At 39.7% G+C, this 277,336-nt stretch overlaps 37 protein-coding genes and 1 pseudogene across 58 annotated transcripts in view; 20 read left to right on the forward strand and 18 right to left on the reverse strand.

The window, feature by feature from the left end:
* The first annotated feature begins 6,303 nt into the window (after positions 1–6,303).
* On the forward strand, positions 6,304–10,192 carry LOC104424327 (probable aminotransferase ACS12). 4 transcript variants are annotated; one of them, XR_005547761.1, is made up of 5 exons: positions 6,304–6,755; positions 6,931–7,071; positions 7,317–7,477; positions 7,596–8,754; positions 8,962–10,192. XR_005547761.1 is itself a non-coding variant. In XM_010036702.3 (4 exons), exons 1-4 carry the CDS (start codon positions 6,489–6,491, stop codon positions 8,449–8,451), a joined length of 1,425 nt encoding a protein of 474 aa, XP_010035004.2. In that variant the 5' UTR covers positions 6,304–6,488; the 3' UTR covers positions 8,452–10,192. The 4 variants fall into 4 exon arrangements, 1 of the variants encoding a protein (XP_010035004.2); XR_005547762.1 differs by having other exon boundaries at positions 9,019–10,192; XR_005547763.1 differs by having other exon boundaries at positions 9,153–10,192.
* On the reverse strand, positions 8,601–9,803 carry LOC104424326. The gene is made up of 2 exons (XM_010036701.3): positions 8,953–9,803; positions 8,601–8,733 (listed from the first exon to the last, which is right to left on the reverse strand). Exons 1-2 carry the CDS (start codon positions 9,796–9,798, stop codon positions 8,629–8,631), a joined length of 951 nt encoding a protein of 316 aa, XP_010035003.1. The 5' UTR covers positions 9,799–9,803; the 3' UTR covers positions 8,601–8,628.
* Positions 10,193–12,585: 2,393 nt separating the features above from the next.
* Positions 12,586–31,009, forward strand: LOC104424329 (cleavage and polyadenylation specificity factor subunit 1). Its single transcript, XM_010036703.3, is given in 27 exon segments — positions 12,586–13,113; positions 14,784–14,930; positions 15,960–16,113; positions 16,658–16,793; positions 17,263–17,408; positions 18,114–18,209; positions 18,371–18,423; positions 18,899–19,030; positions 19,529–19,580; positions 19,664–19,783; positions 20,013–20,147; positions 20,522–20,650; positions 20,862–20,939; positions 21,881–22,015; positions 22,759–22,853; positions 23,839–24,029; positions 25,141–25,928; positions 26,687–26,767; positions 26,860–26,917; positions 26,920–26,933; positions 27,002–27,079; positions 27,612–27,842; positions 28,033–28,164; positions 28,385–28,561; positions 28,808–28,993; positions 29,831–30,216; positions 30,556–31,009. Coding segments are annotated over 27 exon segments (4,362 nt in total). The 5' UTR covers positions 12,586–12,796; the 3' UTR covers positions 30,671–31,009.
* A 2,189-nt stretch (positions 31,010–33,198) lies between these two features.
* LOC104424330 (protein YLS7) lies at positions 33,199–36,420 on the forward strand. Its single transcript, XM_010036705.3, has 3 exons — positions 33,199–34,311; positions 34,740–35,014; positions 35,353–36,420. Exons 1-3 carry the CDS (start codon positions 33,753–33,755, stop codon positions 36,145–36,147), a joined length of 1,629 nt encoding a protein of 542 aa, XP_010035007.2. The 5' UTR covers positions 33,199–33,752; the 3' UTR covers positions 36,148–36,420.
* Positions 36,421–37,848: 1,428 nt separating this feature from the next.
* On the forward strand, positions 37,849–44,459 carry LOC104424331 (65-kDa microtubule-associated protein 3). Of its 2 annotated transcripts, none has more exons than XM_018865244.2 (13): positions 37,849–38,092; positions 39,563–39,652; positions 39,768–39,974; positions 40,893–41,144; positions 41,249–41,458; positions 41,552–41,707; positions 41,816–41,975; positions 42,055–42,206; positions 42,304–42,391; positions 42,529–42,602; positions 42,682–42,756; positions 42,925–43,201; positions 43,765–44,459. In XM_018865244.2, exons 2-13 carry the CDS (start codon positions 39,581–39,583, stop codon positions 44,226–44,228), a joined length of 2,187 nt encoding a protein of 728 aa, XP_018720789.2. In that variant the 5' UTR covers positions 37,849–38,092; positions 39,563–39,580; the 3' UTR covers positions 44,229–44,459. The 2 variants fall into 2 exon arrangements, with proteins under 2 accessions (XP_018720789.2, XP_039160130.1); XM_039304196.1 differs by having other exon boundaries at positions 37,849–38,083; positions 39,561–39,652.
* Positions 44,460–45,600: 1,141 nt separating this feature from the next.
* On the forward strand, positions 45,601–49,251 carry LOC104424332 (AT-hook motif nuclear-localized protein 6). The gene is made up of 6 exons (XM_010036707.3): positions 45,601–45,836; positions 45,919–46,506; positions 46,830–46,897; positions 47,562–47,693; positions 48,481–48,642; positions 48,871–49,251. Exons 2-6 carry the CDS (start codon positions 46,155–46,157, stop codon positions 49,114–49,116), a joined length of 960 nt encoding a protein of 319 aa, XP_010035009.2. The 5' UTR covers positions 45,601–45,836; positions 45,919–46,154; the 3' UTR covers positions 49,117–49,251.
* Positions 49,252–49,626: 375 nt separating this feature from the next.
* LOC104424333 (hypersensitive-induced response protein 4) lies at positions 49,627–52,796 on the reverse strand. The gene is made up of 5 exons (XM_010036709.3): positions 52,457–52,796; positions 51,360–51,480; positions 51,168–51,259; positions 50,482–50,578; positions 49,627–50,300 (listed from the first exon to the last, which is right to left on the reverse strand). The coding sequence occupies exons 1-5, from the start codon at positions 52,649–52,651 to the stop codon at positions 49,933–49,935; spliced, it is 873 nt and encodes a 290-aa protein (XP_010035011.1). The 5' UTR covers positions 52,652–52,796; the 3' UTR covers positions 49,627–49,932.
* A 2,119-nt stretch (positions 52,797–54,915) lies between these two features.
* LOC104424335 (chloride conductance regulatory protein ICln) lies at positions 54,916–58,333 on the forward strand. The gene is made up of 7 exons (XM_010036710.3): positions 54,916–55,332; positions 55,431–55,554; positions 56,438–56,552; positions 56,651–56,710; positions 56,826–56,891; positions 56,993–57,081; positions 57,912–58,333. Exons 1-7 carry the CDS (start codon positions 55,166–55,168, stop codon positions 57,984–57,986), a joined length of 696 nt encoding a protein of 231 aa, XP_010035012.1. The 5' UTR covers positions 54,916–55,165; the 3' UTR covers positions 57,987–58,333.
* A 6,621-nt stretch (positions 58,334–64,954) lies between these two features.
* LOC104424336 (protein EXORDIUM-like 3) lies at positions 64,955–66,877 on the reverse strand. Its single transcript, XM_039304952.1, is given in 4 exon segments — positions 64,955–65,547; positions 65,550–65,839; positions 65,841–66,357; positions 66,719–66,877. Coding segments are annotated over 4 exon segments (1,269 nt in total). The 5' UTR covers positions 66,870–66,877; the 3' UTR covers positions 64,955–65,236.
* A 4,564-nt stretch (positions 66,878–71,441) lies between these two features.
* Positions 71,442–78,821, forward strand: LOC104424337. 3 transcript variants are annotated; one of them, XM_010036715.3, is made up of 14 exons: positions 71,446–71,929; positions 73,261–73,394; positions 73,502–73,654; positions 73,736–73,847; positions 73,961–74,264; positions 74,484–74,697; positions 74,853–74,942; positions 76,651–76,906; positions 77,059–77,171; positions 77,319–77,417; positions 77,713–77,760; positions 77,895–78,005; positions 78,122–78,212; positions 78,339–78,821. In XM_010036715.3, the coding sequence occupies exons 1-14, from the start codon at positions 71,452–71,454 to the stop codon at positions 78,440–78,442; spliced, it is 2,307 nt and encodes a 768-aa protein (XP_010035017.2). In that variant the 5' UTR covers positions 71,446–71,451; the 3' UTR covers positions 78,443–78,821. The 3 variants fall into 3 exon arrangements, with proteins under 3 accessions (XP_039161463.1, XP_010035017.2, XP_039161462.1); XM_039305528.1 differs by having other exon boundaries at positions 73,961–74,251; positions 74,468–74,697; XM_039305529.1 differs by lacking the exons at positions 77,059–77,171; positions 78,122–78,212; positions 78,339–78,821 and having other exon boundaries at positions 71,442–71,929; positions 73,961–74,251; positions 74,468–74,697.
* A 5,099-nt stretch (positions 78,822–83,920) lies between these two features.
* LOC104424338 (mitochondrial intermediate peptidase, mitochondrial) lies at positions 83,921–91,259 on the reverse strand. Its single transcript, XM_010036716.3, is given in 18 exon segments — positions 83,921–84,309; positions 84,643–84,808; positions 84,902–85,037; positions 85,394–85,461; positions 85,547–85,672; positions 86,478–86,594; positions 86,693–86,848; positions 87,008–87,130; positions 87,247–87,366; positions 88,550–88,645; positions 88,806–88,891; positions 88,894–89,027; positions 89,144–89,198; positions 89,273–89,411; positions 89,540–89,594; positions 89,737–89,789; positions 89,885–89,966; positions 90,892–91,259. Coding segments are annotated over 18 exon segments (2,169 nt in total). The 5' UTR covers positions 91,089–91,259; the 3' UTR covers positions 83,921–84,049.
* Positions 91,260–95,216: 3,957 nt separating this feature from the next.
* On the reverse strand, positions 95,217–96,725 carry LOC104424339 (MYB-like transcription factor ODO1). The gene is made up of 2 exons (XM_010036717.2): positions 96,398–96,725; positions 95,217–96,011 (listed from the first exon to the last, which is right to left on the reverse strand). Exons 1-2 carry the CDS (start codon positions 96,658–96,660, stop codon positions 95,465–95,467), a joined length of 810 nt encoding a protein of 269 aa, XP_010035019.1. The 5' UTR covers positions 96,661–96,725; the 3' UTR covers positions 95,217–95,464.
* A 9,303-nt stretch (positions 96,726–106,028) lies between these two features.
* LOC104424340 (21 kDa protein) lies at positions 106,029–106,881 on the reverse strand. Its single transcript, XM_010036718.3, has one exon. The coding sequence runs from the start codon at positions 106,875–106,877 to the stop codon at positions 106,209–106,211; it is 669 nt and encodes a 222-aa protein (XP_010035020.2). The 5' UTR covers positions 106,878–106,881; the 3' UTR covers positions 106,029–106,208.
* Positions 106,882–110,461: 3,580 nt separating this feature from the next.
* On the forward strand, positions 110,462–111,472 carry LOC104424341 (21 kDa protein). The gene has a single exon (XM_010036719.3). The coding sequence runs from the start codon at positions 110,552–110,554 to the stop codon at positions 111,152–111,154; it is 603 nt and encodes a 200-aa protein (XP_010035021.1). The 5' UTR covers positions 110,462–110,551; the 3' UTR covers positions 111,155–111,472.
* A 6,979-nt stretch (positions 111,473–118,451) lies between these two features.
* Positions 118,452–120,375, forward strand: LOC104424342 (probable pectinesterase/pectinesterase inhibitor 59). Its single transcript, XM_010036720.3, has 2 exons — positions 118,452–119,510; positions 119,593–120,375. The coding sequence occupies exons 1-2, from the start codon at positions 118,628–118,630 to the stop codon at positions 120,285–120,287; spliced, it is 1,578 nt and encodes a 525-aa protein (XP_010035022.1). The 5' UTR covers positions 118,452–118,627; the 3' UTR covers positions 120,288–120,375.
* Positions 120,376–121,073: 698 nt separating this feature from the next.
* LOC104424343 (monocopper oxidase-like protein SKS1) lies at positions 121,074–126,630 on the reverse strand. Its single transcript, XM_010036722.3, has 9 exons — positions 126,314–126,630; positions 125,144–125,253; positions 124,770–125,040; positions 124,497–124,635; positions 123,488–123,854; positions 122,747–123,112; positions 122,251–122,329; positions 121,590–121,789; positions 121,074–121,412 (listed from the first exon to the last, which is right to left on the reverse strand). Exons 1-9 carry the CDS (start codon positions 126,452–126,454, stop codon positions 121,310–121,312), a joined length of 1,776 nt encoding a protein of 591 aa, XP_010035024.2. The 5' UTR covers positions 126,455–126,630; the 3' UTR covers positions 121,074–121,309.
* Positions 126,631–134,754: 8,124 nt separating this feature from the next.
* Positions 134,755–135,481, reverse strand: LOC120289485. The gene is made up of 2 exons (XM_039304421.1): positions 135,248–135,481; positions 134,755–135,131 (listed from the first exon to the last, which is right to left on the reverse strand). The coding sequence occupies exons 1-2, from the start codon at positions 135,362–135,364 to the stop codon at positions 134,868–134,870; spliced, it is 381 nt and encodes a 126-aa protein (XP_039160355.1). The 5' UTR covers positions 135,365–135,481; the 3' UTR covers positions 134,755–134,867.
* A 1,234-nt stretch (positions 135,482–136,715) lies between these two features.
* On the reverse strand, positions 136,716–144,845 carry LOC104424344 (E3 ubiquitin protein ligase RIN2). The gene is made up of 13 exons (XM_010036723.3): positions 144,685–144,845; positions 143,663–144,104; positions 143,125–143,202; positions 141,242–141,328; positions 141,018–141,139; positions 140,183–140,279; positions 139,952–140,057; positions 139,333–139,490; positions 139,096–139,233; positions 138,915–138,982; positions 138,613–138,840; positions 137,679–138,066; positions 136,716–137,182 (listed from the first exon to the last, which is right to left on the reverse strand). Exons 2-13 carry the CDS (start codon positions 143,900–143,902, stop codon positions 137,126–137,128), a joined length of 1,767 nt encoding a protein of 588 aa, XP_010035025.2. The 5' UTR covers positions 143,903–144,104; positions 144,685–144,845; the 3' UTR covers positions 136,716–137,125.
* A 6,832-nt stretch (positions 144,846–151,677) lies between these two features.
* LOC120289497 lies at positions 151,678–152,371 on the forward strand. Its single transcript, XM_039304467.1, has one exon. The coding sequence runs from the start codon at positions 151,785–151,787 to the stop codon at positions 151,971–151,973; it is 189 nt and encodes a 62-aa protein (XP_039160401.1). The 5' UTR covers positions 151,678–151,784; the 3' UTR covers positions 151,974–152,371.
* Positions 152,372–154,093: 1,722 nt separating this feature from the next.
* On the reverse strand, positions 154,094–156,136 carry LOC104426943 (annotated as a pseudogene).
* A 614-nt stretch (positions 156,137–156,750) lies between these two features.
* LOC104424347 (putative glycerol-3-phosphate transporter 1) lies at positions 156,751–160,233 on the reverse strand. Of its 3 annotated transcripts, none has more exons than XM_010036726.3 (3): positions 159,814–160,233; positions 157,885–158,982; positions 156,751–157,675 (listed from the first exon to the last, which is right to left on the reverse strand). In XM_010036726.3, the coding sequence occupies exons 2-3, from the start codon at positions 158,891–158,893 to the stop codon at positions 157,125–157,127; spliced, it is 1,560 nt and encodes a 519-aa protein (XP_010035028.2). In that variant the 5' UTR covers positions 158,894–158,982; positions 159,814–160,233; the 3' UTR covers positions 156,751–157,124. The 3 variants fall into 3 exon arrangements, with proteins under 3 accessions (XP_010035028.2, XP_039159979.1, XP_039159978.1); XM_039304045.1 differs by lacking the exon at positions 159,814–160,233 and adding an exon at positions 159,585–159,785; XM_039304044.1 differs by lacking the exon at positions 159,814–160,233 and adding an exon at positions 159,161–159,562.
* A 7,882-nt stretch (positions 160,234–168,115) lies between these two features.
* On the reverse strand, positions 168,116–172,814 carry LOC104426944 (luc7-like protein 3). 7 transcript variants are annotated; one of them, XR_005547702.1, is made up of 9 exons: positions 172,633–172,814; positions 172,170–172,298; positions 171,515–171,554; positions 170,536–170,611; positions 170,264–170,464; positions 169,828–170,040; positions 169,329–169,748; positions 169,178–169,238; positions 168,116–169,090 (listed from the first exon to the last, which is right to left on the reverse strand). XR_005547702.1 is itself a non-coding variant. In XM_039304785.1 (8 exons), exons 1-7 carry the CDS (start codon positions 172,673–172,675, stop codon positions 169,371–169,373), a joined length of 1,080 nt encoding a protein of 359 aa, XP_039160719.1. In that variant the 5' UTR covers positions 172,676–172,814; the 3' UTR covers positions 168,193–169,238; positions 169,329–169,370. The 7 variants fall into 7 exon arrangements, 2 of the variants coding, with proteins under 2 accessions (XP_039160719.1, XP_039160718.1); XR_005547701.1 differs by having other exon boundaries at positions 168,124–169,090; positions 169,178–169,748; XR_005547700.1 differs by having other exon boundaries at positions 168,193–168,727; positions 168,943–169,748.
* Positions 172,815–173,629: 815 nt separating this feature from the next.
* LOC104424348 (peroxisomal membrane protein 11-4) lies at positions 173,630–174,682 on the forward strand. Its single transcript, XM_010036728.3, has one exon. The coding sequence runs from the start codon at positions 173,796–173,798 to the stop codon at positions 174,498–174,500; it is 705 nt and encodes a 234-aa protein (XP_010035030.1). The 5' UTR covers positions 173,630–173,795; the 3' UTR covers positions 174,501–174,682.
* A 1,027-nt stretch (positions 174,683–175,709) lies between these two features.
* Positions 175,710–176,189, forward strand: LOC104426945 (RING-H2 finger protein ATL33). Its single transcript, XM_010040114.2, has one exon. The coding sequence runs from the start codon at positions 175,710–175,712 to the stop codon at positions 176,187–176,189; it is 480 nt and encodes a 159-aa protein (XP_010038416.2).
* A 2,174-nt stretch (positions 176,190–178,363) lies between these two features.
* Positions 178,364–182,887, forward strand: LOC104424349 (cell number regulator 6). 3 transcript variants are annotated; one of them, XM_010036730.3, is made up of 5 exons: positions 178,364–178,540; positions 178,812–178,991; positions 180,672–180,786; positions 181,388–181,653; positions 182,240–182,887. In XM_010036730.3, exons 2-5 carry the CDS (start codon positions 178,884–178,886, stop codon positions 182,465–182,467), a joined length of 717 nt encoding a protein of 238 aa, XP_010035032.1. In that variant the 5' UTR covers positions 178,364–178,540; positions 178,812–178,883; the 3' UTR covers positions 182,468–182,887. The 3 variants fall into 3 exon arrangements, with proteins under 3 accessions (XP_010035032.1, XP_010035033.1, XP_010035034.1); XM_010036731.3 differs by having other exon boundaries at positions 178,367–178,432; XM_010036732.3 differs by having other exon boundaries at positions 178,374–178,551.
* A 2,245-nt stretch (positions 182,888–185,132) lies between these two features.
* LOC104426946 (probable aquaporin TIP5-1) lies at positions 185,133–186,411 on the forward strand. Its single transcript, XM_010040115.2, has 3 exons — positions 185,133–185,271; positions 185,650–185,900; positions 186,019–186,411. The coding sequence occupies exons 1-3, from the start codon at positions 185,133–185,135 to the stop codon at positions 186,409–186,411; spliced, it is 783 nt and encodes a 260-aa protein (XP_010038417.1).
* A 5,285-nt stretch (positions 186,412–191,696) lies between these two features.
* On the forward strand, positions 191,697–193,072 carry LOC104426947 (zinc finger protein ZAT1). The gene is made up of 2 exons (XM_010040116.3): positions 191,697–191,790; positions 191,959–193,072. The coding sequence occupies exons 1-2, from the start codon at positions 191,697–191,699 to the stop codon at positions 192,921–192,923; spliced, it is 1,059 nt and encodes a 352-aa protein (XP_010038418.2). The 3' UTR covers positions 192,924–193,072.
* A 2,313-nt stretch (positions 193,073–195,385) lies between these two features.
* On the forward strand, positions 195,386–198,648 carry LOC104424350 (QWRF motif-containing protein 7). The gene is made up of 5 exons (XM_010036733.3): positions 195,386–196,018; positions 196,186–196,422; positions 196,547–196,639; positions 196,776–196,883; positions 198,446–198,648. The coding sequence occupies exons 1-5, from the start codon at positions 195,386–195,388 to the stop codon at positions 198,587–198,589; spliced, it is 1,215 nt and encodes a 404-aa protein (XP_010035035.2). The 3' UTR covers positions 198,590–198,648.
* Positions 198,649–199,294: 646 nt separating this feature from the next.
* Positions 199,295–203,272, reverse strand: LOC104424351 (leucine-rich repeat receptor-like protein kinase TDR). Its single transcript, XM_010036734.3, is given in 3 exon segments — positions 199,295–199,908; positions 200,386–201,618; positions 201,621–203,272. Coding segments are annotated over 3 exon segments (3,069 nt in total). The 5' UTR covers positions 203,050–203,272; the 3' UTR covers positions 199,295–199,501.
* An 11,665-nt stretch (positions 203,273–214,937) lies between these two features.
* LOC104424352 lies at positions 214,938–218,106 on the forward strand. The gene is made up of 4 exons (XM_010036735.3): positions 214,938–215,512; positions 216,132–216,369; positions 217,004–217,097; positions 217,596–218,106. The coding sequence occupies exons 1-4, from the start codon at positions 215,028–215,030 to the stop codon at positions 217,889–217,891; spliced, it is 1,113 nt and encodes a 370-aa protein (XP_010035037.1). The 5' UTR covers positions 214,938–215,027; the 3' UTR covers positions 217,892–218,106.
* A 132-nt stretch (positions 218,107–218,238) lies between these two features.
* Positions 218,239–222,872, reverse strand: LOC104424353 (DNA-directed RNA polymerase III subunit rpc4). The gene is made up of 9 exons (XM_010036736.3): positions 222,709–222,872; positions 222,534–222,595; positions 222,298–222,373; positions 221,315–221,354; positions 220,484–220,728; positions 220,251–220,314; positions 219,780–219,871; positions 219,451–219,684; positions 218,239–218,680 (listed from the first exon to the last, which is right to left on the reverse strand). Exons 1-9 carry the CDS (start codon positions 222,730–222,732, stop codon positions 218,522–218,524), a joined length of 996 nt encoding a protein of 331 aa, XP_010035038.2. The 5' UTR covers positions 222,733–222,872; the 3' UTR covers positions 218,239–218,521.
* Positions 222,873–225,544: 2,672 nt separating this feature from the next.
* Positions 225,545–236,385, reverse strand: LOC104424354 (splicing factor-like protein 1). Its single transcript, XM_039304585.1, has 3 exons — positions 236,036–236,385; positions 229,780–232,369; positions 225,545–228,732 (listed from the first exon to the last, which is right to left on the reverse strand). The coding sequence occupies exons 1-2, from the start codon at positions 236,383–236,385 to the stop codon at positions 229,816–229,818; spliced, it is 2,904 nt and encodes a 967-aa protein (XP_039160519.1). The 3' UTR covers positions 225,545–228,732; positions 229,780–229,815.
* Positions 236,386–246,920: 10,535 nt separating this feature from the next.
* On the reverse strand, positions 246,921–248,519 carry LOC104426949 (PLAT domain-containing protein 3). The gene is made up of 2 exons (XM_010040117.3): positions 247,697–248,519; positions 246,921–247,532 (listed from the first exon to the last, which is right to left on the reverse strand). Exons 1-2 carry the CDS (start codon positions 247,769–247,771, stop codon positions 247,059–247,061), a joined length of 549 nt encoding a protein of 182 aa, XP_010038419.2. The 5' UTR covers positions 247,772–248,519; the 3' UTR covers positions 246,921–247,058.
* Positions 248,520–248,655: 136 nt separating this feature from the next.
* LOC104424355 (autophagy-related protein 3) lies at positions 248,656–254,322 on the reverse strand. Its single transcript, XM_010036739.3, has 10 exons — positions 254,013–254,322; positions 253,842–253,912; positions 253,630–253,746; positions 253,385–253,551; positions 252,522–252,607; positions 251,404–251,455; positions 250,986–251,051; positions 250,191–250,318; positions 249,772–249,874; positions 248,656–248,953 (listed from the first exon to the last, which is right to left on the reverse strand). The coding sequence occupies exons 1-9, from the start codon at positions 254,171–254,173 to the stop codon at positions 249,778–249,780; spliced, it is 945 nt and encodes a 314-aa protein (XP_010035041.1). The 5' UTR covers positions 254,174–254,322; the 3' UTR covers positions 248,656–248,953; positions 249,772–249,777.
* A 3,554-nt stretch (positions 254,323–257,876) lies between these two features.
* On the forward strand, positions 257,877–263,009 carry LOC104424357 (8-amino-7-oxononanoate synthase). 3 transcript variants are annotated; one of them, XM_010036745.3, is made up of 12 exons: positions 257,877–258,184; positions 258,303–258,609; positions 258,972–259,114; positions 259,218–259,325; positions 259,664–259,902; positions 259,992–260,033; positions 260,306–260,393; positions 260,717–260,850; positions 261,404–261,492; positions 261,878–262,028; positions 262,137–262,205; positions 262,698–263,009. In XM_010036745.3, the coding sequence occupies exons 2-12, from the start codon at positions 258,330–258,332 to the stop codon at positions 262,822–262,824; spliced, it is 1,470 nt and encodes a 489-aa protein (XP_010035047.2). In that variant the 5' UTR covers positions 257,877–258,184; positions 258,303–258,329; the 3' UTR covers positions 262,825–263,009. The 3 variants fall into 3 exon arrangements, with proteins under 3 accessions (XP_010035047.2, XP_010035046.2, XP_039161595.1); XM_010036744.3 differs by having other exon boundaries at positions 257,878–258,208; XM_039305661.1 differs by lacking the exons at positions 257,877–258,184; positions 258,303–258,609 and having other exon boundaries at positions 258,973–259,114; positions 259,222–259,325.
* LOC104424356 (expansin-B15) lies at positions 263,003–264,512 on the reverse strand. Of its 2 annotated transcripts, none has more exons than XM_010036742.3 (4): positions 264,270–264,512; positions 264,064–264,176; positions 263,588–263,787; positions 263,003–263,484 (listed from the first exon to the last, which is right to left on the reverse strand). In XM_010036742.3, exons 1-4 carry the CDS (start codon positions 264,451–264,453, stop codon positions 263,151–263,153), a joined length of 831 nt encoding a protein of 276 aa, XP_010035044.2. In that variant the 5' UTR covers positions 264,454–264,512; the 3' UTR covers positions 263,003–263,150. The 2 variants fall into 2 exon arrangements, with proteins under 2 accessions (XP_010035044.2, XP_010035043.2); XM_010036741.3 differs by having other exon boundaries at positions 264,261–264,506.
* An 8,523-nt stretch (positions 264,513–273,035) lies between these two features.
* On the forward strand, positions 273,036–275,948 carry LOC104424358 (hexose carrier protein HEX6). Of its 2 annotated transcripts, none has more exons than XM_010036746.3 (3): positions 273,036–273,747; positions 274,100–274,422; positions 274,736–275,948. In XM_010036746.3, the coding sequence occupies exons 1-3, from the start codon at positions 273,357–273,359 to the stop codon at positions 275,807–275,809; spliced, it is 1,788 nt and encodes a 595-aa protein (XP_010035048.3). In that variant the 5' UTR covers positions 273,036–273,356; the 3' UTR covers positions 275,810–275,948. The 2 variants fall into 2 exon arrangements, with proteins under 2 accessions (XP_010035048.3, XP_039160205.1); XM_039304271.1 differs by lacking the exon at positions 273,036–273,747 and adding an exon at positions 273,775–273,994.
* A 144-nt stretch (positions 275,949–276,092) lies between these two features.
* LOC104424359 (hexose carrier protein HEX6) overlaps positions 276,093–277,336 on the forward strand; it is a 3,115-nt gene continuing 1,871 nt past the window's right edge. Inside the window, exons 1-2 of one of the 2 annotated variants that reach the window (XM_010036749.3) lie at positions 276,093–276,730; positions 277,005–277,327. In XM_010036749.3, coding sequence (XP_010035051.3) covers positions 276,598–276,730; positions 277,005–277,327 — 456 coding nt within the window. In that variant the 5' untranslated portion in view covers positions 276,093–276,597. Of the gene's footprint in view, positions 276,731–276,974; positions 277,328–277,336 lie in introns of both variants that reach the window. The other variant, XM_018865459.2, reaches the window with a different exon arrangement.

Here is a 277,336-nt window from a genome sequence, read left to right on the forward strand (position 1 = left end):
TGATGAAAAAATTTCACCCATTCATCTTCGTAAGTGATACAAACAATCTTTTCTATAAAGTATTTTTTAAAATAATTCATTTACCATGAAATAAAGGAGCCCAAGTAATGGAGAGAATTATGGTTTTCGAATGAGTCCACCTAACAATCATATGGTTTGATTTAGTTTTTAAAATGAATTGCACCGCATTCCAATTAATTTTAAAACATTTTTTTCTATTGAGTTGAATTATTCCACATTGCAATAATATGAAAGCTATTATGCAATTATCAAAAAAGTCAAATCACTTTTTTTCTGCAATATTTATTATGAAGTATCGAGTTAACACATTATCATAATAGATATATTAGTTATATATTATTTTCTTCCTTGAGAGATTTTTGTGCTTGTCTATAATTTGGAGATTTAAAATGGAAAAGACGGAGAAACTTGGTCTCGGTCAATGTCTTGTCCGGGAAAAAATCAATTGGATTGACATGTTGCCCACGAAGTGTGTGCACCGAATAGAAATTGTCTTGATTGAGACTCTGGAATTTGGACTAGTCCAGTTTTGAAATTTAAAAAACAAAGGCAAGGTTTTGTCCTCTTTTCTTTTCTTCCCCTTGCGAAAGGGTCTTATAAATACGGTGAAATTCCAAAAGAAACAAAATTCCAAAACTAGGAAATCACAGAAGCGACGGCCCGCGCCTTTTTCAGTGAAAGGGCAATTCGGTCATTTCGTAAATACGGTGACGCTCCTCTAGATTTGAAAAAATAAAATTTGAAGATGGATGAGGTTGATGGTTTTTTTTTTTTTTTTTTTTTTTTTTGTCAAGGGATGAGGTTGATGGTTGACTAACGATCGAAAGTTTCGATCGCGTCAATAATTAAGCGTCAACGCATTACTTCCTCTCTATTTTTCTTTCCCCCGCCCTCTCTTTTGTTAGGTAAAAGTACGATTTTTGGAAATCACATGCCCCCGGAGAATCCAAATTCCATACAGATGCCATCATTTCCTATCGAGTGGGTCACTAGAAATGGATGGGTGAAGCAACAGCCGCACGGGGGTGGAAAAAGATTATAAAAGTACGGTTATAATTGCCCACTTTTCATAATCTAATTCATTTGGATTTCAAATCACCTTTTATTGATTTGGTCTTACAAAGATTGAGTGAATGCCTATTTAGTTTTTCCAATCGAAATGATTAAAAGGTACGGAAAAGATACTTGAAGATTTAATCCTTGCCAATTCAAGAGAATTTTAAATTCGAACATACATATTATATAGATTTGAGACTATAAATGAATATGCGTGTGATGTCTAAATTTACTTGGTGTTCATGCGTGCATGAACCAATCTTATCTAATATAGATATTGAATTGTACATTTCGGTGCGGTGGGTACAAGACATATGTTGATGTTTGGGATTGTGATAATAAGCTTAGGCATTTGTTCCTTTTACTTGGCTTTATCTTCTTTCTTTGTTCTTTTTACATGAATTGCAAACAATCTCCTGAATGAAATTCCGAATGTCTTAATCTTTCTATTAAGAGAGGTGGATAATTCACAACCTGTTATCCACATGTTGTACCAATTTGCGTTGGGAGTGTGCAACGGAAATCCGATATCTTCACTCGCGGAAATTGGCAAGAGGTAGCTGAAATCTAAGCCCATCAACATATATAATTTGGCCTACATTCACTTAAAAATTTAAATTAATAAGTTATTGGCTAAATAAGATATATTAATTATGAGTATAAAAAAGACCCAGCCTAGCTCGACTTGACCCGGACATGAATTTAGAAATTTTTCCGGTCGGTCTTTTATCGGTTCAAGTGGCATGAAAAAATTCAAGTATTTTGACATTTTGGATTGGCCATAGAACTACCAAACTCAAGTCGAATCCAAATAAATATGCTTCAGAACTACAAAAAGAAGGAAATTCTCGCTTTTCACTCCTAGACTCAACACATTGAAGAGGAAAATTGAAACCCAAAACTCGACTTAACCCAATTACTTGGGTAATTTGCCATTTGGTTTGAATCAAGTTAATATCGGGTCGGGTTGGGGGTTGAGTCGGCTATTAAATGAACCCGAGCAGACTCATCGACACTCTCAGTATTAATTATTCTATACCATACCAATTATCTGACATAGGATTTTGCAAACATAGCTTAGATATGTATCATTGCAATTTGAAAGCAACCATAGACACACCTCGATTTGCACCCACCGAAATGAGGTACACTGCAATGAAGAATCACTCGCCACTACCCCCTGAAACTTCCTACTCTTTGTTTCTTTTCTCCTGCGTAAGTTTTTTTTCCCCTCTCTGTATTTCGCTTTCAACAAGTGAAGACAAGGAAAAAGAAAAAGCGATTCTGAGTAAAAAACAATTTGGGTCCGCGGGGTGTGACCAGGAGTTGCCTGGTGTGCCAGTCCAAAAGAAAAGCCGCTCCTTGTGATTCCCCTTGTCGTTTCGTGTGGAGTACTTTTCGTGGATACCTCAAGCAAAAGAGTTCTTGCTACCATGAGGTAACACGAATATCCGTTCGTGAAATCTTTAAATAGAGAGAATGAAGCAAATGATTTCTGAATTTTAAACGTAATATGTAATGTTATCCTCAAACTTTTAATTTATTTAATACGATTCCCGAAATTCAATATGATTTCATATAATCCAAATATCACGTTGAACATTTATCAATAGTTAGAAACCACATTTAACAAAATAAAAGTGTAGGGGCAAAATTATACATTTGGCCAAAGTTTAAGTATTATATTACACATTGGACAAAAGTTTACGGATTATTTGTACTATTATCTCCTTTAAATATGTTAGAGTACGCTATCAAGAGAAATACTAGAGCAGCTACGAAGATACGTCACAGTCAAACATTGATTGACACTAACCTAGTAGAGTTGGGTTACGGTGCATCTGTAGTGGTGCTAGGGTTGAATGCCTTATTTTCATCATTTTGCTTTTTGTTTTCTCCTCTTTCTTTTATTATTTTTTCTTTAAATTTAATATAATTACATTCATTTTATTTTTTTATTTTGTGGTTTCTCAACCTATCATTCAGCGCGTTATTGTACTACTTATTTCATATTTGGGAATTAGTCCATTCATGTGCATTTTATCATGGCCATCAAGCCATTGATATGTAGCTCTCCATAAGTAACGTCGAATATTTCTCCTTGTACAAGTTTTTCCATTTTGCGTAATGTGCCTTGCACAATTCTTATGTTTTGCAAGAGGAGACAGTGTAAAACTAAATCGATGAGGCCGCGCAAAACATAATATAATGTATACAAGGAGAATTTAATACAAAGTCAACTATATTTTTATGGATTCAATCTTGGGGGTTCCTTCCATTCTCTCCCTTGCTCGTCTTCCTCCATCCTTTTCAACCTTCACCCATGGGGATCCCCTCCTTCTCTTATTGATTTTGTTTATACTTATTTTTGTAATTTTCTTGTTTCTTTTTCTCTCCTTATCTATATTTTGGAGCCCTTTTCTCCCGATCTAATTCTAGATTTTGGGAGCATATAAGTATGCTTTCGTGAATTCCATGCACTTGTGCTCTACTCGTGGACAAGTCTTCTGCCTCCAACTTCAATGATGATTGTAGGAGCCTTAGTGTCTCGATAAAGAATGAAAATTTGTCCCAAATGTTGAATTTGCATTCATTCAACTTAGTTTGGTTGTCTCCATACAACGTAGTATAGAGACAGTCGAATCTAGGTGTCACTACCAAATGGCAAGACTATAGTTATTAAAAGACGAATTTTTGCCATGTGCTCATTACTAATGAAACTACGATATTTAGTAATCAGCTGATGAATATTTTGCTTAACAGATACATTAATATGAAATGAGCATGTTTTTAATCTCATCGATGCTCCGTTGATCATATTGTTTTCTAGATTTATATTATATTATTGACTTTGCTCTGTTTTAATTTGTTTTGTTATGAAATTTATGTATTTATAATGTATCTTTTTAAGCAATTAATACAAATTTATTTTAACAAAAGAATTTGTTCTTTTTATGAAAGAACCGATCAAGACAAGCACTACTTTTACTGTTTATTGATGACTTTCGAAGGTACAATCATTACCCGTGCTCGCTTCATGGTTCCAAGTAGCAGCTCGAGGAATCAAGTCTAACCGTCTCGTGCCTTGGCTTCAACATCGGCCATTCAACTTGAACCCTCTGACCATTTTCATCTCTTCCAACAACGCAACGCAGCATTTGCTTTACATCGAGCAACATCTAGCCCATTTACTTTCCGACAACCTTTTAGACAAGCCTTCAAAGCCCACTAAAATTCTCCTGAACATGTTGACACGTCTAAGTTCAAGATCAAATTTGGGGTTTTCGCTACATTTATCTAATAGAGTTATGTCAACAACTTATATTGCTTGACAAATGGGCCCTTAATAATCTAATTAGCTCTAGCAATTACATCGTAACAGGGTTTTTTTTGTTGAGTACGAATGCCCACGTCTCCATTACAACATTTGTATTTGTGCTACGATATATTTCGTATTGGCTCTGATCTCAGGCAAGGAGCAAGCCCTATACAAGATGTATTTTTGTTTCTTATACTCTTTGGGCAAGTATGTTTTTCATCAACTCTATTTATAACACAAGCTTTCTCTGTCTTCATCCAACTATTATAAGGGTTCATTTACATCCATTCACATGCACGGAATCCATATTTTTGCATACACTATTCTTGCAAACATTGTTGTATCCATTTGTGATTACATATTTTTGCACTATTCCTTTAAATTGAGTATAGATGGAAATCTCATGCCTACCTGAAATTAGTTCCCGTAAGAGTCATATCTAATAGGTACAAGTTTACCCTGCTTGCTTAATTCCTAGTCTCCACGGTAAGGAGCATTGAGACCTTCGTCTGTTCCTCGTCCCTCGTCAATTTTCACCCTCCTTCATGTTATCTTAAACTGAATAAGACTATGTTTTGTAACGTTTTTGTTTAAAAATTGTTCAAAGGAACAAAAAAAAAAAAAAATTATTTATGTTCGGGGAATAATTTTTAAATAGAAGAACTTGTTTGATAACCGCACAAAATTTTTGTTTTTGGAATAGAAAAAGAACAAAAACATGTTTGGTAAACTTGTATAATTTTTTGTTTATTTTAATTTTTTAATATTGTTATTTTATTTTGCTTTTTCTTTTTAATTTTTAATTTTTTTCTTCTTTTGGCGGCCTCGCCTGACCACGCGAGGCTCGCCGGCCCCCGGCGATGCTCCAGCCGAGGTCGTCGGCCATGGCGGAGGTTGGTGACCGGTCAAAGAAAAAAAGAAGAAGAAAGAAAGAAAAGGAAAAAATAGGAGAGAGAAAAATTATTTATTGGAAGTGTTTTAGAGAACAAGAAACAAGTTTTTCTTGTTTATTGTTTTGTTCCAAATTTGTTCCTAAAAAAAAAAATACGAGAACAAAAGTGTAAACAAACGCGTTTCTATTCTTTTTTTGTTTCGGAACAAAAGAACAAAAATTGTGTTTCGGGGAACAAAAACAAAACCCAAATAAACATGCCCTAAGTAGCCAATGCAACCTCCTTAGTATCCTCAGCTTTTTATTTATTTTTGTCGTTTTCCTCTCTCAAAAGAACTCTTCATTATAAGGTAAGATGTGTTCATCATGGCTTCATAAACACATCTTGAGGTTCATAGTTTAGATCATCATCGGCACGGCCACCAGAGTGAGGTGTCTCACTATCGTCCACATTCCCAATATCATCCTCATCACTCTCGGTACTATCAAGAAGAAAAAAATGAAAAAGAAAAAAAGGAAAAAAGGAAAAATAAGAAAAAAATAGAAAAATAAAAGAAATAAAAAAATTATCTCAAATGTCTAATATAAGCATCCTTTTCACCCTAGCCCAGCCCGAGCACCGGCTTCAAACCAAACCTCATCTCTCAGCTCAACTCGAAACTCAAATTCATCCTTTATTTCAGCCTCAGCCTCAACTTCAAACCTAATTTTATTGGCTTATTTGGCCTTACCCTCAACTTTATTTACTAATTCAACATTGACGACCTTGAGAAACGGTAGGCCCGCTGCTTTGCAAGACTTGAGCATTGCTTGTAAATTTGCACAACCCCACTGAAGTATAATTGAGAATTCCACACCACGACGTTTGGACATTATAGCCCCATTTCAGTTTAAAGGTCCCGAGTCAAGTACAATTCACTAATTTGGATTCCCCCTTCCCCCCTTTCTAAGAGGAGTATAGTTTAAGATTGTCCGTGGCTTTTTTTTTTTTTTTCGTTTTTATTAAAGTGGCAATAGAATCGACCGGACATGAAGAAAGAGCCGGCAACTCGGATCTCAGCTTGGCATGCTGACGAAGGAAGGGATAAAAAACGCAAAGCCACCCGATTCGAACCCTCCGATCCACCCTTCTTCTTCTTCTTCTTCTTCTTCTTATACTGAAATCATCCCGAGCGATCAATCACCAAACGCTCTTCGATCATGAGACTGGTAGTCCCATTGCGAGGTATCGTCGGAGGCCGAGGAGGCTTGATCCTCGGCACTTTCGTCCCCTGCGCTCTCTTCTGCTACCTCCATATCAGGCGCCTCCGCTTCCTCGCCACCCGGCGGGTCTCCGAAAGAGCCGAGCCGATTGCGAAGGCGGAAGAATCGCCATACTACGTGGGACTGGGTCGAGTTTCGCAGGATCCTTTCGACGAAGTCGCTAACCCGAACGGGATCATCCAGCTGGGATTGTCCGAGAACAGGGTACTGTCCCCTGCATCATGTAGCTAGATGCGGTCGTGTTGTGATTCATTCGCAATTGATCGGCACGTGACGGTTTGCCGATGCGCTCTGTTTGCATTTTCTTTCGATCCTGATTTTTTCTTGGGGAGTAATCGTGAGAGTGCATGATCAATGTTATTCTACTTGCTTGGTGTAGTTGTGCTTGGATTTGATCGAGGAATGGCTGTCTGAGAATCTGACTGGCGCAATGATTGGACATGGAGGCGACAAGCGTCATTTGGGCATTGGTGGGATCACGGGGTACCAGCCTCATGATGGAGTGACGGAATTGAAAGAGGTATTCGTCTCTCCTAACGGAGGTACAATTGTTTTTTAGCCAATAGACATGGTCTATGACGGCAGGGAAAAGCATCCACCCATCTAATATTGGTAGTTATTACCAAATGACCATTGTCTTCATCAGTAATTGGTTTGGAAAAAGGAACAAGGCTGCCACATAAACTTCTTGCTTTAATTGGATGGATAACACTTGATGAACGTGGTGGTCATGGTTGCGATTCCTTTCTTCTGTGGAGAATGCAGGCGATGGCGGGCTTCATGTCGCAGGTTATGGGAGGAGAAATCTCATTTGATCCATCACGAATTGTACTCACAGCTGGTGCAACTCCTGCTATAGAGATTTTGTGCTATTGCTTGGCTGATCCCGGAGATGCATTTCTTGTTCCCACACCCTATTATCCTGGGTATTTCTAGCTCTCACAGATAGCTTCCCTTTGTGTATGTGTGTGTGTGTTTTTTTATAATGTGTTACTGTTGACACATGTTTTTATTGCGCAAATATATGCTGCATCCAATCTGCAGTTTCGACAGGGATATGACCTGGCGAACTGGAGTTGAGCTGATTCCGGTTCATTGTCACAGCGCTGACAATTTTATTCTAAGCATTGCTGCTCTTCAACAAGCTTTCAATCAAGCCAGAAAAAGGGGGCAGAGAGTTCAGGGAATCCTCATCTCTAACCCATCAAACCCTGTGGGCAATTTACTGCCGCAGAAAACGCTCCATGATATTTTGGACTTTGCCCGAAACAAGAATATCCACATAATCTCTGACGAGATATTTGCAGGTTCCATTCATGGGAATGAGGAATTTTTTAGCTTGGCCAAGATTTTGGATGCAGAAAATTTTGACAAGAGCAGGGCTCATATTTTGTACGGTCTGTCAAAGGATCTATCCCTAGCAGGCTTTAGAGTTGGGGTTATATATTCATATAATGATGATGTTTTGGCTGCTGCCAAAAAATTAACCAGATTTTCTTCTGTCTCTGCACCCACTCAGAGGTTACTGATTTCTTTGCTTTCGGACACGAGCTTTATTGGGAGATATCTAGAAACAAATAGAAAGAGGATAAGGAAGATGTATGATATATTTGTGAGTGGCCTCAAAGAAATAGGAGTCAAGTACGTGGACAGCAGTGGTGGTTTGTATTGTTGGGTGGATATGAGCGGACTTATGCACTCTCACAGTGTGAAGGAGGAGCTTGAGTTGTGGGACAAGCTTCTGAATGTTGCAAAGGTCAACGCAACACCCGGTTCGGCATGCCACTCCATAGAACCAGGCTGGTTTCGTTGTTGTTTTACTACATTATCTGAAGGCAACATTCGTATTGCAATAGAAAGGATACGTAAAGTTGCTGAAATGCATAAATCTTCAAGATGATGAATCATGTATCAGTTGTACATATTGTTTCTCATAAATACGTTGTGATCATTGCAAAGTTCAAAGGGAGTTAAGGAGACATGCACTGCTCTTTAGAGATTGGACGAGATCTAGTTTAGCTTTTGGGATAGCTTTCCAAATAGAAATAGATTTAGTTTAGCTTTCGTCTTTATGACCTCAAACCAGCTTCAATCTTAACTGACGCCTGCAACTCAAACCTTTGAGCATGTTGCTGCCTGATCCAAAGATGCCGCATCCAAAAGCACTCTGTCTTGAAAATTCCTGCAATAGCATGACAGAAAGGTAATTCTCATTAATTTTCTTGGAAAAATCTTGAGAAACATATTCAGTGTCAGTCCTGCTAGTGTCAACAAGGAAGCCTCGTCAGTTTTAATTCCCTTAATGCGCTTCTTAGAGAATTTTTGTGTTGTGCAATAGTTGAACGACATCTACATCCAGTTTTGTGCAATAATGAAAGTACTTAGATGCTTTTCGAGTTACCATTGACAGGTTTTGTTTTCTCATGTTGACAGCTTTCCTCCTGCAACTCATCCTCCGGCTCATCAGCATTAGCTCCCCTAGAGTCCTCGGTCGTCTTACCATGAGGCTGCTATTACTTTCTCTATCCTCAGTTGTACCATTTAGCTCTGTTACACTAGAAAGCTGTCTCTCAGAGGACTCAACTTTTTCTACGAAACCAGAGTTCGGTGGAAGTATTGGAAAGAGGCATTCCAAGAAGGAAGCACCCACAAGGCTTGAAGTTCCAGACGCAGAACTGCTTGTGCTACTCTTAGAGTCTGAAGCTGGTGATGAAGGACAGGATTGAATCTCTGGACCAGCATCGCCCCTCGAGTAGATCATTTGCACCGGAATGGCTGTGGAGATCGTCGTAGACGACAAAAAGAGATTCACCAGGACAGAGGGTGGGGAACTAAATGAATTATCATTCGTTTCAAAGAGAAATGGTTCACCATCCAACTCAGATGTTTCATCATTTGAGTCACCATCACCATCATTGTCGCTAAAATCTCTGTAAGAACCATCAGCTTCTAGGCAATGGGAGGGGGGTAGAGGCAATGGTGGGCCAACGAGGTTTGTGTTTGTGGTCGGTGTCTTGGGTTCTGTCGGTGGCTGTGAGATAGAGGTGAGTGGTTTTCCTGGTTTTTCCTCCCATGTGAAGGGGATTGAAGCAACTAGCTTGGCTGGTGGTGGAACTGGCCTAGACGAGGAAGCGTTGTCCTTCCAGTCCTTTTTGGGCATTCCAGGCCTCTCTTCCCAAAGAAACGGTATTGAAGGTGGTTGCCTGACACGCTTCTTTTTGGGATCTTCCACCTCTTTTTCAGCCATTTTGGGTGGAGAAGAAATGGCAGATGGATCGTGTACAATTGCATCTGCAGTTACGTAGTGGTTATATATGTGCACGGGAGTTCTCTGTCCTGCCTGAACCGTTGCAAGGTACTAGGAGGCTACTGAGTGGAGAGGGGTTGACCGACTTTATGTTCTACCTGCACCATTTCCTACTATAAGAGATTAGGATTACCTGCTCTCTGACCTCTGTGTGTGTATGATTCTCTAAAATTTTAAATGACAAATGGACAAACTGGTGAGGATTTGCAAATTGACGCTGATCCCATGCAAGAAAGTTCTAGGAAGAGTCGCTGTGCTTTCCTAATACGTCCATCACCTTGCTTTGATCGTTTCTTGATTTTTGGTTCAGAATCAGACAATGCTTTCGTCAAAATTGTTTTGCTGCAGCAAAGCTCATCAGCTACCGTAATTTACTATTCATCTTATTCTTCGGCTTGGTACGTGGGCCGGCACGCACAGCACATAAAGGTGCAGGGCGGGCCCGTGGCCGTCGCTAATAATCATCGTGTAAAAAGTTGTTTTTACTGTAATTACTCGAAACTAGACTCGATCTATGCTAGCCATTTCCGTCGAATTGAGGCAATGATGCCCATTAATGATGAAAATTTCCAAGTAAAATGACATAATTGTGCACGTGCTAAATTTTTAGTTTGACAATCAAGAGTGGTGTTTAATGATGGCTTGCAATTTTTAGTGCCAAATGGCAAAAATACTCCGTGAATTTACTTAGGATCAATATTTCATAACTTGAATTTTAGGTTATTTTAGGTTGAGAGACCAGAGGATAAATTTCTCCCTTGAAATATTAGTGAAGACGGTGATGGATATTGGCCTAATGTGAAAAGTTATTAATTAGGTTTGAACGTTATTAAACAAAGGCCGTGATTATTGGAGCTCCCGTTCCACGTAAATAAAACGGAAGAGTTAACCGCAGGGGGATTTTAAATCAAATTTGGTAAACACCCCCCGGCCTGATCATAGCTCTGCTGTACTAGCCTCTCGACAATTACCAGTCCAATATCTTAAAAATGATGGCAGCTGGTTACAAATTTGTAATAGAGGTAAAAATTAGTTGACCTCTTTGAAAATTGCTAATAAAATGGAAACCTTGCCTGCATTCGTTGTTTGGAACATACGTCTATTTCAAAAGGTAAAAGTAAATCTTTGCTAATTTTGTTTAATTGCTCGATATTTTGATACTAGCTTTACTCTTTGAAAAATTACTAAGTAGGTGGAAGATTGCCTGAGCACTGCCCAAGCACCAATCAATTTCCCATGTGGTTACAAACTTTCATATCGGAAGGTAAACATTGAATGACATGTGATTATATGATATTAACTTTCCAAACTTGAAAGAACTTTTCACTTCTAATAAGCAAGTATATGCTTATCTCTCCAATTCTACCTTGAATTGGCCATCCTCGCCATGGCAGGAGTAAGAGGTTCCCTTAATGTGGAATAGAAATTGAGCTTAGTCCATAATTTTTTAGACAAAAAGTATGTCTTCATTTGCCCTGCATGGTTAATGGTGAGTTTAACTATGAATAGTTGATAAGAAAATTGTCTAAAAAGTCATAAATTTATTACATTTATATCAATTCAATTATAAATATTTTAAATATACAAATTGAATTTTAAACCTTTTAAAAATTTGCCAATATAGTATATTGCCAATTTTGATTGGAAATTCCTAACATTGATACTAGCTGTTTTACATAGCATGACTAATGCTATGAATTTTTTTATTAATTTAAAAATAATTTGTTGATTTTTTATTTTTTATTTTCTTTCTTTTTTTCCTCTTTCATCCTTTCTTTGGTTGCCTAGCCTCGATGATTGTCAGCAACCTCCTCGGGCGAGGGATGCTTAAGCTAGGGCTAATGAGAGTTGGTCTCGCTTGAGGCCTAGCCATGGTCAACATAGGGAAGAAGGGAAGGAAAAAAAAAGATAAAAGGAAAAGAAGGAAAATAGAAGACATGAAAAAATAATAAAAAAAAAAAAAAAAAATTCAAAAGAATATTGTAATATTATTAAAAATTGTTAATATCAATGTTGTCCATATCATGTAAGATGGTTAATGTTTATATTGGCGATTTTTGGTCAAAATTGATTGGATGTACTCAATTAGCAAAATATTAAAAAATAATTTTTTATGAAAAAAGAAACACAATGAAGTAATTAAAAAATATATTTGTAAATCTTTTAATAATGTAAAAAATGTTTGGTCAATAATGAACATTGAAAAATATCACCTTATATTTGATTAATCACTTCCTCTTAATAGTTGAAGGCCTCATTTTCTTCTATATTTTTTTTACATAAATTGATCTTTCAAGTATGTCCTGACAATTTTTTTTTTTTTTATCATTTAGCATTTATGTTATCGATGCCTTTTCCCTTTTTTGTTTAATTATTATCATTATTTTTCTTGAAATATCTTATCCAATTATATTAAAGTGATTAATTTTTTTAGAAATTATATCGTTTACCATTGTTTTACCATTATTCATATTATTTGTTCTATTATTAAAATTTCAGCTAATTTATTTATCTCCTTTTTTCTATATTTATATTTTTTACAGCAATTAAGGACTAAAGAAAGGTTAATTTTACCCTTTTAAAAATCACGTGCATTGCACATACTAGTAAAAAAAATAACGGAAAATTAAGGTATTATGCAGTAGTTGAAAGTTCGAGACGAGTGTATAATACTTCAAAATTAAGGGGTAATTTTCCCTTTTATTCCGCGGATACGTATCATCTCGGGGGCGAAGCGGTCCTTCCCTGCCATCCCACTCCCGCCAAAGGGTTTAAGCTGAAACCCTAGCATCTTCTCTGCATTTGCAGAAGATTCATCGCTGCCAAGTTCATCCTCGATTCTGCCATTCGCTCGGGAAAGCTTCCGTTCTCCTCCCATTCTCTCTCCCCCCCCCTCTCTACTCCCTCCTTCCCTCCGAGACGCTCGCATCGATAGGAGATGAGCTACGCGGCCTACAAGATGATGCACTGGCCCACGGGCATCGACAACTGCGGGTCGGGGTTCATCACTCACAGCCCTTCCGACTTCCCTCCCCGGATTCCGCCGTCGCAGACCGACGATCTCGAGCCGGACTACGCGCCGCCGCGGCGAGAGATCGGACCCGTCCCGAATCTCGTTGTCACCGCCGCGAATGTTCTTGAAGTGTACGTAGTGAGAGTGCAAGAGGACGGCGATAAGGATTCCGGCGAGGCCAAGCGAGGTGGAGCAATGGACGGTGTTTCCGGCGCTTCGCTCGAGCTCGTTTGCCATTACAGGTTCCTGTCTTTCTTCTCATTCTCCTTTACAATTTAGACGCGTAGAGGGAGGAATTCCGTAATCCATGTGATGCAGTACAGACATTCTTAGGAGAGAAATGAGCAACTGCACAGGCAAGCTATAGAGAGAGAATTATGAAATTTTTACTCGTCAAATCCTTGGAGTGACGAGTGTAGCTGAATCGCATGCTAATGCATTCCATCTAGTTCCATATGATCAGCAACTCTAGCAAGAATATCGACCAACCGTCAAACTCATTTTTCTGCAAATATGACAACTGACCACGGTGACTAACTCAAGCACAAGACACTTCACTCTCACTCTGCTGTGACAGCTTTGAAAGAGCCAAATGCTATGCTTGAAAACGGTAGATAATTTTCATTTTGGTAAGGGGTTTAATTCAGAGCGAGTAACATTTGTCAACCTCTAGCCCAGTTTCATGTAGAGTTACGCCTAGGCTTGAATTTTAAATTTTTGTGTACGCACAGCCACATTGATGTGTAGCTGGTCATTTTATGGCTTCTTCTCATTGGATAATTTCATCAGTGCAATTTGCAACCAAAAGTTGCTTCTGAGGGAACTACATTAGTCCAGATAAGCATATTGAATGTTTTCTTGTTGGGTGGAACAGCATGGTGTACGAGAAATTTTTCTAGAAGAATAAGGGAGAGAACTGAGAGAAGTCAAATAAAAAGAGCAAGGAGATTAATACTTCTTTTTTTTTTTCCCAATGAAAAGAACAAGGAAACGAGAGAGAATATCAGAAAAGCACACAATAATGGAGGGAACTTACCAAATCTTGTTGCTTAATGAATCTGGAACCGTGAACACAGCTTCTTATACACTTGCTATGCACTTCATTTTCATGTAACAGAATTAGATGGGAGAAACTATCTCAAACTAATTAAGGAGATGCCTACTGGTAAACTACTTATCATTGTGTGATACCTCTTGACATTGTTCATTTGGCATTCATGATAAGATTTTAACAATGGGCTCATAATTACAAAAAATTAAGGATCTGGGTTCTGCTGCTTGTCAATGCCTAGCTGAAACATGTTATATTGGGGATAGGCTCAACTCTTAGATCAGGAACCCCGGAACATCTGGGTATTATGTAGAGAAGCTCTGATTTGGTTAGTAATCAGCGCCAATGGCAAAGGGGAAAAATTTTCTCATCCTGTAGCCGTTTTCTGTTCAAATTCAGAGAGATAAACTGAAGAACATTTGAGGGAGAAGAGGAGATGTAGATTTATAACTGTATTATTATGACTGGGGACTTAAGTTGCTGTTTCTTTGTAGCATGTGGAGATAACTTTACTTTAGAAGATGTCTTGTTACGGGACAATATCAGTCATACCTTAAAGCTTTCTCCTAGCAATGCAGTGTGGCTATTAGGGACTCCCTCTTTTGTGAAAGTGTCTATAAGGATGTGTTCAGTTATCACTGTGGGTCTTTATATGAGCTTCTTGATGGTATGTTGGTGCTTGGATCCTGTGACAATTTTAATGGGCTCATCCACTAAAGTGTAGTTTGTTAGACTCTGCTTCCAGTAAACCATAGTATGTATTTTCCGCTGGATATCTTACAATGAATAGATATGTTTTGAAGTCTTTGTCTGTTGACTTCATCTTCTTTCCCCGTGCGTTGTGTTTAAATTGAACTGCAGGTTGCATGGTAATGTTGAAAGTATGGCAGTACTGTCAACTGGAGGTGGTAATGGTTCCAGGAGCAGAGATTCTATCATTTTAACATTTCAAGATGCAAAAATTTCCATTTTGGAGTTTGATGATTCGATTCATGGACTTCGCACAACGTAAGAGCGGTTTTATGGCATAGAGTGCTTCTAACGCCAATCATACAGCATGATGGGACATGATGATTATTATTGTGCTATATTAGTTGTCTTATGTCATTTTTTAGCTTTTTGAATTGGATGCTATAAAATTTATGGCAAAATTATTGCAGTATTGCATTTGATGCTTCCATGATGCCACACACCTAAAGAATTTGGTCTTGTCTTTGGGATTCATTCAATCTATTTCTCTACCTCTGAATTTTCTTTTAGTCAGATATTTATGTTGTCCTTTGGCCAGTGTTCTTCAGATCGTTTTATTTAAGGAATCTCTTCTCCTGACTGTGGATGATTTGTTGTTTTAGGGTGCTACCAAATTAATTTTAAGTTAGAGAAGAAAACAGAACCATTCATTTCAGCAATGACTATCATAAAAATGTTGGATTTTTTACTTTTTCCTTTTCTCTTTAAAACTGAATGTAACTAAAAATATTTTTCTAACTTTGAATTTTTTTTGATTTATTAAATTTTTTTTTATGTTATAGTCATTTGCCTTGTCTCCCACTTTTCAGAAAAGATGGCAATCTACACCATTTTTCATATAATCTCCATTTTGGGCAATTGAAATTTTTGTTAGAAAATATTCTTTTCATAAAGAACTGACAAATTCAGATAGCTCTAGAGTTCATTGGGCTTCAACAAGCTCTTTGTTAATGTTCATTGTCACAGATTTGTGGCATCTTAACTTTTTCATCATTTTCCAAATGCTGACCTTTGATATGTTTGGCATCCCACAATCTACAAGAAATGCACATCTCCAATTGTTTGTGCCGTTACCCATCTTAGCATCTATTTTATTGATTGTTTAAGGACATATGTTTTAAGTGTTATGAGTGGTCCTGAATTTTAGTTTTGCATTGGTGCCTTTTTGTTCTTTCTCCTATTCCTTAAGCTAAAAAACACAACATTGGGAAGCTGGTATCATATTACCAATTTATTGTTGTTTATGTTGATATGATGAAACATAATCCTTGATGGTGGCTCTTTCAGATCTATGCATTGTTTTGAGGGTCCAGATTGGCTTCATCTCAAAAGAGGGAGAGAATCTTTTGCCAGAGGCCCACTGGTGAAGGTTGATCCTCAAGGCAGGTGCGGAGGGGTTCTTGTTTATGGTCTGCAAATGATAATGCTTAAGGCTTCTCAGGTCTCTCCTATTTCCTTAGATCTTTTGTCATAGACTTTTAGTCCCCTTTCTGTTCAATTTGCTTCCCTTTGTGTCGGGGGTTCTAATGAAATTTTATCATCTAAGACTTTGTCGTTTTCAGTCTTGGTCCTAGCTCGAATCTAAAATTTTGAGTAATACGAGGCACAAACTTATGTAGCTGTTTGGACAAACTGTTGTGCCCTTTTGGCACTATGTACTCTCCTCTCAATTTTGTTGTGTACCCTCAATCCCTGAGGCAATCGTTGAGTATTGTGAAAGGAGCAATATCTTCTATTCCACTTTGTGGTGTCAAGAGATAGGGGAGTGCATTTCTCAAATGACTTTGTTAATAGAAGTAAGCTGTTAATTGGCCAACCAGTGCAAGTGGGTAATTCACAACTTACTTCTAGGAAAGTTGTGTTTTCCAAGAGATAGTGCAAGCTTATTTCTCAAGTCACCTTTTGTTGTGTTTCCTGAATTCTTTGTGCAACACATTGTTTAGTGCCATTGCTCCTATTGACTCATTGTGGACTTTGGGGCTCAGGTTGGTTCTGGCTTGGTGGGAGATGAGGACACATTTGAATCGGCAGGTGCAGTTTCCATTCGAGTAGAATCATCCTACATAATCAGTCTCCGGGAGTTGGAAATGAAGCATGTAAAAGATTTTGTATTTGTACACGGTGAGAAAGTTGATAACTAACTTCTGTTTTTCCAAGATTTGCTTCTTTTACTGTGTTTCCATGTTATTTTTGTGGTAGAATATATGCCAAGATAGGGTTGGCTTGATACTCGGCAATAGCTCCTAGGCTAGTAAGTGTAAGCTCAATGTTATGGAAACTGCAAACTGCTATTTAAATGGTTTACTAGCTGAGGTGAATGTAGGGAGACAATTTGTTGTGTAAGTCTTGTGAGCTGTGACAACTTGTATGATCATATCTACATATTAATATTTGAAAATGCTGCCATTAGCTTAGCAAACTGCTCTATGTCTCCTTTGTGGAAATTTTTTTCTTGATAGTAATGCATGAAATCTCATGTTGTCTTATGTGAAAAAAATTCACTGGGTTGGTAGCTTTACTTTACCACACTTGTTTAGCCACTTGTGCGAACTAATACATACTAGATTTTTTGCCTCCATGTCTTATTAAGGCTATATTGAGCCTGTGATGGTAATACTTCATGAGCGGGAGCTTACATGGGCGGGACGTGTTTCCTGGAAGAACCATACTTGCATGATATCTGCACTCAGCATTAGCACAACCCTGAAGCAGCATCCTCTGATTTGGTCAGCCTCAGTAAGTTGTCCAGTTGTCAAGTAGATCTTTCTACCTATCCTTTTGATACTCTTAACTGGATCTATCCTCTCTTCGGTGAAGTCATAGTTATTGGACGGTGTAACTTGAATATCTTCACCTAGTCGGTGCCAGTACATTTTGGGCTTATCATTTGTTTATGTCTGATCTTGCAATCATGGTTGAAAGCTCTAACCATTTCCAACTTTTTTTTTTCCATGTTAAATTACTTTACATCAGTTTGTTCAATTCGGAAAAGGAAAGTGACAAACAATTCTTTTTGAAAGCTTGGTAATGCATCCTTGAAATGATGACCAAGTGCTTTTGACTTTTTTCCTCTCAGATGATTGGTTTGATTTCTCAATGTTTTAATGTAGAACAATTCTCTCAGAATGGTCTCATGTGGTTATTACTGTGCATGATGAAACATTTTACTTCTTTTCCTGTTTTTGTTTGCCCCTCCATAGATTAAGTTTACATCAGTTGTGGGAGAAAGCTGATAAGCCGTGCATTTGATTTTGCTTTCTTGAATTAGGACAGATTGTATGGACAATTTTTCACATTAAACCTTTGTAATGTTCTTTGATTTCTGAAGACTGCGAAAATATGGAAAACCATTCTACGACCTAGAGCAGCCCTTGATGATATTTATATCTATTTAAGATGCTTTATATTCTTCTTTACTTTTTCGTTTTCTCCTCTTGTCAGAATCTCCCTCATGATGCCTACAAGCTTCTTGCAGTACCTTCTCCAATCGGTGGGGTTCTTGTGATTTCTGCTAATGCTATTCATTATCACAGTCAGGTAGTTTATCTGACTCTCCAGAAGCATGCATTTAAGATGCGTATAAGTGTCTAGCTGTTTCTATTATCTAGTGGGATTTTGCAGTTGTTTTTTATTTTTTTTCACAGTTATTGATCAAATTATTATGTGTTCCCCTGAACAGCTGTTTCCTCTATTTGCAGTCTGCTTCCTGTGTTTTGGCTCTGAATAGTTATGCCAGTTCTGCTGATGGCAGGTAATCTACTTACTCTTGAAATGCTACTTGATTTCTGTGGTTTTATTACATGTTTGATTGGTTTGCTAAAGTGACGTTGGTACGTTTCTACTCTTAATGAATTAATAGTTGTTAATTGCTCAACTTCTCATGCTTTATCTTCTGGCAAAAGACAAACTGTGTTTTCTTCAGCTTTTTAATTCCCATACCGTGCTCCTAGTAGAAGAAGACATTAGTATACAACAAAAGAATTGAAAAAGATAATATAGGAAGTTACTTTGCACTGATTTTTGGTGAAGTTCACTGAATCATGCATCCTTTGTGTGTTTTTAGCAAGATCTTAACTCTTGATTTGGTACTAGGAGTGACGTTCATAGCATCTGATCAAAGCTTCTTTAGTTCAATTATTTCTTCAAATATGTTTACTCATGTCCATCAGGTTATTTCATCATTGTGCTCATGGTTGATTATATATATTATTTTGTTGAGATTTCAGTCAAGAGATGCCAAAGTCGAGTTTCAGTGTTGAGCTTGATGCTGCCAGTGCCACTTGGTTACTGAATGATGTGGTCTTGCTGTCGACCAAAACCGGGGAGTTGTTGCTGCTCACCCTTGTTTATGACGGGCGGTCAGTGATTGCTATTATTTTTCTACTTTTTTCTGTTCCTTCTCTTCTGGCTTAAAAGATTGATCTTTCTTCTCTTTTTATATTTTGTCTGTGTTGGAGCTGTTAGATTTGTTTTGATCTCATGTATCTATAAGAGTTTTACTTCCTTTTTGGGAATACTGTGATGCACATAGTTTTTGTTATCTACATGTGCATATATATTTTTATTTCCTTATGTCTAAATATTTTCAAAAAAGAAAAAGTGCAGACTTCCTAATAGATCCTGTCTTGGTTCTCAGCATAATGTTGTCACTGCAGTAGGTATGTGTGCCGGTTTTGATCCAAAGGTGTTTTCATCTGTTCTTCCCATTTTAAAAGCCACCAACCTTTGTTATTATGTCTGGTTGCTGAATATGATCGCATCTTTGCAGTATTTAGCAGTTGTATTTTCTGTTCTTGCTACTTTAATTATGATGACTGGAATCTTCTCACGTCCATAATAATATTTCCCATCTATAGTGTGGTGCAGCGATTGGATCTTGCAAAGTCAAAGGCTTCTGTGCTTACTTCTGTAAGTTATTTTCATGTTTGGAACTCTCTTATCAGGTTGCTTTTGCATTGGCACATCATTAATGACTATGCTCCTTGTCTTAGGGGATTACAACAATTGGAAATTCCTTATTTTTCCTGGGCAGTCGGTTGGGAGACAGTTTGTTGGTGCAATATACTTGTGGGTTTGGAACCTCAAAGCCTTCATCTGGTTTGAAGGAAGAGGTCTGTGGTGGAATGAAGAGTTTTGCTACTTGCGATGTCTTATTCACTGTTCACTCTTGGGATTCTGAGACACGTCATTTCTTAAGCACTTGTTCTGTACCTTCTGCCTACAAAATTTTGATACCATAAACTGAATGAAGCTGCTCTTAATTTCTGAAACATTTGGTTGGTTTTTCGGCTGTTCTTTCTTCGGGGTGTTGATAAATCCTTTTGTTGATGAGTTTTTTAGGTGGGAGACATTGAAGGTGATGCCCCTCTGGCGAAGAGGTTGCGCAGGTCCTCTTCTGATGCTTTGCAAGACATGGTTGGTGGAGAGGAGCTCTCTATACATGGTTTGACGCCAAGTAATGCAGAATCTGCACAGGTCTCTCTCTCTCTCTCTGTGCATACATTCACAGGCTAAAATGCTTCCTTCCTTGCTTTCCTTTCTCGAAACAATTAAAATGTATATTCCATGAAATTGAATCCTGTTTAAAATGTTTACTGTGCTAGAGGAAGGTGGAATTCTTGTTTGGCCTAACATATTACACTCCCTCGATCTTCATATTTCTTGCTGAAGCATGAGTGCACATGTCTTTTGTAAGAAACGAAAGCTCTTCCTGCCTCAAACTGACATTTTTCTTCAATGCATTGGCATAATCTTTTAGTATGTTATTGTGTAATGATTGATCTTATCATTGTTGAAGCTGTGCCTACTTTGTACTTAAGAATTGGATTGTAACCCTTTCCTATCTGCAGAAAACCTTTTCATTTGCAGTGAGGGACTCTTTGATTAACATCGGCCCTCTGAAAGATTTTGCATATGGTTTGCGGATCAATGCTGATGCTAATGCAACTGGAGTTGCAAAACAAAGCAACTATGAACTGGTTAGTGTAGCAAGTAGCAACTCCTGTTTTTGACTGTGTACAGTATATACATCATAATATGACATGTCTATTGTCATTGCATCCATGAGTGTTTTCACCAATCATTTACTAACACCAGCTGACTAATTTGTTACATATTGTAAGTTACTAGCACATTTCAATTTTTTAAACCAAAAGTTACATTCTTCATACCTTTCCAGTGATTGTGCAGGTGTGTTGTTCTGGTCATGGGAAGAACGGTTCTCTGTGTGTTCTGAGGCAGTCAGTTCGTCCAGAAATAATTACTGAGGTGTGTGGCAGTGTATTTGTCTTAGGATATCTCATTAAATGTTTTAGCTCTGTTATAGGTCTCTTCATCACTGTACCGGAAAAAAGATGGGGGCATAAGAATAGCCTCCCATAAATAATTTTTCCTCTTCTTTCTTCTGTTGATATGTTGTTTGGACAGGGTACTGGTTGAACTTTCAAGAGTCAGGCAATCTATTGGCCAAAAGTAGGGTTGTAGTCCGTTGAGTTTTGATGGTCATGATCTTCTCAGGGATCTATTTGTTCTATTTATATTGCTGGGATAGAGCAAACATTAATTAGCCTTCTTTGTCTGCTTCCTACCCTCTTCGAAGGTTTGAGAGTCTTCTACCGGGTTTGTGGTCATTTGTTTGTTCTCAAGTGCAAGTAGACGGAAAATTGGTTTGAGTGGTTTTGTTGCCAAATAGATTAATGCGATGTCTATTTATTCTATTTTTAAATTCTGACCCCTTTGAATGGTATCTTGAAGCACAATGGTGAGTGGTGATGGGTTAGACTGGCCAATAAACATTTCTGTTGCAATGTATGATGCTGATTGATAAAGGATGATATGGTCAGTGGTATTCCGCAGAACTTTATTTGCCTAGTAGTGTAATTACCCAGTTTATTGGCCTTTATTACCAGAGAATCACTAATTACTGACGTGTGGTTAATCTATGAGACACAAAAATATTACCAGAGAAAAAAATTCAGTGGACTAGATATGTTCCTCTATAATCATTGACACTCTTATTCTGACGGGGGCTCGTTGAAGTTTGTTCTTGTGATCCTGCATAATTCTAGTAGTTGGTGGAATGTTAGTGAGGGATGGACAAACTTGCTCTTAGCGGTTCTTTCTACACTATCATCAAGTTATCCTTATGTTGCCCTTCTTCATTGCACTTCACAGTATTTCCTATCATCATATCGATTATCCTTTTGCAGGTTGAACTACCAGGTTGCAAAGGCATTTGGACCGTCTACCACAAGAACACCCGTGGTTTAGATTCTTCCAAAGTTGGGGTTGATGACGACGAATATCATGCATATTTAATTATTAGTCTGGAAAGTCGTACCATGGTAATTTCTCTTGCTTTATGTTGAATATTTGTGCTTGATAGACTTTTAGAGTGTAGTTAATTTCTTATTTGCATCTGGTAATAGAATTGGCAGATGCGATCATTAGCTTGATGGTTGCTGCTTTTGCCACATTGGGTTCTTAGCTATTGTGTATTACTTCTGAGCTTTTCAGCACAGAAATTTCATGGTTCTTTTTCTGATGAGGCAAATCTATGGTAGAGATAATCATATATTAAATTGGTCTTTCTATATGCATTACAGTCTCTATTCGCAATTTTGCCAGCATTTGCAGTTAGTCATTGTTCTCTGTTATTTTGGGATTGTTAGTACATAAATATGCTTGAAGTCAAAATGGTGAGGGAGAAATGATGCAATGAAGGACTGCCTTCTAAGTTTTCCTGCTCTTCTTTATTGTCAATTTAGAATCCTAAACTCACTAGATTCATCACCTAGTGGACCCTAAATGTGATGCCTGTACTTTTCCCTTGCCATTTTTCACTGAATTTGAAGATGATCTTGTCCTGCCTTTAAACATGCGGCATCAATCTTTCTGCATTAAACCTGCAGCATGAATCTCTCATTCTTATTGTCATGTTCTCAAGAATCCCTAAGGGCTCTCGGTAACAAATCCTAGGGTAAGCTACATGCAGATATGCATATCAATATTGCAGATACATGTACACATATATGTGCATTTTTCTTCCCCCATCATCACCTGCAGCTAGCATCACTGTCTGTATCAGGTGCTTGAAACGGCTGATCTTCTCAATGAAGTCACTGAAAGTGTTGATTATTATGTGCAAGGACGAACTATTGCTGCTGGGAATCTATTTGGAAGGTGTGTTCAAATATTATTGTTAATTTTTTCTACAAGTCAGAAAAGCATTTTACTAGCAATGGGTGTTTATGACAAGTGACATTGTGCCTTCCTAGCTGTCATCATGGCTTGGTGTCTAATTAGTTAGCCATATGTAATCATCAGAAGTAGATATTTATGTTCTTGATGTGTTTTTAATTATTTCAAGATTATCTTTGTTTTAGTATGATTTTTAATTGTCATAGACATTATCAGATTCTGCTTTGGTATTATCTGCTCATTGAGCCATGAGATAATGTGGATGAGCAGGTAATATGTTAATAGTTTGAAGCATGAGGAAATAGCTGTATGGGGTAATTCTATTTTTAATATCTTACATTTTCTTTTTTTATATAACCTGAAACATCTGAAACATTTCAACATGTTCATATATTGACATTTGGAGTCATGTATAGATTTGCAGTTTCACACTGACTTTGTTATAAATATTTTGCAGTCTGCTAATTTCAAATAAGCTTTGAATGCAGTTGCAGTTATTGCTGTCTAACTTAATCCTTGCTAACGTTGTTCTTCTTCTATATGGGTTGATCTACCTTTTAACTTCTTTACATTTACTTTGACATTTATTTAACCCGAAACACTTACGTTATAAAATAGCGAAATGTTGACATGTAGAATCATATATAATATTGCAGCTTTCACCCTTTGACTTTATTGAGTATGATTTGCAGTCTGCATACTTTGTATAAGCTTTGAACGCGTTTGTTGCTGTCTCACTTAATTTGAGTTAACTTCCTTCTTCTGTTTCTCTTTCTTAGATATTCATGTAATGATGTTCTGACAGAAAAATGACAGTAAGAGAATCTGGGCTGTTTCACCTTCTTTAATGTTTTCTTTAATGAATATTTTGAAGTACTTATCACTTATTGTGTAGGTTTTATTTCTGTGTATGGGTCAGTGTTTTCCAATTAGTGTCACCTAATTTTTTCCTGCTTCCTGTATGAAGGCGACGAGTTATTCAGGTTTGTGAACGTGGAGCACGTGTCCTCAATGGTTCTTCTATGACACAAGATTTAAACTTAGTGGCCTCTAACTCTGAATTAGCGTCTGAGAGTTGCATGGTCTTAACTGTATCGATTGCTGATCCATATGTCTTACTAAAGATGACTGATGGAAGCATTCGGCTTCTTGTTGGAGGTAACTACCACTTCTTTTATTCTAAGATGATACTTTGTCATTGATCTTACTTATTTGCTAGAATTATATAGACTACATGAGAGTTTCTCTAATAGCACGCGTTCAAAGGGGAAAAAAGTCTATAGTGCATACATCTTTGTGTTTGGGGATGAAGTTTCGATAGTTATGGTTATTAAGACCTTTTCGTATGAGTTGTATAACTTACTTAGTTTCACTTACTCTTTTTTCCATGATCAATTTTGTGTGGATTCTTGTCTGGTGAATGTGGCCCCAGGAACTTGCCCGGTAATGGTATAAAAATTCTTGAATCTGTCATATTTGACCCATAATTGCATGCTATGGAACTGTAGACAGTAGTAACATGTGATCAGGTTTTTGAATCTGCTGAGAGAGGCTTACTTGGTGGTGCAAGCAATCTGTGCTAAATCTTGTCAAATAATTATAGGTCATTAAGTGTTCCCAAATAATGATTACAGCGTTACTTGTTTAGTCTCTTTAATTCACTTTGTGCAATGGATTCTAATTTCCATGATCCATATTATCAACATCTCGGTGTCCTCATGCATGATAACCAGTTATACTTGTACATTTCTCAGTTTGGAGTTTGTGAGTCACTGACATGCCTTGCTGTGATATTATCTTTAAAAAATTTGGAACAGCTCATGCAGAGTATATGCTTATAGTTGATACGCATCACATATTGATGTTTTCGAGATTTGATTACTCTTGCACTATGAAAGTGGTTTCAAACTTAAAAGCTGACCTATCTCAGAAGAATAGATATGCTTATATGCAATAGGCAACAAATCTGTATCTGGAGTTTTCTTTCATAGATTTAACTTGTTTTTCTTTTCTAGTCCTTTTTTCTTCTGATATCCTCATGGATCCAAATAAATGAAAGAAGTTCAATAAGCACCAGCACTTGAGTGGGACCGGGTATGCCTTTTTGGCACAGGCCACTGTCACAGAGGGATAATCTGTTGACTTGACTTGGATATAAATCTGATTCTGCATAGACGCTTATACGAGTTGTCAGTGGATATCGTGTTTCTATTTCTGCAACCTTGCTTTGGAATTCCTTTTGCATTAATTTGAATACTTCGTTTTGCAGATCCATCTACATGTACTGTTTCTGTTGTGACTCCAGCGACATTTGATGGCTCAAAAAAGTTTGTGTCTGCCTGTACACTCTATCATGATAAAGGTCCAGAACCTTGGCTTAGGAAGACCAATCCTGATGCATGGCTAACTACAGGTATAGATGAGGCCATTGACGGGGCTGATGGTGCAACTCAGGACCAGGGGGATATATATTGTGTGGTTTGCTACGAAAGTGGTGCCCTCGAAATGTTTGATGTTCCCAATTTCAGTTGTGTTTTCTCTGTGGATAAATTTGTGTCTGGAAAGATGCATCTCGTTGATACCTTCATGCAAGAAGAACTTGGTGATTTTCAGAAAGGAAATTTGGTAGGTTCTAATGAATCAGCCGGCCCAGGGAAGAAAGAAAATGCACAGAGTACAAAGGTTCTAGAGTTGGCCATGTATAGATGGTCTGGACAGCATAGCCGCCCTTTCCTTTTCGCAATATTGAATGATGGGACAATTCTTTGTTATCATGCCTATTTGTTTGAAGGTTCAGAAAGTGGTATAAAAAATGAAGCCACGGTTGCTAATAACAATTTTAGCAGCAAAGGCATTAATAGTGGTTCCAGGCTTAGAAATCTTCGATTCTTACGCGTTGCCTTGGACACATATACAAGAGAAGAGATGACCATAGGAAGCTCGTGCAATAGAGTTACATTCTTCAAGAATATTGGAGGATATCAAGGATTGTTTCTTTCTGGTTCAAGACCTTCTTGGTTTATGGTTATCAGAGAGAGGCTTCGGATTCATCCGCAGGTTTGGACACTTTGTTTTTGTTAGTGACAATAGTATTTGGAGCAATCAAACCTTTTAGATGCTTTTTTCCAGAATATCAAAATATACTTACTGTGGAAAAATTCCAGTTAATATTCCTATCATTTGATTAAATACTCTATTCCTCTTGAAGTTTGACAGAAATTTACAGATGTAAGTGCTGGTTTATAGATAAGTCTACAGATTTTAAGTTTTGGGTTGAGATAGGGTGATTGTTTGTTGTGTCCAGGAAAACTGAGTTATGGCAATATTATTTTCCCTTTTGAATATTCTTTCTGCTTGGATCTTTGCAAGTTACTGGAGATGAACTGTCTCCTGATGGAATTGGCTAATTCTTTTCTTAACTCATGCGATTTATCTCGTCTGTAACCGTGTGTATGTGCATGCTAGAGAAATTAGCTTGAATTTGGTCTACTGATTCATGTTAATGAGTTTTATCAAAGATGAATAATTGCTACTTTGACTGGCATAAGCTGGCACTTTAGGTTGTCCAAGTAAATTTTCCTTCCATCATTTTGTCTTCCAATTTTGACAGATTTTTTCATAAGAGTAAATTATTTGATAGGTCTATTACTTTTTCTGTTTTATTTTTTATGGATGGAGTCTGGAGGCTTCTTTTCCTCTGGTGCAACAAACTAATAATATTCTTAAAGTTATTGCTGTTAGGGTGGCTCATCATAGGTTCCATCTTCAAGTTTTTATTTTGTCTGGAGCATCTAACTGTGCTAACTTTCATGCAGTTATGTGATGGATCAATTGTCGCCTTCACTGTTTTCCATAATGTAAACTGTAATCGTGGGCTCATATATGTGACCTCACAGGTTAGTGCATAGCTTTTTGCAGGCTGATTATGTGCAATATCAAGTTCTGAATCTCTTCCTTTTTTTACCTCTAAAATGTTTCGACATTCCAGGGTGTTCTAAAAATTTGCCAACTGCCATCTAATTGACAACTATTGACAGTACAAAACTATTCCCAGTACAAAAGGTATTCCTTACTAAAATGCAAGTCAACCTTCTTGCTTATGATGCTAGTGATCATTTACTTTTTATCAGATTCCACTGAAAGGAACTCCACATCAAGTTACTTACTTTGCCGAGAAGAATCTGTACCCACTTATAGTTTCAACTCTGGTAAGTAATGCTTAAAACATTTTCTCCTTCACATTCTTTTCTCTGGTATTACAGATGTACCAGAAGCTTATGCATCCTTCCGCATAACATGTAATGCAGTATTTTTATGAATTTTATGATGTGTCTGTCAGCTGAGCTGTCTTTTTGCCAGCAATGCACACACGTATACTTCGTAGAGGATGTTTGTTTTTTCTACAGTCGCATACATGGAAGTAGTGTCATGAGTTAAGATGCCTGGTTGATGATGTGGTCGATTCTTTGGAGTTTTCTTCTTGTCGAACTGTGAAAACATGCCTATTGGTGTTTGCTTGGTTTGTTTCCCCCTGCTAAACTCCAGTCTTAGCATGATGTTTTGCTGGTGATCTTAAGTTGCACATCAACCTCCTTTTTCTAAGGTTTTCTACTTCTAATGAGCGGTTGCTGTTGGGCATCCACATTTCGATTCTCATTTGAATTTAAGATGTGACACATAAGATACTCTTCATATGCAGTTTGAGGTCTGATTGCATCTGGTCCTTCTTTGCTTATGCAGGTTCATCGGCCATTGAATCAAGTTGTTTCATCTCTTGTTGATCAAGAAGTTAGCCATCAGATTGAAAATCACAGTCTAAATCCTGATGACATACACCGAACTTATGCAGTTGATGAGTTTGAGGTTCGGATCTTGGAACCAGAAAAGTCTGGAGGACCTTGGCTGACCAAGGCTACAATTCCCATGCAAAATTCTGAGAATGCATTAACCGTGCGTGTTGTAACACTGCTTGTAAGTCTGGAACCTTGTGAACCGAGCTGTTTTTAACTCTTTTAATTTATCTGTCCCTGCCATTTTTTTCCAAAGGAATGCTGGTCCGTGGAAGTGTTATTTAGGTGATGCATGTAAAAGAAAAACTCTTTTGTCCATTTAAGTCATCCTTTATTTTGGGTATATTGCTTATTATATTGTAACATTGCAGAATATGACGACAAAGGAAAATGAGACACTTTTAGCTATTGGAACTGCTTATGTTCAAGGTGAGGATGTTGCTGCAAGAGGGCGCATACTTTTGTTTTCTATGGGGAAAGACACTGACAATCCTCAAACTCTGGTATGTATTTGAGCTGGACAGGACAACCATCAATCAAATCTAATGTGTCCCTGTTCTTCATACGAATCATATGGAGATTGTCATGCCATGTGATCGTTTTGGATGTTTGTTCATTATCATCTTGTCCTTTCTTGTAATGGTGTACGTTAAACAGGATAGTCTTAGATGTTCCATTTTCTGCTTGTTCTATCAATGCTGACTCTGCCAGCATCTGTTCCAGGTTTCAGAGGTTTACTCGAAGGAATTGAAGGGTGCTATATCTGCTGTAGCCTCACTTCAAGGCTATCTACTGATAGCTTCTGGTCCCAAGATAATTTTACACAAATGGAATGGAACTGAATTGACTGGTGTAGCATTTTTTGATGCCCCGCCTCTACACGTTGTTAGCTTGAATGTTGTATGTGTGACTTCCTTACCTTTTCTCCTCCTCTTTTTCACCTAAGCATCTGTCTGGTGTGACTTATTGCTGTTTTTTTATGTAAAAAGGCTTCTAAACATGATTGCTGAGAAGGCCTTGATGCTTTTGATCATAGTTACCCAACTGTAAATGAATATGATTATTCTCTTGCAAAATAAATGCTGTCAGCTGAGAGGAATTTGCTGTAATTTTTCTCCTCACTTGTGCCCCTGCATGTGGCTTCAGGTCAAGAATTTTATTCTACTTGGTGACATCCACAAGAGCATATACTTCCTCAGCTGGAAAGAACAAGGCTCTCAGCTTAACTTGTTGGCCAAAGATTTTGGTTCCTTGGATTGTTTCGCAACGGAGTTTCTAATTGATGGAAGTACATTGAGTCTGATTGTATCCGATGAGCAAAAAAATGTTCAGGTGAGGTCACTCCCTCTGCATGTTGAGTTTGTTTGTTCTTGCTTGACTAAGGTGAGGTGATGATGGTGTTAATTGTGCTTGCCTTTACCTGTTGTTTGACAAGTTGAAATGGATGGGGTTATTAAGATTTACCTGTGCTGTCTAGAATTTTGCTCATTCAGGACTCACATGATGTTTGCTTGCCTTTGGATCAGCTGGTTGGTTGGTTCTCATTCCTTCTGTGAAAATTAACCTTATGTGCCCGATTGATGACCCTGATGTTGTGCTTGAGTACTGAAATATTCCAGTAATTCACACATGAGAACACATAAAGAAAAAAAAACATGAGTAAAATAAACCAAAGGAAGCAGTGTTGCTCGAACTATTATCAATAATGACCCAAAAGAAAGAAGCAGCATATCTAGTCTAGATTTAGATGCAAGGACTAATGTTCAATATGCTAAAGAAGCTTTTCATTAAATATTTTTCAGCAAAATATCTTGTATGTGATGGACTCGGTGAAAACAGGTGAAATTGATTGATGAGCAAGTTAATGAACAGAACCATTTTCCGTGAAGAATCTTGCACATGATGGGTTCTGAAAACAGTTGGAATTAACTATTAAAGAAATTCTCAAGTTTACTTAAGAGTTAGCATTTAAAGAATCTTGCACATGTTGGGTTCTGAGAACAGTTGGAATTAACCATTAAAGAAATTCTCAAGTCAACTCGAGAGTTAGCATTTACGGTAAAAAATAATGGATAACTATTTACTTTTGAGAATTTGTTTTGAAAATAATGCTCCAATTAAAATTCTTGGCTATTGACATGTAAGTTCCTATATCTTTTTAATAAGCAGGTGTTCTATTATGCACCCAAGATGTCTGAGAGTTGGAAGGGACAGAAACTTCTCTCAAGGGCAGAATTTCATGTAGGTGCTCATGTGACAAAATTCATGCGGTTGCAGATGCTTCCTACTTCCTCCAGTCAAAGTGGTCCTACTCCTGTTTCGGACAAGACCAACCGGTTTGCTTTGTTATTTGGTACCCTAGATGGCAGCATTGGCTGCATTGCTCCTCTTGATGAGCTAACCTTCCGTAGACTCCAGTCACTACAGAGAAAGCTTGTTGACGCTGTTCCCCATGTTGCTGGCTTGAATCCAAGATCCTTCCGCCAGTTCCACTCTAATGGGAAAGCACATCGGCCAGGCCCTGACAGTATTGTTGACTGTGAACTGCTTTACCAGTAAGTTCTATATTCCATTTGCATTCTTATCAGTTCTTGAAAGAACACGTTCTTGTATTGATTTGTCTGGTCGGAAGCATATGCATGTGCATAAATGCATACATAAAATGCAGTTAGGTAGGCTCATAAGCATGTTTTTGGCATGTGCTGCACTTTTTGGTGCTCTACTTTCTCACCAACAGTTTGATTGTAGACCTCTGTTTGGGTCATTCATAACATATAGGACTGAACATGTCATGTCTCGTGCATAGAAAGCAAACCAGCTTCTGTACTTTTCTAAGTTGTGAAAAGCTATATATTCCAGGGCTAATATAGTTGTCTTGAATAATACATTCGCAGTTACGAGCTGCTCTCCTTGGATGAACAATTGGAGATAGCGCACCAGATAGGAACAACTCGCTCGCAGATTCTCTCAAATTTGAATGACCTTGTTGAGGGAACAAGTTTCCTATGAGATGTGACGGCAGCCTGGGGGGAATATTACGGGAGTGGTTCAACCAGTGAGCTGTTCGCTCGTGAGCCAAGCTATTTACCGACCTCTGCAGTTCATTATGTAAATATCTCGTCAGCTCATTGGAGAGAGTTCGTATATTGTGGTGCAAGAATCACTGCAATGTGAAGCAACTTGAGGAGTACAATTGAGGGTTAAGGTGAATCTTGAGTCCCCTGGGTTGAGTGTAGTAACTGGATAGTTTTCCTTGTATTTCATATGCGTGAAAAATTGGCCCTCCTAGCGGTCGCTCACTTTTTTGAGAAACAATCCTGCCGGTGTTTTTATGATAAAGTATGCAAACGGCCATGTCCTGATAAAACCTATGATACTAGAAAAAAACAAAATTAAGTATTCATAACAATGGAGTTTTGAATCGAATCAAACTGTAAATAAATAAAATACGTTAATATTGTAAAATATCCGTATCTGCTAATTGTACCGTGTACAACTTCTGAATGAAGAACGGAGAGCAATACAAATATGTTCAGTCGATAAACGACCAATTATATCATTATTCACCCAAAAAATAAAAAATCAATCTCATTGGAGAGATGGAACTCCTCCTGTAGCTAATTATAAATAATCCCGCTCGAGAAAAATAATATATAGCTTAACTTGTAATTAACGAATCAAAACTTTCTATTCTCTTCAAGACGATGGCACACTGATGGGCAGTATCTTCCTTACTTTACAGGGTCAGGGATTGACTACCCTTGCTTTTGCCCCTATTCATATAGTCGATCATATAAAAGTATACAACAGATGTTTGAGAAGGAATGTTTCACCCAATTTCAAGGAGTTTTCATCTAGATTTCTTCCATTTTCATTTCACTCAATGGAAGCACCTAAGAGAAAATTATCGAGAAAAGTCCTAAATTTATTACAAGTACATCAATTTACACTTGAGTATTTTTTTTTTTTAGCTAATTCAGTCATAAACATTTTATCTTTGTAAATTCAATCCATCTAACCAATTTTAGCCAATAAGCACTAATGTGGACGCAAGCCACGCTGATTGTCCTATTGACGCTAATATGACAATTTTTTAAATGATATTTTATTTTATTTATATTTATTTTGTTTATTTTTCTTCTTCTCTTCCCCACAATGGCCGACGAGGCTTAGGGGCTGCCGGTGAGGCTAGCCTCACCATGGCTGCCCTAGATCGAGGTCAAAGTGTAGTGGCAAGGCTCAATCGGGCTTGGCGACCATTGGTAGGGGGAGGTAGGACTATGATGTGCCTCACGAAGGCCTGGGGCTGCGGTGAAGGTGGCCATGGCCTCCCTAGCCGCAGGCGAGATTGTTTTCGCTTTTAGCCGGTGAGGCCATGGCAACATTGCCCTTGCCCATATCTAGGCTAGGTGAAAAAACAAAAATAAAAGTAGGAAGAAAAAAGGAAGAAAAGAAAAAAAGAAAAAAATAAATATAAAATATTATTTAAAAAATTACCACATTAACGTCGGTGATCAAAATTAGTTAAATAGATTGAATTAATACAATTGCAATAAATTTAGAATTTTTTTGATAATTTTTCCAATCATTTAACATGTTAACACTTTCCAATGTCTTTTTTTGACTCTCATGTTGGTCCACAATTGTATGGTAGTCTCTAATGAACATAAGGAACGATCATGAAATTAGTTGACTTTATTGTTCGCATAGATCTCTTAATGGGTTTCATAGATTGTGTACTTTACTTTTATGATTTCAAAGAGTACTTTGTCTTGAAAGTGTCATCATAAAATCGCTGTGGATGTAATGTTGCGATAAGAAAGAGATCTCGCTTGGTGGGATTACTTAAATTAACCAAAGGATTATATATAGACCACAAAAATAACTAAGAATTATCTAATGTCGTTGAAATGACATGCTATTTCTTGTCCGAAATTCTTTATTTATTTAAGAACCGTATAAGGTGTGATTTCTAATCCTGATTTTTCAACTTAAATTTTTTCAGAAGTCATACCGTGACTCTTATTTAACTTGAATACATAAAACTTTGCGATTCACTCAAATTTTGATGTGTACAATTGCATATAAAATTTAGGAAAAATGATACAAACAATCCTGAACTTTGCTTAATGTGCAATTTGATTCCTTAACTTTTAATTTGTTTAATATAGTTCTTGAATTTTAAATCAATGTGCAATATGATATCTAAAATTTTAATTTGTTCAATGTAGTCCCTGAATTTTAAACTAAAGTACAATGTAATTCTTAAATTTTTAATTTGTTTAATATAATTCTTAAACTTCATATGAATATGCAACGTGGTTCCTAAATTATATGAAAATGATAGTCTAGAACTAAGGTTCGAGACCTAAAACACCACATTGCACACAGAATGAAATAAAAGTTTCAGGATCATGTTGACTAAATTAAAATTCTAGGATTTAAAAATTCCAAAATAGGCGCTGCCTTTTCAATTCTACCGAACGCCGGCCTGGGCAGCCTTTCGAGAATTTTATTTCTATCGTTCGCCGTTCAGACAGATCTTGCTGTATTTCTGCTGTCGTGGTTTCGCCTCCGAATTTGCTAATTCTTTTTGCCCAGCGCTTCGCTTATAATAATGGAAGTGCCATTCGCTTCCCCCGGAATCTTCGCTCGCTTCGTTGGGCGATCCCCATTCTAGCCCGTCCCCATCTCGCTCTCCTCGTCACCGTGCGCTCTCGCTTTCTCGCAATCTCCCCACTCGCCGACCCATCACCTTTCCTCGTGATCTCTGCCCCGCACCCCATACCTCATCGATTGCCCCGTCGCGATCGTCAGGCGCTCGGCTTCTAAACCCGATCCCGCGCTCTGAATTTCACGTTCTATGATTCCGAGGATCACCCCTTGGCCTGATTCGTTCCCTTGTTAACTGAATCGGATACCGCCGGAGGGGTCGGCTTGAATCCAAAGATGCCGCGTGGCGATTCGGCTCGGTGGTAAATGCAGCTTATGGAGGAGGAGTTCGGGTTTAGTTTGCGGATCGACTTGCCAAAGGAAGACGCGTTTCCTCTTTTGCGGTCGAGTTAGGAATCGGGTTCGGTTTCGGAAAGCCATGACGATGTCGTCGCCCAAGGGTTCGTCCGCGATCAGCTCGTTCCCGAGGTCGCTCTCGGTAATCACGGTCGCCATCGGAGGGCTCGCCGTGTTCTTGATGGTCGCCTCTTTGCTTCTCGTGTCTCATCCCGTCGGCTCCAAGGTTCGCGGCTACTTTTACGGCGTCGATAGCTTGAGCAAAATAGAATTTGCGGTTTCTCCTTATAACGACAGTAGGGCCGCCCCCTCCGTTGATAACGGCGTAGATGTAGTTAGCGAGGTTCCGTCGTCGAAGCCTTTTTCGGAAGTACACACGAGTTCGAATGATTCTTTAACCTCAGTGGAGAATAAGGTATTGGAACATCAGGTGAACCCAGTTCCAGCCGTCTCGTCCGGATTGCCTTCGGGAGAGGAGGACAATTCCAGTTCTAAGAATGATAAGCTCGTAGAGAACGTCGAAACTGCTAACCCGGTCTCGTCAGATGCGCCTGATGGTTCTGCCTATTCAGCTTCAGGAATTACACCGGCACAGACCATTTCGAGTGAAGGAGCATCTGCAAACACTTCAGTTGAGATTGGTAATCTTTGCATTTATCTTATGTGTAGTCTCGTGAGAAATTGCCTTGTTTATCTGACTGGTGCTCAGAATTAGATCTCGGGAATCTTAATTTCGCTGCATTTTAGGTTGTGAGATCTCCAGCAATCTCAGAGTTCTGGTTTCCTTATACTGGAATTTATGTTTGCATATGCACTCAAGTCAATAGAAAAACATACTGTTTTAGATGGCAGTTTGTCACTCCTAATGGGAGGCTCCGCCCACCCTTTTTCTGGTCCTGGCCTCTTGTCCATTTCTCTTAACTAGCTGCTTGAAGTCGATTAAGCTGTAATCTTTTGTTTTCTTCTTGTTGTGGGTTCTTCCATTTGCATATGTTTGGCATGGTTGTGGTCCTTCAGTTCCTGCTGTAATTCAATTAGAATCTGATTATTGGTTTTATGCTATATTTAGGCTGTGATCTGTACCATGGAAGTTGGTTTTATGATTCCCTGGGACCATTGTACACAAACAACACCTGCCCAGTTTTGACACAGATGCAGAACTGCCAGGGGAATGGAAGGCCTGATAAGGAGTATGAGAATTGGCGGTGGAAACCATCTCAGTGTGACCTCCCACGATTTGATGGCAAGAAGTTTTTGGAGTTGATGAGAGGAAAGACACTAGCTTTCATTGGCGATTCTGTTGCACGTAATCAGATGGAATCGATGTTATGCATCCTCTGGCAGGTATGTTTCTACCACATATCTGATCTTCCTGTTTTGTATCCTTATGGCTTAGGCTAATAATTAATTAAGGATTTGTTTGAATTGGAAATGTTTGCTTCAATTGATCAATAGCTTTTAATGTGACAAGTTGCTATTGCAAAATGAACTTTCTTTATACCAATCTTATAATTTTTTGACTGCTAAAAAGTTGTTAAGTACAAATAGATGCTATTCAGGGGGCAAAGAAACAAAATGCAGCATGGCTTAATGGATAATATGACATGGGAGAACCGCAACTCTTAATGCTGTTCCCTGCTTAGGGGAATGCTTCCTTATTGAAAATTTGGGTTGTCTTCCAGGTTGAAGTCCCCAAAAACCGGGGAAACCGAAAAATGCAACGATGGTTTTTCAGGTCAACGTCTGTCATGATTGTTCGCATGTGGTCCTCATGGCTTGTGCATCAAAGCTCGGAAGCAATTGATTTTGCTCCACAGGGCGTGGTGAAGCTTCACCTTGATGTCCCTGACCAAGATATAATGGAATTTCTTCCCAAATTTGATGTGGTCGTTCTTTCCTCTGGCCACTGGTTTGCCAAGCAATCAGTCTATGTCTTGGACCATAAAATTGTCGGTGGACAATTGTGGTGGCCCAACAAATCTCGACATATGAAGGTCAATAATATTGAAGCATTTGGAATATCTGTCGAAACAATCCTCTCTGCTATTGTCACGCATCCTAATTACACTGGGGTAGCCATTGTCCGTTCCTATTCACCTGATCATTATGAGGGTGGAGCTTGGAATACAGGGGGGTCTTGCACTGGGAAGGTGCGGCCCTTAGCGGCCGGGGAGTTGGTGGAAAATGGTTTTACGAATATAATGCATGAGAAACAAGTGATGGGCTTTTATCGTGCAATTAAGAAGGGGAGCAACAAGTCAAAGTTGAGGTTGATGGACATCACCGAGGCTTTTGGATACCGTCACGACGGGCATCCTGGCCCGTACAGAAGCCCTGACCCAAATAAGATCACAAAACGGGGTCCAGATGGAAAGCCTCCACCACAGGATTGCTTACACTGGTGCATGCCTGGTCCAGTTGATACATGGAATGAACTTGTGCTTGAAGTTATTAGGAGAGAGCTTGATGGCAACTGAAGCTTCTACCACTGAAGTGTGGCATTTTTTTTGTCTTTGTAGTTTGAAGGGTGACTATGCCACGAGAATTTAATTTATATTAGGGCCAGAGTTAACTTGGTTCTTCTTCTTCTTCTCCTCCTTTTCAAAAACATACACAAGGGTAGAACATGTACTCCCCAAAGCATTTTTTGTCAGAGTGAATACTGTAATTTATATGTTAGTCTCTGTTCTCAGTTTAGACAGATATAAGTTAGTAATGAAAATTATCTGGAAAGTATTCTTTCACGATTATGTAGCTTTCCCCTGTAGTTGGTTAGTATGACGGGTTGATCATTTGTACTTAGTGGTTGATGATCTGGAGAAGTCAGTGGCAAGCATCTGAGGATATTCTAGTCAAGGTATCAACTTTTTCTCGTGAATTTTTTTTGTCACTTGGGTGGCTTTCAGAATTCCCTCACGAAGGTAAATTTTGACTTGGGAGGAAATGAAATTGAAAACAAAACATTCCTGATCCTCAAATCGGTGTGACTTCATGGTGGATTTTATTATCCATTGATTTTGTAGTATGCTATTGAGTTTTAGTTGTTCAACATCATATGGAATCTGTACGATCATCTTCTGAACCGCTTTGATTTGCTTTGCTATCCCACTTCTGTTCCTGTAATTGTGTTGGCTCGTTTACTATCTCGACATGAACTGCAATCTGATGGTCCTTTTACATTAGTGAATTCATCAAGCAAAATCTTAATGTCATAACAGCACTCCGCATGGATATGGAGTTTTTGGAGTTTTTGATAGACATCAGGATCATTGCCTAAATTGTTGGTGCCTCCCCTCATGAGTTATATCCTTTTTCTCTCAATGTCTTCTGGAAATCCCCGCTGTCTTTTGATGATGGCATCTTTATGGATGGTTTTTCCTTTGTATTAGCTGTAGGATTGTTTCCTCTCAAATCTTTATTTGTGAGTATTTGATATAATTCTCCACAAAAAAGGGGGGTGGTGGTTAGGTCTAATCGGCAATTACGTGAAAGCGTTGTATGCCATTGTAGATATTAATATTATGATGGACCAGAAGCCAACAGAATGATTATCTTTAGGACATTTCATTATAAGGTGAATGGGTAATATTTTTTTGATTGATTATTCAACAAGAGCTCCTAACCCGTTAGTTAACTTTTTTTTCTCTCCGACTTCTCCTCACAAAGTACTATGATAGACGTAAAAAATTATAAAATCATCTTCAAATGTATCGACCAATTCATGTTAGGAAATGCTCGACGTTGGTAATTTATTCGACATAGTAAATTCAACTAGTAATTTATAACATGATTTGGAGTTTTTCTATACAAAATGGTAGCAAATTTTACACTTACAAATTCATTGATCGGTAATGTTCACAAATTCTAAACTGAATGATCACAATTTATCCATATGTCGGATGAAATGATGAAGTAAGTACAGATCGTCGGCAAACTGAGCCACACAGATCCCAATCCAATTCATGTACTTTGAAAACGTATGCTTTGGATCGCGTCCCGTCTGCGCGCGACAGAAAGGAGAGAGAAACATTCGAAGTCCCAGCCTCCTAGGTGAAGGTGGGTGGGCCCACTCTCCGACGATTACGTCACTATTGCCCGATTTAAAATTCAAACGCCGTTGAGATTTCATTGACCTTTGCGATTCTCATTTACGCCCTTCGTCGTCATTAAAGATGACGCTTCCGTCGCGTCCGCTCTTTAACGGTCGTCCTCCCTCCTCCCTCCTCCTCCAAGTTCAAATAGCAGAAGGTAAAAAGGGGAAAAACCGCATCTCTCTCAGAAACTTTCCCGGAATTCAGTGGATTTTCCCGGAAAGGAACTTCGAAGTTTCTCAGGAAAATTCCACTCCAGAGGGTGCGGCTGCTGCAATTTTAAATCTGGAGACGGAGGAAGTCGGTCGAGCATCGATCATCGATCATCGAGGTTCGTCTCCTCTTCCCCGCATGCCCTCTCCGATTTCCTCGTTTCTTTTCGAAAGCTTTCGAAGAGGCACGAGTTCGGTCTGGAGCACCAAGCGAATTCTCCAACTTGGAGATCGCAGTACGTTAACCTCCAGTTCCAGTTGAGCTGAAATGTATACTGTAGTCTCCGTAATTTGATCTCTGGTTTTTGTCCTCCGTGCTTTGGCTGTTGAGGAGCTGACCTTGCTCTGCTCGCGCTTTTCATTTCCGAAATTCCGGCCGGGACAGAAGTCTGTGTCGAACTGATGGTGATGATGAGCGTTTCGGGGTTCGGCGGTTTTCATGGAATTTCGTCTCCAGTTTATGATGAAGCAAAGTCCTTTTGCTGTCTTATTGCGATCTCTTTACCGTGGAGATCCGAATTTGTTAACGTCCCCTAACAAATGAAGCTTGGTGTTGCTCAGAGTAGTCCAGTTTGTGCTTCCCTGACTTCTGTCTTCAGGCAAACTCCTCTTTTATTTTTAGGAGATGATTTGGCTGTCAGACACCTTTCACTTTTAAGCTTTCAAAGCATCTAGAGATTGCACCAAACTAGGCTTTATGTGTCATATATCGAATTGGTTCCATCAAACTTGCTTATTGAATAATGTTCCAAGTAGTCAAGGCTTTTCTTCGCCATTTTTCTCCAGCTCCTGTCAAAGTTGAACTGAGACGAATAATGTGGAACTTGTCCTTCTTTGCACCAATCATGTCTACTGGTCTTTATATAAGCATGACCTATAAGAAGAGAACATCCAACACAGAGTTGACTGTTTATTTCATCCATTGTGATTGGACATGTCTAAAACCTGATTACTTTAAGTGAGGTAATTGTAATTGTTGAACTGAAGCTATATCCAAGAGGGGGAATATAAAGGGATGGCTGTTGATCATGCCGTTCTTGTAGCTGTTTGAAAGTTTTACCAACAACTAGTGTCTGAGCTTGTAAGGTGGAGGCTATTTCAAGGAGTTAGAGCTTACAGCTTTGGCACTTAGTAAATCATTTTCGCAATGGAAACTTTATCAGTCTATCAGGATTTATTAAGCCGGTAGTTGTAATTACTTAAGGATTGGTCTTTCTGGCTTACGCACTTTGAGCTTTCCCCCTTGTGCTATTCTAGAATGTTGTTCAGCATTTTTATTTTGTGGTTAATCAATAATTTCCATTTACTACCAAGTGTAGGGAAGGCCAGATTCCTCACAGGCCCAAAACCACCTTTAGTTTACAACCGAATATCATCCCAATACAACCTTAGACTGTTGATTGCATTTTTTAAAGCTTTAAAGAGCTACTCTTTTCAGAGAAATGCTTTTATTGCTCTCTCATTCTTTGGAGGTCTGGATGTCATTTATCTTTTCTTGTTTTGACTGTCCATTGCAATATCAGCTCTCTGACGATCATAGGCATAAGATTTATGTTTCTGTAACTTGTCAACATGATCATCGCCAACAGGTATAGCAGCTGTCAAACATGTCTCGCCTTCAAAGCGATCCACTTCTGGAAGTGGAAACAACATGTGGAACACTTCTTTGTGAACTCCAGGTTTATTCATATATATTTTTTCTGTTATAGTTGGAAAAGTTTCGTTTTGCTTTCTGATAGTATATTTGTCAGCATAGATACTTACAGACCATCTTTCCCGATTTGGATTCTCTAGATAATTTGGGATGAAGTTGGGGAGTCAGATGTAGACAGGGACCAAATGCTTCTTGAACTTGAAAAGGAATGTCTACAAGTATATATGAGAAAGGTAGATCAAGCAAACCGCTATAGAGCTCAGTTAAGACAGAAGATAGCTGATTCCGAAGCAGAACTTGCAGCAATCTGCTCTGCCATGGGGGAGCGGCCAGTACACATAAGGCAGGTTAGGACCATCCTGACAAAGCTCTTTTAGGAGTTGCTTATTTTGAAATAATGTTCTTTCCTCCATCCTTCTATAGAACCCAAGAACTAGTGAAGATTGCAAAACATGAAGACACCCTGAAATCCATCTCAGTTCTATAATTTGTCAAATCTCACTTGAAAGTGGCATGTAATCTTAGGGATTTTGCCCTCTTTTAAAAAAGAAAAAAGAAAAAAGTGTGGCACCGATGTGTTGAAGTGATGTCTAATAAAAGCATTGAGAACTAGTTTGCCCGGGCAAGTTCATAATTGAATTGAACGTAAAGCTTTTAGAGCACTAATGAGTTATTATGTACATATTGTCTAGTAGTAATTTGGGAGTAGGTTAGGAACAATTGTCCAACATAAAAATGGCTTCCAAAAGTATAATCAAGTCGAAAATGTTATGGGTTCTTGAGTTGTTGAGTCTTTAAGCATCATTTTTCTGCATGATTGCGTTAGCTTCGATTTCAGTAACCGTGACATGGAGATATCATCTTGCAATGAGACAATCAAGAGCCTATGAGATGAATGATGGGATTTGAAAACAAGTCTTAAGTAGCCCCTCCAAACCAAAAAGAGAAAATAAAATCCTTAGATTTCAATTCTAAAATCAAAATGCTACATAATATTTGAAAGAAATATTTTATGGTTCAGAAGTTACTGTCAGCCAACTGAGAGTTATACAGCATTTTGGGTAAAAGATTATGAAGTTGACAACTAACATATTGCTATTGAAGGCTCCACGCAAGCTCTTTGAAAATGTCGTGGTAAATCATGATAACAAACTCTCTGGGTTGGTAGGATGTCACTACTATTATGTTTTATAAATCTTTCCAGGACTTTCGTCTTGATTTTCAGAATGGGCCAGAAACAGTTACGGTTTGGAATTCTATTGCAGTCTGATCAAAATGCAGGAAGCTTGAAAGAAGAGCTCAAGATAATTCTTCCTCAGTTGGAGGAGATGCGGAAGAGAAAATGTGAGAGAAGGCAACAGTTTCTTGAAGTTCTAGAGCAAATACAGAGTATTATAAATGAATTACATAGGTCGAAAGAACATACTTCTTCTAAAGTAGTTGTGGATGAAAGTGATTTATCTTTGCGGAAGCTTGAAGAACTCCACAGACAGTTGCATGCACTTCAACAAGAGAAGGTCAAATTAGTTTGTTTTATTTACTTTGCTACTTTCATCATCTTGTGTAGGCTGCTATTTTTTCATGAGTTCACATATATTTCTTGCTCCAACTTTTTGTCCAGAGCAATCGCTTGAAGCAGATTCAGGATCTCATGTGTACACTGAACTCACTCTGCATCGTACTTGGACTTGACTTCAAGCACACAGTTTCTGAGGTTCATTTCAGTTTAGGTAATGCTGAAGGATCCAAAGATATAAGCAACAGGACGATTGAGCAGTTGGCTTCTATGATTCAAAATCTGCGAGAGGTTAAACTGCAGAGAATGCAGAGGGTAAGATTTATACCTTTCACCTGTCAAGATTTACTTCAGAAAGTAATAATCTTTGTGGGGACCGGGGTGTTGTAATTGTTTGGTTGTCCACAGCTTCAAGACCTTGCAACTAACTTGCTGGAACTATGGAATTTGATGGACACACCTCTTGAGGAGCAACAAATGTTTCAAAATGTTACTTGCAATGTAGCTGCTTCTGAACATGAAATAAGCGAGCCTGATGCCCTTTCAGTGGCTTCTATAAATCATGTGAGATATACGTAACATTTACATTTATCACAAGCATCATGTCCAGTTTCTTACACTACAGAGGTAGATGAAATTGTTAATGGATTTATGTATGAGCATTTTACATAGGTTGAGGCAGAAGTAGCTCGGTTGGAAGAATTGAAGTTGAGCAAAATGAAAGAGCTTGTTTTAAAGAAGAGGTCAGAGCTTGAGGAGATTTGTAGGAAGACACATCTGATCCCTGAAGAAGACAGTACTATGAAATATATCACTGAAGCTATGGAGTCTGGTAGTTCCAATACCCTTGAGCACATTGGCAAGACCAACTCAGCAATTGCTTGAAGTCTCTTTGTTCACTCTTCTTGCAGGAGCTGCGGACGCTGCTTGTGTACTTGAACAAATTGAAGTTCATATTGCGAAAGTCAAAGAGGAAGCTTTTAGCCGGAAAGAATTGCTTGAAAAGGTTGAGAAATGGTTAGCTGCATGTGATGAGGAGTGCTGGCTTGAAGAGTACAACAGGGTTGAGTGTTCTTAATCATCCCTTGAGTTACAGATGGACGTTTGTCCACACGTTTATCCACTTTATATTGCTTAATTACTATGTTCTCTGTTTTCAGGATGAAAATAGATATAATGCTGGAAGAGGGGCCCATCTTATTCTTAAACGTGCGGAGAAAGCTCGATCACTGGTTAATAAATTACCAGGTACTTACAAGAAATGTCGCTCTTGTTATATATGTAAATCTCAGACCATGAGCTCCTGTCTTAAATTCCTTCCTCATCTCTATCATAATGACCTAATGAATTTTATTTAATGCACTGCTGCTATCTCATTGCAATAGCAATGGTTGAGGCCTTATCTTCGAAAACTGTATCATGGGAGAAGGAAAGAGGGATTGAGTTCACCTATGATGGCGTAAGTATTTAGATAGTTCGCACAATAATTCTCATTGTTTCGATGCTGTATTTCTAAAACTGTTACTCATTCTATACAGATCCGACTACTCTCAATGCTTGATGAGTATACCCTTCTACGGCAAGAGAAAGAACAAGAACGTCGTAGGCTGCGGGTATGAAACTGTTGAAGGACATATTTATTGATCTCAGATATTCATATGAGAATTTTTTATGGGATATTTCATCAACACACCCACACAGACAGACGTGCACACAAAGTTTGAGACTGGAGATGTAGTTAAAGAATCCAAGTGCTCTCTGCTTAATTTTTCTTGTTCCAGGATCAAAAAAAGCTTCACGGACAGCTGGTAGCAGAACAAGAAGCATTATACGGGTCAAAACCTAGCCCCTCAAAAGTTCAAACTACGAAAAAAACTCCTAGAATATCAACTGGTGGGGCGAGTGGCAAAAGACTTTCTCTCGGAGGAGCAGCGCTTCAAACTCCTAAAGCTGATCCACTTCACTCTTTAAAAGCTACGCCTCATTCTCGTCCTATAAAGAAGAGTGAGAGGGTTCAGAAAAATGACAGATTTAATAATCAACCAGATGTTTCAGCTGGTAAGTTCCTTCCATCTGTAACTAGATTTATTTCTTGCCATGTGTTAGTGATTTTTCTTAGTGTCTGGGGACATTAATGCTGGATGCAATGCCTTTAGGTCGGTCACTTATAAATAAAGCCATCCACCTCTTTATATAAGTCTTGCTTTCAATATGACATTGACAATAATACCAATTTGTATGAATCAACTCTAAAATATATTAGTGTTGGAAAATTTCTTACAGACACCTCTCAACCTGCTTGAACTTCTCGTGCTGTTTACTAAGTGATTGATTCAAGGCCTTTTCCCACCTGATAAAATGTTGGAATAAATTGTATTCTTGCGTTTGTTGGATAGTTAATTGAGTTTGATTGGTTGACCAAAGGAAGAGAACGGAAGAGAACAAGCTTAACATTCTCTTAAAAAAATCTTCTCTTGGGCTGATGGTAATATCTCAACTTCTATATGGGGGAGAACAGGTTAATGACCGTTGCTCTTCCCAAATTCATCTACTGGGCCAATGGTCACATGCGTTCCTTATGCACACTGTGTAGCCCAATTTCATTATTTTATGTGATATAGGTAGGAGAGGCTTGGATGGGGCTGGCCCTGCTGCAAAACACTCATTTGGTGCAGCAACTGCTCATCAACCCGAGTCGCCCATGAGACGCAAACCCTTCTCACCCATCACCTTAAAGGCCCACAGGACAAACTCCTTGGACAATGCAAACGTAATACATGGAGAGGTGTTACAGAAAGCATTTCCAAGTAACAACACATTTTCAACTCCCTTGAAGAAGACTCTTCAGACAACTGATGACGAAAATATGACTCCCAGGACAATGCCAATTCATGTTCCGACCACACCCTCCACAGTGTCAGTTCCTATGCACACTGCTATGACCCCAGATCTTCTGAACTTGCCTTCTAGTGTGGGTACCATGACTCCGAAAGAAATTCCTGAGGTGATAGAATACTCTTTTGAAGAACGAAGAGCTGGATTCGTGCTTCCTAAAATGAATATCAAGTCAGTTAGTCATGTCTGACGGCACAAGGGATCATTATCTGAAGATATTTCTGGATACTTCTCCACATTCACTGTCTTTCGAAATCATGATAGAGTAGTCAATTATAATGGCTTATATGTACATAGTTTACGAGCAATTCACCTAGACATACATAGACATACATAGAGACGATCGAATTCCTACTTGATTTGTGTTGCTATTTGCTCTATCTGTTTTGCTCAAAAAAGACTTTTTGAGATCTCTGCAACATTCCTACTCCCTGGAACTCAAGAAAGAAAGGATGCATGAGAAAAATGTGGTAACTCCAGTCCGATGGGCGCAATGTTATACATAAACATGTAGGTAACATCAATTGCATGAGGCGACGGGTCTCCACGGTTTCTGGTATGACAAGAAATCGGTTTTTTTTTTTTGGCCTGAGTTGCATAGATTAACTATTTTAAAAATTGATGTTGAATGGCGATGGAGCCAGAGCACTTGTCACAAGTCAATGGATCTATTGCATTGGTTAACTATAACATTTATATGTGAATATCGACGTTGAACGGATATAAGATTTTCTTATGTAGGCTCTTATATATAATGAGGAAAATTCTAGAGAGATTATATTCACTTATGAAATTGATACAAACAAGGAAGGAAATCCTTATATATATAACAACGTACTCAACCATAATTATAGATTTTTCATGAATTCAACGGTAGAGATTATATTTTCCCATCTATTCAACTTTTCACATTTGTTATAAGAGTATATAGTTATAGTAATGTTCCCTCCAGAGTATTCGAGAATAATTTCGCAGTTACAAACTCAAAGTTCACTCAAGACATATTTTAATATTTCTAAAAACATACAAGAAATGTTTCAATTGGATTCTCGAATCTGCACGGAAGGTAAATTTTTTCTTTTTTTTTTTTTTGGAAGGTAACCTAAGCAGTAGCTAAACATCGTTTTCTCTCGGTCCTCGTCTTCTATTTTTGGTGTCGAAGAGGTCTAACTTTCAGTTCGAACCAACCAAAAGGCAAAACAAAACAAAATAAAAATAATGTTAGTAACGGGAAATTGGCCATGCTCTTGCTCGACCATTACCTTTTATTGTTTTATATGAATAATTATCAGAAAAATATAACAAAATAGCTTCACAGAGCGTCAACTTTCGCAATGCTCCTTTTTACTTTTCTTTTTCCCGTAAATTTAAATTAGAAATCAATGAGCTTTTAGCAAATGGCAATTTTAAATTAATTAATTTCCCCAATTTCAGCAGCCTTTTACTGCTATTAATTAATTTCAATATCTTGATTATTTAATTTCCGTTAGTAGATATCGAAGACGGACGCCAAGCCTTTTCTTAATCAGACTTTATACTTTGAATTACGCAGTTAAATATTCATCAAAAATTATAATCCCTAATATTTTATTATATGACTTTGGGAATTTTGTAGCATTTTCATACTTTATTTATTTCTTCTCAAATTCATGCCGCAAACCCTAATTTCGACAAGATTGCATTTTCCTGCAGCAGGGCTGATTTTAGCTGCTGATTAGTTTCTCTTCTTTTTTCTTTTTTTCTTTTTTGAATTTTCAGTAACGAGTCGTGATCGCTCCGGAGGTCCGAATCTTCAAAGGTAGGATCTGCTTTTTTCAACATTTGGGATGATGTTTCCTTGTTAAGTGATTATGTCAACTAATTTTCTAGTTCTTGGCCAGGAAATCGAATGTTCTAACTCCATCATTTCGTCTTCCATGAATCATGACTGAAGCCGATATATAGCGGGTTTTCTCTTAACAGATCTCAATTTTCTCGAACACTGAACCCTTTTCTTTTGATCACTCAGCACAGCAGTTGATTCAAGAACTTGATTTCATTCTAGCTGAAGCTCATTATCCAGATTATAAGCTCATTCAGGGTTTTGGGGGTTTTTCTTTCTGGGTTTGGGTTTTTTATGTTAATGGAGGAGAGAGAGGAAACAAGTTCTGAATTTGAGGGAGAGGAAGGCGCAGAGTGCTTCAGAATTGAACCGAGAACTGAAAATGCTAACCAAATTGATGGGCCGGCAATGGTGGTTGATTTACCGGCTGTGACTGTGCCGCCAACGAGTGTGGCAGTGCCTGTCATGAAAGTCCTGAAAAAGAGAGGGAGGCCACGGAAGTCTGGTCATGATGGAGTGGCATTGTCGCCAATGCCGATTTCAGCTTCGATTCCCTTGAATGGTGAATTTTCAGCATGGGAAAAAGGCAAAGGGACATCAGTGGACATGATGATGAAGAAGCATAAGGTCAAGTATGAAAGTCCAGGTACAAATTTTGAGCTTCAGTTTACATGTCAACTTTTCAATTTGCAAAGTTAGTTAATCCTGTTATCGAGAAATAAACATTAGAACCTGTAAGCTGTTATTGTAGCCTGGTTTAACAAGAGAAAAGTCTCCCAAATTTGCAAAGCTCATATCTGAAACTTTTGGTTAGTTCTATATAGTTGAAGTTAATTTTCTCTGAGGTACAGTATAAATTAGATCTAATTGAACTAATTGGGGCTGCTTACCCTTGTGTCTCATGTCTGATGATTGGTTGCTGTTTTGTCTGTCTATTTGTAATTCCCAATATATATTCCTATTTTGCAGGAAAGGGGGTTGCATACTTTGTTGATGCCAATTTCACGCCTCATGTGCTTGATGTCAACCCCGGTGAGGTATGTAGCATAATGTAAAGATGAAAGCTAATTCTTATCACATATATGGGCCTGCAGTACATGTATCCAACAATGATTCATGTACTAATGTGTTTATTGACACATAGTGCGGTTGAACTGAGGTTCTGTATTCATTGACATTAACTCAGGCTTATGTGTCAAAGGAAAGGTTTCTGGTAGATTCTCTAGGTCTAATTATTACATGAAGTTAATTCAATGGTGCAGAAGCTGTCATACATTGGATTTTACATGATTGGACAATTGCTAGACTTTCCAGTGTTGTCATAATTTATTTTAAGTGTGCTTTCATATAAAAGTTCATACAAGCTGCTTGGTCTGTAGTCTTTGCTTGCCTAGTTAGGATAATTATTCTGATTGAACGGTTCCCAGGACATATTAACTTGAATAGACCTTGCGATTGGCAATTTCTGTCAGTAACAGATTCCTTTTGTTGAAACATATCATGAGATTCATACACCTAGGAGATTTTTTTTTTTTTTGCAATAATAATGACTTGTATGATTTCCCGTGCTGAATTAACTGACTGGAAAAATGGTGATGTGCAATTGCAGTATATTATGCATGTGTTCCTGATTTGAAAATTGTGGCACAAAATTAATTAATGTGGGTGTTCTGTGTTGCTATCGTTCACCTGAATTTACAGGATGTCATGATGAAGGTTATGTCATTCTCTCGACAAGGATCTCGAGCTATTTGTATTCTCTCTGCAAACGGTACAATTTCAAATGTATCACTTTGTCAGCCTACTTCTTGTGGGGGTACTTCAACATATGAGGTATTGTCACATATTTGTTCTCTAGAACTAGCATGATTAGTTAGAGTGAATTTTTAGTATAGTAATCAGATGCCACTCTATACAGCTCAAGTCTGCCAGGTTTATTCACTTGGTATTAGATGTTGTATATGTCAAGATCAATTAAAACACAAGAAAATTGAGAGAAATAGATGGAAAAAAAGAAAAAAAAAAAGATCAGTGACCTTACCAGAGAAAGACTGATGATGTTGTTGTACTAGAAGAGAGAAGTGGAAGGAGGTACTTATTTTACGTCAGCCTTTGCTCCTGAAACACAATTGAATGGTAGCCATTGAGAATAGTAACCATCCATCTATGCTTTTCAGTTATGTAGATAGTCAATCGACTCTTATACTTTGACCAGGTACCAATTGTTGGCAGTTTTTGAATAGCTTCTCTTGAGATGGTATCACTCTCGACCTTGAAAAAGTTTGTTACTGGATGTGACATTGCTGTAGATGATTGTATTACTGGCATGAGTTGCTGGTTGTAAAATTGGAGGTCGCTGTCATGGACGTATGGTCTACTTTTCATTCTGTCTTTGGAGTAACAAATTCAGCATATACAAGTTTCTTAGTCAAGAGATGATTATTTTCATGAAAAACTAAATGGAGAGATGTGGAAATTGATTTGCCCGAGGAGCTTGTTCTCAGTTAAGAGGCTGAAAGCTGATATATATGATTTCTTCTTGTTTGCCCTTCCTCTTGGATCTCCAGCATGTGCATTTTGACTCTTCCCATTGTTCATCTCTCTCTCTCTCTCTCTCTAGGGTTGCTTCGAAATTCTTTCCCTGTCTGGATCATTTGCGCCTATCATCAATGGGGGAACGATAAGCAAGTCTGGTGGGATGAGTGTCTCTTTGTCAGGCCCAGACGGTCATGTTATTGGGGGAGGGCTAGCTGGTCTATTGGTAGCTGCTGGCCCTGTGCAGGTAAGATCCCGGTTTTTCAGAGTTGAAGCCTTCTTTCCATCTCTGCAATGCACTTTAGGCATTCAGATTGATGCCACCTTCGCTATTCTTTGCTCATTATGCCAAAGACAACAAAGCACAAGCTGACAACAAAGGGAAATGAACTTGAAGTTATTTACTTGAACACCTTCTGGCGTGCACCATGTTCAATCCTTATGCTTCACCTTAACATTCTATTCTGCATTTCAGGTGATAGTCGGAAGTTTCTTATCAGGTCAACAGATGGAAGAGAAGCCAAAGAGGCAAAAACTTGAGCCCGTGTCAAATGGAGTTGTTACTGTTTCCCGCGCCACCTGTGATGAAGAGCCATTGGGTGCATATGGTGGAGTTAAGACAATTGTTACATCGTGGTCCTCCTTCAATGAAGAGAATATTAATCCTATCAATAACTTGATGAGTTTCGCTGTTGACAATAAATTGTCTTTCTCTCAATAAAATGTTTTTCTCTACTGGAGAACCTACTGGCATTAGTTAACCGGATTTGAGAGGCTTCTAATTAATCGCAGTGATGTGTTGTATCTGATTCCTTTCATCCCTATGATAAAACTGCTTAGGATTTTTCTTTTTTGATCAGAAAACCGCTCCAGGTTTGCCAAACCTTAATTTATGCTGACTCTGGTAGGGTGCACCGCCCATCCCTAATTGTGGATTTTTTTTGTTTGGTCGAATCCCTAATTGTGGTTCACGGTGTTAGAAAGTAGTAGGTTTCCTTTCCCCCAAAAATTTGCAGAAGCTTTATTGCTAATTTCACACCGGACATATCAGTCTTTACTGGGAAAATGGATAGAAATATCGGACTCCACCTTTGGCGACGTCACCATGTATTCTCTGGTTCCCAATTCTCCCGTTGTGTTTGGGTTTATGGATCTTCTGGTACATGTAATGCAGCCGATTGTTTACATCACACGTACCTCAATTTATTGGAATATCTCACAAACACTTGAGTTTTTTTTGAAAAGATCAGATGGCCTGCTGATAAATTCTCCGACAAACTATGTATGATCAGTTTAACGTTGTTGGGATGGGCAAAAAGAAGACAATTCATTTACATCCACGCAGTCTTAAAAAAACCGAAACACCAAAGCAACTATTAATGGATAAAATGGCCTCTATACTATTACCATATGACAAACCGTCCTTCCTAAAAAAAGAAAAAAAAAAGAAACGAGCAATTCAATCCTGTGACCTTCAAAGGCAGTACCAACGAGTTTGCTGATTAACGCGTCTCAACCCCGAAGGACAGTGATTCAACTAAGTCTCTATATTGGCACTAGCTGCTTCCATCAGGCCATTGCGTATCTGGTCACCAATGTCCCTAACGTGACCGGGGCCATGGGGGATAAAAACTGTGGTGTTTTTGGAAGAGTTGCCGAGATCTTTAATAGTGTCAAAGTATTGAGTGATCATGATAAGATCCATCACCTCTTTGGCGGAGGCACCTTCCACTTTGTGAGAGAAATTTAAGATGTTTTCTCTCAAGCCATCAGTAATGGCCTGCCTCTGCTTGGCTACACCAACTCCTCCCAGATACTTGGCTTCAGCCTCAGCTTCTGCTTTCTTCACCATTAGCACCTTTTCAGCTTCACCCTTGTATACACTAGCAAGCTGAAGCCTCTGAGCTGCAAAGCCAAGCTTTCTCTTACAAAACAGTATTTTGGCACGTACTAGAATTTCGAGCCAGTAAAAAGAGTAAAGAGGAGTAACAATTTGATGTATTGCTCGCCTAAAGGTACATTTCTACACTAATCATGGTAAGTGTGAAAAATGGTAAAATAGACAAACAGAATAAAAGGTAAATACCTGCATTTATCTCATTCATTGCTCTGCGCACAGAGGCATCGGGTATGATATCAACCATGAGTATGTGCTCTATACTGTAACCATATGCTCCCATCACCTGAAACAAAGCTCGCCCAAAGTTATATATAGAATAATGGTGGTGATGCAGTTTCTATTTTTCGATATCTCAGTGCAGTATATGGCAAATGAGGCAGAGTAGTGTAAAAAGAGATTTCTTGAGAACACAAACATGATCAGTATTGAAGTGCCATACGATGAAGCACGCATAAAATGCCAGAGATTCCTTTGATTAAGACAACCTAACTGGACCAGCAAACCTGGACAAATCCAAACAAGAATAACTGCTTTTTAAGTACATTCCTTATCCATCATCTCAGAAACAAAACATCTAACGCACCTTTACCTTCCACTGCAGGACAAGTAACATAAACTAATTAGACAGCAATCCCAAGACCAGTTGCAGAAAGATCACAAAGCTCACCACTCTTGGGTATTTGCAATATGCAGAGTGTCTCATTTGAAAAGAAACCGAGCTATCCCAAGCATCCCCTAAGGTATTCTTATGAGTGTTTCTCAAACTAATTGCATACTGGGAAGCATATAATGGCAAGACTCCACAAAAAACCTCACGCAATCATTGAGAACCGTCATACATGATTAGTCTGGTATGAAAATCAGCGTACTACCTTCTCGAGTTCCTCCAAGACAGCTTTTGCAACCTCACCCTTTTGTTCAAATAGCTCATCTAAGGTCATCCTTGGAACAATAGCTCGAACCACTGTACGAAATAGCAGGTGCATCAAAGGGAGAATAATAGTCATAACAAAAATTTTGTTGCATCATAAAATTGGGTTAATCCCCTAGTCCATGAATATTACCATCAAAGACATAAGCCTGAATTTGCTCCTGAGGATTTTGCAGTTCATAAAATGCATCATCGGCGTTCATTTTGACCACTCGATATTGGATTGAGCATATGAGTTGCACGAAGACATTATCCTGCAAACTCGCCATCAGCAATGTTCCAAATAAAGCCAAAGAAAATTTTCCAGCATTCTACTAAGTATCTATACATGCATGGTCCTGCAAATGACTAAATTAGCAGAAATTCATCGACCAAGGTTAAGCTAAAAGCCTCAATCCCTACTCTGAATTCAATTGTCAAAGCAAGTGTAATAAGCCAAAGTTCAATACCTATTTCGTTTACCTGTACAGATATAAAATTGTCTATTTTGTGCGTATAGCTACACCACAAGAACCTGGCACAATTAAAATGGGCTGTCGGTGAGCACACGACAATATCTGCAACATAAGCAATCTCTTCTCCACCGAAAGTAAACTAAGGGATGTGAAATGAATATTCATTCCTCCAAGAGTGTCACCATTTCCGAAATCATCAACATATAGCTAACCTACGGCATTCTGCATTTTATATAGCAATGCAACGAATTATAAAGAAAAGATTGTCACTGATGACAACATTCCACAACAAAAGGTATCTCTCTGTTAAAGGACATGCCTTATACACGATGTGGAATCTAAAACACCACCAAATCAGTTTTGCTCACGCAGAATGCAATGGTATTGATCAGCCCTTCGCCTAAAGCTCAGAAATTTACAGCCTCATCACCTATTCAAGAACCCTCTCCGCCTTATTCACCACATTGTACGGATTTAACCATCCGATTATCATTTCCCCTGCCCTAGTCCTAAATCAAATTACTTTAAACGCAACAAAAAGTCAAAAGACGATCAAATCCTCCTCCGCCCATCATGTCCAATCAAAATCACGAGGAAACGCGATTAACCGAGACATATTACACCGGGGGAGAAGAAGGCACGAGCAAACGCGAATGTCATCCAGAGATGCGCGATCGAACGAGAATTATACAATTCATATATATATATATATATATATATATATATATATATATAGCTGTGGATTGAGGATGGGGCGGGGGCGGGGGCGGGTTACCTTAGTTTTGGTCTCGATACGGACTTCGAGGGATTGGATCCGGGTGGAGAGGATGCCGGCGAGGAGCTCGCCGGCGAAGGGGTTGAAGAAGTGGAGGCCGGGCTGCGCCAGCCTCTCGTAGCGGCCCCATCTCTCCACCACGCCGATGCCCGCCTGGTCCACGCAGGCGCACGCTCCGCACCATGTGTTCCCCATCTCTCTCTCTCTCTCTCTCTCTCTCTATATCTGCGTATCTTCTGCGTATGTGAGATTTTCTCCTCTAATTGTTCTCTGTTTTTAAAGGCGCGCGACTGGTGAAGTTGGGAACTTGCGAAACGAGAGAGAGAGAGAGAGAGAGAGAGACTGCGGATGATGACCGCTTAAACCATCGAATTTTCCGTACGTGTCGCTTTATTGTTCGTTTATTCGTTTACCCAGACCGACGCTGGTTTTCCTTTTATATGTCTACGAAGTGTCTTTTTTTTTTTTTTTCTAATCCGGTTTCCTATTATTTATATCTAGAGGACCAAAAAAGAAAATTAGAAGAGAGAGAGAGAGAGGGGGGTTAGGAGATTTTGGCTCCCGGGATATTTCGTTGTATCTTGCCAAATGCCAAATCTCCAGTGATTTATATTAGAAGATGGGGAGAGATTTTGGCTTCCAAGAGATTTTGTTGTATCTCGGCAAATGTCAAATCTTCAGTGATTGATTTTCATTGATATTACTACTCAATTATTTACGATACGGCATATTCTACTAAATAGATATTTGTATTGTCTATATCCAAGTCTTGAAAAAAAAAATAGTAATAAGATTTGTATCTAATGAATCTAAAAGATTCTTTTTTTTTGTTGAACATGAAGAGATCAAAAGGCCACAAAAATAAACACGTTATAGCAATTTAAGATTTATTCATGATCTATGTCGAAGAGTTATCAACTTACATTTGAATTTATAAATTTTATTACTCTGTTAATGCTATCATAATTCTATTAGTGCAATCTATGTGAGATCGTAATATATACAATGATTGAAGGTGTGGGTTTAAACTAGGTTTCACATCTAATGAAATTTTTGTGAACTAGCTAGTAAATTTTGCTTTGAATTTTGAAATGTGACATAAGTATTTAAATTTCTCTTTGGAGATTTGATTCCTAAAGTGGTGATTAAGTAGGAATTTCTGTTCCGTGTAATATCATTTTGAGTTATTGTACGACTTTCTAGGCTCATCTTTTATGGAAAAAAAATTAAGCTATTATAAATATTTAAAAAGGCTATATTAGAATTCCAAATGTATGATTTGGTCATTAGTGTCCTCAATTCGTATCCAAATTTATTATTCAAAATTATCAACAAAATTTATCGATAAAACCAATAAATATCTAGTCAAGATATCAACTGCAGTTCAAATTTTGACAATGATCATGAAAATTTATCAATATGGGAGATCCCTTTTTTATCCTAAGTAATAAAACAACGCATCGCTACTATCAATTAGACTTGCCAAAATTGATCATAAGCCCATATCACTAAAATAGATCACTTTAAGACCGAAATATGGGCTACGATGAGTTCCAAAAGAAAAAAGCCCAAAAAATATGGGGGGTAAGTGGCCATGCTATAAACCCCTTTTGAGCCCGCCAAACTAAAATGGTAAAAAGACTCGTTTCTTTTCCGTTCAAGAGACGGAGCTGAGCGGATAATCCGACCGCCGTTGGCGGAGTCGCCATCGTCAAAGTCCGCTCGAGAGAACGATACCGAGAGTCTGCTCGAAGGTGGCTCCAGGTCTGCTTCTCCTCCTCACGCATCATCGAGCGTCTCTGCTCGATCGAATTCGATCTTCGTCGTCTCTCTTCTCTCTCTCTCTCTCTCCCTCCCTCTTCCGCTCCATCATCTCCCTCATCTTTGATCCCAAACGATCGTCGGTAAAAAGGAAAATTAAAGATGCTCAGAGTTAGCTGGGTCCAATTTACTTGAAGAGACGCAACACAAAAGTTGGTGTTGTTTCAGTTTCTTTGCCGACGATGCGTCCTGATGATGATTCTGTACTTTGTCTTTGTCGCGCCTGAAGTAGCGAAAAGGGTGTAAGGCAACCGATGTGCGCATTCTTTTGGAACCGAACTCTAACTGTCTGTGTTAATGCCCGAGGCGTCCAAACCATAAATGAATTTGTTTGCAGACATTCTGAAAGGCAGGAGAAATAGGCCACGGCTTTCTTCTGCTTCTTATGCCTCTTCTTCTGGGTTTGCGATGTGTCGTCGTGATTTCTGATTTGTGATTATTATGGTCGTGGGGGGATTTGTGAAGTTCTTGCAGATTTTTTTATATTATTTTTTTAATTTTTCAACACTGGCTGTGTCTTTGCTCTGTTAAGCCTAGCGGTGTGGGAGAGGACTGCGCTCAACCGCGAGCTCCTCGTCGACTTCCTCGAACAACTCTCGATCCAAGTGATCGCGGAGTCGCAGGTTTGAAGCTCCAAGCAGAAGCTCCAAGCAGTCGAGTCGGCAGGCGTGAAATAAAGAAACGGGGACTGTAGGACCCACCTTGGGCTGTTTTGTCTTTTTAAGTCTTAGGGGCCTGGATAAGCAAATCGAGTCGTGGAAATAGCGGCCCCCCCAAAACGAAAATATCAATCCCCAAAAACCCTGATAAAACCCTCGACGCGCCGAATCAGAAGCCTCAATCCACCGCGTCAAAGCCTGTCGCCGGAAACGAAAAAAAGAAGTGAGGATGGTTCTAGGGCTCAGACAATTCTCGCAGCGCACCGGCGACGGCGCCGGAGAGCCGATCCTCGATGCCGATAACGGCGAGGAGCTCATGCACGTTCAGCCCGGCGTCGCCATCGTTCTCGGCGGTCGCACTCCTGAAGCTCGCGGCACTCTTTACATCTCAACTCAGTAACTTCTCTCTCTCTCTCTCTCTCTCTTACTGAATGATGAATTATTAGGCAGGAGGGATTCCACAAAACCGATGAGATCTTTTTGTGATTGTGCAGTCAAGTTATATGGTTGAGCGATGTGGACCGGAACAAGGGCTACGCCGTGGATTTCTTGTCCATCTCGCTTCACGCGGTTTCGAGAGACCCTGAAGCTTACCCTTCTCCTTGCATTTATGCACAGGTTCTTCCCCCTCTCATTGTTCCAAGCATTTTGATCATATATGCTAATTTGTGCTAATATTGTGTTCATTATCCATTTGCCGTTGAACGTTAGCTCTTGGTGATTGAACTTTGAGGGTTGTGCGCTTTGATTGTTAACGTTTTGGTGTTCATCCTAAGACTATTTAGTTTTTGTTACTCATTTGTATTGAGTTACTATTTGTTTTGAGGAAGGGACTTGCTATTGGAATCATACATAGGTGTAATACTAAAAAGAGGATGTGGACACCATTGTAGAGCTAGGATAGAATTTTGAGGGAGACGTATACTTGGCATGTGCTCTCTCCCCTCACATAATTGTAGATTTTGAATGGGTGGTTTCCACATCACATCTAAGAGAAAGGGAGTATTTTTAACGTACCCAAGAATTACCAAGGAGGGAGCACCTAAGTTGTCTGATCATGGACATAAGATTCACTACTGGAAGTCTACTTTCCTTTGGGATGTTGGCAACTTCGTGCAATGTGCAGGCTCTGTTAAGTTTTTCTTGTCTCTTGTATGAAGAAATTCTCATCTCTAGCAGATTCTTGCTAAATCCTGGCAAGACTTATATTAATCTTGTCTAAGATAACAGGACAAAGCTGTTGGCCTTATTTGAGTTTGAACTATCACTCCAATACTTTAGAAGATGAGGTTGATTTTTGGAAATCTACCTTTGTCTTCCTGGGATCACTCTCGCGTGTTTTCTTTTGCTTTCTCGTCCGCCTTTGGTTTTGGATTACTAGCCTAATAAATGTGGTTCCTCTGTTGCCCCTCTCTTCTGTAATTTTTTTTTTTTTTTTTTTTTTGGGTTCTGGTCTGGCTCCTGTTGCATGGCTTGCTGAATTATTATTGTTTGTTCATAGATTGAGATTGAAGTGGATGAAGAGGGGGCTGACGGCTCAGATTCAGAACATGATGAAACTTTAGACTTGTCAAAGGTTAAAGAGATGAGGCTTGTTCCTTCAGATCCAAACCAATGTATGTATCAGATGAATATAATTCCATAGATGCATCATGCTCAACTGTAAACTTACTGTGATGGGCTCTAATAGTCCGCATTTTCCTTTTTTTGTTAGTGGACACTTTGTTTGAGGTATTCTGTGAGTGTGCCGAGCTGAATCCCGAGCCCTCAGAAGGTGAGTGTAGTTCCTCATGACCAGAACTTATTTCTGCATGCAACTTTAGTGCTTGTTTCCATATTCAGTAGTTTCCCTTTCAAAAGTTAAGTGATATTCTTTTTTTTCCCAACAGAAGAAGGGGAAGGAGGAGGGCATGATTGGATTTTTAGTGCTGACTTAATGGGGCATGAGGCTGGAGGTAAGGAGGGGATTTTTCTCTTGCACCTGCTATATGGTATACTCAATTTTATCTTGTATATGGTCAGAAATGCACATTTGACATTATGTTTGGATCATCAGAAGGAGAAGATTCTGATTGGCATTCCAATCCAACAACCTCAATTGGCTATTCTAATGGCGAGCATGAGCTTGCTCAAAATGTGCTTGAGGTAAGCATGTTGGGCATTACTTCCTGGACCTTTCAATATACGATCTCAATTTTTTTTTTTTTTTTTGGGTCTGAATACACAAACCCATTGATCTTGTCTTTTTTATAGTCTTTTCTAAGTTACTCTTAATCTTCATTGATTAATTAACATAGGTGTTAGCAACACTAGCATACTGCAAAATATGAGCAAAATGGAAGATGTGTAGATGTAACATTGGCAAGACATAACTATTTCACATCTAATTGAACTTTTAATGTGGGGTGTAAGATTCTTTAATGTTCATTTGATGCTGATTCTGTTGGTTTGAGCTCTGAATTTTTGAATTTGACTTTTAGCTATAGTCCAATTCTTAAAGCCTCTGCCTATCTGTCTTTTTCACATTGCATTTGATAGAAGGAACATTTATTTGATAGACTGCAGGAAAATGCTGCCAGGCATAATCATTTAGTTGAAGACGTGGGCACTTAGCATTTGTTACAGATTTTTCTAATTATTCGTGCTGAATTTATGGTCTTAGGACAGAAGATTGTGATGCATATACATTTTTTTTCCCAACTAGCAGGATTTCATTCCATTGCATGTGACTGTACACCTTAAGCCTTTTAAATGTCCAGAAGTCATGGTGGGAAGATAATACTACTAAAAATTCCTTTGGTGTTAATAATGCGTGTGTAAGAAGAATGACTAAGAAAAGAAAGAATACCTGTTCTTTCGAGGGAGGTTTATGCTGTTTCCGTGCACAGCCTGGTTTGGTCTTATAATTTTTCTCTTCTCAATATATAGAAAGTAACACATGTCCATGCATTGACATTTTCTTGATGGTATTGCAGCTTCAGATTCACGATCAGCGTTTTGAGGATGCTGAGGAGATGGAACATCGAGAGAGCAATAGCGGACATCACTGATATCTGTCACATATTGCGCTACAGAGTTCACCATTGTCCAGTGTATGGTTATTGTGGATGCTGATGTAGATGTAACATAGTTTTTTTTAATCATTCTGATGATGGACATTTTTAACCCTTTGCTTTTGTTTTTGTTTACTTGGCTAGTCCATGTAACTTAGGTGCTGTTATCTTTTGTCTGAAAGCTAGTTGATTGTTTTGAGAATAGCAGACGTCAGCGCCATTTATCACATATTGGGCTCCTGAGTTAACCCTTGTCCAGTATATGGTTTTCATGGAGTGTTTATGTGGACGTAATAGAATATTTATTCTTAATTATGTTGCTGATAGACAGCATCTTAATGTTCTGATTTTTTTCGTTTACTTGGCTTGAAAATTCCATGTAACTTGAAGTCAACTGGACTCCGAACTTTTTTTATTAATCAGCTTTGTGATGATGAAATTTATGACTGAAATTTCTAATATGCAGTTCATTGGATTTAGGCCTTGTTTTTTTCTTGGGATAAAATCCCCACTACTTCCTGAACTTTTGTATATTTTGCAATGTCATTCTTAAACTTTGAATTCATTTGCTTAGGCCTTTGGGAATTTTATAAATGGTACAATATTGTTCTTGAACTTTCAATTGGATTCAACCAAAAAAAAAAAAAAGAACTTTCAATTGGTTCAATTCGGTCCATGAACTTTATTTCTATGTGTGATACCATAGATCTGTTGAGTAGGGGATTTATTGAAGTGGACACTAATTTTGTTGGAGCTAACGTTTGAAATGGGAATCCATACATTTGGATTTCTTTGGTATAAGACACACCAAAGACTGAAAAAAAAAATACCAAGTTCCTTATAACATGGAGTATTCACTCTTGCAGTGGTATAGGTTTCGACAAAAATCCCTGGACTTGCAATTTCATTATCAACTTTATTCTTAGGCCTTTTTGACTTGATTTAGAATAACACTCTTGTATTCAATTTCAAATTTTTTGCTTGTGTTGAAGAAAAGTGGCTCTAACTTGGCAGTCTCTGCGGTTCAGTGTTAGCTGCTAATCAGTTGAAGCTGTGTGCCACTATTGTCGCACCGGTGAACAAAACACTTACATCTCAGTAGGTAATTTCTTATATATATGTTTGGCGACGGTCCATCAAATGCGTGGTATGGAAAAAAAAGCCGCTGAGCTATTGCATGCGCTGATTGAAGGAGAAATGTCGTCGATTTCATTGGTGGAAATCCTATTTCAGATTGTAGTTTGCTTGAGCCCCGTCTAAGTAGTACTCAGTAGGTACATAAGAAGTCTGGATACAACTACTGTAAACAACGTGCGACGCATGATATGCGGCTTATTGTGTGGTTATGGGACGAGGACAGCTAGCAAGGGTAATGACAGTCACAGACATCGTTCGGGCCTTTTTCCGACTTACAAAATCCATAAGCCGAACTGCCATAGGTGGTCCTACAGTCGCTCAAACACTTCTGGTTGGTGCATACCCCCGGAGCAGTGTGATAATCTTTATCGCAGAAGCCCTCCCCCTGCACTATCGCGCGCGACCCCTGTGCCATCATGCTTCCGTTACCTGCACGCACTCAAATCTGTCAACTTTTTCTCTTATCTTTCAGCCGTGTATACATCAAAGCCATTCTCTTCGGACGCCTTCTTGCGTTTTCTTCTTTCGTTTGTTTATAAGTAGCCGTTTTACGTAGCTGTAGTGGCGGTCTAAAACATACGCGGAGATCAAAAACAGATAATTGATATGTATACATACGTGAACGTTAAGATAGGGTAGATTGATGTTTACCAGCAATCAGGAAGAGAACAAGCAGAAGCACAGAACAAATGAAGATTTTGTTCATGCTTGTTTGTTTTCTGCTATTTCCTTGAAAGGCGAAGAAAGTGATGGTGAAGGTGATGGTGAAGGTGGAGGGAACTGGGTGTGATTATCTGAATATATAGTACAAGAGGCAAAATGAACAAAATTTAAAGGAAATCAGAATTCCTAACAAAAACGGAAATGTTAATTATTTCTATTCGCTGTATATGGTAACACTTTCATGTCTACTGTAAATTAGTAATATAAAAGTAAGCAAATTAATATCTTAATTGGCTGCTATATATGAAATTACCATTAACTATCGTCCATTCCCAACTTCTTCGCGCATTAATGGAAGTGAAACACAGCGGTTTCAAGCATTGATGCTCATTCCATTCATTCCATGGTAACAAGCACGCTTAACACTTTAAAGGAAATCAGAATTCAAAACAAAAACGGAAATGTTAATTATTTCTAATTCGTTGTATATGGTAACACTTTCATGTATGCTATAAATTAGTAATATAAAATAAACAAATTAATATCTTAATTGGCTGCTATATATGAAATTACCATTAACTATCGTCCATTCCCAACTCCTTCGCGCGTTAACGGAAATGAGGTAATAAATCACTGTTTCCTCTTAAGATTTGATGCTCATTCCGTTCATTCCATGGTAACAAGCACGCTTAACACTTCAAAGGAAATCATAATTCAAAACAAAAACGGAAATGTTAATTATTTCTAATTCGCTGTATATGGTAACACTTTCATGTATGCTGTAAATTAGTAATATAAAAGTAAGAAAATTAATATCTTAATTGGCTGCTATATAGGAAATTACCATTAACCATCGTCCATTCCCAACTCCTTTGCGCATTAATGGAAATGAGGTAATAAATCACTGTTTCCTCTCAAGATTTGATGCTCATTCCCTTTATTCCATGGTAACAAGCACACTTAACACTTTAAAGGAAATCATAATTCAAAACAAAAACGGAAATGTTAATTAATTCTAATTCGCTGTATATGGTAACACTTTCATGTATGCTGTAAATTAGTAATATAAAAGTAAGCAAATTAATATCTTAATCTTTACCAAAAAAATTAATATCTTAATTGGCTGCTATATATGAAATTACCATTAACTATCATCCATTCCCAACTCCTTCGCGCGTTAATGGAAATGAAGTGATAAATCACTGTTTCCTCTCAAGATTTGATGCTCATTCCCTTCATTCCATGGTAACAAGCACGCTTAACACTTTAAAGGAAATCATAATTCAAAACAAAAACGGAAACGTTAATTATTTCTAATTCGCTGTATATGGTAACACTTTCATGTATGCTGTAAATTAGTAATATAAAAGTAAGCAAATTAATATCTTAATTGGCTACTATATATGAAATTACCATTAACTATCGTCCATTCCCAATTCCTTCGCGCGTTAATGGAAATGAGCTAATAAATCACTCTTTCCTCTCAAGATTTGATGCTCATTCCCTTTATTCCATGGTAACAAGCACGCTTAACACTTTAACTACGTTTGGTCGTCCGGATAATAATCAGGATAAGATAGGATAAAGTAAGATATTAAATCCTTTGGATAATAAAGGCGGACATATCTAATCCTATCAAGTGTTTGGTGCACTTCAGGATAAGATGAAAAAATAAATATGATATTCATTTAAATTATAAAATTTAAAAACAGAAAATTCAATTAATTAAAGGCCATGGAAAAACCCTAGATCTAGGAATTGTGGCCACCTTGGCAGTGGCCACCATTGAAAACGGCAAGTGATATCTTCTCTTTTTGTTAAGTTCTTCCTTTCCTTAAAAAAAAAATCTTATCCAATCCGGGCTTATCCCACCCCCTCCCCCGGATTTTTTATTCGGCGTTTTATCCGGATATATCTAGGTTTGTCCGATCCGGTGGACATTCCCAAACATCGGATAGGATAACAAATTATCCTATCCAAACTCAAATCCGGACTACCAAACGCAGCCTAAAGGAATTCAAAACAAAAACGGAAATGTTAATTATTTCTAATTCGCTATATATGGTACCTCTTTCATGTATGCTGTAAATTAGTAATATAAAAGTAAGCAAATTAATATCTTAATCTTTACCAAAAATAAATAAATTAATATCTTAATTGGTTGCTATATGTGAAATTACCATTAACTATCGTCCATTCCCAACTCCTTCGCGTGTTAATGGAAATGAAGTAATAAATCACTCTTTCCTCTCAAGATTTGATGCTCATTCCCTTTATTCCATGGTAACAAGCACGCTTAACACTTTAAAGGAAATCATAATTCAAAACAAAACGGAAATGTTAATTATTTCTAATTCGCTGTATATAGTAACACTTTCATCTATGCTGTAAATTAGTAATATAAAATTAAGCAAATTAATATCTTAATTGGCTACTATATATGAAATTACCATTAACTATCGTTCCATTTCCAATTCCTTCGCGCGTTAATGGAAATGAGCTAATAAATCACTCTTTCCTTCAAGATTTGATGCTCATTCCTTTCATTCCATGGTAACAAGCACGCTTAACACTTTAAAGGAATTCAAAACAAAAGTGGAAATGTTAATTATTTCTAATTTGCTGTATATGGTAACACTTTCATGTATGCTGTAAATTAGTAATATAAAAGTAAGCAAATTAATATCTATGAAATTACCATTAACTATCGTCCATTCCCAACTCCTTCGCGCATTAATGGAAATGAGGTAATAAATCATTGTTTCCTCTCAAGATTTGATGCTCATTCCCTTCATTCCATGGTAACAAGCACGATTAACATTTTAAAGGAAATCAGAATTCAAAACAAAAACGGAAATGTCAATTTTTTTTAATTCGCTGTATATGGTAACACTTTCATGTATGCTGTAAATTAGTAATATAAAAGTAAGCAAATTAATATCTTAATTGGCTGCTATATATGAAATTACCATTAACTATCGTTCATTCCCAAATCCTTCGCACGTTAATGGAAATGAGGTAATAAATCACTGTTTTCTCTCAAGATTTGATGCCCATTCCCTTCATTCTATGGTAACAAGCACGCTTAACAAAAGAAACACAGCGGTTTCAATTCTCAAGGGTTTTTTTCTCAGTAAATAAGTGGGACCAGAGACGAACCCGCTAAAATTAAAATTTGCTTTGCTCTGTGCCGATTTGCTTTTCTAGGAAAGATTGTCTACTTGTAATTGTCATGTATCGTTTTGAATTATGTAACGCGTTTGTGCAAGAACACTGAAAACTTAATTGCTTTATGCACCTTATAAAGAAAGAAAAAAATCTACTATTTCTGGCAGTTGAAAAGAAAAATCTATTGAGGGAAGTCCTTTGTATGATTGTTATTCGTTGTGGGTGTTAAAAAATATCTAAGAAAATTCTCCATATCTATTGGGATTGTACAAATATCTCTTTTCATTCTACATGTTATATATAATATGCTCTTACTTTATATAGTCATCTTGTCAAGACTATGAAATAACTCATGTACTTCTCATTGTGATATACAAAATAGACAATTTTCTTTTCCGCATATCTTATCCTAGTATTAGAACTAAATATTTGTTTGTTTTGCAGAAAATAAATGATTTGAAAAATATTTTCTTAAAAATAATTGCTTGTGTTGCTTATAAAAATAAATAGATAAAAAATATTGATGAATATATTTTGGCATAAATTGTTGTTGATAATGAAAATATTTTTCATTGACTAATTATTTCGAGTGTTATCGACGACTATTTTTAGGAAATTTTTTTCAAGTAATTCATTTTTCAAACCAAGGCATGTTTAAACTAATGTCTCCCGAGACTTTGTATGTATAAAAATTCCTATGTGCCTTATGTTCCTATAAGATAATTAATGGTTACAGATAGACTGTATTCTATATAGCTTAAAATATTTTGCCTCCTAAAATTAACGGTGACAGATAATTAGATTATAGTCTATATAGATTCAGATATTTCTTAACCTTCTCATTTGTCTCCTGCTTGGCCGTAGATGAAGTCGACCTTTGCCCTGCTTCAAAATTTGAGAGAAAAGTTAGTCGACTTTAAGCATAGGATAGCTAAGTAATGGGTGCTTACGAATCTTCCTGAACTACTTTTAAATTTAATATACTTACTTAAAATGTTAGACAAATGAAATTCATAATAATTACATGTTCCAAACCAAATAAAACGATGAGCAAGATGTAAGTCTATTCTTGTCTTTCTAATGAAGCTGTAGAACAACTTATAGTGCTGGTTGATAGTAAACTTCTTAACTTACCAGAAAAGCAGTATTTCTATTCCTAAATGAAACATATTCATATTGAAAGTTGTGTTGTAGAGCAAAATTAGTTGACTTCGTACATAAAAAATTATGAATTTAGCTTTTGATTTATGGGCTTGACTTAATCTCATCGGGACTCATAGCCCTCGTGACCCATCCATTGGCCACTCCTTGAATGAACTATCTATATATTTATGCAAATGCACTTCACGTACTGTGTTACAAATTGTGACCAGAGCATGGTGAGTCTAGACTAAATAAAATGTGTAGGACTAAATTAGCATAAATGCAATATGTTTAGAATTTTTTCTTTCATTTTAGTATGTGGGCTTACTGATCGTAATGTTGACATTGATTTATAGAAACAATTGCTTCCGCTTTTCTTCGGTTTCTTTGGGTAGGAAAATTCCACAGATCTGTTTGTATTCCTTTGATCCACACCCACCGTTATTCTACCGCTATATCTCACGTTGCACATGGAGGAGCAAACAAATCATCCTCAAATTCTTGTCTGAAAGTCATCGGGAGACATAGCAAACGACTTTTGGACTTTAGGGATCTTGGACCCATGATGAAGTGCACTTTCCCACCGAAAAATGGAGTGGCGTTCGTTAACATCTGGTAGGAAATTTCATGCGATTTTGTATTTGTGCCTATGGTGCAATCATGCAATTGCAAAAGCTAAAACGGGTCCCCACTCGGGCACTCGCAAAACGACGAGGAGGGACATCATAGAACCTCGGTTCTCAAATGCCCATTGAGCTAACTGACCAACTTTAAATTTTAAAACAAGGGGAGGACACGCGAATGGGTCCCCTGCTGTGTCCTGACCAGGTTGATTGTGGAGAAGATCGTAACTCTTTCTCAATAGGAGCTAATATCATGTAAACAAGTGAATAAACAAGTGAACGCCGATTGGCGAACCATTCGGTCATTCATCGATGGCCTGCGAACCTGCAAATGTTGGGGTATAACTATCTGTTCGTATACAACACGCAGCCTCTGATCATCTTCTATTTCGACATATTCAACAATAACTACCATAACAGGATACGCAGCAAAAAGCAAAACAGCACATACAACGGAAGAAAACAGACGAAAGACGACGGAAAGAGGAAGGCGGTATTTTACTAGGAAGCTCACTAATCGAGCGCATTGGGGCCCCTGCAATATCCGACCACGTGGTTCCACACCCACTGGACCAGGAACCTCCTCCTGTTCCCGTTCATGTTATACGTCGCTCCATCCGGGCCCTCCATCATCTGCCCCGTGTAGGACCCACCGCCCCCGGTCCCGTAGATGCCCTCGCACAGGTCCGCGATCTCGACGGGGAAGCTCGGGTCCTGACCCGCGTACCAGGCGTTCACCAGCGGGTTCGTCGCCAGCTCGGCGATCTCGTGGCCGATCACGCTCACCATCCCGTCCACGCCCACGTCGCCGTTCGGCGGCTTCAGGGCTTCCACCCGGGCATGTACTCCGGCACCGCGAACGGGTAGGCGCACACCCCCGGGCAGAGCTTCGCGCTGTTGCCCACCCACGCGTACGGGAGCGTGAACCCCACGATCGACGGGAACGTGAAGTAGTGGAACCCGCACACGTTGTCGCAGAAATCCTGGACGTACACGTCGTCCGCCGTCAGCACCAGGTAGACCCCGCCCTTGGAGTTAGTCGCTAGCGGGCGCGTGCGGGCCGTGACCGCGCTCTTTATCACGGATTGCACGCTGAGCCGCGTCAGCGACTTGCCGGGAGTAGAACCGATCGGACTTCTCCTCCCCGAGCCGGACCGAGAGGGAGGTGTTCGCGCCGGTCTGGTCAGTGTACAGCCGGACGGTCCTCCACCACCCGGACACCGAGGGGCGCTTGGGACGGCGGGCCGAGATGGAGCTGATGAAGTCGCGGATGATCTTCTTCTGGGCCTTGCGCCACGTGCCGTACCAGATGGGGTAGACGGTGATGTTGGCCGTGAGGATGGGGCCCATGTGGTACTTCAGGTGGACGAGCTCCGACGAGCCCTCGTATTTCTTGGAGCCGCCCAGGATGAGATCGGAGCCGCTAGTTCTCTGGTGGGGCCAGGGGCGCCATGCTACGGCCGGGGTTGCCCGGAGGACTAGAAGAAGAGCGCCGCAGGCGAGCAGGCACCTGACGCTGGCGGCGTGGAGCATTTCAGCGTGTACTGGATTGGCGTGCGATGGAGACAGTGAGCGCGGGCGCGGCATAGCAGCGAGAGAAACTGCTCCCCCGGCGATGTGGAGGGGTAGATGGCCTGTTTATATAATGAAATATATGGAGATAAATTTGGCATTGAGTCTATTTTGAAAGAATGCAATGTAAAGTATAGTAAGTAATTTCACATTTTATAAACGGGATTTTACTAGCATAACAATCTTTAAACTATCATGAGAGCAACAATTTATTATAAATCACAAATTTTTGAAAAAATGGATCTCACGATAATTTGTCGTTATTTGCCATTTGATTTTTTATAATTTAAAATATATCATTATTTTAAAATTAGATTAAAAATTGTCACCTAGTCATTTTTCTTGGATGAATATGCAATTAAATATAATTATATAATTTAACACTCAATTTATTAATTTATGGGTCTATCGGAATTTACTTACGAATTTGGAGCGAGGCCTTGTGGGGGCAACCGAGGAGAGACCGACTCTTCCAAAAGTGAACAAATAGAGGGACGGACGTGGGGGCCAATCGAGTCACGGATAATGATGAAATTGTGGACGTGGGAATCCGGTGGATGATCTCTGATCGCATCAATCGTTGGTTTGAGTGGAGCTTGCAGATTTTTCGTTTTCTCTACAGAATAGATTCATTTAAGTGACAAGTATAGCCAGAGGAAGATATCCATCTTTGCTAGCTGGTGATGGCCAGGAAAGCGCAACGTCGAAAGGGAAGTGGCATCTCAATCTCAATGCCAGCATACAGAATGGCGGAGGGACCAAGTATATATATCCAAGATGTGGTCCAAACAAACATACAATCAATAACAACATTGTTGTCCAGGCAATACCTAGTATGAGAAATGCATTATTGGGTCGTCGTACCCCTGACCAAATGGGCCAGTGCTGCCGACTTTTCATTTGCACGACGCAGCTCTCATAGTCTTATGTTCAACTGCTCAGTGCAGTCTAAACGCACATTTATCTGCGTGAAGGAGCTCCGGGTCGTACATCCGGATTTATTTCCAATGTCCTATGGTGCAGCACCACGCATGATGAACCATGATAAGTAATAGGTTGCTTTCTCAATCGTCTTCCTTTGTTATTTAGCAATGCGATAGTAATTCGTTTCCTATTCCAGTAATTTCATTTTTCTGCTCGTTAAATGAAATCTATGTCGTGTTGATGCTGCCGTAAATAGTTTACATAATTCTAATTGGTTTACTTTCTCTAAATCTAAGGATACTCTCCTCGACAAATAAAGAGTTGGCTTTGGTTATTTAGAAAGAGCAAAGTGAGAAAATAGTCCAAGGTTGCGCCTTTTCGCTCCTAGCTAAGTGCATGATCAACCGATAGTTACCATCTAGGATGTTCTCACTGATCCTATTAGACAATACCAAGAATGATTAGATATTTAATGATTAATAAAAAAAAAATTGAAAGAAACCATATGATGAATGTCGGATCACTAATTAAAGCACTAAGCATGGTTCCCGGATTAAATTGGGAACCGGACTAGTGGGAATTTAAATGGTTCCAAGTTCTAGGAAGCCCTAGCCTAGTTTTCGGTTCTAATTTTTTATGAAACAGTAATTTCCCGTTCCAAGTTCCATATTTGTGGTATCATATACAGTACAGACTAATGATATAGTGAAATTGCTATCTCAGCTAGTATGATTGACATCCAGAGGGGCCTGTACGGTTCATTGAAACTCAAGCGTGCTACACGCGTGTGCAGCTCGATAATAGTGAATCTCATTTCACGTACAATTGCAACTTCTCCTAAATTAGGCCTGTGTTGTACTATAAACTCCTATCTTTAGCTAGGCAAAGAAAAAATGACCCACATTTATTGCCCTACAGTGTGAAAAGTCCGATGTGGCCCATGTCGCCACTTGGAAACGGACGCGTATATAACAAGATGGCATAGCAAATGGTATTTGGGATCTAAACAGACCTTGCATGTGTTGTATTTCTTCTTTGGGGGCAAAAACGGAGGTATCCGTTGATTATCCAAGTGTAGCTTTCCTATATTATTTCAGATTCGTTTCGCTGGCTCAACTAAATCATCTCTCCCATTAACGAAAAATTAACCCCTCGTCATCAAATTGAAAATTTCACAATTACCTCAACCATGCCTCTGAGATTAATGTTCTAATTTTTCTTATTGGCCCATAGCGCCCAAACTTACAAAGGGGCAAATTTGTAAGTTTATTAACAATAAAAATGTAGTCCATCAATGTTGAATAAGAAAATTCACGGTTGCCTCGGCCAAATTTGATAGATAAATGTTCAGTTTTTTCTTGTTCACAAAATTTTTGCACTAGCATATATCTAAACTTGTTAGTAATCGTCAATCAATGAGACACGATATGCTAATTTTACGGGATTTTTTTTCCTTTTTCAGGAAAAAAAACATTTAGGCGCAAAAGCCGCCCATTGCGCTATTTAATGATGGAGTGTTTGTTTATTTGGAGTTAATGGAGAGAGAGAGAGAGAGAGAGAGAGAGAGAACTTAGAAAAAGACAGCTCTGGCGTCTTTTGGCTCCAAGTTCGGACACAATTCTCATTTCATACATGCACGCGAACCAAAGAAATGAGCTCCTTTTGTTGTTCTCAGGCAGTCATGAGCATGGGAAAAGTTCAAGATGCTCCGAGTGGATTGCTTTCCGTGCATTTTCGACCTTCGATACAGATGAGAGTGAGATGTTCACCCATGGTGGGCGACCCGAGGAAGGCCGTTGGTGGCCTTTCTAGGTCACTAGGTTGTCGATTCCATCATTATTGATCACATACTATATTCTTTGAAGATATTAATGTTAAATCGATACAGGCCACCCCTTAATCTAAGATACTTTGTGAAATTATGGGGAGATACACTTTATCCCAATAAGTTTCAAACAAATTGAATTTGTAACATATTGATATTCAAGAGAATATTATCTATCTAATCTCAGAATTTGTCATATTTTGACTCCTATTTGTGACATAGAATGTAGATCATTTATATAGGTAAATAGATAATATTCAATGTGGGCAAGCCAAAAGGACTCTAAATCTCGATGAGATTAAGTTGAACTGATAAATCAAAAGCTACATGTATGTTTACTCCATGAGCCAAATCATCTAATTTTGGTCTAAAACACAACTTTTAGTTGAAAATATGGGCATGCTTTATTTAGTCTTATAAAATACTGCTCTTCTAGTAGGTTAAGAAGTTATACTTTCGATTAGCGGTACAAGTTGTTCTACTGCTCAATTATGAAAGAAGAAAAAAAAATTACATGTTGACGGTCAATATTGAATGCAAACTTATATATTGTCAATCGTTTTATTTGGTTTGGAACATATAATCTGTTTGAATTTCAATTGCCTAACGTTCAAAGCAAATATATTAAATTTGGGTAAGTTCCCTTTTAAAGTCATGCGACATAATTTGCATATACACCTTAATTAGTTCCTTTTAAGAGATTTACATACTAACCGTATTCGAAATTTTCTTCTTACGGAAACTTTCCGAGTAGGAACCTCAGTTAGCTGTCTATCTATGAAGTTGCCGTTGTCTATTATTCATTCTCACCTCCTTCATGTTAATGAAATCAAGGTAGTTGAACACGAGTAATTATCTGTAATTACATATAAACAATTTAATTTTAATTGATAATATAATCATCTTGGACCTGTTTTTGCTATGCAAATATACCGTAGGCACGATTACAAAATAGCACGGAATATCCTACTAAATAAAAATAAACGCCACTCCATCGTTCGGTGGAAAAGTGTGTCATCATGGATTTGCTTGTTTCTGCGCAACGTCATTTATATCTTTCATGATTACCAGTGGTAGAATAATGGGAGGTCTGGATCACAACAAAGAAGTACAATAAAATTTTATACAAATCTAATGTGTGATCATTTCCTAAGAAAAGTGGAAGCAATTCATCCTACCAATGGATGTTGGAAAAACTACACAACCAATCCTAAATTTATAATATGATTATCAATTCGATTCTAGAATTTTTATTTTACAAATCTAATCTTAAAAAATTTCGTGAAATTCCAAATAATCATTTCAATCAATTTTTTTTTTTTTTAGAAATAATTGATGTGGCATATGAGTCTTAAGTGACACATCGCTACATTAGCAATTTTCAATGCAAATCAGCTGTTAGAATTATATTGAAATTTCGAGTAAAGAATTATGATTAAATTGATAAATTTTAAAAAGTTAAAATGTAATCGATATCCGTTTCGGACTTATTAAACAATTTTCCATCGATAAACCCACTTAAACTCATGTCTTCTCTTGTCTTTACTTTATTAATAGCAAAAGGTTCTCTTAGTTTAACACGTTTCATGCTCATCAATCTTTTCAATAGAATAGTTTAGATTCTTTTGGCTCACAATATGCTAAAGCAAAAAAGGTCATGACATCCCTATTGACAAAAAAGTTAATATGAGAAAAACCTCGTACTGATATAATAAATTTATTTCAAATTAATTTTTGGTCATAAATAATTTTAAACTAATACGCTTGTGACAATCTCCATTAGTTTTATTAAATTTGATTAATAGTACGAAAAATTACAAATCAATATGACAAACAGAAAATAAAATTTTATTAGAGTTGGCAAGAGCGAGCCTTGCCCAAAGAAAGCAAGGTAACCCCTAGCTAGATCCTAGGAAAGTGACCATTGTGCCTTTTAGTTGGTGGCCAGCTATCATTGAAGCTTGACGACCGGTGGAGTAAGAATTTTAAAAAAAGAAAATATAAATGTATAAAAGTTCATAAAACAATGAGCAATATTAATGCCAACAATTTTCGTTGAAAATTGGTTGGAAGAATTATATTAGCAAATTTTTAAAAGGTTTAAAATTAAATTTGTCAAATTAAAATATTAAAAACTGAATCGATATAAGCATAATAGGTTTGTAATTTTTTTGATAATATTCCCCACTCTTTTGCTTCTTATGCAATTCATTACATATATTGAATATTCAGTGTATATGGATTCGATGGTCTTCTCGTTATCTTGTCAAGTCTTAATATCATTGGAAAACTTTTAAATTGATACTGTTAGGACGGATTTACCCTCCATTAACCACGGAGAACGAGGGCCGGCAAATTTTAAGAGCCAATTACCGTGTAATCACTCGCCGGGCGCGAGATTGGCCGAATGCAGATTTGGGGAAGTCCCACGACTCAGGAAAAGCATCTTCATCGCCAAGCGTTGTTGTTTCCCTGCACTTCGTCTCCTCCACAGAATTCCTCTCTCTCTCTCCACACCACAATCTCACTCTCTCCAGTGAGCTCGCTCCCCGACGGAGTTAGATGGACATTGTGTCCATTCCGCGATCCTCTGTCTCCTCCTCCTCCTGCTCCCATGGCTCTCTTCGTATCTCCGCATCCTCTCTCCATCCGTCTCCTCTCGCGCAGCTCTGATCTCTCGCTTCGGAATCCATGCCGCTTTCGCCTCTCCGCCTCGTCCTCCACGGCGGCGGCGGCGGCGGCGGAGCGGGACAAGAGGAATGGCGTGGCGATCCTCTGGTACAAGCACGACCTCCGCGTCGACGATCACCCTGGCCTCGTGGCGGCGGCGGCTCGGTACCGGAGCGTCGTCCCTCTCTACGTCTTCGATCACCGATTGCTTTCTCGTGAGTTCGCGGCGCCTTTCGCTACTTCTCTTATTGCGATTCCTGCTGCGTTGAACATTCTTTCGTCCGTCTGCTAGGAGGATTGGTTTTGGATTTGCCGGTGTTGTGGAATTGTTCCGCACTGTTTTGATTTCTAGACTGCCTCGCCTGTAGTCGAGGTCTTAACCCTAGCATCGATGCCAAGAGTTGTTTTTCACCGCGTCTTTGATCGTGGCAAACTGAGTCCTGGTTTAGGTTTGTTGCTGCCTTAATATGATTTGAGGTGTAGAAACTGTTGTAGATATCCATGTGTCTAATTGATTTTCACTGAAGTCATATTCTTCCACGCTTCATGTAAGTTTTAGGATGCTTCAACTGTATTTGGACATCGAATTGTTTACTCTAGAATTGGTGGCAGCGTTCTTTTTCTGCTCTGTTCGTCTTCGATTTTTGCCTTCTTTCTGGTTGCTCAATTGGAGGTTTACCGATTTGTCTTTTGATTGAGATACAGAAAGTTTCACTCAGTCTGCTCAAGGAAAAGAGTTCTACTTGGAGTAGGTTGATTCTCACTTATGAAGCCGCCATATTTATTATTCTAGATTTAAAACCATAATGTTGTTTTTTCTTCGTGGCTTAAAGTTCTGGTTGTTTTCCAGTGAGTTCAATTACAGGTTTAGCTATGGTATTGTTATTTCATAATTTGATATAGCAATATTTGCCAAATCAGCCCAAGATAGGGAAATTAGTCAGACGTTGATTGAAGTAGGTTGATTCTTACTTATAGAAGTGGTCAGTTTGTTCAATATCCATGTAACTGCTAGAGTGCCTCGCCTGTAGCAAGAAGTCAAATCTATCACTCAATTCTATTACTCTAGATTTAGCACCAGAATGTTGTTCCTCTCCATACTCTCCATTGAGTTCGATTATAGGCTTAGCTATGGATCTTTTAATTTAATAATTCCATGTGGAAATATTTGCCAAACTGGCCAGAAAATGAGAAATTAGTTAGGAGCATACTGAATGCAAGGCTACTTTACATGCATCTTGTCGTGGTAAGTTTGTTCTCCATTAAGAACCACTTTTGCTGGACTGGTCATGCATTCACACTTTGCAATTGATTGCATGGCATGAGGAGTTGGATTGGTTCTAAGTTTTCATGACAATCTCCTTTTCATGCATGATATTTTCCTCATTTATATCTCATGTTGCTATATTTACCTGAACTATCTAAAAGGACAGAGTTGGTTGCAAGTTGCAACATATGTTGCAAGACTCTAATCTAGATTGATATTGATCGTGTAGCTTTGCTTCTCTCTGAACTAGATTTCTACTTTTGCAACAATAATTTGTAGGTTTCTCGGATGAAATGCTAGAACTCCTACTACATGCTTTGAGTGACTTGAAATATTCTCTGAGGGAGCACAGCTCTGATTTGCTGATCAGATATGGCAGCGCAGAGAAAGTCATTCAAGAACTTGTTAAAGAGGTATCCATTAGATTCGTTCATCCAAATGTCATTTACAGCTCAGGCACGAGGAAGGCCTCTGGCACTCAACTAACATTTATAAATTTCATCACCGAGGATTGGAATAGGTTAATGCTACCTGTTTGCTCACAGAAGAGGAGGTGGAATATGACATGATGAAGACGATAAATGCTGTGAGGGAGACCTTCGCCAAAGTAACTTCTCATCTTGAGAGAAACCGGGACATTGAATTGTGGCGGACTCCTTTTTATGACCTTGAGGTTGTTGCTTTCTTCATTGCTCAAATTCACATTGTCCTCAAAGTCTTCCATGTGATTGTTTTGTGCATCTTGATGTCTTAGAACCTTGAGGATTTGCCTCTATCTCACGAGGACTTAAAAAAGCATGAAATTCCCCTAGTTTCTCCATTCTTGTGCCCAGCAGTGCCCGCCGCTCAGATGAACTTAGATTGGGGTAAGTTATAATGTTGCCTTTTGTAGATTATAAGTGTTATTAATGTATGCCACGCATAATTTCTTGTTAACTTTCAAAAATAGCATTTGATTTATAGGTGATGACCAAATCAGGTCATCTCCCAACATTTGACTATTTGAAGGAATTTATCAACGGAAACACGTATAAACTAAAAAGGAGCTGGACTTCTCTGAAGGAGACATCAGCTGAGAACATACTGCAGAAGGCCATTGTTAGGTCTGAGACTTCCATTACAGGTGATGTCCAGTCAAATCATGCCTCCAGGAAAAGAATGGATAACTCTGTTTTTGTTACACAAAGTGGAAAGATTGTTGGAGGTGGGACACTTGCTGTATTAAATGCATTGGCTGCGTACCTGAGATACTTGGAAGGAACAGCTCGAGGTGACTGGCAGGAGTAGGTCATGCATTCTTTCACCATTTATCTAAATGGTTTGATGCTGTCTAGCTTGTCAATTTCCTTATTCGACTGAGCTGGATGCTAGCATGAGCATCACAGAGGATTTCAAATTTGTACAAAAGCAAATGAGAGTTAGTTTTTTTTTGGTGTATATAGTATTAACTGATTTGGTCATGCAGTGGGAATTAATATTCTTTTAGCTTCACATTTTGGCAGGGTGCATGATAGGATACGTGAGGCTGAAAGCCGAGATGGAGCATCCTTTTATGCTCTTTTTGGTCCTGCACTTAGTCTTGGCATCTTGTCAAGAAGAAGAGTCTATTATGAAGCTATCAAGTATGAGAAAGAAAGGAATGCTGGATTTTTATCTCCTTTTGGATATTCAGCATCCACTGTTGCTGCAGCAGTTGATGCTGTGTGTTCAATGGAGGTACTATCTGAAATCTGCAAGTGGCTGATTTGCATCATGCCATGCATATACAACTACAAATTTTCAACTTGTTCAGCCTATTCTCTCAGTGGTGTTTCTTTCTTTATTGGGCAGTATGAGGAATTACTGACATAATGGATTGGATTTCAATGTAGTGGTACTGGCTTATGGCATTGAAAAGTCAGAAGATCAACAGAGGCATGCATTCTGTTAGGATATGGAGATGGAAGGGGCACTTGATTCAGGTAGCTAGCAAACTATCTTAACTCTACTTTTGCCACTCATAAATCATAGTTCGGAGGTTCCTTCAGTTGCTGCTTTTTATAGAAAACAAACCATAATAACATCTGTTACCAACAAACTTGACAGTTGGCAGCAAAAGACTAGCTGATAACAGAGAACTTGTTGCTGCTAATGATTTTTAGCAGCAATTTTGGAGCGGCTGCTAGCTTGTCACTGCTAATGATATTTAGCAAGAAAAAATGGCTTTTGTAGAGGAAGGTGATTAATTTACTTAATGGAGAAAGTGATCCATTGTGAGTTGTCCATGGCTATACACAGAGGTCCCAGTGCCACATATAATATTTGATGGGAGCACAAAGTCATCTCTAAGTTGAAGTCATGGCATTGGAGTAGGGATCATTTGAGAAAAGGATGATAGGGGGGAGAGAGAGATTTTAGAAGAAGGATAGAGTCGGGAGTTTGACAATTAAAAAGCAGGAAAATTTGTGGGAAGGATGTTTATCGTTCAACTTTCAAACAGGCTGCTGTTATCTCTTTTGGGTAACAAAAAGTTTTAAAAAGATAATGCTGCATAGAAAAGGGAATAAACATTAAGGAACGATTAAAAAAAAAGAAAAAGGTGCGGGGACAATCATCACTTGAAATAAACAAATACTCTAGAGAAAAAGTTTTGTTTTCATATTGAGTTACTAATTTTATGATTCTTTAATTATATCAAGGATGGATGTAGTTTTCTTTTGTCAATTCGTTCAAGCTTTGATTTTGTGACAAATAAAAGAGCCATGTCAGGCTAGAGATTTTAATTTTTTAATTTTTTAATTTTTTTTTTTTTTTGTGGATCATAATAGTTCATCATTTAGATAAATTTTCGGGTGATTGAATATTATTAGTAGTATAAGATAATGTCAGACTACGCATCTGATGTCTATCATGGTTTATTTGTTAGTTATAGATTTATATCATCTTGATAAGATAATTTTTAGTTTTTAGATACATCCGATAATTAACAGGAAAGGTAGGCGATGAATTAACTGTAAAGATCTAACTTGTGGTTTAAGCAAAAACCACTGCTTACTTATAGGGAATGCTATTTATTAACAATAAGATAACCTATATAATAAAAGGAAAAAGAACGATTAAGCATAATTCAACCAAGCGGGGAAGCAAATAACAATTGTTCAGGTAATTTTCAAGTCATATTAATTAATGTACTTTTTTTTAAAAAAAAAATTTCAAAACCCAATTGTAATTTTATTTTGTGGGTCAAAAAACAATTTTGGTTTATAATAAGTTGAACTAAAGACACGTAAGTAAATCATTAGAAACTTCAGACTAAATTAGTCACAAAAGATGGATAGTTGCTAATAGAATGTTTTAGACTTGATTTATGCCCACCCACATTTTAGGTTATCGTAATGTATAATTCTGTTTGCAAGAACAGTGGAGACATGATGTCTAGAATTGCTAGCAGCCAACTTATTTTTGCCACTAATACAGGAGTAGCGAGTTTTAGTAGTTGTTATTTTTATTGCTGCAAATGTTGGTGTTTTAGTAGCAAAAGGTTGTAATTGCCACTACAGTCCACTGCCCAATTTTCTAATGAGCAACGTGAGTTTTTTATGCTAAAGGTACAATCTTTAATGGAAACTTACGAAAGTTGCTGCAAGATCTCGCTTCTAATTTTCCTGCTGTAAATTGCTTCTCTTTCAGTACACCGTCATTGGTGATAAAGGACCTGCGGTCCTTTTGGTGCATGGTTTTGGTGCCTTTCTGGAGCACTTCCGTGACAACTTAGTTGGTATATCTGATGGCGGCAACCGAGTATGGGCCATCACTCTGTTGGGATTTGGTAGATCAGAAAAGCCTAATATTGTTTATACAGAACTAATGTGGGCTGAATTGCTGAGAGATTTTGTCATTGAAGTTGTTGGTGAACCAATTCATCTGGTGGGAAACTCAATTGGCGGTATGTCTCTCATCCCATCTACTCCTCCCAGCATCTTAAACCCTTTCTGATGTTTGCCTTTTTAATCAACTTGATGTCTCTACTAAACTCAAGCTGCTTTCTCCTGTTGGCTGGTATCTTCTCGTTTCTCTTACCCCATTCATGCTTTCTAGGCTATGTTGCTGCAATATTTGCCGGCCTTTGGCCTACTTTAGCGAAGTCTCTGGTTCTCATGAACAGTGCAGGCGATGTAGTTCCAGGATATTCTTCTATTCCATTGCCTAAAGTAAGATCATATTGCGCCTGTTAAATGTGTTCTACACTAGATTGTGTTGAATTTATATATTGTATTATTGTTAAATCTATCATTGGACAATCTGTGGTATGAGGTATGAGGACTGCACTGACGCCTTACATTTTTGAAATTACTTAGGAAAGACGGACTTCAGGAGCTACATGGTTGGGTGCTCGTCTCCTTTTGTTTTACCTGAGATCAAGTATAGGACAGATTGTGAGGAATTGCTACCCCGTGGTAATATTCACAATACTTTTAGCAGTCAATATGTTGCTCTCTCTTTCCTTTTTTCTTTCATAAAGGGAAAATAATTAGTATCATTCCTGACTCCATCTTACCCTCACTTTGCACCAACTTCTTTTCAAGGAAATGTATAATTTATACCTTAGGGTTGAAATATGGAAATAGAGGATGCAAATTGTGTGTCCTAAACATCCAGATGCAGAGTCTACATGAGGGAGAAGTTGATAGTTTTTATAGTTTTTCCTTCATAGAAAATGTCTAGTGCTTAATAGTACTAAATGTGCTGCAGAAAACGGAGCGGGCTGACAAGTGGCTTATCAATGAGATGCTTAGATCAGTATCCTTTCGTGTCTGTGCTTATCATGCTTGCAGTAGTATTTGATTTTTGCAACCAACATGCAAATGTCAGCCATGTTGATTGGCTGTAGAAATGAGATGTGCAACTTCAGTGGATTACCTTGACGCATCAAGTCATATGATCCTGGGGTGCTAGTTGTTCTGGAAGGCATCTTCAGTTTTAACCTTTCCATTCCTCTAAATTTTCTCTTGAAAGGATTTAATGGAAAGGTTTTAGTTGTCCAGGTACGTACTCCTTTTTGAAGAAGAATTGGCTATATTCCTCTATGCTTGAAGTGTTGACTGATACTGATATCTTCTTTAGCAAAAAAAAAGACTGATATTGCTATCTTATGCTAAAGGGGATGAAAGATCCGATCTCCAACTCTAAGTCTAAGCTGGCTATGCTTACTGAACATTGCATGGGAATCTTGACCAGGGAAATCGATGCTGGTGATGAGAATTCTGTTCATTCAACTCAATTTTGGAACTTCCATCTATCTGGTCTCTGATTTACTACTTTTTGCTTCTTTCTTTGTTTTTTTTTTTTTTTTTTTTTTTTTTTTTTTGATGATTCAGGCCATTGCCCCCATGATGAGGTTCCAGAACTAGTGAATTCCATTCTTTGTGAATGGATAGTAGAGGTGGAAGATAAACTCCATCACATCGAAAGCTGTAAGTAGTAAGTTACCTTGCAGGTAAATATTAATATGCCTACAGGTCAATTATTCCTGGTAATTGTTAAATTGGGTATGTTAGGCTTGTCGTTTGGTGGGGGTACCCCAAAATTGTAAGCTTGTTGTTAGGTAAGACGCTGAAGTTGGGTCTTAGAATGGCTCGAGCCCATTTGCGAAAGGTGTAGAATTCAGTATGAAGCGTAACAGGGGTTAGGCATGAACTGATCGGCTTGGCTCCGGCTTGCGCAGGACAATTGTTGGTTTATAATTTAAAAGGTAAAAAGTGATGCAGGGCGCTGGTGAGTTGATGGTGCCAACCTTCAATAAGCATTGAAATGATGAACGTTAGATATGGAATTTGCCCTTTGTTCAAAGAGGGATCATATCTAAGAATATGCCCCCCCCCAAGTCACGCCCCAAGCCTTGAGACACATGAACAACTCACCTTGTCATATAACTGCGACATTCATAGGTAGTGTCGTCGACCCCATTAATTTTATTATGCGCATGCGGAACGTATTAAAATCTCCTAACAAATAAATTACCGGATAGGACAGCAGGAAGAAAAACAATTCAAATGCAAATTAATATATTTTCATATAGTCAATCAGGGTTTACATACAACCAAAATGGGTCAGAGACTATGTGCATCAAAAAGGGTTAGTCTGCACACTAGGGATCGGTGGATCGGTCCACAAAAATAAAATAAAAAAAGAATAGTCCTATGACTACTGGTCAGACTCGTTCGACAATCCCACATCCTCAGGTTCTGTCACCCAAGAGACCAGAGGCGATGCGTTGATCACTCTATCGTCAACCGTCAGGAAGATCCGCCATGCCTTCACCCAAAATGGCGTCCATCACAGTCAGCGAAATGTCTATGCTATCCAGTGAGCCAACTCTAACGCCATTAGCCCCATAACGAAACCAAGCCCTAAACATATGAGGTACTTTGATATTTCCGGTCACCTGAACCCAGACAATGGACCTAACCAGTCGATAGACTCAAGGACTTCCAGGGTTATGAGCACTTTGTGTCGTCTGGTGAATCTCCATCGGCATGCCACTCTTCTCCGATTCTTCGAGGGTATCGCCATCCATGGCCCTGTAATATTTTTCTTATAACGGGGTGAGACATTATCTCAACAAGTTCACCCATTCTAAACTCCTATTAAAAAGTAAATACGTTTCAGAGTGGCCTAGCCACAACATCAAGAAGATTTACCTCGCATTAGCCTTTATCTGTAGGTTAGCACAGTTTATATAATTCAACTACGTGCAATTATGATAACCAAACAATTGTGGCACTATCACATTATCAGAACAATTCAACCATTTGGATCGTCTCAGTGATCAATCGACTCGGCCGATTACATGTCATTCTAGCAAATCAATCACTGTTTCAAATCATGACCTTATAGGTAGGTTTAACAAACAGTGGCAATCACGGCCCCACTCGACACAACCTTTAATTAGGTGGTAGATTTCGGCCCAATGGGCACAACCTCTAATAGGTGGTCAATCACGGCCCTATTGGGCACGACCTTTCATAGGTGATCAATCACGGCCTCATTAGGCACAACCTCTAATAGGTGGTTAATTACGACCAATCTCTCATCAATTTTGACACTTGTGATTTTATAAAGAATCCATATTTATCGCAATCACACTCAATTTTCCATAATCAATCATCAATTTTAAATTCTAAATACACAGCACTGATCGGCACGAAATTCTGAGCAATCGGGGTCAAAAATAATTTTTCCGTTTTTTTTAATAATATTTTAATAATTTCGGATTATAATATAATATTATACTTTCCAAAATTTCGAAGCAATTAAATAATTCAAAACTAAAATCCTATTATGTCCCATCAAGGCTTAACATTAAATAACTTCTTTTAACCTTAATTAAACACACGTAACATAAACCAACCTCTTCATCCAATTTATAATTAAATACACTAATCTATCCACCTAAACTTACTTAATTGAAACTAAATATAGGGCTTCATTAATACTTTAATCAAGGTTTAGTGAGGTAAACTCACTTGATTAACTCGCCGCTTGGACCAAAACGACGAGGGCAACGCTAGGATCAACTTTCCTAAAGGCAGGCCTAGCTTCCGGGGTCGGGAAGACGGCCAAAGCAAGCCTAGAAGAGATTGAGATACCCACAAACGGAGCTGCTGAACTAGGCCGGAAGGAGGTGCGACGGGGAGGTGCGGGCGCGCGAAACGGGCGGAGGAAGGGGCGGCGGCTCCGACTGAGTTCGCGGGCTGCTTCGGCGTCTTCAGCTCGGCTAGAACGTCGGGTTGCAGCTAGAGATGGAGGGAAGCGGCTGGCGAGGGCGAGGCCGTGTCGGGTGGGACGGCGAGGAGAGGCGTGCGCGCGGCGGCATGGCGAACGGCGACGGGCGAGCTGGCTCGGCGGCGACGAACGGTGGAGCTGGTGTGCGCGGGTAGGCTGGTCGACGGCGAGCTTCCCCTTCACCCGTTTCTCCCTCTCTCTCCTTTCTTCAAATTGAAGAAGATGAAGTTGATGGAGATGGGGAGGTGACACCCCTCCTTTTTGGGATTGCATCCTCACCCTCCATGTGTCACTCCATTAGCCCATCTTGCCCCACACCATTGACATCACCATATGAGGTCATCATCCACTCACTCAAATCCTCCACAACTTCTCCAATGGTTGCACTTTTATTTTCTGCCGGGGTCCAATTCTTGTACATCCAATTTCTTCAATTTTTCATTTAATTATTTTCTAATTGAGTCCAATTAAAGTCCATAAAATTATCCCATGATCCTAACAAGGTATGTGACATAACTAGGCTTCCAATTTCTAAATTCAATCTCAATTTTCACAGTTATATTCAATCCGGTGCGATTTTAGCGCGCCTAGTCCACTGAGTAGCTTTTGGGGAAATTTTCTTGCATCCGACCCGAGGGTGATCAGTCCCCAAGTCTGACGCGTTAAAATTCTTTAATTGCTTCACTCAATAGACTAGTTCCCTCGCGAGTGGCCAACTCTGAGAGACAAACGACATGCACAGATGAATTGTCCGACTCAATTGACTGAAAATAAAATTGAGAAAAATCGGGATGTCACACCCTCCCCTCCCCCGGCTAAAAAAAAAATCCACCCTCTTCTCTCTCTCTCTCTCTAGCAATAATAGGCAAAAGAAATTTAATGGGAAAAAAATGGTCATTCTAGAACGGTGCCTTTCCTCTTTGTTTCGTGATGAAGTCGGGGAGTGGGCCTGGACGTCCCTTAGACTTGATCGTTAAACTCATAAAATTATTGACCAATCCTGGGAAATTTATATTAGACCGGGCAAGGGGTCGTGAGTTCTGTTTGGATTCTGTGAGTAAGCAGACAGAAAATTCTGAAAATCGCAAAATTGAACTGATTATCAAACTAGAAAGAAATTAACGGATCCATAACTAGGGCATGGATGGCCTCCCGACAAAAATTTTCAATGAGCCTTGCCTGGCCAACATGTGGCCTAAATGTAGGCCTTGAATTAGGCCCTACACGGGAAATTAATGGGCCCTATGTACACCAGGCCCAGTCCAACACTGGGCTTTGAATTGGGTGTAGGCCCATTGCTAATAAAATGGAATTGGGCCATGTTGGCCCACTAAGAGGCTAAACGGGCCTCTGGGTTAGGCCTATTAAATTATTGAGGCCTTAAGTTAGTCCTCAATGGGCCCACAAGGGGCTTTGATTGGGCCTGATGGGGCCACCACAATATACAAATTGGACTGGGATAGGCAAGGCTTATTTGGTGTTAGTGTTGGGCCATGACCCATCGATTATTGGGCCGTGAATTGGGCTGTCGACTGGCTTGGACCAACTAGATTTGATGAGGCCCATTAGTGATATTGGGCTTTAATTTGGATCACTGACCCGTTAATTTATAACTAGTTGGGCTTGGCTAGGACCATAATTCTATTTGTGGCTGCCCTGGCCCATCATCTGCCCTTACTGAGCTTGGCCCATTGCTGCTAACAGCATGGATTTGGACTGGCCCATGAATCGGTCTTAACAAAAGCTATATTCACCATTTTCTAAAGCATCAAATTTGGGCCTAACTGATGGTGTTTTTATTTTATTTTTATATAGGCATTAAGGCCCAGCCAGTAGCCGGTAGATTATTGAACCTGAGTTAGGCATTTTGGGTGTCGTATCATTTAGTGTGAACCTAAACCACAACCAACCCAATTTTATGCATAAGCATTATTCCGGCAGGGGTCCAAGGTCAGGCCTTAGCTTACGCGACAATACAAGAAGTTTTCCAAATAAAGGCTGTGATTGATCCATGAATGGATACATTGGTAGCTAGCAATTGACATGATCTAATCTCCGCTATCAAATTAATGGAAGATGTACAACTACCATTAGCATTGTACTTGTATATGTAAGAATTCCTTCTTTCATTTATATTATCTCATTCACAAGTAGAATGCAAGTTCATAATTTCTATCTCTAAAATTTCTTTCTACGATTTTAATTCTAATGAGTCGAGTGTGAATAAGGCTAACTTGAGAGAAATCCTAAATTTACACAAGTTAGGGAACACTAGATCAAGACACATAACTCAGACCAATACTTTTTCCTAGAATTTTATATGATACCACGGCCATCAAATTAGTCCCCACAAGTTAGGCCCAGACCACGAAAGCTTACTGCCTAACCACAGACATTAAGAGCCTGTTTGACAAATTTTGTTTCTATTCCTCGGAACAAAAAATTCGGAACAAAAAATTCTATTCTTTTGTTCCAAGAAATAAATAAAAAAACAGAAATACATTTAGTAAAACTTTTGTTTTCGGAAACTTTTGTTTTATGGGAACAGATTTAGAACAAAAACACAAAGTAGAAAAAAGTTGTTTCTTGTTCTTGGAACAATTCTGAAAAACAATCTCTCCTCTTTTTTTCCTCTCTTTCTTTTCTTCTTCTTCTTCCTTTTGGCCAATCACCGGCCACCGGCCAACCTCGTCGAAACGTCATTGGCCCTCGAAGACACCAAGCCATGACGAGGCTCGTCAGCCTGAGCCTGGGTTGGGTGAGGGTGAGCTCGCATAGCCACTGGCGAGGCTCGACCTCGCCCAAGCAGCGCGAGGTCGGCCTTGCCCTAGCCTGGCGAGGCTGAGGCTCGCTTGGCTAAGGCTCGCTTGGCCACCAGGGCCACCAGTGAGGCTCAGCCTCACCTAGATCCGGTGAGGTTGAGCCTCACGGTGGCTTAGCGAGGCTCCGGTGAGCTTGCGAGAGCTCACCTAGTTGGTCATCACGGCCGTACCACGGCTGACCACAAAGAGAAAAAAAAAAAAAAGGAAAAGGAAAAGTATAATAAGAATATTGAAAAATTAAAAGAAACGAAAAAATTATACAAGTTTATCAAACACATTGTTATTCTTGAAATATAAATTTTTTACAATTACCAAACACGTTCTTATACTCATAAATTATTTTCGAGAACAGAAACAGAAAAAACTATGTCTATTCAGAAATTGTTCCCCGGAACATAAACGTTATCAAACGCGTCCTAAATACAACTAAAAAGGAAAAACCCATTAGATCGAAGTTACACAAACTTCTCCTTTCCTTCCATCTACTTTGTGTTATAGTCAACCAAACCCATCTCATCTGCAAGGCTTGCAGTATCCGGAACAATTCCCCCATTCAAGTTCTTCACAATCCCAGTGCCCCCTACGAGATCTTTCAGCATTTCAGATGGGTCTTTGGCTCCCCCATGCTGGAGAAACTTTGTTCGCAAAGCAGTTCCCGTAGTTAATGACAGCGGATCATCTTGACACAGCTTTTGCCATATGGTTGCCGCAAAACATTTGGCATACAAGTAGCTATAATAACCTGCGAAAGTCATCTTTCATTCTAAGGACCAGATTTCCCGAGTTACGAAATCGTGTAACTTGCAAAAACTGATTGCCCCAACAACAACCAAGTTAAATTATTTCTCGAGTATCTCTGCCCACTATCTTTTCACTAATATCTCCCAAAATGAAGGAAAAATCCAGATTTTCAGATTCTGTATTTGAGCTTCTGAGAGGTTTTTAATGGCGCGCACAAAAATCTCATTCCCATACTTCATCTAAGTTTAGTACTTAAATCAAGCTGCTAATGCTAAATAGGAAACCATGTTTATCCCAGCACACATAACAAAACCAAAAAGTGGTAAGTTCATACCTGCACCATAATTTAGAAGGTGACTAAACCGAGTCTGCCAATGTGTACCTTCGACATGCCTCCAACTAGTATATTGACTTTTCAAATCAGCAACAACTGAGCTTGTATCTCTTTGTCCAGCTAATTGATCCCCAAAAAGTGTTTGATCAATCAAAGCATAAAAGATCTGACAATAGGCAAAAATGAATAAATAAATAGAAGTGAGAATCTTCTCTAAAATAATTTGTTGTGTCATTTATCTTTTAATGCACTTGAAGACCTGGCGCTGTAACTCGGTTGCTGCAAACATCTTTTTGGCACCTTGCATTGACTCAACCAACTTTTCTGGTATTGTTTCACCAGTGGAATAGTGCTTAGCAAATGTCTTCAAGACCCGGTAATCACATGTGTAGTACCTGTAAATATTGCCCAGTAAAGTATGCAACAGATACATAAGCAAAGAGGGGAAGGAAAAATGCAGGGACTGTCTTTTACTGGTTTATTATAATGCGAGACTTGCTACAGAGTCTCTAATGGGAAAATTATTGAGGAAAAAGCTTTTGACCGACCACACAGGTTCATTTCCAAGATCAAGAATTGCAACAGAGAGATGACGTTGTAAGTGGTGGCCCAAGGCAAAGTACTTCTATTTTCCAGATATACAAACAAGTCATTCCAAAGCTTGAGGAATTTCACATTTGTGAACTTGCCGAATCTTCCATTACAGGATTTTCTTTTTTCCATTATGGAGAAAATGCAGCTTTCAACTCACTCAAAAAGGTTTGAAGGCGTTTCAGCCAAGTCAAGAGCCACCCTGGTACCAGAAAAGTGTTGGTACTCCTGAATGAAGAGAAAAGAATTAAAAATAAGATGAACAACTAGGCAACTATCACTTATTATAGTTAAGAAAACATCAGAACAGTACCGTTCTCGACAGCAAAGAATGAAGAGCATGGCCAAATTCATGGAACAGAGTCTCTATTTCAAAATGATTAAGCCTTGCAAGTGACGAATTATGTGAACCTGAAAAGTTACAAATCAGGGCCACAACCTGCAATGTCACCATTTTCCTATTTCAACTTCAAATTAACCAAATATGCAAGACAGTGTATGAATCAATCCAACAAAGTAATTGTACACATGACACTTCATAGTTTGTAAGATCATTCATATAACCGAAAGAATCAAATTGTTGCGGAAAAAAAAGGTGTCACCACCAAATAATTTTCAGTGCAAAGGAATTATAAATGGACTCATTAAAAGTACACGGACGATGGGCCATAAAGGACCATGGGCAGACCTACAAAAGATGCACCAACAGGGACCTCTCTGCTACAATAAATAACTTTGCTAAGTGCAGGAACTTTTAGTAGCTTTTATTATTGCCATTCCTATTGTAGTAATGGTGAGCATTACCCCAATGCCATCAGCACAACAAGAATATACTAGTAGCCATTTCCTCAACTTCAATCTCACGATATAATTCAGCTAGCTTTGCAACTATGTTCATGAAGCTGCAGCTGAAGCTGCCTAGGCATATATATAGCAGTCAACAGGGCCACTTAGTTGGCACAGTGACGGAAATCCCCATCCACCTGATTCTCCAACAAAAGGAAATAGAAGTGACATATCACCTACGCAACAAGCAACTTGGCTTTCTTTATTCTAATTCGATTCACCAACTTAATCTAAAGTATGCTCAAAGCTTAAGATATAACTGTTCCCTCCACAAATATTAAATGAGACTGATGAAGAAAGTAAAAGTCAAGTGCAAAAAAGAAAATCATTAAAGAAATCTACAATAAATCAGACTTAATGAATGTGAGAGCTTCGAAATGCATAGAAATATACAGTACAGGAAGTTGGTACTCTGTGCTAGAAATCCAACGGCCCCCTTTTATTGCAAAATGAGCACAACCTGGATATTTGCCTTTCCTTGCATACAAATCAAGGTATAGATAACCCAAATCCCCCTGAGACAAGATGAATTCTTCACTTTGAATAGGAGATTGTGAAAATGTCAGAACAAATTAAAACAGCAATGAACTTAGCTATCTATACATGAATATACCTCTTCAGGGTGATGAAGAGCCATCTTAAGTACATCTGAGTGCCAGGATTCACCTGGTGCCAGAGGAACGCTATGAAATGTAGCACCAAATAGTGACTGCACCAGGATCTTCAATCCCTCAATACACCTTGGTAAAGGGAAATATGAGGCTACAACCTGCTCGACATCATATAGCATAAGATCCTTTCAACTTACAGAACAATAATTATTATATCGAAAGTTAAAAATTGTTGATTTACTTAAAAGTGCGGTTGTTACAAGAAGAGACTGATCTGTATACATGCACCGAAAAATAGACAAAACAGTGTTACTTACTGAGGAGTCCAGATCATACATCGAGGACTTCATCATAGCTGTATAGTAAGCCTCATCCCATGGCTCTAAATCTACGCACTGACCACTTTTCTGCCTTTTAAAATTTTGAATTGCATTAAACTCCTGCACTAAGAATAGCCGCATGTGAATTAAGGAAAAAGACATCAATCTCATAAAATCTATGGCTATGTTGATTGCATCAACACTACCCATTACAAAATGTTATGAGAAATGAACACCTTATCAGCCTTGTCTCTGACCATCTCACTCATCTCAAGCAAGAAGGACATCACGACATCAGGTGAAGAAGCCATGTTTTGCTTTAGTGCAAATTCTGCATAGGATGCATACCCTGTTATCTGCTTTCGCCAGTAAGTAGAAAGCAAAATCACTAAGAGATAAGGATTAACGTAGACCTTCAACAGAAAACAGACTACTCAAGAAAGAGATAATTCAAGATGAAGAAAGTAAAAACAAAATTTCTGAGATTCAATTTGTTTTATGACTATTTTGAGTTGAGATGCTATGCCTAAATCCGTAATACTAGTATCAATAGTCCCTAAGACATTTTGAAATCAGCCATCTTAAGTATTAATATAGGTGTTTGGTTTCTATAAACCCTAACTTATCAAGTCCCCATTCCAGTATCAATTCTACTCAATTTTAACAATTGTTAGTGCTTTCTTGCTGTTTGTTACAACTCTACAGTGCCAGAGGGTGCCTTCGAAACAAGAAATCCTCAATTCACTGACAATATTAATACATCACTGATAGGAACAACATCAAGATCTAAAAGCTTACTTCTATTACATATTTCTTCTTAAGAATCATACAGATAAAAGAAGCCTAATAACAACCTTGATGAGATGCTTATCTGAATATCTCTCTGAAATGTGCCCCTCCCTAAGATGCTAAAAATGCATTTATCCCTTTTTGTCTTGGTATTATATAAAGCATGGTCTCTTTTGCATAACATTCTTAACTCCTTTTCTTAATACCCCATTCCAATGTGTTATTAAAGGACATCTTTGCACATGAGAACTTGTACCAAAACACAAGAAACTCTCCCTTGGATATGCATTTGTGCTAGAAGATATTGGAAAAATGTGCAGATTGCATGACTGGCCAATTGTAGAGTATGAGATAAAAAAATTCACTAGAAAAGGAATTATCCCAGATATGAGCAACTCAATTGGAAAGTTTCCCTACAAAACAAGATTCTAGAAGCATCATCATAAAAAACCAAAACACAAGCATGATAATGAGCCTTAAAGTTAAAAGAAAATCCTCCGGTGCTGAGGTTTTTCCCCGACAGAAATTGTGACGGAATAGAATCTAAGATGAGGACGTAACTTAAGGCTTCATTCATGAGCCTTAACATACAGCAAGAAAAAATCAGGTCGAGCAAACAAGAAGTAAAGAGTTCCAGAAATTTGAGTACACAATAAAAGAACAGGCGGAAATTAAACTGCATTATAAGATGTGTCGCAAATGGAATTACCCCAACAAGGAAGCATAAAACAAAGTACAAGAAGACAATACCTGTGCTAGCTCATGGCGAGCAGCTATAAGCTTATCAAGGACTCCCAAGTTTGCAACTGGGACGGAATTCCCTTCAATGTAAGCCATTTTCCTGACCTGAGAAAGTTGAGCTTTGCTGAGCATAGCTAAGAAAACTCAAGGATGGAGAAAATGGAGTATTGAATAATTCTCATATCATCTAATATGAAGGTAAACTCAAAGATATGCTCAAATCATGAGTTAATTCGGAATTAGAAAAGCAATAGGATAGGCAAACCTCTTCATCTGCTACCCATTGCAAAACAGAAGAAAGACTAGCTGGGTCTGTAATTATTCGAGATCCTTTCTCTTCATGTTGCTCGTTGACTTTGTTGATCCCATCGACATTCCCGATGTGGACCTATATATGGGCTTACAGATCCTATGCAAATGTTTGGGAATGCGTGTAGCTGGAAATACATCCACAGAACCCATGTCAACGGCCATATTTTGGCCAAACCTGCGGGAACAAATTAAAGTGCAAATTGAAAAATTAAAACCTGGTAACCAATTACAAAGAGATGAATTTTGCCTTGGTGACAACTAGAAAAATGTTGTGCTGAGAACCACACTTACTCCTGGCACAATTGAGAAATTTCTGTGTTTAGCTGATTGACTCTCTCCAGTTTCTCTGAAATAGAAAATCACAACTTTCACTTTCTGAAGAAAATGATTTACTGTGTTATAGGCTAGAATAGAATGTACCACTGCTAAGATGAATTCCGCCCTTTTCAAAGTCTAAGCACAGATAGCTAGCAGCCCTTTGAGCTTCTTTTGTAAGCAGGTGACCCTCATCTTCAGCTTTTTTCACCGCATCATACAGACTATGGTTTGTATTAAGGTACTACATGGTGATGAAAACAGAATAGAAACAAGAGTGACCATTAATAGGCAGTTCTCGGCTTGATAAATTTCAATCAACCGGTCACCGTTGATTATACTAACTGAAAGTCAAAAAAATGGTCACCTCACATGTAGATAATCGTTAATTCTCATTGACGCCTTGTTGGCCTCCTCAACAAACTCCCTGATAAGCAGGCCAATCAGAACATGCATGTAGAATTGAACTCAGACAAATGCAACTAGAGGGCAATGAAAATAATGATAGAGTAGTTATTTTGTGAAGAAATGTTGAAACAAAGAAAAGATGATATCACTTATATAAGGACCTGTCAGGATGAGTATTCCTACAAAGCTCTGCGGAATCCACAACTGAGCAAACCTAGCACATGAGACAAAGTTGGAACCTCTAGAACAACTAGATAGATAATATAATCAATTCATGAAGAAAAGTGAAATCCTAAACCATGATCATACCTTGTCTGAAATCTCATCCATGGCTCGAATTATCTCAGCCGCCGAAGGCATCCCACATATATAGGTCACCAATTCTGTCGACCTGACAAAAGTACAAAATATTCATAAACCTAAAATGGCATAGAGTAACACAAACCAACAGGTTCTACTCAAGCAGTATCCAACACCTTTCACTATACCAAAAACATCAATCCTGGGACAAACTTATATTGCCTTGTTTTTGCATTACTTTGCCAATATTGCAGCACAAAGGAGCAGCATCACAGAACATCATCAATTCACCTCCATTTTCTCAGAAAAATGCATGGCTTATATGAAGAGAGAATGCAATTCATTAAGCTTCAAAATGCTTGAATTTCAATAAAACATTATCACCAAGTGCAACGTCAAGTTGTGCACTCAATCATCCGTGTCAGAAAACTAAGACATTAAGAGTCCTTAGGATTCCTCTACAATCTAAAATTCTTAAACAGACAGGTGGAGAAGAGTGATGCATGAACTTTGCAACTTTTTCAAAAGTTTGGCTTCGTAGTCACCTCTACAATAATTCTCATTATATATTTAAAATATAACTACAGCATGGAATGTAAAAAGAGTCCTGGTGCCCAAGTTTCCAGTAAATCACAAACAGTTACGACAACAATATCATGAGCATAATCAACGGTATCAGCAAGCTACAATACAAATCACGCTAAAAAAATTCTTCAACTTTCTCAATTGACGAACTAATAAAATTCTATGAGCTTACAGAGTGTGTTCATTTGAATTCCTTTCAGCCCCTAAAAATCGAATACCATCCAAAATGAGACGGAAATGATCGAAACCAGCTTCCTGATGATTCGATTCCACCAAAGCATGAACACTCGGCTAAACGCAAAGTTCCGCGACCAATCATCCATGTCACACAGTTCAGTCAGACTACGCTCACGAAACTCTCCTCAACTACTGAAACCGCAACGACGCAATCGAAACACATCAATACATTGGCGTTCCAATCAGCGCCTCACCTTTCGATAGCCTCGTCCACAAAGCGTTGAAAGCCTTTGGGATTCTTCAGATGTTGGATCCCATAGAGGCCAGTCGGCGCTCCACTGTGCGAAGTCTCCTGAGAATAAGCTCGAATCCTGACAAGAACCGAGCTGTGACTGCGTAATATCGGCGTGGCAATTAGATCAAAGAGTGTTCGTCGGACTACGGCCGACATGGTTCAGCGATGGCGGGGCGGCGGCGGCGGCGGCGGCGGGAAATAGGAATGCGGGAAATAGGATACCGGACACCGCCGGGTGGCTGCCGACCGGCGATCTGGACACCGACCGAGGCGTACCGAGCGACAGGCGACGAGAGCACAGAAGGGAAGAAGATAGAGTCACGTATGGCCATCGAGCGGGAGCTGCAAGCCCTAACCCCTAAGGACACTTTACAAACATAAACTTTGGGCCGGGCTTGTTCTGTTCCGGCTCGATTTCAAACGGGTGATGTCCGTACCCGAATTTTTTGGGATGGGCTAATTTTGTAGTATAAGCCCGGCCCATAACGGCCCATTTATAACCCTAATGTCACTTACAAACATGAACTCCTGGCATGTCTTTCGGGTTTCCTTGACTCGAAACTTCAATTGGAAGAACTCCCATCGCCCCTTCGCTTGTCGTAGAGCATGGTCGAATGCAATACAAGAAAAAAAATAAAAAAATACCCATGTGATGAAAGATATTGTGACAACAAAATAATTTCTAGATATTTAAGATTTTTTCTGTTTGACTAACTGGAATAATCTTTCCAATTGTAAATGCATTTTGATGAGAATATGTCGAATCGTCTTGGAATTAGGGAATGAGAAAACTTAAAAAATATATAATAAGAGGGACATTCAGAAAAATTCAAGAATTATAAAGGTCTCACTTCTCATAATGTGGACTCTAATTTTCTTTTTTCTTACTCTTTTTTTTTATTCCAAGCTTTCACTATGTAGCCAGCCTAGCACTAATGAAAGTAGCATATTTAGGCGAGTGGGAGTGGCTAATTTAATGAAATGAATTTACTAAGGGTTTCACAAATTTAGGATGATCCCCCATGAAAATTGCCTCCATTTGCCTCGAAAGCTTGGTTCCAAGGGCTGATTGATTGGTTTATATCTTCGGAATCATTTAATATGATTAAAGCACGTAGAGTGGGAAACTGTAGATATAGTTTTGTAAGCAGCTGGAGGACCATTGTTCATTTCATAATGCTACCTTAGCCGGACCACATGTCTTTATTCATAGCGCTCCCTTTTTAGGGGCTTGGTAAGTGTTTGCTTTCAGGGTTTTAAAAAAAATTGCGTGATAATGTCAAAAGAGTCGCAAAACAAGAAATCGGAAAGCAACTTCATACAGCGTGAAACGGGATTCTCGGATCAATTGAATGACCCATGTAAGTTTAATCAGCACTTAAGGGATTTCCCATTAGAGAATACAAGAGCTGGACCACATGCATCATTTAAAAAGTATGAAAGATGAATAATATAATCATTTAGGGGGAATGACAAAGACACAGATGGACTCTTAAAAGAACAGCAAACGCAGATGGGCAAGTAGTGGAGTACTATGTCCCTCATTTGGCTAATTGTGGGTTCAACGTGAATCCCATTAATATCATTAGGTAGAGCGAGCTTATTTCTCATAATATAAAACTCGGAGTGATTGATTTCACATTATATATATTCTCACTTTAGAACAAGAACTTACCCAGTTAGCGTTGATTCCCAATTTATAGAGTCGAGAATTACCTCTGTCGACCGTAGGAATTGTCCAAGATCAACTCGGGATCTGCTGGGTGTTGTTTTTGGATTTCTTGTATTTGTAGGTTGGTTTAGTTTATTGATAGGCGGAAGTTTTGTTGCTTGAATTATGGAGAATGCTTGGTTCTTTGACTGCTTTCTTGCCCATCGCATTGCCATCTTTTATCACTTGAATTAGTCTTCATGTATGCATCAAGCCCAAGAATGGCAGTAAAATTTGCAAATATCCATCAGTGTTGCACTGTTCTAACTTAAGTGAAAGCACATGATTTTCCCCGTGAAGAATTTAGTAGAGACATCATATAGACTATGCATTTGCATCTCCCCCTCCACTAAATTCTAGATGATTTCATCGGTTTGGTTTGGTCATTGATTCTGCACAAGGAATAGGGAATCGGACTAATTATTGTGAAATTGGGAACCACTAAAAATAGGTCAGTTCAGTCCAATTCTTGAATAGAGTCAAGACCAATGCTCACCCCTTTTTATAACTAATTGATTTGACAAAAAACCGAATTTTACTAGGTATTCGATAAGATCCATTTATTTTAAGGTACACGTGGTCGAGCACATCATTAACTATTGAAGACTGACCTTAGCAGACCAAGCATTGGTAAAAATGTAGGAATATTATCATACTCTAGATAGTTTTCTAAAAAATCAGATTAACTGTATGCGAAAAGATCTCCTTTTGGGTCGGTTTTCCTATTTATACTTTCATAACAATGCTTTATCAAAAACAAATGTCAAAACTCTCATTTTATCGAGCCAAATCATACAGCTGGTAAAAGAAAGTATGTCATACAGTAAACCAATATTCATATGTCAGAAACCAACGTATGCAAGTACAATGTATATTCGCCTATGCAGCCGGTTGTCTATAGGTACTATCTAAAGGCATTATGCAAAGACTGATATAATACACCCTAGCATGTTAGTATATGCTGATAGCAATAGCAATAGGTTCAGGCTATTGCTATCAATTATGCATGTGGCTAGCGTTATCAAACATGCGCACCTAAGCTTTTGAATTTTTTAAATATTTAATGCAATCGCGTCTTTATTATTCTATTAGATCCTCGGTATATTTGCAATTTGTCTGGGATATGGTCCTTGGGCACTTTCCGCCGCATAAAGTAATCTTTACATGTTACCAAAAAAATCCACAACCTAAAATGCTCCTACTAAAGCACTTCAGTGTAAAATACATATATAGATATGAACTAGTGTGATACCCAATGAATTAAAAGAGCTCTCATTTGTATATTAAGGAAATGAAAAAGGAAATTATTAGAAACTCCAAATAAAAAAACAAAAAAACTTAAACTAATAGGTGAATGAGACCACACGTTAACATAGAACATATAAACTCCATTGTCAAGTTATGATATTTCAACACTCGACGTACACATGAAAGAGGTTAAATTTGACTCAAATGGTGCTTTTATTTCACTGAAAATTTCATGATAAAAGAAAGTATTTTTACATAAAAGCCATTTTCAAGGAAAATAGTTAATTTTCTTTTATTTAGCGGTTTAGGAAAAGTAATTTCCTTATCGCCACAAAGGAAAGCGGTTTTCTCCCTACGTAACCTTGCTATTTTCAATTTATGAAAACCATTTTCCATAGATGGCCTAGTTTTCTATAATCCAAACATCGAATAGTCAAAAAACAATTTTTGCAAAAATAATTTTCTTCAAACAAACATACCATGATGTTACGTTAGAAAGTATAGCCGAAAAAGTTTAGTTGATAGATAAAAGGAGAGCATATGCATATAAAAAGCATATATAAGTTATATTGTTAAGTGATGAAGGATATTTTGGTACTCTTGTAGTCTTGATGTCGAACCATTAACATCTTTCGAGTCCTTGCTTTGTTAAATAGCAAGAAGCTGGTTTCTTAGTAGTGGTGCGCAGCTCACATCCTCGTATTTGTCGTGACCCGAAAAGTTTGCTTCGTTGTAAAGTACAAGCAAACCCTGCCCAACAAACACTTGGATTTAAGTAGTGATATATCCAGATATACACCGTATTTTGTCATATTGAAGCGAATATTCCGGGACAAGGATTTGCAACTCTTTCGGCTTTGATGGTATTTCGCGCTTAGTGCTTTTAGTTTAATGTCGGGATCCAGCTACGCGCGATTCAACGGGCCCGTTTCGTGTGCTCTTTGGATATTTAATCATCAGTAATCAGACGCACGATGGAGTAGAATAGTGTTGCTATTAGCAATTTGGAACCAAGCCCGATCGAGTTGGAACTTACTTTAATTAAACATTTCGATTGGTTGGGTTTTCCATTTTCTTGCCTTTTCTTGTGGGGAAAGACAAGTCACGTTTCTCCACACGCTGAAGAAAAGATCTTTTCGTTTTTTCCATCTTCTTGACCAAACAATACCATATCGTCATTTCCTGGCAAAGCCCCTGCGGAAGAAATCGAACTTTCGATCAGCCGATAATTTGGATCCGTGATGCGTCGAGGAAACCGAAATTATGTAAACTAATCCCGAATCAACGAGAAAAACAGTGGAGAAACTAGCATCAGAGGTACAAGATGATGAGATTAAAACTCTTTTGAGATATTTTTTTCGCTGATTCATTATTATATTCAGCATCTGAAATTATTGTTACATGGGAGGAGAAATTTTGCATAGATTCTCAGTTCTGCCGCTTCCTAACGCTGCAGTTATTAGTGAAAGCTAAGGTTCGACGTTTTTTTGTACAAGCTTAGGTTGCGGAGATTTGGAATTAAATGTTATTGAATGGTCCGCGCATGGAAGAGCCTAGAGCGCCCTTCTTCCGCCTAGGAGCGGACGTTAGCGCTCCTAGCGAATTCGCTCATGTCTATGTCGCCGAAGCCACTCTGGGCAAAACTTTCGACTCCGGTACTCTCGCGGTTGAACAACCAAGAAGGGTCGCCACCCGCTGAGGGACACACCCCGAATTCGCCGTAATCCTCTTGACGATCTCCCTCGAACATGAAGTTCCATGACGACGGGTTCCCGAGGAACGTCTCCCACCGTACGTGATTCATCCAGGGGTCGTCGAAGCTGCTAATATTCGGGTCGAAGGATGGAGACTTGCCTGTCGAGAAGTTATCGATTATTGGAGAGCTGAAGTTGTCGGAGCTTCCGTCACAAGGATACACTGGCGTCTCGTGGTTGCTAACTTCGAACTTGGCTTGCTCGTTGGCTTTAGAAGGGACCTGTTCGTTAGCTTGTTCTTGGAGGGGCTTGTGAGTGACTGGATCAATGCCCATCCTAATGAGCTTCTTCTTGATATGGGTGTTCCAGTGGTTTTTGATCTCGTTGTCCGTTCTTCCGGGTAGTCTAGCTGCTATTTTGGACCACCTGAGGCAGATGAAAATGGCTAAGAAGTAAATATATTTAGGTAAAAGGGGGAATTTTCTTTGGTATAATGAAAGCTTAATCATATTTATACATCTAAGGAAACTCAGCACTACAATTCACAAGGAAAATATGAACGACAAACGAAGAGGAGCAACATCAGCGGGCACAATCTCTAACATCATCAAACCAAAAAATAGAAAAAAGAAAGAAAAACATAATTTTGTTTGGGTTAAAAAAAGAAGAAGAAGAGGAAGAAGAGGAAATCTCAAACGCATTTATATTGTCGGATGAATAACTGGACTAACCATATGTTATTATCTTTCAAATCATTATGTGTAAATAGTTGGTGGCACTACGGTAAAGTAATAATTGATGATGATACTGACCTATTGCCGAGAGTGGCATGGAGATCGATAACCAGGCTTTCTTCGGCTTCATTGAGGAGGCCGCGCTTGAGATCGGGGCGGAGGTAGTTGGTCCAGCGGAGGCGGCAGCTCTTGCCACAGCGGCGGAGCCCAGCGAGCTTGGGGACGGCCCGCCAGCAGCATTGGCCGTGGGTGAGTATGAAGTTGACCAGCTTCCGGTCCTCCTCCGCCGTCCACGGCCCTTTCTTCACCCCAAGCTTGTCGCAGCACGGCTGCCTGCCCATCGCTCTCCCCTCGCTCCGGCTTACTCGCGACGCTCAAAATTGCATATAAAATCCCACGAACTCACTCCTAATGGAAGTAACCCCCACCTCACCCACCTTTATATACTAAGTTCATTTCATCCCCACTATTAACTTTTTTTTTTTTTTTTTAATATGAGTAGGGGTTTGTTGTCTCACGCTTATTTCGTGCGCGTGCATTTGACCTTCCGGGGACATAGCCCGAATCATGCACCTATTAGTAATTTTGCCAAAGATTGTGACCAAGTAATGAGCCTACCACGCCCGTCATAGTACATTCACCATTCGTCGGGGAAGAAGAGAACGCGAGAATTCATATGTCCTTAGCAACTTGGCATAGCGATCCTCTCTGTTAAGTACATCAACTCGATTTGTATCCCATTTCAAGTTGTGACATATTTTAAAAAATTTACTAAATGGTGATGAAATAGTCTTTGATTAAGCAGTCTCGGATCGTAATTTGCATCTCAATGAGTTATTTATCTAAATATTGTGGCCTTTAATTGATATGTTGAGGTCTATCATTGAGAGGGCTCCTAATCAAATGTAATTTGATATTAGTGTGGTGTTTCGACACTTCTCGACATGAGAGGTGGAGCTTATATTATTATTGATATATATATATATTGGTGCTTAAAATGAGAGGATGTATTTAATAAGTTGAGAGGATCCGCATCCTCTCTATGGAACGTGCGTTATAGATCGGCAGCTTGCCTGTCTACCTAATTGTGCTTGCACGAGACTACGGAAGGGAAAGAAGAGAAATATCGCTTTAATCAATAATAATTACATTTACCTAAAAAGGTGAAAAATTTCTAGCCCGTTTGGAGCGTGCACAAATTTCAACTAGCTCCCCAACATAGACCATCGTCCACAGTGCCGTCTCGACGCAATCGCCAAACTACGTGATGGGGGCTCGTTGTGGCCCTTGTGGGGTTAATGAGGATAGATTCTAATATCGAGCCTAGAACATGTTAATAAGATCTATTTTGTGATTAACACACGATTAGGAGAGAAAAATTGAAAATTTGAACTCTAAAAAGCAATCTCATCTAATTATATGAGAATTTAGTGCGCACTTAAACTATTTTAGTTTCCTCCAAAGAAATACAATTTGAAATATGTGGTTTGCAGAACATTTAAAAGTTTAATTCATTCAATTTACTGTCATTCGCTCTAGAATATCTTTATTAGAATAAAACCCTAATATCGTCCTTTCTTAAAATTAGACATCGATTTTAATTACTAGGAAAACGACTTTAGATGCGTACTTTCCTTAGAATCAGACCCATCTATCAAGTAGGAATCGAGAGGATGAAGAAAATTCATAACAATGAACTAAACAAAATCAGAACAAATCAAAGGCATGTGTTCTTAAAAAATAGACTACTTTAGGGTTTAAATTAGGAAGTACTTAGTCAACAAACATGCTTGGTGTTAAAAAAATAAAAATAAAAAAATAAAATGCTTCAATGCATCTAAGATATTATAGTGAATGAAGAAGTTCTTTTAATTTAATAGGAGAAATTCCAAATAAAAGCTCGAAATGCCTTCATTTTTTCAAATAAGAATCTGAAGTTGACATTATGTCAAACAATGGATCTGAAGTAGCCATGTTAGTTTTTTAAACAAAAGCCTGAAGTAGTCATGACAGTTTCAAATAAGGGCCTAATCTCATCGAGAGAAGTGTTAAAAAAGTCATAAACCTTTTACATTTGTGTCAATTTAATCATAAACCATTTTTTTGTGCTAATTTAATCTTAAACATTTTTATTTTGTGCAAATACAGTAATTTCCAATCAATTTTGGCCTGATTTTGCTAATTGGACGTCGGCGGCTATCGTGGCATGATCGGTGCCAACATGGATAACTTTTAATAATTTTTTTTTCCTTTTGCTCCTTCTTCCTTCAATCGGTTGTCGGTTGGCGGTCAACCGAGGTGACGGCCGGGGCAAGGCTCGCCCTCATTGCCCAAGCTAGTGATGGCCGGCAAGGCTAGCTTGAGGCCACTTAGGCCGCGAGGGTGGCCTTGCACCGAGCTAGCAAGGCTTGCCCTTTACTAGATTTGGCAAGGTCAAGCCTCGCCCATGGCCGGTGAGGCTCGGCCTGAGGCTGCCCTTGCAGCCACTAGTGAAGTGGCCTGGCAAGGCTCGCCGGCTGGAGGAAGGGGGAGGAGAAGAAAAAAAGAAAAAAGGAAAAGAATAAAAAATATTAAAATATTATTAAAAGTTATCAACGTTAGTACCGATTGAGCCACATCAGCAAAATCTAACCAAAATTGGTCGGAAATGATTGAATCGACACAAAGTACAAATATTTAGGATTAAATTGACACAAAAAAAAGGTTTATAACTAAATTGGCACAAATATAAAAAGGTTTAGTACTTTTTCAACACTCCTCCCTAACCTCACTGGTTAATGCTAGTTAAATATTATGGTCAATCGAGGGCATTTTCGTTAAAAGGTGGTTTTAATTTGAAATTATTTTTTATCTTTTGTTTTCTCTTTTCTTTTTTCTTTTCCTCCTTTTGGCAGGCTTACAAGGGTTGCCCTCCACTGCACTAGCGAGAGCCTGGGTCAGGTGACCCTTGCCTAGCCTCTCCTATCGTTGTAGGTGGTCGATCTTGGGCTAACCATCAGCCAAGAAGAAAGGAAATAAAGAATGAGAGGTTTTTTTTTAAAAAAAAAAACGAGTAAAAGACGAAAATGCCTTTGACCGACTAGAAAGTCAAGCTCTTTTTTGAAACCGACTTATTCATTTTAGCTCCTCAATTGAAATGAAATCCATTTCATGTCTTAAATTTAGAAAACAATGGCACTTCAAATCTTTATTTGAAATAAGACCTATTTTAGACTCTAAATTGAGAAAATAAGGACACTTCAAACTCTTATTTGAAATTTTCCTTATTTAATATTAAAAGATATGAAAGAACAAAATTCACGAGTTCTAATTTTATAACATAACTCTAGTCTAAAATTGATTTAGGGTGCGTGTTCATTGCACAAAAATAGAAAAAAAAATGATTGTTTATATTGTTTTAAAAAATTAGTCAACTAAAAATATTTTCATCATCAATAACAATCTATGCCTAATTATTTTTGTAGATGATGACAAAAATTTCCATTAATTTATTTCTCTAAGTAATACAAATAATTATTTTTCAAAAAATATTTTCTAAATCACTCATGTTTCGTGAAACAATGCACCCTTAGCACATCTAAAAAGCTATGGCGAACAAATTTATTCACTTAATAAAAAAATGCTGAAAGTTCTATCGAATTATAGTTAATCTATCACACAATTTAATATGGTTCTTTATTTTAAGAGAAATTTAAATGGAATAAATAAATTCTGTGAAATTTATTCTAAACTTGCAATAAAATCTTTAAAAGTAAACGAAGTTGAAGATTGCACATGGTTTCATTTCCTCCGATGTTCTTATTTAAAGTATGGCTCCCATGATCGTGCCCTGAAAATCGCCTCTTCTATATGCGCTGTACGTGCTCAGCATCTTTTCTATCTCAACCTTAGGCTCCTTGAATTATGATATTCTCCTAGAATGCCATAAATATTGCCGTGAAATGAACCTCATTTTCTTTCCTTACATCACATCTCATAATTATCGATTTTACAAAACGGTTCAAGAAATTCTATATTGAAGGGGCAAAGCAATCGGTTCCTAACGAGGCGCGTGCACACGGCATCTCAGCTTGGCTTTTGGGAAAGCTATCATGATCTTTCAGTGAAAGCTGCTGGCGAACTAATAAGGATTGTTTTCCATATCGTGGAAGGGCTTTGTTTTTATTTGCTCCGGAGTGTTTGGCTCTACGCTTTGGCTGGGAACTTAGAAATGGAGGTATTATCAGGTGCACTGTATACATGTGATGCCAATGCATTTTAATCCTTAGATATGGTGGGTTCCGCGTGGACTCATTAAAATCGAAGGTCGAGATCAACTGAGCTCCTGTGGAGCTGGAGCATCTAAGAACTTCTCCTGGATTTGGATGGGCTGCTGGAGAATGTGCCATCCAGTCGCACAACTCCACCTAAGCGGCCAAATTTCAAGGCCCCTCAATTTCAACTCTTACTTAAGCATGCCATCACCCTTCTCGTCAGCACTCAGCTATGGCGGTGCTTCTTCCTCCAAGGCAATCGACCAGGCCCGACAAGATTTTGTTAAAAATCTTGGTGATGACAGAGCTTTGTTTTTATTCTTTAGTAAATGTTGTTGAGTGCTGGAATGTTTTGTTTCCAAATTCCGTTTCTTTCGTGAGAAATCGATAATTTAAAATTTTTGTTTCTAAAATAATCATCCTTATTGCTTATAAAAACGTTTTCACTATTAGCAACAATTAACTCCTAGACATTTTTTTTTGAGAAAATTACCAAAAAAAAGTCTTAAACATATCACACATGTAACGGTTTAGTCCTCTTGTACTTTTTTGATGATTTGTTAATATAATTTTTCTTATCAATTTTAACAGAAAAATGCCGACATGATAGTCTAGTTAAAATCAAGCTATCTTATATGGTATGACCAGCACCAACATAGATAATTTTCACAAAATTTTCTGAATTTTTTCTCTTTTACTTTTTTATGATGGTGGTGAGCGCCGACAATTAGTAAGGGCACATGGCCGATAAGAGTTATTAAGCCCTTGAAAGAAAAAAAGAAAAAAGAAGAAAGAGAAAAAAGAAAGTACATTAGCATAAACTCACCTTTCTGACAGCGCAAAGCACGAAAGGAAAGCACATTGGGAATCAAGCTTGGGTGATTACATCTATAATCTCCCTCTTGACTCTTAACACGGGTACTCATGGAGGCGAAGGCATAAACTGACCTTTCTACAGCGCAAACACAGTGCGAATCAAAGCTACAATGATCGGATTTTGGAATGGCGACTCAACAAGTGGCTTGCTTCACTAAATCAAAGATAAAGACAAGTCGGGTTTTGATATTGGGGTTGAAGTGTAAAGGGAGGAAAAGCTTTTAGCCTTTTTTGACTTCGTTACCGAGGGGCTTAAATGATTCGACGTTGAGTTGTCCTTTAGGATCACCTTATTGATTACAAATAGGACTAGCTCCCATGCTTCCTTATTCTTTTCATAAGATAAAATAAAATTGAAAAAACAGACACCTATACCTAGACCAGCATGCGGATTTTTTTCTTTTCAAAAAGGTTTAATTAACTATAGAGGCATGTATCGAGTACATAAACGCCAAGTTGCAATGTAATTTAATTTTCGCAATATTTTATGACAATGGAATTAAGTGAAAATGAAACGTGAAAATACTGGACTATTTTAATTACTCTAGTATACTAGAATAATAGTTGTCCCACAAAAAAAAAAAAAAAAGACTAGTATAAAAGTGCCAAGCGGAAAAACAGTTACAAAGGCCACATTGGTCGTAAGTTTCATGCAATATCCTAACGCATATACATAATTTTTCTTACAAGAAAATGTACCTGAATAAATGTAACGGATCTAAGAAATACCATATTCATTTTAGGCAACAAATGAGACACAAGTCAAAGCTCAATTGGATCAACTGTAGTTAGTTTGAAAATGACATAGTACTTGGTCTTGGAGAAAATGTGCCATGACATGCCCACACCTATTTGTTGTTTATTAACATAGGGTGAATTATGACAAGACAAACGATGAAAGAAATTTTTTAAAAGAAAGTGAGTTGTTATTGCACTTAGGATGGTCCCTTTTAGCGAATTTTATGATGGAATGGAGTTCCATCACCGAGCGAAGTGATAATGGAGTTCCCTCGCTAAAGAAGTAATTTGTTGACATTGCTATGCTATGATATTTCTTTTTATCACAAGTTACATTTCCATCATATATGGTTCACAAAGCTGTGTTACATTCCCTATATAGATAAATTTTCCGGAATTCCAAGTTATAGCGAATGTACCAGTTGAAGATCAGTTTAGAACAAGCGTTAAGCGAAATTGGTGAACAAGCCATACGTTCATCTCATTAGGTTTTCCATGTTATACAAAGCTTTTCAGCTGTATCGAAGGGAAAAATCAAGTTGAAACTGGCCCAAGCAAAAGAACTGGCATCTGTCCCAGAAAAAGATTAAACAACGAACGAGTGAGATGTGGGTTTTGGAAGCTGCTTGCCCAAAGCAGACGAGAATCAGAGGACAGAATAGAACGCACGGGAACCGAGCCGTGTGCCGATCACGGCGGGATTTTTAGATTTCGTTGCGAAGGCCACCAGCGCAACCGGGATTTGGCGACCAGCCTTTCGCAACGAAGCGGGCTTTTTGCATCGAAATTTCAAGTCCGTTACGACTAAAATGATGCAGTGCAATGGCCCAGCTCTTTTGCAGTGATGCGACTCGCCGACCATTGGGCCTACTAATTGCTTGTCGCTAATGGACTCGGTCCACTAATGGACGCCATAGCATCGAGTACTTGTAATCTAACTTTCATCGTGCTTTTAAGGCCGCGAATTTCACAAATTAATTCCTAGATAAGTTTCTAATAAAAAAATTTCGGGCAGAAATACAGCGAAGCAAGTCATAATCAAGACCGGGGACACTTAAGTCATAACTTTAAAAGACACTTGAGTGCCGGTTTGAAGTTAAATGAGACACTTAAGTGTCACGGCTGAAGATCGGCCAAATGACTTACGTGGCAACTTTCCAGCGAGCCGTCCCAACGGCGTCGTTTTGCGCGTTGACGTGGCGGAGAAAATGCAAAAACGACGACATTTCGTGTCTACGTGTAAATAATAATATAAAAATTAATTAAATTAAATTTAAAATATTCAAAAAATTTAAAAATAAGAAAATTTTAAAAATTAAGAACAAAAAAATTAAGAAAAATTTTAAAAATTAAGAAAAATTAAAAATTAAAAAAATTTAAAAAAATTTAAAAAAAAGGGGGAGGTCGAACGGGCGGCTCCCGCCGCCGGCTCCCCGCCGTCGCCGGGAAGGGCCGGTGACGACCCTCGCCCCATCTAGGCGAGGGCTCCCGACCCTCCCTCCATCGCCGGCCCTTCCCGGCGACGGCGGGAGGCGGCGGCGGCGAGGAGCCGCCCGTTCGACCTCCCCCTTTTATTTAAATTTTTAAATTTTTTAAATTTTAAATTTTTCTTAATTTTATTTTTTTAATTTTTTAAAATTTTTTAATTTTCTTAATTTTTAAAATTTTTCTTAATTTTTTAAATTTTTTAAATTTTTTAAATTTTTTAAATTTTTTTGAATATTTTAAATCTAATTTAATTAATTTATATATTATTATTTACACGTAGATTACGAAACGGTGTCGTTTTTGCGTTTTCTGCCACGTCAACGCAAACGACGCCGTTTTGGACCAAACTCGCCGGAAAATTGCCACATCAGCCATTTGGCCTGGATTTTCGTGAGTGGCACTTAAGTGTCCCATTTTACTCCGATATTGGCACTTAAGTGTACCATTTTAAAGTTATGGACTTAAGTCAATCCCCTCCGCGCTATTATGGCAGACTAAATGTCCCAACCTCAAAAATTTCGTGTTTGATAATGACACAAAATTTCTATTTCCATAATAATTTTATTTGATAATGACACAAACTTGTTTGATAAAAATACAAAATTTTTATTCTCGAAATAGAATTTTGTTCGATTATGACACAAAATTTCTCCCTCTTGAGGTGCGATGGATGGCGGTGGTGGACGGCAAGTGGGTGGCCGACTAGTAGAGAGGATAAGCGATGAGAAAAGTTTTTTTTACTCATTTATGTTTCAAAAATAGAGAAGTAAAAATTTGAACTGAAAATTTGTTCGAGAAATAGAAAAATGAAATTGTGTCACTAGATAGATTTATGTTTAAACAAGTCTAGATTAGAAAAATTATTCTAAAACAGAAATACGATGGTTGTCATACATATCTTAAGTATTTCGGGGTATCTTCAACAACACACCAGAAGTTAGTGGGCAATTTTTTTACATTTTTCTTAATTTCTAGATTTTTAAATAATTTTTTTGAATTTATTCTTTTTGTCCTTTTTTTTTTCCTCTAGCCGATTATCGGGCCTCGGCGATGGCTAATGAGGTTCAACTTGCACCCAACACTTGCCCTTGTTGGGATGGTGAGATCAATCTCGCAAGTGGTCAGCAAGGCTTCATCCTTGCTTGAGGCCAATGGAAAAAGGAAGAAAAAAAAAAAGGAAAAAAAAATTAAAACTCTTATAAAAAATGTGAAAATTGTGCATTTTAGAGCTAGTCATGCCACGTAGGACGCTAACTAGACTATCACATTAGTTATTGCCAACCAAATTTGGTTGAAAAGACTAAATTGATAAATTGTCAAAAAGTTTTAAATCAAATTATTAATTTGCCAAAAGGGTTAAGATTGAATTGATAAAATTAAAAAGTTTAATGCTATATTGGCAAATTGTTAAAAGGTCTATAATTAAATCGGTCAAATTAAAAAAGTTAAGGATTAAATTCACACTCATATAATTGGTTTATGACTCTTTTTTTTCTGTAATTATCCCATCAATTTCTCATCGACACAAAAACCCGGAGCTTTGGAAAATAGATGTGGACTCATGCATAAACATGCACTATGCAGTGCATGTGTCCTCATATCATTGCTTGTCTGTCTCGAGTTATAATATGCAGAAATCCCGTTTCAATGGACCAAATGCGGTTTTGCTTTCATCATTGAGTTCTGTTCGTGTGTGTGATGATAACGGTTCGAGACCTTAGGTTCTCTGGACCATGATGTTTTGCATCTTTGTTATGAGAAGATTGCAGCGACGTTGTTGGATTTATTCACAGCTAGACACGCATGCGACAGAGTAAATCTACGGAATCGTCACTTTGATAATTGCACCGACTTCGACAAGGGATTGGCTCTATCGCAGCCAACCTCACCCGTTGCTGTCATCATAATTGATTGCTAAGGTTTGCCTAACTAGATAATAACCTATGAAGTCCACAACATAATGAGTTACTACAGCGCATTCTCGAAATTTAAACTTTGCGTTTTCATGGGCATTCAAAAGATTCATTATCAGCATAGACTTGGGAAGCGGCAGTTTCACCCAATCAAAATTGTGGCAATCGTGTCTGTCAATTTTCGGATGCAAAATCAATCGATTTCGTGATGTCAAGTTCTACCTTTACTTCAAAAGGTGTCGAACATGCCAAGCCAAGCAAATTGAGCTTGTAACCAAGCGGGCCATTAAAGCGATGGAACATCAGTTGTGAATTAGACCGGTGGCAGCGGATGGGCCAAGACCCGGATCATCCGCACTGGCTTTGCATGTCGCTTCCCCTGGATTAATAGGTACCCCCAACCAGTGGCCGATTCAATGAAAAGGTGTCGAACACGATTCATCTTGGTATACCGTGAGAGCAAGATGAAATATTTACAATTAATAATCTTCTTTAGGCCATATCGTTTGGGCCAATTAGAAAAATATCACAAATTTCTACTCGGACGATATGTAACGACACACTAGAGAACATGGCGACTGAATTCGACTTACGACCAGAGAGAGGGGCAATTAGATTAGGCTATTGGAGTCTATTAATAAGAGCCAAAGCATTGCTAGTTAACTGAGCCACCCTCACGATGCTGCTTCTAATTGGCCCTTCGACTTTCTTATTGTTACTAATCCCCCGCTCTTGAAATCCATCCATGCAAGTGTCCTCGTCGGTCAAGGCAGCACTCACCCAAGTCCGTATATCGCTCATGTTGGTCTCAAATTCAGGGCCATCGAGAGCCTTCATCGCGACCAACGACTGGCGGATCTCGTCGACCGAGTCGCTCATGGTCTCGACGCAGTCAATCACTGCCCTCGCTTCCCTCTTGCTCAGGCCCCCGGCGTTTGACAACCTGGACACCATGTTAGAAGCGGATAGCGCGCCGTCGAGTGTCACCAGTAGAGCCGCATTGGCCATCTCCTTAGGGCTCGTTTGGATGGTGCTCGCGTAGGGGGAGAGCGTTTGGTAACATACGTCCGGATAGATGGTGAACCCGCACGAGGTCTTGATGAACTCGGTGTAAGATGGCGAGGGGTCGAATCCTGATGAGGCCGCGCATGGTTGCGCAATTGGGAATAGAGTGAAGATGGCGGTGGTCGAAATCGCAAGTGCGAGCCTTGGGATGGTGGGAGGAGAAGGAGAGGACTGGTTTTTGCACGTGGATGATTCCATGGACCGAACAACAGAAAATGCGCGCATGTTTTTGGTCGGGGTCCTAGGTAAGGGCCTTAAAGCCCTTCTTATAGAGGGCTACCATGAAACTGGGGGGTGTTTGGGACAATGTGCGGGACCCGCTGGAGGGCTCTCCGGGCCCTCAAAAATGATTTGAATGGTGATGAAGAAGAGGAGCGGGATGCACTGCCAAAAGCGAGAAGATAAGGTGGGGTCGATCCACATGCACCGCAACATGGAGGAGGACCAGGAATGCGAAAAGGAGAGAACCATTTTCGAACATGGGAGAGCAGATATGTAGCTCTCGTTTTGCCGTCCCTTGCCATTCATACCAACTGTTACAATGCATTCGTGGTACTTGACTTCACCAGACATCCCAAATTCAACATTGCCATTTTAATACTTCGAAACCGGTTTTCAATTGTGAGAATCACCGAATGTACTAAAAACTATAACTAGATTCTTTCCGCTAAACTGTAAGATGTTTAAAAAAATCAATCATTTTGTTTAAATACACGACTAGTCATTTGAGAAACAAAATATAGTAAGCAGTTGTGGCAATAGAATTGTGCATGCAGTCTCTCATTTCTAAGTCTTCAAATCCAATAAATCTATTCGTGTTTATCGTCCATGCCATTGAAAAGACTTCAGATTTTGCAAGTCTCAAAAATGTTCCTCCGAGTCCAAGAAGGAATAATCTCCTGATTTTAATAGTTACGTTACATCAGACACTATCAACTTCAATTTTTTTATTCATCACTTTACGATTTTTTTTTTTTACTTTTAACTTTATTGTTCAAATATAATATTAAGAAAACTACAAATTCCTGCAATAATTATGGCCCTATCCAACATTATTGGTTGGGTCCCCTCTAATTCCCCGGTTGTTCCCCACTCCACTCTTGAAGCCAAAAAAGAGGAAAGAGAGAGAAAGGGATCAAAGAAGAAAGAAAAAGAGAGCTCATAACGGTGCCAAAAGGGCACAGGGAACACTCTTTTTCCCCTCCTTATATGACGCTGCAGAAACAGATAATAACATGAATGACAAATTCTAAATACCAGAGATGATCGTAACAAACAAGAAGGTGCACACGCACCAAGCACAATAACACAAAAATCTCAATTTTTCATTAAAACATCAAGGAATATGCTGCCCCACTAAAAAAAAATAAATAAATAAATAAAGTTCATCCTATTGAATAACCTAGTTGGATTATAATTCAAAATGAAAATCAAATCATCAAGATATCAAAACATAATTTGCAATTATAAAAATCCTAAAATTAGTTGAAGAAAGAAAGAAAAGATAAATTAAATAAATTCTAAATCTATCAAATAACATATTATTAAAAATCCATATAAAACATTTTATTGAAATTTATTGCTGAAGGTAATTTAAATAATTATTTTTTTAATCGATGTGATACTAAAGTGATTCGGCAAAGAATTATAACACTAAAATGTTAAATCGAACACTTCTAAGAGCGTCCCTTCCTCGTGCATCTGCATAATCGTATAATTTTTCATGTAAATCGAGTTGATGAATGAAGAATGATTTCTTCATGAAATAGTAGCGTGATTGTCGGCCGCCGGACTCCATGATGATTGGGAGCGTTTACAAAAGTGGGCCCTACCCGGGGCCCACGCACATGCATCGATCGGTAGAGAAGGTAAAGCAAAAAGCGCCTTCGCTTTCTTCTGCGTTTTATTCATCGTTCGTTAAAAGCCTATGAATTCGGACCTTGTCCACGTTTATTATGCCCACACGTGGCAACACATAGGTACGTGTCGGGCCACATCAGCATTATGATATCCAAGGAAAGATATTTTGACAGGATTTCTCGCACCGCTTCCTTCGTACGTTGTTATCTTTTTAAACGGTGCTTAAATCTAGGTCACGAACAAGTGGGGGACAATTCCCAAAAAAATAAAATAAAAAAATTCCATGCCTACTACACTACTACTTCAATTTTAAACTTTTAAGTTAATCGATTTAGTTTTAAATTTTTTAACGACTTACCGATTCAATTCTAAATTTTTAAGTAGTATTAATTTAGTTATAAATCTTTTAACGATTTTTCAATTTATTCATAAACATTTTAATTATAATAATTTAATTATTCCAGCCAATTTTGAGCTAAAATTGTTGACTAGTCAATGCTAATCATTCTATATGCATGATTGGCGTCGACATAAATAATTTAAAAAAAATTAAATTTTTTATTATTTCTTCTTTTCCTTTTTTTTTAACCTTCACAAGATCAACCCTCACTTGTAGCCGGTGAGGATCTGTCGGTGAGGGTTAGGACAAAAACAAGAAAAAAATTATAAAATATTCAGATTTTTTTTTTTTAAATTGTCCAACTAGCACTAACTTAACTGTCAAGTCATTAATTTTCTATCAAAATTAACCGAAATGATTAAATTAACAAATCGTCAATAAGTTTAAGATTAAATTAGCTAATTATCAAAAGTCTTAGGACTTAGTTGGCACAATTAAAAATGTTAGATTTAAATTAGCACAAGTGCAATAGATTAAGGACTTTTTAGTAATTTTTCCCTAACAAATGGGTATATGTTGGCCCTGCCAAAAGAAGAAGAATTACTGGACAAATGGGTAAATATATAAAAACCAACCTAGATTTAATACAATAATCATGGAGTCATGGACTAACCAAGTTAGAACTATCTCATAGTCATAGGTAGTAAAGTATGAAAAACCGGGTCATGTGAAAGTAGTAGATTCATGGAAATTGGCATATACGGTCACTTGCACATTGTAAGATTTTCAGCCCTCCGTATGCAAAACCATAAAAAATGATCATATCTTGGAATAGCTTGATTGGAATGTTTTTCATGTGTCGGCAATTAGGCAATATGGCTTCTTGATCATGCTCTCTATATAAGGGCGTCGGTTATCGATTTATGCTTTTTTTCTTTTCTCTTTTTTTCTCTTTCAACGTAGTTTCTTATCGTAGTAGTCACTTACTTAAGTCAAAGAAAGGGACCTGAAAATCCCAATAATGCTCGATCCCTTAGCTCTCCTCTAGATAAGAACTCGACGTGTCAATCCTTAGCCCAAAAAGATCGAAAGAAATCTAACCTAGGCAAACGAACATCATAAAAAAGAAAGAGCGAAGTCCAAACATGGTGGAGAGAAGAAGTTTTAGAGTCGGGCAAGTTGGGCTGTCCAAGCCACAAGAGGGCAAGTTGCAGCCGCAATACGCTGCCAACTTGGCCGCTAAAGGTACCATCGAGAAGACTGTTTGAAACCCATGGGACCCGGCCCATGCAAGTTGTATGTACTGCCTCCTTCAATTTCGGCTATCAAGCCGAACGTGAAATGCAACATCGTCATAGGTCCCTTGGAGTCGCCGAAAAATATCAATGCTTAAAAATGTTCTCACATGATATTATCCACCGAAAGATCTTGATGATTATTAAACTCAGACGTTCGAAAGATCATTCAGCTCCAAGTCTCCATCTTTCTTCCAATACCCTTATCTTCATGGGACCATCAACAGGTGCAGATCCTGTTAGCCATCCTTCACCCTTTTTCTCGTTCAGTTAGTAACTTGGATTTGCTTTCTTTCCCCATAAATAGGGACCTTCCTTTCCCACTTTCATCGACGAACTCAACCACTCAACTTCACTCACTCACTCACTCACTCACAAACACACACACGAACAAAAACAGAGAGATGGAACGATCGAGTGCTCTAGCAAATTTAGCAACAAAGCTCCTCGTATGCCTAGCCATATGTTCCTACATCATCTCAATTAGCTCCGCCCAAACATCCACCAACACCCAGTTCATAAGAACATCATGCAGTAAAACCACCTACCCGCGCCTGTGCTACACCTCCCTCTCCAGCCACGCCAACCTCATCCAGACGAGCCCTAAGCTCCTCACCAGCACCGCCCTCAACGTGACCCTTAACAAGGCACGCTCGACCTCAGCCATGATGGTGAGGCTGTCTCGGGCCCACGGGATGAAGCCGAGGGAGGTGGGGGCGATGCAGGACTGCGTCGAGGAGCTGAGCAGCACGGTGGACGAGCTGAGGCGGTCCATCCACGAGATGGGCCAGATCAAGAGGTCCTCCAACTTCGGGCTGATCATGAACGATGTGCAGACGTGGGTGAGTGCTGCCCTCACGGATGAGAACACGTGCTCGGACGGCTTCACTGGGAGCACGATGAACGGCAATACTAAGACGGTCGTGAGGAACGCGATACTGACCATTGCGCATCTCACCAGCAATGCTTTGGCCTTGATCAATCGTTACGCCGAGCTTCAGGGCTAATGCCAATTGCTACATAGCCATGACCGTAATTGTTACTTGTCAATCATACCTAGCCAGCTACGTAGAGAAGGTATATTATCGTTTGGGATATACATTGTATGATTGGGAAACTCTAGGTGTTTTGTCGTTGATCTGTAAGATGTAGATGGAGTTGCCAGATTAAAAGAATTGATGGCGGCAGCCAAGGTAGCAATAGGATGCATAAATGAGGTTAATCTTGTTTCCCCCGTGTGCTCTGCAGTTAATTTGTTCATGCATATATTAGCCTTGTATCTGGTGATTGAATGATTCTAATGGACCTATAGTTTGCTTGGAAAAGGCCTAAAACCACACATACTCTGTGAGGGAGATCTTATGAATGGGCAGATTTTCCTCAACATACCGAGGAAAGCGGTTCCTAAGGGGCTGAGGAATACTAGATTGTCTCAAACGAGGATCCAGGGTTACCTGTTCAGTGTTGCGCCCGGACTCGATAAGGAAATAAGCTTGAAATGTGCTGAAATGGAGGTTTGCTGAAATGAAAACAGGAACGGATGGGCAAGAGGTTGAAGATGAACTGAATATAAAATAGAATAAAATCTCACTGGATATGTACACTGAACGAAGAAGCGGGACGGTTCACGGTGGCAATAATTGGAGGGACGTGCCAAACGTGGCGATGTGTCAATAAAACTCTATTGGTTGAGGACAAAAGTAATTGTCACTTCAGTGAATTTCGAAACGTTACAAGCATTAATGCACGTCCCAAGAAACCGTCAGATATAATTTTTTTTAGAAGGGACGTATAATCGAGATAACGCCAAAAAAGATCTATTCTTATATTCGAAAAATTGTCAATTTAAATGAGTATAACGCTTAATGTTAAATTTGATTTGGCCATCGGTAAGTTATCGAGAAATAGAAACATTTGTTGATGATCATGATATTATATCGATGATAATGAAATACAGCTATCAATGCACAATGATGAAAGGTCTACGAACGTATCGGTTGGATGATGAAACCAATACATAACTAATGTTATAATGAATTTGGCCAAGTGTTGGATGCAGGGAAATCAAGTGAAGATGCTGATTGAAGACAGGGATATTGAAAGACAAGTGAACTCAGTGAAATTTGAGGAGTTGGAACTGGATATCATGAGATCTAAAGTTATGGAGATGCTATTGTTGTAATCATTAGAGTATTTACTGTTAATGAGTGGTTATGTTTTTAGGTTTATAAAAGGCGATATGTAACCGTCGTGAAGGGATTCATAATCATCAACAAAAATTCTTTATGTATTTCCAATTTCGAGTATTTGCATTTCTTTTCCTTTAAATTTTTGTTTTTCATCCTCATTACACAAATTTAATATCTATCCCAATCGCTATTAAAATCATTTAATAAATTAAAATTTACATTTGGTGAAAGATATTTCACTCATACTTGAGTCTATTGATGTCATTGCAAAGTATTTAACATCTGAAGAAAAAAAGTTAATTTACATTACATCCGTTTCCTTTTCAAATTTGTAAACATTCATTTCTATAAACCTGCCAATCGAGTGGAAAGTCGGCATGCTTATTTATAGACTAAATCTGATTATGGCTTGTGAAACTCTTATGGAACTTATCTTTCCATATTTGTATTCAATCCCAGGTTTCATTAGTGTTGCATAGCTAGAAATTGTAAAATTATACTGGATTGAAGAAAGCCGACAAATCTTCTTCGAATGAGGATTAATCAGTTTGGGCAAGAGAAAGAAATCCGGCCTAATCAGTAATTAGGACGCTTCGCATGACAATACGATTATCATGCAAACTCAGTGAATGAATGAAGAATGATCTTCGTACCGTGGTAAGCTCATGAATTATTTGTGTGATGTGGCAGTTGCGCTCACGAAAGTGGGCCCTACCCGGGGCCCACGTCCACATGCACTGAAGGTGAAGGGCCTTCGCTTTCTTCTGCGTTTATCCGCCATTTATTAAGCCCTATCAATCCGTACGTTTTTCACGTGTTCAAATGGGAATATGGGAGTTCCGTGCCCTGAAGGATTTCGTGAATAAGGGCAACACAGATGCCTACCTGCAAATCGAATCAGACAACCTTGTCCTCGTCGAGACCATCAATCGGAATCGTCTGCCACCATGGGAGTGCCGTGCCCTGCTCGCTGAATGTGAAGCCCTAATCCCCTGTTTTCCCAATCTCTCTGTGTAGCATGTTCGACGCGAGGCAAATGCCCTAGCCGATTGGGCCGCGAAAGCCCACGAACAAGGCCTTCTTCCGTCCAACTGGGCTTTATTTTCTCCTCAAGCGATGCTGGATATCATATGTACTGATGCCCTTGTAAAGGGTTGTATGTTCTTTCCACTTTAGAGTTATATATATTACCTCTTTCGACCCAAAAAAAAAAAAGGGAATATTTTGCCCACGATTGGCAATGCATAGAAAGGTTTTGGGCCACATCAGCACTACGATTCGCAAAGCAGAGAATTCAACGAAATATATCCATGGAAATTGGCATAAATAGTCACGCGAGCATAATAAGATTTTCAATCCTCGGTATGCAAGATCATCGAGAATGACTGGGTCTTGGAATAGCTCGGTTGGAATGCTTTTCATGTGTCGGCGATTAGGCAATACGGCCTCATGCTCAAGCTCTACATATAAGGACGTCAGCTTTCGGCTCATGCATCTTCTTTCTTTTTTCCTTTCAACGCAGTTTCTATATATCAGTGGTCAATACTTGAGCCAAAGAAAGGTGCATGAAATTACTAGTGATGCTCGATCCCTCAGCTATCCTCCAGATAAGAGCTCGACGTGTCAATCCTTAGCCCAAAAGGACCAAAAGAAATCTGACCTAGGCAAAAGAATATCATAGAGAGAGAGAGAGAAAGAGAGAGAGAGAAGTCCGAACATGTTGGAGAGAAGATGTTTAGGGTCGTGCGAGTGGACTGTCGAAGCCAAGGGCAAGTTGATGTTGCGCAGTCGCAATCTGCTGCCACGCGACCAGGTCCATGCAAGTTGTAGGTAGTACTACCTCCTTCCATTTCACCTATCAAGTCCAACGTGAAGTGCTCCGTAACATTAATGCAGTCCCACACATTTTAACTTTGTTACTTACTCCTAAATCTTTCCACATTTTACCAATTGAGTCAATCTAGTTAATTTTGACAAAAAATTGTTAATTGTCCTACATGGTGCGACCAACATGAAGTGGATAATTTTTAAAATATTTGTATATTTTTTTAATTAATTTATTTTCCTTCTTCATTTTTTTCTTTTATTCTTCCTCCTTTAGCTGGTCGCCAAGCCTTGGTGACTAACCAAAGGCAAGGGCCGGCGAGATTGACCTCCTTTGGCAAAACTCGCCCTTGCCGACCATTGACAAGGTCGAGCCTCGACCAATGACAGTGAGGTTGACCTCACTGGTCCTCATCTTTGATTAGTCATCAACCAATGCTGAAGCTCGGCGACTAGCTAGAGGAGGAAGAAGGGAAAAAAGAAGAAAGAAAAGAAAAAGAGAAAAGAGAAAAGAATAAATAAATAAAATATCAAAATATCAAAATATTATTAAAAATTATCTACATCGTATTGAATATGGCACATAAGATGACCGGCATTTACATCAACAATTTTTTGCTAAAATTGATTGGATAGATTTAATTGGCAAACCATAAAAAAATGTTTAAGATTCTATTGGCAAAAATGATAAATTTGGGATTGAATTGACAAAAACATAATAGATTTATAACTTTTTGAATAGTTTTCCGATCCTTTCTGGGTGACAAAATTATCAATGCTAATAATGTTCTCAAATGATATTATCAACCGAAAGATCCTTGTGATTATCAAACTCAGACGTTCAAAAGATCACTCAGCTTCAAGTCTCCATCTTCCCTTATCTTCATGGGGCCATCGACCGACCCGTGTATATCCTTCTAAGCTCATTCAGTTTGCAAATTGGGTTTGCTTTCTTTCCCTATGAAGGGGAGACCTTCCTTTCCCACTTTCATCGCCCAACTCAACTACTCAACTTCAGTCAGTCACTCCCTCACTCACAAACACTCACACGGGCAAAAAAGAGAGAGATGGAAAGATCGAGTGCTCGCAAATTTAGCAACAAAACTCCTCGTATGCCTAGCCATATATTCCTACATCATATCAATTAGCTTGGCCCAAACATCGACCAACACCGAATTCACAAGAACATCATGCTGTAAAACCACCTACCCGCGCCGGTGCTACACCTCCCTCTCCAGCCACGCCAGCCTCATCCAAACGAGCCCCAAGCTCCTCATGGGCGCCGCTCTCAACGTGACCCTCGACAAGGCGCGCTCTACCTCAGCCACGATGGTGACGCTGTCACGGGCCCGCGGGGATGAAGCTGAGGGAGCTCAGGGCAATGCAAGACTGCGTGGATATTATGTGAGATTTTGTGAGATCATTACCGATTGTTGTGTCACGTAAAATAACTAGTATCCACATTAGTTTTTTATAGTCTAAATTAGCCGGATAGACTAATTAGCAAAATGTAAATAAGTTTAGGATTAAATACTAGCACAATAAGTTCATGAATTTTTTGGTACTTTTTCTATCTTTAGGCTTTGTTAGAATATTTAACTCGGGCTCTGATATTATGTGCGATTTTGTGGGATCATTACCAATTGTTGCAAATATTTTAACTGTTAAATGAATGCTTTAATATATAAATATTTTAACAAGCATCAATTAGAAAAGGTTAGCTCAATGCGTCAACGACCGGGAATGTTATGTATGTTTTGTGACCGGAAAATGAATGATATAATTATACAATCATTGTAAATATCTTGCATGTTCAGCAATAGCTCGGGATGGCCACATGGACGTAGCTTACACAACGCATGCTGGCACCGACCGATGGTGAGACGATTCGTCAAACTCCTAAAACCGGCTCTAACTCTACCAATTGGTAGGTTTTATCCTCTGAGAATTTTGCTTTCTTCTAATCTGCTTTATGCGATTTGCAAGATATTTCGCATGCCTAAAGTTTACGAATCGAAGGCTGACTTCCGCATCCTAATATAAAAAAAAACCCCGAAAGATAGGTCAGAAAAAATGGGGAAAAAAATGAATGGAACCCAATTAAAACAGGCTTAGCGAATGACCTATGCAGTTGGATCACTGAAGTTCATCTGGGGCTAAATAGAAAGCGGCTGATCGAGCATGGTTAGTCATTCCAACAATTAGGAAAATACACGGAAGGGAGGAAAATTATTCAAAATTTTTTAAACATAATGCACTTTGGTTAATTTACTCGTAAACTTCCAATTGTCTTAATTGGGTCATAAATCTTTTCACGTTTTCTTTATTGAGTCTATCCGGTCAAATTTGATAGGAAAATGCTTACATGATGGTATAGTTAGCACTAATCATCCTATATGATATACCAGTGCTAAAAATTCTTTTAATTTGTTTCTGATTTTTTTTTCTTATTATGTTTTTTTCTTTCCTTTTTGTTGGTGCCCACTCTCAAGCCGGCACTTTGTCAAAAAACCAATATAGGAAGGAAAAGAAAAATACATATTAATATTATTCAAAAATATTCATGTCGGTGTTAATAGTGTTACGTAGAACGATCTGTATCTATGTTAATAATTTTTCGTCGAAATTGGTCCAATGAACTCAATTGGTAAAATGTGGAAACATTTATAACTCAACTAAAGTTTATAGTTGAATTAGCCAAAGTGTAATAAGTTTTAGATTTTTTGAATAATTATCTCAAAAGGGCGGGGTGATATAGAATATAGTATTCCAATTTAAGTGAACCCTTGGGCCTAATTGGCCTTTTGCTTATGCGAAAGAAGGTCAACGGGCTTTTGGGGGTAACTCTACTGCCAAGCTAGAAGCCCTCTGAGCTCATCATCTCCAGGCAAAACTTGAGAGAAACATCGATCGCCGAGTGATTTGGCACAACTTGTTGAGATGCCATTTCGCTTAAACAACTTGTTTACAACCTGCCACGCCCGGACCTGCATCGAGGTAGCAGTAACTCGACCGCTTCTCGATCGGTCCAACAAATGATAAAGAAAAGGAGGATGCAGATGATGTTTCGATGCGAATTAATTCGCATCATGTTGCAGATTAGTTTAATATTTATCACCAAAAGTAACATCGCCCGACTGGTGTCGCAGGCACCAATTGTTCACAGAGAATGAGGATGGACGACGTCCAGATACATGTGTTTTCTATTACGGTGCGATCCCATTGCGTAGCTAATTAATAGGATGAAGAATCTCGAGGTAAAATGGAGATCTAAAAGAGAGTTGACCACCAGCGGTATTAAAACCCACCCGACTGCAGAAGATTAAAATTCAAGATGTCCTATCTCGGGGTGAATGAAAGAGAACTTAGCATCAAGAACATCGTCCGCCAAAGGCTCTCTTCACAAACATCTATGAAGAACCGCCTAACTGTTTTTGGAACTGCATTTAGAGGGAAAACAGGTGTGTGAACAAGGTATTGTACATCGTCTGTCGAAGAGGTTTGCTTGATTTCAGGGGTATATCCAAGAAAAAGTCTAATGAGAACAAAGATGATGTTGCTTGATTACATATGTTGGGCGGCAATTTGCGTGGTTGACTAATGAAAGAGCACATGGGCATCCCGAGTTTGTTGATTAATTTGGTCATCGACTCTGGAGTAACATGAAAGTACCTTAAACCCCTCCAAACAACTCTTGCTTCCAATGTACATATGAAGCAATATACAATATACAGATATCTCATTTCTTTCCCTTAAACTAATCCCTTCTTCTGAGCAAACGATATTAAGTAAAACGGTAACGTGAGTAAGGAACATGTCGTGAATTAATGTGTCCAAAGTCATACACGTATCCCAACCCGTCATTGTTTTCGTTTTCCTAAATCGGACTGCACATGCACACGTGATCTTGAGATCCAATGTAGTTGTGAAACCACGTCTTCCATTAATGCCTTCCAGAGGGAGCAGCCAGGAGCTCATCTTTCCTTCGATGGGAATGAAAATGAGTTTTACCGTACAGATATTCCTTCTTTCTCTTTTGCCTTCTTTTCTTTAGGCATAAGGTAATGAGCGATAATGATGTGTTCCTTGTAACTTAAATATGTGGAATGACTTACTTCTTAAACATTGCATTCTTTATGCATTGAGTTAACAATGTCCATACAGCACATATTTTGCAAATGTTCCTCTCCGTGTATTCCTCGGCCTGCATAAAAAGTCATCTCGTAACCATTACTTTAAACTCTGGGATCGATTCATTATTCACAAAGAAAGCTATTACCTGTACCGCAGCTCAAAAGGGTTGTAAGTCAAACTTGTTCCCTCTCTGATATAAACACACTCTCCTTTGTCGAGCAATCTTCCCCATTTCCCAACTCATCATCGCAGCTTCGTTCTCCTAATTGAAGATATCTTCATATCAATAGTCTTTAGTCATCGACCGCAGCAAGCACATACCAGAGCACTCCGATGGATATGATGATCAGGGTATTCCTGATATGCACACTGTTCTTCCCTTCTTCAGCACACTCCAGGAAGCATATCAATGACATTGACCGGTGGTGTAAAGACACGCCACACCCGGAGCCGTGCAAATATTTTGTTGGTAATAGTCGCCACCACCGCTCGCCTCCGAAGGACCAATCGGAGTTTCGCCAGATAATGGTTGATGTGAGCATGGACCAAGCCTTCAATACACAGTGGCATGTATTGCAATTTGGCGAGAATTGCACGACTAAGAGGCAAAGGCAGGTATGGTCCGTTTGCACGAAACTTTATTACAACACGATTTGGCAGCTCAACCGAACCGTGGAAGGCCTAGGAGGGGCACATAAGAACTGCACCAACTTCGATGCTCAAACCTGGCTCAGCACAGCTCTCACGAACATTAGAGCGTGCCAATTGGGATTTCAAGATCTCAATGTTTCCGACTTCATATCTCCAGCCCTGTCGACCAATTTATCGCAGCTGATCAGCAATACTTTGGCGGTCAACAGGATTTTGCTACAGAATGAAGAACAAGAGAGTTATGAAGGAGGATTTCCTAGTTGGGTGTCTAGACATGATAGGAAACTACTGCAATCTTCCACAATAAAGGCTAATCTTGTGGTGGCCAAAGATGGCTCGGGGAATTTCCAAACTGTCCAGGCAGCTCTAGATGCAGCTGCAAAAAGGAGCTCCACAACTGCAAGATTCATCATATACGTAAAAAGAGGAGTCTACAGGGAAAACATTGAGGTAGCTAATAACAATAACAATATCCTGATGATAGGTGATGGCGTAAAGTACACCATTATCACGGGCAGTCGAAGTGCCGGAGGAGGTTACACTACATATAGTTCTGCAACGGCCGGTAAAGATTCAAATCCCAGAATGCTTTCTTTTTAATCTTTAATGAGATTTGATTGATAACACTTGCTCTATTGTGGCTGCAGGTATCGATGGTGCTAAGTTTATAGCTCGTGACATTACGTTTGCCAACACTGCAGGTCCACAAAAGGGGCAAGCAGTTGCACTGCGATCCGCATCCGACCTCTCGGTGTTCTACCACTGTGCTTTCCAGGGATACCAAGACACTCTATGGGTGCTTTCGCAGCGGCAATTTTACAAGTCCTGCTACATTTTTGGCACCATAGACTTCATCTTTGGAAATGCAGCAGTTGTCTTCCAAAATTGCTATATCTACGCTAGGAAGCCATTGCATGGTCAAGCCAATGTAATAACGGCTCAAGGGCGCGACGACCCCAATCAGAGCACGGGAATTTCAATCCACAATTCACGAGTCCTGGCCACATCCGACCTACTGCAATCAACAGACAGTGTCCAAACATACCTCGGACGGCCATGGATGCAATACGCAAGGACAGTATACTTGAAAACTTATCTCGGCTCTTTAATTAATCCTGCAGGTTGGGTCACATGGCAAGGTAGTAATTCTGTTTGGAACACATTGTACTTTGGCGAGTATGCGAACTCTGGACCTGGAAGTTCGACCAAAAACAGAGTAACATGGCCAGGTCATCATGTAATTACAAGTGCCACCGTTGCTTCGAGTTACACCGTGCAAAAGTTCATAGCTGGCACATCATGGTTACCAGCGACCGGTGTGCCATTCACTTCCGGATTGTGACCATGTATTCGTGTTTATGATACATGATCATTGGTTCTTGTTTGTATATCGTGCTGCCTTTTAAAATTTTTGTGCGAACTATTATCAATTTGTGGGTTCTGTTGCATTAGTTATAAAGCTCCCGGAGTTCTCCTACTTTCAAATTCCTGATATTTTTCAAAAGAAGCAGAAGCAAGAAGAGACTCGTCTCTTCTTTCCTCTGTTTCCTTAGCCTATATTTCGGATCCTTCACGTTGAAATGAAGGCACTATAGGAATAACCGCAAGTTTACTACCGACACTCTTGCATCGTTGCATATCGCATCAGCGCTACTTTTTCGTCAATGAAACTTGCTATGATCCGCTGGTGTATAGGCATTCCAACAGATCCAGAGCATTCGCCCAGAAAAACAGAAAAGAAAAACTGGAAACATGCATGAAATGGAATCTTAATTGCAGTCTACCCTACTATAACACAAAGGAACCATTTATCTGTTTTTCTGTCCCCATATAACTCTACTTGTAAATTTGCCTACAATCGGACTTCCAATATAACAGGGTTCTATTTTGCAGCTATATAGAGTAGAAACAGCATGGAGTACATATATAGTTGCACATCTTGAGAGGCAATTCTGATTTTATTTTATTTTTTTTGGTTGAAGGCAATTCTGATGTTGTTTTCTTCATTTTCCCGTCAAAATCGATTATATAGAGGATAATACTCAACGACCAGAACAGATTTCATGAAGCATATTGAGCACCATGATTGCAGAAAGAACATAGACAATTTTGTATAAAATCAATTGTATTCAGCATGGGTTAGTCATCATCAATATGTAACTTTAAGATACATAAGAATGATAAATTCCGAATCACCTAAATTACCCCTCAGAGAGAGAGAGAGAGAGAGAGAGAGAGAGAACGGCAACCTAAAGATTCGATTAAACTCCTTAACATGTGATTTGTCAACCCAGAACAGTTACAACAAAAAAATTGGCCTCAGATTCTTCTTTCACCACATAATTCTTTATATTGGATGAAAGGTCAGCCGAGATAGAAAATCGCCACATAAAGTGCCAGCATAAATGTGACCAGCAGTCGCAATTTTCCCGGTATGTTGGAGGTTGAAGATGAGTGATTTTGTGGCCTGAAGACAGTGAGAGTAAAAGGTCTCAACAAAAATATACAAAATGAGTACGTGTGCACTTGTGTTTATGTGCGTGCAGGGGTGTGTGTGTGTGTGTGGGGTGTGTGTGTGTGTGTGTGTGTGAGAGAGAGAGAGAGAGAGAGAGAGAGAGAGAGAGAGAGGATTCTAAAACTATACTTTTGCTTGTACTGAAGTGCACCACAATATAGCACATTATCTGGTGCCGCCATCTCTGTATTACCATTTTCTTCAGGGTTAACAATTTTCATGTAAGTTTCTTGACCGAGATACCATCTATCAAGATTTTCAGCTCTAATGTTCCAGACTCCAGGATTGTCAAGAGATATCTGGATTGCTGTCCAAGCACCAGGGAAAACCTTCATTTGATACAAATGAAAATGTCAACTTACTTGAAGATGCATCTCATAGACAATTCAAAGTACGTGAATTACACTATGACAACAATCAACAAACCTAAACTTCCAGTTCTAAAACTTTTGAAAGTCTGCATACTAATTACATTCTTGTACAAGCCTAAAGTAAATATTTCAAAATAGACTTAAAAGTAATTCAAATTCATAACCAACTCAGAACCTGCACAGTAGCTTAGGGACGTAAGCGAAATAAAATTCCTTGAGCATTAGGTAACCACAATGACCCAATTCAAAACAGCGACTAAACCGATGACAAGGACCATTTTCCACTAAGTTGAAGGAACATATCTGGAAGCATCTTTTCACTAGGTTAATTAAAAAAACTACCGCAGCCTTAGAATTGTCCAATCCAGTCTATGAGACATTGTTAATCTATGTTAATGAAATCTAGGGTCTGGACAAACCTGGGTGGTGGATCGGAAAATTGCATCCCAACGATTGTATTGGCCTCTGCTATTCTCCGTCCATTCACCGTAATCCATACTGCAATCATATGATCAATACTCATCATGGATAAACTTAAAATGCTAATAGAAAAGGCATATATATGTCCTTGAGAAATCAACTTGAACTGCACCTATAATAAATTAGAAATATGGCTATATAAATTACGAAAGAACTTCTCTATGTATGAACATACAGTTCCATGACCTGAAGCAATTTAAAAACAGCTATCTTCACTAGTGGTCAAAATGCTACTATGCCTTCACTTATAACTTTTTGAAAAGCATACGAGGAATGGGCATTCACTAAAGTTTATGAAAATGTAAATCAAAGCTTTCATATTATTTCATTAGTACTAGTCATAGTACATTCAGGAAAAAACATTACCAAATTTAATCTGCAGTTAAACATACAAAAAAGAGCTATTGTATGTAAAAGGAATAGAGGAAAGCTTACCCAACCACAAAAAATGAATAACCATCCACATGAAAGCTCTGCATCACGGTGTCATTGTTCTGCAATATTATCTCTATATATCCTTTATAGGTGGCATTTAACAGAGACGTATCTATCTTGGGTGGTCGATCCAGGGGCTGATTTGGAAAATCAACTTTATAATCTCCCTTCACATTATCCCTGTCAGCAAGCCTTATAGGCGTTCCAGGGTTGAGAAATGAGATACCATTCAATGTGGCTTTAAGCTTCCCATCAATTGTTACTGGTGGAATACTCTCCAACACATATACATCAGTCACATTGATTGAACCGTAATGGAATGACCCTTGTGGATTAGGGCGAGCTCCGCTTGCAGTAACATTCTGCCTGCTCAACATAAAACAACAACTTGAAACTCCTGCAAAGATTTTTATGTACCATGCACAAGAAGCCTGTCACATCTTAATGCATAGCCATGACTAGAAGCCTGTCACATATCATTTGTCTTCTCATTCATTGTAGAGTAAGCAGATTCACATAAATTTCAGTAATAAAAAAACTGAAACTGAACTATCATGCTAATTGCCTCAACAACTCCATTAAAGTAAGAAGTTAAAACTGATTCAATGCAACAGTTTCAGCATCGCATAGAATCAAAATTGAATTTATCAAAGATGCACGTTGTATTTTCAACATACATGGTATTGATAACTAATCATCTAGAATAAGTCGATCCTAGATCAAAGACAGATCAAAAAGTACCTGATTGATTTTGCCTGATTCATGGACATGGACTTGTCATAGGTATCATCAGGTGGGCTAGGTAGAGGGCCAGTTGCTGGTCCTTTTGAGTTAGTATAGTGCAAGATGGCCACACCTGTGACTCTCTGCCAGAGTGATTCATTGACAAATCTAGCACTTGCCACAATGTAGTAGTCAGTGCTAGCATTCTGATCCATGGTTACTAAGAAAGAGTAGGATTGCCCAACATGGATATCTAAGCTTGTATAATTTTGCAGCACTGTGTAAAAGCCTTCTGTCTCCACTAAAAGCAAATTATGATTCTGGATCCTAAAGTTCAAGCTAGTCGACGTTCCAACATTGTGCACTCGGATGCGATATGTTTTTCCTGAAAATTAAAAATATCAAGGCTAAGTTTTTTTGGCCAAATCATGTCAAGGATCATTAATGCTTCAATATCTCAGATTATCCAGCAGAAAAGGGATCAAAGACAACCTGTAACCAACTTAACAAACCAGATACACAATAAAAGATTCAAACCATAAAGTAACATATGATCCATCACAATTCCCTATGCTGGTGTTTGTTCAATTCTTTCTTTTGACATTTTCATGAATATGAATAATATCCCTGAGATCTATTTCAGTTCATTTCTAAAAAAGTACATGGAAGGCAAGTCTTGGCATATGCAAGTTCTGACAAAAGGTGAAATCTAAACCTTAAGTGGCACACTATCTAATTGACATTTCATCTTCAGTAAAATCTGCCTCAATGTCTAGCTGTCGGTATGTTTGGGCAGGATACACAATCATTATTGTAGACAAACAACCGACACCAATTATTTCGAGTTCAACTTGCAGAGGACCCTTGTAGGAAAAAGATGCCTGAGTCAAAAGGTATTTTTCCCATAATGAAGAAGGGGACAATGCTTTCGCTCAGAAGCTGGATATGGTTTGGAGCAGAGTGGGGAAAAAAAAACGAATGGCACATTAGACAATGTACCATACAGTAGGTACCAAGAGAAGATTACCTGGATCAACAGTAACAGTTTCGTATGCTATGCCATCAGGTACTAGTGTGCTATTGTATTTAAAGGGCCCCTTTCCATTTATAAGAACCCCATCCGGCATTCCGAGGTCTTTTCCAGCATCCAGGGCTGCCCTTAGTGCCTGAGAAACATCAGCATTTCTAATTCTCAGTGGTCAGCTCTTAGCCAACAAATAAGGAAATGACATATACCATGGACTAAGTGCAAAAGTTCACACCACATGCAAATACAAAAGGAAGAACGAATAAAACTAACCGTATGGTTTCGTGTATACCAATCACCAATCATCAATATGATGTCCCCATCAGGTTGGGCAAAAGGAATAGGAATAATATCCCTGTTGTTGATGATGATTGGACCAAACCCACCTGATGCTCTTTGCAAATTAAGAGATGGGTAGTAAAAGTAGCTGCCAATCTCATCCTTCACTTGAAACTGATAAGTCCAGTTCCATGTTTGAGGGATTGGACAGTTTGTCCCAAGGACACCATCTTGCCATGAATTATGTCGCATTTCAATTCCAGGCCTGTCATGTGATTGAGTCCAAACAGCCTCACACATCCTTCCTAAAGAAACGTTTTGGACCAAATGAAAACATAGGGATTAAAAAAAACTAGGTAAAAACCTACCATGTGATGAGAAGCTCTTCATCCAACTGGTTATGGACGTTTACAACCATATTGTAATTAGTAGTGGCATTGATAAGGGGGCCTGGAAACTTGCCATTAACTGCTATAACCTGCAATCAACCGTGATGAGATCTATAAAGTCGCTCAAATGTAGCAAAGTTCAAAGCTAGAAGTAGAACTCCGTATGTGACTAATTCTTACATGACTCGAGGTAGCAAAATAAAGATAAGATGATGCTGGAAAAATTGTAACCCGACCCAGATCCTGACTAGAAAAGCAAAATGCAAATCAAGTAGATAAGCATTGACCCATCCCAGCACTTCAATGACAGAGAAGAGTGTATATAAACAAAGGGAAAAGATACACGGTGTGCATTAGAGCCCGAAAACACCATCAACATAGATTAATGACAGATGAACACAACCAACACAAAAGTAATCGGTGATTACAACAAAAGCAGCATCTATAGAAACAATTGGTGAGATTGCAAAGGGAAAAGGAAGAACAGACAGAAAAACGTTGGCTGCTTAGTTGGTAGAGACAAATGCAGGTCAAGGTAAAGGACATTATTGAAGAACAATTACTACGCGGGTCATTTTATCCAGTTTCCTCCAATCCCTTCCAGTTTTAAGAAAATCTCCCTCACCCCGCTCTACATTTTTCTCCCTTCAAGATTCGACCATGCATCCTCTCAGGACTGACATTTTTCACTGCATCCATCAGTCGAACTAAAAATGCAGACAGCATTATCGTGCCTTCCTATGCGAAGGGAAAAAAAAAACACTGAAAAGCAAGGAACAGAGAAACAGAACCTCGTCCCTATTTCTCACGAGTTTCGCCTCCCCCTTTTTTTTTTCTCCATATTTCCGCGTTTATTGACATACGCCGTAATCACAGCTCGTCAGAAACCTCCGTGACTTCCAAAAGACCCAAAAAAAAAAAAAAAAAAAAAAAAAAAAAAAAAAAAAAAAAAGGAAGAAGAAGAAGAATCTTTTGCAGACGAATGCATCGAACAAACATCACCATAGGAGATGCGGCACCAAGGCGACATTTCTGCTGGCGCCGCAATGTCATTCCCGCCGCTCGGACCGTTGGAAACGAGATTCCAACCGTCTTTCGAACCGAACGAAGGACGGGTGCAGAGAGCAGAGAGCCGACACGTGGACTGACCTGTTGGGGGACGCCGAGAGGCGACGCGGTCTGGTAGGAGAGCTTCAAATCGTAGAAGGCGTAAGGATCGGCGGCCGAGCACGCGCTCGCTAGCAGAGCAATGTGGAGCAGACGCAACAGGGAGAGCCGAAGCAGGGCCATGGAGATTCGTGCGCTCGCAATGTCCAAATCGATGGAGAAGCTCGACCGGCGCGACCTTACATGATCGAAACGAGAGCGAAATCTGCAGAGACAGAGAGAGAGAGAGAGAGACTGTCTGTAGGAATTTCTCTCACTTTTCTGCGTGCGACTGGAGAAGGAGAGTGGAAAACGGTTTCACGCGGCTGCCCTAAAACGGCTCTTTGCGTGCTGGAAATTTATGGACTCGTCGACCGGTTACCGGCTGCACCCCTTTTTTTATTTTTATTTGTGGGTGAATAATGTTAATCATTGAGCAATTATTTTTGAAGCTCCGTCCGAAAATTAGTTTGACATTTGCCAATGACAAGGGCAGAATATCCAGACAGCTTGGCCTCGCTTTTGAAAAAAAAAAATCTCAATTATTTTGAGCCAATGAATTTGCTTAATTTGATTGACTGAAATTTGTTTTATGAATGGGGAATCATTAGTCACTTAGATATTCAATCATCCCATTGAAAGTCCACCCACCTCCCCACATGATCGTTGGACTCCTTTCTAGCTATCATTCTTGAAAAAATAAAAAGAGGTGAAAACTGGATTTTATTGTCTTGTCAAAGAAAAGACCACTACCTTTCTCAGCTATGATTCCCTTTATTGAATTGCCATAATTTTCTTGGATATGCTTCACTTTATTGAATTGCCATACATAGGGGATAGTCACATAAACAAAAAAGACAAACTCTTAAATCAGTTACTTTTTATTTACAAGTGTTGAAGATTCATTCTTTCAAATATGGTATCTTTAAAAGATTTTGATATTATTAACCAAAATGCACTAAGTTAGTGCACTCCTACCAAATTGCACTAAGTTAATGCATTCCTACCACGTGCTTCCTTTAAATAATGATTGAACTCCTCAATACCTACTTCTATTCTCTTTTTCGAAGAATAGAAGTCAAGCCTAGCAATTATTATAATATTTCGTAATGATAAAAAGAGAAAGAGATAAGTACAGTAAAAGTCTAAAAATTTTCATGGAAATGCGATTAAATTCTAAAAATTTCAAGAAGTATAATCGATTATTAAAACTTGTCAAATTGATTTCCGGTCCTTTTCTAGAATTTCGGCCTTCTTATTCATTATTACCGGCTGTTCCAGGTCAGCTTCCGAAATGGACAAGGGAGAGAGAGAGAGGGAGAGTGAGAGACGGGGGAGAGCCAATAGTCAAGCCCACAACACAAAACAAAAGCGCTCAAAATTCGCCGTCTCGCCCCCTCCCCGCTGGTTTTCCCAACGTTCAGATTTCCCGCAAAAGCGTCACATGCCAGCCGGGTCCCACCGAGTCGGGCAGTCATCCCCAGCGCCCTTTGCGCCCGGGGACGGCACGATCACCAGCCGTCGATGCTCTGCCTCTGGAGCCGCTCCCTCGTATGGACGGCGGGGGATCCGCTAAACTATATGTTTTTTTTTTTTTTTGGTCGAAAGGTAAACTATATGCTTAGTTGGCAACGCTTTACAAATTTTCTTTTCCGTCCGCACATGCTGGGGTGGCCCCGGACTAAATCAAATATGGATAGACTTCGATTCCTCCGAGAAGCCAAAATGGGGTCAACAGGCCCGGAAAGCATCAACAAATCCCACTCTTTAATGCCAGATTCTCTTCGATGCATGAAAGTATGGTACGACTTTGGTTAGATGACATAAAATCTGGCGTGATATCCATCCCTTTTCGGCCCTATAATGTGTCGAGAATATCCGACTTGCTTCGATGCATTGCCTTGTAGAGTTGCTAGCTTGTCTCATTGATGAAAATGCCCTCTTGGAAGTGTGTGAAAGGGGGAAAAGGTATTAGGTGACTAGTAATTACATGCTGAGAAAGGAAACAAATTTGGTGAAATAAGCTTGAAATTAAAGAACCGAGTAACCTCTAAATTTGCTTGAAATAGTTGACAAGTCTCGCTCGACTTGCTTCATCATGTAATTATGATTGCACTTTGAATCAAAACACATTTGTTCTTTAATTGAGTTTCATTTAGACCTTGACATGTACCTGTTTTGCACCCTCCATCTACAAATGTAAGAATTTTTTGATTTTGTATTCCAACATTAAGAATCCGTTCCATCAGTCGAACAATATCTCCGTCATGAGAACTTGAGTTATTTCTTAATGCATATGTAATAATGGTCAGTAGCCTAGTAAATGCACGGTTCAAGGGTTTCCTCCTACTATGGTTTATAATAAAAAGAATAATATCTACACGAATCATAATTCTTTAATTTATTGATGGAATTTGTAAGTTGTCCCCTCTCTTGTGCTTTCAATGTATGAATTTACGGTGTGTGAACACGTTGATCGCGAGGGAGTACCGCCTCCTTTTTGTCCCCAGTTAAGACGTACAAGTTTTTGCTATGTCAATTAAATAATTGTCGTGGAAGCGCATTATCTTATGTTGGATTACAACAAGAAACCAAAGTGTCTCGAACCCTAGCCTGAAAAGACACGGAACAAATTGTCGGATGCTAATGGGATTGAAGGGTGCACGTGGAGTAGGTGACGATGGAATGTAGACGAACAGGAGCAAATGCCAACGCATCATCCATTAACTTAAACCCAAAAATAACCACATCATAATGAAATTATTGAACCGATTAGGCCTTCGAGCATTTTTTTATTATTTTACTAGTTTTATTTTTTTAGAAGAAAAAAAAGTAGCTAAAATTCAATTCAAAACCCAACACTAACACATAGACCTGTTAAAATAGGTCATAAATATATTTCTTAACCCATATTCGATGAATTGAGTTGTTTTATGAGTTATTCATATTCAGTACATGAGTTGTAAATAAATTTTACAGATGTAAGGCCTAAAATGACATAGATGTTAAATGAATTCACAAATTATTTAAATTTCACCCACCTATATAACTCTCGCCCTCACTAGATCTCATACTCACTAATCTGGTACTCACCTTAACTTGAGTATGAGTTTTTCTAAATTTGGTTAAATATAAGTGTTTTAATAATAGATATTCAATTGACTATGGGTTAGGTATTGTCAATAGATTTGTATTGCACGGAATTGGATCATAAGTAAATGGGTCAATTTGGATTGGATCATTTTCGTTCCAACTTGATTTACCCGTTTGTCTATCTTACTAACACATGGGGGAGAAACCTTTTTTGAGACCGATAATGATTTGTGGCAATTTTGCGGGTTGGATCGAGAGAACAATTAAAATTGTTAGAAATATGGTAACTCCAAATTTGCTGACGCGGTTCACGTATTTTATTCCTTTTTTTTTCAGCACAGCAGAAACCAATTCAAAAAATCAGGTCAATTAATCAATTAATCGATTGCGATTCACGGCTTGGTCTTCGGATAGTACATGATTGGATGCATGTGATACTGGTTTAAATGGCTTGTAAACTAAGCATCATCTGTCGTGAGTCATTTTTCTCTACAACCAAGGAGATAAATAATCGATAAAATAAACTAATCTCAAGAGACGTTCGAGTGTCATAATGCATGCGACAATGTTGTTAGGTACAATGCAACGAGCTGTCCAAATGATCCTTGGAAAATGGGCGGTCCGAAATTTAAAGTTTAAAGTTTTTTTTTTTTTTCGTGTGCGTGCTTTAGGGGAAGCAAAGAACCGGGCTTCCTTAATCAAGCAGCAATTGGCTGCATTAATCACGTCGAATTGAATATCTTTTTCATAAAATAAGTAGCAAGTCAACATATGTGTTTTTCCATTAGATGTAACTGCGAATTAATGCACGTCCAACGGTCCAATGGCAATTCTTAGTCATTGCCAGACAATACATGAGTCAGAATGGTTTAATTAATCGAGCCTCTTAACTTTGTGGTCAACATGGGTCCCTTTGAAAATTTATCAAACTTAAGACTTCATTTGTTTCAAAGAAAAATAATACATTTTTGAAAAATATTTTTTAAAAAGCAATTTTCTAAGCACAGATACTAGGATCTAGAATCTAGTCTTGATGGAGCTTGACCTTGACACTGGGACCTAGGCAAGGCCGCTTGAATGCAGAGAAAGAGCACAGGTACTAGTCTCTCATCCACAAAAGCCTAAACCGAGAACTCAGCACCTATGCACGACTTCTTGGCAACTTGGCCCAAGTCCACGGAGGTTGAGCTTGAGGCCCTTGTGCTCGTTCTTGGATCCTCGGCACTTGGGCTTGAGTCCACAATGGTTGAGTGTGGGACCTTGAATGCTCAAACTTGAGTCTTGACACTCCAGTATTTGTCCATTGAGGTTGACTAGGGGACACTAGCATCTGTGCCTAGGTCCTTGACAATCAGAATTGAGTCCATCAAGATTGGGCCCGAGACCCCTGGTTGTTGGGACCTAGGCAAACATTGATGGACATGGCCTTAGGCGCTAGAGACTCGAGCACTGGCATTATCCCGAGCTTTAGCCTCAATCAACCCAAGCTTGGGCATGGGAGATTTGAGCACTAATATTGGGGTCTCGAGCCCGAGGACCTCGATATAGGTACCAAGATCTCAACCTTAGCCTCAATGGACTCAAGCTTGGGCGCCATGGATTGAGGCATGGTGTCAAGGTCTCAAGCCTAACTTCATTGGACTCAAACATGAGCACCAAGGTCCTAGGCCTTGGCCTTGGTGGCTCGGACTTGGGCATAGGGATTTGAGCACAGGCATTAGGTCTTGGGCCAGGCCTCGATAGAACTAGGCTAAGCTTTTGTGAACTCGTGCCCGAGCGCTGGGGACTTGGGCAAAGGCACTGGGTCCATTGAGGCTTGACCTCTATGGGCTTGAACACAAGTATTGGGGTTTAGAGCCTAGCCTTGATGGACAAAAGCATAGACATTGAGAGTCTTGAGCCTCGACCTTGTTGGGCTCCAACTCTAGCTTGGAAGATTTGGGTATGGGCATCAATGGAATTGGGCTCGGCCTTGATGGACCTGGGCACAGGTGCTTGGGACCTAGCCACAATGCCGGGGCATTAGACAAGCAATCGATCCTAAACATTGGGGACCTAGGAATGAGCACTAGTGTTCTCATGCCCTAGTGCAGAATTTCTAGTTCAAGTATCGATTTGTGGTTATATTTTGAAAAATGATTTCCTACTTTTAAAGAGGTAATAGTTTTTCTGAATTTAAGCATGAGTTATCCATTAACCAAGATAATATTTTCCATTGACTCATTTTCCTCAAACAATCCAAATATCGGAAAATAGGGAAATGCTTTCCGTGAATAAACGAAACCTTAATTATGAAATATTTCATTCAAGTATTTCCTTATTTTCATGATTTAATGGCCGGCAAAAGGAGAAATCGGTTGTTCACGAGCGAGAACAATTTTATGGGAAACATTCATCGCTATGCCGAAAAGTTAATCGACATGCAAATGACGGACTAAACCTTCATCGGAACCTAATCACGAATTAGATATCTTCGACTAAACTTTGCAGAACATTCTTTTAGATTTAAAAAGGTCATTTAATCCACTATCTTCCCATTTCGCTTTTCCCCATTTGTTCAAGTTAAACCATCGTTTCACTTACTAGAGCCTCAGCCCTGTACTATCCACTGAAAAAAACTTGCAATTGGCATAGCTTCTCAAGAAGAATCGGAGCATGATCTGGCACCCGTCCCGATCCAGCGGCGGAGCTATTCCACTTTGCCGGTCCAAACAGGGCCAAAGCTAAGAATTTAAAAGTGCGCGAGAACTCGTGAAATAGTTCTTTTACTTTGTCTGACATCAAAGGAGCTCCCAGCAGTCAGCACTCGCATTAAAAAAATCTCGTCCGCTTCAGCACCAATCTCGAGACTTGCTCGAATCTTCTCCTCACATTCTTTTCTACGGGGGAGGCGCGCATCCCATGATCTCTAATCGCTCGTCTTATCTTAAATACTAAATTGATTTGTCGAAAGCAACGCAGGCCCAACTAAGAAGCCCCAGATATGGCGTGGGTCGCTCCTCTTTTGGGCTCAATTCAAGCAGTCCCAAGTTAAGGGACGTTGAAGAAGAAGGCAATAGCAGCTCATGGCAAGTTTTTCAAAAGCTAATGACAAATGAGGGATCTTTTGTAGCCAGGATAACCATAATTGTAAGAAGAATTTCCAAGTAATCGTTTCCCGATTGGATTCAATGTCGATAATGTGACGCTACTTGTGCAGCGCGATTGATCCATGATAAGTCTTGTGTCAGAACCGAAAAAGATCGGCATACGCCTGCGCATGTGTATAAGTATAAGAAGTTGCATTAGCGTCAAAGTCATTGTTCGTAGACTCGTTGAAGTCAACTACACGCAAGCAATATTTGCAATGATAATCCTCGAGCAATTCGTTGATAATAGTCGTTGGACCAAAAAAAGAATTTCTGAGCCCCTGTTTCCCGTTTGGATTCGATGTCGATAATGTGACGCTACTTGTGCAGCGCCATTGATCCATGATAACTCCTCCATCGGAACCAATAATATCATATTCGATCTAGAACTGAAAATGATCGGCATGTGCGTGCGCATGTGTGTAAGAAGCTGCATTAAAGTCAATGTCATCGTTCATAGCCTCAGTGATGTCAACTACATGCAAGCGAAATTTACATTGATAATCCTTGACCAATTCGTTCACCCAGAGACATATGCACGCGTCGATTTAGTATATGCTTACAATTTCTAAGTGGGGGGAACCACGAAAGCGTCTCCATGATCGAGATGGTGAAGAACGAAGCCGGAGAACATCGCCATAACCGCCGCGCCGACCACCGCCATGCCACCGACCAAGTTAACCACCCTCCACAACTTCCCTCCTTCCCCTACTTTCTCTCCCCCCTCCTTTGCTCTCTCCTCACTCTCCAATCCCTTCGCCAGTCCATTGCCTTCCTCGGTGACCGGCAAATCGTTCCACTCATCGACCGCCAAATCCTCCTTCGCATCTTCCCCTCCATCATCGTTGCCATCGTCGTCGCGGAGGCACGATTCGGTGCACGAGCACACAGAGGCATCCTCGGCGGGGCCGGCCTCATCTTCGTCATTGTCCCAGGCGCGGAAAGCGGCCTCAAGGTCGGCGAGCCGCCGGGCGACGTGGCGCAGGTGCTGAGGCCGCTTGGGGTCGGAGGCGAACTCGGCGGACAGCAGGTTGTTGAGGAAGAGGAGCCGCTGCCGGATGCACTCGGACAGGAACTGTCGGGACGGGGTTTCGGAGGCGGCGAGGGAGAACGCGGACTTGAGTTCGGATTCGGTGTCTTCGAGCTTTCTCTGCAACATGAAGTATCGCTTCGTCATGTCTGCGTTGTCTCGCTCGGTCCGTTCGCGAGGCTCTGGACATGCGTACGTAGTATTTTCGAAGATTTTTAGGCGGGAGGCTGAACGTTACGTGGAGGCGGCGGTTAGGAATCCAGGACACGCGACGGTTGACGGAAAGGCGGGCTGGACTGTTGGGCCCACCTTCTAAAAGCCTTTTGGGCCCCCTTTTGGGCCCGCATATGATTCGAACTCGGCCCCATATCGAGACTTTCAGCCCGCCATGAGAAAATTTTGTGATTTTTTAATAGACACAATTTGTCGTTATTACGTAGAGTCCGCCCTAGAAGATTCATTGATTGGATTTGGATCATATGGGCAGAGCGTGAACTGCTGCTCTTTGTCGGAGACCGGGGTCAAAAAGCTGTATGTAACTTCGGGGACATCTTTCTCGAGATGGTTGCTTCTCGTGTCTTGTATTACTCCACTATTTTAGGAAAGACGTGGATCGATTCCAAGTCATGCCCACTTTTTCTGTCTTCTGAAAATCCCGATAGTAAAAAATATCTTAGATCTGCTATATAATAGACTCCGTTGACGTTGACGTGTGTACATACATTTCGCAATGCGAACATCGACAGTAAGAACTTGTCGTGTCGTTGTTGTAATTTGAAATTATCGATCACATCTTCCATCGCCGCTCTTTCTTCATGTGTGCTGCGTCTCTTGATAAAGGCGCTCATCCATTTCTAAGTCAATCATAATAATAAGTATTGATTATAAGTCGCCAATTACTTCTTTTGTAAAAAGACCTTACTTAACCTCCATACCTATCTAATATTTATCCTTGAATCTTTGGCATGAGATGAGGACAACCTTCGACATGCGATGGCTGTCATGTATAATCACAATAACAACCGTCATACTTAGAACAAGGAGAAACAAGGGTTTCCCACCAATGAAAAAAATTGAGGGAAAAACCTATGTTCGTGCATTATCAAACAATTAGTATCCAAAAGCCGTGAGCCACCTCTAGTGTCTCTCTCTCTCTCTCTCGAAACGGCATCTCTACAGAATGGGAAAAAAGGGGACAAAAGACCTACCTAAAAATTATATTTTCAGATTAGTGAAGGTTAATGTAGCTTCTAAACTACAGTGCAACTTTGGTAGTGCGATTAGCGGAGCAAAAACCGTCAACTAATCAATTGTGAGAAGGAGGTCGCATCTTGGGTCGGGAATAATCGGAGAAGAGACCAGGAGAAGTACTGAAACGGTGTCCTAATGTCGTCGGGATGGTGCCTGAAACCGTTCTCTTTCCATGCTTCACTTCCATGGCCATGTGGTTCAGGACTTCTTGAGTGACGATGTCTTCAGTACTTGATGACTTGCGATACTTCTCGTTTACTTTTGTTACTCCTTTCCGATATGTTTCGATGTGGATCATCACTTTAACTTTTTCTGCTACCTGCATGGTTGAATTACACAAGCATCAGCACTGCTCTTACAATGCATTGCACAGGCGTACAAATGAAAAATAAAAGCCAAGAAATGAGACGTTCTTGCTTGTACCGTACACTTTACCTTGCTAAAAGAATGAGTGCTCTCTCTCCCACCGGCCTCGGCTTTAAGAAGACGAGCATTAGATGCATGCATTCGAGGACATAAAAGAAGTATTAAGAGCAAACCAATGGCGGACATGATCAGCTTTGTGGCTTTGTGTACGAGGAAGCTATGAAAAGAGAGAAATCAACTAATGAAGGATATAAGTAGGAAGAGAATGGGTTCGTTTGAAGCTTTCTGTGACTGCAAATCTCAGGCTTCGTAAGGAAGAGAAAGCATACATGTCTCTTTCCCCCTTCTAACCATCACTTAGATTCCTATTTATACATGCGACAAATAACTTTCAAACGAGGGCACTTTCCTTCATGTGAAGCAAGTTTTAATGACCATAAAATAGTCCACTCTACACATCAAATACCCCTTAATTCTTTTATAGGAAAAGACAAGACAGAAAAGTGTCCTTCCTTTTAGTTGCCTAGAGGCTCTTTTATATTATGCCAAAAAGTGGTTGCTGACGATGGGAAGAGTGAAAGATTTTCCACCATGCATGTGCGATTGGGAATAGCTAGGCCTGTTGTGAACCCATATTGTGTTGACTAATTAACCAACGTAATTAGTGGATAGTATTTTAAGGAGTGAAGGCCGTCTTGATGGGTATGTCTAGAAAGAGGTTGCCCCGACACGTTCCTTAGATACCTCTGTAAAACGACTAGGTTAAAATAAGGAGGATGATGCTGAAATTAGTAGGTAATTTTTTGTCATTTTAATATTTTAAGGTTTCGTTGTTTCGCGAAAAATGAATAATTTAGAAAATATTTTATTAGAAACAATCTGTTGTATCGCTTATAAAAATGAAAGAATTAGAAACCTTTTTATTGTTCATAAAATTGTTTAAATATAAATTGTTGTCGATAATACTAATATTTTCCGTTAACGAATTATTTTGAATGATATAATGATTACTTCTAGAAAAGTATTTTTCAGATGATTCATTTTTTGCAAAACAAACGGAATCAAGATAGACTACGACTTTTATCTCCTGTTGATTTATCCTTGTCTTGAGGTAATATCACCTTCAATGTCCCAATTATTCAAAGGCATTGCGAAATGCAAGACTAGGAAAATATATCGATGTCCAGAAGGCGGAACGGTCTAGGCGCACATTGGGGAACATTGCAAAGCACAAGAGAATGTCTAAAACGCTCTCGTGGGTCAACCGCCCAAGAAAAGAGAAGAAGAAAAAACATTGTTTATATAAGAAGGTGGACATGGAACCCATAGAAGTGGGAAGTCGTGTAAATAAGACAAACATGAAGACTCCAAAACCAACCAACAGTGTCTTGGTCCCTGTCCATAACCTTCGGTACCATGTCGTTCGATTTCAAGGTGGTGGCTCCGTGTTTGTCGCTACCGATCGCCCCAACAAGCAACCTCCCACACTTCGAAGTAGGGAGAGAGAGAGAGAGAGAGACCTTGTTTGCAAGGCATATTGAAGGATTGGAGAATTTTCTAACTGACTTCCACTTGTATGAATGTCCTTTGACATCGAGATTAGTACACACCCAATTTATTGAGATTTACAGGGATGCGCATTCCGTGAAACCGGATTGCGCCCTTTGTGATGGAATGTATACGGCATACTTCATCATTGTCAACTAGTACAATGCGTGCTTGTAGCATTCCACTCTCAGACATACACAGGAAAAAGGGTACTTGAACTACTTTACTTTATGAAGCACAAGATCAAGCTGTCTCTATATACAAAGACTGAGGCTTATTAAACATTTGGAAGAGAACAAGCTCCGAAATTTATGCTCGAACTTAGATGGATGAATGCCGCTGAAGTCTCCGAATTTGTGTTTTGACGAGCTGTAGCATTTTGGTTATGATACAATGCATTTAGATCTGGAGAAGATTATTCACAGTTACAGTCACAGAATTTGTTCGCTGCAAATCCTGCACAATCGACATCAGACAATGTCACTATGCAAAAAATAACAAAAGGACAAAATGGCAATCCAAAACAAGAATATAGAATTACTAGTCAATCCAAACAATCATATGCAAGAACATTGATGCTTGTCTTCTTACACAGAATGGCAGAATGTCCCAGTAAGTATTCACGACATAGTTTTGAAATCAACCAGCAATATTACACAAAAGCCAAAAAAAAAAAAAAAAAAATTTGTTATGTGATGAACAAGAATCCCAAAATGAGTCCAGTGGAATTTAGATTCATTACGTCCAAATTAGCAAATCAAAAGAATCAGAGAGGGCCCCAACATTTAACTGTGAAACAACGTAGTTATTCATCTGGCAACAACTCTGTAAGCCTACCAAGAACTGATTATCAATCAGGAAAATGAGAAAAAAAAGAAGTCATAGTTCATTTCAAGCTACAGGTTACCCATACTGAACCTCTTACTCTCAGGCAATACGGGAACTACTATACCTGAAAAATCATCTCTTCTGGAATATGTGGTAAAACCTCTCGAACTGTTTCAGCCATTGTTAGTATATTTGCAATGTCATCATTTGCAGAACGCAAGGTAGTTCTCAAATGTAGACCACCAGTGGCTCCAGGATGTCTTCCAACAGTAGGAGCACCAGAAGCAAGTGAACCAGAGGGACCAGCATGAGAGAGATTAGTAGGCCAAATACCCCAGCCAGCATCGTCAAGAGCAGACTGGCTGTATGTATCTCCAATGGAAGCAAGATGCCTCATCATCATCTGAACCCTCCCCAGTCCAACTGATCTCATGGCAGTGGAGGAGGGGCCAGCACCATCAACACCATGGCTTGGCCAAGAATTCAGCCAACCTGAGTTCAGTCCGGCATTTCTGTGGACAAAATAATCCAATTCATATTTAGAAGGAACAAGGATGCATAAATAAGATTTAGTTAGCAGCCTAAAGGTATTGCTTTTTTTTTGGAGATGTAAGGCTCGCACTTAGACAAGAAGAGTCTTCTCCTCATTCATGTGGTACAGAAACAAAAGAAATGATGTGAAAAAGTCCAAAGTGGCCAATTTTGAACTGTATCAACAATGAATATTCAGATAAAGATGTTTAAAAAAGGTAAATCCAGGGCATCATTTAGTCCACCTCAAGAGCAAACTATATTCAAATTCCCAGAAAATAATGGTTAGTTGCGAAAGATGCAAGAAATACGAGTGCTAAAGTGATCAAACAACAGCTGAAAACAGAGTTAGCCAATTTGTCTCTTAAACAAACAAGCCAATCAAAAAGTCTAGAAAAGAAATTTCCCAAGATTACCACTTAACTGAGCAGTGTTTTCAGCAATGGAAGTTGCAAAAACGGTGTCCTGTTTCTCAAATTGTATTAAACTGTTAAAAAGAAATTTCATAGATCTAACAATGGTTTTACCTCCAAGTTCCTTCATCCATAGGATTCTGAGTCTGACTGGGAAATAGTCCTGGTGGCAGCACATTCTCAGAAGAATTTTGTCCATCAAGACCTACACTTAACTGGCGAGCAAGCTGTTCATCACTCAAAACTTCACTGCTAGGGCTTGCTTCATTCTCAGATATGGAAACAAAAAGCGGCTTTCGACAAGTGGGGCACGAATAAGCGTCATTAAGACCTTGATCCAACCTAGCATCATACGCAACTTTCAATCACAGTTTCATTTCAATTACAAATACAAATAAGAATGCAAATCCTCATACCAAGATCTCAAGCAACCAAGATGAAAGAGGTGCCGGCAGTGGAGCCTTTTGGCCTTGGCCATGGGTTCCTATCAAGTCAGAATTTTATCATGTCAATTAAACACTGGCTGTAATTTGACAATTAGAGAGAGAGAGAGAGAGAGAGAGAGAGAGAGGAGAGGGGAGGAGGCGAGGAGCATACCCTGCAGATGGCACATTCATCATCGTATGCTTGGAGCTCTTCAGATGTTGCATCAGGAAGGGCAGCATGAAGAGTAGCCAATGCAGTTCTCAGTTTAATAAACCCCTTCACACGTTTGATGATCGCACTTAGTAAGGCCTGCAAATCATTCAATGTTGCACAATGAATAAACTGAAGATCAACCCTAATTTCAAGCACATGTTAAATAGGCATTAAATCAGTTGGTCAGATATTTACACGTATATTTAAGAATAGAACCACATCCACTATATGTAGTGGCATGCCACGAAGCAACCAGATAAGCACATAATGCCCCACAGCAGTCAATAAAGTTGCCATGTCAAGGACAAAACCAAGATTTCTAATCAGAAAGCTCTTCCATTCCCATAATGCACCTGCATAATCCAAAAGAAACGACATAGTAATTAAATATTCCAAAAAGCATGCTCAAATCTATGCAGTTAATGATCATGTACGGCAACAGACATCATACCAGATTAAAAGAATTAGACACTAACCAATAAACCAAAGAGTATAGAAACAGGGGGGGGGGAGGGGAATCAACCACGACAGATGGCCAATCCACTGTCCTCAATATATATAGATGAAATTGATACATGCATCGTAACAGCAAAGAAACTATCGCTTTGAGGACGTCAATTCTTAGCATATTGACCAATACAATTATTAATTCACTTCTATATTGTGACAAAATCACCAAAGGGTGAACCTACAATATCTGCAGATGCTCAGCATCCAGAAAAATTGAGAAAAAAAGCACCATTTGAAGTCAAGATGGCCTATAAATGGCCCAAGAAGCCTGCCACAGATGCATGCGCAAGAGATCAAGCAGTACCTGCCGCAGATGTATCTATAAACTTAAACATTCGGCAACCACTGCTGTTTCCTGCCGAATGATTTACCCAGATGTCAAGAAGCTGGAATCCATGAACCACAATGGCCTAAAAGGAGAGTATTGTCAAAGGCAAGCAACTCAGTCCATTGTCGCCATTCAATCATAGTCATAAGAAATTATGTTACATAGAAAACAATGAGAAGCTTGAAGGGAAGTGCTTCTTAAAAATACCTGAAGTGTTTCAAAAATAACACAGAAGAGCTCAAAAAGTAGCAACAAGAACATCGAAGACCCCAATGTTTTGTGAATCATTAGAGAAAGTCTAATCCTGCAAGCACACAGAAGGCAACATCACATCGATATAGATGAACTTCATAAAAATAAGTACTTCATAGCAATTTCTGGTGGAAAAAAACCAGTTTCTAAAGGAAGAAAGCTCAAAACAGTAAAACGCATACAAACCACATCCTACTTAATTCTTGTGACTACTCACAGTGATTGAGAGATCTTACTGAGTTAAAAAAACATATTGAAGTACAAAGTACAAGTCTCTGTAGTACTAACATTAGTGATAGGCAGATATAAGTAGTCTGTTGCATACACGATGCAGAACTATACCTATCGGCAATTTCAAATGGTTGGCTATGAATCCAGTATGTGGAACCAGGCGACATGAGCTTCACTAATCATTTTTAAGCATCTCTATAGGACTTTTATCTATCACACCGGAACTAGGTAAAAAATTATACCAAAAGAGACTCGATTCTGAATCACATTTCTCTTAAAAGATTCTAACTAACTCATGAATTACAATAAAACTAAGAGAAAGACGTGCAGGTCTTGTAAAACACATGTTATATGGGAAACCGATTATTAGTGCTATCTAGCTGCACTCAGCATTAATAATTACCAAAGAATACAAATCTGTCCTACTTCTTATTATCCAACGTGTATACCACTTGACTGTTTGAGAAACTATATCCTGTAAAATGAAGTCAACAGGACACTCAGCACATCTGTATTAAATGGTACTTCCACTAAAATGCATAAGAATAGGAATACATACCAGAACACATCAACAGTCAGAACCACCAATAACACTGAATATACACGAAAATATGCCCACGGTGTTGTAGAAGGAGAAGCATTCAATCTTTCCAGGCGATCTCTAGCCAAAGCTTGAAACATCTGTCCAAAGTTATCAACATGTTCACATTTGATACTTACCAGTTACTATCAAAGCATCAGCCAGAGAAAACCAAAAAAAAAAGAATATTCAACCCCACATACCTTTAGAGAACATAGAACAGTCAACCAGGTTGACCATAGGCAAAAATGAAACAATGTTGGAGGAAGTACTAAAGGTAGAAATGTTCCCTGTTCAGCATCACCCAAATAAAAGTCAAAATATGGTCAAGTAGACATGGAAGCATCAGTATCACACATAAGGCCTGAGATGAAATTGCTTCTAGTTCTAGCTGATTCTCAACTCTCCCAAGTGCAACTGCAAACAGTATAAGAAAAATAACAAGGACCCTCCACAATATAATAGCTGACGATTTTACAAAGCCACAGACTACATAATCATGTGCCACAATCGAGCAATTGTTCGCCCAATAAGTTTAAATTCTGTACTATTTAAACCTAACACACAATTGCTTGCTCACTAGATGGCGTGACACTCCAATACCAAAGCATCTTTAAACTTTAGTCAATGGTAGACCCATTCCACTCAAAGAAGAGAAGCTTTGCTAGATCATCAACAATCATTCAAATCAACAATGACCATACTAAAAAGCCAAACTGCTTTTCAGAAAGTTCATTCAAATCCCAATTTCCATTTAAGTCTACCCAGTCAGAGTATTTCATCAAAAAGTGTAATTCTAGCTCCTACACGTCGATTGCATTTTTTGCTCCCAGTAGAATTGCATTTCAGTAAACCAATAAGATTTCCACAAAACCTTCTGTTATGTTGAATTGCCTCAAATGGAGCCTCATTGAAAGCCTTGACATTTGGGAGAGGACCTTTTAGGTTACTGTAGGATATGTCAATAGAAGTCAAGGCCAACCAATCACCTAAAGAATATAGGATGGAACCAGACAGGCTATTATAGGAGATAGTAAAAACTTGCAAGTTTCATAGTGCTGCAAGCTCTCCTGGTATATTTTCAGACAAAATATTATAACTTAGATCAAGAACCTCAAGAACTTGTGTGTTGCCTAATTTAGGAGGAATGCTTCCTTGAAATTTATTTCAGCTCAAGTTCAAGCTCAACAAGCTGTTACATGAGCCTAGCTGCATTAGCATCAATCCGCTCAAATTGTTCAATGCCAAGTTCAAATTCTCTAGATGGGATAAAAGTCCAACATGAGTTGGTACATTTCCCGTGATTGTGTTGCTGCTTAGATCAAGATTCAACAACATCGGCAGGCTTCTTAATTCCCCGGGAATCACTTCCCCTAACTTATTTGAAGAAAGATTCAGTTCCTGTAATTGAGCCATCTTTCCAAATATTGCAGGTATCTCACCAGAAATTTGGTTGTTTGATATCCGCAAGCTCGTCAAATTACGACACTGCTCCAATTTCCATGAAAGTTCACCATTCAAATGATTGTGGCTTAAGTCTATATGCTTTAGATGTGGATAGAACAAATGGAACCCTATCAAGGAGTAACCAAGATGTTTGGCCATGACCTCTCACCAAAGGTCCAGGAATATAGGCTATGGTGGAAAAGACTCTTTAAGACATAGTTTGCCCTACCAGTGATCCAAAGGAAGCTAACTTAATGAAAGCAAAAGGCAAGAGACAAACAATAGAGATAAAATCAAGCTATCATATGAGCCAAGACACGAATCTAGACTATCAATGCACTTTCATATCAGTTGGTCCATATATATAGTTATGGTGAATAATACCTCGGCTTCCCTCACAAATTAAACTATATACAAGAAGTTCCAAGTAACTATCCTTGTAAAATTAAACCTACATATGCTACACACTTAAGTTTCACCATTAATTTCTTTCTTGCTGTATAATCTGCACAAAATAGCAAAATATTCCAGAATAAGAGGGAAATTCAAGACTTCAGCGATTCCAATTTCAGGTCATTAAGCATCCATGCCAATCGCCACCTCCTTCAATCAAAATTTAAGAGCAAAGATGGCACTCTACCTTGTAAATAAGGTAGTTTCCCAATCGTTCCAACAGTTTTCGAGTTTCAGAGGATGACAGCTCTGAGAAGAATATAGACTGCACATGAGAAAGCAAACAGAGAACATCAAATTTAAATCACAACAAAATGAACCATCTAAACCATTTCTTGTTGAGAGGCAAAAGAAAAATCAGAATGTTTCAATTGTATGTCCAAAAGCTGGGTAAAAGAGAAAATCCTGGTCCAACTCCTTGGAATTACATGTACTACTCAATTATTGTTAAAAACAGACAATGCACTATCAACAACTTATCATGAGCCAAGCATCCTTTACAAAAGGATTCTCTCTGTATTAGTTTAGTTCTTACAACTACACCATCATTTCTGACTTAAGCAGAAGTTTACATGCATCAGAAGACTCATGAATCTTTTGAAATTGAATTTGCAGAATCAGGTGCCCTAAAGTATGATCATTCTGGGTTCCTCTCGTACTAAATAAGATATTCGCGATAGTGTGGGTTCAAATCCGCACAACAACTAGTTGAAATGATAATTTACCTTCAAGGACAAAACAAGTAGAGTGAAGGCACTGAGAATAAAAGTTGCCAGCAGGGCAACAGTGGTGGAAGAACTCAATAAGAGATCAAGCACGTGATTGGCATTATCTGATTTGACGATGCTCTCTCCAATCAGCCCATCCAATTTAAATTTCTCTATTAAATTCTGTGCCCACCATTGAAGGCCCAAAAAGCTCAGGACCGTGCAGACACCGGAGATGGATAAGTATTGGACACCCATTAATGACAGTTACTGCAACTTCCTTCAGACGGAAGTCCCAGACTTTCATCAAAATGGCCAGTACATAACTAGTCACTCTAATTACAGAAATCCATAACCAAACAAATATTCCAGTGGATCCTCCAGCAAGTGCTACAATGAAATAACGAGATTCTCAGACCGCGTGTCCTATGCACAACTCTTCAACACTTGTTACCAGAACCTGCGGGAAGACACGGGGTCAAGTAATTAGCATATCTCGTACAAAAAGCACTAAGAAAAAGCATAGCTGATAAACAGGTAAATGCTCGACAAGACATCCAGATGAAAGATATCTGTATTGCTTCCCTAAAGCACAGATCACGCATGATTAATCCGCCATAACGAATACTGATTCAATCACCTAAGACATGACCCATGAAAGCATGCGTATCGTACTCCATAGAGTTGACTCAAACAAAATGGAAAAACAACCGAAAAAAGCCGCGAGCTGCTTCAGAACCGTCAATTTCTACGGTTCCGACAACATTGTTCACCAATTCGAACAGATCAAAATTCACGACACCGAACCGACAGAAACTCTCGGATTTAAACCCTGGTCAATCGCCAGAAATCAGCAACTCACAAAACCCTAAGCATCAAATCGGACACGACGGCACGGTCAAGAAAGAGACAAGCGGAACAAAGCCTTCTCCATTTCCGCTCATTTCCGAACAGGAATCGCAGAGAATTCAGAAAGGATTAGCCTCGATCCAAGGTTTGACGAGAGACGGAAACAACGAGTGATGGCGAAGATCGAGAACCTGATTCGAATCGGAGGAGGCGAGGGACGATCGGCGCCGGCCGGATTTTGCTCGCCGGAGGAATCCGATTTCCGCAGAGCGACGGAATTGGGAGCAAGGGATCGGGGGTGAAGAAAGGGAGATTTTGCGGGAAAGCGAATGGGTAAAACACCCCAAGATGTCGAAATTTCTCTATTTATATATTTCCACCTAAGATTCGTCTAAATGTACTTGCAAAATACATGTGATGATTTCATCTTACCTAACAAAATAACATAATAACCGACCAAAAAAAAAAACAAAATAACGTAATGTATATTAGTATTTACTCTGATGCTTCGTAGTAATTATGTTTAAAAAGTGTCCGAAAGTAAGAATTTATGGAAAATTGTGATATTCTCTTTTTATTTTATCTTTTTATTATTTATTGTAAGGGCAATTTATAAAATACATTAAGAGAGACAAAATATACTTTTGACTTAACATAATGGATATGTAATGGTCCAACTGTAATGTTTTGTGTTTTGGAAAAGAAATTATTTTATTATGATTTGATATAATTAAAAACTAATTGAAGAAAGAATTATAATAGAGGTTTTAGCTTTAATTCATTACATTCCTGGCTAAATACCTAATTAGTCACTTCATTGCCAAAACAATTCAATGCCAACAAGGTGGATCATTTATGTAATATATATAACAACTATGAATATCTTTATTTAAAAAGTTAAAATGATCCTGTTGTGATATCTTTTTTTCATTTTCACAATTTAATATAACTTTTATGGATTTGAGAAGCCTTAGAAGATTCATTCAGAACATGTAATCATTTTTTCTTGCTTCTTCCACTTCTTCTTTTGGAATTCTCTTCAGCTTCTTGATTACTTAAGAGATCAATGGAATAAGTCATTTGATTGTTTATCACTATTTTCTCTTGAACAAGTATACTGGCCAATTTATTTACATTCCACTTATCATTTACAGTGTTGTAATTCATATGAAATGACTCATATTGTTCATGGGACAATGAATTAAATATGAATTATACTAAAAAGTACTCATTCACGTTCATTCTCAATGTAGAACATGTTCATGTATAGTACACGAACCATCATATTTCATAATTGTCAAAGTGCTTATTAATGTACTGGCAAGTAACTTATCAGCAATTTAATAATGATTTTACACAAATTTCATAAATTCCTTAGCATTGTTGATTTTGGAAAGAATATTTTTTAAATTATTCATAATTGTCTTTCGCATAAACATTAAACTTAGTATGTTCGACCTTTCTTAGACTTTATAAAAAGTCATTTCATTCAATTGATTTCTTAACTTGAAGTGCTAAATCAAGATCTAGGACACCTAAGTGAAACTGAACTTGTTTTGTTCACTTTAATTAGAGAAATTCATTCAATTAGACAAAGGAATAAAAGAAACATGCGAATGAAGTGAAATAGGTACAAATATTGCAACATGCAAGAAAATACTCATATATTAATACTTTGAGAATATCACATAATCGATTCAAACTAAACAATACATATACATCATAGTTCTCTTTGGGGTGATCTTATGGTATACAAACATACATTAAACCACAATGATACTAATAACTTTAATTTGGTAATTATAAATATATCTCATTAAAATTTGTTTGTTATCTTTGGATATACAAAAAAAATTAACAAAAAAAATTAATTACCAATTATTATGTTCCTGAATTATAAGAAATTGATTAACCTTTGGGTTAATCTCTAAGTTCTTATAATAAATAAATTTCAATATACCCATGACATCAACAAAGATATGTAACATATCAATTTCAATCATAGCATTAATTAATAATAGGTAATTGAATAAGACAATTTACAATATCAAAAAATTGAAATTCCATAAGGTTTGACCGCTTTAATGACTAACAAACTATTTTTAATTGAATTTTTAATATTATAAAGCACAAACATTCACCAAAATGCACCCAAGCATAAAACCATAATTAAAGCATAATGATAAAACTATAAAATCATAATTCCAAATGGGGCAGAATCATAAATTAAATATTCAAGGGCAAAATGATAAATAATTGGCCAAGGCAGAATCATAATTATCCAATAAATAGGGGCAAAAACGTAAATAACTATCAAGGAGGGCAAATCGTAAATAAACAGCGAAGAGAAGTGGCAGAAATGTAATTCAATGAATAAGGGGCAAAACTGTAAAATATAAAACAGGCTCGTAGGCGCTCGCCTCGTGCAGGCACATGCAAACACACCTTGTGGCTCCACGAGCCCGTGGCTCTCACGTGTCTCATTGCCAGCGCACGTGTGAGGGCATGTAGAGCATGGAATCCAAGCGCCTGACCCTCTCGTGCACGTGAACCCATGAGAGATGGTAATATTGCCCGAGCCATAGGACCATAATAGCATTTAGCATATTAGCAAAAATGCATGACAATTCGCTATTGTCTATACTTTTTTATAGAGGCAAGATGGGATATGGGGTTCTTTACTCAGTTTAACGAGTGGCGAACACCTGAAATGCCAAAACTTGGCATGAAGAGATAGTGCTAAAAGTTAAGAAAGTGATACTTAAGAACCAAAATTGGAGTAAAATAGATAACCTAAGTGCTAATGGCGAGAAGATTTGGCCAAAATACTAACATTGTGATTTTTCGATAAGGTAAGTGCCAAAGGATATCATTTTGCTGCTGACGTGGGTAAATAATTAATATAAAATTTAATTAAATTAAATTTAAAACTAAATGTATTTAAAAACAAAGAGAGAGAGAGAGAAGAGAGAGAGAGAGAGAGAGAGAGAGAGAGAGAGGGACTTGCAACCACCGCCTCTCGGTCATCGCCGGGAAGGGCTAGCGATAGTGGAGGGAAGGCCAACCGAGGTCGCCGAGCCCTAGCCGGAGGTCGGTGACCCCGACCAACCAAAAGCAAGGGCCTGTGAGCCTTCACCTAGATTTGGGGCAAGAGTCGTGGTCCTCCCCGAATCCGACAAGGCGGCAACGGCAAGGACTAAGCCCTTAGCCGCTTGCAACTATTCATCTTCTTCCTTCCTTCCTTTTTTTATTAATATAATTTTTTATATTAAAATTTAGATACATGTCAAAATCACATCATTTTTGCATTTCTTTGCTAAGTCAACTCTCGGGCGAGCCACATAGGCGAGCAAAATTAATAAAAAAAAAATTGTCACGTAAGATTTCTGATGGGGCTTGCCGGAGGTGGCACTCAAGTGTCCCATTTTTCAAAAAAAGTGGCATTTAAGTGCCACTTTTCTAACTTTTGACACTTTAGGCACTGCATGATAACGTTTCTGTTTCTTATAATTTCTGTTCTTTTGTTTCCGGAACAAAAAAAGAATAGAAACATGTTTGGTAACACCAAGTTGCTTTTCTATTCCAGGGAATAGATTTAGAGTAGAAACGAGAAGTAAAAAAAAAAATTGCTTATTTTTCCTAAGAACAATTTCTAGAAATAAGCTAATTTTCTTTTTATTTTTCTTTATTTCCCTCTCTTGCCATGGCCACCTTCAACCGCCGAGCCACCGCCCACGTCGACCACCGCCGCCGCCGATCATTGCCCGCCCGCCGACCGTCACCGCTGATTGCCACTGCACAGCCCATCGGCCGCCGACGACCGCCGAGCGGCCATGGGAGGGGGCGGCCGCTGGCCGTGCGGCAGTGGTGACGGTTGTTGGCCGGGGTCATGTGCAGCGGCGACGGCGAGCCGCGACGGCGAGCCGCGACGGCGATCCGTGAATAAGAATAAAAAATGAATAAATACAAAAAAGAAATTGTTGCGTTATCAAATACATTTCTATTTTTTTTCTATTCCAAGAGTAGAAATTTTGTGTAGTTACCAAACGGGTTTTTTTACTTAGAAATTGTTTCCCGGAATAGAAATAGAATAGAAAGAACTATTTCTAAAAATAAAAATAAAAACTCTTCCCTAGCTAAGAAACATTGTCATGCACAAGTATCCTTTTGTGCCAAGTTTTGGCACTTGGAATGTACTTTTGCCCAATTTTAACTATCATAAGACTCCATAAAGATTAAAAGAAACTATCACTCTATGGAGTAAGAAATTGAAATTAGTGACTTTTCATGATTTGTATGGAACATAGTGATAATCTATGTACATTATTGTTCCCATTTTTCCGTCATGAGTTTGACCGTGCTTATTTTGTCATTTGTGCAGTCAATTGATGTAAGCATACATGAAACGAGTGACAATAGGTATGCAATGTTTGTATCCTCTCGATTAATGATCTCGAAATATACATAAATAGCCTCAACGAAATTTTTGTTGCTTGGATGTCTGCAGCACGAAGAGCAAACAAAACCTTGTTTGTAGAATGGAGTGAAGAGGCCATGCTACTTGTTTGCGAGGAAGTTCCACTCGGAAATCACATTACAACGTTTCTATTACGGGGAACTATTTCTTTTCAGAAATAGTTTTTTTTTTTCTATTTCTACTCCAGGAACAATTTCTGAGTAAAATAAGGTGTTTGGTAATTATACAAAATTTCTATTCTAGAAATAAAAAAAAGAATAGAAATACGTTTGGTAAAAATTTATAAATTTTTATATTTATTTGTTTTTTCTTCTTACTCACGGACCACCGACCGTCGCTCGCCGCCGCACGACCGCCGCACGACCATCGCACAAACGTCGCATGACCATCGCAGGACCACCGCACGACCGCCGACCATCGCTGCAGATTGCTGCCCACAACCCACCGGTCGCGGGTGGGGGCAATGGTCGGTGAGTGAGCTGTGAGCTGTGAGCAGCGGTCCTACGATGGCGTCGGCAATCATGCGGTGACAGGCAATGATCGTGCAGTGGTTGGTGATGGCAAGCTGCCGGTGGACGGTGACAGTTGTCGGCCGGTGGGTTATAGGCCGCGATCGATGGGCTACGAGCCGTGGCAACCATCGCCGGTGGTTGGCTGCTGACGGTGGCCGCGGATGGCAGATGGTGGCCGGCGGTTAGTAGATGATCAATGGTGGCCACAACAAGGAAGAAGAATAAAAGAAAATAGAAAATAAAAAAAAAACTTATTTCTAGAAGGTATTCCTGGGAATAAGAAACTACGTTTTTTTGTTTTTTGTTTTTTTTCCAAATCTATTCTCTAGCCACTTTTCTATTGCGGTGAATAGAAAAATAAGTTGGCGTTACCAAACAAATTTCTGTTTTTTTTTTCTTTGTTCCAAGGAACAAAATAACAGAAATCAGGAGAAATAGAAATGTTACCATGCAGGCCCTAACATTCCATTGCATCTCTTTTCCAATTACACGATATTTTGAGCAAGTAAAACCTAGTTTGCTTGGAAACTTTGGACCTCTAATACTATTATTTTGGGAATCACATTTCAAATATTGTAAGTGATAAAAGTTATGCTCTGCTGTGACATGGATAAGCGAAATTACTTGCATCTGTCACTTTTAGACCGTCAGCGGTGTTAAAATTGCCCCTGAGGATGGAATACCTGCTGATGTATTAATCACCTTGCAACAGGAAATTCATAGAGATTTCTGATGATGAGGAGTTTGCAAATAGATCGAATGGTGTCGTCAGAGTGGCAGGAATCGACCGACTTTAGCATCTTTTAGAAAGCTTGTAGTGGTTAAGGTGGCTTGCATGTATCAAAAGTCTACATTAGAACACATATCAAGCCATTCTTCAAGGCAGGGAAAGTTTAAGGCTCGAGATTATACAATTATTTTATAATCGACCACAACTAAATGACATCATAATTTTGTTCAATTTTGGTGAGAAAATTTACACACAAGTTCATATTTTATAAAGCGCAAATCATGAGGGAAATTATTGTGGAAATGATCAATAGGATCTACTTTGAGTAAATTTTACTTTCTATCTTCAATCTTTTGTGAATTTTATGAACTCAAAAAAAAAAAAAAAACTAACTCAAAATAATTGAAAATTTTCAAACTATCGATTCAAATGATAATACATGTAGGGCCTGTTTGTTTATTTTTGTTTCTCGTTCCTCGGAACAAAATTTATCTTCTTTTGTTCCGAGGAGCAAAAAAAAAAAAAACAATTGCGTTTAATAAAACTTTTATTTTCGGGAACAAAAAATCCATTTTTTTGTTCTGGAACAAATTTGAAATGAAACAAGAAGTAGAAAAACTTATTTATTGTTTCGAACAATTCCGAGAAACAATTTTCTCTCTCCTCTTTCTTTTCTTCTTCTCCTTCTTCTTTCTTTTGCCGGCCTTGGCCAATGGCGGCGCCGCGCAACCGACTAGACGAGAGTCGAGGCGACCTTGTCCGGAGCTTCATCGGTCCTCGAAGACGCCAAGCCTTGCCGTGGCTAGGCGAGCTTGATGGCCAAGCAAGCCTCGCGAGGCCACAAAAAAAAAAAGGCTAAAAAAAAAATAAAAAAAATGAAGAAATAAAAAAATAACAAAATTATACAAATTTACTAAACGCATTTCTATTCCCGAGTATAAATTTTTATAGTTACCCGCGAGAAATTGTTTTCGGGAACAAAAACAAAAAAATTATTTTGTTAAAAAATTGTTCCGCAAATGTTACCAAACACGCCCGTAATTGCAAATAATGGTAAAAAACCTAGATATAGATATTTTTCATTTAAAACAATCGAACTTCGGCCACAAAAAGAAAGAAGGAAAAATGAAAATATAATAAAAATATTGAAGAAATAAAATAAATAACAAAATTATACAAATTTACCAAACGCATTTCTATTCCTATGGAGTACAAATTTTTTATAGTTAGCAAGACGTTTTTATATTTAGAAATTGTTTCCTGGAGTAGAAAAAAAAAAATTATTTATGTTAAAAAATTGTTACGAAACAAAACGTTACCAAACGCGCCCGTAATTGCAAATAATGTTGTAGAAAAACCTAGATATAGATATTTTTCATTTAAAACAATCGATTTCTTCTTTTTGGCAACAAATAGAAAAATAATGTCCGGCAAAAAATGGAAAAATAAGGTATTCGAAGGTAAAAGGTGAAGAAGGTCCCAGAATGCTGCAGACCCGAAAGCAGAAATGGAGCATGTTCGGGGTCTTCTTCTTCTTCTTCTTCTCGATCGTCGAAGCAGAGGAACCGACGCATGGGGATGATCAGAAGCAGCTTCTCCTTCATAGCGGGGACGGTGTGCGGGATTTACATAGCTCAAAACTACGACGTTCCCAACATCAAGGCCGTCGCCAACGACGCCGTTCGCAGGGCCAAGCAGATCGAAGAGAGATACCGCAAGCCCAGCTCCATGTCCAGAGACGATGGCGGACGCCATGTTTAGCTCCTTCAAAGTATTCTTGTTTGGTAGGTAGCTCGAGGGGAAGAGAAAGGATCAACAGGCTCTTTATGGGTAGTAAAGTTTCTTGAATCTCTCTTTTAAAGGGGAGCTTGTTTGCGGGCTTCTGTATGTCCTCAATGCAAGTTTGTAGCTTTAGATATTGGTTTATCTTTGGCAATTTGTAAAGCAAAGGTGGAGAGTTTGTTTTCTTCTTCAGTCCAATATGTTCCCTGAACATTTGATCAGATGCTAGTGCTGGCGAAGTTCACTGGGTAAATGTTGGACATATAAGAGTTTCACTTTTTGCTTAATTGGTCCTCGTTGTGTTCCCATCATTAAAAGTGCTCATGAAGTGAAACTTTTCAGTCTGAGATAATTCGACTGGGGCGATTGGTCTTTAAGAATGAGCGATTCAGCTAGAAGGTGCTCTAGCTCTTTAAGAGCCATCGAGAGAGCTGATCTCACTTTTACTGGCCTCTGTTTTTGGGCACTTGAGGCAGTAGATCTTTCCCATGTATTGTGGAGTAGAATTTGCAGAACTCGAATGCAATTTATCTGCGCATCGAATTAGGGGCCTTGCTCCTGTTTCATCACATGGTTCTTTTGGCTACTCCTACTGGTTGTGGAACTTCAGAATTACTTTTTGATATGTTGAATATGTAGACTTTCATTGTCAACATTTTTTTCTTGCCATGCTTTGATGAGATCCTTCTGTTACCATCTCTATTCTATTAGCAGGAGACTTGTCATTCTAGATTATCCTTGCGTCTTTCTAATTGTACGAATGTTATGTGTTTGTTCATGATGGACTCGTCTCTTCATCTGATTCTGATCCTGTTTCTGTCTGTGATTCACATGATTGTCTTGGATTGGAGAAGTGATTTATTCACTATTACTACTGTTGAGTTTCGATTGAAAGGTCTATGATATTAGTTTTCTGTTGCTTAAGCAATAGAGGCTTTAGGACCTTCCGAAGTCCATTATGTTTGTCTGTGAAAGATCATCGAGGACAAGGTCATGATACTGTATTGGTCTTGTGTGTTTCAAAATTGCGTAGCTCCAGTGTATACCTTGTGTTTATTTGTTTAATCACCCTGAGATATCTAGTACTATGTACTGTGACTGCTTTGTCTGCACAACATGGATTCGGTCCTGTTCTTTCGAACAAGGCATGTAGCATTGATCAGCACAATCACACTTTGTGTTTTAAGTGGCTTGAGGATGAACCCTGAAGCACAGAACAGCTCTCACACCATAAGAGCCATCACATAGTGGCGTGTCAACAAGTAGCTCTTTGTACACACTGATCCCTCGTTAATTTTTCATTTTCACACAACATTTTCTTTTGACTGCTGCAGTTTGATGATAGGCTTAGTAACTTGGGGCTGAATTTCCTTTGGATCATGAAATGGAAAGATCGATACTTCAAAGTCAGGAGTTGGCAATTCTGTATGAACATTTTGTGTTCCTCAACTATAATAGGGACACCTTCAGGCTATATGTTTCTTCCCCGTCCCTCAATGGGTGGATCGCTACTTGTTAGAGAATTTTTCATTCTTGAGAAAACCCTTTCTGTGTTAATTAGCTGGACATGACAGGGGCGAAAAATATTGGAAGGTAGTTGTCTGGATCGTTGTTGTAGAATCTTTAAGGCCTAATTTTTCTTTTCTCCTATTATAGGAAATGCAGGTAGCTAGCTTTGTTAATAACAGCATTATAGACAGTATGGGGAAGACCCCTTACAATAGACTTTGTATTTGGCCTTGAATGATGAGTTGGTTAGGCAACTATTGCTAGGAATGCCGGTTGACTGGCCATTCAAGTTCGAACCCAAAAGACCAACATTCACGTGTAACATGCTCCCATGTCACCACAGTCAGATTGTCAAATTGAAAATCACCTCTTAGGAGTCTACTATATCATTGCTTAAAACCAAAAAGTTCCTCATACGAGGATCCTGTTTTCAAATGCATTTCTTATGATCTCACTGAAAAGATGGCAAAAGATCTTCCGATTTTTGTATGTTTTTTCCCTTCTATATCCATGTTTGACAATACAAAATTTCGTTCATTTTTCCAACCAAGCAGTTGCAGCCGGTGCCCACAAGATGATGGAGACCTCTTTCTGCTTTGAATTTGGTCCTGAAAAGTTGTACCAGCTAGTCATCTCCTCGGAACTACCGTTGCTGTGGCAAACTCCAATAGTCAAAGGATTTGATCTTTGGTTTTGAGTATTTCCGAATTTCGAATTTCTGCAAGAATGAAAGTTTCTTCAGACAAGTCAAGCCCAGACTGCGCCTAGTAATACAAACACGCAAAAGAACCGCCTGTCCTCTCCTTCCGACCCCTGAGTCCGTTCTTTTCAAAGTTCCGTCTCTCCGCTATATGCTCCTTCCTCTTCTTGTTCGTGGCTACAAAGGATGCCCTTCCCTCAAATTTTTCCATAAACAGAGGTGTTGGACAAATACCCGCAACATGCCAGAAGAATCAAACCTCAAGATTTGTGGGTAATGATATACATATCGAACTCCTTTTGTAATTACACTTCGACTGTTGGATTGGAACTCCTTCGTGCCCTTGACTCCTCAACTTTTGCAGCCACCTCGGCAACGATGAGCCTAGTGAGAAGCAGCCCTGCAATTAAAGCAGCTGCCATGAGCATCAGAAAACTGCGCCCCAGCTCTCCGCAGAAATGTAGCCTGTTAAAAACGGCCCGATGGCAGCCCCAATGGACCCCGTTCCATCTATGATTGCTGTCACTGTGGCAAGTGCTCGCGAGTTCCCTTTCAGAGAACCGTGTGTCCCCAGGTCTGTCGAGACAGCCGTCGTTATTAGAGCATAAGGCCCATTTACGAAAATGCCGGTGATGAACATGAGTGTGATTTTACCAACAAAAAAAAAAAAAAACATGAGTGTGATGTTCACAGGCAAGGAAACATATCCATAACACCTGTACACAAAGAGCGCCGGAATGGCGAAGTAAGGAAGCTCGCTGCTGTTATGGCCCTAGCTTCTAGGCAATCAGATAAATGACCAGCCAGGATCCCCCCGATGACTCCTCCAACATCAAACAGTGTAGACAAGTCTCCTGCTGTTTCGCCGGATAAGCACTTTCCACCTATAGCTGCAAAATGACGATAAGCACGTGAAAAACAGCATAATGCAGTTAGTTCTTCAATGGTGAATGAACAGAGTTACATAAAAATGCGAAACAAAGAGCTTTTAGTGGTATTATGATGCATTTTAGACTAAACGAATTTCCACAAAGCACAATCCATGACAAAGTTACTCTTAAAGTTTCGCAAGTAGATTAAAACAATACAATCGGAATTACCCGTGTGACTGATGTAGTAAGGCAGCCAATACAGGAATGTGTATGCAACCAATTTGGAAAAGAAGAGGCAAAAAGCAAAAGGCGCGACCCTGGAATCTTCCACGCTTCCATGAACCCCACAGCTTGTTCCTTATTCTCCGAGTCAGGGCTTAAAAAGGGTTCTCTTACTTCCTCTCTATTTTTCTTGGGTGAGTTCAGGTCATCGTCATCAGCTCCAACAGATTCAGGACTGACGGGTAGAAATAAGAAGACCACTAAACCCATAAAAGCAACGATGAGACCGGAAACAACAAAGGACTAACCCCATCCACAGCTCAACATAGCAGAAGCAACCAAGGAACCCATGAGACTGCCAGCAGATGTGTGAGCTTTGCATACACCCATGATAAGCCCTCTCTTACTCTTGCCAAACCAGTTACCAACTACAGCAACAACCGAAGGCCATCCGGTTGATTGGAACAAACCAGCAACCATTTGCACAATGAGAAGATAGTAGAAATTATTTATGTGTGCCCAGTAGCCAACACCAAAGAGTGAAGTAAACAAACCAGTTCCCATCATTCCTACCGTTAGGAATATCCTCAAATTCGTTCTATCACCCAACAGGCCAGAGCAGTACATTCCCACAGCATATAAGTTTATTAATCTTATAAGTTTGTCTGTTAATATAGTGATAGTTATTGGAGTTTATCTTTCCTTAGTTGCATTTGACATTTTTAATTTTACATAATATTCTAATCTTAGTTATTGTCATTGCAATCAAGGGTCAGTATAAATCATATTATTCAATATCTTACTTCCATCTAATTAAAAAATAAAAAGTACATCCACATTATTTGTTCCTGCAATTTTATAAATTCATTACTAAGTATTAATTTTCTCTTATTCTTTATTGTGAATTAATACAAAAAATGAAAAATTCTATGCAATGTCCAAAGCCAATTCTTTAGCATTTTATAGTAGAAATAGCAATTTTATCCAAATGGTATATACACATAAAAAGCGTAAGTTAAGTTAACTATATGGAAACGAATTTTCATGGATTAAATTAAATATGAATAAATTATAATAATACAAGTCGAGTTGAGTATCGATGAGGAAGTATTTTGTTCACTAATTTTACACTGCATAATATAAATGGATCAAAAAAAAAATGTTAAATAGATCAATTTGACTATGATCATTTTCGACCAATCCGACCCGATTTTTTTTTTTTCATTTTGTCACAAAGATGCTTTTATTTATCTCTTAAAGCTGGCTTAGCCAGCAGAACCCAAAACAGGGGCATCATTACAAAGGATAGCCCAAAAGGGCTGGGGTAGACAAACAAGCCAATTTTCCGGAAGTTCTTTTCTTCTGTACCCTACCCAACCATCTGACAATCCTAGTAATAATCACTTCAGAGCCCGTGCCTTCTATAGCTACATTTATAAATGTGCCCTCATACTTAAAAGAAATATTTTCCTTCTATTTCTCCAATGTGGCTCGTTTACAAACACTTAACAAAATCGGACTTGATCTTTACTTGAAGTAACTTTTTCACAGCTCCATCCCATGGAACATGATACACCAGAAATGTACAAAAAGCAATACAAACAAGCAGAACAACCGCCACTCCTCCCCGACCCCCGAGTCCGTTCTTTTCAAATTCCTGTCTCTCCGCGCATATGCTCCTTCCTCTTCATCTTCGTGGAGACAAAGGATGCCTTCCCCTCAAAATCAATTCATGAACAGAGGATTCGATACCTACTTGCAATGCGCTGGAAGAACCAAACCCCAGGAGTTGCAGGTAATGATATATGTATCGAACTCCTTTTGCAATTACACTTCGACGGCAGGGACGGAACTCCTTCGCGCTCTCGACTCCTCAATCTTTGCAGCCACCTCGGCGACAATAAGCCTTGTGAGAAGCAGCCCTGCAATTAAAGCAGCTCCCATGAGCATCCAGAAAACTGCGCCCCAGCTCTCTGTGGAGATGTAACCCGTCAACAACGGCCCAAGGGCAGCCCCAATGGAGCCCGTTCCATCTATGATTGCCGTCACCGTGGCAAGTGCTCGCGAATTGCCTTTCAGAGAGGCATGTGTCCCCAGGTCGGCCGAGACGGCTGTTGTTATCAGAGCATAAGGCCCGTTTACGAAAATGCCAGTGATGAACATGAGCGTGATGTTTACAGGCAAGGAAACATATCCATAGCATCTGTACAGAAAGAGCGCCGGAATGGCGCAGTACATGAAGCACGCTGCTGTTATGGCCCTAGCGTTCAGGCGATCGGATATGTGACCAGCCAGGATCCCCCCAATGACTCCTCCGACGTCAAACAGTGTAGACAAGTCTCCTGCAGTTTCGCTGGACAAGTACTCCCCATCTATAGCTGCAAAATGACGATAAGCACGTGAAAAACAGCATAACACAATTCTTCTATGGTAAAATGAACAGAGTTAAATAAAAACGCGAAACAGAGGTTTTAATGGTATTATGATGCACTTTAGACGAAACAAATTTCCATAAAGCACAATCCATGATGAAATTACTCTTAAAAGTTGCCTCGCAAGCAGATTAAAACAATACAATTGGAATTACCCGTGTGACTGAGGTAGTACGGCAGCCAATAGAGGAATGTGTATGCAACCAATTTGGCAAAGAAGAGGCAGAAAGCAAAAGGTGCCACCCCCGGAATCTTCCACGCTTGTATGAACCCCACGGCTTGCTCCTTATGCTCCGAATCAGCGCTTAACAAGGGGTCCGTCACTTCCTCTCCTACTTTCTTGGGAGGGTTCAGGTCATCGTCTTTATCAGCTCCAACAGATTCAGGACTAACAGGTAGAAATAAGAAGACCACTACACCCATAAATGCAATTATGAGGCCGGGAACAACAAAGGACCAACCCCATCCATAGCTCAACATAGCAGAAGCAATCAAAGAACCCACAATATTGCCAACGGATGTGTGAGCGTTCCATATACCCATGATAAGCCCTCTCTTACTCTTGCCAAACCAGTTACCAACTACGGCAACGACCGAAGGCCACCCAGTCGATTGGAACAAACCAGCAACCATTTGCACAATGAGAAAATAATAGAACTTATGTATGTTTGCCCAGTAGGCAACGCCAAACAGTGAAGTAAACAAACCGGTCCCAATCATCCCTACAGTTAGGAGAATCCTCAAATTCGTTCTATCTCCTAACTGGCCGGAGCAGTACATCCCCAGGGCATACATGGAGAGGAAAGCCACATCGAGGTCAGCGAGCAATTCCGTGCCATCTGATCCATTAAATGGGGCCCAACCACTATCGCTACCCAGTAGTCCAGAAAAATTTCTGGCTTCAAGTGGACTAGGCAAATAGCCTCTCCTCCATGATTGAAACTTCAAGCCTACTTCGGATGACGCAGGATCAAGAGTGCTCTTAACAACACTCGTGGTTTTCCGATTAGCATGATAGCATGTATAGGCAAGGAATGTGACTATCAAGACAATGCTTTGGTGTGTTCTGAAGGAAATGGGACTTCTCTTTATGTACTTGACAAACCGAATTCCCGGCGGCTTGCAGTAACTATCTGTTGTTGAAGTCTCCGACAGTGAACCCATGTAGAAGCTAAGGATTGCTCTATTACTGGATGCTGATGCTCAATCAGAACCTGGACCAGTATCCTAACTCGATAGCCTCACACGGGAAGCTGAAAAGCAAGAGAACGTCCCATTATAAACCAATCAAAAATAGTGAAACTGATGCGACAAGATCGACCTAATTAATGCCCGACAAATGCCACAACAACATCAATCGTGCATCATTTACTGGTTAACTGCACACGGTAAGGTCATAAACGCAATAGTTACACGAGCAAAGCTGATTACCAAAATTGAATAATTGAACATGCATCTTGGAAACAAAGCCTCTGACTTGAGCTTCCTGGAAAAAAATGCAGGACAGTTTCAATCTTTATTCGATTGCTGCACATTCTGTTTCCAAATAGTTGCTGCTTTCTTATTCACGTCCGTCTTGGAGGACAAGTCCAAAAAGCAGAACAGCAACAAGTTAGTTATCTCAATGGAGGAGATCTTAGATGACGATCCATTATTTACACACAACTCTCCCGTTTCGTTCTTACGCATGAACACCAGAATTCAGACAAACAAGAACCAAGAAATCCGATAGACAAGATTGACTTTGAAACGCCAGCACACTTGCAAACAGAAATAAAGAGTACCCAGAAACCGAAAATGCAAAAAGAAAAAACGATCATGCTGAATAAAAGCATTCATAAAGCAAAGAGCGTACGAGCAAAGCAACTCCTTTCGACCGATGTTCGACCTCAAGAAAAACCAACCGTGGCTCTAATCCAGCTCTTAGCAACGAACCCTTCCCCACCAAGAAATCCACACCACCACTCAAGAAATAACCGAAAGATTCATCGACAGGATATAACATTACGGTGGAGAAGCTGAAAAAGTCAACAACGGGAACACAGAAGTCAAGAAGAGGCATCGTCCGGAGGAGCAATCAATACCTCTTTGCTCGAACAATGCTTTTCTTTTCTCCTCCTCCTCCTCCTCCTCCTAAACCTCTGTTTCTCCCCTGCGTTTCTTTCCTTCCCTCTTTCCTTCTCGGTAGCGTGACGAAGAAGAAGGAGAGAGCTCTCTTTCCTTCTCAGGGGCGTGAAAAAGAAGAAGAAGAGAGCTAGCAGAAGAAAAGCTCTCAGCTTTATTGGTTGCAATGGAAGCCCGGGGGGGGAGAGTTTGTCAAAATGCGGGTGGTACTGACAACAACAAATTAAAGAGAAAATCGCACCACAACCCAAGTCAGAACTACACATCTACGCATGCCAAATACCAACTCTGCCCTCTCTCCGCAGAGCAGTGACGCCGACTCCATCTTTAACCATTCTTCTCTCTGCTTTCTCCCACCATGGAAACGACAATGAGCAAAACATCGTGCACACAATTACAGGAGAGGATAGCCCTGTCCGTACATTTTAATAAATGTCGAAAATCCAAGACATTATTTATTCGTCAGCTTGCAAGTCACTATTTCACCCACGAAAAAGGTCGATATAATAATTTCTGGCATGTGAATTAATAGCGCGTGTCCCAGCTAAAGGCAAAAGAAAGAGAGAGATGGTGACTTTTATTTTTCATCGCGCGGTCCCCAAAATCGATCGATTAAAATCGCCTCATTAAAGTCGAGAGGCGGTGAAGGCGCATCCTGTCGACTTCTTTTTTGGGTTTTCTTAATCCGTCCCTCCCTCTTTAGTCGCCGCACGTTCCCCTCGTGCGCCCCCCTTTAATCGGTCGTCCGCCCCTTCCCCGATCAGCAGTTGAATGAGACGACGAATCGTGGACGGAAAAAACCAACAAGATGGTACGAGTGAAAAAAAGAAACGTTTGATTCTTTGGTACCGACCAAAAAAATGCTTTGGTGCTCTTTAGCATGTTCATCTTGATCGTATGTTTCGGCATGGAAAAAGTGGAAGAATATGATCCGTTTGTTTGAAGAAAAGTTAATGTTGATTTTCTGAATTCTCGGTATTTAGATGACCAAATACTAATTAATTTACAGAATTTTTTTTTATAAACTGAAAATAATAAATTTAAATTAGAGGGAAACGATTTTTTTCTTCTGACAAAAAAAAAAATCGTTTTCACTGGGCTATATAATTAATGGAAATTAAAATATTTTTCTAATTACAAAGTTTTCATTGAGACAAATACATCATAAGGTCTCTTTTGATAATTGAAAATGATGGAGTTCTTTAGGCGCGTATGATCATAATGCGTCTCCACTTGCTTTTTTGAGTGGGGTCGGTCTAAGGTCGTTACTAATTACTACTCATCAAGTAACAAGGACACCTGTGTGACTCAGCGATTATAGCTTTGTCCATGGAAAATTGTTTTTGACTTTTCCATGTTCAGAACGTGATTACCATATTCAACGCTTGGATCTGGTCTTTTTAATATTTCCAAAAAATTGTTGGGGCATATTAGCGAGAATAATCTTCAATTTTAATCCTTGTATGAAACATCCTCATTGTAATTTAAATTTCATAATTATCAGCCTCGCTTTTTACAATGAATATCGAGTTGTGCATCTCGCTTGCACATGTTGTATTAGATTGTCATTATATTTCTCAAACTACTACGAAAAACCCAACAATTATTCATACTCCCCTTCTATCCTAGAAGCTTGCTCATCCCAACACGGGTCTGAGAAGAGAGGGCACAAGAAGCAATTCATGTACCAACAATCATTTGCTGGACTTCAAGGTCTCGTGTCTAACATTACCGTAGTTCAAATAATATCCTGCTATAGTTAAAATCAAACATTAGTAAATGATGGAAGAATTCTCTTCAAGTTGGCGCAATGGGAGATTTTCACTTGGGATTTAAATGTCATATGTTTGAATCCCATCAATTGCATGCAAACTACTTTGAATCAAGGTTGCTTGCATAAACCAAAGGCCTCCAAATAGTTAGGTCTCCACGTCCATGTCTTTAGATTATAAAAAGTGACAAAAGAAAACTAACTGGGCATGGTTTTTACTCAAGTAAGAGATCAATTCTTCAAATAATTGGTAAATGAAAAAATCGTCGGGAGACACAAGGGAATGCAAAATATCATGTTATAATTGCAATCAAGCATTATTAAATGATAAAAGAAAACCAAGTGGACACATTAATCTTCTTAAATAAGACATCATTACCTCAACTAATTGGTAAATGACAAACCACCGAGAGACAAAGTGAATATGAATTTTGATAAACTATGATGCAAGATGTCTAATTTATCACTCTTACTCTTTTGTAAATACGTGAAAAAAAAAAAAAAAAAAAAAAGTGGCAAATATGTCAAATAATTGTATTACATGCTCGGCTCATCACGTAAGACCACAAGCGATTTACGGTGCAGATGGGGGAAGGTTCCTTTCACCCTCCTATCACGCGTCTTTCCAATGTTCCCATTGGTCAATGATCATAGATTTTGCCAACGTGTTATTTTATCCTTTCATGTTCAAGAAAATAAATAAGTGCTGTCATCTGGGATTTTCTTTTTGTAGGTTTACTTCACGTGAGCATAGCTCAGTGCAAAAATGACATGGGTTAAATGATAAAATTCTGGATTATTCTTGTCCATTTGGGATATTTTATAGAGTTTTTTATTTAATTTGGTAGACTCAGAGCAAAACTCGTGTGAAATGGCCCAACCTATTTCTCGTCACGTGTGGCGAGCCATTACCGGCCCGTCTCTCCTGACGTGCAGTAGTGCGACCACCCCCGATTCCCTATATCAAGATCGCCTCATGGTCTTTTCGGTGAATCACCTCTGTCCCCTCACTATAAATACACATAAAGTCATTTAGCTTTTGAGCTTTGATTGCTGGCCCTCTCTTTTTTTTTTGGTCAATAATTGTCGGCCTTTGTTTTTTTTTATGTCAATAGTTGTTGGCCCTTCGATACTTCTAAATATTAGGAATTCAATATTTCTATTGACCTCAGCATTTTGAGATTTAATGACTTTAGCAGCAGATCATTGAGAAATTCTTGTAATAAGCGAATAACGACATAAATTTCATCTTCTGCCATCTAACATTCAACACAACATCTCACCCTCTCTACTTCATCCCACTTTTGGTATTACTTAAGTGTGACACTAGCCCTTCCTTAAAGACTAGGAGACTCAACACAAAACTTTCTTAACAGCTTTTACAAAAGACAATGGCCTTTTCTCATTCCTTACAAACATGGTGTAACTAACAATGCTTCAAAATCTGTTCTTATTTTAGGTGATGCAAATGCGGCTCAACATAGGTGGATCTCATCCACGATTCATTTGATCTAATGACATATGAATTATTGTAGCTTGCCCAAATCAAATTTTATAGAATGGATATATACGGGTTGATCATTTCAAAAAGGTAAAATTCCTTATGCAAATTAAAAGTTTAAACACGAATACGTCAACAATAGGAAAGTGGAATGCTCACTTGAGCTTGTAATCGAGTGGGCTATTAAAAGCGATGGGATGTTGTCGATGGATTGGATTGATAGATGCGTTAAGATTTTTTAATCCACGCTTATTTTGTATGCCCCTTCCCAGAGATGAAGAGATACCCGATCACCATGATGAATCCAGCAAAATGGGGAATGGGACATCCTTTCACTGTCCTTCTCAATATGCCCTTTCAAGCCGTTGGACAAAGCGTCCCAAAAACAGACTCTCACTTCATTTAATTCAAGACCGAATTCCTTCGGAAATGTAGAGCAATAATTGGGGCCTTATGTTCAACCGTAACCGCAATAATTACTTTTCTTGGAATGAAAATGAATCAATCCCACCCGCTAAGTTTGCGCGATCAGGCTACGATCGGTTTTAGGAAAAGAATTAGAATGATGTGACATCGCACTCTGCATGTCCAGTACTTTTTAAGACCATTTAGCTAAAATCCAAAAATTATCGTCATAAATAATCACAAAGGATACCACAACTTAACCAAAAGAATAATAAAAAGTTGCATGATGGTGGCAACTTCTGAGTCATGCTAAACATAGAAATAAATGATGATATGAAAGTGTGAAGTGGAAACGACAAAGTCCGTGATGCTCCCCCACACGTCTCTGTTTTACTTTTCTTGGAATGAAAATGAATCAATCAATCAAAGCTTTTGTGTGAACCGCAATATCTATTTGGCAAATAAAAAGAGAGTTACTGAATAACAAGCTGTTTAGTATCAACCCTCCTTAAAAATTCAAAAGAAAATCCCACGAGCAATTTCTCGTATCACAATGGTGATTCGAGCGCATTCTCAAAGGGTATCGTGCTTTCTAGATCTTTCATCGTCGAATTGAGAAGACTTTTCCAAATTAGCATCCATCATACGGTTAAGATCTATTACTTTTCAATCAAACAGTAAAAGATTATAAAAGGCAAGAAGACTTCGGTTGTTCCTGTCGTTTAAAAGGGTAATTTCGGATTGTCCCCCCACCCCCAAAAAAAAAAAAAAAAAGGTCACCGAGGCAAAATTGTGAAGGGGGTAGGATGGTCATTGCAGGGGGGGGGTCCAATTCGACAATCATAGGGAGCGAAGTACGCGGGGGGCGTGGCCGTGTGGAGCAATAGCATATGGGAATCTCCGCAAAGTATATTCCTGACGTGTAGCCGCCTACTACTTGCTAAATAATTGCATGACCTTTTATTCACCAAATAATCATTTCAATGCTATTCTTTCACACGAATTCTAAATTTCCATAATATTAAACGCGCGAACGGAGGAGAAAAACTTAGTCTACTGAAGATCGTGATTTTGCATCGGTTTGCGTTATTTTTTTGGGTCCAAATTCATTTGGTAACTAAATAAGTGTTTTTTTTTTCACCGGAACTGTTTAATGAAACCTTTGAAAAAGATAAAAAGCGGTCCCCACGAATCGTGGACCGGCTGTGGGGGGCGTCTTAGGCCTCGGTGACGGGGACGAATCGGTGAGTTTAAGCTTGGCGGATGTGATGACGCGAGCAAGGGCACGTGGAGGCACGAGCTCTTCGAGATCGCCTTGGTCGTCGCGGATAGAAACAGAAGGGAAAAGAATGGCGGAAGATAGGCCCGTTTTTTAGTGTGTCGCTTCGTCAGAGAGGGAAATAGCGTAGGAAATTTCGTGAATTGGCGTTTTTCAGGCGATCTGCGGCGTGAATGAATGGAATGCAGCGAAGAGATCGTTGGACTATTGCAATTATGGTTATGGCAGGGGGGACACCTCTGCATTTTGGGTATGATTCTTATATACAGTTGTCGCTGTCCTAGTGATGAAAAGATGATCGATTATCGGTCCAATCTAATCTCACCCAAAAATTGAGAACCGAACCAAGAGGAATGGTTCGTAATTTCTGAAATCAAGGCTGGACCGATTGTTTCTATGATCAATAATCGGATCACCGGACCAGTCTAATCTAATGAAAATGATAATTTGCCAAATTCCACATTCATCTTGCTTTGATCAATAGCCCTAGTATTCTCAAGCGAGAAAAAAAACGAGGGAGAGAGGGGGGTGGGGGGTTGACGGCACCATGTGAGAGTAGTTGTCCTAATCAACAACCTTAGTGTTCTCGAGCTCGAGGTTGAGATACTAATCAATGTAGAGGAGGGTGCCTCTGATGATGGCCAAATCATTCTTTAGCTTCATGGTGACTTCTCTGCCCACCAAGTCCTTCAAGTAGGAGAAGAACAACCGAAACACAACATACACACATTACATCATCGAAAATCTCTCACTGCAACACTAAATTTAAAAGTGAAAAACTGCCTCAATGCCAAGTGAGCAACAGAGAATCATGAGCAGCGAAAACCCTAGGCAACCACACATTTGAAGCGTAATCGCATTGAGTCGGAGAAGAAAAGGCTTGAGAGAGAAGAATATTGTATGTGACTATAAACTCGTCAAATCATTTTGAGCAAGAGCTAAGGGGGAAGCAACTCACTGACATAGTCAAGAGAGGGAAAGAGCTAGAGGTGAGAGGCAAGAGGGAAAGAGTGAAGAGTGTCGTCGAGCATTAAATGTCGAAGCATAGAGCTCTGAGTAGCGTGAGACTGATAGGGGAATTGGAGAAGGAGAGATTAGATTGGGGTTTGCTTGTTGTCTATTTTGAAATTAAAAAATTAAATATATATAGACAGCCTGGTTTCCATTCAAGAATCGGAATTAGACCGAAAATCACCAGTTTCAATTTCTTGGAATTGAGAACCAAATAAAAAAGAACCATCCATAACCGATTGGTCTAGTTTGATCTAGGCAGTTTCTGGTTCGGTTGATCGTCTTGCTTACCTCTAATAGACCTCAACAAATTAAGAGAAGCTTATGGAGGATAAAGAGCGCTTAGAAGCAATCGATTGCAAAAAAACAGACGAAATTGAATACGAGTTGAAAGTTGCCGCTTTATTAGGAAGAGATTCAATTAATGTCGAAGCACGGCATCCTCATTCACATGAGCCGATCATCGCTCGTTAAGTGTCGTGAAATTGCTCCATTTCGTTTCGAAACGATATCGGACGCACTTGTCGTGCGGCTATTTCCAGTCTATTGGGAAAGGAACATTTATAATCGTCATCTCTTTCTTTGTCATTTGAGAAAAAAAATTAATGCTGCGAGACGCACCTAAAAAGTCTTGTATCGGGAGACAATATCGGGCTGACAATTGGGCGGACGGGGACCTATGCTATGTCCATGAAAAAGCCCCAAAGACTGAAGGAACCCAAGCCCAAGCACCTCTTCACTGTTCCTCGCGAAAATCTATATGTTATTGCAGATAAATTGTTTATTATACAAAAACAAACCACTTGATCAGACAATAATGGAGACCTTTTTTTTTTCTCCTTTTTATAGTCTAGGTTATTAAATAACGTGAATCTCTTAAGTCTAAGCCTTTGACTTGTGCATATGACTCTGACCAAGAGCAATTAACACGCAGTTGGTGAGATTCAAAAGGTGACCTCTAGTTTCTCCGTTAGAATTCACTCCAACAATTGCGCCAGCTCTGGGGTTAAAAATACATACATTTCTATAGCCAGCTGTTCGGCCCACATTCTATTTCAATGGCTACTAATAGAAAACAAAGAAGTTGTGCTCTATTTCCTTCCACAATCACCGATCCAAGTTCTATCTGTCCAAAAAAATATACAAACACCAATCAAATTTCAAGTAGCTTCCCTTTTTTTATTCACCTGAACGAACATACATCCGCGTTGGCCTCGCTTTTTGCCTCAGACAAGCTGAAGACGATATTTAAGAACACAAATTCCTGTCAGTTACAAACTGCTTCAAGATTAATGAAAAACCACGGAATTAGCTGAAGATTAATGTACGTGCTTATTGTTTTATTATGTGCATGCAGCTGCAAAAGTTTTAACGAATCGTACGCAACGGCGCGAATAAATGAAAAAAAAGATTACACATGTGAAAAGGTTGTTGAATGTCCCAAGAAGCATCTCGGTATCATGTAACATTTATGGTGGAACAACGAGTTAATTTTCAGAAAACAGCCCAATTACGACAATGCAGGGCGAGCATTCCAAGAGACGCACATGATGGGTGTGCGATATCGACCATGATGACGAGATGCAATGCGACCTATGTATTTGACAAGCGGAGGCAAAAATTCTACATGACCGATGTAGGACTTTATGAACGTGAGAAACTCACGTGAGCTCAGGCAAATTTCAAGAAACGAATGGGTATAAAAGGGAAAAGTAGTTTGAAGAGTAACCACTTTTGAGCAATCCAAGCATATATCCTTATAAAGTGCCCACCCCACCAAGATCCAAACACGAAAAAGTGAAATTCTGGTCGCTACTCCACCTCCTCAAGTAACAACATATCTGAGCTTTGGAAAGATATTTATCAATACACCTTCCAGGCGACATACAAAAATACAGCTTGGGAAACTCTATATTAGAAAATAGATATGCAGCTTAGTACTTCGTGCTAAAAGCGCACAGCAAGCCATCATTTCAAGAAGCCTACCTAGGTACCGCCTGCTTGGACTACACCCCCGCTTTTCCACATATAGAGTATAGATGACCAACGCGTAAATGAACTTAAATATAACTTCGGCGTTTACAAATCGTTTCAAAAGTCGATATACTTCACATGGAGGGTGCTAAGATCTTGACAAAAAGAACTGGAAAATTTTTACATGTGCCAGCAGAACTTGTTCGGGAAAAGGATAAACCTCATCCTCAAAATATGTCAGCTCTGATTTCGACCCAAGGAGCATTGAAATCTCGGGTGGAATAATGGGAAGACCAGAAAAGCGCGAAAGGAGCAAAATAATTGGCAAATTCCACCAATATTCCCTATCTTAGGGTGAAATTTCTTTTCAAATATTTACACAGCCAGGCCTGCTGATATGATAAACTGGTCCTTTATTTCTCATATTTTCTCAATACACATTTTGACAGGAGTAATCGAATAATGTTCCTGTGCATGGAACCCACCATTATAACACGTGAACCCTACTGACACAGCGAGAAACATGTACCCTGAATCGAGATGGATAACTGATAACGTGACTATCCTGCAGACTACAATTAAAACATGCTATTTTGGCTGTTATGATAATGAGTTACCTCTGGTCTAGCACTACGTAGTTAGCAAATTCTGTGGCCCAGGGACCGGCTTCCATCCATAACAAACATCACTTGCCTAAGAAAGTTGCATAATGGGCGACCGCAAAGAAGCTACAAAATCACTCTGTAAAATTTCAAGGTGAAATTGACCAGATCCCAGAGATTGCAACTATTTGTACAAAGGTTACCTTCCGTACAACGTGGCGTAGCTATACGATGGCTCACATGCGTACATCTGTCTGCCATTTGAACTCCCCCACACAGAATCTTAAGGCGGTTAGAGGCAATGGGAGGATTATGGGTGAAATATACCTGCCTTTATTCGAAATGATCAGAAGGTGATGAAACCTAAGTTCGAAATCATCTTCAAGAAGCTCACATCAACCTCAAATAAATCAAAAGGATATATAAGTTAAGAAAATGGCTGAATCACGTGATGAATAATGTAGAGAAGGAAAAAAGGAAACAGTCAAGCTATACACAAGGGAATACACCAAATGCTGCACTGGTGAGAAAGGAGCTTAAGGTTACCTTAAGATCAAGGGAATAATCAATATCCCTTGCAGCATTTGCATTCATACATTTTCAGAGCCTGTCCTCTTAAATACTTGGGAAAAAGAGGACCCCCAACCAGTCAATTGCTTTAATTATAAGGAAAGGGCAGGGACTCTGAATCAACCTTTCAGAGGTAATCAGAAGAAAGAAAGCTGGTTCAACCAAAAGTCTAAACACAAAATAATGGGAGTTACAACAGAACGCTACCTACCTCAACCCTGTTCTCCTTTAACTACATTGATCAGATGGAGATCGTAATACTCTCAACAAAGCTGTGAGATAGGAAAAAGGAGTTTTACAAACCACAAGAAATTACTGGAGAGTTAAGCAAGGGTGATATACTCTCTGAGATAAAAATCTACCTCAATAAGTTTAGAGCTTCATTCAGCTACATATTCCAGATTTCAGTGATCAGGACTTCTAGATGAACCCCTGTAACCATGCCTGACAGGGGAGCGAGACCCACTTCTGTCTTGGTACCGATCCCTGGCACCATCTCTACCTCTCCTGGATCTCCAATCCATTCCCCTACCTCCATCGTAACTACCTCTACCACTCCTCTCTCGTGACCTGTCACGATCTCGACCGCGTTCCCGGTAGCGATCCCGTTCCCTCTCTCTGTCTCTGCTCCGATCCCTGTCCCGCTCCTCATCACGATATCTATCCCTGTCTCTCGATCCACTTCTTCTACTCTCCTGCTCCTTTTCCCTTTGCTTCCTCCTCTCTTCAGCTTCTTTCTCCCTAGCTAGCCTTTCCTCTTCCCTTTTATTCTCCTTAGCAGTCTGGAAGAGCAACAAACTTTGATTAATCAGCGAAATAAAGCTCTGCTTGCATCAGAAGCCTTCTTAATAGCCATCATACCTTATACTCTGTGATGAAATCCCGAACCATACCATAACCCACATGCTGTTTCCCTGTGACATGAGATTGAATCCTTTCAGCTGCGTCATTTGCCACTAGGAAAGAACCACATATCTCGCAAAGAGCCATCTTTTTCTCCTGTGTAAGCATCAAAAGCTTCTCATTCTGAGGTTGCTGTGTCAAGGATGTCTTTTCAGCATTTAGCAGCTCCACCTGTGAAAGGGTTTCACCAATTCTTTTGATTTAATACTGTGAATCCAGATGATATTTACATCAAATGATATTTTCAATGAAGAGCTATTGCTGAGATGGGGTGTCCACTGTTTGAAATGTCTTTGTTGGAAAATTAACATTATTTCCACACAAAGAAAAGGACCTTTTCTTGGCATACACCAGAAATTTCATGTAATAATGGAAACAAGGTATGTCCAGATACCTTTCTCATGAGTGCTTCAGCTTCGTCAACTTTTCCAGCTTCACCAAGGGATTCTACTTGTTCGAGCAGGTTCTTAATTTTCTCCTCCAGCACAGATAGTTGTTCAGATTTCTCGGCCGACAGTGCCGGAGCAGGGGCAGGTTCGACCTCCTGAGCAAGGCGTTCCCGCCCACGTCTAACTCTTCTATCTAAATCAGAAACCTGCATAAGAATAATTATACATAAGTATTACAGATATGAGAATGCTCAGTTGGAAACAACAGGTGACTTACCAATTTCTCACAGAACTGGCAAAGTTCTGCTTCAAACTTAGCAACATAGGCGTCGTGTCTAGGAGACTTCTCAAAGCTGAGGCTCAAACAAAAGATGATTACAATAAAGCATGACAGTAGATTACAAGTAGTAGCTATTTAAGTGACAATCACTAAAATGGTCAAACTACAATAGCATATGCAATAATTCAGGATGCATCTCCCTCCCTCCCTCCCTCCCTTTACTGTTCCGTTCTCTGATAGTAACAGCATAAACATGAGGACACAAGGTTCTAGGGGAGTTATTTGCTTTCCCAGTAAAGCAAATGCTTTCGGACTTATATCCTCAATATACCCTTGCTTAAATTTCAAGCACGAGCCACTTAAGGGTAAGGATACACGTTTGAACTTGTTATTCTATCCTAAAGTTTGTTTGTGAGGTAAAAAGTGCAACTACCAAAGCAAGGGAGTACATCCTATACATAACCAAAAAGAACTGGGTTACGTTTGACTGAATTTATAACCAGAAAAAGAAGAAAAAAAATGTTTGACTGAATTCAGCATTCCAAGTCCAGGTGTAAGTAATGCCTTTCAAAATGCAAGTAATACTGATTGAATGTAATCATGCCTTACTTTTCCCAAAGCAAGAACTTCAAGAGGGGGCGAAATCCAAACTTAGCATGGCTTATGCCTCTATCATGAAAGAAGTTTTAGACCATGCTTCCATTGCCAAACAATAACTTAAGTGAATGAGTTTACATTTAGAAACTTTCATAACCCTCAGCAATTACGCATCAGCCTATTGGATGTGAATCAGTAACCCCAGCACTAAGGATCTTTGGAGAAAAGAAATCACATGAGAAATAAAAGCATAGCCTCTGAACAATCTCAACTAAGGCAATCAATACCAATTCCTCTTTTCTTGTAGCATTTGCTGCAATGTCATTAATTAAATCTGCGGAAAGTAAATCAGAAGAATTTGTTCTACTCAAACCCGCACCTCTCTTTCAACTTCAGATCATGAATTCTCGAGCATGGTCCTGAAGGAGATAAAAATGGAGGTCATGAGTGGGCAAAACAATGGCACTCAACACACATATCAACCATGATTTGTTACTAAAACAGATTGTAGCAAAAGAAATCGTTAATTTGCAATTTCTCATATCACCACCTGTAGCTGAGAATTAGAAACAAGCACCAAAAGGGTAAACATATCTGAAACTAAGATGTGCGTTGTCTCCAGAAACCACACTACACAATGGCACACCCATTATTTTGGATATGAATTTCCCCACTTCTCATGCAATTTAGGCCTGAGAAGTACGTGCGAAAATTACACCAACATTGAGCACAATGGCTCCAACAATGATCACGTTCCCATAAAATTCTCCCACCAAAACTTGTATACTGCTTATTCTAAACAAACCATCAATGACTCGTGCAGGAACGGAGCTTATATAACAACAAAAGCACAGACTCTTCAAAACTGAAAACGGCAAGAAAGTTAAACCGTCTTCCAGAGTCGGTCAAAGAGAACTTTACAGAAACAAATGAATCACAAAATTTGCATCTAAGACCATTGCCTAGCCATGACAACTGACAAGCAAAGACCCAGAAAGACCGAAAACAGAGAGCAAATTCAGGCAGTAGCACACCGAGGTCGCTCCGAGTGTTGACGAAGAGATCATGCGGGCAGAACCGCACCATGTAGAAAGCGCAAACCTCCTTGTCGTCCCACTTGATCTCCTTGTAACCCCTCCTCTCTTCCTCAGTCAAATTCCGAGCTGAAAATCATCCACCAAACAAAAGATCTTAGGGCTCAATCAACAATTCCAACGGCAGATACAAACGCACAAACCCCTAAATTGACCAGTCCCCATATAGCACGACAGGAAAACCTAAATCGAACATTAAAATTCACAGCCAACGAGCCTCGGAGTCCAATCAACCGACCGACGGCTAATCCAAAACCGACTCTCGATACGCCCCACTCGACACGATGACGGAACCAGGCGATAAAACGAAACATCAGATTCCAGAGCTCGATCGGCAATGGCGACGATGGTGTTTCACCGCCCGGAACGACCGTACCGGAAGCGGAACAGGGAGAGAGAGTACCTGAGCCCATGAGCTCGTCCAGCAAAGCTCGCTGCGCGTCCATCGCTGGGGAATTGCGACGGACCCGAAGGAGACGAGAGGAGAGGAGAGGAGAGGAGAGAACAGAGAGAGCTTTTCGAGCTGCGACGGTGTGGCTGGCTATGGAGTATTGATTCTTCCCTGAGAGAAGGAAGGATGATTTATTTGGAAAGTGAATACACGCGCTGAGGAGAATAATAGAGAAAATACCTAGCGACGAGTGGGGAGGAGCGAGGTCGGGTCCGGATTCTGGTCGAGCTTTCGGCGTGGGCCAAGCCCGACCTCTAATCCGGGCCCAGAGAGTCTTGTCCGGGCTGGACCGTGACATGGGAAATTCGTAGCGAGATTTGTCGAGTTTGCGAGGGGTTAGGCCTTTGGGAAGCTCGGCCCGTGAAACTTTACAACAACCACAATCGCGATCCCCACAAGATTTTAGTCATGCCGGTGGGGAAATGGGAAAATGAGGGAAAATTCCAAGTAAAGACTCGAAGTGTATTTATTTTCTTAAATAAGAATATAAAATGAATTTTTCTTTCAAATAAAGACCTAAAATGACATGGAGTGGTTATGTCTATTTCAAAAAAGGGCTTGACTTTCCAGCTAATTAAAGGCATACTTGGAGAGAGTTAGACAAGGCTAGTCATTGCCTAATTTGGTGAGAGCCATCCTCATGGCCATTGGTGAAGTCGGCCCTCACCAGATTTGGGTAAGGGTCACCTCACTAGCGGCCGATATTAACAAATTAAAAATTCAGGGACCAAAATGAATATTAAACTAAAGTTTATGGACCATATTGTGCATGAGGCAAAAGTCCAGATATTAGTCATTTGAGAAAAAATTCGGCTGTAGGGAAGCCGACATCTGAGAAAAAATTGGAAATGTATTAATATTGTATATATCCAAAAAAAAAGAAATTATTGGCTCTAAGGTGCAAAACAACCAGGTCCAACCAGAACAACACCTCGTTCTCGAAAAGGTTATCCGGAAAAGGACCAAAACCTGTGGCTCTCCCTCTGCTTTTATATTCCCCCTCCCTCCGCGCGACCAGCCAGCATCGTGCAAGCGCACGTACCTTAAACTCCCGCACTCCCACTTCAAGTTCAACATCGCCTCGCCGTCCACATCCATCTCCGGCCGCCCGCACCATGAACGACTCGGTCGACAAGCTGGTCATCTTCCTCGCCAAGCGAGACGGCATCGATAAGCTCGTCAAGACCTTCCAATACGTCTCCAAGCTCGTCCACTGGCATGCCGAGTCCGCGCACCCCGACGTCGCCCAGCGCGCCAAGAACTGGGAGGTCGCCTCGGGCCTGAGCCGCAAGGCTTTCCGCACGGGCCGGTTCCTCACGGGGTTCAACGCCCTCCGCCGGTCCCCTGGCCCAACCCCGGCGTTCCGGCTCCTGGGGGTGTTGGCCAATGCGGGGGAGATGATCTACTTCTTCTTCGACCACATCCTGTGGCTGTCGAGGATTGGGATGCTGGACGCAGCGCTCGCGCGGAGGATGAGCTTCGTGTCGGCGTTCGGGGAGTCGTTCGGGTACATATTTTTCATCATTATGGACTTCATCATGCTGAAGGAAGGGTTGAAGGCGGAGAGGGAGCTCAGGAGGAAGGCGAGAGAGAAGGAAGCGAAGGACGACGACGAGGACGACGACGGAGCGAAGGAGCGGGTCGCGAAGATAAGAGCGGATAGAGTGATGCGGCTGATGGCGGTGGCTGCGAACCTGGCGGACCTGGTGATTGCGGTGGCGGATATTGAGCCGAACCCGTTCTGCAACCACACGGTCACGCTCGGCATCAGTGGACTCGTGTCTGCATGGGCCGGCTGGTATCGGAACTGGCCCTCGTAATTGAAAGGATTGTTGATACTTACTATTGCACAAAGCAACCAAAAAAAAAAAAAAAAAAAAGAGGAGTTAAATGGGAAATGAGAAATGACTTTGTTTTGCATGTGCACCTCGATTTTGGTTTTGTTCATGGCAACATTGCACTTGTGGTGGATGATTTTTTTGTGGCATGTTCCAATTATTTCTGTCGTCGTATACTGGGATTTTATCTCAAAAATATCCACTCACAACAGCTTGATTTTACAAACATTTAATGAGTTTTTTCTCTTGGTAAATCATTGTTTCTATTTTGATAAAAAGAAAAAAAGAAAAAAAGAGGTGAACGGGAAATGTAAATGACTTTGTTTTGCATGTCCATTTTGTTTTTGGTTTTGTTCATGGCAATATTGCACTTGCGGTGGATGATTCTTTGTGGCGTGTTCAAACTATTTCTCATATCATATGTTAGGATTTTGTCTAAAAAAGCATTCGCTTGATTAAGACGACAGCTTGATTTTGCAAGCATTCAACGAGTTTTTTCTTCCGGTAAATCATTGTTTGTATTTCGACCGAAAGAAAAGTGCTCCTTACCATGTCGTCCATGGTTGATTCAAACTATCACCGTGCATTATGCATCTCATTTGTCGAAAGGCTTCTTGAAATACTTGGGCAAAAGCTAGGGTCGAAAAATGTCTTAGATTTGTTTTGCAAAATACTAGCAAAGCACGCGTGAGTGTGGGAAAAAGTTATAAGCGTGTGCAAAAATAGATAAATTTTTAAAAATGCAAATTAGGGCAGGACAGCCAGAATTCAATAATTTTACATGTCTGGTTAACAATATAACGGTGGAAAGTAAAGTATACACGGGGCATTTATCTAAATTGCTATAATATAATGTAACAAAAGATGGGCATTTAATGGATCTTTTCATAAAATTTTGAGGTTGAAATGTCTTTATTGAAGTTCTTTCCTTTTTAGCAAAGATAAAGATAGAGATAATAAAGAGACAATCCGCTAAAAGATAATGTGAGTATCTCTATTGTATGTGAAGATCAACTTTTTCATGTTATCTGGTCAGATGCTAAATCCTCAATCTCAACCAAATTCGAATTAGCAAGTGTAGACCTAGTAGGATTAGAATTTCGATTCGAACGATGGACACATCTCTATGGCCACATCACAACACATTGTTTACACCAACCTTCTACACACCGAAATCGAAGGGATCGAACCATGGCCAATCCTGCCTTTTCTTTCAACGCCGGCGCTTTCTTTTCGGCTCTTTCCGACCTCGCCTCTTCCATAGATTCTCCACCGATCAAGTCCATTCTCGAAGGCCTCCTCTACTATGTCATACCCGTCGTCTTCTTCGTGCTGTTCGTGTACGTACTTTGTTACGTATGTGTTGACGACTTTGGCCCTCCGTTCGACGACCTGGAGGCCGGAACATTGCCGCTTCTCGGGAGGCCCTGCGGCGATCCTCCGTCGAGGCGCGAAGCGCTGATGAGGATCGATGTCTACAGGAGCGACGGAGGCGAAGCCGAGCGCGCCGAATGCGTGGTTTGCCTCGAGGAATTTGAGGACGGAGAAGCATGCCTAAGGCTAACGTGTTGCGAGCAGGCTTACCACAGGGCTTGTGTGAATCGCTGGCTCTTGGACCATAGACGGTGCCCGATTTGTCGTGCAACGGTTCGGATCACGCCGACAATCTAACCCAATTTGCGACTCAAGGTTCGAGCTTTGTGTTTGTGAAGGTCGTATTCTTTTACTTTAGTTACATGTTTAGTTTTGCAGATGATCCCCTGGATTAGATCAGATAAATCTCTCTGCTTCCCAACTGATACTCCGTCAGACCGATTGTGTACGTCACCGTTTTAATGTTCTTTTACAGGCACGATTGAATCCTGGCAAGATTTCTGGCTCGCATCCTTTGCTTTTGAGATCAAATCGTGCACCTTATTGAGATAGGGAACTGTGGAAAATAGGGATTGCAAAGTGCAAGTTTCTTTTTTTTCTTTTTTTCGTTTTCAAGATTAAACAGTAAAGACTTTGAAATTAGGGATAATGATTAATATCTCTCCATATTAACAAGCAAATGCAGATGGAGTTCAATCACAATCCAAAAAAGATTCCGCTGTTGAGATAACCACATGACAATCTTATCAATTTCCATATTACAACTGAATAATTTCATCATCCCTTACGTACTCCATAAATCCTAGATTTAATTTGAATTTTCCCCATTGATGACTTTTCAGAATTCTTTTCCTAGATAATTTGAATCTTTACTTTCACTTCGTTGTTAGATTTTTAAATGACCTTTTTACTAGTCTGGAGAAAAACTAAGCGGTCTACGTGAAGCGGTTGTGGCGCACACCACGTAGCCCCCTGCCCAGGCTCAGGACCAGGCCCATCCTCAGCAGTCGTCCCGTCATTTTGTTCATCTCCACTCAAGTCAAAAGCTGCGAGCGGCTCGAAAGTCAAACCCGTGTTCAACTGCTCCCACTGAGTTGACTCTCGAAATGGAAATCGAAATCGAAATCGAGCTGTTTTTCGTGCAACTTTAACGGGTTTCAGATTTTCTCAAGTGGTCATTGAACGTCCTCTTTAATGTTTTATGACCTGATTGTAGTTGACAGAACACAAGCCAAGTTTCTTATCTTTGATTTGATTTTCTGCTTAGTCTTTGAGAAATTATGGAAAAAGGATGAGGATCCTTCATATTCTTGCGCTGTTTCGGCACAACAAAAATTCTACTTGTCCAATTTTCATTGGATTTGTGATGTAAAAAAAAAAATTGATTAGATGCTAGTAAGACTTGTGAATCGCACACTTCAGTTTTGAGAGAGAAAATTTATTGAGTAAAGAAAAACAAAACACTTGGGCTGGAAAGTGCAAGCTTATTTAGTGAAACCTCACCATTGGGTAGTTAGGATTTTGAAATTAGAGGGATTGTTTAATATCTCCATCAAACTCAAATCTTGTTAAACCTCGAAATTTAATTAAAAATATAAAAAAAAATCTGATATTATTCATGATTGAAACGAGATGAAAGATAACCATATAAATACACTAGTAATCTCCAAGTTGCAACCGAATAATCCCTCACGCAAATCATTAATCCTATATTACTATTTAAATATCTCATGTCCATAAGAATTTAAATTCTTTCCCTACATAATCCAAAAACTTATAATGGATTTGGTTCAATTTTGCAAATAAGTTTTAACTATAATGCAAATGCTAAAAGCTAAAACCCTTTGAAGAAATGCAAGTTGTGTTTGATAAAAATCTTGCACAGGAAGTTTGGTTCAAGTGTTGTTCGGCAAATAAACCTTTTGTAATGGGTTTTGGCTCTTATGTATATATTAAAACGAACTCAAACCCTTTGCTAATTTCGGCAAAGGCTTATAGTGGTCGATAAGCCAAAGTTTGTGCCTTTAGCCGCTGGTTGAGATCACATTACCTCAAGCGACCCTTAGTGAGGGTCACAAAACTCATGCGAGGGCTGTCTTGCAACCCTTGCCAAAAGTCACCCAAGGTCATGCAATACTTTCGCCCTTCGCCAACCAGTTTTTGTCTCATCAGCTTCTCTTGCATAAAGAAAATAAGCAATTACGAGGAGGGGGAAAAACCGAAAAAACTAAAGAATTGGTGAGAGTAGGTTTTTGGGAGGATAGTTTCAGTATTTCGTAAATATCGAATTAAACGCTCCAGCATTTCTCTTGGTCGTTAGCTTTTTCCCCGTTTTCGCACGTGGGCTTACTTGAACTAGGAGCAGGCGTGGCCCAAAGCCGCTGGACATAGCACCGAGGCCCAGGATCAGGCCCAGGCCCACGGACGTCTCGAGCAGCCTCTATTCCAAAGAGTTCCCATTGACTCTCGGAAACAAACCAGAGTTGTTTCGGTAACAACGTAACTGCCAAGGTTTCAAGAGTTTCTCGAAGTCGTCGATGGTCAGTGAATTTCCTCTCTAAAATAGCCGCAGATCGTTCCGACAAGTGAAATCCGTTGCTTTCCGTTTGATTATCCTCGTCCGGTCTTCAAGGAATTGCTGCAGGACGGTGCGAATTTCGTGGGTTTTTTCAAGTTTTTTTACTTCGTTTTCGAATGGTTTTTGCTTTCGAAGCTTGGGTTTAGGTTTCGTGTCCTGAGATTTTTGTAGTCTAAACGAAGATCTGAGTTCTTTGCGGGATGCTGATTCGTAGTTCGTGTGAATACGGTCAAACGCGTATCGTTTGTGGCCACCCTACTGATGTGGGGAGCGTTTCGCTTGTTTCGATTCGTTTAGTTTCGTCGTCGCGTCGTGTGATTTCCTGTCTCTGATATTGCCAGCTGCTGGATCTGGTGGTTTCGCGGTTTGTCTGAAGTGATCCCGGGGCGATAGATTGCATTTTCGCGAAGGCGATGGCGGAGGGGTCAGGGCAATCGCGCTACGTGAAGCTAACGAAGGACCAGGCGCCTTTGGAGGATATAAAGCCTGGAGAGCTTAACCTGCCTATTGAGGTTCCGCAGGTTTGTGCTCTTCTGTCTCGATTGTCTTTGCTACGCCTTTCTTTGTTTCCCCAGAATATTGTGGAAATGGTGTGGATATATAAATGTAACTGAAGGGTGTGGATTAAGTAACCTGGCTGTGGAAAAGAGAGTTGCCGCGAATGAGGTTTGGTTGGTGGTATATCGATTTTACTAAGTTATTCAGTAATTCCTCTTAGTCATCACCCTGTTCAATCTGTTCTAAATTTCAGCTCTTTTTCATTTACATGGAATCCCTTTGGATTTCTTATGTAAGGTTATGGACCAACTAATGAATTTTCCTTTTAGGTGGTCTATGAGCCAGTGCTCAACTGATTAATTATGAAATACCCTTAATCTTTGTGTGTTATCAATATCTCTACGTTCGATTCATCAAAACAGAATTTCCTTTTTCCTTTTTTCTTAGAAATAGATAAGTCTTTTTTATTTATTTGGTAAATTGTATATATAGGTATGAACTTTTGGTATACTAGGGATGGAAAAGAATTGCTGTGAATGTGTTTAAATTGGGGGTGCATGTTTGCAGTTAAACATTTACATAATTTGTTGGACCATCCTGACTTTACGTGATTTCTGGATATTTTAGATGACCAATTGATTAGTTTCACAGCTAAATAACTATGGCTCTATAATTAGTGGCTTTTGTATTGAGCATTGACTTTGAGGTCCATAAACATTCGCAACTCATGTGATAAGACTGGAATACATGATATGTACTTTATACCCAGCATTTAGCAAATTCTACCAGGTTAATTGTTTGATTCGCATTATTTTGGGCTCTTCAACCATTATATAATGGATTTTAAGATCGAATCGTTTGTCTATGTTCCTTCTGAACATCTGGAGGTCTTTATCTCGCTATCCTTATGTTTTCTATGGTTTGTGACTGTTTTCTCTAGTCTGGCTTCTTCTCTGGATTATGCTATATATGCGATAATTTGACTGTATTAATTAGAATTAAGGGTAACATCCATAGAAAACTAGAGTCTGGTGATAGGTTATCGGTTGCTCATCCTGTGAAATTATTCTTGGGTTCTAAATTAAGGACAATGAACCTGATTTATGTTGCCGAGATTTAAACCTCTTCCTGAAGCAATTATCTGTCCATGCTTCATTTTCTGCTTGTCTCAGCGATAAGGTAAAACCAATCATGCCTTCTCTAGAGAACTTTTCTACAAATCTGATTGGATACATTTTGGAAAAAAGCTTGTGACTTTGGCAGTTGTCTGAAGCTGCAGTTGGAGGGACTTGCTGTCAGCAGACTCAAATAAATTTGAAGATCTTTTTGAGGATTAGATTTAAGCGACTTCTGTTTGAGTTCTTGATTTATACCGAGCCATTGAATTTCAATGTTTGAGCTTTCCTGTCTGTCAAGTTGTCTTCTTGTTTCAGGAATTTCTAAAATATTAAAATGTGAGGAAGCAAATCTTGTCATGGGACTAAGTAATTGTCCAGGGATTTCTAAAATATTAAATTTCTTGTCTTGAGTATAGAGCTTCCTTTTTTTGATTATTCTGATTGGTGCGTTGGATATGGAAGGTGCATGCTGGCATTCATGGATGCTTATGCGATGCCGATGTTGGCAATCTTTCCTTAAGCCTTAGATAGGTCAAGGAATAAATGGCCAGGTAGACATATGCTAAACTCGTTGTACTGGTGCAGTTGGAAGGTCGCAAATGTCATGAGTGTGGACAACCTCTTCCTGAAAGCTTTGAGCCTCCTGCAGATGAAAATTGGACAACTGGAATTTTTGGTTGTGCCGAAGACAGTCAAAGTTGTAAGTTTCAGGACTACTAAACTTTTGCATTATGTTTTCTAGTGGGTGGATAATGGAGAATCTTGTTGTCTCTCTTTCCAAACATGCTAGCCATCTGTAGATTTGAGGGTAAGATCTAAAACAATTTGTAAGTAGGAATGGATGGTGTTCACATAGTCTTGGTAACAAAATTGCCTTTGCCCTTTGCTGTATGTGTTTTACGAATATCCAACAATGGCGCAAAATGCATGAGCCCATTATTGAAGCATCTGAATTACTTTTAGGACTGAGCTGGTATCATTAATGGGATTTCCTTTTGGCTTTGTGAACGAATTGAGGAAATGTGGGAAGAGACTGTCAAATTTCAATTAAGTCCACCAGAAATTGGCTTGTGTTTGGACAGTTGAGTTAAATGAGCAGCAGCGTAAGCCTGTGAACTGTGAAGTAAGCATTAATGTTGGATGGTTTAGTCAGATAGGTCTCAACATACTGCTGGTCCGCTCTGGCATTTTACTGTACTTTGCTTATTCATTTGTGCCTTGTCTTAGATTATTCTTCAGATTGTCTCACATCACATTCTGGGCTGCTTAAGGAAAAGCTTATCGTATGAGTTCCAATGCAGGCTGGACTGGACTATTTTGCCCTTGTGTCCTGTTTGGTCGCAATGTTGAGAGCTTGAGAGAGGACACTCCTTGGACTACTCCATGCATCTGTCATGCCATTTTCGTGGAAGGTGGCATTGCACTAGCAGCAGCTACAGCGGCCTTCAATGGCATTGACCCTCATACATCATTTCTCATCGGGGAGGGCTTAATATTTGCCTGGTGGATGTGTGGCATTTACACTGGCCTTGTTCGCCAATCACTGCAGAAGAAATATCATCTGAAGGTACTTCAAGCTTTTTCCGTGTGCTTTTATCTCACTTTATTCAGTGAACAGCTTTATTCAGTGAACAATGTGGACTCAAGAATTGTCTGCCACTGAACATTTAACTGCATACTGGAAAATATTTGCAGCTATTACTGGAGTTGTTTCACTTTGTACTGATCACAAATACCTGTTGGCATATATATTCTGTAGCAAATAATTGCTGTTTACTCTCTGGAGGATAGAATCTTGATTTTCTGTGAATGACGAATACATAATGTAAGAGGTGTGTGATGTCTTATGCTTTGGACATGTCAAAGAAAGTTGCTAATTATTTACTTTTAAAAAGGGCTTGTGGGAGTCTCCAAAAGATATGCTGTTAGATAGTTTACTTGTTAAGCAAGGTTTCTTTCTTGAATGATGCCAAGAACCTTTTCATGACGTAGTTTCTCTTGCAGGCTAGACAAGCTTGACTAGTAAAGTATTTGACCATTTTTCTTAAAACATGTGGATTTTTTTTTTTTAATGCATTTATTTACTTTAACGTGCAAGTTCTAGTCCATTTGTCTGACTCTTTCCATTTCCTCCTCGGTACTAACGACTGCAGAATTCCCCGTGTGATCCATGCTTGGTGCATTGCTGCATGCACTGGTGTGCTCTGTGTCAGGAGCACAGGGAGATGAAAGGTCGGCTCTCAGAAAATGTCGTCATGCCAATGACTATTGTAAATCCTCCCCCTGTTCAGGAGATGAACTCTGCGAGTGAAGCCCAGGACTCTGCACCACCTTCCGCAGACAACGGTGAGCACACAAAGTTGGAAATGCAGGCTTTATAGCAACTTAAATCTCTACATACGGAGAGAATGTGAATAATCACCGGCGGGCGTCTATTTGGTGGCATATTTGTTGGCGATCTTCTTTTGTATTTGTTTAAGATTTTGATGACTTTGATTTAGGATTCTATGTGGCCTTGTGGTGCAAATGGGACCATTTATACATCTATACGCAGATTAAATCATTTTGAAACTTCGTTGCACATCTAGATTCATGTAAGAGGAGTCTCTGCTCAATTAGTCTGAGGCAGAACTTAGAGCGCCCTGCTCTCTCCGTGAGTACCACAACAGTAGGTATACATATATTCTAGCGTATCCGTAAGTACCAGGAAAGAAATAGAATCTTGATAACTTGGGATTGGATTGACAAGTCTTGTATAACATTATATTGATTAAACCTTCTCCTGCTCGTGCTTGAAAGTATGACAACACACAGCACCCTGCTCTCTCCATTCCATTCCATTTATGTGTGGATCGACTGGTGAATTGTCTTCTCTTGTACTTGGAAAGCTCAATATATACATAACATCGCGCGAGTCCATTGAAATTTAATGAGCAAGTGGCTCTAGTACGCGATGGTTTGATGAAATGTGTAGCTACAATGAAGATAATATACTCTGCGTTGCCAGATCTTTTAAATCTCGTCAAAACTTAAAATTAAAGCATCTTCGTCTGCTTTTTCTGTTTTACAATAGGAAGCTATGGAAGCCACATCGTTATATGAAGAGCTTTGCTTTATGCCAAGCATGTTCTCACCTTTAGCAAACACCCTTTTGAAGCATATGCAATCAAATTTAGAGCCGGGAGACAGACTTGGTTTAGTTCTTGTCTATTACTTTCTAGAATTTACATTTCTCCACCCTCCACGAACTAGCAAAAAAGAAAAGGATAAATTAAAGAAAGAGGTTATCCAAAGAAAACGAGGATTTCAAATGCAGCTAATAATTCAACTCTAGATTTCCATTAGATAACCACAATCCAATATAAGATAACGACACATCTATACACATGACTGGCTTAATATAAAAGAAAATAAAGTTGACATATTCAGTCCAATATATTGAAAGTGCTTTCTCTATTCAACTGTAGCACAAGGGGAGGGAAAGAGCAATGTAAAAGCAGCGGGTCTATTAGTTTGTCATTGCCGTCTCCGCACAGAGACTTGATGAGTACAATTCATCAAACCGCATCTTGTGATATCAAAGATATATTCTATGAGAGCGACGGGAGTGATGATGGATTGAGACATGTATCGTACAATGATGATATAGCGGTGGCCATGAAGAGGGACTTCTTAATGTCCTCAAAGAAGAAGCTAACAAAAAGGGAAGTTCTTTTAGTTTTAACCAGGATTGATTTGATTTTTTCAAAATTTATTGTGGTATGAGATGATATCTGACATTTTTATATTGTAATTTCCATGAGGTTTTGTTTGTTCTAATAAAAAAGTGGTGGCTACGGTAGCAATTTTCTTCATTCACTATCCTGCTCCCAGCCAGACGAGTAGGTAGAGATCTAGAGCCGCCCACAGCCCTGCCTTTGAGCCATCATAGAGCTTTTATAATTTGAGTTCATATTTTATTAGTACTTTAGACTTAGGTTTGAGCTTTTATAATTTGAGTTCATATTTTATTGGTAGTTTAGACTTAGGGTTTGAGAGTTGAAAATTGTTAAAAAAATTTAGAGTTGGTTTAATTGTGAAAGTAGGATAAGGTATATAGATTCAAGTTTTCATGGAATAGGAGATATAATTTAATCCATAGAGATGGTTTTACAATAGATAGAGGTGAGGAGGAAAGAGAGCATCTTTATATTATGGATTTTATGTAGATAGGACTTCTCAACCTAGGGCGGACATTTTTCTGCGAGTTGTTCTACACAACTCCACCGCCGCCCAAGTGTTATATATTTTTGTAAGATACTTCTGGACTCCTATAGCAAATCTTCATCCTAGAAGGCTCTAGAAAGTGGATCAGCATTTTACCAGAAATACTACAAGTATGAAAGGTGGACACGGGTTTTCGGATACGTCGATTAGGCCTTACCTGAAGTGAAGCCCGCAATCAGACTAACAAAAAAATTATTATTACCAATAAGATTGGTCATACAGCAGGTCACTTGTTGTAGATGATGGACGTGATTAGCCACATGAAATCGCCACTCGCAATATGACTAGATTATTGCATAGCAATAAAAAGATTTCAGCGATCATCGGCCGTTGCAGCGTGGATGGTAGATCATTTGTCCTCCACCGAGGAGGCCAAGGTTCGAAGCCCATGCGAAAAAAAAAAAAAAAAAAAAAAAAGATTTCAGCGCCCGTCGCACTTGCACCGGTCAAAGTTGGTCGAAAGCAACATGCTTGTGAAAAAGAAGCCGCTTAGATCCGAGGGGCATTACTGGTATTTTAGAGAACACCATCCACATGTCGCGGCCTCATTGCGCCACGTCCATGGCAGTTAACATTTTTTCAAAAATGCATTGCCGCGAGCGGTTGCAACCCAAACTGCACTTGTACAAAGGATCATTCTCCCTTCCTCAATCGACATTAAAAGGCTCGAAACACATCAGACTTACTCATCTGTCGTGGTGGAACCTCTGTTACAATTAGACAAGAGACTGATTCGACGGTTTAGAACTTTCACAAGTCGGGTTGTCAATCGATCGATCCATGAGGGGAATGGCGCCGACTGCTCTCGCGTCACGCTTTGGAGAATCGGTCACTGCGAACGCTTTCAGATCGTATCTCGCCGAGTTCATCTCCACATTCTTTTATGTGCTTGCCGTCGTCGGATCCGCCATGTCTTCCCGTGAGTCTCACACTCCATATCGTCAAATGCAACATATGCTATCTATTTCCACGTGAATGTGTCCAATTTAAACATGATTATGATTATGATTATGATTATGATTATGATGATCATCTTCGCTCTCGGATAACTCAAGATTTGATATGTACACCGAGAGAAGACGTTCTGAAGTTTGCCTGAAGGCATCCATTGTAATAAGTTGGAAAGTAGTGAAGATGACGATGCAAGAATTTAGTTAAAAAGTAGTGTAGAAGTAACCAGACGGATTGGTGAATACTGAATGCTAGTTGACTCTTTCAAGGCTTTGTTTTCTGCACTAATTAGACAGATTGTGCATGGCGATAGTGACCCATAAAGGCTATAAAATTACGTTCACAGGGAAGATGTTGCCGGATGCGGCAACTGAACCATCGAGTCTGGTGCTGGTGGCGATGTGCAACGCGCTGGCGTTGGCGACGGCAGTGTACATATCAGCAAGCATATCGGGAGGGCATGTGAATCCGGCGGTGACCTTCGGGAAGGCGGTGGGAGGCCACATCAGTGTCCCGACGGCCCTCTTTTACTGGATTGCCCAAATGCTGGCCGCTGTCATGGCCTCTGTCCTCTTGAAAGCCGCCACAGCGGGTCAGGTAATAAAGTTTTCCTATTACCATTTTCAAGACATTGAACAAGATGTCGAATTACAGAAATATACGGGGAAGAATTTGTTAGTTGATGTTTAATAGGATCAAGAATTTGCATTTGCAGGCAGTGCCAACGTTCAGAATTGCAGGAGAGATGACAGGATTTGGAGCATCGATGCTCGAAGCGTTCCTGACGTTTGCTCTGGTGTACACCATTTATGCTGCCGGAGACCCAAGGCACGGTCAATTAGAAGCTATCGGGCCCATCATTATCGGGTTCGCCGCGGGGGCCGGAGTCCTGGCGTCCGGGCCGTTCTCGGGTGGCTCCATGAATCCAGCGTGCTCCTTCGGGTCTGCTCTCGTGGGGGGCAGCTTCAAGAACCAGGCAGTGTACTGGGTCGGGCCTTTGATTGGAGCTGCGGTGGCGGGTCTCCTCTACGACAATCTAGCGTTTGCTGCTCCGGCGGCGACGGCAGATCCGAGCGGTAGGGGGATGTCGGCTGGATCTGGGGTCTAAGGACGTGTCGCATTAGCAAAATGTATCATGCTCTAGTTGGTGTGCGTGTTTGTTTAGTGTTTTGCCTTTAGATTTTTAGACCGAAATTAAGACCAATCTCTGTTCATGACTTCCCTGGTTGTTGTTTATACGAGTTGTGATGGATCCTGAGCCTTGCTTGGACGTGTAGATGGTTCTTGGAATTTGGGGGTGGGCCTCAGGAGGGGCTTCATCAGTCTCTTTTCAACGACATGATATTGCTACGTGACCCCCCTTCGCATCCTGCAGCACCTGTCGAACATATGGACCATTGGCAACGTGTGTAACGTTAATGTCGCATCCTAGAATGTCACATGCAACGTGTGTCCTTTCTCATTCTTATTTGTTTTTACTACCTTTTTTCAAACATGCAACATAACAAAATATCTGCAGGCATCCCCACACAAGAAAATCAAATTAGTTTAGTTAATATGCATACGCATTCTTTAATTTAATATTGGTCATCCTAACATCAAAAGGAAGATGCAATACATTTTATAAGTCTTAAAAATATGTCGAGATTACCTAGCACCACTATATACCTACAAATCAAAAGTCCACCCGTACATTATTCAAACATCGTACCACTCAAGGGTTTATAACTTGGGGCATCATCACATCACTGCCATTGTTGTCGAATTAATGGGGACCATTAAAGCCACTTTAATGGTCCAATCTACTCGCCATTAATAATATTGTACCAAGCAACAAGACTATGGGACAAGTTCCGGGAGCCTTAACCCAAACAGTTGAACTGAATTAACCCAAAACTATGGGATAAGTTCTACACTTCTTTTTTAACCTAGTATTTTAAGCTCAATCTCATCATCTAAGTAAATAAGTTAATAAGTATCCCTCTATATAATCATTATATATATACATATATATATTATTTTAAAGTAAACACGCATTTTTAAATATATTTATTTTAAAAAACTCCTTGGAATTTTTATAATGTACACGGAAGTATCTTTTAAATTTTCTGCATGTCACGCCATTATTGACCTGAATTGAAAATTTCCCAAATTAATATACAAATCCATCTAATATACCAATAAGAGGCGGTGAATTAGAAAGACTGAGCCAAAATGATGTCAATGAACGCTACTTTATTTTGCAAAGTGTCCTCCTAGTAAGACTAGAGGTGGCAAAAATGGATCATGCACCCATACCTTACTTGCCCGAATCTAAAATATAGGTTAGAATGAGATTAATAGAAGAAAGCTCATTAAGATAAGGGTACCCCAACTCCATAACAGAGGCTAGAATAAATCCAATAGAGGAAACCCAATTAATTATGAAGTACATAATATGGGTTCGCCTGAATCTAAAATATAAGTTACAGCTTCAATCCGTTTATTCCTTTCTTCATACACATTTCCCCGAATAGATCAGTCCAATTACCCAAATTTACCTCAAAGTGGTTGATCATTCTACAGAAGGTAGCTGGAAACCTCCCCCCCCGGGACATCACAAAGCATGAGCGAGAGTATATCATCAGCAGATGGAAAATCGGTGGGCTGTTCTCCCGTGTGCCTTCACTGTCATGAATTCAATACGGTATATTGTCTCAGCCATCTGTGCTAGACGTAGGACCTCTCCTCCTCTGTCGCTTTATCATAGACTATCTGTCACCTTCTCAAGCTCAGATCCAGGTAACATAATCACTACTGGACGAGGACGGTTTGCATGATTTGAAGCGACGCTTCCCAACCATCTGCATTTTCTGGACCATGAAGCTTGATAAGTAGCTGCCCATAGCCGTGTCAAAATCATCAGGAAAAGCTAACGAATGATACCAATCGCGAATGCCGAACTTCCGAGATTCTTAGCTGCAGATTACCAATCAGATGTAATGAAGAACCGCTCGAACTGAAGAACCAGAAGACACTGTGTAACATCTGTTGAAACCTGTAGAAGGCAGTATCTCAACTCTTGAAGGGAGTACACGTCGTGCTGTTTAATGTCAACTATGAGTATCAAGCAGTTCAAGCCAAAGCAACAGACCCCATGAGTTCCACAAGAGATTCTGAAGTTAGTTGCACATATAATTCATTTAGCTTAGAATCAAATATAGCCTATTTCTTTACATTTATCTCACTTAATTAATATCTTAGAATCAAATTAGTCGCAACAAATTTAAAATAGAAAAACTTAAAAAGATCAAATCAGACTCTAAATGAGAGACGTTATCGATAAATATCTTATTGCTATATAAAGCGTAGTTGATTTATTTCCAACAATTTGATTTAGCCCGGCAGAAAAATTACATAACACGATCCATTATATTAATATGAGGATATTAAATGAAGCAAATAACTCCCATTACTTTAAACGTACAAAAGTATTAATATTCATCTCAAACTTGCAAGAAAGTATTTAAGCAAAAAAAGACAACAATTGCTATTAAGCTACAAGAAAGACCACTTATATTTAAAATATTTTTCTTTTGTACTTTTTGACCAAACATAATTCAAGAACAGCTCTCCTTAAAATATTTTTCTGTCGTACTTTTTGACCAAACATAATTCAAGAAAGCTCTCCTTATAGCACCATAGAAGATCATGTATTTGTATTCAATTTGCCTTCATAAAGTATAATACCCTTCAACAAACTATAAAACAAATTATACAGAACCACATACTTTTCTCTTATATTACCTCCCATCTTAACGGATTAGTAGTTATCCAAAACTAAGCATATATACAAGGCCGCGCTAGTGCAAGCTAAGTAACTAGTTTATGTTGGTTTTGGATGTAATGGATGCCTACACACATGTTAGTTATAAATTTTTTACCTGAAAATTTATTTACCACATATTATTTGTTACGTGACAAGAGTCAAATTAACCACGTTGCTTGCGTTCACTGAATAGACTAAATTTGCTAAAACTGTATTGAATTTTTACAGAAGCTCTCTTAACAAAATCACATCCTCTTAGATATCAGAAACTTCTACAACTCATCCCCGGTTTGACTCTTGAGGTTAGGGTTTGGCGATCGTGGGCCATTGCTCGATGATCTTGCGCTAGTGTACAAGATCATAGTCATTGCCACTCTATGTAGCATCTCGAAGGAAGAAAACGCGACTCTTGTCTCGAAAACCACGAAAGTTTTTCCATTAGAAGTATCATCGGCTCATAAATATGACTTAAATGAGATTAATTATGGCTTTTACTTTTTGGCTACTTCAGGCATTGACCGGAGATAGCATCAAATCAACACCGTGTGCTGAGTCTTTCACCATTAAGTATGATTTTGTGAGCAAAATTGTACCTAAAATCTTAGCCATCACGCACTAAGTGAATAATTTTGAAAATTGCCCACATGCTGCTTAAGTATTGCCTACGTGAAATCCTTAAATTGCACTTTTCACTGTACATTTTGGGATTCAATTGCAAACTTAAATAAAAAGTTTATGACATAATAAAGCAATTGAAAATAGACTCGATTACATTTCTAGGAAAAAGGTTTTAGATTTTGATTGAATCAACTCGATTGCATTCAATACTATGGATTTAGGCCCTGTGATACAATTTTCTATATTAACTCCCTATTTTATGCTAGGTAACATCCTATCATCTTCTTTACATGAAAAAGATGGCTTTAGTAAAAGTTTTAGAAAAAAGCACTACATTTTAGAAGAGCCATTGGCGAGATTTGTCCGCTGTTATGTTACCACTAAATTCTTGTGAAAAATATCTTCAGCCTACTCTCTCATCTATATATATATATATCTATATATATATATATATATATATAGATTTCCATTTTGAATACGAAAATTTGATGGGCATCTTGGCGGAAGAATCGATCATGTGAAATCTGTTTCTTGGCTTTAGCCAAAAAAGCCGGGAGAGGTGTAGGGGTTCCCTTATTGTATTAATAATAAATCTAGAAAAAAAAACAAAAGAAATATAAAATGATCATAAAGCAGGCACATGTGTCACGGCTTGAAAAAAAGGGATGTGCAACCCTCAACTAGTATCCCTAAGTCCTAAAGTTTTCTCGAGTGTTCTAAAATACTTATGGGCAAATGATATGGTAAAATGTATGAACATATAATAAATACGAAGAGTTAGTAGTTGGAGAGATATAATCTCCACTGTATGATTAAGGAAAAATCTATGGATATGGTTTGTCCCGTATTTGTATATATAGGGGTCTCATCCGACTCATTCATAAGTGAAATACAAATCAAGAACTTCTCTCTAAAAGATCATTGTGAGTCTACTATGAGTAAGGCTACTTGAGAGGCTAGTCGTGATATATGCATATTTAAAGAAAATGTAGATTGATTATAGATTTATCTCTTTTTTGGTTCATTGCATTTTCAGTTTAATTTGCTTTAATCAATAGTGGATTGAGCCCCTTTGAAATTCTCCAGAGCAATTTTTCAGTCGTGAAAAAGAGCGTTGTGGTTTTTTTACAAGGCATTTGGCAATTAATTTTTTAGCGACAATGCTTTTGCAATTGAAATTGAAGTAGCTTACAACAATTTTTCAAAAATTCGATCTGTTGAATTATATATTGTCAAAAAAAAAAAATAGTACTTGACACATAATTATAGCTAAGCCAAGCGGATGTTTTTATCTACTTTTATTTGAGTTTTCAATAGTTAAGATTTTGTTGACGACCCTGATTAATGAACAATTTTGCCTTACAGGCATTTCTGGTTGTGGAGAACTGCCATGATTTACATTAACAAGTGATTCTCGTCTTCACTTATATATATTAATCGTAATTATTTTTTTTTGGTAAAGAATATTAATCGTAATTATTGATCATTAGATCTCTTTATTATTTTTAACGGCAGAGTGTCGTCAACATCCCATCACTCTACCTTAAAAAATAGTATAAAAGTATGGAATTGATAGGATTTTTGCGTCATTTTTAAAGGAACGTTCCTCAATACATTGAATTGGTCTTTTTGAAACAGAATGGACGCATCATTTTGATTATGATCACTCAATCACTCTTTCTTCCAAAAAAAGAATACACGCTAATGGAGATAAGATATGAATGGGATGTCTACATCATTTTAAGAGAGACGTATTCAAGTCATTCAATTAGCATTCTTCAAAAGTGACGAAATGGTCAAAATAATACCAGAATTGAGCGATTACCTATTACGCTTAAACATTCTTATTGATAATGTTTTCCTTTCATTCATTTTTGTAAGCGATGCAATTGATCATTTTGAAAAAGATATTCTTCAAATTATTGATTTTTTTCGTGAAATAAATACATCATTAATGATAAAAGGGAATGGCTAATGGTCCATCTTCTAGCATTAAACAGAAAAGGAGAGGAGAGGAGAGGGGGGCAAAAGGGCATGAAACGGTTGACCCTAATTCTAGCTGTACTGCACATGCCGCAGTGTCGAGAGATTTGTGAGTTACAGTAGCCCTCCCAAAAAAGGACAGTGAATAATTACAATCACAAAATTTCACGATATTATTCATTCTGGATTTTCTCTGCATTTCGAAGCGTTCTGTTGAACAAACGCTTATCACCTGCTCCCTTTTAGCCCCCCCTCCCTTCCCGTCCCCCACGCCATCTCTTCCTCCCTTTCCTGCGTCCTCCTATGCATTGAGACGAGAGAGCGTGAACAGCAGCAATGGAGAGGAACAGGGTGTGCAAGATCTGCAACAGGCGCTTCTCCAATGGAAAAGCCATGGGCGGCCACATGAGATCTCACTTCGCCAAGCTCCCGCCCCGCCTCCCTCTCCCCAGCCCACTCCCACTCCCACTCCGTCCTCTTCCCTCTCCCTGTCTCCGCAACGACTGCATCAAGGGAAGCCTCAGACTCCGGCGGCCGTCCACGACAGAGGGAGCGACACCGAGTCATCGCGGCGCAGAAAGCGGAACCGATCCAAACGGTGGCGCCGCGCGGTGGGAGCCGATGCTCTCTTGAATGCCGACGTCGAGCAGGCGATCAGCTCGGTCTCGGAGACCGAGACGCTGTCCGAGGCGGATGGCGCCCTGTGCCTGATGATGCTCTCCAGGGGCAAATGGCCGAAGCGATCGAGCGCGGAAACCGATGGGCATGAGGAGGACGATGGCGACGACTCGGTCTCCGTGACCCAGATGAACGGTCGGGCTGGGTCGAGCCGGCCCAAGTACCGGTGCGAGACATGCAACAAAGGGTTCGGATCGTATCAAGCGCTTGGCGGGCACAGGGCGAGCCACAAGAAGACGAGCGAGGAAAACTTGATCGGCCATAATCACAAGAGACTCGCTTTTGAGTGTCCTTACTGTCACAAGGTGTTCGATTCCGGCCAAGCTTTGGGCGGGCACAAGAAAGTTCACAATGAAGCGATCACCGTCACTGCCAAGAGCAAGAACTGCGACGCCGGCGAGAGCTTAATAGATCTCAACCTACCAGCACCCGAAGAGAACGGTGAAGAAACGACGGCGAGTCTGGTCGAGATCTCTTCAGTCTCCAACGAAGAAACATTCTATCCGATTAAGAAGACCCTTTTCCAGGTCTAAGACTAGGGCGACAGCGAATCAAACTATGAATTCCAAGTATCGGATGCAACAGGCTGTATAGAGGTAATTAATACGGCATTTTGTTTGTACATAATTTTCCCGAACGCCGTAGCTTGTCTGAGCATCGAGATAAAGCTAAACACATGAAGTTCAAGAGAGTACTTTGTCTTTTCTTTAAGATCGTTTTGTAGGATAAATCTAAAACATCGAGTTCATGGGTGCTGCATTTGCTTGCCGTTTCGGCAATTGATGATGTCAAAATGGCTTTTAGGTGCGGTGGGGGCGCTGGTTCTGCAGCGTTGCCCCCCCACACCTCTCCCACAAAAGACAGAGAGAGACGCCATTGATGCAGGTACCCTCGGTGGAATAGAGCGATTCGAGCATTGATTTCTAGGGGTGATTATTCTTTTTCCGGTTCCCAAAAATCGGAATCAATGAGGAGCAGACCGATTGGTCCTAGGGACCGCGTCCGTTTTAATGGAACCGTATTACTAATTTTTTTGAAAAAATAATAAACTAAAAAAAGTATATTTAGTCTGTTTAATCTGGTATTAAAAATTGGATTGCCCGAATACTAGTTCCACTTTTAGGAACCAGGAAACACTCTCGGGAATAAGACCAAACAAGATGGTCCGGTCCGGTCCGGAAGATTCTCGGTTTCGGCGGTCCGATTTGCATATCCCTATTGATTGCATTTTAATAAAATGATTTTCTTGCTGATTCGTGGGTATTAATGGAATCGATTCGAGCGGAAGCCCTTCGAGCTAAGGTAGGCGATGCATGGTACTGTGTGTCCAGCTGTTTTCTAGCTAACCGTTTCCCTGCATTTCCTCGCTCCGCAGTTGACAGAAAGAGTTTGTTTGGATACGGAAAGCAGCAGCGTCGACCTGTTCGTTTTTGTTGGGTCTTTAGTTTTTGTTGCTTCTGTGCAGTTGGGCCACCGGGTAACAGCATCTTTCCTTCTTATCTCTAGCCTTGCGAGAGAGTCCGCTTGTTGACCGCGCTAAGTTTTTACCACATCCTATCGGTTCGTCCTTCGCATAGCGGTGGGATTTCGATCCAACGCTCTTTGCATTTTCTGAGTCCATAAGCTTTTTCCGTTTGCACGTCGTATAAGGTTCATAGATTTTAATGAATGTATCGTGTTTGGGACAAATTAGAGTTGGTCGTTCGCCAGCTAAGGCTGTCAAAATAAGTTTACAAACTTATAATTAAATCCAATTTAATCCAGATTTATTTAAATATGTCATAAATTGGCCACTTTCCACTTAAAGTACGGGTCATATGGTTTTAAAGTTAAAAGTCTAAAACAAATGGATTTTAGTGGGCTGGTTATAGACCCACTTTCAACCCATTTAATAATAAATAGGTCAGGCTTAGCTCACTTTGATCCTTCTTAGTTAGTCTCTTCTCTCTCCCTCTTCCATTTCATGACTTGTGATTTTCTCCGTTCGTTCACTTCGTTTCCGCCATTGTTAGATTTTCTTTGACCTCTGGCTCATAACTTGACACTATTATGACAAATTACACTTATGAGGAAACCCAAACTTTCACCATTGCCTTCATGCCCTTGTCCATAACCTAGCCCCCGAGCTCTCTCAATAACTTAACGATTCAGTACATGGAACAACCCATTCTTCAAAGGCAGCCATTGAAGGAGAAAAGTTGCTAAAAATAGATTTCAGGTCAGGTTGGGTTTGAGTCATGTATAAATTTGCATTGGATATAAAAATGAGTCAATTTGGGTCGGATTTTTTTTTATCCAACCCCGAAGCTCCCTCACTAACTTAATGATTCAGTACATGGAGTGACCGATTCTTCAAAGGCAACAATTTAAGGAGAAAAGTTGCTAAAAGTAGATTCTAGAATGGGTTGGGTTTGAAATAGATTTGGATTGGGTTAGGTATAAATTTGCATTAGAATTAAAAATGAGTCAATTTGGGTCAGATAATTTTCTATCCGACCCAAACCCAACCCGACACACGTGTGATGGGTCTATCACCAACGTGAGACATCGACGTTCGTACTTAAAATTTTCTGTTCTCTTTAAGGATCCTGCTAGAGATTAGTTTGGGGAATGTTTGACGATCTAATGTGGCCTTTGGGCGCGGGGGGAAATTGAAAAAAAGATTTGTGGGCTTCGGAAGCCGGCTTGTGCTGTAGATTTCTAAAGGGCCCAGATGCACATCCATGGTTGACTTTCGATTTTCTTCAAATCGGAGCTTCCTTGAATTTCATGCCCAATTAAAAAAAGTGCAGTCGGTTGCACCGGCCGCGTTCAACGTGGCAGCCTCGCAGGTTCTCTGCGATCGTGAGAGCTTTGTAGAGAGGGAGCACTCAAAACGTGCTCTCAACTTAAATCTCGTTTTTCCACTAACACGAAAAAAGCAGACGTTAAGCCACGTTTGGATCGCTATATGTACCATTAACATTGATGCGGTCGTAATTGGTACCGAGTCAACATGGACCCCAACAACACTGCCCGCCGCCACAGCCGTCGCCTGCCGCCACTGATGGTGCAGCCGCCTCCGCCGCACCTCGTCCGCAGCAGGAGCGGAGCTCCAACCGCCATGTTGCTCCCTGAAGCCCGCACCCCTAGCCAAAGAGTCACCGTTGCCCGCTCCAAATCGACTTCCAAACCGAGGCCCAAATCATCAGGCCACGACGGAGATGGCGAAGAGGACAACAACAACGGCAATGTAAGTTCAGCCAAGCTCAAGAGACGCCAGCAAAGTAATCCCTCTGGGCTGGTAGTACCGAGAACGACACAGTCGGCCCCACCTTCGCCCTCGGCGTGGGCTTTATCTCCAGGACGAAGTTTATCGCGGGCAGGATCATTAGCGATGGAGGTTTCTTCCGGCTTCAATGCGCCAAAGGCATGTACTAAGAAACCGGAGAGCAAAACAAATGGAGGTGGTGGCAATGGCGGTGCAGTTAGTAAGGTTTTGAAGTACTTCAAGCCAAAGAGGAAGGTATCGCCTGTGCAAGAAGAGGAGATTCACAAGTTACGCATCTTGCACAGCTCATTATTGCAATGGAGATTCGCTAATGCTCGTGCTCAAGCAGCTGCGGATAACACGAAGAGGAATGCCGAGGTGCGCTCTTTCTATTGATTTTGAATTTGATAATTCGCCACACCGATAGCTTGTATCACTACAATAATGTGCTGTAAACTTCCATAAACCTTTGGGTTTGTACGATAATTTCTGCATTATTATCTTTATCATCAGCATTGAGATTGCTCGTACGCTGGTGATCGCAGGAGAAATTGCTCCTGGTATGGATTAGGATAGCAAAGATGAGATGGTCAGTGATGGAGAAGATTATCGAAATGCGAAGAGTTAGACATCTTAGAAGGTTGTACGAGATCATGAGCCCTCAGGTTCATATGCTGCAAGAGTATTCAGCGAAGCTGGAGAGGAAACATGTTGAAGGGCTTGGCAGGTTGTCGAGAAAGCTGGTGGCTCTTTCCAACCTTCTTCCTCTCGAAAGTGCCAAGGTGACCGCAATTTGTTGCGCTTCTCATTTCATTTCATTCTTCAGTAAATTCACGATGCATTCTTCAGGATCTCAATGAAATAGGGTTACGATAGTGACTGAGGGAAATCTGTTATGTATTACAGGCCGATGACATGATGTCCATTGCCAGAGCTATGAACATGGCAATGGAAGCAATGGACAACATGAACGCAACAAATCTCGATTTGTTCTTACAGGTTCTTAGTTTGTTTGTTTGTTTGTTTTTTGTTGGGGGGCATTTTGTTCCTATCATGAAAATAAGGTATGCATCCTACAAAGAATATGAAAAATCTAACTTGCAATTGAATGTTGTTTATACGTTGATTTGAGCAGGCTGAGGAAATGTGTTACTTGATGACAGAGCTTATAAGCACCCTCGATAGAGAAAGGCATTGTCTTCTGGAACTTGACAAGCTTGTACCCATCTTCGTTGCCTTATTGGTGAGCCTCAAAACAACATTAATCTGTCACTTTCATTTTTGAATTTAGTTGCTTTCTTTGTTTGGCTTAAGCAATGTAATTTGCGATATTGCTGAAAAGATGAAGAAAAGGGGACGAGTGATCTTATTTTGAAGTATTTTTTGGGGGAAAATAACATAAATGGTCAATGAATTTTAGTCAAAATGTGTAATGTCTTCCATAAACTTTTTATTTGTTCAATGTGGTTCTTGAATTTTTTGTTCACATTCAATTTAGTCCATGAACAATATATGAAAATTAGACATGTGAAAATGGATGATACCAATTTCTTAATCCATCTTTAATAGGCCAAGTCATTATATGGGTTGGTTATGTTTAGTAAAACACATTCAATTTAGTCCCTAAACAATAAATCAAAATTACACCTGTCAAAATGGGTGACACAAAATTCTCAACCCATCTTTAATAGGTTGAGTCATTATATGGGTTAGTTATGTTTTAGTAAATGAGTTATTAACCGACCAAAAAAAAAAAAAAACTAGTTTAGAATGGCAAAGCTAAAAAAAAAAAAAATATTAATATTAAATGGATTCACAGTTTACTCAAACCCAACCCACCTTTATGATTCCCTCTTCACCTTCTATGAGAAAATAATGGATTCTTTGGAATGTCTTAACTCTAGAGAAATCATGTAGGCCCGCAAGATGGGATAGACTTTACCTTAAAATATCAAGATAGTTTCTTTTTTTCACCATTATTTTTTTTAATTAATCCTGTAAGTTTCATCTAGTTGTTGGAGTATATCTTTCCTTAGTTGCATTCGGCACTATCATTTTTAAGTAATATTCTCATTTTAGTTCTTGTCTTTGCAATCCATGGTCAGCATAAATCATTCTTTAATATCTTACACTTAATTTAATTAAAATTTCAATTTGTCCATGTTATCTATTACTTTATTTTTATAAATTCATTATTAGGTACTAACTTTCTCTTATTCTTCATTGTGAATCGATACAAAAATTGAAAATTGTATGTAATATTAAAAGTCAATTCTGTAGTAACTTATAGTTTAAATAGCGATTTTATCTAAATAATATACACACATAAACTTAAAGTGGGTAAGATTGTATATGGGTCGAGAATAGATCAGGTCAAGTATGTATCACTAAATTTGTATTACATATAATAAATAGGTATGAATGGGTCAGACCATTTTGGATTCAATGCAAACCCAATCCAACCAACCCATTTGATTGCCTTAATGAAAATGTCTGATATTGTCTTTGAACTTGAATTAATGAAAGATACTTTTACATAGTTTTGGAACTAGATTGAATATTTACTAAAAGTTCAAGAACTACATTACTCATTGAGCTAAAGTTTAGAGACCACATTGAATAAATTAAGAGTTTATGTATGGCATAACATATTAGGTCAAAGTTTATGGACAATTTGTATAATTATCCCTATTTTGAATGTTGGGTTGATTCTCGATGGGCTCCATCTTCCGCATGTCCACAGATGGACTCAAGACCTATTAATCAACAAAATCCAGCATTTTAAGTTCGCGTCAAATCGTGCAGGCAGGGGAGGGGAGCTTGAGAGCTCACATCATCCAAGCAAAAGAATTGGCCATACTTCATATCAGTCCTACGACTGTTACGAGGCGAAAGCTTGGCAAATGTCCTCCGATGGGTTATGCAGAAATTAAACTATGCAATGTTTAAGCTCCTCAGTTAACTTTGTGTATTATATTTCGATGTGATTCTGAATTTCTTAGACTCAATCAATATTAAATTACCTAACACATATTATTTAGGGATAAATGTACTGAAAGTCCTAAAACTTGTCCTAAAACTTTCAAAAAATGTTATCAATAGAAGAATTTGATTCGATCAATTTGATAAGTTTTATAACTCGATTACATTTTTTGAAAATTTTAGAACTCAATTGCACTTTTATAAGAGGTTTTTATAATTAAATTGCGCTTTGTTGATAGAGTTTTAGGATTTCCAATACACTTATCCTTATTATTTAATAAGAAGTTACATCATCAAACTTCATATTTGGATTGTCTCCGACACTAAACATACACGGTGCCACGTTCTTCAAAAGCTAAACTATCGCTCCACACGCGTTTTTTCATTTCCGGCACGACATAACCAAACACAGACAATCTTCCTCCGATTATGTTTAGAACTTTGCATGGTTCACACACAAATGTCGGAGGCGGAGTGGAAGAACGGCCGGGATACGGTGCTTTCGGCAAGAAAGAACGCATCGAATTGCATTGAAGTCAAAGCACGAGGAAGAAGAAAAGTGCGTTTTTCCTACGACGCGTGGGCACGAATTCGAGTAATCTGATGTAGACCATATGCATGCGTCGCGGGTTTTCGGCCTCAGACATTGTTGTTTTCACGGCGAAGGGGAAGTTTTGCGAAAGGCCTCACACATCACTCGATAAAAAAGGTAACATGACCTAGCCGAACAAGACAAAAACACGCTCGGGAAAATTCTATTTAAGTATAAAAAGAAAACCACTTCTCCTATACCAATCCCAACCCAATGTGAAAATCGAAAAAGGACAAAAAGGGGAAGAAAAACAAAGGAAATCCCATTGACAATACATCAACGCCATATTAACAACCCAATGCCGGCTTCTGTGGACCTCCGCCACCACCATTTTCTTGAATATTAATAGTTAAATGCCCAGGCAACTTTCTGTTAGGCCTTGCCTCCTGCAACATCAACACCACGTCCCTCATGGAAGGTCTGTCCGCTGGGTTCTTGCTGGTGCAAAGCAGCGCGATCCTCAGCATCTGGATCATCTCCTCCCTCACCGATGTGCACGTCGCCCCGGCGTCCCCATCCAAAACGTCGAGGACGCCGTCCTTGGTCTTGATTTTCGACCTAACCCAGTCCACGATGCTGTTGCCTTCGCCAAACTCAGGATCGACCGATCTTTTGCCGCTCAGCAACTCCATCAGCACCACCCCATAGCTGTAGATGTCGCTCTTCTCGTCGACTTGAAGCGTGTATGCGTATTCTGCATGGACGGACGATTGAGGAGAAATTTGTAAGATTGTGAAAATGGTCAAGGCTAACCAGAATAAGTAACTATGGACTGTTGACAGGCCATTTGATACATGCAACTGGACATTAGGACATGCTTTAGTCTCTATTTCCATGAACTAAAGGAAGCAAACAAATTCTTCACCATATCTTTTGATGCTTAAAGTGGCAAGATTTGTTCCTTAAAAGTGCCCTCTTCTTGCTTTTCAGATACACTACAGACATAACTAATATTAGAGGCTTTACACATGTTTTTGATCAATAGAAAATAGCTCACTGACAGGAAAAAGAAGGAACATATACAAAGAGGGTCATCTGTTTGTGGAAAAGCAGGCCAGTTTATTACAGATAATGGACTAAATGCCCAGACATAAACTATTAATTAAGACTTGTATCTGCATCTATAGCCTACAATATGCAACTACAAAGAACATACAGAGAAGAAATGTACCTGGGGCAATGTAGCCATAGGACCCTGCGATCACGGACATGGACTCGTCGCTCTGGATCAACTTTGCCACCCCAAAATCAGCCACTCGGGCCTCCATCTCGGCATCCAACAATATGTTGCTGGGCTTGAGGTCACGGTGCACGATCAGGGGATCGCAGTCGTGGTGCAGATAGCATATCCCCTGAGCCACGCCGAGCGCAATCTTGTACCGAATCACCCAGTCAGCCCCCAAATTCTGATCCTTGTTCTTCCCATGCAACAGATCATCTAAATTGCCATTAGGCATGTACTCATAAAGCAGCATCGCGCACTCTCTGTTGCTGCAGCACCCCAGCAGTCTCACAATGTTCCTGTGCCTCACATTCCCCAACACTTCGACTTCAGCCAAGACCCCTCTCCTCCTCCTCAAGTGCTCCTTCTGCTTCCCCCAGAGCTTCTTCACCGCTAAGATCTCGCCGCCTGGCATTTCAGCCTTGTACACCGTGCCTGCAGACCCCATCCCTATGATCTTTTCGGTCATTGACAGGCACTCCACCACGTCGTCCGCGGTAAAGTTCAGCCTCTGGAAGGCCGTCAGTTTCCATGGGCCGACCTCCCGTTCTTGATTATTAGTGAATCTAGTGCTATAGTGGGCATGGAAGCACCTAGTGCCTGCAATGAGAACGAATAGGCCTATGCCAAAGGCTGCCACAGTGATCCACACAATCGTGCCTGCAGTCTGCCTCGGCTGCTGCCGTCGCCGCACCTCCACGTCGCCCGCGCCAAGCATGTCGCTGGCGCATGGCTTTTCAAGGACGCCCCCACATAGGTCCCGGTTGCCTGAAAACGATGAGGGGTGCAAGTTTCTGAAGATTGTGCTGGAAGATGGTATTGGCCCAGTGAGCTGATTGAATGACACATTGAAGCTTTCCAATGTCCTGCAATTGTCGAAATTCGAAGGGATGCTTCCGTTCAGGAGGTTATGGGAAAGGTCGACGTTAGTGATTGAAGGAAGCGTGGATATCTCCCCAGGAATAATGCCCATCAGCACGTTCCTACTTAAGTTGAGAGAGAGAAGCTTTTCGCAGTGGCCAATGTCCCAAGGAATGCTACCATTTAGTGAATTCCCTCCTAATTCGATCTTGTACACACTTTTGCACCCGGTGAAGTCAGGAATCTTGCCTGTGAGTTTGGACGAACTTGCCAAGAGAACTTGCAATTTAGGCCCGCCCCATATGTTATGGGGCAAGTCGTCTCGAAGGAATTATCTGATATGTCGAGGTACTCCAGAGCTGCTGCATTGCCGAGATCATCAGGAATTTGGCCACTGAAGCCGTTCTTGCTTAATTCCATGAACGTTAGATTCGGTAAGAGCCCGAAACCTCGAGGGATCGACCCGTTTAGCATGTTGTCATGGATCCTTAACCTATTCAAAGCTGTGCAGTTTGCCAGAGAAGCAGGAAGCTCATTTTCAAACATGTTGGAGAAGAGGACGAGCTTCACTAACTTATTTCCTCGGCAAAGATTCGGTGGGATTCTTCCTCTGAGGGAATTGGACGACACATCAAGCCAAGTCAAATTCGAACTCAAGCCGAGCTTCTGCGGCAGGATTCCAGTAAGAGAGTTGTTCCAGAGCTCCAAGATACCCAAGTTTGGGAGCTCGCCGATTCCGGCTGGTATTTCGCCGCTCAGGTTGTTGTTCATTAATCTCAAATTGGTCAGCTTCTTCAATGTGCCCAAGCCTTCCGGTATCATCCCCGAGAGCTGATTCTCTGATAAATCGAGAGCTTGTAGCGCTTCCAGTTGACCGAAACTTGGTGGGATCTCGCTGGTCAAGTGATTCTTGAATAATAATATCGTCTCCAACTTAGTCAAGTTTCCGAGCTCTGGCGTCAGTGGACCAGAAAGATTGGCACTTGAGATGTCCAAGTACTTGAGATTCGATAGAAGTGCAAATTCTGAGGGGACACCGCTGTTGTAGTGGTTGTACCCGATTTCCAGGTGCTCTAATTGAAGCAAGAATCCTAATTGAGGTGGAATTTGTCCTCCCAGGAAATTTCCATGCAGATAAAGAGACTTCAGCCTTGGAAAACCGCCATAGCCTGGCGGAATCTCGCCTTCGAAGTAGCTTCCCCCAAGGTTGAGGTACTCTAGGAATCCAAGTCCGATAACCTCCTGCGGAAGTGGGCCGGTGAAGTTGTTGCTGTAAGCATTGAAGATCCTCAGGGACTTTAGCTTTGATATTTCCAGTGGGAGGCTTGAGTTGAAGGAGTTGTGGCTGATGTCCAGTGTCCGGAGCTCTGTCAGCTCAAATGTGACTGCTTGAAGAGGCCCCTCGAAGGCATTCCCACTCAGATTCAAGTGGGCTAAGCCCGACAGATACCGGATATCAGCTGGGATCACACCGGAGAGGTTGCGGCGAGAGAGGTCGAGGGACACGACTAGAGATCTCTCGGCGTTGCACTTCACGCCGGACCATGAGCACCAGATGGGGTCCTGGAGATTCGGGTTGGAGAACACCGGAGTAGGGTCCCAATCACGGAACGTCGAAAGAGGGTCTTTGAGGGATGATTTCAAGGAGAGGAGAGAGATAAGCTGGAGAGGAAGAGAACTGGAGAGTGTTACGGATGATGGGGTGAGGAAGCAATAGGAGAATGCAAGAAGGAAGAGGAGTGGGAGTTTCATGGCTTCTGGGATCTTGTCAGACAAGTTTCGGAGGTGTTGAGAGAGGCAAAATCAAGGTCATCGAGGCTTGGATCTTGAGAACAAGTGCTTTCTGAGAGTGGCGATTCATGATTACTTTCTTCGAGTGGAGCATGAAGGATTTCTGTACCAGTTCTTGTTCTACTTGTCTCTTTTTTTATGGGGGAGGTGGGCTACTCCAAATTTGTATTGCTCTCTTCCTTGTATTCTCTCTCTCTCCTCTCCTCTCCTCTCCTCTCATCATCATTCCTCTTCCTTTCTCTCACCTCAGTTTCTACTTTTGTCTGATGTCCATCCTATACTTTAGGGTTTTCCTTGGATTTTTTTCCTCACTTTTCTTTTTCTCCTAACTTTTTAATCATTCCTTGCTTGCTTTTTCTTTGGGCTCACAGATTAATTGATCACTATGAATACATATATATTTGTTTCTCACTTGATCCAAGAAAGTAGAGAATTCAATTTTCCCACCAAATCCCAAAACTGATGTTTGAACAATTTTTATGCTTTCCTTTGGGTGCTGTCGGTGTCTCCGTTTTTTTTTTTCTATTCTTTCCCAATTTAAATATATAGAGCTACCTTAGGAGGCGACCTGTTCCGCTGCTCCATGCATGGACCACACTCAATTAATTAGCAGCAAATCGCTTGGTCAATATCCTAACTAATCAAAATTTGCCCCATGCAATGATCGAATCATTGAAAACATAACTAGATAAAAGTATGATTAAGAAGTTCAAACCAGAAGGCACCTGATTGGTTGTGATGATAACCATCTAATATGCAGACTATCATTTGTTCTATAACAATTATCTGACCACCAATATCATTTTGAATAATGAGCTCATGAGATTTTATGCATAAAATCGAAGCAACGAGCAAATTGATCTAGTCACTTGTCCCTTGTAACCAAAGAATCTATCTTCTTTCTTACTTTAGATGCCTTATCCAAATACTATTTATTGCTCAAACAATTCAAACTTTACCCCAATATATATATCCATTTAAATTAACATTTTCCTATACATGCCAAGGCTAAATGGTAGGCCCCAGGTTAATGGGACGTAAGTGAGTGTGCCATCAAGACTGAAAGAATATACCAAAAACTTCGAGTTGCCCTCCAGCCAGTTTGACTTGGGTAAAGCTGATGATCCATCATGCCCATTGTTTACTTTGTATCATGGATGTTCCTAAAAGTATTTCTGGGTATGAGCAATAAAGCTTCAAACGCAATCATTTTCACTCATTTTATAATTCCACATAAACCAAGACTATCATGCATCCTTCCATCTAAGACCTTTTCCTCCAATTACCATGTGCTTATGTTTATGTACCCAATTTGTTTGTTAGTGCATGGACCCTAGCATGGGATGGTAACAGTTCTATAATTGGAACCGTTGGAAGTATGATATGGGATAAAACACATATGGAATTCTACGTCTTCTTTTGCAGTCGGAGGGCACTCTTGATTTTTCAACCAAGAAATATTGAATTGCTACAAGAAAGCAACATGAAATGGACTACCTCAAAAATAGAAATTCGATAAGAATCAAGATCAATTATTAAGAACATACAAGCCACTCAATTGATGAAGATAGTCTTATTGAATGAATATGTTGAGCTAAATGGAATTCATATTCACAAGGTTAAGGTGACATTTCAGCAGAGAATCTAATTCTCTTGTATTGCCTTTCTTGCCCCCAAACTCTCGAGAATATGTGGCCTTGTTCATGATGAGAAATTACATACAAGATTCAATTTGAAAAGATGTAGTTAAGCTTTCAAGGAAGTCAAAATTTACAACGGTGAGATTTCTTTGTTCTTTTCCTTAATCTCCTTCAACCCAAATGGTAACTTGGCACAACTCACTAAGATTTAAAAAAAAAAAAAGAGGAAACATGCACCAAAAAGGGTAAAAGAGAAAAGTAAAAAGAAAAGAAAAGAATAGTAATATTGTACCCTAAAATCTATTAACTTACCAAGCTAGTAATCAATCCGATGGATGGCGTCACTAACATGCTTGAATATAGACTTATGATTTTATCATATGGTTTTACAAACTAATCCCAATTACCTACCATCATTCGATTTCGTGGGCATTTATTAACACATAATCACACTTCCATATGTAATCAAAGACTCATTTCATTCCGCGAGAGGATGATGGAGTCAAGGGGCAATTCACGAACGAACTGTGGAAGAAAACGCAGCACCGGCACAAAAGCTGCAACTGGGACTGGCGTGCTCTTGTTGAGCTTTGCTTTCTTTGATGGCGGAGACGGAAAAGGGGGAAAAGGAGAGGAAAGTAATGAAATCAAAATTTGGTGGGTCAGTGGGCCCAAGGAGTTACCGGGTGTGATGTTTTGATTGGACCCCGAATTGGTCACTTTGTCTCCCTCATACCCTTCACCCACTCCCCCTGCCTTCCTCAATTTTCCTTTTTCATTCTTTTTTTCACTTTTCGGCAATAGCCCTTTTTATTATTATTTTATATTAACAAAAATATAAATTTTCTTTGCAAGGCTATCTCAATTTGGTTGGTTCTAGTAAAATGCATCTAAATAATTTATTTCTAATCTCTCTAGGTTCAATAAATACATGGATCATTGGAGGGCAAGGTCGCTATTTGGTCTCTCTCTTCGGAACTTATATTATAACACATGGACAATTTATAATATATTGTACATCCAAGTCCAAATGCTAGCCAAACTAAAAGATTTCCTTCCTTGATGTCCTGTAAGTCCTTCATTTTACGATGGACCTAACATAATCCAATCTTAGTTGTACTCTCTTTGCACGACAATCTTCATTTTGTGATGGACCTAACATAATCAAGGTTGCTATATGGCCTCTCTCTCTTTGGAACTTATATTATAACATATGGACAATTGATAATATAATGTAATTCGTTTTGAAACTTATTGTATATCCAAGTCCAAATGCTGGCCAAACTAAAAAAAAAATTGCTTCCTTGATATCCTACAAGTCCTTCATTTTGCGTTGGACCTAACATAATCCAATCTTAGTTCTACGATATTTGCACGCCCCAAAAGTTTCTTCCATATTAAAAGTGAGAGCCAACACTAAAATTTCTCCCGTGCCGCTTATTTGTTGAGCTTATATGCTCATAATAAAGATATTACTGAGGAATGGTCAACATAAAACGCGCTCATTGCATACTAATTTAAAAAGATTATCCGTGTCACATCAGCTTGCTTGCATGGGCCTACTTCAAAAGGCAAAGGAGCATTGCAACTTTGCTTTTCATTTTAGAAGACGGTGGATGGAAGGCGAGGCGTGCTTCGTCTCAGACCATGCGTGATTCTTTTTGGGTCTCAACTCCAATGCTTCATTTGTTACACAGCATAAATTCAATGCCCTTTCCTGCATCAACCTTTGGTTTTCCTTCACTAAAAGAGCTGCTACTCATCAGCATTGATACATGAGACTCGAGGACCTAAAACAACGTCTCATGTTCTGATTCCAAGGCACACCTCGAAAAGTCAATTTCTAGAGGATTTCGCGTTCCTAGGAGAAAAAATAATGAAGGGAGAAAGCAACTCTTGCAGAGACACTTTGAAGTTGGAGAAATAGTGAAAGCTGCCAACTGAACTGTTGGGAGGAAGAGAAATCTATGAACTTGTAGATACATACATGTTTCATTCTATTTGCGAGTGTTTGGGGCTTGTTTCCTAGAATTCTTTTGAAAACTAGGGTTTTTTAAGATCCAAGCAGTCTCACCAGAAGCCAAGACACCGCTAAGTCATATGCAATCTACACGAGTGGTGCTGCACCTCATAAACTCTTTATAGCATGAACATAATCTAGAGACATGCTTATTGACCTTCGTAAGATGCAGCAATAGAAAACTTCACACGGTGCATCATCAAAGGCGTGTATGTCTGTAAATAGATTGTGTCCCCGCAGCACACGCAAGCGAGGTCTATTTTTCAGCGGAAAAAAATGGATTTTTACTGTGGAATTGGTGGAAAGGTGAAAACTCCAGCATGCCATCAGAACAACGGGCGGCAATGATGTTACTTTACTGCATGACTAGAAGAATCCTATGTTAATAGGCATGCCGAGACATGATAGCAAAGACAATGAATCTGCATAGCTTCCTTATCTTACTACTATTTTTCACAGTGCACATGCAGGGCGCGCGCGTACTGTTACACGATCAAAATGGGACTAGGGAAAGGGTGAAAAACGGAGGTGAAATCAGAAGTGAGATCCTCCTTGATGCAGCTATAAGAGAAATTCCTCCATAATTGTGGGAACGACAAAAGAGAATGATGAAAGAATTGAAACATTCTCAATAATGTCAAGTTTGCCAATACAAAAGGGTGGCAAGTGACTGGGACCTGCACTGGCTCATCCACAGTAAGTCTATGTTTGACCTCTCTCTCTCTCTCTCTCTCTCTCTCATGCGACACAACATCCGCAAAAGTGGAGAACAAAATGATGAGGATTTGAAGGTTGAGTGGAACTAGGCATGTGAGGGCTTGCCTTTAAGTCAAGATAGCATCCCACAAAACCAAATTAGAGATTGATATGTTAGACATCTGAGGATAACTTTTCAGCCTTGAAGAAACCATATCTACTTGTACGGTTTATATAATTTATAAAACGTTAAGGAGAAATAACCAATCAAATGAGTGTTCTTGTTCAGTAGGTTAATTGGTAAGAAATGGGATTTATCTTCAAAACGAAAGACCCTAATAATCCATGTTAGGAAAAACCTATCCAGTATTTATCAGCACGACGTAACAGAATAACTCTAGCTCACCTCTCTTTCGCATTCTCCCTCTATTTCGTGTTCTTTCCAAAATTAATAGAATGAATGAGCAGATAAACGAATTCCTTGAAAACCCTATCTAGGCTATCACAGATGAACAGCTCCATCCGGGTGGATGTTTTCATCGTGGATACACCAAACAACCAATATGCTAAAGTAGAGCTGGCCAATGCCCATGATTTCCTTTCCTTTTATCATGACCACTTGGGTAGGGTAATAATTTTAGCCTTTGACAAATGTGTAGCGACGAAGATTACTGTAGGGATTATCCATGTGACCCACGGGCAATTCACAATGATTATATCATTTGAAATCTCGATTCACTGCAGACTCTTTTGGGGTCAAGATAAGGGGAAACCAAGAGGATGGAAAAAGGACCTTAATGACGGTCCCATGTCATCATTGCATGCCATCACCCATCATTTGGTGTTGCTAATGAAAAAAGGAAAAGATGCTTTAACATGACAATAAATAGGAGAGAGCCGCCCACTCACTTTGTGAGGGCATACTGATGCAAGTAGAAAACTACCTAATCAATTTCAAATTTAACTTATAAATATCGATTCAATCTTAAATTTATCAATTTAAATCTAAATATTTATATGAAATTTTAATATAATCATTTCATTCAATTTTCACTGAAAACCACTGACATTGTGGTATTTATGGCTAGCGATGATTACATCACCGCATCGATGATTTCTAACAAAAATTAAGCGGAAGGATTATGTTGGAATTTTATGTAAAAGTTTACAACTTGACAAAATTGAAAATTTTGACAAAATTGAAAATTTTAAACTTGAATTAGAATCTTTAAAAAAGTTTTAAAACGGATTAGGTGATTTTCTCGAGAGGAGATGTACATGCTATTTGACGAAAGATGTGTTCATCCATTACAGAACAATATTTAACTTCCCGTAAATTTTTTCCTTGAAAAGTAGGAACGTTTGAGAACTGGACTACTAGCATTTGAAAGCCATTCTGCTGCAATCAAGTTTCTTCGGTCAGTGAGTCTATGAATCCATGATGCTCTACTCTAGCCTGACATCAGCTTCTGCCTTCCAGCAATTTGAAGCAAAAGGCCTCCGTGAAAATATGCATTCAAGAATCTTACCTCCAATGCCAAATCTAAAGATGTCATCACCCTGTTTTTGGAAAGTTGAATTCACTTTGGATTGAGGAGTGCCTGGTCTAAATCTAATGATAGGAATCAATCCCTTTTTCCTGCTTTTCTACTTGAAGCTCTTAAGGATCATAATTACCATTTAAATCTATTTCTGGCCTCTTACAGTGAAATTCGAGGGCAATTGAGCATGTCGCAGGCGTCATCTAAATCATTCCTTGTGCCCCTCTTCGTCGTCAATCTAATTTGCTTTTCATCGTCAAACATTGCCCACAGGTGTAGACCACCACCTGCAAGAGGAGATGCAGATTTCAATATGTCGATAAGAGCGGGGATCATCATGCGAAACCAATTACGGAGCTGTGATAGTCTAAGCCACGGAAAAATACTACTTTACCAGTTCTTTAAGTAATTCCTTCAGAAAGTAAACTTCAATCTTAAATTCCAATGTCTCTCAGAAGTTGGGGGTTCACCATATCATCTTGTAGCGGGGAGTTTATTTTGTCTCAAAATTACGTGCGTGATCAAGCTAGGAATAGATGGCTCTGATGTCTGACCCCAGGTAGCCAATCGCCTCGTGTCATCATGTAGATGTCAGTAATTCGTGCCATTTCAAGGTCACTGCTTGCTCCCACAATATCATTCTCCGCTCTTGCCTTATTCGGACCTTCGCTAGTAACTTTTCTAGTGTTTGCCCTGTCGTTGGTTGTGCTGCCCAGGTAGTGTTTGAACATTGCAAACACTACTACGTTTAGTTGTCATGTCACAACAAGCACTCTTTCCAATTTTGCATTCGCTGAATTGAGCTATTAAAACAACCAGGAACTCGTTTGCCTTAGAGAGCATGAGAAAGGTATCTATCACTTACATATTAAAGGCTTACGTGCAGAAGCAAGTGATAAGGACAAAAAGTTTTCCTTGTCCAAGAATATTTTCTGAGGTAACCGTAACTACACCAGAAAGCAGCAAAACTGTTGAGTCTGAAGTGAAGCAACCATGCAAAGAAAAGGATGAAAGACTCCTGTGCAAACCCGGCAAGTCACACTTCTGCCATTAGGATAGAACTTGCCACCAGAGACAACAAAGATTTGAATTCAATGTTATGCCTGTAAATACTTTTTTTATGAATGTTGCAGAGTAGATTATCCTCAAATGCGTGTCTTAACCCAGTCAAAGGGAGTCAAAAATTAGGAACCTCATGTCTGTAATCCCTAAGAATCTCGAGTCGTGATTTTAAGAGAGAATGAGGTTGCCTAGTACCGGTAGTCCCTAATAAACATCACCAAAAATGGATTAGAAGATAGGGGAAGGGAGGGCTGAAAACGAAGAGAGGGTCTCATACATTTGAAGAAATGGCAGCACGGGCCGATGCCTCGACTTTACAGTTGTGGGATTTCATCTACAATTTGCTTCTTTACCCAAAGCGATTCTGCTAAACTTGGCATGAAAGACCGACAAATGGATTTGGGCCTCGGATCTGGGCTAGGGACACCAATGGACTTATCAAAATAAGTCAATGTCAGTCAAAGGAATCTTAACTCACAAGAGCTCAGCCTGAAACCTATTTAAACTAAGCCAAGCCGAATCCATTTTGAACTAGGTCGAGCCTATTTACACTAAAAGCCACTCTTGACTTACTTTTTGCTAAAACCATTACGGGTGTGCAACTGGACCGGGTATACTCGATTCCCGGACCGGCCCACCCAGAAAATAGGGTTGGGAACCGGTTCCCGTTGAAACCAATCCAGGAATCGCTTCCCAAAATTTGAAACCGGTTTAAACCGGTTTGGGAACAAGTTCTGAGTGATTATCTACTCGGAAACCGGTTCTTGGTAGTAGAGGTCCAAAACCCTTTTTTTTTTTCTCTCAATTTTTATTTTTACTTTCTCTCAATTTTTATTTTTACTCCCGTAATCACACGACGTTTTTCCTCTTGGCTCTTTCAAACATGCACAGCACTCCTTCTTTGTCATTTCTTTTCCTCACTTGCTTCCCTCCCTCACCAGCTCCCTCTCGCACCGTCCAATGGATGAACAGTCTTCGTCGCCGTCAAATTCTTGTCTATCACATGGATTGGCTCACTTAATTTCTCTTTTGTAGGAGGAGCTATGCTTGCATAAATGAGTAACCTCATGTACTAGTTGTGGGAATAAAACTAATATTAGATCCATGTTTCTTGCTAATTTTTTGTTTCATGATTTTATTTATTATAATTAGCCTTGTGGATCCTTAATTTTTCGTTTAGTCAAAAACTTCATGTATTTATTTATTACAAGTGTTTAATGTTTCAATATAAATTAGAAGGATTATGATGTGAATCGTTGTGGAAAGATCGTTCTACGAAGGCCCGGATGGTGTGAATTGCGAACCTCGACCTCCAATCAAACTTGTGATTGGCAATCTCAATATGAACGTGACCTGTTGACGAACACGTGTCAACCAACTAATGTTATAGACGCCACGAGCGAAAGAATTCGCTATCTCGCTTCGACCGTCACAAGAGAACCTTGATAAAGTCAACTTCTCGAAAGAACGGTAGAAGAGAACATCTTAATTCTTTTCCTCAAAAATAAAATATATCCCCCAAAGAAATTTGACAAATCCTTAATATAGGCTTTCTAGCTGCCACACAAACCTTGAACTAACCGTAAAAAATCTAATAGGTCATATTCTATAATAAACAAGAAGGTAATCTTTTTTTTTTTTTTTTGACTTGGTCAAATATTTGATGACCAGATAATCAAATTGCACCAAAGATTTCTAAGATTCTTCAAATTTTGATTCAAGGTCATCTCCACGCCAAATATTACGCTAAGATTTGCAAGATTCTTCAAAATTTGATCCAAGTCATCTCACGTCAAAATCACGAACCATAACGCTTGGCTTACCTAAATTGCTTGCCTGTGCTCGAGTAATCGAATCAGTAGGAATATATAATAAGTCCCTAGCACCTCCTCCTCGATATGGCTCGATGTCTACATCGGATTACGTTATATTCTCGCATATTAATATAAAATTCAGAATATTGAGAGATTGCAAAATAGGTTCCAATGGAAATAGGTTGACCTTGGAACCGGATCGGAAAAATAGTGTGAGTCAGGTATAGGGTTCAATACAAACAGGGTCGGGTATAGGGTCTAGAAAAAAGGAACCAATTATAACAGAGTCGGGTACATCTAGGTCTAGACCCTACCCGATCACCCCTAAAAGCCATTCCGAGGCATTTTCTATAATAACCAACATCGAGCCCAATTTTCTCTTTTTTCATTCGGCACTACAGTATTACGCTGAACATTCTAAGCTTACGTCTTCAAACTATCGTCTTCCTCATAACACTGAGAGCCCACCAGACTTGACTTATCAACTCATTAACTTCAAGGCTTCCAGTTCAAGAGCAACGTGCCGAAATCTCAAGCCACAAACATATACCCAACATTTGTCATCGGGAATTAACGCCAATCACCATGGAGCACCATGGGATTTTATACTCGCCATTCATCATCGCACATGCAGCAACGAGAACGTTGAATGATCATTCAGCGTGTAAAAAGCAACAACTCGACCAATCACAGAGAAAGAAAATGATAAGACTCAAAGTGTGAGCAAGCCCTTTGAAAAATCAACTCTTCTTGAAGAGATCCGTTAGTTATGGCGTACAGTTTTCATTTTTGCTCGACCAACGCTTGTATCATTCAAGCACCACCCGAATACGATGAAGCTTTGATAAATCGACCACAAAGTTGGATTCGAGAATTTTCAAGTTTCGGTCTGGGCATGAAAGTGGGAGGTCAAACACTGGGTGGAATGAACGATGAACTCACGTTATGATATGAACATGCATTCTGACTTCATTTGAGCATTTTATCGAGCAGGTTGTGAGCGTTTTGTGCAGGATGCCTACACACAGATCTAAGACAAGCGATTCATTCCCGGGTATCACAAACAACAAAAATCTGGTTCAGATCATGGCAACAGCATCAATACACGTTCGAGACACTAAAAGAGCTGCAACCACAACCGATTTTTTTCACAAACATCAAGTAGCGTTCGTGGCCTCTGTTTCATCAGTTCGCAGCATAGTCCGAGCAACCTTGAGTCTGAACAAGTAGAGGATCGTCACCTGCGATGATTACCGATCAGACTCGAACAGGACGACCACGGGAATGACTTCAAGTGCAGGAATCAGCTCAACAAAACAGAAACCTTTGCTGCTCGGGCTGAGCTGGAGGGGGCTAACGGAATCCGTTATGTCATTGTTCTCTGCGCGCTGGGTAGTATTTTACGTAAAGAGATAGGAGAGAAAGAAATGGAGGCGAAGAAAAGGGAGAGAGAAAAACGCAGATTCTCTCTCTCTCTCTCTCTCGGAGCGAGATTTCTCATTTTCCTTTTCCTCTCCACCGCCTTCCATCCGCCGGTAACCGCCAACCACTCCGCCGCAGACGGCCGTCGACGAGCGTATATGCTGGAAGAGAGCTGGAATTGACGGCACCTGTTGAGTAGAGTTGAGAGATTTCTGAGTGCCTAGAGAAGTCTCCTTTTTCCGTTTCGGTGATTTCCTCAGGAGGATACTTTCCTGTATCTTCATTGTCGATCGTCGCCATTGAAGAACGGTTTCCTCGTTCGTGTCGAATCGGCCGCTAGCAGAAGCGCTCTGTTCTCCTCTGCGCCTGACCAAGAAGACTCGCGTTGCTCCATTCTCATTCGAAATCTCGTCGTCGCCAGTCGTCGACCTTTTCAGGCCAAGCATTTCTAAGATCTACCGCAGGTAAGAGCTCTTCCTCGTTGTGGTTCATCCGCCGTCGTGCAGGTGTTCTCCATTTGCCTCCGTCCTGTAATCGAGAATCGCAAGGAGATTGAATCCTCTACAGAGCTCCAGTGACGCTAATCTTTCTTGAAGTCGATCAGCGAAGTTCGTGCAGTCGATTTCCATCGTCAATCGCAAGGTTCGTTTCTTCTCAGCAATCATACACGGTGTGTAGCCAACCGAGTCGAAGTTCTTATTCCTGCCGACGTTCGCGGCCTAGGATTTTCGTCGCATTAGCTTCACGTACTCTTGGCTCCTTTTACGTGTGGACGCTTGTTAATGGCTGAAAACGGCGGCGGTCCGGCGACGGAGGTGGCTGACGGCGGAGCAGAGATCGGTTTATGACTTAAGCTTTTGACGTAGGGATTCATGGCCGATGTCTTCGAGGTTCTGGAAATCCGGTTTATCAGTTGAGAACTATGTTCTCGAATTGCAGAGGGAACGAGAGAGCTCGGGTTCGCAAAAAGCACGAAGGAAAAAGAAAATAAAAATAAAAAGAGGAGAGAAAGTGGGCTAGAATAATCATGGGTAATGGGCTTGAGCATAGGTAATTGGAGAATCCAAATTGTGCTTCATTTAGCCCAGATTCGAGAGACCAATGGGCGGCCCATATTCGCACCATGTCATGGGCCTGGCCCGGGTCCTGATATTCAGAAAGAAATAAAAAAAAAATTAGCAATTGGTTTTTTTTTTTTTTTTTTGAACAATAAATTTAGCAATTGGTTAGAAAAATACACTTGTGAAATTTTAGTATTAGAATTGTCCAAAAAAAGAAATTTTAGTATTGGAATTAGTTTAGTTTGGTTAGAAATTACATATGGATCAGGAAAATTCATGATTTTCTGTAGTTTAGATATAGGGAAATGAGTTCTTTTAGAAAATCGAATTTAATTTCAGTTAGCTCATGGGATCGCCTGAGGTCGGCCAGCGCGACCCTCGCCGGCAACCGTGCCGACGCCCGGTTGCTGTCCTGAAGCTTAATTCTTGTTTAGGAATTAGCCCCATATTTTGGCGTGGGCTTGGGTCTGCTCGGGTCCGATTGTGGAATGCGAGTGAGTCGGGTCCGAGTTGAGACCCGCCAGGCTGAGTCCACTAAACGGGTCTCCTGAGTCACGCGGGAGAGTGATTAGAGTCTAATCCTTAGACGATAAGATCGATCGCCTCTCTCCACACGCTCTCGTCTTCTGCTTCTGCTTCTTCATTTGTCGACATTTCGCCGGACAAAGTCACCGGAGAGAGAGATGGGAGGCGGAGGAGGAGGAGGGAACATGCTGAGGGCCGTCGTCGGCGGCCGAGCAGCCACCAGGGGCGGCGGCGCCGGGCTCCACGAGCCCTTCTGCGCCGCTGCCACTAGCCCCAATCCCGCTCCCGCCGGTCCGAATTCAGCGTCCGCAAAATCCGCCGCTTCTTCTCCTTCTTCTGCCAAGAAGAAGAAGCCCCGCAAGCTCGATCGCGCTCGCCGCCGCTTCTCCCTCTCTTCTCCTCCTCCTCCTCCTTCCTCCGCCTTCAACGGTCTCCCGCGGCCTGCTGCTGCTGCTGCCACGGCCGGTGTCGTGATGCCCACTTGGCCGCCGTATCCTTCTTCACCCGAGCAGGACGATAGCGAGTGGGTGTACGTGGACGGAAGAGGAGACGGTGAAATCGCGATTGGGTATCACGATGACGTCGTCCTCGGCCCTGTTCCTTCCAAGTGGGAGGTCGAAAACGCCGTCTCTGCTCTTCAACAGTGAGCCCCCACTTGTTGCTAGCTTGCGTCTGATTTGTTGCCGCAGGTTCTGGTTACTGTTCCTTGTAATTTAGTGGAAAGGGTGCCTTCTTTCTGGCCGTCGACAGAAAGAAAGCAGGATTGTCATCGTCAATTCATTTCGTTGTTTGGACAGCATAATAGACAAACACCGCGCGCTCATGACTACTTCCAGGAGATTAATTCCTCGTAAAGGTTTAATCTTCAGGCATTGCATTGTAATCCATTGCTACCTCAGCACGCAATTTTCCAATTTGTACTGTTCCGTCGTCAAGTTGCTAGTGACTTCATCGCAAGTTCAGCTTCCATGCTGAGCTTTTTCTGCAAACCTGTTTATTCGGACACTTGACTTCTGTGAATCGATTTTTACTGAGCTCGGACGGTCTTCACGAGGAAAGATGTTAATTTAGCGCTAAATTTACACGGCTTTTTTCTATTATACCTCTAGTCCTTTCTATGATTGATCTCATTAGTGTTAGTTCTTCTTCCGGTGTTGGCTTGTAATTCGTTCATATGAAGTCGAGACCTTCTACTCTCTCCTACTTGGCTTTGGCTTGATCCAAATGCTAACTGTGCTGATGAAATGGTTTTGATGTCACAGGGTTTTTGACTCCACTCCCTATCCCCGGATTAGGGATCGATTTGGTCTTCCAATGGAAGAGGAAATAGTAAATGAATCTGAAGGCCAATCAGGTTTATGGGACCAGTGTTCTCGTGTTGGCTCAGAAATCGACCAAGTTGACATTGCTAATACGTCTGATATGAGAACACTGCGTCCTTATGGGCCTGAGAGAGTCTATGATGCTTTTAATATGTTAAAGACTGAGCCAGCTGTTCAGGTGATCGTTACTCTCTTTTACACATAACAGACAAATAATTTGATTGTAAGGATATCATAGCAATATTCTATGTTAAAAATGAATATCTCTTGAATTGGTCGCAAAGTGTGGAATTGGAAGATCTTCTGATCACGAATTAGATATTTGCAATTGGACGCAATTTATGTATATACTCATGCTTCTGGAATCTCTGGATCATATGTTTAATTAGTTCCTATTGTATTATATGGGACATTTAAACAAAGATTATGGAATGCAGTACAATTATAGTTTTGTTGAACCAGTGATAGTTCTGGTGTGTTTACCCTCTCCTTTTTTGAGAACTTCATCCAAATGTGCCTTCTTATGCATCTGTGAAAAGAATGTGATTTATCTGTTTTATAATGAGAAGCATTTGATCTAAATCTAGAGTTGAAATTACTTGGTGTATATCAGTATAAGCAGATTCTAGAAATAATGCCGTCAGTTCTTACTTCTTAGGTCCAGATGTTACTTATCATTGTCATGTAATTTTGTTTTTCCCCACTTGCGACTTTTTCTGTTAGCTGTGCATCTTTTCATAAACCAAAATAGGTACTTATCTACCCTTTTACATTATCTGCAATATAATTGATGTTCCCTCCTTTTCTTTTAGAGAATGGTCGTTTCATTATCCTCAGATAAAGCTGTTTGGGATGCTGTGTTGAATAATGAGGTGGTAAAAGAGCTCAGGGAGTCATATCATGCAGGTTTGTTTGAAATTTCATGGTTATGGTTTATTGGATTGGTTTTCGCTGTGCATTGCATCTGAATGTTTAACACCATCCTGTTGATGTCAGGAAGCAGAATATATTCTTCATTGCAATATCACTAGGTACATAATATAAGGAGAAGTAGAACGAAATCAATGTTTGAAGCAGAAAACTTGGCAGTTTGCTTCTTTTTCTTTTAGTTTTCCTTAAATAGAGTTCTACTCTTGTTGGGACAATATCAGTTCCAAGCATGTAGGCCTGAAAACATCTGAAGGGGAGACCAGGGAGTATTCTGATTGAACAGCCTCCACATTTGAAAAGTTTTACAGCAGATGCCCTCATGACATTTTTTTCCCAGCTTGTAGGGTGTCTTTGCCATGTAATTAGATCGTAGGAATTAGATTGCTTAATTTTGTGCGTAAGAAGGCTTGAGTTATTATTTGGACCGCCTATGTAAAGTTGTGTAGTTTTGATGGAATCTTATGTTATATGCAGCTGAAAGTGATGGCCATCCAGAGGAAAGTCCAGAAGAGACTCCAGAGAAAAGTCCTGATAATTCGTACCCTGTCTTAAATGCGGTGGGTTGGTTGTTTGATAGTACAAGGGTAAAGCTTATGGAAATGATTGAGGGAATGGCAAACCTAGCCGGAAAGTTCTTCAAGCCGCCTGCTGGTAACCCAGAGACAATAGCAAGACCAGTGGATCTCTTTGGAGATAAGCTGAGAGCATCATTTTTACTCTCGATTGTGGTCCTGGTCGTTGTGGTCGTTGCTCGAGGCCGCAGGGGCTGATCATCATTTGCCGACATGACTCTGTATGAAAGTAATGACTACTTCCCGTATGGTGAGATGTTTGTGGGGTTTTATGTGCACTCGAGAAACTACCATGGTTCTGTACAGTAGGACCATATCTCCGCGTGCTTTTTCTTGTAAAGCAACGATGCTGGATTCATTTTACATTTTCTTCAAACTTGCCTTGGGAATTAGGTGATTTGCTTTTCATGCTTTATGGTTGACGGACTTTGCAGCTATTGCACAAATTGCTCGGTCGCTTATGGGCTACATACGTCCTCTTACTTCAGTCCTTTTGTTTCAGTCATAGACAAGTCGCAAGGATTTGCACGAAAGCAGTCTATAGATAGTCAAAGATCAAAGTCGCAAAGCATGTTGGAGCTTTTATCCTTACAGATTAATTCGTAGCTAAGGACTTACCTTGCCTTTACATGAAAAATGCTAGGAAGTTCCTACCGGGATTTAAACTTCCGAACTGCAGCTACCCCTTTACAAGCTGAGAACTGCAACTACCCCTTTACAAGCTGAAAAACCAAGAATCGTACTTGGAAGATTGAGCAAGGTCCTAAATATGCTGCGACCAGGCAAGGCATTGACAGTTTAACTCACTCCCGCTTCTTGTAGTTAGTATCATCTGGCATCTGCATCGGCGATATAATTTAACAAAGAGCCAAAATCAGGAGTTATGATCCCCCGTTTTCCGACTTCCCCTAGAGAGCAAAAGTGTTTATCGGCAGTGTTGACTACAGCAACATCTTGAGCGAATATACAATCCGATCCAGGTGAAACCTGCACAAAAAATATTGATATAAGAAAGTGAACATTCTTAATGAGCGAGCAACACCCAAAAAGCAACACATCCAAGCAGATGGATTATAATCACTACCACTAACTGCACAATTTCCTATTGTTCAGCTTCACACGGTTTCATAGGAGGCGACTAAGGTTTGCTGAATAAGAGTTAAGTGAAGGCACTTCAAATAAGAATGGGCAATGCCTAACTGCACACTACTCCTAGAAGTGGTTCAAGGATTTATTAACTAATTCAAGCCAGGCTTTGACTTTCACGAATGTTGAAGACAACCCAAGAAACAGGAGACTTCAACGTAGTTGGGGGATTGACCCCTGCATCTTCACTTCTACTCCGACGCAACCGTAGTATTTTCTGTTTGGAATGGAGGTGCAGGTGGGTCCACTGCTGTGCTTCGCCTAGCTGATGTGCTTCGATGCTGGCCTTGATTCCTGCCGATTGTCTCATCCTTTACAGTTGGGCGGTGACGTTTTGTTCGGGTTTTGGGCTTGGGTTGCCGCTGCTTGGCCGGCTGGTCACCTTCTTTTGTTTTGGTCCGTCTTCTGGATGTGGCCGTAGTTGTGCGGTCTTCGCCGTGTTTTTGTGCCTTGTTGGCTTCCCTTTTTGGTACCCTTCCACTCATTATGCCTTTGTTCATTATGAGTATATGTTTTGGTGCCGCTTTGTTGTAATTTTTGGTTAAAGCTCATTATAATTACCTTTCACCACAAAAAAAACTAATTCAAGCCAGGCAAGTGTTTTGACTCACATCGTACAGCGTTTCTCCTAGCTTCAGCTTGACAGCTCCGCTTTTGTAAACCACCAGTTTGCCCATATATCCCCCTGATAGATCTTCCAACTTGCAGTCTCTCTCTGAGGCATCTGCAGCCGATGATGCGGAGCTCTCAGCTTTCTCTTTCCCTTTTACACTTGTTGATCTCCTGACTGAGGGCAAATTAGGAGGAAGCTGAAAGAACAACATTTTCCCTCTCCCACTGTCCTCCTGCCATTAATCAATTAAATTCAATGATCAACAAAATGAACCTTTTATCAAAGGCATTCAGTTGATCATGGTCATTCGATAGCCGGAATACCAACCAGAAGACCAAGATCTGAAGCAGCATTGATGATGCCCTCATCATACTCAAAGTTTCTAGTGGCCTCTCCAAATTCCTTCTCATTTAGAATTTCTGCATCAGAAACAAGCTTCGGATATTCAATTGAAGGGAACAAACACATGCAAAAGTGTATGCTCCCTATTCTATTTGTAGTACAGATAAGGTAACAAACATCAGCTTCTTATTTGTCCGTCATTGTAGCCAGCCGAAAAGTGATAGCTCTGTCATGAGCCATCAAGCTGTGCACTCATACTAACCACACAGAACAACTTTCCCATAACACCAGATAAAACCAACTGTATAATGCAAGTGAAGACCGAAGTGACCTATTTTCCTTTTCTTGGTCATCACCGATGATATGCATGAGAATCAAAATTACTTGATAATACATCTATTGGGAGGCATGTTCTTGGTATTACTGCAACAGTCTGTCTTACATCTAGAAGCATACCTGGGTCTCCCGAGTAAGGCATTCTCAAAGGTAGTGTAGTTGGATAGTACGAATGGTGGAAATCCTGCCACACAACAAGTAAAACCATAACTCGGCAAATAGTGCATGCTTCAGATTGAATGCAATTATTCCGAGTACCACTTTATGTTGCACATCATGCTTGATTTCACATTTTCATGCAGCGACAGGAAAGATTATAAGGTCTCAAAATGGATAAGAAATAGTATGTATACCCATGGTTCTTTGTATTCTTTCTTGCTCTTCCGAGGAACTTCAGCAGTAGCATCTTCCATAGTTGCATCAGTTGCATCAGTCTCAGCAACTATAGGCGGGGAGATAGTTTGTCCCTTGGCAGCAGCATAACTTCTCAGCCTAGGACCACAGCCTTGATCACTTCTCTCTTCCTTGGGAACACCAAAGGTCCTTATGGTTGAGGCAGATGATGGAGCTCCTGGTCCAAATGCCACTTGCACTGAAGCTGTAAATTTCAAATTCCCAGATGCGTGTAAATCTCAGGTATAATGTTTGGCCAAAAAAAAAAAAATCTCAGGTATAATGCTTTAGTTCAAATACATGAAGTTTGGAATATTAGAACTACAATGTGCATCTCCAAATAGTAGAATGACTAAATGTATATGATCAGTTAGTTCATCAGATGACAAGCTACATGAACTACTTGCTAGTTAAAAGGAAATAACAGCGAGCAGTGAATTCATCACAAGTCAGAACATGATTCTTCCTGGTGCAGGTGCAGCAGTTGAGCAATTACTATTATCCTGGTGTAGAAATATATTGACATAAACAGAACTTCTGGCTTGCATGTTAAAAGGTAAGCATGATTTCTTGACACTTGCTCACACTTGTACTAGTTTCTACTACGGGAACCATACAAAATGAGGAAGGAAAGTTATCGAAGAGACAATGCTCTATCTGAGACCCAATACACAAATCAACGCCATGCAACTATTCAACGCGACACAACTATTCGTTAGAAGCAGATTTGCCACAAAAAAATAAGGCAAAGAATAATGGCGATATTTCGTAGAACATAAGAAAAGGATTACATTTATTTCCAACTCTGGCTCCTTGTTGCCCGAAATTCTCCTGTAAACATATATGAGAGAGCAATTAGAACGTTTCCCACTCAAGCTATAATGCCCTAAGAATTAAAATCACAACATATGCACATTTTCGGTTGGAAAGGCATTTGTCATTTTGATCTGAGAAATAACAGCATATAATCATCGCCAAGGACACGTGACTACCTTCAGGGCTAAAGCAAGCAACATCTATCAGAACAGAGGGCTCATGATCTTCTAATTCATTCAACATTTAAGAGCAATCTCAAATCTTATAATAGGTGACTATGGTTACAAATGTCTTCTGGTTTCAGGCCTGCAGCGATCAACAAGCTCCATCGGTAAGTACCCGGTTTGCCAATACCAATCGAAGTCGCATAATTTTATTTATAATGCCTTTCGCAATACAACAATCGAGTTCATGGCTACCAATTAGATGTGGCTTGATTCTTACCACGAGATTTATATATTATGGTATCACGAATCAAACAGCCACTTGAGTCATGATGATATACCACACTTACAACTCTTGAGAAGTGAAAAAAACAACAAACACATACACATACCAGTTTTGGAAGGTCAACTAGCGGTCAACGGCCAATCATACGGGTGGGTTACAGCCCACGGCAAGCTGTCGTGGGCTTGGTCTGAACTCTCATCCATGTCTGTCTTTTCTAAAGAAAAAATTATAATTTTTTTCTTTTTTCTGGCAGAAAATCATATCTTAATTAACCCCATTTCCCTCTTGGAGATAAAAAAAGATAAAAAGAATCATCCAACTCCACACCACACAACAGACAATCAATGGCGGAGCCAAGACAATCAATGGCGGCAATGAACTCAAAAATCATCCTTCGTCGTCATCACTCAGCCAAAACAAATTAGAAAGAGAAAGAGAGAGAGAGAGAGAGAGAATATCCATTTTTAAAGAAAGGCAAGAAAAAGAGAAAAGGGAGAAGCTTCGTTACGTTGAAACGGCGTAGCAGCATCTGGGCCTCCGCCTCCACCGCGGCTTCCTCGCCTCCATCTCCCCCGTTCGCCTCTCTGCCATTTCCAAAGAACCCAAAGAAAAAAAAAAGCCAGAATTCAGAATTCTCCATCATCAACTCCCGGAAGAACACGCAACACATTCCAAGGCGACGAATTTTTACGGCACACGCGACAAATACCAAGAAAGAGCGAGCGAGAAGTGGAAGGAATGTACGTTTTGGGAGAGACGGTTGGGGGCTTCTTGCGAGGCGCGGGAGCTTTCGGCGTGAATTTCACCTGCGCGGCGAGAGAACCAGTGAATGAGCGAGCGGAATCGCGGATTGGACGAGGCCGGGATCGAGAGGATCGATTCTAACTCCAAGAGGGGAGTCGAGCTTGGAGAGACGTACCTTCCTGCTCCTGTTCTGGTCCATGCAAAACCGGAGACGTCCGGCGCGACTCTCGCCGGAGGAGGAGGAGGAGGAGGAGGAAGAAGAAGAAGAAGAATTCCGGGAAAAAGATGATCGGCGAGAGAAAAATGAGAACGGCAGGATTCGATCCTCCGATGTCTCGCTGTTGATGATCAGATGAAACCACCGAGCCGACGCCTGATTTTAAGGTCAAGCCCTAATATTTTTTTATATATACAATAGAAGCTAATACAGTGGCCACCCTCTTAACGTATTAATTGTTTGTACAATTTTCCATGAAAATTGTCGCTTTTATTACTTACAAAACGAATGAAATTTTATTTTACCAAAAAAGAAAAAAACAAATGAATTTTCCATTTTGATTAGATATAAATGAGAATTACCAAAAAAATTCTTAAACATATTTTTTGACTAATTGAATTATAAATTTTTTGTAATTGTATCAATTCAATCAATTTGGAGCACTGAAATACATGCAATCGATACTGATATAAACAATTTTTAATAATATTTTATATTTATTCACTAAATGAAGGCAATCTTGTTGCCCATTAGTGAGGCTTGCCTTGTTGTCGCTAGGCGAGGGCAAAGACAAGGGCGAGCTCACCCAATCATTAGTAAGGCAAGCCCCCCATCGGATCTAGTGAAAGTGAGGTTAAGCTTGCCTAGCAACAACGAGTTCTCCACAGTTTAGCAATCAACCTCGCCTCTCACTAGTCACCTCAATCCGCATGATTGGTTAAAGGAAGGAGGAGGAAGGAGAAAAAACAAAATAAAAATTAAAAATTAACAAAAATTAGAAAATAGTACAAATTATCCATATTAGCATTAACTAGCACTTACGTCATCATCAATATATATATATATATATATATATATATATATATATATATGATTGAATTGACACAATTGTAATATGTTTAAATTTTTTGGAATTATCTAAATATAAATTATTGTCAATAATAAAAATATTTTCATTAATTAATTATTTCAAGTGATATAGACAAATTATTTTTAAAAAAGTTTTTTAGATTATTAATTTTTTTGTGAAACAAACAAATTTTTAATTGAGCCAAGCCCATTTTGTCTATTCGTACCTCGTAGGCTCCTATATGCATTTGAGCAATGATTCTCAATTTTCGCAATCGAATTTCTTCCCTTCTTTTTATAGCCAATACATTTTGACAAATCCATGTGACCATCAAATGATGTCTGCATAAGTGGTCACGTGACCATCATATTAGTATTTAGTCGGAATATTAACCAGATTCTAATCGAAGTGCATGAGTTATTTATTTAAAAAAAAAAAAAAAAAAGGAAGTATGAAACTTCAATACGTTTGAGTAATTGAATTAGGAAGTGATTAAGAGCGTGTTTGGTAACAATTTTGTTCTCGGAAAATAATTTTTTTATCATGAATGATTTTTTTCCAAAACAATTTTTATATATAAGAATGTCTTAGAATCGCACAAAATTTATATTCCCAAAATAAAAATACATTTGGTAAAATTATATAATTTTGTTATTTCTTTTATATTTTTATTTTTTTTTCTTCATTCTTTTCTTCATTCTTCCTACTTTTTGGCTGGTCTTCCGACTATGGCGGTAGCCAAACCGATTAGGCAAAGTCCGGCGAGCTCCCTAGCCACCGCGAGGCTCGGCCTCACCGCATTTGGGCAAAGCCGAGCCTTGCGTGAAGCCACCATTGGGTGACACTAACCGGGCATTGGGGCGAGGCCGAGCCTTGTTAGTGGTTGAGGCGAGGCTCACGAGCTTGGCACGAGCCTCGCCCTCACCATGGCTCAGCGTTGTTGGAGGTCGGCAACGCTTTGGCGAGGTCGTCGACCAAAAGGAAGAGGAAGGAAATGAAAGAGAAGTAGAAAAAAGAAAAAAAAAGAGAAAAAAAAAAAATTATTTCCACGAACAAGAAGTTATGATTTTCTACTTTTTGTTTTTGTTTCAAATTTATTTTCAGGAATAAAAATTTTACCAAACACATTTTTATTTTTTTTCATTTCTGAAACAAAAGAATAGAAATAATTATTCCAGAAAACATAAATTATTTTTACTAAATAGAGCCTAAGCTGCCCATTTTCGGGGAAGTCTTAATGAGACACGAGATTATTCGTTTGGAATTACACTTTTAGTTGTACATGCTTATTGTTCGTCAGTTTTAATAAGTGAGCACCACATAAAAAATGCAGATTTCATTGATTAGCTTCGGCGCAGGCACTCGCAGGAAATTTTTAACCATGGGAGAACAAATTTCAAGGAGCTTCATACGATAATGAAAGACAGGCTAGTACCATACAGCCGTCGCAAATTTGGTGAACTCCGCGGAATCAAAGCTTCATAGAATTCTCCTACCTTCCTTGCTTGTATTTAGCTTACCATGTTAGAGATTCATATGCACATCCAATCGCTTCGACCCTCAATTAAAACTCAACGATACCTCTCGAACTAAGAGTGCTAGATTCGCTTTCTACTTCCACTCAATTCGACAAGTTTCGATTTCAATAATTTTAGAAAGAGTTTTAACATCCCCAAAAAATGTAATTCAAGCAAGACCGGTTATCCAATTTCTCAGCACGAGAGATGCTAAGCGCATACCGAACTCAGTCGCACCTGCGTTAAGTAAATCATCTTAAGGTAATGGGCTGAATAAGTTTTGATTAGATGCTTGCATACCAGAGCAAATGCAAGGTAACGGACCATCATCTGCCCATCTAACGTCGCTTTGAATAGGAAACGCATGTTCCTAAGGATTCTTGGGACGCGCACCCTCAGCGCCTCAATAACCATCGAATGAATTTGCTGATCGTAAAACCTGCGAGTTATCATCTATTACGACATTTTTTACATAGGAGTTACGGAAAATTGCAAGAAGTTGCGATTCGTTGTAACCCGAGGATCCATTCCTCGGAGGACCATTATATTGCCCGCAGCATGCCAAGAAAAATCCACTGCTCCAACATCAGGGTCAGCCTCGAAGCAAACCTCCCTAGAATAGAGATTGCTACACGACCATCCATCAGCTGGATCCCACAAGATCCAACTATGACCAGAAGCGGCCAACTCCTCAAAAGCAGCATACAATTCTTAGGCTGACCAAGTTCACAGCAAAATCTTAGTAAGTCAACTGGTAATAGTCTGCGATGGGGTAGTCCATTGCCATCGCAAAGAGCAACGGACAAGATAAAGAGCACCCATATGCGGTAGAACCTCAGACTCCTTTGACGAGGGCCACGGATACTGTATCAGAGCAAACAACTCACAAGCCCATTTTATGTCAATACGATATTAGACATGCAATTTGGACAATGAAACCTGCATGAGATGAGTCGGAGATCAGGATTAGGACTAGCATATCTCCTGCTGAAGGATGATTTCTCCTTAAGGAGAAACCCTGGGATTGATCTGCGGGAATCCTGGATCTGGGATATCTACAAAGGAACTATTCATCCAAAAAATGAATATTGCGGTGACCTTGTTAAGTCAGTTAAAACTCCTCTAATACCAACCATCACTGCCATCTACACCACCTACTTAAAGACACTATGCTCAACCCATCAATAACCAACCACCTGGCAATCCATAGCAATCTACATAAAAAAGAGACGTCAGATTAAGAATGACATTATAAAGCTTAAGACGTAAGTGTCAAAATTAACAGCGTCAAGCATAAAAGTATCTCCAGAACTGACTCTTACCAACATGCCACATGTAGCAAAACTAGCACCTGAATAATTAACTCAAAGGGCGAGACCAAGCAATAAATGCAGGGCACCAAAAGGAACTTTCCATTTAGTACTAGCTGTGGATCAAGGGAAGTCATAACAATGCAAGCCCACAGTTCTATCCATTTTGGATGTCTACAGACATGTGTTACTAAAAGCCAAGTCGTGTAATTCACATTCTTGAAGAAAAATATAAACGCAAGGAGTGCCATAAGGTATCAGCACCACTAAGTTCCTGGGATCACACTCATGTTTAAAAACAAACTCCCTAAGTACATGAAAATGATGTTTTTATTTCTCACAACTAGTTTTCAAGTGCAATTGGTTTCATTCTCGTACAACATTGTAAGGTAATTATAAAGTCATAACTTTAATTTCACCAAAAAAAAAAAAAAAAAAACGATCTTTTAAAATTTTTATTAGGTCCACTGACATTGTGAAAATAATAATAATAATAAATAACTCATTCAACATTAAATGGTTGATATGTAGAAAAGTTCAGTCAAAAAACTAACTACAATCACACATGTCAATGATTCAACAAAAGTATACGGAATTTTTTTTTTTTTTTTACACATTAAACCGAATAATAACCCATCCGTTTTTTTCCTACCGCTCAAATTCTCTTCTCAAAAGAAAAGATTAGATAAATATTTTGCTATTTTTTCAATAGCTGAAAATAAACATTTATTTAAATTTTAAAAAAATGAGAAAAAATTCAAAATTCCTCACATAAAGTGCAGAGATTGATTAAGCTATAAGAACAACTAAGTAATTTTACTAAGTGCACTTTCTCATTTTCCTTTGGTTAAATTTACCTTTTTTCCTCTTTGATTTACAATTAGAAAAATAAGTTCATAAGGGAATTAACGGACAAAAAAAAATTGGGAATTAATGGAGAATGCCAAAGTGAGACAAATGGGGGTTTTGGCATAAATAGATAGATTTCATTCTGGAACATGTTGAAACATTAATAAGAGAAATTTACCTCTACCCGGAAAAAAACAAAAAGAACCAAAAAAAAACCAAAAACAAAACCTTGTCCAAGAATGTCAGTTTGTTAGGGTAAGACATTTCATACTTCCAAAAGCATATCGAAACAGCAAATGGCCCAAAATTTTCTATGACAACAAACAACTGCAAGGCAGATTGCTTAAGTTCCCCTTCTTATTCTTAGTCTGTCATTCATAGAGCTCTTCAACATAAATAAATGATGATTCTCACATACTTAAAAAGCATTAACCAGACCACCAGCTGTACAAATCATCCTTTCCATTTGATCTATCCCAGAACCTTATTCTTTTTGAAAAGTGTTTTGTACCTTATGCAGGTTAAACACTTCAATTATTTTCCTAGACTTAAAGATTTATGCTTTCCATCTATTTAGATTAAGCAAGTACTTCGATTTTAATCCTCATACTGTACACTCACTAAATTTAGTACCCCACCAATTGCGTTGCCATCAGATCAGTCCATTTTACTTACAATTTTGGCCAGCTTAAGGACCAAAATGAAGGCGCCCACTAAGGATGGGAAATCCGTAGAACAATTGGTCAAAGACTAACATGAAAAGTAGTAGGACAAGAATGGAAATGACAACTTATCTGAGGGTCCAAAGGTGTACTATTCCCTAATATGTGTGAAGAATCAATTTTCTAAGTAATGTTGTCCATTATCCACAGAGACAAACATGTTCCTGACCACCCCAATCCCTCCAAGTAAAAAAGATTAGGAATATATGCCATTATACCTACTACATAAAGAATCAAGATATCAGCATCATATAAGATGTGAAAAGAGCATATACCTTCAATTTCTAAGGAGAACTACCATCTCGAAAGATGTGAAAAGGGCAAGCATCAATGTCTTCAAAGGCAAGGGGATGAGATAAAAGATGGTCACTGCAGAATAGGCATCTTTCCTAATGCAGAAACAGGCTAAACTAGGCAACACAAACAAGTTATATGAAAGCAGTTAACAGATCCAAAGACAGTTTAATAAGCAAGATCCCATCAACTTGATATGTCTAAATTTTGACAAACTCAAAAAATAAAATATATCAGCAACAAGCCAAAAGATTAAGTCCTGAGGAGGTTCAGATATCAAAAGAAACAAATATGGCCTTTACATCTGCGTAGATCGAATTTCCTGTCCAATTTCTGCAATGTCATAACAGCACAGCAAGGTTAATGATGTGAGTCCCAAACTTCCAATAATCGCAAGAGGTAAGAAATCAGGTTGACAAGAGCTCCAAGAAACATCACTCCTGTCAAATATTACAATGGTGACAAAAAAGGATGGTTAAGAAATGCGAGAATCAGCAGTAGAATTAACTAATTTCAGAAACACCCAACGTGAAGTCTTTAGACAATTTCAAGTATGTTACGGCAGATATCCATGTCACTGGACGAAATTGCCATCATTTTTAAAAAATAAAACAGATAAAAAGGCATCTGTGACCCACTTAGGTTGAATTAACTAGAAACTCTTGGCAGATACAGTGCTGCAGTATCAAACAAACATAACGAAAGTGGCCACCACATCATTCTCTTTTTCTCCCTCTTTTCGATCCAAATCATATCATCTGTTTCCCCATTAATGCCAGATAAGCACTATGAACAAAGCTCAAACACTTAGAAATGAATCGTAACATGAACAACCAAAATGTCTGGCCAAAAATGACACGCACATTAAGTGGCATAAAAAGTGAATTTTTGCAAAATCCCTTCAGGCAAAAAGCTGTAAAATTTCTATTCAACGTAGAGTTACAATGAGAATGATTGCCCAGCCCTAACATTATAACAACCAGAAACAACATTACCACAGAATAAACAGCAATCCAGAGAAACATCACCCCATAATTCTCTAAACTCAGATTATTACGATACAAATAAGCTCATGCCACACAATTTATTGTCTAGTTCCTATGCAAAATTAGCTGAAGCTAATTAAAACAGCTAGCTTTGAAAGAATGCAAACTGCAAAAAGGTCTGTTCAAGTATTTATGTTTGGCCAAAAAAGGCGACACAAGTGGACACTTCATCTGGAGAGAGAACATAGCTGCACACCCTTTCAAGACCATGCCAAACCTCCAAAGTTTCGAAGATTTATGCATATGTCAGAAAAACAGGTTAGAACAAGAAAATAAAGCACATAAACTCATAACTAGCATCTTCCAGGAAAAAGTGGCGGTGCACAGGGTACAGGTCTTACCCAGCTAGTCATATGAATCAAAATCTGTTTGCAAACTAAGAATATGTAACAAAACACTACTGTAGTCCATAAATCAAGGAACCTGAGCATTAAAGCATACCTTTCATTTGGGTAGAATGACAGAACAGGACCCACGTCATTTCATCTGTGCCATGAATTTCTCGTATTCTGCATCTCCACCAAATGATGTCTGCTCTGAGGAAGATGCAGGTGGCTGTGGTGGAGGAGGAGGATTTGATGCCCAAGGTGCATTTGCAATGCTCTGAGAAGGATCAGCATTCGAAGTGGGTGCAGGAGCCGGGGGAGGATAAGCACCATAATATGGTGCATAACCCATAGAAGATGCAGCATATATTGGCTGAGCACCATGAGGCATCATCGGAGGAGCTGTTCCATATGCACTAACAGGAGCAGAATGAGAAGAGCTAGTGTTTTCAGATTGAACTCCAGGCGGGTAGCTCGGTGGTGCTTCAGCAGGAGGAGCCGTCTGAGGCGGAGCACCCGGTGGAACTGGCTGTGCTGATGGTGGAGGGGGAGGATAAGACATGCCATAAGGAGGCATGGGTTGGCCAGGGATGGGAACAGGACCCATATACGATGGAGGAGGATAGCCATAAGGAGGAGGTGGTAGAGGTGGCCCCCATGGAACGGGAGTTGCCGTATAGCCCCCAGGAGGAACAGGTGGTAGAGGACCACCTGCCGTGAATTGCTGCGAGGGGTATGCACCCAATGGTTGTGTTGGCACAGGGTATGTGGGCACGGTTGACGAAGGAGGGCCAGGAGGCACAGTAGGTTGGGGAGGCTTCCCTGCAACTCTTACAGCAATGGTTCTCCCATCAAGCCGATGACCATTCATGGCTTGAATAGCAGCATTGGCCATCTGAACATCTGCATACTTAACAAAACCATATCCTTTACTCAGTCCAGTAACACGGTCCTTGATAACCTTAGCCATCACAATTTCCCCAAACTGCGAGAATAACTGAATCAAACCATCATCATCAAGTGTTGGTGGTAAGTATCCAATGTACAAATTTGTATCATCATACTCTTTGGAAAGCTTAACAGGGTTTGATCCTAAACCAGGGTGTGAACTTGTCCCAGTGCTGCCAGCACCATTAGCCCAAGGAGGGTTGCTTCCAGAGTTGCCAGCAGTCCCAGCACCAATTGCCAAAGTACTGCTATGCTTGGTGGCAGACTCAGGCATGGTGCCTCCAAGCTCAGCTAAGAAGTTCTGATACTCATCATCCATTTTCTTGCCTGTAGTCCCCTTCACAGGACAGTCAATAGTAGGGTGTCCACCATCACCGCAGATTTTGCAAAGCACATCACTCTTAAATGTAGAAGTACGTGAAGGACACGCATACTGCCTATGTCCCGGTTCCCCACATAACCTACAAAATTCCTCATCCCTTATGGTCCCATTTAATGCAGCAAGTTCCCTGAGCTGCTGTCTCTTGTGTTCATTTAGAACCTCATCAACAGGCTGCAACAGTTTCTCCACCATCCCTGCAGCTGCATCTAGTGCCTCCTGTGTCTCCGCTTCCACCAAAACATGCAAATCCTCATTCTCTGCTGGATCAGGCTTCAAATCCCTCTTCTGCTGCAACCTACCCTCTTTCACTGAACCTTTTCCACGAATGACGATCTTTGCACCAGTTTCACGTTCCATCCTTTTCTGGGTATTGCCCCTAGGTCCTATTATAAGTCCAATAAAATTGTAACCGGGGTACTCTTTCATCGGTATGTACAGCTTCTTCTGTAGCTTGGGAGGCCTATAATCAGCCGGGGGCTTAAACGCTGGATTCCGCTTAATAATCTGTGTAATAATGTCCTGTCTCTCCTTGTTCAGACGCTCACGAGCACGATACTCTCTCGTATTGATCCTAATCCCCATATTATCATATATAGGTTCCGGAGAAGGGGAGCGAGCTCCCTCGGGCCTATCATCTAACGGCAAACCCGACTGCAACATCCTGCTAATTTCCAACAGCCTAGCATTAAGGGCCTGAATTTCAGGGTCAAACTCGATACCTCCAGTGAAGTCCTTCATGAAATCCGGAAGCTGAATCGTGGGCAGCTTCGGCTCGTCATCCGCCCATCGCGACTTCCGCTTCCTCGTGCCGCTCCCAGAGTCGTTGCCCACCCCGCTGCCGCCGCTCTGCTCGTTCGATTCGGAAGGCGGGTCCCATCGGCTGCGGCGGCGCCTCCGGCTGGTCGTCTCCTCCTCGCCTCCCGAGGCGTCCTTATCGGTCCCGCTGTGGGTGTTCGTGATCGCGCCGCCGTCGGACAGGACGACCTTCGCGATCTCCGGCCTGGGGCCGGGGTGCTGGTTCTCGGAGGCGAGGAAGTGGCCGTTGCCGAGCGAGCCGTTGGGGTTTGGAGGAGCGCCGTGCGCTGGATTCTGCTGCTGATTAACCGCACCGTAGTAGTAATCGAACGATTGCGACTCCGGAGGGGGCGGCGGGGGCGGGTAATCGGCGGGGAGTCTAGGGTTCCGGACGGAGGGAGCGGCGGCGGAGGAGGATACGCGGCGGCGGCGTTTTCGTGCGGCGGCTCCATGAGTACCTGAACGGGTCGGTTCGGGTCGGGTCGGGTAATTGCAGAACCCGAAGGAAGGAGGGAACGAAGGGAGGAGGCGAAAGAGGTTTCGATCGATCGGAGGCAAACTGAATATGCGTGTGGGAGTTCTGAATCTCGCTGTGATATACTCTTTTTTACGTCGGACTCGGGTTCGGATTCGGGTCGGGCTGGGAAAAGAGGCGGTTTGGTGTGATTGAATGGGCCTGCGTAGGCCCTGTACGGATTTTTTTGGGCCGAAGCTAGAGGCCCGAAGCAATAGTTTTGATTTTAGTAAAATGACATAATAATCTTTGAATTTTGGCTTAGTATATAATGTAATTTGTGAATTTTTAATTTTTTTATTATGGCTTTGGGCTTTTAGTACATGTTCAGTTAGTTTTTGAATTATATGAAAATACTCAATATAGTCATTGCACTTGAATTAATGAAAGGATTGTATTTAATATCTCCATATAGTTCAAATGCTAAGTTCAATGTATATCAAACGTTTAGGAACCATATTGACTAAATTGAAAGTTCGGGAACCACATTACATATTGGGCTAAAATTTATAAACCACATTGAACAAATCAAAAGTTTATAGATCTCATTGCATATTAGGTCAAAATTTAAGGATTATTTGTGTTATTATCCCCATTTTAAGAAAAAAACTATTAAACAATATATATCATTTAATTAAAAGACTATCATCACGTATTATATAGCTTGAATAAGTTCTCTTACACATTAAATTCAATTTTATGGGGAAAAATAGTGTTTTGAAGCTTCTTGATCCTAAGTAGGTTGGAATTCCAAAAAAGGAAATGGAGAATGATTAATGTTAATAAATCAAATTTAATGGTGATAAGTTTTGCGATTCAAGAGATAAATTTGTAGTTCAAAATATCTTGGGAAATAATGAGATTTTTATCTCTTGAAATTCTTGGCTATATTTCGACCCAAAAAAAAGAAAGTTTCTTGACTATAGTGTTAAAAGAGAGAGTTAGCTATTGATGGTGATTAATAGAATTTAGCCTCTTAAATTATTTGTATTTCTCGTTTGGCATCCACACCCATACAGTGTCGTGCATGGGTAAAATTCAATGTTTGTTGGGGATAAAATTCATCGGAATGTGCGGAATGTAGAAACACGGAAAAATAAAAATAAAGACTCCAATCTCTATTGGGATGAAATTCTTAGGAATGTGAGGAACGTAGAAACACAGAAAAAGAAAAGAGAAATCCAATCCTTGTAGGCATGAAATTTGACTATTTTATTTGTATTTGTCTGCACATCCAATCAAGATTGATCGTAATAATTTAGGGTATTATTTCTTAGCCAAATGAGAAAAAGAATTAAGGATATTCATCATTAGCCCGTCCCAACAGTACAGTTCGGTTGGTGGGTTTCACCATCTCAATTGCCAGTATTTTCTTGCTTCAATTTCAAGCTCTCCAATAAAAAAAAATCTCTTGCTCCGCAAGTTTCCTCTCTATCCCTAAGTGATAGCTTTTTCTCAATCCCTAAAAAACCCAAATCAAAAACCTTAGATCTGCCAACCATCGCAGTTTTCAGGCATACACCACCAAATTAAAGGCTCTTGTTCTAATCTATTCCATCCAAATGGCACCCATGGAGAGAAGCGTTGCTGGATCTTGCTAGGCATCCTCCGAACCTCCTCTTGAAGGGCAACCCATGAATGTTTAAAGCTTTGTGAAGGTCTTTCGAAACATCCAAAATTTCCCTTCCGATCTATCATATTAAGGTACAATCAATGCTACATCAGTGACTGTATAGTTGAAATATACACCTGTGACTGGATCTTTGAGGCCCTAGGTCTTGCGCTTCTCTCGGCAACTCTGTGTTTATTATGGTCGGCATACTAGTTCCCCTTAGTGAATCCTCTTGTTTAGTTGCAATGCACCTATTTCAAAATCGCAAATAGAGCTCCCTTCACTCCATAGCCAAAATACCAAAGTAATATGCTGCAAACCCAAAACAGGTGACAGAAAATGGCAGATAGAGAGGATAAACATTTTCATTTAGCAGCGTTGTGTAGGAGAATGGGAAATCTATGGTCCAAAGAAGACATCACATACCTAGGGGATGACATCCTAGACGAAGAAAAACAACAAAGTGAATTAAGCCTGTATGGCAAGTTATATTCGAAGCCAAATGTAAATTTTCAGGCCTTTAGTAATACTATGAAGAGAGCATGGAAAGCTGATTCAGTAAAATGTGAACAAATTGAATTGGGTTTTTTCTCTTTTATCTTCCAATCAAGTGAAGAAAAAAAAGGGTGTTAGAATCGAGACCTTGGTCTTTCACGAGCAATTTATTAGTCCTTAAAGAAGGTGACCCAAACATACCTGAGCACTGTTATGAATTCACACATTATGCGTTATGGGTTCACTTTATAGGTCTTCCTCGTGCCAGAGTCAATGAAGGTGCCATATGCCTCTTAGCTTCTAAATTGGGGAAAGTAGAGGAGATAAAGATCGAGGCGAGAGGCACAAACTTCAGGAAAAGTGGAAAGGCTAAAGTGCCGCTAAACCTGTCCAGCCCGCTCAAAACAAGTACTGTGATAACTTGTGGGGACAAGAAATGGTAGATCGATTATAAATATAAAAGGCTTTTGCATTTTTGCTACTCTTGCGGTCGAATTGGGCACTATGCTAATTACTGTATTGAAATACCTTATGAAGAAACTAGACTAGCTCATAATCAACCATATCGGTATGGTTCGTGGCTAAAGGTGGAAGTTAGAGAAATCAGTCCTTATTGGAAGGCATTTTATGGTAAACTAGATCCTTTGGCTCAAGAAGAAGAAGTTATCATGGAGACTTAAACAGAGGTGATAGAAACAACAATGGAAACAACGATGGAAGAACAACTTGCTCTAGCCCTTATCCCTGTCCAGCCTTAAAAAACAGAACAAATGAGTATAATTAGAAGGCACAACTCAGAAAAACAACAAGCACTACTTCTCTCTCAAGCTGGGATTGAGATGTCCTCACAGAATTTTAAAAAAAGAAATGCAGTATATAAAGCTCCTGCAGCCAAAAAACAAAAGCGGGTCAATCCCTATGAAAAGCAACTTTCACAGGAGCCTGTGGTGGATAAAAACTAACTTTTGGATGTCCCTATTCAGTCTTGGGAAGGGGCGAACACTTAAGCCATGGTGGCTAGCCCTAATAAGCCACCAGAGCAAAGATGAAGCTACTTAACTGGAACTGTCAAGGGCTGGGCAACCCCTTAATAGTCTAGCATTTCAAAGCCCTAGTGGCTCAAGAGAGGCCCAACCTAGTGTTTCTCATGGAAACAAAAAATCATAATAATGTTGTGGAGAGAGTAAGAAAGAGGACTCATTTCAAAGAATCGTTCATTATGGAACCAGTTGGCATAGCTGGAGGTTTAATATTAATGTGGGATGAGGAGGTTCAAGTGGAAGTAAAGGGAATGTCACGCCCCGAACCTCGAGTCACGTGAACAACCCGCCATGGTCATGTAAATGCGACATTCCCAGGTAGTGTCGCCAACCCCATTTAATTATTATGCGCATGCGGAAAGTACTAAGAAACTCCTGACAAAACTTATGGGATAAGACAACAGGAAAATCAAATCAAAATCAAACCAACATACTTTCATATATCATCATTCCAAGGTTTACATACACCAACAGGATCCAGAGACTATATGCACAAAAAATGGGTCAGAGTTTAAGTGTATCAAAAATGGTCAGTCTACACAACATGGATCGGTCCATTAAAAAGAGGAACAGTCCTATGACTACAAGTCGGACTCGTTTGTCGATCCCACGTCCTCCACATCTGACTGCACTAGGTTCGGAGACGATGGGTTGTCCACCTTACCATCAGGAAGGTCAGCTACACATTCACTCAAAATAGCATCCACCACAGCCAATGGAATGTCAAAACTATCGAGTGGACCAATCCTAAAGCCATTAGCCCCAAAACGGAACCATGCCCTAAACCTATCTGGTACCCTAACATCCTCGGTCTCATGAATCCATACGATGGTCCTGATCAGCTCGTAGACCCAATGGCTCCCAGGATTAGGAAAGCTGTGCACTTGCTCGATAATCTGCACTGGGATGCCATTTTTCTCTAGAGGTCCCGCCATCTATGGCCCTGTAATATTTTCCCACAATGGGATGAGACATTGTCTCAGCAAGTTCACCCCTCCTAAACCCCTATTAGAAAGAAAATACGCCCAAGAGTGGTCTAGCCACGCAACACAGAAGACTTACGTCGCCTTATGGCCTTCCTGCAGATTAGTACAATTCATATCACTCAATCACAAGTAGTAATAAGAACTTAAATCATTGAAACACGATCAATTTCACATGATGCACAATCACAACAAGCGTTTCAATCATTAATCACTGCCACACAAGGGCATAGCCAACTTGCAGTTCGACTATCTACTGACATTAATGCCAGGGCCTCCCCCCCTTGGAGCGCAGCTTCGTCACCCCGTCGATGGTATTCCGGAAGGAGCATGGGTCCAGTTGGCCTAGCCTCCACTACGAGCCCGAGCCTAGAATAATTCAACCCAGCACACGACAATTCAATACTAATCCTTGGATACTTTACATTTTACTCACATACTTCAATTACAATATTAATCATTAAAAATCCAATTTCAATGCCAAACCCGACACTTGGGATTTTCTGGATAAAATCCATATTTTTCACAATCAACACTCAATTTGCATTATACAATCATTAAATTCAAATTGTAAATACACAGTAGCGATCAGCACGAAATTCTGAGCAATTGAGGTCAAAAATAAATTTTAGATTTTTTTATATAAATAATAATATTTTAATAATTTTAGGAATATAATATATTATTAAATAATCCTATAATTTCGAAACATTTATTTAAATTAGAAATAAATTCCTTTAAGTCACATCAAGGTTTATATTAAAATAAACCTACTTAACTTTAAACTAAATATACTTTAATTTAGTTAAAACACCTTAATCTAATCCACAACTAAATAAACTAATCTAACCACCTAATCTCAATCAACCTAAGCTAAACACACTTAAGGCATCATTAACTCTCTAATCGAAATTTAGTGAGGTAAACTCACTCAAATGATGAGCCGAGTGGACCAAAACGACGGGGACGCCGAGGGGACGACTTTCCTCAAAGCGGGCCAAGCGTCCGGGGTTGGGAAGCCGGCCAAAACGGGCCAAAATCGGGCTGAGATACCCACTAAAACCAGCTGCTGGTTGAGGTTGAACAGAGGTGGTTCGGTGGCTGATTGGGTGGAAGAACGGCGGAGGAGGACTGGCTGTGACTCGCACGAGCTCCCGGCGAGCTAGGTGGTGGCTCACGGCTACGATGAGGACTCCAACGAAGACAAACAGTGGTTGGGACGGCTTGGTCTTGTGGGCGAAGGGGAGATGGCGAAGCGACGGGCCATCGCGCTAGCGACATGCGGATGAGCGACGACCGCAGCGGCGACGGCGAATGGGCGAACGGCGAGCAAGCGATCGAGCGGGCGAAGGGGCAGACGAAGCTTGCTGCAACCGGCCGGATTCCTCTCTCTCTCCTCCAATTCGAATTCCAAGAAGCTAGAGGTTGAAGATGATGTTGATGGGTGGCTTTTTGAGATTAAATCTCCACCCTCCACTTCTCAAGCTCTCATCACTTGGCTCCAACCACCATGACATGAGGTGATGTCATCTTCCACTATCTCCCATCTCCCATAACCTTATTCCAATAGGTTCAATTTCTTTTTCCGTCGAGGCCTAAATTCCCGTACATTAAATTCTTCAATTCTATTTGATTCTCTTCCAATTGAATCAACTTGAAGTCCATAAAATTAAGAGATAAGTAAGTCCTAAAACTTGTTACGAAAATGCGTTTGGTCCTAAAACTTGCAAAAAGTGCATTTAAGTCCTAAAACTTGTCAAATTGTTTCAAATGAGTCCTAAAATCGACGCCGTTAGCATTTTCCGTTAAAAATGATGACGTTGGCATTTAAATATTTTTTTATTTTCCACGTGTATTTTTTAATTATTTTTTATTCATTTTTAAAAAATAATTTTTAAACTTTTTTTTAGTTTTTAGTGAAAATAAGATAAAATGAATAAATCTAATCTTTTTAATTTTTAAATCTAATTTTTTTGAAAAAATAATTAAAAAATAAGTAAAAAAAATCCACGTGGAAAATAAAAATTATTTAAAATGCCACGTTAGCATTTTTAACGGAAAATGCTAACGGCGTCGATTTTAGGACTCGTTTGAAACAATTTGACAAGTTTTAGGACTTAAATGCACTTTTTGCAAGTTTTAGGATCGAAATGCATTTTCGTGACAAGTTTTAGGACTCTCGGAACACTTATCCCTAAAATTAACTCCATGTCATCACACTCCAATTTATATCTTCACTTGTCCATAGAACCAACTTAAGTCCCAAAAGCGCGACCAAATGCGGGCCTACTAATTTCGCGAGCCAATTTAGCCATTCCCTGATTTAATTGCTGAAAAACTCTGATTGCATGAAAAATCTTCCAAAGATGAGTCAATGATCCTAAAATGATTTATGACACACCATGACTTCCAATTTCTGAATTCGGTCTCAATTTCACGGTTAATTTCACTTTGGCACGATACTAGCGCGTCATGATTTACCGGGCAGCTTTTAGAAATTTTCATGCATTTGACCTGTGGTTGATCAATTCAAGCCACAATGTACATCTTTGACACATTGGCGACTTTCGGTTGTCGGGGAAATCTCAAGGTTTCAAATACGGACACTAGGGTACCAATCGACAGAAAAGTCAGTCAAGTGCCGATCGACAAGAATTGTACGATCTGGTGGAATCACCCACACTTGATCACATGCTTCTGTCGAGTCGACCTATCTCCGGTCTCTAATCGATTTTTATTTGTGCCGAAAAGACCCTTGCAGATTAGCTCAGTCGAAAGGTCGCTTCCTAGTCAAATTCTCGAGTTTGATGCATTAAAATTTCTTAACAGCTTCACCTGATAAACTAGTTTTCACATGAATGGCCGACTCAAGCAAAGGAATTATATGCGTGCCAACGAAATGCCCATCTCAATTTATTGAAATTAGAATTGAAAATCGGGATGTCACTGGGAAGTTCTAGGGAGCTCATAAATATAAAATGTAAGGATCTTTTAACGATGGCCTTATGCGCATTTCTTTCTTACATGCACCAACAAACTTTCAAGATAGACTGAGACTATGGCGTTTAGTAAAAGACAACAACTACTCCAACAAACTTTCAAGAGGGTTTGGCATGCAAATGGCTCTACAGCAATCAGTTTTACTCATAAAATAAAGTTGGTTGCATCAAAATTATACAAATGGAGTAGGAGAAAATTCCAAAATGACCAAAAATAGATCAACCCCCTCAAGTTCCGGCTTATGGAAATAACAAATAACATAGATAGAAAGCATAATAGAGAGGAAACCAGCAACATTGTTCGGAAAATTGAAGAGTTGTGGAGGCAAGAAGAGATGTACTGGTGCATGAAGTCTAGAATAGAATGGTTAAAATGGGGAGACCAAAATACCAAATATTTTCACATAACAACAGTTCAAAGAAGACATCAAAATAAAATATCTATGTTTCGGCTAGATGATCAAACCAAGTGCACGGACCCCAAGACTCTTTCTCATCATATCTGCAGCTTTTATCAATATTTATTCACTTCAGTTGGTGATTGGAACTATCAACCTATATTAGAGCAATGCCATACGGTGGCCAATGAGGAGATGAATGCTAATTTAATCAAACCAGTAATAAAAGAAGAAGTTAAAGTTGTAGTTTTTCAGCTAGGGGCCACTAAGGCACCGGGACCGGATGGGCTAAACGATTTATTCGATCAAAATCATTGGCCAACTATCCATGACGATATTTTCAGCATGGTGCATTCCTTTTTCAGTCAAGGTACATTTGAACCAGAGCTAAACAAAACGCACATTACTCTTATCCCTAAAGTAACTAACCAAGAGAACATCACCCGATTCAGACCTATAAGCTTTTGCAATTTCAATTATAAAATTATAGCAAAAGTGCTGGCTAATAGGCTAAAACCTTGGCTGTCAATGATAGTTTCTGAAGAGCAAATGGTTTTATAAGTGGCAGGCAAATTCAAGACAACATATTTATTGTCCAAGAGGTGATCCATCAACTAAGGGTGAGAATGAGAAAACATAAATTCAAGTCATTCGAAAACTAGACATGCAAAAAGCATATGATAGAGTTGAATGGAATTTTCTTTATGATTATATGCTAAAGCTAGGTTTTCATGAGAAATGGGTCAAGTGGATAAAGCAATGTATCTCATTGGTATCTTTCAACATATTAATTGATGGTGAGTCTTCAGCTCATTTTAGACCTACTAGAGGAATTATGCAAGGGGACCCATTTTCCCCCTACCTGTTCATCATCATAGCCAACACTCTCTCGACCCTTATGAATAAAGTTGTTCAAGATGGAAATATAAATGGTATTCGCCTTAATTCTACATGCCCCACCCTCTCACATCTCCTCTTTGTAGATGATGTCATTTTCTTCTTAGATGGCATAATCCGAGAAGCTTAGAATGTCTCAAATGTGTTGAATTAATTGTGACATCCTGATTTTCCAATTCCATTTTCAATAAATTGAGACGGACATTTCGTTGGCACGCATATAGTTCATTTCCTTGAGTCGGCCATTCATGTGAAAACTAGTTTATTATGTGAAGTCGCTAAGATATTCTAATGCATCAAACTTGAGAATTTGACCAAGAAGCGACATTTTGACCGAGCTAATCTACAAGGGTCATTACGGCACTAATAAAAATTGATTAGAGACAGGAGATGGGTCGACTCGATAGAGGCATGTGATTAAGTGTTGGTGATACCACTAGATCGCACAATTCTTGTCGATCGGCACTAGATCGACTTTTCTGTCGATTGGGTATCCTGTGTCCTTATTTGAAACCTTGAAATTACTTTGACAATCGAAAGTTGTCAATGTGTCAAAGATATACATTGTGGCTTGAATTGATCAACCACAGGTCAAATGCATGAAAGTTTCTAATAAGCGCCCGATAGATCAGGACGCGCTAGTATTGTGCCAAAGTGAAATTAATCGTGAAATTGAGATCGAATCATAAATTAGAAGTTATGGTGTGTCACAAATCTTATTAGGAACATTGATTAATTTATGGACTTTAATTGGACTTAATTGGAAGAGAATTGAATGGAATTGAAGAAATTAGCACACAAGATTCTATGCCCCGGTGAAAAATGAAATTGAACCTATTGGACTAAGCTTGTGGGAGGTTGGAGTTAGTGGATTGTGACATTACAAGTGATGTCATGGGGTGGGGCAAGATTGACTAGGGTGGTGACACATGGAGGGTGGAGATTGAATCCCAAAAAGGTGGGATGTCACTTCCCCCTTGTTTCCATCATCTTCAAGCTTGGAGGAGAGAGAGAGGGGGAGCGACTGTTTTGAACTAGGCGAGCCCGACCCCCTTCATCCGCCTCCTTCACCTGCTCGCCGTCCACCCGTTCGCCGTCATCATTGTCGCTGCCGCGGTTGTCACTCGTCCGCATGTCGCCCGCGCGATGGCTCATCGCTCCGTCATCTCCCTTTCGCTCGGAAGACCAAGCCCCGTCGACCAGCCGTTGCTCTTGGTCGTTCGCCGTCGCCCGAGCCTCCTTTGTTGTCGCCGTCGCCCAACACCGCCCCGAGCAGCCGCCGTCTTTCCTCCACCGTTCCTCCGCCCGAACCGCCGCTAAGCCACCTCCGTTTGACTTCAACCAGCAGCTTGCCGAGTGGGTTTTGCAACTCGGTCATGGCCCGTTTTGGCCGGCTTCTCGACCTCGAAAGCTCGGCCCACCTTGAGGAAAGTCGTTCCCCTCGGCGTCCCCATCATTTTGATCCTTTCGGCTCGTCATTTGAGTGAGTTTACCTCACTAAATCTTGATTAGAGGGTTAATGATACTTTAAGTGTGTTTAGCTTAGGTTGATTGAGATTATGTGGTTAGATTAGTTTATTTAGTTGTGGATTAGATTAAGGTGTTTAATTAAGTTAAAGTGTGTTTTAGATTAAGGTTAAGTAGGTTTGTTTTAATATAAGCCTTGATGTGAATTAAAGGAATTTATTTCTGATTTAAATAAATGTTTCGAAATTATTGGATTATTTAATAATATATTATATTCCGAAAATTATTAATAAAAAAAAACTCGAAAAATTATTTTTGACCTCAATTGCTCGAATTTCGTACCGATCATTGTTGTGTATTTAGAATTTAAATTTGATAAGTGGTTAATGAGAATTGAGTGTTGACTGCGAAAAATATAGATTTTAGTTAGAAAATCCCAAGTGTCGGGTTTGGTACCGGAATTGGATTTTATTGTAATTGGAGTATGTGAGTGAAATCTAAAGTATCCATGGATCAGTATTGAATTGTCGTGTGCTGGTTGAATGACTCGGTCGCAGTAAGAGGCTAGGCCAACTGGACCTTTATTCTTATAGAAACGCCGTCAACAGAGTGACGTGGCTCGGGTTGTAGTAGAGGCTAGGCCAATTGGACCCATGCTCCTTCGAGAATGTCGTTGACGTTGTGATGAAGCCGCTCTCCAAGGGGGGGAGGCGATGCCTAGCATTAATGTCAGTAGATAGCCGAATTGCGAGTTGGCTATATCCGTGTGTGGTAGTGAATAATAATTTAAACACTTGCTGTGATTGCGAATTATGTGAAATTGATTGTGTTCCAATGGTTTAAGTTCCTATTACCACTTGTGACTGAGTGATATGAATTGTACTAACATGCAGGAAAGATATAAGATGAGGTAAGTCTTCTGTGCTGTGTGGCTAGACCACTCTTGGGCGTATTTTCTTTCTAATAGGAGTTTAGGATGGGTGAACTTGCTGAGACAATGTTTCACCCCATTATGGGAAAATATTACAGGGCCATAGATGGTAGGACCTTCGGAGAAAAATGACATCCTAGTGCAAATCATCGAGCAGGTGCACAGCTTTCCTGATCCTGGGAGCCATTGGGTCTACGAGTTGATTAGGACCACCGTATGGATTTAGGAGACTGAGGATGTTAGGGTACCACATAAGTTTAGGGCATAGTTCTATTTTGGGGCTAATGGCTTTAGGATTGGTCTACTCGATAGTTTTGATATTTCACTTGCTATGGTGGATGCCATTTTGGGTGAAGGTGTAGCTGACCTTCCTAATGGTAGGGTGGACAACCCATCGTCTCCGGACCCAGTGCAGTCGGATGTGGAAGATGTGGGATCGACGAACGAGTCCGACTAGTAGTCATAGGACTGTTCCTATTTTTGGTGGACTGATCCATGTTGTGTAGACTGACCATTTTTTATGCACATAAACTCTAACCCATTTTTTATGCATATAGTCTCTGAATCCTGTTGGTGTATGTAAACCCTGGAATGATGATATATGAAAGTATATTGGTTTGATTTTGAATTGATTTTTCTTGCTGTCTTATTCCGTAAGTTTTGTTAGAGGTTTCTTAGTACGTTCCGCATGCGCATAATAATTGAATGGGGTCGGTGACACTACCTGGGAATGTCGCATTTACATGACCATTGCGGGTTGTTCACGTGTCTCGGGGTTCGAGGTGTGACATCAATACTGCTATGTGTTTGGTCAAGCTATAAACCTCAATAAATCAAGCCTTTTCGTGGGAGAGTGTCCTCACAACCTTAAACAGAATCTTGCAGCAGAATTAAGAGTTCTATCTCAGAAAATTTAGGAAAGTATCTTGAAATTCTAGTAGACTGGGGAAAACAAAAAAGCAAATGTTTGCTTGGATCCTTGCAAAAGTCGAAAGGAAACTAGAAGGGTGGAAGGAGAGGTTGATCTCGAAGGTGGGTAAAAAAATTCTTATCAAGACAGTCATTCAAAGCCATTCCCCAATATGAGATGTCCATTTTTAAAATTCCAACTTCTATATGCCGAAGTATTGAGAAGAGAGTAGCTTCCTTTTGGTGGAAACAAAATGCAGATAGAAGAGGAGTTCATTGGAAGAAATGGGAAGATCTGAAAATCAAGATGGATTATGGTGGTTTAGGTTTTAAAGATTTGGTGGATTTTAATAAAGCTATGTCGGGAAAATAGGCTTGGAGAATTGTCAAACAACCAAATGCTCTATGGTGTCAAGTGATGAAGAGTATCTATTATCCTCGAGGTGATTTCTAGGCTGCAAACAGAGGTGCTCGGCCTTCATGGGGATGGCAGAGTATTTTGATAGGGAGAGATGCAATTGAACTAGCAATGAGATGGGAGATCGAGGATGGACAAACAATAAGAATTCGAGAAGATGCTCAAAGATGATCCAAAAGTTGTGGCTGAACTAATAGATCGCGACACGGAGGAATGGGATACAAACAGAGTAAATGCACTGTTTCAGGAAACTATAGCAAAAGAGATTCTAGCTCACCCTCTAAGTCTGCATCCTAACCCAAACAAGCTTGTGTGGACAGCAAACAAATCTGGTTCATACTCTGTCAAGAGCGGTTATAACCAAATACAAAACTCAGCCATCCCTTCCACCAGAAAAAATCCATCTCCATCCTACCAAATACCAAAATGCTACCAATATCCCCCAAAATTAGATTCTTAATATGGAATATATGTAGCAACTCTCTCCCAACAAAAGAAAATTTGCACAGAAGAGAAATGTTACTTGACCCAACATGCCAGATATGCGGCCAAGCACTAGAGACAATGGAGCACATTTTCATCCTCTGTGACTGGACAAAAAGAGTATGGTCAGCCCTTGATTTTCAAGCCGACACAAACTCGACAAGTATAACTCGAATTGATAGATGGATTTTAGAAAACCTCACATCAAGAGTCGAAACAAAATCGAAATCCCTCTTTGCTGCTCTCCTATGGCAGATTTGAAAGACCCACAACTATGCGGTTTTCCAAGGAAAAGAGCCCAACCCGATCAGCACCAAAGAAGAAGCTCGTACAATAGTAGATCTATGCATGAAATGGACAGCTAAGGGGGAAAATGAAGAAAACCGAAAGCAAGCAGATCAGAACAGCTGGGAAAAATGGAACCCACCTTACCCACACACGCTAAAGGTGAATGTCGACGCCTCATGGTGCAACTCGAAACTGGAGGGATCAGTCGCGGGTGTCTGTCGGAACGCAGTTGGCCTCCTTGTCGCCGGATTTACAAAGCAAATCTCGGCCTCATCCGCATGGGTTGCAGAAACCCTAGCCATGAGAGAAGCTTTGTTGTGGGTAAGGGAGAGTCGGAAAGCAAGCTCCGCACAAACTGAAACCCCACACGAAGCCTTTGCTGCAACTGATTTGCAGGTGCACTTATTTTCGGATAGCTTATCTCTTGTTGAATGCTTATTGGGCCGAGATGAGCCCCCTTGGCAAGCCCACTCCATTATTGCTGATTGCACACAACTTATAGCCTAGATCGGTGTCGTCTCTGTCTTCTATGAGCCGAGGGAATTCAACAAGGCTGCGGATTAGGTTGCCAAAGCCCACCGCACCAACTCTCTTCCTAGCAATTGGGTTTATTTTCCTCCTCACCCTTTATTTTCAATATTATGTTTAGACTTACCAACTAATGGTGGCCATTTCATGGGCTAGTAATGATATTCAGCATATTCCGACAAAAAAAAAAAATCCCTTTTGAAAAGGTGCATTCATAAATATGTCTTGGTTCATGGGCACTTGCAAAATAATTTATATTTACTTCCATACAATCCGTTAATTCTTTACAATCAGTTACACCAAAAAATTTCTTCGATTCACTTAAAGTTTTCCAAATAGATGAGAAATCACCATACTTCTTGTTTTGGTTTTTCTTTAAAAAAATTCGTACTGTGGCATTAGATAAAGTAGAACATTAATTTCTTTTCACATTTGCATCAGGTTGAGTCACAACAATAGTGCTATTAAAATCTCATATCTGTATAATAAGCGAATGAGAATATTAGATGACAAAGTTTAGGAAAAAAACCTTTTAATTACGGATAAACTTGCAAATTTTTTCTATATTCATCCACATAATTTGGCGGATATCAGATACTATTGTTATTTTTTTTCCTAGAAAATACTTTTCATAGATGTTGAGGTAATTCCAATAGTTAAAAAGATAAGGTTTTTTTATGCCAAAGGTAAGAGAAGTTGATTTTTTTTTTTTATAAATAAAAACTGGACGTAAATTGCAATTTACTCAAATAAAGATAAGTAAATTCATATAAAAATTGATGAATTAACATTAGTAAAAATGAGGTAAAATATAGCTAAAATAGATAATTTGCAAATGACAAACGATAGTCGTTTTTCATAAAATGTTGGTAAATTACAAAAAATCATAATGTTTCATATTAACATTTTTAATATCACTCATGAACTTTTTTCGAAATCTACTTGTGTGTAAAGAAGTAGTTATTTTGAAACGGATTATAAGAATAGTTGATTCATTAATGTTGACAAATTGCCACTAGATCAAATGATACACCTACGAACTAACCATGTACGCTGGTAGACAATTTATCAACCTCGAAATCGCATGAAATAGGAAGTTGCGATTCATTGGACTAATTAGTGAAGGTCCATCCCCTTAAACAAGATCCACAAAATAATCCTCTCTCGACATCAAAATTTCGAACTCGGTTATTGAACGAGTAGGCCGACGATGAAGAAGCGCTAAGGAAGTAAAATGAAAACAAATCGGTATCACAAAAAGAAAAACAAGAAGGTAAACCAAAATTGGGATTTGCGGTCTTCCTCAATCATTCTCGAGCAGACAATCTTGGATTCCTCTTGACAAGAGCCCCGCCCTTGCTCCGCCGCGCCGAACGTGCATCATCCTTCCCGCACCCGTTGACCACCGCAGTCAACTTGAAGGGCGGGACATCGGTGGCCAGCCACTGGTCAACACGGAAGATGGTTTGACTGCAGGGCTTATGAGGCCCGGCGGACGTGACCTCCACATAGTCACAGTACCAGCCGTGGTGGACCCCGGACCCATCGGAGGTGACGTTGAGCCAGCACAGTGGCGGGCCGATGCAGGGCCCAAGACCGCTGAAGATGTCGAGGTTGCCGCGCTCGTAGTAGTTGTGGGATGGTTCCATCAAGCCCCACGACTCGAGATCCGGGACCCAAACTGACCGCCCCAACAAATCGCCGAGTATTAGGCTGATCTTGGAGTCAGTCCCGGCCTTGATCATCGAACTCGTCTTTACATAGATGGTGTACACACAGTTCTGCATAGTGGAAATTCAGATGCTAAAGAACATAAAACAGCCTAACAAGTAAATGAATGAGATCATAATGATATAGGAGACAAGAACGACGAGTGAGATGTGTGAGATTAAATGAGATGAGGAAAGAGGAGGTGAATAAAAAGAAGGCTTGTGTCGACACTCACAGGGGTCTCTCCGGCAGCCACCGAGAGGACGACGGAGCAGATGATGAGGAATAGGAGGCGCCGAATCGTGGTCATCTTGTTGAACTAAACTGAACTGAACAGGTGACTCTACTTATATGGCTGCTCCTCGAGGAGTTTTTCATTTATATTACAGAATGCTGAGGGCCCATACTTGGAACATCGAACTGGAACCGCGCCTTCCTTTTTGTGATTTTGACCGATTAAAACCATAGCGGTTATGATAAGCGTGCACAAGTGTCGAGTAAGCAGCTTTCTTCTCTTAACATTTTCTCCCACTGACCACCACCTCACGATAGCAAGGAATTCAAACAGTTAGTCTGAACTCGTGCTCCCATTATGAGTTCAACCAGTCTCGGCTGTTAGACCAGAAAAGAGAGAAACCAGTCTCACCTCGGATATTCTAATCAATCAAGTTGAGCAAAACACAGCGTTCTAATCAATCAGGCATGTTTCAATCAAACGGAAGTTTGCATGTTTCAATCAAGTTTGTAGGGATGCGCATGACGTACATGCACGACACTGTATGGGTATGGATCCCAATTTTAAGTCAGCGCAGCCGCATGGGCATGGCTCATCGGCGATATACACCAACCAAGCCACGCACTATCAATGGAGGCAGATACATGAGAGCCACAAGGTAACGATGAATCCCCAACTGTTCATTAAGTAATGGATCTTTCCCTTCTTACCAATTTAAGCTTTGCTTGAAATGGAGACCTCCAACCAACAATTAGTTTAGTGCTTTCCTCCCTATTCCAGTTCACCAATCTAAGCCTTGCTTGAAATGAAGACCGCCAGCCAACCAGCATTTTAGTGTTTTCCTCCAAATACCAGCTCACCGTTATTTCAAGATGTCTCAACTTAATTCGTAAACTCCAGGCAACATGACTGATGAAGACTCAAGCTGAAAGCAACAAAGGAACTAGCCGTGCCCAAAGTAACATTTAACTATTTTTCATTAAGTAAAATTTACATATCCACAAATCAGCATTTGCTAATAGACACGTTCATGACACCAGATTAATGCTTAGCTGTCCAGGTAAATCATACCAGACCGATCAACAGAGACCACTATTCACATGTACATTTTTTGTTTTTCCTTTCAGTTATCCCACAGAAACTTCACAACTTCAGGTGGGGAAGAATTCCTATGAACGGGAAATGTAATGTGACCCACCATGCAGTGAGAAGTTCCTGCTCTTCGTGTAGATTTTGCAGAATTGGACCCTCAATATCCTACACATAAAACCATCACAAACAGCAAGTGTTGTAAGCTTTATATGGTGCATCAAAAGACTCACTGCCAGACAGATGCGGACGTAAAGAACATTTTAAAGGAAAAATAGAAGTGAGATCTTGACAATAGCTTTAGGTGCTTTGCAGCAGCATTTAAAAAACCCATACATCCTCAAAAGGGGAGACTATGAGCAGATACTAATGCAAAATGAAAGCATCGAAATCTCCAAGTTGATTAGGGACTAGTTTACTAATACTTGACCTCAATTGGCACGTAACTCCTCAGGCACCAGACTACAAAGCAATAAGCATCGAGTGAATGAGTCTGAAGCCAAACAAGAGAAGTACCCAAAACACAATGATTAAGTGGTAAAGAAAGTTTGTAAAGACTTCTCAATGACCGATAGAAAAGAAGGGAGATATTTAAGGTGAATAGAAAGATGAGAAATGCAAAGGTGGTTTCAGAACAAGCCTGTTAAAACTATCAGATCTGACAATGGAAGCCTTCCATTATGTAAGGAAATGTCAAAGAGTATCCTAAGGCACCGGATAAGCTATACATGATGACATTTTGAAGATGCAACAATGAAGGTTTCAAATGTTTCCATGTCTTACGTACATGAAAAAGAAACATGCACTTTATACTCACTTCCAACTTTTTGAAAATTATGTTCTATCCAAAGAAAAGGATCTATCTAATCAGCATCTGCCTGAATATAAAGAACAGATAAATAAATACTATTTGAGGATACAAGCCAAAAGGACACCTAACCATCTCTAGGCATAGCCATCATTGCAATATTAACCATGTGATTTACCTCGGATCAGCGGCTGGAACTGCCAAGGTCGAAGTCCATTGTATAATCATATTCTATAGTTGGAATAACTGAGGCAACAAATTTAAGGAACAAGAAAAGGTACCTGCCAAGGAAACAATGTACAAGTGTTAAAATCCGATGAGCTCAAAATAAACAGGCACCAAATTGCACGTAACATGGCAAAAGGCAAGATCTCATATCAACAAGATCAGTTGTTGTAACAGAAAGCAATAGAAAGTACACCCGAAAAGAAACCAGCACCAATTGTGAAGCACCAATTCAATTTAAACTTACCACAGCTTCAGCCAAAAAGGAAAAAAGACCTACCTGATAGTTTTCCTTCTAAGACTGCACAACTTTCTCAAACAAGATTACAGAGAAATTTCAACAAAAAACAAGTGAAAGTGAGAGGAAATTACTTGTCAACTTCTGGTTCAACTCCACGTGACATTAATACATCAATGATCTTCTTCATTACTGCGCCATGTCTACACGGATGTACTGAAGCATGTTTTCCAGGCAAATGAGGATGGTCTTCAATTGTCACCTATATTGATAGATTACGCATAGTCAAAAAGGACACAACGCAATATGATGACAAATAAGTGCATGTTGAGTGGCTGATGGAAATGAACTGAGAAGGCCATTAACAAGAGAGTAAATTTTGAAAAGGCCATTAGCGAGAGAGTAAAATTTGCAAAGTAAACTTCCAGTGAGAAAACCGACACGAGTCACTTGGCTTCTCTTAAAGATCTAAAATGATATTCTGAGGGACATTGCAGATTATGCACCTAGTATGAAACAATAAGCATTCACTACAAGAATGGCCAAAATTGACAATCGCAACTAGATTTTCTCTACTCCACTGTTATGGACCAGATATCAACATCACATGATGACGTTGCTATGTTATTAAGCCCGTCACAAATCAAGTATAGGATCTCTTGAAACCAAATAAGTTGTAATATAAAATAACAGTAAAGTAATGACAATATATTTCTTAAGCCAAAGGTAATGATTACTAATTCCAATAAGACCTATTAAAAGCTTCATATGAGCAGATAAAGGCAGCACAATCAAACAATTTGATTGAGAAAGAATGCAGCAACATCATTCATCTAGCCATTTCTTGGAATAAACAAGGAACAACACAGCCTCATAGGAAAAAAAAATTGGCAATTAACTATCTTAGCAACATTTAGAGTAAATCTCACCGTTTTTCGTGCATGGTCTTGACTAACATCTTCAAGTACAAGCTCTGGTCGCAAAAGCATCCTTGACTGCCAAAGGCATGCAAACAAGATTTTTCTTTAAGCTGATTGAAAAACAGCATGGAAAACTCAACGACATATAAGGTGATTGCATCTCGTTTAACATAATTCTGCCACAGAAACTGTCGATAGATAGTGCTGCTAAAATTCATTCATTGACTTCCCGTGATTTGGAAGCTTATGATTACATTCCTCATTATCGAAAGAAAAAATTACAATTTGCCATGTACAACAGAAAACGTGACCAAAAACAAAAAACTCTCAAATCATTATATTCAAACATCCGTATGATACAACACAGAATCACCCTAAAAGAATGAACCAGTGCAATGTGCATGGCAGATTAAGCTGCAAGACAAACCTCATCATATCCAGTGAGCCAAACCCGAGGAGTTTGATAGTACTTATCATACCTACATAACATGGGAAAAGGAAAAAAAAATAATGTCAGATCATGCCATTGTTACACAGCGCTTGATTATATCATTAACTTCATGTCCTAATCCAAAAACTCCATCCTTCCAGTCAATATAAATTTAAGGACCCCACATTTTGGCATCTCAGTGACACATACATACAAGCAAAAAATAAGATTTAGCATTTCTTCTGACTTCATGTGGCATAAAAGTGCACCCGAACACTGCTCATTCTGAACTAGAGAACTGCTCATATGCAGAAAAAAGATTTACTACTTTAGTCGTATCAAATATGGAGTTCCTATCTTAGTCACAACTCACAAGACAATGCTGAAACCTAGAAATGGAACATGAAAGATGTGGAGAAGCACATCGAGCAAAAGAGATAGGTTTAAACCAAGCAACCCAGACATTAAAACAGTTCTAAATCTGTTCTCCCATGAGGAGAAAATTGATATGCCCTGTAACTCCCCTGCACTCTCTTACCCATATTCAATCTACACAATTACTTGCTCATATCTATATTTTCTGCAAATAAGTACCATGGTGAAAAACGAAGTCCAAAAATATTATTGCAAGTGCCCTTGTTTTGTTGTCTTTACAGTGAATTTGTGTTTGATCTGTATAAGCTGAAACCAGAATACTCTCACTAGCACACAATCAAATAGGTTATGGAGTAACTCTTACTTTCTAGAAGGGAAGAGACAGTGTGAATTGCTTTGTTGCTAAAAGTGCCAAAAGTATCGTCTAGAGTGAGCATTTTTAAAATTGCCAGGTATTCTTCAACGCAAAACATTTTCTCAATTAAAGAAAAATGATGTTTCTTCAAATGAATTTAAAAAAAAAAAAAATTCTACAGTGACATTTTAGTGGCATAAAATCGCACTACCGCCTCATTGACCCTCTGTATCGTAAGAGCAACTATGAAAAAAAAAGGCTTTAATAACATTAGTCTAAAGAGATCCATATACCACAGTCATGGTCTGAGAACTCTAAAAGTGCATAACAAAAGACCAACTTCTAGAATATTGAAACTTCAACTCAAATGATAGAATTATCTTACGTTATGCTGACATCATAAGTTCGGGTCCGCAGTATGTTGTCATCATCAGGTTCATGAGCCACCAGATAAGTAGTCTGAAGTGTTGCCTGCAAAAAAACAAAAACAAAAAACTCACATAATGAACCACCACAAAATCAATTGATGAATTATTGTTCAACTCATGCATGTTAATTAAAGATAAGATTTTGACTGAGTTCTATAATTTTGAAGCTAAATGTAATTCCCACAATCATCTACTGATCCTAGAGACCACAAAACAGAGATAAACTTTTATCTCATTTATGCATCTTTAACATACCAGACCGGACTTTAAGATTATTAATTGCTAATCGACTTTGTTCAATAAGAGCGAGTCTTCCCTGTTGCAGTCCCTTCTCAAACATCTAAAAACAACTAACTTGTTCATTACTGCTCATGTGCTCTAGATGCCCCACTTCCTATTTCTCTTCATCAAGACAACAAATGGGAAACCGGGACTGTCCTTTTCTTCTTCAGCCAGATTCAAGGAAGAGAAGGGGGATGCCTGTCCACTGCTAAAACATAAAAGACCCATCCTTGACCAAAACTAAGAGAAAAAACCAAATCAGAATTCGATACATCATTTAAGGTAAAATTAGAATAATTTAAATACCGGTGATCCTTCTTGTCCAGCAATTTTAACCTATCACTTCACATTCTCCTAAATTATCATCTAGATAAAGAAATGGAAAAGCTTGAGCTTTTTCATGAGACAAGGAACAGTACTGAAGTCTGAGAAGCATCGAAAAACCGAAATATATTTATCTTAAGACTCCCGCAACCAATTCTTCATGCATTTAACATGAAAAGAGTTTAAGAAATCAACAAAAGCAAAAATAACCAACAGGATCCGTCTCGATCAGGTTGTCGGGATCCTCGTACTCTGCCATGTCCGGAATGTCTTCTTCCTCCTCTCCACCAAAATATGTAGGAATGGACTGAATAGGATTCTTCTTGCCAATCTCTAAGCTCTCCATAGAAGGCAAATTATCCTCCTCATCTCCCTTAGTTTCTGGTTTGAGATACAGAAACACGAAATGAGGCAACAGAAAAAGCAAGAACCATCATTCAACTAAAATTAGCCACCCACCTCTCGGCTTCCCATGGGTGGCAAGCCAGCCGTCATTATCTTCGTTATCGAGCAAAACTTCCCCTCCCGCAGCCTCGTATTCTTCTTCCACAGAAGCAGCTCTCCGCAAACAAGGAACTTGAACCAGTACCCAAACAACCACATATGAGATTTCATCACTAAAAAAAAGCCACGATCGAACCGAAGAGCGAGGAAACAGCTGGTAAAATTACCATTTCTAGTGATCAGGAACTGCTTCTCTGCCGGCAGATACGGCTTCCTCTTGCTCGGCTCGCCCGATTCCCTGCCCAAAAAAACCGCCGGCGACATCGCGAGCTGACGTCGGGGGAAGCCGATGAAGATATTCGGGGAAAATTAAGAATGAGGAAGGGGTTCGAACTTACCAGGACCAAGTGGGGCACTTGGAGACGAGGTTGTCGCCGGCGACGATGAACTCGGAGACGCTGAGGACGCCCTTCTCCTTGAAGGCGGAGACGGTGCGGTGGCTGGTGATCCGCTCCACCGTGCCCTTGAACGCCTCGTGGAGCTTCTGCGAGAGGACCATCTCCGAAATCGCCGGCTGAGAATTCGGGGGCCGATCGAGGAGGGAACGGGATCGGATCGGATCGGAGGAAACCCTAAATTGGTTTTTCGTGCTGGAAAAGTCGAGGGAAAGAGAGAGAGAGAGAGAGAGAGAGAGAGGAGGAAGGAGGCGGTGGAGTGGAATTAACGGTCTCGCCTGCCGGGAAGTTTCGGTTAATTAAATTTTAACCCCGCGGGGAAAATATCAAAGCGACCCCTCTCTTTCGGACTCTTTCTCAAATTGGCCCTGTAGATGTCTCTCTTTTCTTATTTTTTATGTCAATTGGCCCCGGAGATGCCTCTCTTTCGGCGGAAGGAGTAAAAAGCCAAGTCGCGAAGTGCCTCATACGCAAAAATTGCCCGGGGTTGATGGGACGATTCGTCCCAAATTATTGCTGATCTATATTTAGTATGCCGATTGATGTTCAGAAATATACGTATCGGTCGATCCATATTTATCGTCATGTGTTTAAAATGATCACAAATTGATTATAAGTAATCTTGGTTATTGCTTGTTAGATAAGTTGAATAAAATTTGTATCCAATTCGACTCGAAATGTATCTTGAGGGATCATTTTGGAAACTTTTCCGAATAACAATTTCAAATTGAGTTGAGATGTATTTTGAAGGATCATTTTGGAAATTAATGGCGCATTTGGTAACGATTTTATTTTCGGTAATAGATTCTGATCAGAAATTATTATTTTTTATTCTGTTCCTAAGAACAATTTCTAAACATTTTAAACCGTTTGATAAGTGTCCAAAATTTCTGATTCTGGAATAGAATTGTGTTTGGTACTGTGCTCATTAATTCTGTTTCAAATTCATTTTTTTTTAATTTTTAAATAATTTCTTTTCCTTTTCCTTTTTTTCTTTTTTTCTTTTCTCTCCCATGTTCTTCTTCTTCCGGTGGCCGGCCACCAATCCGACGACCAGCTAGACAAGGGCCGACGACCTCACCGGAGTGTCGCCGGCCCTCGTTGGTCGAGCCTCGCCAACAACTAGGTAGGGCTTGCCTAGCCACCGGCGAGGCTCGACCTTACTAGTCGCGAGGTTTGCCTAGCCCCGGCGAGGCCGAGCCTCACCGGTGGCCAAGCGGGCCTCGCCCAACCTCTAGCGAGCTCGTAGGTGGCCAAGCGGGCCTCTGGTAAACTCACTGAACTAGTTGCCAGCGACCGGTAGCGAACGGCAGCGATGGCGGCAACAGCGACGACTACGGCAGGAGACGGTAGACAGCAGTGGACAACAATCATGAGATGGCGGTCGATAAAGAAGAAGAAAAGAGAAGAAGAAGAGAAAATGGAAGAAGAAGAATTGGTTTTGATTCTTAGATTTGTTCCCGAGACAATAATCAATTTTTTTTATTTATTCTTGATTCTGTTCTAAATCTACTTCCGGGAACAAAAAAAATAGAAATTTGTTTCCAGGAATAAAAATTTTATCAAACGTAATTTTGTTCTAAAACTGATTCCGAGAACAAAAAATCAGAATAATGCACTGTTTGAATGCCTAAATTCCAAATAAAATAGGCATCTTAAATCTTTTTATACACTTCTTTAAAGTATTGGTTCTAAGTAAGACCTTAAAAGGTTTGACATCACAGGATAAAGGGAGGGGTTCCCCTCGATAAAAATGGATCCCCATGGGGCCCGGCCACACGAGAAACCCTTTTAGGTTCCCAGGTGGCAACTTTTCCCATGGTATTTGTAGCTCTACACTACACCTCAACGCTAAGGCTTTTTATTGATATCAATTGGCATCACACGTACCTCGTGAAGTAATAAATAATCTAAAGGACTTAAGGACATAATAAGGGATCGAGAAACTACTAAAAAATAAATAGAGAAATTGAGCCGAGTCGGTGCATTTGATTAAAGTATAAAGGATTTTTAGTTCGGGAATTCGAGGTCGCCTATTAGAGCCTCAATGATTTGATTGAACTTGCTTGGCAATTTTGCATGGTCATTGTAGGCTCCTGGCAAATTTCGGTTAATTAAATTTAACGCTGCGGGGAAAATATTAGAGTGGCCCCTACAATTCGGTATCTTTATCAAATTGGCCTAGTAGATGTCTCTCTTTTCTTATTTTTATAACAATTTGCCTCTCAGATAGTTTTGAAGTACATCAATTCATCCCAATTTGTCATCTTTCGACAGAAGGAGTAAAAAGCCAAGAGTGCCACATACACTTTGAGGCTTGGTGAAAAATGCCCGAGATCAATGCAACGATTTATCCCAAGTTATCGTTGATCTATTCTTATATGTAGGTTAATGTCAATATATTTGTTTATTGGTCGATCCCTATTCATTTGGTATGCATTATAAATGATCGCAAATTGAATATAAGTAACCTCAACTATTAGATAGGCTTTAATAAAGTTCTAATCCAAATTGACATGGGATGCATTTTGAAGGGTAGGTTTAGAAGTTTCAAATGACAGGGGCATCTTAAATCATTTTATTCACTCCTTTAAAGTACAACTTTCCCTTTCCGACCAAAAAAGAAAAGTACAACCATCAATGGCTAAGGCTTTTTATTGAGATGAATTGGCTTCACAGGTACCTCGTGAAGGAATAAATACTCTAACGGAAGTGGTAAGGGATCCAGAAACCTTTAGAAAAAGTACATAAAGAAATTGAGCCAAGTTAGTACATTTTGGTTAGAGTATTGAGGAGTTATAATTTTAGAATTGAAGGTCACTCATTAGAATCTCAATAATCTGATTGAATATGCTTAACATATTTCCATGGTCATTTATAAGCTTAAACATAGCGGAGATTTCATGCTTGTGTCTCGACGGACTTATAAATTAAAGAAGTTTTGTCTCTTAAATAATCCAATCTTTGAACTCGAACGATCATAGATCACAAGCTTACTTTGTCCCAAAAGTAGCCTTTACCAAAACTCTTCATTCCATCGTGTTGTGGAGTAGGCTTGGAGGAAGATTTCTAACTTTAAACACATACCCCAAAAATTCATAGAGAATCATGCTTATTATCAAATTTTAATATATATTTTATCCAACAAGGAAAATGTAATTTTAAATTCTCCAGTTAATTGGTCATGCAACAATATAAATTTTTCGGTAATTAATTTGAAATTCAAATATTTCTCATCCGACACAATGTCCATAAATTCTCTAAATTAAATGAATTCCATAAATACCTCAAATTATTCATTTATTCAGTTCCTTTTAATTTTTCCTCACCTTTTCCTACCCAAAAAGTGCACGCGGCCTTTTCCTAGTTGAGTTAAACAACAGAAGCGTAAACCAGTGATTACGTCGGCCATGTTTGAAAGACGGGCCCCCAATCTTCCCACATTGAATATTCCATGATTTGTTCTACCTTTTTGACTCAACCCAATATTAGCTTGCAAGAGGCAAAGGCTGGGAAAGAAAATGACAAAAAATTCAGCAACCAGTTGATTGCAAGAGTAAAAGGTTGACAAGTTAGGTCGATTGAGGCTGTAGGAAGCACTCGGGTCGACCTTGCAACGAGGATTTCACCCACCCTTCTCATCTTCACCGATGCAGGCCGCTATCATACCGGCATTTTAATTCCTCAAACACTCCAAAAGAAAATGAGTGCGGTGGAGTCTACCATGGATCCCTAACTCCTAAATAAATATTTTTCCTCATAAATATCCCGAATTTTACTCGCACGAAACGGGAAAAGGACAAACTTCGGTCCCACTCGGCCAATATTGGCTCGCCAGAGAAAAAGGACTCGGCGGCGACGGACGTCACTCTCCGAAGTTGTCGGAGCGAATCGCTCCGTCTCTCTCCTCCGGCGGCGCAACTTCTTTTCTCGCAGGCCGACCACTCTCCACAAAACGAGCGGCCGAATCTAACTTCCTGTCCCTTCCTTAATTTCTGCAAGCAACGCGGCTACCCATAATGCCGTCCTAGCATTTACAGCGTGGTCCATCGTCATAATAATCGTCTTGGCTTTTCAGCAATCAGCAGTGGGGGGATCATCTTGGTTTTGTCGCTGTAAATTGCCAGTTCCAGTTCTGGGTCGGAACCAAATCGCATTTTTCGTTCGCGCATTTCGATAAAACAGCGTCCTTTTATCTCAGAGCCGTGAAGCTTTTCGCTTTTGCCACCTCAGTGGGAGAGGAGCGCGCCGAGAACATCGATGACCACGGAGTGCTCGGGGCGCTGGGACGGCTGGGTTAAGGAGGCGCTCGCGAGGCTCGAGTCCCTCAAGATCGTTCGGTCCCTGCGGCCCATTCGCCTGTCGGCGCAACCGCATGGGGTCGGCGGTGAGGCAGGTCGAGAGTCCGAGCCAGGGAGCGGTGGGAGTGACGATGAGTACGAGGTGTTCGAGGAAATGAAACCGTGGGACCGAACTTCGGTCGAGGTTGACGTCGCCGACTCCACGTTCCGCAGCTGGCTCCTTGACATCCCTAGCTCTGGTAAACACCCTTTTTCTTTTTTGACGATTCCACCTACTTCCATAATCAAATTTTGCACCTTGTCATTTCTGGATGTGCTCCCGTTGATGGGCTCCCACTTCCATCAATGCAGAACTTTTCAATGTGACATTCTGGATGTGTATGTTGCACGCATGGTCTTATGTTGGTAGGATGACTGATAACATAAACTTACTTGATACTTTGGGGGGCCTCTGTATTCACGTTTTGTGGAGTGTTTTCTTGATCCTGAACTTTCAAATGGACTGTAACAGAAAGACTGCCTGCTTTTCAGTTGTAATTTTTTGCTTCCTTTATTCTGATGTTTCAATATTGTTGCATGTCCCGGTGCTGGCGGTTCTCAGGAGAAGATTTTATGTTGGGAGATGGATTGGCTGATGGTGCAGTAGCAGCAAGCGACCGGGAACTCAAGAAGCTAACTTTATTCTCTAGTAATGACTACCTTGGGTTGAGTTCACATCCCACAATTGGAAAAGCTGCTGCCAAGGTCTGATTGATGTGTAAATCTACTACGGAGCTTATTACCTGTGTCAGTGGTATTCTTTATGCGTGTGCTCTTATGGAATCATGACATCTTAACTTCATGTTAGGCAGCAAAAGAGCATGGCATGGGTCCAAGAGGATCTGCTCTGATCTGTGGATATACCAATTACCACAGACGCCTGGAGTCTTGCTTGGCAGAGTTAAAAAAGAAAGAGGTAATTGTCAGACTCACAGGATCCTAGGAAATTCAAACCAGCACACTGGAAAGAAACAGCTCCAAACTTATAATTGCAATATCTAGTAGACATCGAAGACTCATGTCCTTCCTTGTTTAAGTTCTTAATCGCATGAAGTGATGGGATGGATTACGCTGTTGATCCAGTAATATATATTAGTCGGCCATCCTTGATTATGACCTTTATCATGATATCAGCAAATTTACTTTGTAATTTATATTTGTACAATTTATATTCTCTTTTCACGTGTTGATGGTTTATCTTATGTTATGCCCTGCTGAAGACTGATGTATGTTCATTTTGAATTCCTCATCTAGGAGTGTCTTCTTTGTCCTACTGGGTTTGCAGCGAACATGGCCTCGATGGTGGCAATTGGAAGCATTAGCCTTCTGCTTGCTGCAGGTGGACAACCTGAAAAGGATGAGAAGATAGCAATATTTTCTGATGCCTTGAATCATGCATCCATAATTGATGGAATCCGTCTTGCTGAAAGACAACGAAGTGTGGAAGTTTTCGTTTATGGACACTGTGACATGGTTCACCTGAATAAATTGCTGTGGGTACTTGTTTATCGTTTTTAATTTTCCCTCATCTTTCTCACAGAAGACTGATTCATGAGTTGGCACTGCCTTTTTCACTTAACAGATCTGCCTGCACAACGGAGAGGAAAGTTGTTGTGACCGATAGGTTAGGAACCATCCACCTTTTCCTTTTAGCTGTCCTGTTTCTTTATTTTACTTGGAACATATTATGTATGTGAACAGCGACATATGAGAAGCACCTTTTTGTTGGACGTCATTTATATACAATTGATTTGGCTTTATCCTTGTTGGTGAATGTTGCATACCATTTTCTCGAAATACACCTATGTCTAATTTTAATGTGCATCTCACTATAAATAATTGTTTGCTTTTACATCCATGATTTGTTCCACTGTGCCCTGTTTTCTTTCTCTACAGTTTGTTTAGCATGGATGGAGACTTTGCACCGATGGATGAGCTTGTGAGACTTAAAAGAAAGCATCATTTTCTCTTAGTCATTGATGACGTAAGTCCCTCAATTTGTAGATGATTTTGAACTTTACGTTGTGAGATTTGTGCTCTATGTCCTGCTTTGCAATATTGATAAATATCCAGAAAAAAGAATCATGGAGACATGTAATGTGGTTGATAATTTGTACTTGGAAAAGCAGCTCAAACCCGAAAGAAAATACAAGAAAACGAAATTGAATTAGATCATCCTATTACCATTGACCAGCTTTTTTATGACTTGGGGAGATCTTCATAGAACTTCTGTCGCTACATTGAAGAAATGCATGCTTTTGACGATAACATGTTATAACCTGAATAAGAAGTTGCCAATTTGTTCAGGCTCATGGAACATTTGTTTGTGGAAAAAATGGCGGAGGAGTTGCAGAGGAGTTTGATTGTGAAAGAGATGTTGACATATGTGTCGGCACTCTGAGCAAAGCTGCAGGTTGCCATGGTGGATTCATCGCATGCAGGTGACCTTTGTGGATGATTCTGTTTTTTACCCTTGTTGGCGTCAATTGCTTTAGGTACCAAGGCATGTAGATGCATATTCATTTCTCAACTTGCAATGGAGTTTCCTAAGGTCATGTAGATTACCTAGAAACAAGTGGATGGCCTCTGGAAGAATTTTGATCATATTTTGCATACCAATTGAAAGGACATTTCCTTATGTGGTTTGTCTTGCAACTATTTTGGTATCTTCTTGTTGATCTTAGCTTCAGGACGAAAAGGGAAGCTCAAGGGAAGCTCAAGTGCTTGAAGTACCTTGAACTAGCTAGGGGAGTCTGTAGAAATTATTAAATGATCAGTGCTTGGTTTTGTTGATGATCTTAATCTCCAAAGTGTATGAAAAAGAGAATCGGGCCACTTTGCAGTTTGCTCTGCTCCAATTTACCTGCCAATATCTTTCCGTTCATTCTTAGACCTTTGGTTGTAGTATTAGTTGTTACAACTTTATTCATTTTATATTCTAGCTGCGTGTAGTCCTATTAACTCGTTGCTTTTCCTTGTTTTTCTGACTAACAGCAAAAGGTGGAAGCAACTCATCCAGTCAAGGGGTCGCTCTTTCATATTTTCTACTTCTACTCCTGTCCCAGTTGCTGCTGCTGCACATGGTTATTTTCTGTGTCTTCTTTCTCAGACTAATTATCTTAACTAATCCTTCCCTTCCAATAGAAAAAAGATTTTCTTGTGAATTGGTGAGGACTGGTGCCATATTCATCAATTGCATTGCATTCATCAGAACAGGGTTGTGGGAAGCAACTACCTCAGTATGACAAACTATCCTCCTGCGGCTAAAGCATAAGAGTAGCCATGTCAAGATGTTACTAGAAAGAGTTCCTTGTGTCTCTTATATAAGCCTTTCAATTCTGCATCATTTTTTTTTCTTTGTAGCTTTTATTTTTATCCATTATTCATCTTCCATGAAGGAGCAGGGGAAAGCTCATGTGATTGGAGGTGGGAAGATATAACTCTGAATTTGCACATCTTATGTAACAGCTGCTGTTATTGTGGCAAAGAAAGAGACGTGGCGTAGAAGGGAACTATGGAACCGCGTGCAGGACTTTCGTACTCTCACTGGAATCCCCATCTTAAGTCCAATAATCTCTCTCATTGTTGGTAGTGAAGAGAATGCCTTGCAAGGAAGCAGGTCCTCTCTCTCTCTCTCTCACACACACACACACACGCACTCATACTCACTCTCATACTCATATACTTGATGTCTGTAACGGTTCCTGAGCTTGTTAACTGTGAATAGGCATCTGCTGGAGTCTGGATTTCATGTGACTGCAATTAGACCCCCAACAGTTCCTCCGAATTCATGCAGGTTAGTGCACCACTCGTGTCATAGACTTTTTTTTTTCATGTTTAAATTCTCGTCCATCTGGAAATATATTAAGGGAAAGAACATACTATCGTTTCTTTGTGGCTGCTTATCTAACGCTCCAACTTGGAGTCTCAATTTTTGCTCATGCTTTGCCTTTTATTCCCTTTTCCCACAATAACATAGATTTAGAGCCCGGATTTTGAGGAAGCAGACCAGTCTACAAGTTAATTCATCATAACCTACCTAGCACTTGATCCTGAAAGTATGACGAAAAATGCACGTAAAAATTGCGGAGATAGCTACATAGCACTGGTTGTTGTGTTTTTCGAGATGTTAAAGTTTGAAATAAACATGGGCTAAGCAGGGCTGGTGATTTTGACAAGTTCATATCATTTACCTTTCCAAATTGTTTAAACCATTAAAACCCTTGCCTTTGTTCCTTCATATATTGCATTACTCTCGGTTGCTCAGATAAGTTCATTGCTTTCTCAGGCTAAGGGTTACTTTGACTGCGACGCACAGAAAGGATGATCTAGTGAAGCTTACAGAAGCACTTTCCCGCTGCATCAACTTTCAAGAAATATCCATCCATTGCCCAAAAGTCTATGCTAGACTATAAGGCATAATCTTTACCTATAACTCAAATCTTGTTTTCAGTTCTCCCTTCTCGTGTAAGTCAAATCATAGCTAGTCAGTTCTGAGTAACGCATTTTATGGCTGGAAGGCAGGCCAAGCTACAAGTTAATGTTCATGTCTTTTACTGGGTAGGAAATTTCAGAGAAAATGTTCAGCATATGACGGTAACTGAAGTCTGCAATCCTCAAATACTACGATAGCCAAAAACTACAGTGCCCAATACACTAACCAACATCTCGTGCTTATGCTAATCTAGTTCTTTGACACTGAGCCAATAGCGCTTGAAGGCCTTTGTAGTGTGCCAGACAATTACAAGTAGTTGACTAGAGATCTATAGGTTGAACCAGGCTTCCAGTTTTCCGGAATCACGTTCTTGGCCACTATGGTCTCTCTTGAGTATTGCGATGTCAGCCGAATTGAGAACGGAGGTTGCATCTCTGAGCCAGCGTCCAGCTTCCAAACAGCACCCCATGACTGTTGCATCGACCTCCACTCCTCAGGCCCCATCGAAGCTTCCTTTAGTGATACTCCTGCAAGGTCGCCATCTCCCTCTTCATACTCAATCACCGCCGCAAAGTAGTTGGAGTTGGACCCTGGATCAACATGGAATGCTATGGTTCTTCCTGAGTAATCGCACGCGACTCTGGAAATGTAAGAAATGCATGGAAGGTGTCAACTGAATTGGCAATACAAATCGAGACCCTCGCTGAGCCAGAAGCATTTTCTGGGTATGTTAGATGAGTTACCGAGCATATCGGATTTTGAGGACTCCAGCATCCCGGAATGCGACTTCTTCTCCTGCTTTAGCCATAGCACCGAATGCGGTCCCGCTGAGGTCGAAATGGGCGGAATCAGTCGCGCAGGGACCTCCGGGGCAAAAGTCCGTGATGATCACCCTTACCGGTTTGCCCGAACAGGATGGATGCATTCTTTTGGTACATTTGATCTATCGAGTAAACATAGAACCCAGGACTCTACATTAGTAGGTTATGCAAGCTGATATATACCCGGACAAGTTTCACCTCCATCTGCTACATTTGCCAGCAGATGATGAAGGTAAGCGTGCGATGTCAAAGCATAACTTTGGAAATCAAGAATTTTTGGACCGACAGAATGTCGCTTTGTTCCGTTTGTAACGCGAGAATTTCAGGCACCATCATGCACTCGACGCGCGAATCTACTCTATTGTGTTCGCAAAGTTGGCGATATAAATGGAGCGTACCTTGTAGCAAGCTCCACACTCTTTGCCCGATTTGTACAGAGAAGGGCCGATTCCAGTCACCATGGAAGAGAACGGCGGTTGCGACACCGCATTCCCGTATCCACAGGCTCCGCCTGCAGCATGCCAACATAGGATGTCATTCTTGCATGAATCACATAAGAAACAACCAGACCCTCCCTCTCTCTCTCTCCCCGTACATTCCATACCGTCGCTGCCGGCTCCATCGGGACTACCATACCAGGTCGCTCCGGCCCAAGACCAGCGGGTTCCGAATGTTGTTAAGTTCGAGTGCTTGGCTTTGGAGCCGAAGCACGTCCGGCTGAAGCAAAACGAGGCTACCAAACACAAGAAGATCGAAGGGTGAAATCGAAACGAGTGAAGAGCGGCCATGTTTAGTGATCTTTATTACAAGGACTTTCGCATGTTATAGTAATGAAAGAGCTTTGTTTGACTTGAATGTTTGCAAACTCTATATTATATATAGGCGCATAGGAGGAGGGAAAAAATATCAGAAAAGTCATAAACTTATCACATTGATGCCAATTTAATCATAAACGTTTTAATTTGACGTCGATTTAGTCCTAAATATTTTGACTTATTGTTAATTCGGTTCTTTTGGCTGATTTTGACTGACGTAAATATTGACTGATTTACACTGTAGCACTAGTGCTGATGTAGATAGTTTTAATAATATCTTAATAACTTTTCAATTTTTAATTATTTTTCTGATTTTTTCCTCTTCTCCTTTCTTTTGTTGGTGATTGGCCACTGGCCATGGCGAGGCCAAGCCTCGGCGAGGGAACCCCTCACCAAATTAGGCAAGGTTGGCCCTCGCCCTAGCCCAACGAGGCCGAATCTTGGCGGGCCTCGCTAGATCTGGGGAGGCTAGCCCTCGCCAGATTAAGGAGACCTCGCCGAGCCTTGTATTCGTCAACTAAATTGGTATATATTCAATAAATTTATGACTTTTTAGACATTTTCCTCAAAATGAGCTAACATTGTTGGAAGCATTGGTTCGGCTGGTTATGTTTTTGTCGTTGGCTGCAAAAATTTCATCGTTAGACTTATAGAGGTAGCTATTGCCACTTTTTCAATTAAATAATCTAATCAAACAACCTCCAAAAAGTTGAAAATTACGTCAACATCAATTCGAGATTTTCTCGAAGGAAAATGCGAAAGAGCACGACAACAGACAATGCTGGTCTAGTCACAAAGTCCAACGTGCCAGTGACCATGTAACCCAATATGTAATACATGCTATGGCCGGTTAGATATTTTACAAGAACTGCATTTCTACGATTGATGTTGCTAATGATGATATAGAAAGGGGTAAAAATTAACCCCCCAAGTTCTTAGCGAGTGGTTGCAATTCTCGACATGGTATGGGAACACGATAAGGATTTTTTGAGAGAAGCTCAAACATGATAAGACCCGACAAATTTAACTCGAAAACGGCATGTGTTGGTGCACTTCCGTTGGTTTTTTGTAAGTGAAAAATTACTGATGTTGAGATGTTAAAGGTAATAAATGAATGCGATGACGGGATAGGAATTGCCAGTCCAATTTTGTGTTGCGTAGCCAATAGTTAGATACATTTAACCATAGAAAACTGAAGATGATAACAAAAAGAAGTTGCATCCCAAAGCAGGAAATCAGTCGAAATAATTTAGTGAGGAAAATTATCTAAAATGTCCTAAATTTATTGCATTTTTGCAATTCAGTCCTCGACCTTTTAATTGTGTGAATTTAGTTCTCAACTTTTTCAAGTTTTGCTTGTTGAGTTCATTTGGTCAATTTTGATCAGAAATCGTTGATGTGAATGCTTGTCATTCTATATGGCACTCACCAACTCTGAGCGAGAGTTGGGATGCTCTCACTGGCCACTAGGCAAGGGTGCATTAACACCTCACCCAAACCTGGTGATTGTTGCAATGCCCTCACTCAGGGCTAGTGAGGGCCGCCAAACCCTTGCCTAGTGGAGATTTGGCGAGGGCATTGCGACATTGCTGGTTTTGGGCAAGGGCCGCGAGCTTTGGCCAAGTGGCTGACAACCCTCATTCCATGTTAGTGCCGGCAATGTCACTTAGGAATTAGGATGTTTGGTTTCCACATTAACAATTTGTGGCCAAAATTGGTTGTATAGACTTAATCGGTAAAATATGAAAATATTTACACTTGATTGGCACAATTAAAATGTTTAAAACTGAATTAACAAGAGTGTAATGTGCTTAGGAATTTTTGGATAATTTTCTATAACTTCAGTGGGTCATCAAGGAACCAAATTTAAAAAATAAGTTTAGTGGTAATCAGGAACAGATTATATCTGCTTTAACCAAGCCGATCCTCCACGAAGAACAAAAAGCAAAATCGTCGGCAGAAATTTTGGTCCCGGATGATGTTTGGCTAGACTACTCAAAATCAACGTCTTTCGTCATCAACAAAGACATCCTTGATTTCAGCCGCTGATGGTGGTTATTGGACGTTTTATGCGTTTACAAGAGTTCCCCCTTATTTAATTTGAGAGTCTATTAAAGCACCAACCCCGATTAAGTTTCAGGTTGATTGAGTTTGATTTATTTAAATTTGATTAGAGATTGTCGAAACGTGCGCTTTCTAATTAACTAAAATCACGGTGGACGTCATTTCAATCAACTATAAGGACTAAATAAAATTATGGCGTAATGATAATAATATAAGAGATTGTCGATACGTGCTTTTTTCTAAATAAATAAAATCATAATGGACGTCAATTCGACTGCGGTGATTATACATTCGGTGGTGATAGTTTTGGATTTTTCACTGCATGTCTTCGGGCCACGAATTCTTGTATCGAAAATCAAGCTGAGAATGAAGTCTCAACCACCGTATCTTTGATGTTAACATTATTTGTCGTGCATAAATTTATGCACTCATATAAATTTATGCATGACTTCTGTCGAACCCACGATAAAGATTTCTTTTTCTTACGTGGAAGAGAGAGGCGTGTGATCTAGAGAGCTCCACGTACAGCAATTTAGTGCTAATCACATATTTTACTTGCAATTATTGCCCGATAAGCATTGTTATTAATGCGATCGTTGTGAAGGTGTCGCGCTAGATGGCAAGCGAGTTTATTTTGTCGTCTCGGGTTTAGATTGGGAGCATTCTAAAGGTGTAAATCTCGAATGCAGGCCATTGTGAGATAATGCACTTTTAAGATCGCTTGAAAGAGGTTTATTTATATAAAATTTTGAGTGCAAGCTAATGTGGTGTTGGGCTTAAGTGTTGGGAGAATTTTAGAAGTAATAATCTCGAATGCAAATCAATGTAGGGGGGTGTAGTCTTAAAATCGTTGGCCAATGTTTTTTTAATTGAATTGCGTTAAAACCGATTAAGATATCAACTTATCTAATTAAAAAAAAATGCAATCACTAACTCCTTTCCGGGCCCTTAATCATTTCTTAGACTAAAGCACGCAAATCGCCTATGAAATTTTATTTATGAAATTGCATAAAATCGATCAAAATATCAACTTACTACTAAAATAAAATAAAAAATGAGATAATTAGATCCTTGTTTGGCCCAGCATCATTTCCTGGACGAAGCATGCAATCAAATCGCCACACAACTGTTTAACGAGGATACGATTTCTTTCTTGAGCGTATCATGTTACTGTCAAGATACTTGTTTCACGCTCAATTACATTAATTTTATGAATGTTAACAATATCTTGAAATAAAAATATAATGCCTTTGTCTTGCTGGCGAAATGACTGCCGTGCGGGTTCCTCACACTCAGATGGTAACAAATGATAATACACCAAAACTCAATTTTATGGTGTGATTAGCGGGTATCTCAATTTTATTTTTTTGACAGCTAACTCTTTAAATAGCCTTTCTCTCCTCATGAAGAAACAAATATTACATCATTGCAATTACAAGTAGCTACGAAATAACAATTTGCAATTGGGCCCTGCCAATGGCCGACCGCAAGCCTCTTTCTTCTTCAACAAGCCCAGCCCAGCTAGGCCCAATGATGTCAAAGCCTCAGGAATTGCTACGCCTTCGTAATCATTCCTTTTTCAGGTGGCGTCTCCTCAATGGAACCATTTCCGGAGAAATTCTTCCACGATATGTACGATAAGATGAAAGAAGACACCAAGATCAGCAACTGCTGTAAGTATGACAGCCGGCTCTTAACCTCATTCACATCCTCCTTGTACATATCCGGCCTCGTGGCTTCCTTCTTCCCCTCCTCGGTCACAGGAGCTTTTGAGCGGAAGCCGTCCCCTCTTGCTGGCGGGGCTTCCTTCCTTGCGGGTTTGGCCCCCGGAGGTGCGGCTTGTAATGTGCACATGCTGATATTCGGCCGCATTCTGCTCGGCGCCGGAGTCAGCTTTGCGAACCAGGTATCGACACACTTGCTGTTTGGGAGTTTGTTCTTTTTTGTTGTTGTTAAAAACTTGTCTTCAACTTGTTTTAGTTAGTATTCTGCTTGAGGTATCACTAGCTTTTGCCAGGTGAATCACTTCTTAGTGTTGTGATGACAATCAGCAAGAAGTAAGCCAATTTACTACATTAAATTGTTTAGTAATGTCTGTACATTTTTCATGCATTGTCCTAGACAAGCCTTCCATACCTCTGATCATTCTTCTAAAGTTTGGACTGACAAATAATGTGAACAACAGAAGCAATGTTAGGATGAATGACACTGAGATATACAAGACTGCCAATCAATTATCGATAGAGCAAATTATTCCAAAGAGTAGTTCCATCATTGTCATCAACTTTGATAGGAGTCTCAATATGAGCTTTAGAGGTCTTGTTAAAAAATAAGTTCTACTCGAAAAAGATTATCCATGACATATTTTGCTTGAGAAGAATAATTACGAGAGGAATTAGAGCAACCTTTAAACTTGGAAAATAGCTAACCATCGCTAGTAATAATCACGTTGTCCACATAATAAAGAAGCATAATATATCCACAATATGTTCGCTCAAAAAGAGAGCATGGTCATAGGGATAGACATAATAGCAAGGTTTTCAATTGTCGAGCTAAATTTGAAACACCATGGACAAGAAGCTTGTTTCAATCCATATAATGCTCCACTTAGACGACACAGTTTATTAGGAGGATGAGTGTGTCTGGGTTAGGGCTCCATATAGACATCCTCAGTATGCTCACCATTAAGAAATATATTTTTGACATCCATCCAAAATAGAAACCATCGCTTAATAGAGATGATAGGAACAATACTTCAAACAGTAGTAAGATGTGCATTAGGAGCAAAAGTCTCCTCAAATTCAATTACCAAAGATTAAAGCCTTTTGCTTTTAGTTGAGCTTTGTAGCATTCCATGGTACGATGATCTAGAGGTTGAAGACAATTCGCAAAAAAGAAGGAAATAAAGAAAGAAAGAAAGAAAAAAGAAAGAAAATTTAGAAAATTTAGAAAAATAAGCAAAACAACGTCGTTTTGTCATTATCTACATCTTCGGCCGTGACTTGTAGGACAACTAGAGACGATTGGACTACTGTGTTAGAAAATTTGGGAAGAGTACTTAATAGTATGTTCATTAAAAGATTTAGGACTACGTTAATTCAATGAAATGTATACAAATAAATTTAAATGCATATGATAGGTTTAGAACTGATTGTGCAATTATCCTTTATCAATAAACATTGGTCCAAGATGATCATTGCCAGATTACTTAAAATCAATGTCTTTGGTCATGAACAAAGATTTCCTCGAATTTAGTCATTGATGGGTGATTATTGGACGTTATGTGCGTTTAGATATCTCCCATTTTCATTTTTATTTTAAATTTGATCAAAGACGGTAGCTATTTGCGCTTTCTAATTAACTAAAATTATGGTGGACATCAATTCCACTGTAACAATTATATATTGATGGTGTGAGTTTTGGATTTTTCGGTGCGTATCTTAAGGCCACGAGAATAAAAATCAAACTGATGGAAATCTTAACCAAAGAATTATCATAGTTATGTCGTTCATAATTTCATGCACTCTGAAAATATGCACACGACTTCTGCTGGACCCAAAATGCTCTTCCCAAAAGAAGAAAAGACATACTTCAATGAATCACGCTAGAGATTTCTTTTCCTACGTGGAAGAGAAAGGCATGTGACCTAGAGAGCTCCACGTATACCAATTTAGAGCTAATCACATATCTTGAATGCAATTATTGCCAATAATGTAAGCATTCTTGATAAGTGCAATTATTGCCAATAATGCTCGGTTAGATGACAACAGAGTCGGATCTTATCCTTGTGGTGTCGGGTTTGATTGTTTGGAGCATTTCAGAATTAAAATTCTTGAATGCAAATCAATGTAGGAGGGTGCATTCTTAAAATTGCCTGCCGAGGTTTGTTTATCGAGTTGTGCAAAAACTGATCGAGATATCAATTGAATGCTAAATCAAAAATTGCAATCATTAACTCCTTCTTGGACCCATAATCATTTCCTAGACAAAAGCATGCAAATCGATTGGCAAAGGTTTGTATATCGAAGTGCGTAAAAATTAGTCGAGAGAGATATCAATTGACAGCTAATTTTATTTTTTTTAAATGGGATTATTAACTCCTTTTTTGCTCCAGATTCATTTCGTAGACAAACCATGCAACCAAATTGCCACACGACTATTTAACAATGATACGATTCTTTTAGGAGTGTCTAATAGAGAAAAAGTCAATCATGTATTAAGATACTTGTTTCAAACTCAATTCCGTTGATTTTGTAAATGTTGACAGTATCTCGAAATGAGAGTACGATACATCAGTCTTTCTTGTAGAATGATACCATGCATGATCCTCACGTATAGATAGTAACAAATGATAATACACCAAAACTCGGTTTTATGGTGCAATTAGCGGGGTATCTCAATTTTTTTTTATAGCTAACTTCCTAAATAGCCTTTCTTCCCTTGTGAAAAATAAATATTAAATTATTCCAATTAGCTAGCAAATGCTATTTGCAAATGGACCCTGCCTAATGGTCAACCGAAGCCTCTTTCCTCTTCAACAAGCCGGTTGGTCTCAATTTAAAACTTTTGTTGAGCATTAATTATGTGTTGTTTGTTTGGTTTTCAAATGTTTAGAAGTTCAAGTGAATTAACAAGATGTGAAGTTATATATTTATGGTTTATATTAAGTATTTTGAACTTTTTATGGTTTAATTGTATTTTACTAATGAATTTCAGCCAGCCTTCAGTCAGAAGGCTTACATGTTTAAGCTCTTTTTTGGTTAAACTGGCATATGGTGTTATAAATATTAAAGATAGATGATTACAAGAATTTTCCATCTTGCCCTATGAATGATGTCATTATGTCTTTCAAAATACCAAAAATAAAAAAAGAAAACAAGAGTGCCCCTCAAAACCGGAATATTACAAAAGAAAGAAAAAGTATTTTCATTTATAGTAAATAACTACAATCATAGTTTTAGGGCGACGCTAAACTCACTCCTATAAAATTTAAAAGATGATATTACCCAAATCATAGGTCTACTCCCCACTTATTCTATCTCTTATTAGCTCCTTGCATCTCTCTCCTTTTCTCTCCCTCTCTCCCTGTTGCTCATGTGCACCTCTAGCCTCACCCGCCAAACCTTGCCCTCTGAGCTCGAAGCTTGCGCTGCTCGGGTTAAGGTCATTCAACCAAAATCCTTCTGGCTATTTGCCTAGTGTTCAAAGGTGCAAGAGAATGTGATGCAATTAGAGATGTTTTGTGGTGGGGCATTCTCCATTTGCGATTCTATCGGTGACTTCAATGTCGAGAGTTTCATTTTGGTCGTTAGAATAGCTATTGTATATCATTTGTCTGGCTGTATTGTTCATGGTGTTGAAATTGATCCACTAATCAGTTGCAAAGTCAAATGAAGAATGGCATCATTTCTTTAAAAAGAAAGGGCAAAAGTTTTTGAATGATGGAGAGGGTAGGAGTGGCAAGGCTGGGGGGATGATCACAGGATTAGAAGTTTTAAGTGTTGAAGTTGGGATTGAGAGGGGCTGGGCTCGGCCATGGTGGAGAAGGTAGCAACGTTGACAAGTGATGCAGGACAGCAATGGAGGTGGAGGGTTGTCTCAAGGTTGTGAATTGGTGGAGGACGGATTTGGTGTCGTGTATTGTGTAGCGCTAGGAAGTACGAGGAGTGCGAGGCTGAGAATGTTTTCTGGGTTTCACCAACGGCTTCATGTACCTCTTCCTTACCATACAACATGGCACCATTTCTTCTCTCTCTCCTCTCGAATAACGAGCCTAAAAAAACACCCATTTTCTCACCTAATTCTTCTTCTCTTCGTGGGTTTTTATTGGATTTTCTCGGGATACTTCCTTCACACATGTCACTGGCAATTTCATTGAGGGCCTCAACATTGGCTCACAACTACGATTTTGTTGATCACGTACTTTACTTCAGTATAGCCACAGCAACTTTGGAACAGGAAAAAAGGGAGCCCTGCCCGCTATTATTGGGAGAAGGAAATGCGGGACCATTGAAACGTCCTAATTATTAACACTATAGAAAAATATTCCAATTATCTCTAACATTAAAATAAAATAAAATAAAAAAGCATAATAAAGGTAAGAAGGTTAAGCATGAAGACTTGCTGGAGATAAAGAAGGTGTGGAATGGAAACCACAATTTGGATAATTTCATTTTTTCTATCCTATAGGGGATCGATGAAACCATTTCAAGGGTGAATTTTGAGCCGCCTTAGTTTTAATTTAAAACAATTTTGATTGGAGAACCCCAATAATAACATGCTCTAGGCATTCATTGTCATCAAATTTCATTTTTACCACTTTACCAAGCTTTCTGTGTTTCTCTCTTGAATACGACGATCTAAGATGCAGAACGTGTTTTTCTTTCATTGATCAAATCTGCTAGATAAATAAGTTACTCATTCAGTGCAAAAAAAGAAAAAAGAAAAAAAAGAAACATTACTTTTCAAAGTATAGAAGTATTACCTTATCTAGAGCTTTTCTTTTTTATGGGTGGAGTAATGTATGAATCATTCTCGAAGAGAATTTTCTTACCGTCCCTGCCTCTTATCTTTTATTTGACTTTGCGCTGTGTTTTCCTCGTCCATTTCTACTAATTTTTTCCAGCCACCTAAAGCTGACCATCATGCCTTGAGCCCCCAAGTGACGACAACAAAGTGCCTCCTAGATTTCCCGAGTCATGTTTTGTCAATGCAATTACTGTAGTTTTAAAGAAAGAATCTTTACTGATAAGCCGAGAATTGTGAATCACTAAACTCTAGTCAAGGGCTGACGACCACGCAAAAGAGAGAGAATGCTTTGTTCTCTACCGTCTTGTCCTGCCAGAGAAGCTCATCCACGCAACAAAATCTTACTTTTCCTTCTCCAGTTCAAGTTCAAGGTCAACCCCCACGTGCTTGCTCTGTACAAAATTGCAGTCCAAGATGCTGTTTTTGGTTTTTCCACACTAGAATACAGAAGCGCTATCTTTCTTCTCGATGCTGCTGTCTTTACTTGTCAAGACTCGAGAAGTGGCTCTAATTTCTGTGAAGTGTGCCATTGGAGGAAAGCCATGGCTGTGGGAGTAGCTGTGTCTAATGAACCTGCTGTGCTGTACAATGGTCGAATCACGGTGTTTGTTGCCGTTTCTTGTATGGTGGCCGCCACGGGAGGAATTATCTTCGGATATGACATCGGTATATCGGGTATGTTTTCTTCGATTTTCTTGCAGTGATACTTGGCTTAGGCTCGGTCTTAGCAGCTTCATTGTTTTTATATGAACGGCGTAAATTAACATGACGACTTAGATCATATGTGTTGGGGGTGCTTGTTGTGATCTCATAGCGGGACGGTTGCAGGTCAGTGCGAGATTCCATTGAAGAGATTAAGCTAATTAAGCTAGTGATGTGGAATAAATGCCAAGTATCCAATTTTTTAGGATGAGAGTTGGATGTGAGCTCAACTTCCTTAACCATAAATACGATCCTCCTGCAAGATACCGTTAGTAATCTCACGAAAATTAGCTAATAGAAATGCTACATGATCATTCCTTTTCAGGTGGCGTCACCTCAATGGAACCATTTCTGAAGAAATTCTTCCGCGATGTGTACGATAAGGTGAATAAAGACACCAAGATCAGCAACTATTGTAAATATGACAACCAACTCTTAACTTTATTCACATCCTCGTTGTACATATCCGGCCTTGTGGCTTCCTTTTTCGCCTCCTCGGTCACAAGAGCTTTTGGACGAAAGCCATCCATACTCGTTGGCGGGGCTTCCTTCCTTGCGGGTTCAGCCCTTGGAGGGGCAGCTTCTAATGTGTACATGCTGATATTCGGCCGCATTCTGCTCGGCGTTGGGGTCGGCTTTGCGAACCAGGTATCAACACACTTGCTGTTTGGGAGTTTGTTCTTTTTTGTTGTTGTTAAAAACTTATCTTCAACTTGTTTTAGTTAGAATTCTACTTGACATATCACTAGCTTTTGCTAGGTGAATCACTTCTTAGTGTTGTGATGACAATCAGCAAGAAGTAAACCAGTTTACTACATTAAATTGTTCAGTAATGTCTGTACATTTATCAAGCAATGTCCTAGACAAGCCTCATATCAGTCTGATCATTATTCTTCTAAAGTTTCTGGACTGCCATGTTCAAGAGGAACTATGTTTCGCTATAATACTTTTTTATTTGCAGTCAGTCCCTCTGTATATCTCAGAGATGGCACCTCCAAGACACCGAGGACTGTTCAACAATGGCTTCCAATTCTGTGTAGGAATTGGTGTTCTATCAGCTAATCTCATCAACTATGGTACAGAGAAAATTGAAGGTGGTTGGGGTTGGAGAATCTCCTTAGCCATGGCTGCAGTTCCGGCTTCCATTCTCACAGTTGGTGCACTTTTCCTCCCCGAAACAGCCAACAGCCTAATCCAGAGAAGTGATGATCATGAAAAGGCCGAGGCAATGTTGCGACGCATTCGGGGCGTCAATGATGTCCAAGCAGAATTGAACGATCTCGTCAAAGCAAGTTCGATCTCAAAAACTGTCGATCACCCATTCCGAAATATAATCCAAAGAGAATATAGACCTCAACTGGTCATGTCCATTGCCATTCCCTTTTTTCAACAGGTAACAGGAATCAATGTTATCTCATTTTATGCGCCGGTTTTGTTCAGAACAATTGGTTTAGGAGAAAGTGCTTCTCTTTTATCAGCAGTTGTAACGGGTCTCGTGGGAACTATTTCGACATTCATATCCATGCTTGTGGTGGATAAGCTTGGTCGAAGAAAGTTGTTCATGATTGGAGGGTTTCAAATGCTTGCCTCGCAAGCAATGGTTGGAGGAATCATGGCCTCTAAGCTTGGAGATCACGGAGGAATTAGCCAAGCTTATGGTTATTTGGTACTTGTTTTGATATGCATATACGTTGCAGGGTTCGCTTGGTCGTGGGGACCTCTTGGATGGTTGGTCCCAAGCGAAATATACCCACTAGAGATCCGATCAGCAGGACAGAGTATAACAGTCGCGGTTGGATTTCTCTTTACATTCTTAGTTGCGCAAACTTTCTTGTTAATGCTGTGCCACTTCAAGTCAGGGATATTCTTCTTTTTTGGCGGGTGGGTGGTGATCATGACCGCTTTTGTGTATCTACTGTTGCCGGAGACGAAGAATGTGCCACTCGAGCAGATGAATAAGATCTGGAGGGAGCATTGGTTTTGGAAGAACGTAATGGGAGAAATGGACGTTCATATTGACAAAACTGAAGCATGATGATGCTATTTTCAGTAGTGTATCCACAAGCTCATATTGATTTTTGCAGCGGCCCTTGTTGCTGTTTAAACCTTTTCACTACCACTTGTTTAAGACAATCAGACCGTCGCTATCAAGCCTATTCACTAGTTTATTGTAATTTTCTTTTCCTAATTAGTCAAATTCTGTCGTAGGAAGCCGCGAAAAAAAATTGATCACACTCGAAAAATTCATCTGTTATGCAACCACATTAGCGTCCGAAGAGTTCTCTGAGTCAACTGGCATGTGACTATACTCATCCCAAAAACAATAACATACTACTTTCAAGAAACAAAAAGCTGAAACTATTTTTGGAAAATTATTCAATTGAAACTAGCTGATGGAAGCTGTACAATAAACAAACTCAAGCTTATCATCTCATTGGCCTCTTGCACTCAAAGCAGAAAAGTCCCATCCCTCTTCACTCTGTCATTTCTGGCCAGTCAATCTAACTACCAATCATCAAGGGGAAGGACCGCCAAAATAGCAAGTGCTGGTCCAATGTGAGATGGGCTCGATTGTTTGGCAACGGCAGTTTCTTCTATAATTCGATTCAACGACACATAGGGATCTTCTGATTATTCTTACAGTATCAAACAAGCTTGTGTCTGGTCGCAGTTTGGGATCTAGGCCACACAAACCCTTCCATTTTCAACCACTCGTGCTGCCATATAGTCCCAGATGATTTGAGCCCGCTAATATAGCGAGAAGGACTGGCCATTAGGCTATCTTTTATTTCATCTCCCTACCGTGTGTTATTGCAGAAAGCCATGGCCGTAGGAGAAGCTATAGAAAACGGAGGAACGTGTAGATACAATGGAAGAATTACTCCATTTGTTGTCTTTGCTTGTGCAGTGGCTGCCACCGGTGGCATTATTTTCGGCTATGACATTGGAATATCAGGTTTGTTCAGCCATTTCGCAGGATATTATGTGTGTTTTTCTATGTTCGGTTACTCTTTAATACTTCTGAGATAGAGCTTCTTATGAGTTTAGAGAGTGTCGAACATTTTTTTCTTGTCAGTGCTGATAAAAGAACGGGTCTTTTCTTGAGGTGGAGTGACATCGATGAAGCCATTTTTGAAGAAATTCTTCCGTGTTTAATGCTTATGAGATAGTGCTTAGTGTCGAACGTTTTCTTTTATCAGTGCTGATAGAAGAACATGCCTTTTCTTAAGGTGGAGTTACATCGATGGAGCCATTTTTGAAGAAATTCTTCCCAAAAGTGTATGATAAGATGAGAGAAGACACAAAGCTCAGCAACTACTGCAAATTTGACAGCCAACTCTTGACCTTGTTCACCTCCTCCTTGTACATAGCCGGCCTTGTAGCTTCCTTCTTTGCCTCCTCGGTCACGAGATATTTTGGACGCCGGCCCTCCATTCTTGCCGGCGGGGCTGCTTTTCTTGCTGGTTCGGCTCTCGGAGGTGCAGCTTCCAATGTGGCCATGTTGATATTTGGCCGTGTTCTTCTTGGGATCGGAGTTGGCTTCGCAAACCAGGTTCTTTTA

Source organism: Eucalyptus grandis, chromosome 11, assembly GCF_016545825.1.
Source record: "Eucalyptus grandis isolate ANBG69807.140 chromosome 11, ASM1654582v1, whole genome shotgun sequence".
In the NCBI taxonomy this organism is placed as follows: Eukaryota; Viridiplantae; Streptophyta; class Magnoliopsida; order Myrtales; family Myrtaceae; genus Eucalyptus; species Eucalyptus grandis.

Bases quoted from the DNA above. Each gene is read 5' to 3' on its own strand.
- LOC104424343 (XM_010036722.3), bottom strand. From the start codon at position 126,454: ATGGCCCTGCTTCGGCTCTCCCTGTTGCGTCTGCTCCACATTGCTCTG. The intron at 122,330-122,746 runs GTAAGCTTTCCT...ATATGATTGCAG, and splicing joins TATTCATTTTTTGTGGTTGG to TATGGATTACGGTGAATGGA. The intron at 121,790-122,250 runs GTTTGTCCAGAC...TATCAAATGAAG, and splicing joins TTTTCCGATCCACCACCCAG to GTTTTCCCTGGTGCTTGGAC.
- LOC104424353 (XM_010036736.3), bottom strand. From the start codon at position 222,732: ATGGACCAGAACAGGAGCAGGAAG. The intron at 222,596-222,708 runs GTACGTCTCTCC...CTCGCCGCGCAG, and splicing joins ACCAGAACAGGAGCAGGAAG to GTGAAATTCACGCCGAAAGC. The intron at 218,681-219,450 runs GTGAGTCAAAAC...TTTTTTGTGCAG, and splicing joins TAGGAGAAACGCTGTACGAT to GTTTCACCTGGATCGGATTG.
- LOC104426949 (XM_010040117.3), bottom strand. From the start codon at position 247,771: ATGACCACGATTCGGCGCCTCCTATTCCTCATCATCTGCTCCGTCGTC. The intron at 247,533-247,696 runs GTGAGTGTCGAC...TCCACTATGCAG, and splicing joins TGGCTGCCGGAGAGACCCCT to AACTGTGTGTACACCATCTA.
- LOC120289497 (XM_039304467.1), top strand. From the start codon at position 151,785: ATGGGGATGATCAGAAGCAGCTTCTCCTTCATAGCGGGGACGGTGTGC.
- LOC104424326 (XM_010036701.3), bottom strand. From the start codon at position 9,798: ATGGCTGAAAAAGAGGTGGAAGATCCCAAAAAGAAGCGTGTCAGGCAA. The intron at 8,734-8,952 runs GTAACTCGAAAA...ATGCTATTGCAG, and splicing joins GAAAACAAAACCTGTCAATG to GAATTTTCAAGACAGAGTGC.
- LOC104426944 (XM_039304785.1), bottom strand. From the start codon at position 172,675: ATGGACGCGCAGCGAGCTTTGCTGGACGAGCTCATGGGCTCAG. The intron at 172,299-172,632 runs GTACTCTCTCTC...GATGATTTTCAG, and splicing joins GGACGAGCTCATGGGCTCAG to CTCGGAATTTGACTGAGGAA. The intron at 171,555-172,169 runs GTGTGCTACTGC...TATCTCCTTCAG, and splicing joins CAACACTCGGAGCGACCTCG to GACCATGCTCGAGAATTCAT.
- LOC104426945 (XM_010040114.2), top strand. From the start codon at position 175,710: ATGGCCAATCCTGCCTTTTCTTTCAACGCCGGCGCTTTCTTTTCGGCT.
- LOC104424332 (XM_010036707.3), top strand. From the start codon at position 46,155: ATGTTAATGGAGGAGAGAGAGGAAACAAGTTCTGAATTTGAGGGAGAG. The intron at 46,898-47,561 runs GTATGTAGCATA...CTGAATTTACAG, and splicing joins TTGATGTCAACCCCGGTGAG to GATGTCATGATGAAGGTTAT. The intron at 48,643-48,870 runs GTAAGATCCCGG...TCTGCATTTCAG, and splicing joins TAGCTGCTGGCCCTGTGCAG to GTGATAGTCGGAAGTTTCTT.
- LOC104424350 (XM_010036733.3), top strand. From the start codon at position 195,386: ATGGACCCCAACAACACTGCCCGCCGCCACAGCCGTCGCCTGCCGCCA. The intron at 196,423-196,546 runs GTGACCGCAATT...TATGTATTACAG, and splicing joins TTCCTCTCGAAAGTGCCAAG to GCCGATGACATGATGTCCAT. The intron at 196,640-196,775 runs GTTCTTAGTTTG...TGATTTGAGCAG, and splicing joins ATCTCGATTTGTTCTTACAG to GCTGAGGAAATGTGTTACTT.
- LOC104424327 (XM_010036702.3), top strand. From the start codon at position 6,489: ATGAGACTGGTAGTCCCATTGCGAGGTATCGTCGGAGGCCGAGGAGGC. The intron at 6,756-6,930 runs GTACTGTCCCCT...TGCTTGGTGTAG, and splicing joins TGGGATTGTCCGAGAACAGG to TTGTGCTTGGATTTGATCGA. The intron at 7,072-7,316 runs GTATTCGTCTCT...TGGAGAATGCAG, and splicing joins GAGTGACGGAATTGAAAGAG to GCGATGGCGGGCTTCATGTC.
- LOC104424356 (XM_010036741.3), bottom strand. From the start codon at position 264,453: ATGGCCGCTCTTCACTCGTTTCGATTTCACCCTTCGATCTTCTTGTGT. The intron at 264,177-264,260 runs GTACGGGGAGAG...GGCATGCTGCAG, and splicing joins CGGCAGCGACGGTATGGAAT to GCGGAGCCTGTGGATACGGG. The intron at 263,788-264,063 runs GTACGCTCCATT...TTTACTCGATAG, and splicing joins AGTGTGGAGCTTGCTACAAG to ATCAAATGTACCAAAAGAAT.
- LOC104424337 (XM_039305528.1), top strand. From the start codon at position 71,452: ATGCAGATTTGGGGAAGTCCCACGACTCAGGAAAAGCATCTTCATCGC. The intron at 71,930-73,260 runs GTGAGTTCGCGG...AATAATTTGTAG, and splicing joins CGATCACCGATTGCTTTCTC to GTTTCTCGGATGAAATGCTA. The intron at 74,943-76,650 runs GTAGCTAGCAAA...CTTCTCTTTCAG, and splicing joins GGAAGGGGCACTTGATTCAG to TACACCGTCATTGGTGATAA.
- LOC104424348 (XM_010036728.3), top strand. From the start codon at position 173,796: ATGAACGACTCGGTCGACAAGCTGGTCATCTTCCTCGCCAAGCGAGAC.
- LOC104426947 (XM_010040116.3), top strand. From the start codon at position 191,697: ATGGCTAATGGTCCATCTTCTAGCATTAAACAGAAAAGGAGAGGAGAG. The intron at 191,791-191,958 runs GTACTGCACATG...GCTCCCTTTTAG, and splicing joins GGTTGACCCTAATTCTAGCT to CCCCCCCTCCCTTCCCGTCC.
- LOC104424352 (XM_010036735.3), top strand. From the start codon at position 215,028: ATGGGAGGCGGAGGAGGAGGAGGGAACATGCTGAGGGCCGTCGTCGGC. The intron at 215,513-216,131 runs GTGAGCCCCCAC...TTGATGTCACAG, and splicing joins GCCGTCTCTGCTCTTCAACA to GGTTTTTGACTCCACTCCCT. The intron at 216,370-217,003 runs GTGATCGTTACT...CTTTTCTTTTAG, and splicing joins AGACTGAGCCAGCTGTTCAG to AGAATGGTCGTTTCATTATC.
- LOC104424349 (XM_010036730.3), top strand. From the start codon at position 178,884: ATGGCGGAGGGGTCAGGGCAATCGCGCTACGTGAAGCTAACGAAGGAC. The intron at 180,787-181,387 runs GTAAGTTTCAGG...GTTCCAATGCAG, and splicing joins TGCCGAAGACAGTCAAAGTT to GCTGGACTGGACTATTTTGC. The intron at 181,654-182,239 runs GTACTTCAAGCT...TAACGACTGCAG, and splicing joins AGAAGAAATATCATCTGAAG to AATTCCCCGTGTGATCCATG.
- LOC104424339 (XM_010036717.2), bottom strand. From the start codon at position 96,660: ATGGGCAGGCAGCCGTGCTGCGACAAGCTTGGGGTGAAGAAAGGGCCG. The intron at 96,012-96,397 runs GTCAGTATCATC...CATCTGCCTCAG, and splicing joins CATGCCACTCTCGGCAATAG to GTGGTCCAAAATAGCAGCTA.
- LOC104424344 (XM_010036723.3), bottom strand. From the start codon at position 143,902: ATGGGTGTCCAATACTTATCCATCTCCGGTGTCTGCACGGTCCTGAGC. The intron at 141,329-143,124 runs GTAGAGTGCCAT...GATGCTGAACAG, and splicing joins GAAACTACCTTATTTACAAG to GGAACATTTCTACCTTTAGT. The intron at 140,280-141,017 runs GTATGTATTCCT...GTGTGCTTGCAG, and splicing joins CTGACTGTTGATGTGTTCTG to GATTAGACTTTCTCTAATGA.
- LOC104424335 (XM_010036710.3), top strand. From the start codon at position 55,166: ATGGTTCTAGGGCTCAGACAATTCTCGCAGCGCACCGGCGACGGCGCC. The intron at 56,553-56,650 runs GTATGTATCAGA...TTTTTTTGTTAG, and splicing joins TCCTTCAGATCCAAACCAAT to TGGACACTTTGTTTGAGGTA. The intron at 56,892-56,992 runs GTAAGGAGGGGA...TTGGATCATCAG, and splicing joins AATGGGGCATGAGGCTGGAG to AAGGAGAAGATTCTGATTGG.
- LOC104424340 (XM_010036718.3), bottom strand. From the start codon at position 106,877: ATGCGCGCATTTTCTGTTGTTCGGTCCATGGAATCATCCACGTGCAAA.
- LOC104424358 (XM_010036746.3), top strand. From the start codon at position 273,357: ATGCTTTGTTCTCTACCGTCTTGTCCTGCCAGAGAAGCTCATCCACGC. The intron at 273,748-274,099 runs GTATGTTTTCTT...ATTCCTTTTCAG, and splicing joins ATATGACATCGGTATATCGG to GTGGCGTCACCTCAATGGAA. The intron at 274,423-274,735 runs GTATCAACACAC...TTTTATTTGCAG, and splicing joins GGGTCGGCTTTGCGAACCAG to TCAGTCCCTCTGTATATCTC.
- LOC120289485 (XM_039304421.1), bottom strand. From the start codon at position 135,364: ATGTCCGCCATTGGTTTGCTCTTAATACTTCTTTTATGTCCTCGAATG. The intron at 135,132-135,247 runs GTAAAGTGTACG...TCAACCATGCAG, and splicing joins GCACTCATTCTTTTAGCAAG to GTAGCAGAAAAAGTTAAAGT.
- LOC104424354 (XM_039304585.1), bottom strand. From the start codon at position 236,385: ATGGCGGGACCTCTAGAGAAAAATGGCATCCCAGTGCAGATTATCGAG. The intron at 232,370-236,035 runs GTAGTCATAGGA...AGCGAGATTCAG, and splicing joins TCGACAAACGAGTCCGACTT to AACTCCCACACGCATATTCA.
- LOC104424342 (XM_010036720.3), top strand. From the start codon at position 118,628: ATGGATATGATGATCAGGGTATTCCTGATATGCACACTGTTCTTCCCT. The intron at 119,511-119,592 runs GTAAAGATTCAA...TTGTGGCTGCAG, and splicing joins ATATAGTTCTGCAACGGCCG to GTATCGATGGTGCTAAGTTT.
- LOC104424355 (XM_010036739.3), bottom strand. From the start codon at position 254,173: ATGGTCCTCTCGCAGAAGCTCCACGAGGCGTTCAAGGGCACGGTGGAG. The intron at 252,608-253,384 runs GTTGGTTATTTT...GTTTTTTTGCAG, and splicing joins ACCTGATCGAGACGGATCCT to GCAACACTTCAGACTACTTA. The intron at 251,456-252,521 runs GTAAGATAATTC...CATGTTATGTAG, and splicing joins ACTTATGATGTCAGCATAAC to GTATGATAAGTACTATCAAA.
- LOC104424331 (XM_018865244.2), top strand. From the start codon at position 39,581: ATGTCTCGCCTTCAAAGCGATCCACTTCTGGAAGTGGAAACAACATGT. The intron at 39,975-40,892 runs GTTAGGACCATC...ATTCTATTGCAG, and splicing joins GGCCAGTACACATAAGGCAG to TCTGATCAAAATGCAGGAAG. The intron at 42,757-42,924 runs GTATGAAACTGT...TTCTTGTTCCAG, and splicing joins AAGAACGTCGTAGGCTGCGG to GATCAAAAAAAGCTTCACGG.
- LOC104424357 (XM_010036745.3), top strand. From the start codon at position 258,330: ATGACCACGGAGTGCTCGGGGCGCTGGGACGGCTGGGTTAAGGAGGCG. The intron at 258,610-258,971 runs GTAAACACCCTT...GGCGGTTCTCAG, and splicing joins CCTTGACATCCCTAGCTCTG to GAGAAGATTTTATGTTGGGA. The intron at 262,029-262,136 runs GTCCTCTCTCTC...AACTGTGAATAG, and splicing joins AATGCCTTGCAAGGAAGCAG to GCATCTGCTGGAGTCTGGAT.
- LOC104424347 (XM_010036726.3), bottom strand. From the start codon at position 158,893: ATGGGTTCACTGTCGGAGACTTCAACAACAGATAGTTACTGCAAGCCG. The intron at 157,676-157,884 runs GTAATTCCAATT...GTCATTTTGCAG, and splicing joins GTACTACCTCAGTCACACGG to CTATAGATGGGGAGTACTTG.
- LOC104424341 (XM_010036719.3), top strand. From the start codon at position 110,552: ATGGAACGATCGAGTGCTCTAGCAAATTTAGCAACAAAGCTCCTCGTA.
- LOC104426946 (XM_010040115.2), top strand. From the start codon at position 185,133: ATGAGGGGAATGGCGCCGACTGCTCTCGCGTCACGCTTTGGAGAATCG. The intron at 185,272-185,649 runs GTGAGTCTCACA...TTACGTTCACAG, and splicing joins CGGATCCGCCATGTCTTCCC to GGAAGATGTTGCCGGATGCG. The intron at 185,901-186,018 runs GTAATAAAGTTT...TTGCATTTGCAG, and splicing joins AAGCCGCCACAGCGGGTCAG to GCAGTGCCAACGTTCAGAAT.
- LOC104424333 (XM_010036709.3), bottom strand. From the start codon at position 52,651: ATGGGGAACACATGGTGCGGAGCGTGCGCCTGCGTGGACCAGGCGGGC. The intron at 50,579-51,167 runs GTAGTACGCTGA...GCTTTGTTTCAG, and splicing joins TCTTGGAGGAACTCGAGAAG to GTGATGGGAGCATATGGTTA. The intron at 50,301-50,481 runs GTATTTACCTTT...TTGGCTTTGCAG, and splicing joins AATGAATGAGATAAATGCAG to CTCAGAGGCTTCAGCTTGCT.
- LOC104424330 (XM_010036705.3), top strand. From the start codon at position 33,753: ATGACGATGTCGTCGCCCAAGGGTTCGTCCGCGATCAGCTCGTTCCCG. The intron at 34,312-34,739 runs GTAATCTTTGCA...TGCTATATTTAG, and splicing joins AAACACTTCAGTTGAGATTG to GCTGTGATCTGTACCATGGA. The intron at 35,015-35,352 runs GTATGTTTCTAC...GTTGTCTTCCAG, and splicing joins TGTTATGCATCCTCTGGCAG to GTTGAAGTCCCCAAAAACCG.